This window comes from Euleptes europaea, chromosome 14 (genome assembly GCF_029931775.1).
Source record: "Euleptes europaea isolate rEulEur1 chromosome 14, rEulEur1.hap1, whole genome shotgun sequence".
NCBI lineage: Eukaryota > Metazoa > Chordata > Lepidosauria > Squamata > Sphaerodactylidae > Euleptes > Euleptes europaea.
In genome coordinates this window covers 9,137,091-9,425,448 of record NC_079325.1, presented here as the reverse complement: position 1 = coordinate 9,425,448, position 288,358 = coordinate 9,137,091, and the positions used below count along the sequence as shown (strand labels likewise).

The following is a 288,358-nucleotide window of genomic DNA, read 5'->3' as shown; positions in this document are numbered from 1 at the left end:
AACAAATGCCTGCTTAAGAAGGAGAAATAGCCTACGTTTGCCATTTCGACTCGGTCTTGATTGCCAAGATACATTTTTTTATAAGTTTGCTGCTGTGTTTGTACAGAATAGCATTAATTGAGTGTTAACGAGCTGTCAGGCCGCTTCCCACTGTCCTTATTATTGGATGTCAGAGTCCCAGTGAAGTCCCAATTAAGCACAACCTAAATGCTATTTAATAACACTGCCGCCGCACAGTAAACTTTTTCCTTGGGTATCTCCAACTCATTTGTCAGGAGGTTTCCCCTTATTGATGTTCTGATTAAGAGAGTACAAAGCTGACTACAAAGGAAATTCAGATACTGGAGGGGGGTGGTCTGTAGCACAAGAAATAATGCAGTGGATCCAGCCTGTCTCCAAGAAGCCCCCCCCCCCGGTCATCAGTGAGTCTGCTGTTAGAGAAAGAGCCACTTAAGTTGGAGGAAGGCTTCGAACTCGGTTGAATGGCAGAACCAGAGCAGGATCTGCCTTAATGAATCCACTCTATAGCTAGGGTTGCCAGCTCCAGATTGGGAGAACGCTTGTGTTCCATTCAGCATGAGAACTAGCTAAGGTGCAGTCCATGTTGAATCCTGATGAAGACATCCATCGAAACAGGAGAATACCGGATCTGTATTGTGAGGGTTTCACAGGAACTATGTTGCCTACTGAGGAAAGTCCATTGATGGGTTATTGAACCGTGGACTAAGTCCAGCATCTATATATTTCACTCTGGGGAGATCATACTATTTGGAACTTTGGTGATCTCAAGGAGTATTACAGAATACTGTCTGGACTTTAGCTTAACATTTCTTGCTCTGGACATTTCTCTGCTGGATTGGTTTTGTTTGTTGCATATTGTACTTTGATTGCTGGTGCAATCAAAGTACAATATGTTTGTTCTTTTGTATATTTAATACAGGGGTGGGAAACCTTTTTTCCGCCAAGGGCCATTTGGATATTTATAACATCATTCGCGGGCCATACAACATTATCAACTTAAAAAATAGCCAACCAAGCCCCAAGCAGGCAGCTGCCCCAGATGACCCCCCCCTGCACGTGGGCAAGCAGGCAGCCATCCAAACGGTGGTGCACTCACCCACCTGATGGCACAGGATGGCCTGTTGCACCAGCCGGGCATAGCCAGAGTTTCTCCTGCTCCACATGGTCGGGGACGGATTCTACAGCCGGATCCTGCTACCTCTGCCTGCAGGGGTGAAATGAGGACACACTGGCTAAGAATTGCCCCACCCCCGGCGTGTTCTAGCCCTGCCCCCTATAACCACTCCATTGTCGCCACTTCCGTCCCCAACCCTCTTGTAGTACAGAGGGAATACGTTTCTCCGTGGCCTAGGTGGGAAAGGGTTAACACAGTTTCTGGGGCAGTCCTAGCAGCTCCATAGCTAACGACTCTTCTGCAAGGGGGGGGGGAAAGGTTCCTTTTCTCAGCAAAACAAACTCACATCTGCCTTGAATAGAGGCTATTCCTGTCCACTGGAGGGGACGGATTGCCAGTCTTAGATCCTTCTGAGCTTAGAGATCTGCCAGGACCCACGAAGGGCCAGACCAAGTGATTTTGAGGGCCTTAAATGGCCCCTGGGCCTGACGTTCCCCACCCCTGATTTAATAGAATATTTTGATACGCTGCATAGTGACTTGACAATTTTCTTTGTATGTTCCTGTTCTCTACTACTGCTGTACCATGTTTGCTGACCTAACTTTACAGCAGCTAACCTCTTTTTTGTATAGTACCACCTGGAGATTGGCAACCCTATCTATAGAGGTTGCAATTAGTGCAGCGGAAGAAGCTATGCTCCCTGATCTGTGTGTCCCAGACAACATACCTGTGGGATCAGGTACCTAGCATAGCACCCTGTTTCCAATGGAGACAAGACCAGTGTCAGGCTGTTATCTCGGTTTAGATGTTTCCTTTCGTTTCTCTGCTGAACTGTCCAGACTTCAAGGACGGCTACACATACCAAAGCCTGGGAACGCCACTCCTGGGAAATAATGCTCTGTTTATGCTTTGTAATCTCCCGCCGTTTCTCTGCCTTATATTTCCAAATAACGGGCAAGACAACCCATAGCTGTCATCTTGCCTTCAAAGCACTGTATTGCCTATTTGACCAGTAAAGCCATCTGCTTGGAATCTGATTGTCTCTGTGGTGATTTCTGGTTCGATGGGTCAAGAGCTTACATTATGACAGCTATCCTACCATCACCCTTTTCATCAGTCAGGCTGGAGCCCAGGAGGGTTCGCCTGCCACTCGGATGGGAGCTAAGACAGAGCTCTCCGAGTGAGTTTACCGTGGCTGGAGCCCCGTGTGGTTCGCCTGCCACTCGGATGGGAGCTAAAACAGAGCTCTCCGAGTGAGCCCGGTGTGGCTCGCCCCGGTCCTGGTGGATCTGTTCCCCGGAGCCGGAGCCCTGGAAGGGTCTCATCCTTGACACCTTCCTTTGAGGACGCCCTAGACAACGTTCATCGGGCAGAAGTGGAACGTAGCCGCCTGACTGGACTTGTACGGGCGCAGCGTGGAAGCCAGCGCCCACCACGACCTCCTAGTGTCAGATTGTCTAGTGGAGGAAGCTCGACTGGCCCAGGTGTGTGGAGCCGGGCCAAAAGCACTGGCAAAACGGATGGTTGCGCTCTTCCACGGACTGACCTTGACCACCGCTTCAATGGCCGGGATTGCTAAGCTGTCAACCCCTGTCTTTGGTGTCAGCGCAGCGACCTTAGCGGTTCAGGTCCAGCCGTGACTGGATCTTCCGGATCAAGCCGGACCTATTTCGGCATGGGAGCAGGAAGCTCTGCCACTAGTGACCACGACCCTGACCACCAAACTTGAAGCGGATCAAGTTTTAGCGGATCGTAAGGGGACCAAAGAGGACTTGCACTATGAGGAAACTCTCTGGACTGCAAACCTCCGAATCAGCCAGCCCTGTCGCTTCGGTGATGCGGGCAAGGATATGTTTTTGCTCCGACAGCACAATCGGGAACACATAGACCGGGTGGCCCACTTGCAGGGTCAAATGCACTTTTTGCTTCACGACAACGACTGCTTGCAGCAGATACAAGCCGAACCGGATGGCTCGGCCCCAGCTCCACAACCAGGGTCTCCTGATCAGGCTCAACCGCAGCAACCTGCGGCACCTCTGGGCGGAGCGCCCATGTCGCCAGTAACTCCAGCAGTGCCTGTGGCGCCAGGAGATCCCAGAGCTCCCGTCCTGCCAGGAAGTCCAGGGGCCCCGTTCCTTGGATCTACACCAGCACCCGTACTACTTCCAGTTCCACGGAGACCACCCAAACTGAAGATCTCTTTTGCCGGCTCGGCAGAGATACTACCTTGTCAGCGACCCAAGGTGAGGGGAAGCCAGAAGCCTCCCCCCGAAGCTTCCGTTCCCTGCCCGCAGAGATCAGCACGGCCCCCTCAAGATCGCGAATCCCGATTCCAAAGGGGAGCTTGCCTCGTTTGCGGCGCGATGAACCACTTTGTTTCAGCATGTCCTCAACGCCTGGAACTCCCTCGACCGAATGCATTGCCCCGAGCTCGGGGACAACCTCAACGCAGAGGCACCGCGGCCACCCGCAGTACAGCACCGGGACGGCCCACACCCTCTGCACTTCCTACTTCTGCAGACCCCTCCGGGTCCTGGATTACAAGTGCCCCAGTGGGGGACAATTCTCCATCTTCGGACAGGGATCTTCCCTGGGATACCCCAGCGTTAACTCTGGACTCGCTTCCTGACCTGTCACAAAACCGGGGAAGACCTCAACGCGGAGGCACCGCGGCTGCCCGCAGTACAACGCCGGGTCGGTTCACACCCTCTGCACTTCAGTTCAGAGACTCTCCCCATCTTCCCGTTTCTACAGACCCCTCCGGGTCTCGGATTACAAGTGCCCCAGTGGGTGACAATTCTCCATCTTCGGACGGGGATCATCTCCAGGATACCCCAGCACTAAACCTGGACTCACCTCTTGACCTGTCTAATAACCGGTCACAGTCTGCGGTGAATGGAACGTCCCCGCAGACCCCCGCAGTTTCTCCTGCAAAACCTACTAAACCGACGAAGGTGAAAGAAGTAGAAAATACGGTGTATGTGGACGCAGTGTTGCAACACTATAAAGGGGGTCCCCAACTGCCTGTCAAGGCACTTATTGACTCTGGCTGCGGCCGCACTTTAATCAGTGAGGCCACGTTTGCAGCCCTCAAAGTCAAGTCCGAGGCTTTACCAGCTCCCGTCCAATTTGCCCAGATGGATGGGAGCCCTTTTAAGGGGGGACCAGTCGATCATCGCACACGGGGAGTAGCGATGGGTATTGGTTCCCACTGGGAGCAAATAGACTTTACCATAGCCCCTATCTGATTTGAAGTGGTCCTGGGAATTAACTGGATTAAAGGTCATAGTCCCAGTATAGACTGGGAGACGAACACTATCTCCTTTGCTAACCCCAAATGCGACCAGCACCGACAGCAAGTTGCGGTGCTGTCTCCACCCGCTCCGGCATTAATCTCCGATGTCCCATCACCGCCGTCCCTACCTGATGTATACCAGGACTTTGCGGATGTCTTTAACATTAAAGAATGTGATGCCTTACCCCCCCCACCGGGCCACTGACTGTGCAATTGAGGTGGTGAAGGACTGCACATTAACCAAGAGTAAGATTTACCCTATGAGCACTTCCGAGCGCACTGTACTACGGGACTTTTTGGACAAAAACCTTGCCAGAGGGTTCATTCGCCCATCGAATGCTCCCAACTCAGCCCCCGCGTTTTTCGTCCGAAAGAAGGAGGGCGACCTACGCCTCTGCATTGACTTCCGAAAACTCAATGCAGTTACTCAAGCCAATGCCTATCCTATACCGCTAATTTCAGATATTTTGGGACAACTACAAGAAGGAAGTATATTCTCCAAATTGGACCTAGTAGAAGCCTACTACTGCGTCCGTATCCGCGAGGGGGACGAACCCCTCACTGCCTTCTCTAGCTGTTTTGGAATGTTTGAATTCCTTGTGATGCCCTTCGGGTTAAAAGGTGCCCCGGGGGTCTTCATGCAACTCATCAACGAAATCCTCCATGATTTACTGTACCGCGGGGTGGTAGTTTATTTGGATGACATTCTTATTTATTCGAAAACCATGGACGAGCACGTCACTTTGGTCCGAGAAGTTCTGCACCGCCTACGCAATCACCAACTCTTTGCAAAGTTGGCTAAATGCGAATTTCACCAGAGCAAAATAACTTTCTTGGGATATATAATCTCCCACCATGGCCTTAGCATGGACCCGGCCAAGGTCCAATCTGTCCTCGATTGGATTCCTCCCTCCAACCGCAAGCAAGTACAACAGTTTCTGGGCTTTGCTAATTTCTACCGCGGATTTATCCCTAACTTCGCCCAAATAGCGCTGCCCATCACCGACCTTCTGAAAACCAAGGGTAAAGGAAGCTCTGCTACATTACCCTCCGCTAAGATACTGTGGACTGATCAATGCCAGACCGCCTTTGTAGCCCTCAAACGCCTTTTCACGTCGGAACCTGTGCTATGGCACCCAGACCCAAATCGAATGTTCATTGTACAAGTCGATGCCTCCGACGTAGCTATGGGAGGGGCCCTGCTCCAAAGAGGACCAGATGGTCTCCTTCATCCCTGCGCTTATTTCTCAAAGAAATTTGCGCACTCCCAATTGAACTGGCCCATTTGGGAGAAAGAAGCCTCAGCCGTTCACCATGCGCTTACTCTATGGCGACAATTCCTGGAAGGGTCTAAAGTCCCCTTCGAAGTATGGACCGATCACAAGAATCTAGCCGCCCTCACGGGAACCCATAAGTTATCCGCGAAACAACAGCGTTGGGCGGAATTCTTTGCTCAGTTTCGTTTTGTCCTGAAGCATGTCCCTGGAAAACAAAACGTTCTCGCAGATGCTCTCTCCCGGTTGCCTCAATACCCGGCGAAACTCGATCGGCCAACAAACTCTTTATTTACGCCTGCTCAAAGAGAAGCCCTGCCCGTACTGGCTGTACAAACTCGATCCCAGACGCTGTCCCAGCGGAAGCACACGGTAGCCGGCGCGCAAGCTCCTCCAGCCCTACCGGCCGCCCAGCTGCCCCCACAACGGAAACACACGATAGCCGATGCTCCAGCTCCTCCAACCCAACCGGCCGCCCAGCCGCCTGCAGTCTGCACACCACCACACGTAAGCGCTTCCCCCTCGTCAACCCCCATAACTGCTCCTACTACCACCGTAAACAAGGGGGGGGTGTTTCCCATCTCCGAATCTTTCTTAAATTCCCTTCGGGAACAATGCCTTATGGAACGCTCTGATCAAACCCTGCCTCCTGGTGTAATCGAACAAGGAGGCTCTTGGTACAAAGACTCGAAATTATATGTGCCCAAAGCGCTCCGAAAAGACGTCTTACACTTGGCTCATGGAGTAAAAACAGCTGAACACTTTGGGTTCCTAAAGACCCTTCACCTGTTGCGCAGACAATTTTGGTGGGGGGGAATGCGTTCTGACATTGACTCTTTTATTCGCAGCTGTCCTGTTTGCGCCACAGTCAAACGATCTCAAGGCAAGCCCCCAGGACTACTGCAACCACTTGAAATACCCAGCAAACCCTGGGAAGTGATTGCTATGGATTTTATGACGGATCTCCCTCTCAGCGGGGGGAAAACTGTGTTATGGGTTATCACTGACTTATTTTCTAAGCAAATACATTTGGTTCCATGTGCGGGGATCCCCTCCACTCAGAGGTTGGCCCGCCTCTTCGTGTCACATGTCTTTAGACTACATTCGTTTCCGCGCAAGATAATCTGCGACTGCGGAAGTAGTTTCGTTGCTAAGTTTTGGAAAGCTTTTCTCAAATTGGTGGGGGTGGAGCAGGGGTTGTCTAGTGCATACCATCCCCAAACGGATGGTCAAACCGAACGTGTCAATGCTGTACTTGAATGCTATTTGCGCTGTTATGTCAATTACCACCAAGATGACTGGGTGGAACTGTTGCCTTTTGCAGAATATGCCTACAATAATGCTGTACATCAGTCCACAGGTTTCAGCCCATTTTATGCGGTGTATGGACAGGACTTCGGTCCTATCACCCCAATAGAAGGATTAGAGGGGGAGGGGGATGCCGACATTGCCTCTTGGGCACACACCCTCCGTACAACATGGCCCTGGCTGGTTAGCAACCTAGACCGAGCCAAGCGCAAATACAAGGCGCAGGCCAACAAGCATCGTTCCCCCGGTAGGGACCTGCAAGTGGGTAACTTAGTATACCTTTCCACCAAGAACCTGCGCTCCACCCGTCCGTGCCATAAGCTCAATGCTAAATACATTGGCCCAATTCCCATCATCCGCCTCATAAATCCTGTCACAGTGGAACTGTCTCTCCCCAAAACTCTGAGGCGTGTACACCCCGTTTTCCATATCAGGCTTCTAAAGCCCCATGTTGCTTCCCCACAATGGCACCCGGAGCCGCCTCCTGAACAGCCCATAATGGTGGGGGGGGAAGGAACATTTCGAAGTCTCCAAAATCCTCGATTCCCGCATACACCACGGGGTCTTGCAATACCTGATCAGCTGGAAACACTTCCCCCCTGCCTATGACGAATGGGTTCACGCACGGGATGTCTCCGCCCCCAAACTCGTCAACGCTTTTCACAATACCTACCCAGACAGACCTGCCCCCTTGCCGGATGGGAGGGGGCCTTAAGGGGAGCAGGATGTCAGGCTGTTATCTCGGTTTAGATGTTTCCTTTCGTTTCTCTGCTGAACCGTCCAGACTTCAAGGACGGCTACACATACCAAAGCCTGGGAACGCCACTCCTGGGAAATAATGCTCTGTTTATGCTTTGTAATCTCCCGCCGTTTCTCTGCCTTATATTTCCAAATAACGGGCAAGACAACCCATAGCTGTCATCTTGCCTTCAAAGCACTGTATTGCCTATTTGACCAGTAAAGCCATCTGCTTGGAATCTGATTGTCTCTGTGGTGATTTCTGGTTCGATGGGTCAAGAGCTTACAACCAGTGGCTGTAGGAAACCCTCAGTTGGGGTATAAAGCCGATGGCCCCCAGTGATGGCTTCCAACCTCTGGTAAAACAAAAGCAGAAAGGGGAAGAAAGACCTCAACCCAGAAGAACCAGGTACCCAAAGAAGGTTGACAAACGGCCTAATGACAGTATGAATACCAATGGGTTACATGAGATAAACTATCAGAACTTTAATACAGTACAAACAGTTTTAAAATTTTCAATAAAACCAAACAAGAAAGCCTGTGGACTGCATTGCCCTCCTTGGGTGCTTAAGTGAAATCTGCCTTCAGGAAGAGAAGAGACCAACAGCATTGTAGGGGTGTGTCCCAATTCCCCCTCAACAGAAATTCCCCTCAGAATAGGCTATTGTGATCCAAGTTATCCATGTTGCAGGATATACATTCTTTACACCCATTTTCAATTGGTGTGTCCTTGATGGGGGTGGGAGCATTCATTTGGATAGGCATCATCAATTCATGTGCAAAATATGTACCCAAATGGCCATCCGCACAAAGTTCACAGATTCACAATGGATTATCAGAATGATACAGAACATTTGATGCAACAAAAACTACAGTACGAAACATGTGGCATTCTTCTAACCTGAGGAATGTTGCAAGATGGAACACTATCTCAGCAAATGCTGGGAGATTTGGAGGAGTGGTGTCTGGGGAAAGTGGAGTTTGGGGAGGATGTGATGTCACTTCCAGGTGATGTTCTAGGCTGCCTCTCTAGTCTCTATGGTCTTTACCATAGAGGAAATTCCTAGAACATGACTATGTGAAGGCCATTTTTTCTCCCACTCTTCAATTCCTCAGGAGTGGGAAATGAGGGCTGGGGGTGGCTAATTCCCCACCCTTGGAGGGTAAATGCAAGGCCTAGTGGTTGGAGTCTACAGATGGCCAATGACCCTGATGTTTTGTCCTGTTTGCCACAAAAAGGTGCCGAACCCCCACTGTAGCAAATTAGCTATCCAAGCCCATCCTCCCCTTTCAGGAAACAGAAGCTGATTGATTTGCTGAAGGAGAAGATGTTCTTAGCTCCCTCTGGATCGGGGCCATCTCAGTTGCTCACCCGCAGCAAATTGCTGGATGGACATCCTTATCATCCGATCTACGGAAATGTATTCATACTGCACACCTCCCACTGCTCAAGCGGGGGCCGCTTGTAATTGCTGGCAACCCAACTCTGTTTTGTTTTTCTGGCTGAGGTAGCAGGCAATCATCAGCAGTAATTATTTCAGATCTTGTTACAGATGGAATTCTGAAATTCTCAGCCTTAAACACAATTCATGATTCTAATTCTAATTCTGGTCTTCTCAATGGGGGCTCTGAATAGACATACCATTGAATGGGGGGGAGGACAGAAAAATGTAAGCTGAAAAGCTCTGGACCTAAAAATTATATTGGCCATTCCAAAACGTGGCATGCTTTTTGATCTGTTCATGGACTGTGCAGCAACGAACCGGAGTTCAGCACCAGATGTGTAGTCAAGAAGGTATAGCCAGCCAGCCTGGTTCTCTGATGAGCATTCCGGAATGATGGCATCCCTATTAGCAAACACCAGTTTAGATGTGGGTGTAAAGTGCCATCAAGTCGCAGCCAATTTATGGCGACCCCTCATGATGTATCCTATCTCGTCTGTTTTAAAATGGAGCTCATGCAAAAGAAAACTGTGTGTGTGTGTGGGGGGGTGCTTTATGCCCACAGAGAAAAATGGTCCCCAAAATTAGAATCATAAAATCATAGAATTGGAAGGGACCACCAGGGTTTTCTAGTCCAACCCCCTGCACAATGCAGGAAATTCACAACTACCTCCCCCCCCCACACCCCCAGTGACCCCTACATGCCCAGAAGATGCCCAAAGGTGCTCTCCCTCTCATGATCTGCCTAAGGTCATAGAATCAGCATTGCTGAAAGATGGCCATCTAGCCTCTTAAAAACCTCCAGGGAAGGAGAGTTTACCACCTCCCGAGGAAGTCTGTTCCACTGAGGAACCGCTCTGTTAGAAAATTCTTCCTAATGTCTAGACGGAAACTCTTTTGATTTAATTGGAACTATTAAAAATGGGGGCAAGTATCCATCTGTCCCCATCAGCTCAGAAATTTCAGTGAAGAAATACTCTTTAACTTTACCTTGGCAATTCCACCTTAAGCAAAGAGGAGAAAAAGGGAAACAACTGAACTCCTCCATCGTCTCTTCCTGCTTCGTTTGATCTCTGTGCATTGCAAAATCTCCCCCTCCAGTCTACAAGAAGGCAAGTTAGTGACAAGAACCTCTTGGAGTCTGCTCAAATCCTTCCACCCCAGAATGCTTCCCATGATCCACCCAAATGATGGTTCCATATGTACATATAATGCACGGGCAGGTGGAATGCCTAAAATTACTAGGTGCTGCATGACAGTAATTAAACCCCGCAGACTTTCAGTCTGAAAAAAATAGAACTGTCTTGACAACAAACTCTTCTTGCCTAACTTGGGAGAAACGGGTGCTTATCCTGTCTCATCTGTCTGTTTTAAAATGGAGCTCATGCAAAAGAAACTGTGTGTGTGTGTGGGGAGGGTGCTTTATGCCCACAGAGAAAAATGGCCTCCAAACTTAGAATCATCAAATCATAGAGTTGGAAGGGACCACCAGGGTCATCTAGTCCAACCCCCTGCACAGTGCAGGAAATTCACAACTACCTCCCCCACACACCCCCAGTGACCCCCTACTCCATGCCCAGAAGATGGTCAAGATGCCCTCCCTCTCATCATCTGCTTAAGGTCACAGAATCAGCATTGCTGACAGATGGCCAGGCCATCTAACCTCTTAAAAACCTCAAGAGAAGCCTGTTCCACTGAGGAACCACTCTAACTGTTAGAAAATTCTTCCTAATGTCTAGACGGAAACTCTTTTGATTTAATTTCGACCAGTAGGTTCTGGTCTGAACTTCTGGGGCAACAGAAAACAACTCAGCACTAGGGCTGTTGGGGGGGGGGGAAATCGGTAAATTCGGATTCGGCCAAATTTGGCCCCTTTTGATTCAGGAAATGCTGAAGTCCGAACTCCTCCGATTCGGATCCGTGGAATTCGGCACCAAGTTCCAAGTCCGGGAAAAAATTGGGCCGAATAAAGTCATTAAAAATACATTTGCTCCTTTCCACAGCTCGGGGGGGGGGGCATTTTTTGAGGTAGAGGCCCCAAAATTTCAGCGTAGCTTGAGGGGGCCCTTCTTGCAAGAACCCCCAAGTTTTGTAAAGATTGGGTCAGGGGTCCCGAGATATGGGGCCCGGAAGGGGTCCTCTCCCCCAAAATTGCCCACAGGAATAAAGGCAATAAAAACACATTTGCGCCTTTCTGTGGCTCTGGGGGGGCATGTTTGGAGGTAGAGGTCCCAAAATCTCAGCGTACCTTGAGGAGACCCTTCTTACAAGAACCCCCAAGTTTTGTAAAAATTGGGTCAGGGGTCCCATAACTCAGAACCCCCTGCCCCAATCGTCACCAAACTTGGGGATTCTTGCAAGAAGGGTCACCTCAAGCTACGCTGAAAGTTTGGGACCTCTACCTCCAAACATGCTCCCCCCAGAGCCACGGAAAGGAACGAATGTGTTTTTAATGCCTTTATGGTTATGCTGCTGATTCGGAGCCCCCGAATATGCCAAATTTATTCGCCGATTGCCCCGAACTCACTGAATTCGTCTTGTTGTTTCCCCGCCTTTTTTGAATTCGGTTCCATCCAAACTAGAAACTGCCAAATCGAGGAAAATTCGGCTGTTTTTCAGTTCAGGATGAACCGAATCAACAGCCCTACTCAGCACCCTCCTCTATATGACAGCCCTTCAAGTACTGTCATATAGAGGAGGGTGCCGAGTTGTTTTCAGTCCACTTTCTGTATCTGCTCAATTAGGGTGTGAAAAACAAAAACAGCAATCTGTTGCCTTCTCAGAGAGCAACACCATTGAGCGTTCTTTTCCTTGAATAAAGAGCTGATTTGCTTAAAACGACAGCACAATTAGTGCAGTGGCAGGGATGTGGAATGATATGGTATAGCCTGATCTCATCAGATCTCAGAGGCTAAGCAAGACTGGTACTTGGATGGGAGACCACCAAGAAAGGCTCTGCAGAGGAAGTCAACGTCCAACCACCTCTCCTTCTCAGTTGCCTTCAAAACTCCTTGCTGGGGTCGCCATAAGTTGGTTGTGACTTGATGGAACATACATACATAGTTGTGGAGGCCACAGGCATGTTCAGCTGTCAGTGTGCCTTCCCATCCATCACTAAAGACAGGAAAGTGGGGCAAATTTTAACATCGAGGGGATGCCAGCCATGAAGGGACACAAACCCTCTTCCACCTGGCATCTGCACAGTCCTTCACTCCAACATGTGAGAAGGCAGCCTCAGTCAGTCAAAGTCAGGCAACGGATGCCTCCAATTCCTAATGAGCCAAACTCAACACTGTAAACAAATGCATGTAAGAAAATCATCTAAAATCGCTTTTTCCCCAAAAAAAGCAGCATTGGGAGGGGGAAGTCCACAGCAGGTGGCACCTGACTCTTCTTTCCTTTCCTCACCCCTCCTCCATTCCCAGCTACTTCTGCTCCCACAAGGATCCAGACAATGCTTTTGCCTTGCAAAAGTATCCTTCCAGCTTTGTACTTATCACATATGGACACTGATGGATCAAGACTGAGATGGAGCCTCCACATCCAGAAGCAGCGACGCTACTACCATGAATAGCAGCAAGTGGCAAGAAGAAGAAGAAGAAGAAGAAGAAGAAGAAGAAGAAGAAGAAGAAGAAGAAGAAGAAGAAGAAGAACAGGAGGAGGAGGAGGAGGAGGAGGTGGTGGAGGTGGTTTTTACATGCCAACTTTCTCTACCACTTAAGGAAGAATCAAACCGGCTTACAATTACCTTCCCTTCCCCTCCCCACAACAGACACCCTGTGAGGTAGGTGGGGCTGAGACAGCTGTGACTAGCCCAAGCTCACCCAGTTGGCTTCATGTGGAGGAGCGGGAATCAAACTCTGTTTACCAGATTAGCCTCCACCACTCATGTGGAGGAGGTGGGAATCAAACCTGGTTCTCCAGATTATAGTCTACCACTCATGTAGAGTAATGGGAAATCAAACCTGGTTCTCCAGATCAGAGTCCACCACTCCAAACCACCGCTCTTAACCACTGCACATTGCTGGAAGAGGACCTGAGCTTACTCCCCCTCATTCCCACTTGGCACCTCTGTGCTGATGGGCTGGGTTGACTCCCTTTACACCCCTGCCTTTAATTGGCATTAAAGATTAAAGAGCAGATCACCAAATGCAATCACAAAGAATCCACTTGTCTATATTTCACAACAGCTCACAAGCCGTTTGATATTTGCTGTCAGCTGGCATTTAATTACAGTGCCAGATTCACAGCATATAATTGACAGAGTGCTGAGGACTAATTCTTGCAAGGGGGGGCTTTGCCAGGCGACAGCACGCAGGCTGACGGAAGCAAACTTCCCATCTTTGCACAGAGCTAGGCGATTTGCTAGATGCCTTCTCAGCTCTTTCCCACACATTAGCATTCTCGCAACTGCATTTCACTGTGACTTGGTTGTGACTACTGGGGGGGGGGGAATACTTGCTTTAAATCCAGCAAATGGAAATCTATCAATTACTCATGGAGTGACATGAAATTGACAAGACTCCCTTTAAAATATATAGAATCAGGAAGCAATTTTCTTCCAGGCCAGATGGGCCAGGGATCCTGAAGGGTTTTTATTGCCATCTTCTGGGCATGGGGTAGGGGTCACTGGGGGCGTGGGGGGTAGAAGAAGAAGAGTTAGTTTTTATATGGTGACTTTCTCTACCACTTCAGGAAGAATCAAACTGGCTTACAATCACCTTCCCTCCCCCTCCCCACAACAGACACCCTGTGAGGTAGGTGGGGTTGAGAGAGTGTGACTAGCCCAAGGTCACCCAGCTAGCTTCATGTGGAGGAGTGAGGAAACAAATCCAGTTCACCAGATTAGCCTCCGCTGCTCATGTGGAAGAGTGGGGAATCAAACCCAGTTCTCCAGATCAGAGTCCACTGCTCCAAACCACCGCTCTTAACCACTACACCAAGCTGGCTCTAATAACACTGCAAAGCAGTTCTTTTGCACCTCTCCCCCTGCTCTCCATCAACCTCTCAAGCCCTTCTTGCTCCAAATCACCACTGTTAACAACTACACCATGCTGGCTCTCATGAATTTTCTTGTGGTGGTTGTGAATTTCCTGCATTGTGCAGGGGGTTGGACTAGATGACCTTAATGGTACCTTCCAACTCTATGATTCTATGATTATATTGTGTGCCACAGCACTAGACAGGTATGTTGGGCAAAATTACAAAAACCAATCGAGGGGAGGGGCTGTAGTCCAGGGGTGGAGCATCTGCTTGGCATGCAGAAGGTCCCTGGTTCAATCCCCAGCATCTCCAGTTAAAAAGATAAGGTTGGAGGTGATTTGAAAGACCTCTAGCTGAGGCCCTGGAGAGCCACTGCCACTCTGAGTAGACAATACAAGGGTCTGATTCAGTATAAGGCAGCTTCATAATTAGTAAACAAAAGAGGTCTACAGACCAGCAAGGGAAACTGAACCCACACAAAACTGCCTTACGCTGAGTCATACCACTGGCTTTTCAAGGTCAGCATTGTCTGCTCGGACTGGCAGTGGCTCTCCAGGGTCTCAGGAGAAGGTCCTATCTCCTATTACCTGGTCCTTTTAGCTGGAGGTGAAGTGGATTGAACCTGGAGTCTTCTGCATGCAAGGCAGATGCACTGAGCCATGGCCCCTTTTCTGTGGGAAATACATTATATATGGATGAGCAATCAATTCACAACCAATTTACGGTGACCCCAGAAAAGGGCTATCAAGGCAAGTGAGAAGCAGAGGTGGTTTGCCTTTGCTTTCCTCTGCAGAGTCTTCCTTGGTGGTCCCCCATTCAAGTATAGACCCTACTTAATTTCTGTGATCTGACGAGATCGGACTATACCATACCATTCCACATCCCACGGCACTATGTTACAGAATGTCAATTTCACCTTTTTGTTTAGAGGGGATGGGAATGATTTTGCGTTTCTCATCCCAGTTGTTCAACCCCCAAATTCCCATTTTAACTTCACATTTTAAATCTGTGATTTCATTCTCACACCATGTTTTTGTCTCTAAAATGTGAACTTTAATATTACTTGTGTTGCCAGTCTCTAGGTGGTGGCTGGAGATCTCCTGGAATTACAACTGATCTCCAGGCAACAGAGATCAGTTCACCTGGAGAAAATGGCCACTTCGGAAGGTGGACTCAATGGCATTATACTCCACTGAAGTCCCTCCCTTCCCCAAACCCCACCCTCCTCAGGCACCACCCCCAAAATCTCCAAGGTATTTTCTAACCCGGAGCTGGCAACCCTATCAATAGATCAGCATTATACTTTATAGAAATAAGTGACATTGTATATATGCAAACTGAATAAATGATCTACAAAGGCGATTCAACATATTATGTACACAATCCAAATAAATATTTCAAACAGCAAACACTGGAGAACCAAATTAAATGACAATATAAAATTAATCAAAATAACGAACCGTTTCTGAATTCTTAGGTACACAAACAGTTCTCGTCCAAGTCTGTAGTGTGCCATCTTGGTATTGTCCAAACTGGAAGAGAAAACTTTGGAAACAAATTGGCCCAAGGTGCCTGTCCTAACTTTTAAGAAACACACAGAGAAACAAATGCCATCAGAGCCTCAAATATCCTCTGAATCGCATTAAAAAAATTAACAGTGATCCCTGTTTCCAACAGCCCTAAAATGGAAATGCATTTTTCAGCTACAGCACGCAAAGAATAATTGGATGAAGCCTCCCTGTTGACATTCTAATAAGATACACCCCAGCTCTATAGAGTTAGAGGATTTTCATGGAAATTATCTGAGATTCCCTCACCAACAAAAGCAAAGCCTCCCCACCAGAAAATCATTATTTGAACATTTCTAACAAGGACTTACAAGCATTAGTTAGTATGATTCATTGACTAATGAATTAACCATGGATTTTTAAATTAAAAAAAATATTTTCAGCAAGTTATAAACAATCCAGGTTATCCCTTGAAGCCGATGGTTCTCATAGTAAAAAGCTACCTCTCTGGATTCAGAGTGGCCTCGATTCTAAATGTTGAAGTTTTATGAACGCAGGAGCTGGTGGGTTAGCAAGCGAGGCAGGCAGGGGAGCTGTCCAGCAGGAAAAACTAGTTGAGTGGTGAAACTAGTTCCTAGGACTCAAAGGATGAATTCATAGGGGTGGGGGCTACCCACCAAAAGTCAATGAGAACAAACCAACAGCTGTTGCCTCAGCAGTTGACAAGTAGCAACAGCCAGCAACCACCAGCCTTTTAGCCTTGAGAAGAAGAAGGAGGAGGAGGAGGAGGAGGAGGAGGAGGAGGAGGAGTTGGTTTTTATATGCCGACTTTCTCAACCACTTAAGGAAGAATCAAAGTGGCTTACTATCACCCTCCCCTTCCCACAACAGACACCCTGTGAGGTAGGTGGGGCTGAGAGAGTTCAGAAAGGCAGTGACTGGAGAGGTCACCGATTTAACCCAGATGTATCATAAATTGCCAAGCGTGTTTTCTACCATTCAGCTATATCTTTGCTCACATGCTTTGGGGAGAGATTGTGGCTCAGTGGAAGAGCATCTGCTTGGCATGCAGAAGGTGCCAGGTTCAATCCTCAGCATCTCCAGCCGAAAGGATCAGGTAGGGATGTGAAAGTCCTCTGCCGGATATTTTGGAGAGCTGCTGCCAGTCTGAGGAGACAATACTGACTCTGATGGTCTGATTTAGTATAAAGCAGCTGCATATGTTCATGCTCTCTGCTTGCTTCTCAAGCCAGCAGGGTGTAGTGGTTAACAGTGGTGGTTTGGAGTGTTGGATGCTAATCTGGTGACCAAAGTTGGTTTCACCACTCCTACACATGAAGCTAGTTGGGTGACCTTGGGCTAGTCATGGTTCTCTTAGAGCTCTCTCAGCCCCACCTACCTCACAGGGTGTCTGTTGTCGGGAGGGGAAGGGAAGGTGATTGTATGCTAGTTTGATTCTTCCTTATGTGGTAGAGAAAGTCGGCATATAAAAACCAACTCTTCTTATTATTATTATTTTCTCCTATTCCCTTTCTTTTGTTGCTTTTCTTGCCCTTGCCATTCCGTTCTTCTCCCACTCCTGCTCCCATTCACATAGCAAAATTTAGAATGTATGCTTCTTGGAGGCAGAGGCCTGTCCTTTGGACTTATGCTCCTCCATAAAGCACTATATATGGCAACGGTGCTGCGGAACAGAAGGTTTCTGCCTCTACTCTTACAAAGGCCCTTTCAAGACCTAAACAGGGGCTTGTGATGGCAGAAATTAATCTGATCCTTCAGTCTTTGGCTTACTTTTTTATGCTTTCAGAAAACTAAATAGCGCCGAGGCATAAATGAGACCAATCAGATCTTTGCTCTAGTCATTTCTTTATCGCTCATGCCCTTCTGATGTGGAAAGCTATATTTAAACCCTAATTGTCTCTCCATTGTAGTTATTAAGGCACTGCAAGGGGGATTTGTATTGCAAACGCCATGGGTGTTTTTTTTTCCCCTTCTTTTTTTGGTCTGGCCCCAGCAAAGTACAAGCTTTGTGTCTTGTGCCCTTTATTGTGCGTCTCATTTCCATATTTTATAAGCACTCGGCTCCATAAAAGGGCGGATCATTTTACTACTTTGTAGGCCACCAGCTAATAGCGTTTTCCTAGACACTTGAGTAACAAAGGCTTCAAACTGGGCAGCGGAAGCTTTGGGCCTGCCCGTTGCTAAGGCAGGTCAGGACTTATCAAGGAAGGGGAGCCAGAAGCCACGGCCCTTTTGTCTCAAAGAACGGCCATCTCTTGGATGTTTGGCAACAGCTATACACATCACAATCAATCAATCAATATTTATTTCAATCCATAATCAGCTCCACCTATAAGTAAAAGGCAATGAAATTAAAATTAGATTAAGAGTATTAATAGTAGATTATTATTAATAATAATACATTTAAGTAAAGGGGGGAAAGCTGTAAAAGGGGCAGGAGTGCCATCTATGGAATATCAAATCAAAGTATTTATTATGGTCCACAAGCAGCAAATACAGCAAAAGTACAGAATGGGAACATTATACAAAATAATCATAGAACACATCAACCACAAACACAGATAAACATAATGTGTTTAACATATTAACACTCCTTAAAGAAAACTAAAAATATAGTCACCTCAAGGACTTCAAATCTATACCACTCTTTAATTTAAGATAACTTCTCAGTTTTTTAAAAAGATTATAAACCTGGGTACAAAACTTGGCCACCCTTCATGCCATTTGATGGTTTTTATCCAAGAGTATTCGATTTCTGTTTTATTAGCTCTCCCTGGGAATCCTTCCAACAATGGCCCAATGGTTTCACTGCGGATTTTGTTGTATAAAGCACACTCCAACAATATGTGCTCAGTTGATTCAGTCTCTCTTTGCGGGCAGGCACATAGTCTCTGTTCATAGGACATTTTCTTATATTTCCCCTCCCGTACAGCAGAAGGTAAGGTATGGCTTCTGGCTAGCGTAAATGCCCTCCTGGCCTTGTTAGATTCCAGGAAATACATGTAAGCTGCTGGAACTGTAGAATATCTGACATTTTCAGGTGAAATAAAACCAGGAGCAGTCATGTTGTCCACTTGTCTTTCTACATCTATTACCCCAGTTTTTTAATAGACAGCCTTGTTTTATTATTGATTATTGATTAAAACAGCCTTGTTTGATTATTGATTATTATTGGTCTCGTCCAGCCATTTACGTATCCCACACATCCGGAGAAAGAATTTGGCTACTTGGATGGTTATCTCCTGAAAAGAGTCTGCAAGGAGAAGGGAAACATAAAATTCTTCAGATCTTCTGGGAAAGGTTGACAGAATGGGGACCATATACTGCGATCTAATATCATTGTAAAAAGGGCAATGCAGCAAGACATGTTCTATGGTTTCCACAACAAGAATGCCGTGATATCTGCCAACCAGGAGGGCCGAAGGTAGAACGTTGAAACATGCAAGGGTAAAAGACCTCCAGTATTTAGGAACTTCAAGGGATCTGACGTAGTCTGCCGGCTGAAAATATTTGGTGTATTGCAGGATGGGCGAATATTTGTATACACATCACATGAAATAAACATGCAGCTGACCAGCAAAGAAGAAGATAGACAGACAGACAGGCAGACACAAACCCTTTCTGTTGCATATGCTTGTTCCCTTCCCAAAATGCTGGTACTGCAAATTTAGGACACTTTCTGTCCAGTATGGTTTTTTGTGCTTTCCAAATTGCTGACCATCACATGAATGTGCATTGCTAAGATCACATCAGAGGGAAGGCAGCACAGTATAGCCTGATCTTGTCAGATCTCGAAAGCTAAGCAGGGTCGGTACTTGGTTGGGAGACCACCAAGGAAGACTCTGCAGAGGAAGGCAATGGCAAACCACCTCTGCTTCTCACTTCCCTTGAAAGCCCCTTGCTGGGGTTGCCATAAGTTGGCTGCAACTTGACAGCACTATACACACACGTACACATTATCACATCATCTAGAACCCTTAGTCATTTTTGACCAATGGGAGTAGAGAGAAAGATCTGGGCACTGAAATTCATTCTTTTTATATCAGCAGGAACAGAATTCTCTCCTTTCAAGTGTTTGCTTTTGCTCTCCTAGCAGGGAAGAGAACTCACATGAATGCCCTTACAGTCATCTGTGGCACAAATGCAGTCTAGACTAGTGCTTGCAATACTAGTGACCCCCCCTCCAACAAGTTCATTTCCATTTGAACAGCACACGTACGTTCACAGTTCCAAGCCCACTGTTCTCATAGAGCTTTCCCACAGCTCCCACCTCCTCTCCCTCTCTGCTGTTCACCTGCCTTTGCCATTAATGAATACCATGTCAGACCACCAAAAGACACAGGGGAAAGCACCGGATATCTGCACATCACTAACTAGGGTTTCAAACCTCCAGGTAATAGCTGGAGAACTCCTGCTATTACAACTGATTGCCAGCCAATAAAGTTCAGTTCACCTGGAGAAAATGGCCGCTTTGGCCATTGGACTCTATGGCATTAAAGTCTTTCCCCAAACCCCGCCCTCCTCAGGCCCCGCCCCAAAAACCTCCCGCCAGTGGCAACCCTATCACTAACTGTGAAATGTAGACGTTTTCAAAACTTAAATTGGGTTTGCAGTCTTGATCTAGACAATTCTTCACACAGGAATGTTCTCTCAATGCCTAATGGAAAATTTTTTCCAACTCCTGTCCCATGTTGGGTTATTTAAATTATGCATCCCCAAGGTGCCAAAGGAGGGGCGAACCGCAAACGATCTGTGCTCAAGAAGAAGGTCATTGTAATGATCCAGCTGGTTAATGTGCATATCCCCAGGTAATTGACACCAACTGCACAGGCAAAAGAGTTAATGCAAGCTGTGTTACAAATGTAGCTTATTATAGGTGTGACCCTATAGTGTAGGAAACAACTTATACAGGAAAGCCGGTAGTGGCAGCCGCTGGGCATGTGCTCAACAGGGCATCCAATCTGCTTCCAGAAAAAACATCAAGGCAATCCGATCAAGGGCTCTGCTTGGGTGTAAAAGAGAAATTCAGACATGGTGAATTTGCATGTCCCTGACCTGGATATAAGGCTGCCAGGTCCCTCTTCGCCATCGGGAGGAGGTTTTGGAGGTAGAGTCTGAGGAGGTTTGGGGAGGGGGGTTTGGGGAGGGGATGGACTTCAATGCCATAGAGTCTAATTGCCAAAGCTGCCATCTTCTCTGGGTGAATTGATTTCTATCGGCTGCAGATCAATTGTAATAGCAGAAGATCTCCAGCTAGTACCTGGCGGTTGGCAACCCTACCTGAATGGCACAGGGTAGCCTGCTCTTGTCAGGTCTCAGGAGCTAAATCAGGGTCAGCCCTCATTAGTACTTGGATGGGAGACCACCAACAAAGTCCAGGGTTGCTCTGCAGAGGAAGGCAAAGGGAAACCACCTCCGTTTGTCTATTGCCTTGATAACCCTATGGGGGTCACCATAAGCTCTACTTGATGGCACTTTCCACTGCTACCAAGTTGCAATGTCTTTTTGCAAAATTTGTAGCACCTCTAATTAAAATACAGAACTTCTCCTTTCCACAGCTTATAGGGTTGCCAACCTCCAGGTACTAGCTGAAGATCTCCTGCTATTACAACTGATCTCCAGCCAATAGAGATCAGTTCATCTGGAGGAAATGGCCACTTTGGCAATTGGACTCTATGGCATTGAAGTCCCTCCCCTCCCCAAACCCCACCCTCCTCAGACTCCACCCCAAAAACCTCTCTCCACCCCAAAAACCAGTTGCGAAGAGAGATCTGGTGACCCTAACAGCTTACCTTATCAAAGGGGTCTGAAAATCATGAGCTGTTCTTTTCAAACAGAGATCTGCTACAACTAGCCAATCAATCAGATTGCAAGCCACAGATATTCTAATTATTACCAAACTGGACCTCTGTTAAATTATGAGCCATAGAATAATGATATTGTAAGAAAACACAAGCACTTCAATTCTTTGGAGCATTATGGCTGATATTTTGAATGGATATTCTACCCATAGCAGAGAAACCTCTGGGATGTATGAAGCCCCCAACCACTAGTTGGCAGGAATTGGGCCACAGACGTATCGTCTCAAAAGATATTTCCAGCAAAAAAAAAAAAAAACCACTATACGCAAATAGAAAAATCATCAAGGATGAATGCAATCAGAATAAAAGACAAAGGGGAAGGGCGGAAGAAATCAGCCTGGAATAATTTCCTGGTTTGGGGAATTTAGAAGTTATATTTAGAAGTGAACACAATCGAACTAGATAACTAATATAGCTAAATATTTACACAAAATCTCCATATTAAAAGATCCCCCAAGAGAAATCAGACAAAGAAGTCAAGATAACAGAGTTTTGGGAAGCAAGTTAGTAAATAATGAATATGTATAAAGAAAAAAAATGATATATATTCACTTAGGAGAGAAAGGAAGCACAGAGGTTGGTAAAATATCAGTTTATACAAGGAACTAATGGCAGCAGAATTGTCCAACTGGGACCCTCCACTAAGGCACCCAGTGCCTTAAGCATCTCAGAAGTACTTTGTGGGTCACAGAGATCCCTTGCTTAGACCTATAGGAGCTTTCCCAAAAAAATGCAGATCTCAAAAAGCAGCTCATTGGATTGACAAGCAAAACTGCCAAGTATTGTTTTCTAGGTTACAAAGAAAAAATGATACTGAAAAGTAGCAAAGGAGTCTTTGGCCTAGTTCACATTAAGGTGGTGAGTTCAGGATAAATTCCTTTGGTATGGTTGCCAGGTTCTACCTGGCCACCAATGGGTGATGGGATAGGGTAGGGTTGCCAGATCCAGGTTGGGCTCTCCTAATTCTATATCATTAGCCCATCTAGCTTAATCTACACAGATAGACAGGTGAGGCCTGGAGATCTCCCGTAATTACAACTGATCTCCAAACAACAGAGATAATTTCCCCTGAAGAAAATGGCTGCTTTGAAGGGTAGAGTGATTGGCATTATACCTTGCTGAGGTCCTTCCCTTCGCCAAACCCTGCCATCCACAGGCTCCACCCCCAATTCTCCAGCAATTTTCCAACCCAGAGCTGGCAACTATAACAGAACCCAATTGCTAGGGTTGCCAACCTCCAGGTACTAGCTGGAGATCTCCTGCTATTACAACTGATCTCCAGCTGATGGAGATCAGTTCACCTGGAAAAAATGGCTGCTTTGGCAATTGGACTCTATGGCATTAAGGTTCCTCCCCTCCCCAAACCCCGCCATCCTCTGGCTCTGCCCCGAAACCTTCCACTAGTGGCGAAGAGGGACCTGGAAACCCAACCCCTAAGCCACAACCTGTTCTTCAGAGCTTCTCCTCTTTAGCAAAACCTGCTGGTTTTCTCTGGATTGCAACATTCCCCCAGTATCTCACTGCTGGCAATACTTGTTCCAAGTTGTTGGTCAATAGGGTTGCCAACTTCCAGGTACTAGCTGGAGATCTCCTGCTCTTATAACTGATCTCCAGCCACTAGAGATCAGTTCACCTGGAATAAATGGCTGCTTTGGCAATTGGACTCTATGGCATTGAAGTCCCTCCCCTCCCCAAACCCCGCCCTCCTCAGGCTCCGCCCCAAAAACCTCCCGCCAATAGCAAAGAGGGACCTGGCAACCCTAATGGTCAAGCACTTTACTCCTGCATTGGTTTACCAGGTCCCTCTTCACCACCCGCAGCAGGTTTTTGGGGAGGAGCCTGAGGAGGGTGGGGTTTTGGGAGGGGAGGGACTTCAATGCCATAGTGTCCAATTACCAAAGCAGCCATTTATTCCAGGGCAACTGATCCCTATTGGCTGGAGATCAGTTGTAATAGCAGGAGATCTCCAGCTAGTACCTGGCGGTTGGCAACCCTACTCCTGCACTGTTTTGATTCAAAGTACGGCATCCTCCAGTGTCGGCTAAATCTCTCCCTCGGGCCGGGAGTGTGAGTTCACCGGCTCTTGCTTTGCAGCAGGCTATGCATTAAATGACTTAATAATGGGCTACAGAGAGATAATTCATTCAGTGGGAAGAGAGCAAACAGCAGCCTTGGCAGCCACACAGCCCACTGCGAGATCTCGATTCCAAATATTTTGAAAGGCCTGTCAAATTCCAGGGGAGTGCATGAGTGATGCTCCACTGAACAGCCGGGCAGAAGCAAAGAATGGCGGGCGGAAGCTTTCCTGGAGGCCTTTGGATGGAATAGGCCTTGAGATAGGGTTGCCAACCTCCGGGAGGGGCCTGGAAATCTCCGGGAATCACACAACTCCACTTCCAATCTTCAGTTGAAGAAGGGCGCAGTTTTAGGGTTGCCAACCTCCAGGTGGTGGCGAGAAATCTCCCGCTATTACAACTAATCTCCAGGTACCACAGGGGTCTGTCCTGGGACCAGTACTATTTAATATTTTTATAAATGACTTGGATGATGGGATAGAGAGCATGCTAATCAAATTTGCAGATGACACCAAGTTAGGAGGGGTAGTTAATACCTTGGAGGGTAGGGTCAGAGTTCAGAATGACCTCGATAGACTGGAGAGCTGGGCCATAAGCAATAAAGTGGATTTCAACAGGGAGAAGTGTAAAGTACTTCACCTAGGCAGAAACAACATAAGGCACAGGTACAGGATGGGAGATAGTTGGCTTGACAACAGTACATGTGAAAGAGATCTGGGAGTCTTAGTGGACCACAAACTGAACATAAGTCAGCAGTGTGATATGGAGGCTAAGAAGGCCAATGCAATTCTGGGCTGCATCAATAGGAGTATTGTGTCTAGATCAAGGGAAGTAATACTACCACTGTATTCTTCATTGGTCAGACCTCACTTGGAATACTGTGTCCAGTTTTGGGCTCCACAATTTAAGAAGGATGTTGACAAGTTGGAGCATGTCCAGAGGAGGGCGACCAGAATGGTCAAACGTCTGGAATCCATGCCCTATGAGGAGAGACTATGAGGGAGTTGGGTTTGTTTAGTTTGGAGAAGAGGAGGTTGAGGGGAGACATGATAGCCATGTTTATATATTTGAAGGGATGTCATGTTGATGAGGGAACTAGCTTGTTCTCTGTTGCTTCAGAGACTAGGACATGGAGTAATGGATTTAAACTAATAGAAAAGCAATTCCACCTAAACATTAGGAAGAACTTTCTGACGGTGAGGGCTGTTCGACGGTGGAATGTGCTGCCTTGGAGGGTGGTGGAGTCCCGGTCTTTGGAGGTCTTTAAGCAGAGGCTAGATGGCCATCTGTCGGGAGTGCTTTGATTGTGGGATCCTGCATGGCGGGGGGAGGGTTGGGGTCACTGGGGATGTGTGGGGGGAGGAAGTTGTTAATTTCCTGCATTGTGCTAGATGACCCTGGGTGGTCCCTTCCAACTCTATGATTCTATGATTCTATGACAGAGATCAGTTCACTTGGAGAAAATGGCTGCTTGGAAGGGTGGGGTCCATGGCATTATACCCTGTGGGGTCCCTCCTGTCCCCAAACCTTTCCCTCCCCTGGCTCCACCCCCAAAATCTCCAGGCATTTTCCAATCCAGAGCTGGCAACCCTACGCACTGTAGGGTTACCAACTTTCAAATGAGGCAAGAGGATCTCCCGGAATGACAACTGATCTCCAGACTACAGAGATCAGGTCCCCTGGAGAAACTGGCTGCTTTGGAGGGTGTTAGACCCTGCTGAGGTCCCTCCCCTCCTCAAACCCTGTCTTCCCAGGCCCCCCCACCCCACATATCTCCAGGAATTTCCCAACCCAGAGTGGGCAACCCTAGCACAACATTACCAAAGCATGAGACTGGCTGCAGGGAGCATGGGGGGGGGGGCAGTGGCTAGGGGTAGGGTTGCCAACCTCCCTGTGGTGGCTGGAGATCTCCTAGTACTACAACTGATCTCCAAGTGACAGAGATCAGTTCACCTTAGGGTTGGCAGCTCCATGTTGGGAAATACCTGGAGATTTTGGAGGTGTAGCCTAAGGAGGGCGGGGTTTGGGAAGGGACTTCAATGCCATAGAGCCCAATTGCCAAAGTGACCATTTGCTCCAGGGGAACTGATATTTATCAGCTTCAGATCTGTTGTAATACCACTTGATCTCCAGCTAGTACCTGGAGGTTGGCAACCCTATATGGCACTGTAGCACAGAGCAATGTCTATGGGCCTCTCATCATTCTGACAACCACCCTGTGGGATAGGTCAGGATGAGAAAAAGTGACTGGCTGAAAGTCACCTACTGAACTTCGTGGATGAGTGTGAATTAGATCCCAGGCCTCCAAGATTCAAGTCCAATGCTGGAACCACAATACTGCAATGCCACTTGTATGCATGTCACTTAAATGCTGCCACCAGGAGGAAAGTCAGCAAAGAAACTATTGCAGTTTCTCTTTAGAAGCTACAGAAGAACTGTACACTTTTCGCTTAAAGCACGTGAATGCAAGAGGAGAGGGGGGGGGATTGTGCGCTCCTCTACTGGTCCCACCCCTCCCCATATGCATTCAGCGTAACATCTAAAAAATAACCTACTCACATTTAAAAGCAGAACCCCTGGCTGTATAAAGCTGACACCCATACAATTTGCACACACGTTGCTCCTTTTCTGATTTAATGTGGAGTGAAGGTAGAGGCCAGCAGGCAGGATTCCTTCCCTTCCACCAGCCCCTCAAAAAAGGTGCATGACACATTGGTGCAATCACCGTCTAAGACTTCTCTCCTGCTCTCCTTTCAGGCAGAAGAATCAAATGCTTTAAACTTCATCCCACCCTTCCTCCAGGAAGTTTAGGGCGGCCGATGCAATTCTCTCCTCAGCCATTTTCTGGTAATATTCATTAACATCAATTAAATGAAAATGTGAGATCTTTTAAAAAGCTTTTAAAACCTTGACAATATAATTGAGAATTCCTGAGGGATGAACACCGCCTTTGTATTCTCTATAGAAGAGGATGCCGTTGCTACCGTCAATTCATTCAATTACTGCACTCCTCTTGGCCACGTCGATTCCTTGGATCAATTTGAGCCAGAGTGGTGTAGTGGTTTGGAGCGATGGACTCTGATCTGGAGAACCGGGTTCGATTTCCCACTCCTCCACATGAGCGGCGGACCCTAATCTGGTAAACTGGGTTGGTTTCCCCACTTCTACACATAAAGCCAGCTGGGTGACCTATCCAATGTGCATGGAATTCATGCATAGGATCCAAGCCATAGGACTTTTGGGGGATTTAGCACACAAAAATCAAAGAGTTCAGAATCTGAATGTCATTGAAATACTGAAAGGCTGGCTGCATTTCGTCCTGGCCAACCAGTACATTATATATATTTTTAATCAAAGCAACTTGGTTTCTTCCCAGTTCACCCTAAACAATACTTAGCACCCTGGCTCAAGCAACTCCCTGGAGCCTCTCAGAAGTCCCTCTGTTCCTTCTTCTTGCTGCTAAGCTGAAAGTAGGATGTCTCTCTCCCGCCGCAACCGAATGCAAAGGCAGACCCAATATCCATAAATCAGCATATTACTCATTTTCTTGCACTGCACCCTGACAGCTGTTACAAGAGCACATTGTTGCGAACTGTCAGGCGGTGAAGCACAGTGCCTTTTACAACATATGTTGACTTTTATCTAATGTTGTTTCATAATTAGCCCCAGGGAGTTGGAATCTGGGCATCCAACTGGCTGTGTGATCTCAGCTAACCTTTGCTTCTACTGGGAGAAAGTTACAGCCAGCGAGGGCGGGGCCGCCATGACTTGTGGCTAAGGAAGAGAAAGAGGGGGGAAAGAGAGAGGCAAGAGACATTTTCTCATTTTGCCTCCACACTGGTAGGTTCTTCAGCAGACACAGAAATGCTTGCTGGGTGGTGCCATTCCTCTGACCCTTGCCTTGGACATACCAAGACGCCTTGATATGTCTGGAGAGAGTGGACAGGGAGAAGCCTTTCTCCTTCTCTCATAATACTAGAACATGAGGTCATCTGCTGAAGCTGGAGGGTGAGAGATTCAAAAAAGATAACAGGAAGTATTTCTTCACACTACGCATAGTTAAATTGGGGAACTCCTTGCCCCAGAGTGTGGTGATGGCTGCCTTAAGAGGGGAGTGGACATGTTCATGGAGGAGAGGGCTATAAATGGCTACCAGTAAAAAGGAATGCTAGTCATGATGCATCCCTATTCTCCCCAGGATCAGAGGAGCATGCCTATTATATCAGGTGCTATGGAACACAGGCAGGACAATGCTGCTGCAGTCGTCTTGCTTGTGGGCTTCCTAGAGGCAACTGGTTGGCCACTGTGTGAATAGACTGCTGGACTTGAAGGACCTTGGTCTGATCCAGCATGGCCTTTCTTATGTTCTTATGCCTTATACTGCAGTGGTCTGGAGTGTTTTTGCCCACGTTCGACTGGTGAATCAGCTGCATCTGTTCCTTGGTTGTTCAGATCCAGTGATCCACGCCTTAGTTACATCTAGACTGGACTACTGCAATGAACCCTTCTGGGGCTACCCTTGAAGAGTGTATGGAGGCTGCAGCTAGTGTAGAAGGCTATGGCTAGACTGCTGGTTGGGGCCAGCTATCGGGAGCATGTGATCCCGATATTACAGCAATTACACTAGCTACTGATCTACTCCTGAGACCAAGTCAAGGTGTTGGTTTTGATCTTTGAAGCCCTATGCAGTTCATGACCAGGATATCTGAAGGACTATCTCTCCCATATGTTCCTGCCTGGGAATTAAGGTCACAGGGAGATGCCCTCCTAATAGTCCCACCAATCAAAAAAGCTTGTTTGGTGGGTACACAAGAAAAGGCCTTTTCAGTGGCAGCCCCACAATTATGGAACAACCTCCGCAGGCAGGTTCTCCTAGGCTCCTCACCTTTGCAGTTAGTTAAATCAGTACTAAACTGATTTGAAATTTTGGTTTTATGTTTTTTTATGGAACCTATTTTATGTATTTTATTAATATTGCAAGCTTCCTTGAGCACTGTAAGGAAGAAAGGCAGCTAATAAATATTTCAAATAAGTAAATAAATACTGTTATTTAAGGCAGCAGAATACATAATTTTCTTTAACTTTTAGGAGCTGTCACCTTAACAATTCTCCTGCTGAAATTTGTCACAATATTACAAACATCACAAACATTAAAAAGAAAAAAAAGTTTCTTGGGATTTATCACCCCCTCCCCCAAATATTACAGAACTTAAAAATAATATTTTATTTTGCTTTTACAACAAAAGGAATAGTATATTCGGTTTTATCAACCCCCAAAACATGCAGTTTGACACCAACATGAGCATCCTACACGAATGTGTGGGGGGGGAAGTTCTGCCATCGTGCATAATGGAAGCTACAGGAAAAATGTCTGTCTCTACAATTAATATAAAAGTGTATTTTACTTTATTGACCTCAAAACCCTATTTTGATACCAATATGAGCATCTTACAGTGAGGGGAAAAAGTATTTGATCCCCTGCTAAATCTGCCCGTTTGCCCTCTGACAAAGAAATGACCAGTCCATAATTTTAATGGTAGGTTTGTTGTAGCTGTGAGAGACAGAATAAAAACAGGAAAACCACCAGAAACCCAGAAGACAAAAGTCAGAGACTGATGTGCATTATAATGAGTGAAATAAGTATTTGATCCCCCATCAACCAGCCAGACCCTAACCCTAACCCTAACCCTCAACCTCCCTCGGTCTGGGGCTCCATTAAAGATCTCATCTCGTGGAGTTGCAATGATCATGAGAACGGTGATGAAGCAGCCCAGGACTACACGGGGGAACTTGTCAATGATCTCAGGGCAGTTGGGACCATAGTCACCATGAAAACAGTTGGTAACACACTACGCCATGAAGGACTGAGATCGTGCAGAGCCCGCAAGGTCCCCTTGCTCAAGACAGCACATGTACAGGCCCGTCTGCAGTTTGCCAATGCACATCTGAATGACCCAGAGGAGAACTGGGTGATTCAGATGTGCATTGGCAAACTGCAGACGGGCCTGTACATGTGCTGTCTTGAGCAAGGGGACCTTCTGGGCTCTGCAAGATCTCAGTCCTTCATGGTGTGGTGTGTTACCAACTGTTTTCATGATGACTATGGTCCCAGCTGCCCTGAGATCATTGACAAGTTCCCCCCGTGTAGTTCTGGGCTGCTTCATCACCATTCTCATGATCATTGCAACTCCATGAGATGAGATCTTGCATGGAGCCCCAGACTGAGGGAGGTTGAGGGTTAGGGTTAGGATCTGGCTGGTTGATGGGGGATCAAATACTTATTTCCCTCATTATAATGCACATCAATCTCTGACTTTTGTCTTCTGGGTTTCTGGGGGTTTTCCTGTTGTTATTCTGTCTCTCACAGCTACAACAAACCTACCATTAAAATTAAGGACTGGTCATTTCTTCGTCAGAGGACAAACGGGCAAATTTAGCAGGGGATCAAATACTTTTTTCCCTCACTGTACGTTGTTACTCAAATTAGGCAGCCTCCACTTTAGTTGGGGGATAACCGGGATTTTCTTAATTTATGTACACCAGGATTAACCCTGGGGAAAATGGCGACTACAGGAAATCCTTCCCAAAATTGAAATGTCTACCCAAGGAAATTTTAAAGCAACAGTGTCTTGAAACACACACCAAGAGTAAAATTATCTGTATGTATTTCTTTTGTGGGGGTTTATTGTGGATCAAGGACTATTAAGGTCTATGGTGAGGGGGGAAAGTTTTCAGAGCTTCCGGTGTTTTAAAACCACTTCCCATCTAGAGTGGTTCTTAAGTGTCTACAATCATTTTGTGGGGTCAAACAACTGCTAGCTGAGAGGCGTGCCAACCTCCTGGGGAGAGGGCCTTTCAACAACTCGTGAATGATTAGCAGGGTCTCTTTGTAACAATGGGGCTGGCTGCTTCACCCACAGGGGTCATGGCTATAGCAAGCCGATGTACTCGCTAAGCCTCTCGTAAGCCCGCAAGATTGCTTTCCTCTTCCCCGACAGCTATCAGAAAAGGGGAGTGACTTGGCATGCCAGGTAGCGTTAAAGAGCTTCACTCTAACAGTGCCATGTAGACAGGAGCCCTTGCCTGTTGCTCTGGATAGCAGAACTCTGCGTCAGTAGGAGTCAGATTAGTTTCTTTAGCAAGCTCCATGTGACAGCACATACTGCTAGTTGTACAGGGCACACGGGCTGCCTTCACTCATACCAATTTCAGAAGTCTTCTTTTTTTTGCCCCTAGGGTTTCCAGCTTAGGGTTGCCAGGTCCCTCTTTGCCACTGGCTGGAGGTTTTTGGAGTGGAACCTAAGGAGGGTGGGGTTTGGGGATGGGAGGGACTTCAACGCCAATTGCCAAAGAGGCCATTTCCTCCAGGTGATCTGATCTCTATCGGCTGGAGATCAGTCGTCATAGCAGGACATCTCCAGCTAGAACTTGGAGGTTGGCAACGCTATCCAATGTCCAGGTGGGGACTGGAGATCTCCCAGAATTACTCATCTCCAGACAACAGAGACAAGGAATATCTCTGGAAGGAATATCAGCTTTCGTGGGAGAACTCTATGGTATAGCACAGAGTCTAGGAGAAGCAGAAATCCTAGAGTGATGCCACATCCCCATCAAGCTCCTTCACCTCCCCAAACTCCGCCTTCCCCAGGCTCCACCCCCCAAATCTCTAGGAATTGCCCAACCCAGAATTGGCAACCCTTTTTCTTCCCCCTACCAGCACAACATGTCAGCTGGCTGGGAGTATGAAAGTGTACTACCAGGGAACAGGTGCAGAGAAGGAAAGCAAGGATGACTGAAATATGAAGCTGCTTATACCAAGTTAGACCTTTGGTGCACCCAGCTCCATACTGGCTACTCAGAATGGCAGGAGCCCTCCAAGGCTTCTCACAGAGAAAAGTCTTTCCTGGCAGCTGCTGCCCCAAACCTGTACAACTGGGGATTCTAAGGACAGAAAAGGGGACCTTTTGTGTGAAAAGTATATGTTCGGCCACTGGGCCATGTAGCGTTAATAGGTGCTTCTTCACCACCAGCGGGAGGCTTTGGGGGTGGAACCTGAGAAGGGCAGGGTTTTGGGAGGGACTTCAATGCCATAGAGTCCAATGGCCAAAGCGGCCATTTTCTCCAGGGGAACTGATCTCTATCGGCTGGAGATCAGGTGTGATAGCAGGAGATCTCCAGCTAGTACCTGGAGCTGTGGCTCCCCTGCTTCCACTCCAGCAAAGGAGAAGGTGGCACGATAACACAAGCAATTACTACTTCAAAGGAAGGTCTGCCTAGCCCAGTATTCTGTCTCCACCTGCTGCCAGCCAAGAACTAGGGAGCAAGTTTTTATCAAAGCACGTATAGGACTTTCATCCTCTCTGCTTGTTCCCAGCATTGGCTAAACAGAGGCATAATGCCTCTATCCATGAAGATTTCATCCTGGGCTATTATGACTAACAAGGTGAGGGCCACCAAGGAATCACAAGGGGAGGGGGCAATCTGGAAATCCCACCCCTTCTCAGAGTTCCAAATGTGCCCACAGGTTCAAAAAGGTTGGGGACTCCTGCATAAAAGTAAAACAGAAATCAAGTGGTTCCTTTAAGGATAACCAAGTTTATTCCAGCATAAGTGTTTGACTCACAAAAGCTTAAGACTTGGTTAGTCTTAAAGGGGCCACTTTGATTTCTGTTTTACTTTGCCACAACAGATTAACATACCTACGCTTTCAAAATTAGCAGCCATTGAGCTAGTTTAAATGTGTGCTTAGGTTGGTATGCCCTGCCATTGTATCATGCTTCCTGGGAAAGCCCAAGAGGATTTCCATATATTCTCCTTTCAGGAATCATTTATTTCCTCGAAAACCACCATATTTCCATCGTCCCTGGCCTGCAGAACCATGGAGAACTCAAATTGTGCTCCAACACGTTCAATCTTGTCAGTCCACAAACCCAGCTGTGCCCAATAAGGGATGAGGATGTTAAAAAGCAGATGGCACACAGCTGGAGGTCCCAATCCTGAAAAGGGTTTTCCAGGGCTGGCTGCTCAGCAACCCATCTGCTGCCATGTCTTGCCAAGTAGGATCACCAGAAGGAGAAAATATAGAGAACGCCTTAAAGTCTTAAAGTCAAAGGCTCTCATTAGCTTTCCAGCCTGGGCTGCCTGGGAGAGGGAGGGTGGAGAAAAAGAGGATTCCACAACCTCTTGCGGTCAAAGGAGAATATTTTGGAAGGCAGCAGCTTGCAGAGAACACAAAAAACTCCACTGCTCAGTGATTTCAAGGAAGATCCTCCCAAAGGTAGCAGAGCCTCATGGTTTGTATGTGACAGTCCCAAGTTTAATAATCACAATTTCCAATTAAAAGAATTCCAGCAAGGATGGCAGGGAAAGATCTTTGCCCAAGACCATGGTGAGCTGCTGCCAGTCAGAGTAAGAAGGCTAAACGGGTCAATTGAAGGCAACTTCATACCTTCCATCATGCGAGGCTTCGAGGAACTTTGGCTTTATTGAATACCTGAAGTAAAAGGTAGGGGAATGAGGGGGCTGGTGCAGGGGTGCCAAACATAAGACCCATGGGCTGGATCAGGCCACTTGAGAGCTCCTATCTGGCCTATGAGCTAGCTGAGGCCATCCCCCCCCACACACACACACTTTCTATCTTGGGTTGGGTCCAGCCCAACCGAGTGACATTTATGTCATATCTGGCCCTCATAACAAATGAATTCAACACCCCTGGTGTACAAACCCACCTATCTTTTTGAAACAACTCTACAAGACCATGAAATAAAATCCCCGGCCAGTTCGTCAGCTCCAACTTTGCACTCGCTTGTTGTGAATTGCAGCGGAGGAACTTTGCTACCAATGCCATAGCATGAGCTTTCCAAAACCTGCCAAGAACAGGTCCCCGTAATGCCATCCGGGTATTTTATAACCTCTTCAAAAAAGAAATCTCCCCAGAATCCAGTTCTATCAAAATAAGCCTCTAAAATATTCAGTCTTAATATCTGGATTTAAGTTATTCCCTGCTCATGAAGATGGCACAGCACCGAGACGGCAGTAAATCCAAAGAGATTAAGTTGTCCGAGAGCGGGAGCAAGGATCTCCGCGTGAAATAAAAGCTGGCAAAGTTTCAAGGGTCTTTCCCACAACCACAGCCCACCCTCTCCGTCCTTAAATGCAAACGGAGTGTGTGCGTGTGTGTTTAAAGGGGGGGAATCAACGCCATACCAAGATAAATATGGCCTTTTCTTCTTTCCAGGAGCCAGCTGGCTGGTGGCAGCGGATTCTTTTGGCTTCCCCACCGTGGCTGCATAATTCATAAGCGCCCTACTAATGCGAAAGCGCGGCATCTCCCCACAGTCCGTCCCAGGCAGGCTTGTCTAACTCTTCGCTAGGAACCACAAAGTTGAGGGAGCCCGACTGGAAACTTGAAAGCTCGTTGGCTGCACCTTAATTGTGAATTACGTCAAGCGCCCCTCTCATGAATTATACAGGAGTCCTGTTGCGCGCCAGCGAGGATGTCGCTCAGGCAATGGACTTGTTTATACGTTCTGCTCTGGCAGCTTTCAACCGCGGCTCCCCAACTTAAAGAAAGGAAATGAGGATGTTACAGTTAAGCAAAAAAGAAAGAAAGGAGATATTCCCATATCTGTCAACGCTTGTGCTTATTCCTCCCTCTCCCCAAACACATAAAAATCTCTGCCTCCTGTGGGTATAGAAACAACCAGAGGAGCTCTGTTGGATGGCAACTAGTGTACCCACTGGGAGCACATCTTTTGGTGGGGAGGGAATGCTACCCACATGGCCTTGGGTTAGGGTTGCCAACCTCCAGGTACTAGCTGGAGATCTCCCGCTATTGCAACTGATCTCCAGCCAACAGAGAGCAGTTCACCTGGAGAAAATGGCCACTTTGGCAATTGGACTTTATGGCATTGAAGTCCTTCCCCTCCCCAAACCCCACCCTCCTCAGGCTTTGCCCCCCAAACCTCCCGCCGGTGGCAAAGAGGGACCTGGCAACCCTATTTGGGGTTGCAAACGTCCAGGTGGGGCCTGGACATCTGGAATTACAGCTGATCTCCGGATGACAGAGATCAATCCCCCTGGAGGAAATGGCTACTTTGGAGAGTGAACCAACGACATTATAGCCCACCAAGGTCCCTCCCAAACATCACCATCCCCAAGCTCAACCCCCAAATCTCCAGAAATTTCCCCACCTGGAACCTGCAACCCCTACTGTTAAGCATGCCAGGGATGGGTTTTGTTGTTCATTATGTGCACCTAGGTTTGCCAGCTCCGGGATGGGTAATAGCTGTAGATTTTTGGGGCAGAGCCTGAGGAGGTTTGGGGAGGGGAGGGACTTCAATGCCATAGAGTCCAATTGCCAAAGTGGCAATTTTTTCCAGGTGAACTGATCTCTATTGGCTGGAGATCAGTTGTAATAGCAGGAAATTTCCAGCTAGAACCTGGAGGTTGGCAACCCTAGAACTACTCCTCCCATAAGGCTGTCAAAAATGCATTTGTGAAATAATCTTAATAATACAGATTTAGATGAACCTCAAAAATGTGAGGCTTTTAAATATACAGTATTTATAATCTGCAGCTGACTGATCTGTTTGCTGTTTATTGATATGCTTGGCTGCTGAGAGGCACACAGCAATATTGGATCTGTGGGAACAGGGGGAGAGGCGGATTCCTATGAGGCTGCGTGAGAAAATGCATGTGCTAAACACTGCCTACTGCACTGTGCTGTGCTGTTTGGATGTGTTAAAACAAGCCGACTACCAGGCTCAAACGGTTTGCAAACCCTTACAAAAGACTATAGTTTCTACTTTTGAGACTTCTACAGACCATTATCATAATCGGATGAGACGCGATCCAATGTGATTACAATCTCTTCTGCTAGGTCCCTATCCCTCACTAATAAAACCTGTGCGACAAACTGTTCTGCCGGCCACACCAGGCTGGATTCTGTATCCTGCCTGTCCTTGGGAAGCAGGAGTAGTTAGTTGCCTTTGCTGAAGCTAGCTTACACTTACATTGTAGGGATCTGGCAAAATGCCCACACACTGATATGGGGAGGGAAAGTGTGCTCTTCCATTGTAGGGCTGCTCAGAGATGCAAATATTCCCTCTCCTTTCAGGAGTTCCTTTCCAGGGAAGGCCAGTTCACTGAGTGCTTGGGTAGTGGAATACATGTTCCTGTTAGTGGCCGAGAGGCAGATACCAATCTGAAGTTGGCAAGCTTACAAATAAAGCCGATTTACATGCTTTACCTGCAGCTGTGAACTCCAAACTTTGGAAAACAAGTATGGAAAACATTCTGCTCAGCACAAAGCAGGAGGCAAGTTGGAGTTCAAGGCCAGCATTAACCCTTCACGTTTCACATGGAATAGCAGCTGGTGGTTTGTATGGGGGAAGAGAAAGGAATGCAACTCAAGGATGTCCTGACCTGGATGCCCAGGCTGGCCCAATCTCAAGAGCTCCTGGAAGCTAAGCAGGGTCAGCCCTGGTTGGTACTTGTATGGGAGGCAACCAAGGAAGTCAAGGGTCGCTACCCAGAGGCAGGCAACGGCAAAACACTTCTATTCATTTCTTGCCTTGAAAAGTATACTCGCAGAGTCACAAGTATACTCTGGTATTTGGGCAAAAACTCTATGGTAGAAGTCATTTTTACCATAGAGTTTTTGCCCAAATACCAGAGTGTCCCTGTATTGCTGGTAATGTGATGACACCACTTCTGGTGTGCGCCGGAAGTGACCTCACCACGCTGCCATTGAAGCAGGCCTAGGCCTCCTTTTGCGGCCAGTAAGTCCCCCTCCGCCAGCTGATTGGTGCCAGGGGGGACGGTCCTCGGAGCAGAGGCTCTCCACTCCCAGCAAGGGCCTGCTACCAACAACTCAAGAGTACTACCATGTCAAGGACACCATTATAGTGGGGCTACTCCTGTCCCTTGAACTCAGTGGCTGGGGGGGGGGGGGAACAGGTTTTGCCCCTCCTCCAATCTTTCTAATTGCAGCCCGCTGCCTTCCCCTCATAAAACTTCACGGGAGGACGTGAGAATTCAGCCCACTCCTGTTTACCTAGCTCTATCAAGGATTCCTATCTCGGTCATGCCAAAGCATGACAGAGAGACAGAAAGCAGAGCCCAGCTTTTTACATAAATGCAATCAACTGTCAACTATTTACAGCCAGGACGCCATACGCTACAGTGTATTTAGTTGACGACAGCATCCCATGCTGACTTCAGAATTTGGGGGCTTGGTGAAGACTTCACAAATAAGGAGTAAAAGGAAAGTTATGGCAGCAACATTTAAACCAAAACTGGAGACTACAAAAGGGAGGGAAGCCCAACCTATTACCTATTGGCAAAGTTGTAAGAAAACACAAACACCGTCACCAGACTGGCAACGCTCAAAGGTTGGTACCAGACTGATATATACAGGGAGGGGAGGGCTGTCAGACCCCTGGTGGGGAGAAAAAAATGGCAGCATTCTGTGCAGTGCTATGTCACTTCTGGTAAAAACCTGGAAGTGACATAGGGTAGCTCTAGGAATTGCCAGAAACTCTATGGTTTTGCCACAGATTCCTAGAGGTACTCTGTGTCACTTCTGAGTTTTTACTGGAAGTGGCGTACTGCCACAGCCAGCATCTCAGCCCCCCCATGTCCCTGCCACACCCCTCTTGCTGGTTTGCAATATTTATGGGGGGCGACCCCTTCCAGACCCCATAAAATCGGACCCCTTACCCAATCTTCACCTAACTTTGGGGGTTGTGCAACAAGCTATGCTGTGAGTTTGGGGGCTCTACCTCCAAAAATGCCCCTCCAGGATAATTTAAAAAGTACTTACCTTTTAACAATTGCCAGTAATGGCCGCCCATCTGCTTCCTTCCTCATGGTCGATTGCAAGGTTGCTGTTAATCATTTTGCACCATTGGCCTTGGCCTTATTTTTTATCTTTATTGCAACAAGAACAAATGATTTTAAAAAGAAACTAAATTTAAAAATGCATACCTCTCCAGCCGACACAAGCCATGCTCATTGTTGTAGGTAACGGCAACCATCACACTCAGTAATGCTGCTACCTAAGATTAGGGAGGGGCTGTGGCTCAATGGGAGAGCATCAGAACGGTGCCACGTTCAATCCCTGGCATCTCCCATTAAAAGGACCCGGTAACAGGTGATGTGAGAGACTTCTACTTGAGAACCAGGAGAGCTGCCGCCACCACCAATTGGCCAATTCACAGGGTTGCCGGCTCTCGCTTGGGAACTACCTGGAGATTTGGGGGTGGAGTCTGGGAAGGGCAGGGTTTGGAGAGGGGAGGGACCTCAACAGGATATAATGCCACAGAGTCCATCCTCCAAAGCAGCCCTTTTCTCCAGGGGAACTGATCTCTGTTGTCTAGAGATCAGTTGTATTCCCAGGATATCACCATCCCTTACCTAGAGGTTGGCAACCCTACCAAATCAGTATATGGCCATTGCCTGTAACAATATTAGTGATCCTTTGGAGCTCTTGATTTTCCTCTGGGCTGCTGAAAGAGTTCCTACTAGCATCAGGGCTCCACTAAAGGGGCTCTACTTTGCCACCCTCTAGAGTTAGCCATGGAAGTCTCTCCTCCCTTCTTCTCCCTCTTCCTGGTACTTTGGAGTGGTATACTCTGACCTGGAGAACCGGGTTTGATTCCCCACTCCTCCACATGAGCGGCGGAGGCTAATCTGATGAACTGGATTTGTTTCCCCACTCCTCCACACGAAGCCAGCTGGGTGACCTTGGGCTAGTCACAGGTCTCTTAGAGCTCTCTCAGCCCCACCTACCTCACAGTTGTGGGGAGCGGAAGGTGATTGTAAGCCAGTTTGATTCTTCCTTAAGTGGTAGAGAAAAGTCGGCATATAAAAACCAACTCTTCTTCTTCTATCCTAATTAAAAGCAAGAGTTGGTCTTAAACAGGAAAGATTCCTAAGTTTTTCATCCTTGTTGATTGGACTCTATAATCCCCATTGAGATTTTTTTTCTTCTCAGTTGTCAGAACTGAATCAGAGATACTTTATTTGTGCACCATTTTCTGTGTTCTCCACACTCAATTTGTTCAGTAAATGCATACATTTTTCAATATTATTTGTGCATCAGTAACTCAGCATTATTTGCCTAAATGACACACATTCCACATGTCAATACTATTATCAGTTGCATAGAAAAGCCACATGACATGCATATACAGCACAAACAGATATACAAAAACCCAGCCATTTGCTCATTTCTAGTCAGTGATCAACAGCAGGCTTCAATCTTGGAACTCTTCTTGGGGAAGGGCCATAGCTCAGTGGTACAGCATCTGCTTGGCATGCAGAAGGTCCCAGGTTCAATCCCCATCATCTCCAGTTAAAGGGACTAGGCAAGTAGGTGATGGGAAAGACCTCTGCCTGAGACCCTGGAGAGCCGCTGCCGGTCTGAGTACACAATACTTCAATGCCAAAGAGACCAATTGCCAAAGTGGCCATTTTCTCCAGGTGAACTGATCTCTATAGGCTGAAGATCAGTTGTAATAGCAGGAAATCTCCTGAAGATGAGAGAGAAGAGTTGGTTTTTTTATGCTGACTTTCTCCACCACTTAAGGAAGAATCAAACCAGCTTACAATCACCTTCCCTTCCCCTCTCTACAACAAACACCCTGTGAGGCAGGTGGGGCTGAGAGAGTGTGACTAGCCCAAGGTCACCCAGCTGGCTTCATGTGGAGGAGTGGGGAAACAAATCCAGTTCACCAGATTAGCCTCCACCGTTCATGTGGAGGAGTGGGGAATCTTAACCACTACACTACGCTGGCTATTACGTGGAGGTTGGCAATCCTAAGGGTAGACTCATAAGGATGGACTCTTTAGAATTATATATAGCATTATACTCTGCTGAGGTCCCTCCCCTCCCCAAGCCCTCTCCTCTCCAGACTCCACCCCCTGAAATCTCCAGGTATCTCCCAACCCAGAGCTGGCAACCCTACCCACCTGGAAGATGGAGAAGTCTAGGACAGACCCTTTTCTCTATAATTCTCCTTTCCTACATGCGAGATGCCTCCCTCTTTCCACTTCAAGGAACAGTTAGACATGTAGTCCTCCAGCTGCAGCCTGAAACAGTACAATCCAGGAGGGGAAAGTTACACCACTTGATTCTGCAGACAGCGTACGCCGGCTCATTGATTCCTCGCCGTCTCTGTTGGAGAGGACCCTTGAATGGCATAATACAATAATCCTTTCCTCATCTTGCCACACACAGACTCCCGAGCAAAGGATTCGGGTTTTCTTTTTTTGTAAAGTGGATTTTCTTTTTAAAATATCTGGGAGACACAAACACAATGGCAAAAAAGGGAACCTTGGGCTAAAAACCTTGCGGGAAGAAAAGCTCAGGAGGGGGCTGGAGGCTGGAATGCCTTATGTGTTTTACGAGAGATTACCGCAAACTTAGTTTTGTCTTAAGCCACTAAAGACGACCGTGAGCCTCAGAAAAGCCTCATAGGGCTTAGGAGAGAAAAGTCAATTTAAAGTCAGGCTAAAGCCTTGCTTAAAGAGTTAGCAGGTTGGGGTTGGGGTTGTTGTTGTTGTTTTAGCCAAAGTTGAGACGAATAGCAAAGGACAAAGACTTCCTGAACACAGGAGGGCTAGGCTTGCAAACCTCCACGTACTAGCTGGAGGTCTCCTAGGGTTGCCAACCTTCAGTTGCCTTTACTGCACATGACTCACCTTCAGCTTTACTGTGCATGACCAGCATTGCTGGTTACTGGAGTTACCTTCAGCTGCTTCCACTGTGCATGGCCAACTTCCGCAACTGCTGGAGTTTTTCCGTAGAAACGGCTTTCTTTCTCCGCGCTGTTGCCATCTTTGGGAATGGACCTTTTGGAGATTTTTTGAGCCATTAAGATCATTTAGAACTTTTTCACTTACTTTTTGGTTATGAGCATTTTTGTATGTCCATGGTATAGTTGTGTTTTTTGTATATATGTGAATGTGAGTCCTTTGATTTTTGATTATTGTTAGCGAATATATACATTGTCTTCTTCCGAAATTAGAGCTGGTGCTGTTCTTCTTGCCTGAACCTCCAGGTACTAGCTGGAGAACTCCTGCTATTACAACTGATCGCCAGTGGATAGAGATCAGGTCCCCTGGAGAAAAATGGCTGGTTCGGCAATTTGACACTATGGCATTGAAGTCCCTCCCCTCCCCATACCCTGCCCCCCTCAGACTCCGCCCCAAAAGCCTTCCACCGGTGGCGAAGAGGGTCCTGGCAACCCTATTTATATTCCAATTGAGCACCATCTACTATTCTAATATTGTAGTTTAAGATTGTTGCATCTTGTTTTAATGTTATTGGATATTTATTGTTTTTAAAAGTATATGTACTATGGCCAGCATGATATAGTGGTTAAGAGTGGTGGTCTGGAGCGGTGGACTCTAATCTGTCAAACCGAGCTTGATTCTCCACTCCTCTACATGAGCGGCGGGCGCTAATCTGGTGAACCGGGTTGGTTTCCCCACTCCTCCATATGAAGTCAGCTGGGTGACCTTGGATTAGTCACAGTTCTCTTAGAGTTCTCTCAGCCTCAACTACCTCACAGGGTGTCTGTTGTGGGGAGAGGAAGGTGATTGTAAGTGGTTTGATTCTTTCTTAAGTGGTAGAGAAAGTCAGCATATAAAAACCAACTCTTCTTCTTTATATGGAATGACTTTACTATTACCCGCCTTGAGCTGGGCCTTGGCTAAGGAAGGTGGGATAGAAATTTAAATAATAAATAAACAAACAAATAAATAAACTGGGATATACTACCATCCTAAGATATGATGGTTAAAAAGAAATAGTGCTTGCAGTTGCCTGCAACACAGAGATATCTTCGGAAACCTTCTGAGATCTGAAAGCCATTCTGCCTTTCAGTGTATCTGCAACTCACGGGCTTTTCACACATATAAAGCAAATGCCCACCGACCACTGATTCAGCCAATCCTGTCTCCTTCTACAATAAACCTTTACGACGTAAGGCATCCAACTAGGGATTAAGCAGACAATCAGGCTGGTTCTTCCCAGTGACTTTTAAACGGAAATAGCAACTACAAGGATTCCCTAGTCAGATCGCAGCCCTGGCATGGGAGGATTTTGCTAAGGGGTCATGAGCTCATGTGTCGAGGACACTCTATGAGTGTGGTGCACCACACGTGATGCTCTCGCTACCTCCCCTGACACGAATACCGACTTTTATTTGGCGCATCTGGGAAGAAAATGCCTCTTTCGCTTGGTTTAATTCACTTAGCTCCATTGCTTAATGAAGCCAAAATCCATTCTATTAAGTTCATCTCAACTTTGGTTTATTTCATTAAACTTTATTCTAAACCCTTTCATTTGCTTTGTCAAAGCCTAAAGAAATAAAGCTAATCAAGAAAATTTCAGCTTGGTTAAACAAGGGAGCGCAGCAGATTAAAATGGAGGGGCTTCGCTTTCCGTACAGAAAAAGCCATCCAGCGTCACATCCAACACGGGAGAAGCAACAGAGGGTGCTTTTGAGCGCATGGATTCAACAGGGAACATCCCAAGCAAACAATCAAGATGGCGATGGGGTAGTAGGTAGATGGATAGGGTTGCCAACCTCCAGGTAATAGCAGAAGATCTCCTGCTATTACAGCTGATTTCCAGCCGATAGAGATCAGTTCCCCTGGAGAAAATGTCCACTTTGGCAATTGGACTCTATGGCATTGAAGTCCCTCCCCTTCCCAGACCCCGCCCTCCTCAGGCTCCACCCCAAAAATCTCCCACCAATGGCAAAGAGGGATCTGGCAACCCTATAGATGGAAGCAAGTAATTTCCTTATCTCTGTTCTGTATGCATTTAAACTCTGTTTTTTTTCAATTGTTTTAATGATGGTTGTTGGGGAGGGTGTTGGTTTTAATGGTCTTATAGTGTGATTTTTCATGTATGTTTTAAATTGCTAGCTGCCTTGGTGGCATTTGTGAAAGCAGAAGGCAGGGATACAAATTTTGTAACTAAAACAAACAAATACATAAACAAACCGTGAGCCACAAGAAATAAACTGAATAACTGAAGGATTTCATGAACCTAACGTAACCACATGAAAAGGACGCTGCCAAGGCTCCTTCCAATCAACTTCCACGGGGAATTGCTAATTCTCTAGGGTTGACAACCTCCAACGGATCTGTGTAGTAGGCTGTAATTCCAGAAGTCTTCCAGTCCCCACCTGGAGGTTGGCAATCCTAAGTCTGTAGTTGTGCAGTCTATCCCAGGCTTAACATCAAGCGGGTTATCCTGGACATAGCATTCAGCCCCTCTCAGAGTATAGGTTGATGCCATGAAGTCGTTGTCCTTTCTAACTCCCCACCCCCACCCCATTGCTGCAAGGCAAGCAGCTTTCTTTCCCGTGGGGCTGTTTTGTCACAGAAGGAGAAGAAGAAGAAGAGTTGGTTTTCATATGCCAACTTTCTCTACCACTTAAGGGAGAATCAAACCGGCTTACAATCACCTTCCCTTCCCCTCTCCACAACAGACACCCTGTGAGGTAGGTGGGGCTGACAGAGCTCACGGGAGCTTTGCGGGGCCATGGCATTAGTGTGCGATGCACCTACGTCACTTCCGGTTTAACCCGAAAGTCACGGAGACGCTCTAGCGATCCCGGCCAAAACGCTATGGTTTCCATAGCATTTTAGCCAAGGGTGCTAGAGCGTCCGTGTTCACTTTCGGGTTTACCCAAAAGTAACGCGTGCGCCGCGTCTGTGTGCACGTGCCCGCGTCTGCGTGCATGTGCCTGCAGTGCCCATGTGCTTGCCCACAGTGCCTGCTGGCCCTCAGCTGGCTGGCGAGTAGCCCGGTGGATGGGCACTAGTTTACCCACCACCACCAGGCAATTGGCAACCCTAGCTCTAACAGAACTGTGACTTGCCCAAGGTCACCCAGCTGGCTTCATGCGCAGGAGTGGGGAAACAAATCCAGTTCACCAGATTAGCCTCTGCCGCTCACGTGGAGGAGTGGAGAATCAAACCCAGTTCTCCAGATCAGACTCCACTGCTCCAAACCACTGCTCTTAGCCACTGCACCATGCTGGCTCTCCTTTGCCCTTTCTAACCCCCCACTGCCCCAAGGGGAGCAGCTTTCCATCCCGTGGGCCTGTTTTGTCCCTGCCCAAAGGAAGGCTGTTAATTACAATCATGCCCAGAGCAAAACTTGTCACCCAGGTTGCTTGGCTTTTGGCGGGAACCCTGCGTTTTCCTGACATGCCCGTCCGTTCCGTGCCAAGCGCCCCTTCCTCCGTCCCCCACGCGGCTACCGGGCAGAGTTGTTGAAACCGAGCCCTGCCGTTTATCCACCAAGCAGTTGGAGCCACTGGAATGAGAGCCAGACACGCTTAGCCCCAGGATGAGCAGAGGATGGCGACGGCAGCGGAATACTAAAGGGACCGTCTGTCGGGGCCAGCAGCAAGGGAGAGATACCGGGAGTTCAGTTGATGTTTGCCGGAGCCAAGGAGAAAATCTAATTAAAGATGGCGTCTGGGCTTGGCAAGTCTGGCGATGGCACCGGAATATAAAACACGGTGACTGCCCACAGATCAGAAAGCAATATTAATAAACCCATGGTGGGGGGAAATGGCAGGATCATCCGGTAATATTGATAAAATGCAAAGCAAAGACAAAGCACCCAGGGAATATTGGATGGCAACGTTGATAAAAAATGTAATATGGGGCCCCTATCGGCAGCGGCTGGCGCCAGCTCCGCTCTGCCTTCCGCCTGTGTTCTCTCTGGCCCTTTTCCAGAGCGGAGACATAAGTCCGTAGAACGAGCCCCGGCCTCATTCACGGGGGATGCCATCTTCCTGCATTAGAACTGGCTCCTTGCCACTCCTTACCTGGATTCCAGGTGGACTGTTCGCATTTAGTTGCAGGTGGGCGAAATATCATCTTATGGCAGGTTGGAAGTACTGGAGAGGGGTGGTGTTTTTAGAGGGGGGAAGGAGGGGGCTGCCTGTGTTTGCATATGTTCAATTAAATGTATGCAAATTTAGAATTGCCGCTCCAGATGGCAACGGTACAGACCAGCAGCTCTCGAGCACTGTCACTGTGAGCTACCCTAAGTTAAAATTAAAACTGTCCATAGCACCGTTCACACAGCTATTTCAATCATATATATAAATCTAGTGAGAGCACACAGATATATATGGGGTTTGTGTGCAGGAGAGGAGGGGCTGTGGCTCAATGGTAGAGCCTCTGTTTGGCATGCAGAAGGTCCCAGGTTCAATACCCAGCATCTCCAGTTAAAGGGATTAGGCAAGTAGGTGATGTGAAAGACCTCCGCCTGAGACCCTGGAGAGCCGCTGCCGGTCTGAGTAGACAGTACTGACTTTGATGGACCAGGGGTCTGATTCAGTATAAGGCAGCTTCATATGTTTGTGTATGTGTTCATGTGTTCCAGGCCTCACCTTCTGCACCAAGATGCCAGGTCACAAGCTTCTGGAACTGGGTTTTTGCTTCTGAGACCCTGGAGAGCCGCTGCCAGTCTGAGCAGAGAATAATGACTTCGATGGACCAAGGGTCTAAGGCAGCTTCATGTGTACATGGGAGAACAACGATGTGAGAAGGAGGCGGATCCAGTGCAAAAGATTAACTAATGGAAGAGATTTCTGTTAGCAGAAGGAGACCTCCCTGCCTCTCCTTTCTGTTGCAGCCCAAATGATCCCAACAATGCTGTCCTGGGGCACAGGTAGGGTTGCCAGGTCCAAGTTGGGAAATACCTGGAGTTTGGGGGTGGAGCCTGAGGAGGGCGGGGTTTGGGAGGGGAGGGACTTCAATAGGGTATAATGCCATAGATGTCACCTTCTATAGCGGCCGTTATCTCCAGGTGAACTGATCTCTGTCCCCTGGAGATCAGTTGTGATAGCGGGAGATCTCCAGCCACCACCTGAAGGTTGGCAACCCTAGGCACAGGGGACCCCTGGGGGAGCATGAGGGGAGAGACAAAGGTGTGCCATAGGAGGGAGGAATCAGTGAAAGTCCCCCCCCCCCAAAAAAAAAAAATTTGGTCAGCAGAAAATTCGGCTGGATCCAACTCCGGACTTTCCCCCAGATTATTTGCATGGGTTCTGCTATACAAGGAATAATTTAAAACTTCCCTGTGTAAAGACTGTCTACCTCTACTTTTTGCACCCTGTTTGTCAGCTTCCAGAAGCAGTCACAGGTGAGCTCGCACCTACTGTTGTATCGGTCTTGAGTGGAGTGGGTCCAGCAGCGCTGGCTGAACTTCTAGGATTTGGCTTGGCTTGCTCCTAGCTGCAAGCAACCCAATTGCCAAAGCGGCCATTTTCTCCAGGGGAACTGATCTCTATCGGCTGCAGATCAGTTGTAATAGCAGGAGATCTCCAGCTAGTACCAGCAGGTTGGCAACCCTACTCCCCGGCCGCAACCAGAACTGCTATATTCCAGAGTCGGTCACTCGTGTTTTGTTATTCTTTCCAGCAGAGAGACGCTGACCCCTTGGGGGGGGGGTGCCTTCCCACTGTCGGGGGCTTTCGGACAGCCCTTGTCCATTCCCAGACCCAGAACTGAGGGAGGCCAGAGGCCCGGCTGCCCTTCTTTGGCCTTGGGTGTGGATAATAGAGTTTGTCAAACAAAGACAGAGACTGCAGTGCAGGTGGGAGGGAGGGGGGAGAGCGGTGGCACGATGACGGGCGCCAGAAGAGTCAGAAAAAGCAGCTTTGTGTCTGCTGGCTCTCTTTTCTCCCTTCAAAAGGGGCTTTTGTGTCTCGTAATATGAATAAACACGTACCGGAGAGGTGTGAACCCCCCCCCCCCAGCTGGTAATCGCTGCAGGGACAGGCTGGAGGTGGGAAAGGTGGCAGAAAGAGACTGGAAGGGACACATTCTGGGAAGAAGGAAGAAGCGCCACAAATTCCTTAAGAATGAATCAACGTGCTGGCAGTGGCCTGAAGGCCAAGGTGTGTTGTGTAAGCAGCATCTCCTCCAAAGCAAAGCATCCAGAAGGTCGGACCAGAACCAAGGGGTTGAAATTAAATCAAAAGAGTTTCCGCCTAGACATTAGGAAGAATTTTCTAACAGTTAGAGCGGTTCCTCAGTGGAACAGGCTTCCCTGGGAGGTGGTAAGCTCTCCTTTCATGGAGGTTTTTAAGCAGAGGCTAGATGGCCATCTGTCAGCAATGCTGATTCTATGACCTTAGAAGGATCATGAGAGGGAGGGCACCTTGGCCATCTTCTGGGCATGGAGTAGGGGTCACTGGGTGTGTGTGTGAGGGGGAGGTAGTTATGCATTTCCTGCATAGTGCAGGGGGTTGGACTAGATGACCTTGGCGGTCCCTTCCAACTCTATGATTCTATGATTTCATGCTAATCAGAAGGGAGAAGGTTGTTAGGGTGAGATGAGGCTAGGATTGCCAGCCTCCAGGTACTAGCTGGAGATCTCCTGCCTTACAACTGATTTCTGGCTGATAGAGATCAGTTCCCTTGGAGAAAATGGCCGCTTTGGCAATGGTACTCTATGTCATTGAAGTCCCTCCCCAAACCCTACCCTCCTCAGGCTCTGCCCAAAAAACCCTCCCGCCAGTGGTGAAGAGGGACCTGGCAACCCTAGATGAGGCACATTAGGATACATCCCGATTGAGGTGACTTGAAATGGGGGGCTTAGCCAAACGCACAGGGGCTGGTGGTCCATCACTGGCTATCATGTGCCGTCAAGTGGCAACCGACTTACGGTGACTCCACACACGAAGCTGCTTTATACTGAATCAGGCCCTTGGTCCATCAAAGTCAGTATTGTCTACTCAGACTGGCAGCGGCTCTCCAGGGTCTCAGGCAGGGGTCTATTCACATCCCCTACTCACCTAGTCCCTTTAACTGGAGATGCTGGGGACTGAACCTGGGACCTTCTGCTTGCCAAGCAGTTGCTCTACCACTGAGCCACAGCCCCGCTCAAGCAAGGTGCTTTCAAGGCAAGTGCGAAGCAGCGGTGGTTTTACCACTGCCTTCCTCTGCAGTGTCTTCCTTGGTGGTCTCTCTTCCAAGTACCGATCCTGCCTGGCTTGAGATCTGACAACACTGGGCTATTGATCAATGTCTCTTAATTATGGCTAAATGATAGTATACCTCTATGCAAGTCCTGGCATGGATGGTCCAGCCTAGTCAGATCTCAGAAGCTAAGCAGGGTCACCCCTGGTTAGTACTTGGATGGGAACCACCAAGGCAGTCCAGGGTTGCTATGCAGAGGCAGACAATGGAAAACCACCTCTATTTGTCTCTTGCAGGTTTCCAACCTCCAGGTACTAGCTGGAGATCTGCTATTACAACTGATCTCCAGCAGACTGAGATCAGTTCACCTGGAGAAAATGGCTGCTTTGGCCATTGGACACTATGGCATTGAAGTCCATCCTCTCCCCTAACCCTGCCCTCCTCAGGCTCCGCCCCAAAATCCTCCCACCGGTGGCGAAGAAGAACCTGGCAGCTCTAGTCTCTTGCCTTGAAAATCCTATGGGGTTACCATAAGTAAGGTGTGACTTGATGACTCTTTCCATTGTCAAGGGGTGCTAAATGCATGGGGGAAGGTTTTTGTGCAGGAGTTACAGAAGAGAGAGAATAGGAAAGTATCAGGGAGGGGTCCAGATAATCTGGGCTGGTGAATCTTTGGCAGGTGTGTGTGGGGGGAACAATAGGAGTTATGGTGATGTTGGGGTATTCTCCCAGGAGGGAGGCAGTGTGGAGAAGCAGCATGGTGCAACAGTTAGTGCGTGGGTGGGGCAGGAGCTGGGAGGCCCAGGCTCAAATCCAAACGCAGCCATGAAGCTCATTGGATGCTCTTCGATAAGTTACACTACCTTGAGCTCAGCCTGGCCTACCGCATAAGGCTGATGTGAGGGTAAATGGAAGAAAGGAGAGTGGCATAATGCTCTTCTCTCAATTTCATGGGTGAAGGTTTAGATTAAAATGTAACAGATTGATAAGTTGGTCGGGCACCTGACTGTGGAATCGGGCTAGGAAAGGTGTGCTCTTGCGGCTAGGGTAATCTAGCCAAGTACTTCCAGTCAAGACAAGAAGAGGTGCCAACTTATCAACCGGCTGCTGTAGCAGAGTTGAGGGATTCAAAACTGATTAAAAGAAGTATTTCTTCACACAATGCACAGTTAAATTGTGGAACTCCCTGACCCAGGATGTGGTGATGGCTGCCAACTTGGAAGGCTTTAAGAGAGGAGTGGACATATTCATGGAGGAAAGGGGTATTCATGGCTACTAGTCAAAATGGATACTAGTCATGATGCATCCCTATTCTCTCCAGCATCAGAGGAGCATGCTTACATTAAGTGCTGTGGAACACAGGCAGGACAATGCTGCTGTAGTCATCTTGTTTGTGGGCTTCCTAGAGGCACCCGCTTGGCCACTGTGTAAACAGACTGCTGGACTTGATGGGCCTTGATCTGATCCATCATGGCCTTTTTTATGTTCTTAACAGCTCAGCGCATAGACTTTAGCAGATGATGCTGTTCTATGTTGCAAAAGGCTTCACCTGCTGCTGACATTTGGATTTGGACCCATGGAACTGTTCTTAAGGGCAAAAAAACAAGCCAGGCAAATTTTGAAGGTTGGTTGGCTACCCTAGGTCAAAACAACGCTTGCCCATCTCATCATGTACCATCAGTCAAGAGAGAGAGAATGAGAGAGAGACTGTTGTAAAGCACCAAAAAGAACACAAATTGTCACTGGAAAGACTCCAATAACCTTCAAATGCACAAATGCACACAGTAAGCCATAAATCCTGGGTCATTTCCCCCACAGCCTGGGAAATGGAATCTCTTAATAGAAAAAGTCGACCAAACCAGGGTGTGAATGCAGCCTCTAAGCAGCTGTTGTTGCTATACAAGTGCTGGCAGATGTTCAGGCAGGGGAGGGTTTCTGAGCAAAGTTGTGATTGGAGAGATGGTTGTGTTGTGGCCCGTTTTTTAGGGAGAGGCTGGAAAGCAAACTCTGAGGAGTCAATGAACAGGTGGCGATGCCAGCCAGGCCTACAAACCAGCCCTGGGTGGGCACGGTGGCCCAAACTGAGGCAAGTGTGCCACCTGGTGGCCAATGGAGATCACTGCTAAGCTAGAGTGTATAATTTGGTTATCACGGAGAGCTGAATGATACCTTCCATGCGAATCCACCGACGAAAGCCCTGGTGGCTTTTTATTGGGAAGCACCTCGAATGCTCATCGGAACAGAAAGCTGGCATGCACCTTTTTATTCAATAAATTTTGAAGAAGAAGAAGGGTTTGTTTTTATATGCTGACTTTCTCTACCACTTAAGGAAGAATCAAACCAGCTTACAATCACCTCTTTTCCCCTTCCCCACGACAGACACCCTATGAGGTAGGTGGGGCTGAGAGAGCTCTAAGAGAACTGTGACTAGCCCAAGGTCACCCGGCTGGCTTCATGTGCAGGAGTGGGGAAACCAACCCAGCTCTCCAGATTAGAGTCCGCCGCTCATGTGGAGGAGCAAGGAATCAAACCCGGTTCTCCAGATTAGAGTCCCCCGCTCCAAACCACTGCTCTTAACCACTACACTACACTTGCTCTAAAAAAAACCCCTTTCTAATCTGACTAACAGTGGCTGGAACTAGGGTGCTCAAAAGAAAAAGCAGATAAATTCTAACGTAAGTTTGCCAATTCTGACCTGAGAAATTCCTGTAGTTTGAAATAGTGCCTGTAGAGGGGAGGGGGTTAGGGAGGGATTTCACCTAGAATCTATGGTATACCATAGAGACTGCCCATTGGAGCTGCCATTTTCTCCAGGGGAACTGATCTCTGTTGCCTGGAGATGAGTTGTAATGTCTCCAGCCACCACCTGGACATTGGCAACCCTATTTGTAGACAAGATGTTAATTTTAAAAGGCATCCTCTTAGCACTTCTTCCTGAAATGTTGAAGAGTTGCTATTAAATGTTGAACGTTACAATTAGATTTTGCCATATTAGATTTCACCATTTAGGCGATGACCGAGTCCTAGGCCTCACTTTGCTGCTGGTTAGTTCTCCCTCACACCAGTTGCCGTGGCATACCTGGTACCCCTAGATAGAGTCCACCCTCCAAAGCAGCCATTTTCTCCAGGGGAAAGGCTCTCTATAGTCTGGAGATCAGTTGTGATTCTAGGATCTCTTCAGGCTCCACTTGGAGGTTGGCAACCATGGAGGAACAGCAGGATATGAGCGTGCTACATAGGTGGATTTAAGTCAATCATAGGCCTTGCATACATACATGCTCTCCCACAGGCTCCAGGATTTAGTCTGTCTCCTAGTCTTTGGGGCAACTGCCCAGGTCAGAGGGTGTTTGGAGTTAAAACTCTCCCAGTGCATTTCAGTAAACAAAATGTGATCGTTTTCATACCTGAAATTCTGTCATTTTGCCAATGTGCTATAGTACTTAGGAGTGCAGGACTCTAATCTGGAGAACCGGGTTTGATTCCCCGCTCCTCCACAGGAGTGGTAGATTCTAATCGGGTGAACCAATTTCGTTTCCCCATTCCTACACATGAAGCCAGCTGGGAGTCCTTGGGCTAGTCACAGTTCCCTCTGAACTCTCTCAGCTCCACCTACCTCACAGGGGAAGGGAAGGTGATTGTAAGCTGGTTTGATTGTTCTTTAGAAAAGGTAGAGAAAGTCGGCATATAAAAACCAACTCCTCCTCCTCTTCTTCCTCTTCTTCCTCCTCCTCCTAGTTCACTCCAAGCATCATTTTGGCCATGAATGCTTAGACTTGCTTTCTGCTCTTCAACACATCCCTCCTGTTTCAAAACTCTCTTCGGCTTTGCCTTCCTTTGCTAGCTGCCTTCAATTCCCCTCCGGCGCTGCCAGAGAGTATAAACAAGTGCCCAGGGGCTAGGGGCACAGATTACACAAAAGATCGCACGTTGCAGGCACTTTGGGGGGGGGATGATTTAAACATGAAGTCAAAGGCGGTAATGGTGTTGTCAGAGCCGCAATGTTAACACCAATCAATAATTCACCGATTCGCTGCAAGTGTGCCTTCAGCGGTCGTGTCTGCCTTTGGCTGGAAGATGGGGTTTTCCCTCAGAAACGTGTCTGTTCAGCCCTTAGTGGCAAAGGCACGGCTTCAATGACACATGACGTCATTTCGTAGTTCCCGGCTGAGGGCAAAATGGAAGAGATGACTAACAACGGTCCTTGAGGGATTTCAGTTGACTCCCTTTGAGGGACTAGGCCTGAAAATGACTTTCTGTGAAAGCCCTTGGAGAGATTAGGGGTGCCAGCTCTGGGATGGGAAATACTTGGAGATTTGGGGGCTGGAGCCTGAGGAGGGTGGGGTTTGGGAGGAGGAGAGACCTCATTGGTATATAATGCCATAGAGTCCACCTTCCAAAGTGGCCATTTTCTCCTAGCTGTCAAGTTGCAACTGGGAGGGGCTGTGGCTCAGAGGCAGAGCATCTGCTTGGCATGCAGAAGGTCCCAGGTTCAATCCCCTGCATCGCCAGTTAAAGGAACTAGGCAAATAGGTGATGTGAAAGACCTCAGCCTGTGATCCTTTGCTTTATCATCAGACCAATTTCACATAGCTTCTTAGCAGTGCCATGTCGCCAACCTAAGGTTGCTAGCCCTGTGATGGGAAATACCTGGAGATTTGGGGGGTGGAGCCCGGAGAGGATGGGGATTGGGGAGGCGAGGGAAATCAGCATAGTACAATGCAATAGAGTCCACCCTTCAAAACAGTCCTTTCCTCCAGGGCAACTGATCTGTGTAGTCTGGAGATCAGTTGTAAAAGCAGGAGATCAACAGACTCGACCTGGAGGTTGGCAGCCCTAAGCCAACCTGGTCTGAGGACGTCCAGAGAGAGGACAACCAGCCACACTTCTTGCCTTCACTTTGGTGTGCAATCCCCCCACCCCCACCCCATTAAGATGCCAGTAGTAGTGGAGGACACAGGGGGGGGCATCCATCAGGACAAGTAGGTGGCAAATAACGGTGTGCAATAGAGTGCTACAAAATCTTTAACAAACTCTGTGAAGACAGAAGAACCATTTTGTTCTCGACAACAGTGTTATTCTCCATTCTGTGTGCTTATGCTTAGTTTCAGGGGTTTCCCAGGGGCCTGGCCAACACTTTCAGCTGGCAAGCAACACCTGCAGCTTGTTACCCTAACAGATAGTGCCATCAAGGACACCAGCAGGTACCAGCTTAATGATTTGAGTCAGCTCACCTGTGGGAAGATGGGAGGGGGATGAAGTCACTCTTTTCTCCTGAGAACGCCATTCCAGTTCAAACCAGTTTGAACCATCCAGAGATTTCTCCCTGGAGACTATCCTGATTGGGAGTCGTGGGTCATCTGACCTGAGTCCACTTTACCATAAGTTAGGCTATGCCCCATGGTGGTCACCTTATACTTGACTTTTACCTTTTGCTTCACATTATGCTATTCTACTTTCCTCTGCAACACTTCAACTCAAGCAAGTATTCTGCAGCCAGAGACTATGTTCCTATAGCTCAGGGGTGGGGAACGTCAGGCCCGGGGGCCGTATTAGGCTTGCAAAATCATTTTTTCTGGCCCTTCATGGGTCCTTGGAGCAAACCAAATCAGCACAAACTAGCAATAAGCAATAATGCAAAAATTTATAAAAGTGAAATAAGTGCAAGTAAGTGACATATAATATATACAAATATGAAGTACAAAAAGATACAGGTAAATATTACAATAAACACTCCAGCAAAAAATTATGACCAGAAGGATCAAATGAGGATAGCACCGATCCTGATTGATAAGGTAAGTCAAATATACTTCATATTTGTATATATTATATGTCACTTACTTGCACTTATTTCACTTTTATAAATTTTTGCATTATTGCTTATTGCTAGTTTGTGCTGTTTTGGTTTGCTCCAAGTATCCTTGCAGCACTGAGCCTTTGTTTCTCTCCCCTTCATGGGTCTTGGCAGGTCTCTAGCTCAGAAGGATCTAAGACTGGCGATCCCCTCAAAAGCAAGTCACTCTACATGGCAGACACTCAGAGCTGTCTCCGGTCGTGCCTCTTGGCTAAATGTTTGAGCAAATATAGCAGGCTAATTTTTAAGTGGATAATTTTGTATGGCCTGTGAATGATGTTATAAATATCCAAATGGCCCTTGGCAGTAAAAAGGTTCCCCACCCCTGCTATAGCTATTAAGATCAGCATCTGTGTAGCAGCTTAGTGAGTATATTCAGCCAGCTAAAACTTTGTTATTTTCCTTGCCAATGTGCCTTATGACTGTGTAACTGTATTTTAATCTACTTTTGAACTTTTTTTTTACTATCAATAAAGTATTTTCAGCTTTTAAAGGTTGGTGAGTTTACTGACCAACTAGCACAGTTACACGGTTACTCTACAACCACAGCTGGGGCTCAGTCGTGACAAACGCCCTCCCCTGATATGACTATTGAGCTGAAAATGTACATTTTAGACTTTTTGGTTCACTGTGCCTAGTTTCACTTGTCTGTTTCCTCTGACAAGGATATGCTGCCATCTGATGGAATTTTGGAGCAAATTATGCCAGCCAGTCTGTAATCAAGGGAGCGCCCAAACGTGTAGAAAAGCAGGCATGCTTGCACAGAGACACGGGATTTTTCACCCTCTAAAAATAATTCTATCTGCATATCAGAAAGCGTTTTTCAACATTAAGCAATTTTATTGTGTCGTTCAAACTTTACAAAACCGGGAGTTCACACTACCCACGGCAATTCAATAGATTTGCAGGATTCGCACTGCTTGGCTGGTGATTTCAAGAGGCGGGGGCTTTTTGTTTTTCTCCCACAACTGAAGAAGATTTGCTGAGGAGGAGAAAACAGCAAATGTGTCTGGTTTTCCCTCAAGAGCCACACGGAAGAGAAGAACTTTTGAATGAGAAAAGAAAAGTGTCTGGTTAGGGAGGAAGAATCCCACCTCCTGAGCCATTTATGCCATTTACGCATGGAAGGTTTTGCCTTGGATTTGCTGCTCTCTAGATACGCATTTTCCCCATCCTAATTTTCAAAACTCTGCATGGGGGCTTATTGTTGATTTTGGAGAATTTGGATGGGGGGAAATGTGCATTGAGGGAGCGGCAAATCCAAGGCAAAACGTCCCATGCATAAATGGCTATCACAACCCAGCCTTGGGGCTGCCAAATCTGCCACTGCTTTACTGGCCTCCCCAGTAACCTTGTTTTTCAGAGAGTGAATTGCAACGGGGTTGAAAGGAACTAATATACTCATTCGGCCATTACACGTCAGAATACAGCTGTCCTCCCACTCCTGATCCACCTGATCTTTCAGGTTCTACCCTGAAATCCTCCAGGTTTAGACCTGGTTCCACTCTTGATCCCACCTGGGAGAGACACAGCTTTTCGACATCAAAAGTGGATACTTCTGGGAAGCACTGAAGACGACAGTCAATGAACCAGCTGGAGCTTATTCAAATCATTCCATGTAGCAGTTCTCATTAGGGGTGTCCATCATATAAAGCAGAACCGAAAAAAACCCTTAAAATTACATTTCCAGTATTTATTTATTGGGGGGGGGGTTATACTGAAAAAATGGGGGCAATAAAAGGGAGCTGAAAAAAGGATCCCGAATAACGCCAAATTTATTTCACATTATTTGGGGCCACTTTGGCCCCGCCACCATTTTTTAAGCCCCTCCCTTCCTCACTTACCTTCTTGCTGGATCTGCCACCAGCTCCAACCTCCATGTGGTGATTGGAGGTGGGGGCAATGCAGGCAGAACTGAAGGCTGGGCTTGCTCAGAACCCAGCCTTTAGCTCTGCGCCACGTATTTTTCGGGTTTAATAACCCCCCCCCCAAAAAAAATTTTGATTATCCAGGAAAAGCCCAAAAGCTTTTCCACATTTTTTGAAAATTTCTGGGTCTATTAAAGCCAAACCTAAAAAATACTGGGGAAATGTGGTGCACAGCCCTAGTTCTCATTGCATGAAGATTTATTTGCATGTAGTGGTTGACAAAGCAGCCTGAATAACCGAGACTAGCTTCAGCTTGTTAGAGCTTGGAAGCTAAGAAGAGTCGGTCATGGTTAGTACTCGGAAGGGAAACTACCAAGGATGACCTGGACTGCTACGCAGATGAAGTGGCAGACTACTTCTGCTCATCACTTGCCTTGCCAGCCCCTTGAGGAGTCACCATGAGTCAGTTGGGATTTGATGGCATTTAATTATTATTATTATTGTGTGTGTGTTAAGTGCCATCAAGTCGCTTCCGATTCATGGTGACCCTATGAATGAAAGTCCTCCAAAATGTCCTATCTTGCTCAGATCTTGCAAATTGAAGGCTGTGGCTTCCTTTATTGAGTCCATCCATCTCTTGTTGGGTCTTCCTCTTTTCCTGCTGCCCTCAACTTTTCCTAGCATGACTGGCTTTTCCAGTGACTCTTGTCGTCTCATGAGGTGACCAAAATACGATAGCCTCAGTTATCATTTTAGCTTCTAGGGTCAGTTCAGGCTTGATTTGATCTATAACCCACTGATTTGTTTGGGTTTTTTTGGCAGTTCACGGAATCCGTAACGCTCATAAACCAAACATTCTGGACTGGCGGAGGGGGAGTTTTTAGGCCCCATTTCAACATTCGGGTAAAATGCCTGAAAGTCTGAAATGGTCCAAGTAGGGTTGCCATCCTCCAGGTGGTGGGTGGAGATCTCCCAGAATTACAATTGATCTTTAGGCTACAGAGATTTCCCCCTGGGAAAAAATGGCTAATTTGGAAGGTGGACTCTATGGCATTATACCCTGCTGAGGTCCCTTCCCTCTCCAAACCATGCCCTCCTCAGTAGGGGTGCCAACCTCCAGGTACTATTTGGAGATTTTCTGCTATTACAACTGATCTCCAGCCAATGGAGGTCAGTTTGCCAGGAGAAAATGGCCGCTTTGGCAACTGGACTCCATGGTATTGAAGTCCCTCCCCTCCCCAAGCCACGCCTTCCTAAAGCTCCACCCCAAAAAAACCTCCCACCAAAGGTGAAGAGGGACCTGGCAGCCCTACTCCCCAGGCTCCACCCCCCAAAACTCCATGAATTCCCCAACCCAGAGCTGGCAACTTTAGGTCCACACCTTCTCGAGACCTTTAGTCCCTATTAAGTATGTGGCAGAACCCAGAGCCCTCTGCTTCTTCCCTCTGCCAGATTATTTTCCCTCTCTGGTTACACAAAAGTAAGGAAGGCAGCCAGGGCACTGGATTCCCTTTATTCTAATCAGTTCCCCCCCCCCCCCAACCAAGATCAAGTTAATTAATGCCATCATATGAGAGGGAATACGATAACCATCTTCAAGTACTTGAAGGGCTGTCATATAGAGGATGGTGCCGAGTTGTTTTCTGTCACCCCAGAAGGATGAACCAGAACCAACGGGTTGAAATTAAATAAAAAGAATTTCCGTCTAAACATTAGAAAGAACTTTCTAACAGTTACAGCAGTTCCTCGGTGGAACAGGCTTCCTTGGGAGGTGGTGAGCTCTCCTTCCCTGGAGCTTTTTAAGCAGAGGCTAGATGGCCATTTGTCAGCAATGCTGTTTCTATGACTTTAGGCAGATCATGAGAGGGAGGGCATCTTGGCCATCTTCTGGGCATGGAGTAGGGGTCACTGGGAGTGTGTGGGGGAGGTAGCTGTGAATTTCCTGCATTGTGCAGGGGGTTGGACTAGATGGCCCTGGTAGTCCCTTCCAACTCTATGATTCTGTGATTGTATTCCCTATTACTATGTACGGGTGTGAAAGCTGGACAATAAAGAAAGCTGACAGGAAGAAAGTAGATTCCTTTGAAATGTGGTGTTGGAGGAGAGTGTTACAGATACCGTGGACTGCCAATAAAAACCAATCAGTGGGTTATAGATCAAATCAAGCCTGAACTGACCCTAGGAGCTAAAATGACTAAACTGAGGCTATTGTACCTTGGTCACATTATGAGAAGTCAAGAGTCACTGGAAAAGACAATCATGCTAGGGAAAGTTGAAGGCAGCTGGAAAAGAGGAAGACCCAACAAGAAATGGATTGACTCGATAAAGGAAGCCATGGCCCTTAGTTTGCAGAACCTGAGCAAAGATGTTAAAGATAGGATGTCTTGGAGGACACTGATTCCTAGGGTCGCTATGAGTTGGAAGTGACTTGATGACACTTAGCAAACACACACACACACCAATCTACTTCAGAATGTTCTGGGGAAAGTTCTTCCACCTCTACTTACTCATGACTCAGACTGGACAATTCGTCTTCACACCAGTTCAGAAAAGTGATGTTTTGAGGGCAAGGATGTTCAATTGATATGTTGAGCTGCTGCGTGGAATGGTTTAAGACAGCTTGCAGATATGGCCTGAAACCTGTTAATCAGCCCACACCTATAAGATGGCACTTTCCAGAATGGTGGTGGTAGAAAGTGGCGCCAAGTTGCAGCTGACTTATGGCAACCCTGTAGGGTTTTCAAGTCAAGAAATGTTCAGAGGTCGTTTGCCATTGCCTGCCTCTGTGTCGTGACCCTGGATTTACTTTGGGGATCTCCCATCGAAATACTAACCATGGACGACCCTGCTTAGCAAAACAGATAGATCTCAGCCTTGGGAAATATACATTTTTAAGATGTAAACAATAGGGGGAAGGGAAATGGCAAAGAAAGTATCTGTAAATCATACCTGCTCCTGTCTACTCTGAGTCTTTGCGTTGGATATCAGTTTCAGACTCGGTGCCCTCAGCTTGGAACATGACCCTGGAGACACTGAAAAATAAGGAAGTGAGATCAAAATAGACTAATGTCCAACAGAATCTGAGCAACTGTTAAACCTCTGATGGTCAGGAAAGGCATGAATAATCAAAATGAATCACCAGGGCAGTCGGCAGAGGTGACCGCGAGGGAAACTGCCCTGCATAAATGGCTTAAAAGCAATTTTTCTTTCTGGCTCAGATGGGGCTCACCTTTTACTAACTTTGTCCAGCCTCTCTTGCATAGCATCCTTTCTCATGTCACTTGTGACACGATATACCCGGGTGTTGCTGCGAAACACACACAGATATGTCAGCATTTATATTTGGGTACATTTTCATAAACTTAGCAGGCCACCCAAAACAATCAAATCAATTATCCCTCAAGTCCACATTCCCCCCAGATAAATTTTAAACCCATGATAATACAGCCTCTTGGTTTACCCATAATCTTTGCAGTGCTGAACATGCTTTATACTATTTATCTGATAACAACTTTACAAAGTAGCTCACTAGTGTTCCAGTTTTACAGGTAGAGTTGCCAACCTCGAGGTGAGGCCTGGAGATCTCCTGGAATTACAACTGATCTCCAGGTGACAGAGATCAGTTTCCCTGGAGAAAATGGCAGGTTTGGGGGTGGATATAGCATTATACCCCACTGAGGTCCCACCCATCCCCAAATCTCCAGGTATTTCCCAACCCAGTGCTGGCAACCCTATTTACAGATGGAAAAACTGAGGGCACTGAATCTCTATGGACAATTAGATAATATCCTTAGGAAAGTATTCTAGAAATGCAGATGGCAATGTGTGAAACACATGTTGAAAAAAATGTATCCACACAACTTTGCAGAAATTGACAGTGGACCTCTGAAGTACGTGGGCACAAAATGTTTGATGCAAAACCGTGGAACAAATAAGGAATGGAATGGCTGCCATTTCTCCAACTCTACTCTGGGGTTCCTTGGAAGACAGTTTGAAAACACAGCCATGTAAAGCATCGAACAGCATGATCCCTTGGTATTACAAGCATTCTTTACAACACCCTTCCCATTTTCTGAATGGGATATAAAGACTCATAAAGACTCATATAAAGTCCGTTCTTACTCACATGAACACATGAAGCTGCCTTATACTGAATCAGACCATCAAGGTCCGTCAGAGTCAGTATTGTCTACCCAGACCAGCTGTGGCTCTCCAGGGTCTCAGGCAGAGGTCTTTCACATCACCTACTTGCCTGGTCCCTTTAACTGGAGATGCCGAGGATTGAACCTGAGACCTTTTGCATGCCAAGCAGATGCCCTACCACTGAGCCACAGTCCCTCTCCACTCGTGTCTGATGAAGGGAGCTTCAATTCTCAACAGCTTATGCCCTGAAAATCTTGTTGGACTCTAAGGTGCTACTGGACTGGAATATAACTGCAGATCATGTGACCAAAAGGTATTTTGATCATATTATGAGAAGGCAAGAGTCACTAGAAAAGACAGTCATGCTAGGAAAAGTTGAGGGCAGCAGGAAAAGAGGAAGACCCAACAAGAGATGGACGGACTCAATAAAGGAAGCCACAGCCCTCAGTTTGCAAGACCTGTGCAAAACTGTCAAAGATAGGACATTTTGGAGGACATTGATTCATAGGGTCACCATGAGTCGGAAGCAACTTGACAGCACTTAACATTCACACACACTGCAGATCAACACAGCTACCCTCTGAAAGTAGCTACATGGTTGGCGGGTCTGACTACCTTGAGATCTAAGTACCTTTGTTTGTGTCTACAATTTTAATATGGTTTCCATACAGAAACAAAAGACGAGCTGCAAATGGTTAAAATTTCACCTCCATCTGATGAACTGGATCCTTGTCCTGTCCTCCACCAGATCTTGACTGGATGATGACTCAAGTTTTGTATGAGACTCTTTAACAATCATCTACAAAAAAAAGGATGCAGATGGTCTGGTTACTTTCAGCAAATAAATGTCCGCAAAACGTTTTTTAAAAATTCATAGTATTAAATGTAACTGAATCAGATTTCATTTTGTTTTTGATAAAAACTCAGTTCAGTTTAAGGTTTTATTCTGCAGGCTGCTTCTCCTGTCAGGATATACACCCACACTTCATAGGGTTGCCAACTTTGGGTTGGGAAATTTCTGGCGATTTGGAGATGGAGCCAAGGGAGGGCAGAGTTTGGGAAGGGGAACTCAGTGGGGATGTGATGCCCACCCTCCAAAGCAGCCATTTTACCCAGGGGAACTGATCTTGGTTGCCTGAAAAACAGTTGTAACTCCAGATGTCCAGGCTCTACCTGGTGGTTGGCAACCTTAAACCACAGAGGATCTTGAACTAGCAACCAGAGGTCTTTCATACTGAGCACCACAGTGTAGTTCTGGTCGAAGACGAGAAATGCCACAGCATTAGGGTAGGGTTGCCAGCTCTGGGTTGGGAAATACCTGGATTTTTTTTTTTTGGGTGGAGCCTGGGGAGGGTGGGGTTTGGGGAGGAGAGGGACTTCAATGCCATAGAGTCCAATTGCCAAAGTGGTCATTTTTCCAGGTGAACTGATCTCTATCAGCTGGAGATCAGTTGTAATAGTAGGATATTTCCAGCTAGTACCTGGAGATTGGCAACCCTACACAGCATGCAAGGAAGCCCAAAAGTTAAAATGGGTCTAATGATCCTCCTTGACCACTAGAAAAAGCTTCCAGCTGGGGTAGGGTTGCCAGGTCCCTCTTCGCCATTGGCGGGAGGTATTGGGGGCGGAGCTAAGGAGGGCAGGGTTTGGGTAGGGGAGGGACGTCAATTGCCAAAGTGGCCATTTTCTCCAGGGGAACTGATCTCTATTGCCTGGAGATCAGTTGTAACAGCAGGAGATCTCCAGCTAGTACCTGGAGGTTGGCAACCCTAAGCTGAGGCTTACTTGTTGGTCTGGCCGGAGCAGCTAAGAGGCTCGCTCCTGCCGCTTCAAGACTGAACGTGCCTTGTACTTTTTTAAACCTCTGCTCTCAATTAAACTGAAGCCAGGTCTGACTCTGACAACCCTCTATCCTCAGATATGTGTCACTCACCCTGTTTGGCCTTCTGTCTTCAAAGGATTCCCAAGATTCTGGTTTCGATCTTGCTGCTGCCAGATCTGCTGCCAAATCTCGGCCAAGCGATGGAAAAGCTCGGAGTTCATTTTTGGTTTCCCCCTTGTTATCTGTCTTGTTTGCTGATTTCTGCTTAAAGAGCTTGGCTGCCTCCTGTTCGATCTGGGCGGTGAGAGACAGATACACAAAAGCCCGTGTTTTCACCAACCGGTCGAAAAGATCAACACCCCGATCAATGAAAAGGAGTCACATGTAACTCCTATGGAAATCATGTAGTCATGACCAAATTATTATCATTATTCCTTTATACAGACATGGGGTGGGGGGTGAAGAAGCTTAGTTACCTTTGTCGGTGACTAGATCTATAGGATGTATACTTTGCTGGAGGGTATGGTAACCTTAGTAGAAATAGTTACCCAAGGTAAAGAGGCAATGTTATTGAATCTTAGAGATTCTTTTTATTGCTAACTTCAAAAATATCAAATAGTGGTCTCAAATAATAAGATAGAGTATAACAGAATACTGGCAAAGTCACAACAGGCTAGTTTACAGATTGGCACAGAGTACACAGATTATAACATTCACATAACATTTCTATATGTACCAATGCACCGCCCGGAAGGTCTAAGAGACACCTCCAGCATTTTACAATTTTTAGCCCCTTATATACCTTTTACCATGGGAATCTTAATCTGTGGTTACACATCACAATCTTTACATTACATCTCTTCAAGGATCTAAAACTATCTCATAACAAAAATCAGCCTTCAAACTTATCGACAAGGTTGTCTAGCAAGGTTGACTGATATAGGTACACATAGTTAACAAAACTGTCAATGTTAAACTAATTGATTATAATATGAAGAGAAGGTTACATAGGAAATGTAAGAAACAAGGCTACTTAACTCAGTATAATGCATTTCCATTACCTCCCACCGAAAGGTTTAAAGAGACAACAGATTTCACATTCTTATCTTTGTTTTTATAAGTGATGGGCTGCATTGGCAGAGCGCCCGAACTCACTCTGCTACTGCCTAACTGGTAACCTTCAGTGAAACCAAAACTTTTAATCACTATACTTGCCAGTTTCCAGGCAGGAGATTCACCTTAATTAACATACATTGCAAGCATTTTATATATATTTTTAAGCTATATGTGCCTAGTACCACTACAGGGGGTGCCATTGACAACAGTGTGACATCACCTCTGGGGAAAACTGGAAAATGACATCATGTCTTTGTTGGGATTGCTGGAAACGCTATGGTAAAACCACAGAGTTAGCGAGAGGATCGATGTCCTCTCTAGTCCAGTTCTGTTATTTTTTCTAGGTCCTTATTGGCATCTATGTGGATACTGCCATCCCTAGACTGGTAAGGACAAGCTATAGATACACCGGTTGTGGGTAAGTCAGGCAATGGAGAGTCCAAGATATTTGAAAGTAGTGTGCCTGATATAGAAGATCCTAATTCCATCAACATTATTTCAGAGTTGGCCATCTTGGATTCAATGTTTTCCAAAGTTTGTATGTGGGAGGAAAGGTCATCCATTAGAGGGGGAGAAGCTGTGATTGGTACAACTGGTTTAGTCAGGCTTAGTCCCGAAATTTCAGGAGTGTTGCCTGAGAACGAGTCGGTGCCTCTTATAATTTCTTGCATGGCCTGTAGTCTGGCGTTGAGGTTGTTTGTTAGGGAGTCTGTTTTTGGAAGATCTCTTTCGAGATTATTAGTTCTTAAAAGTGGGCATCTCGTGTTGTTTATAAATACCCTCTGTGGGTAGATATTACATGAGAGCAAAATGTCTCTCTGGTGGAGTAAGATATCTGGCATTCAGGTCTTTGAGGATGTCAGCACAAGCCTGTGGGATCCTCTTGATGCAGGAAGATGCTCTGCTCTATAATATAATAGAGATGTCCTCTCTATAATAACAATAACAGTTTATAGGTCTGTTGTGAAAATGTCTGTGAAGGGCTTTGAACCCTAAAGCAGCTTACGTACATGCATTATTAGTCTCAGGACATGATCTGAAGGCAGATAGTCCCACCACCTTGCTGGAGCTACATATATATGCAAGTGCTGTCAAGTCACAGCTGACTTATGGCGAATCCAGCAAGGGACTTTCAAGGCAAGCAAGAAGCAGAGGTGGTTGGTCATTGCCTTCCTCTGCTGAGTCTTCCTTGGTGGTCCCCCATCCTGGCCCTAATTAGCTTCCAAGATCAGATCAGGCTGTATCATACCATTCCACATCCCAACAGCACAATGTATGTGTGTGTAAAGTGCTGTCAAGTCACAGTTGACCTATGGTGACCCCATAAGCATGGGGCTTTCAAGGCAAGCGAGAAGCAGAGGCAGTTGGCCATTGCCTTCCCCTGCAGAGCCTTCCTTGACGGTCTCCCATCCAAGACCAGCCCTCTGTTGAAATCGGACGACACCATGCCGCCTTCCCTCTGCAAGAGTCAAGCACCTCTGAATTTGTCAGTGCCTAGGAAGACCACCTAGGAACTCTGTGTATGCCCTCTTGAACTCCAGGTGGCATAAAAATGTAATGTAAATGGAATATTTATTTTATCACATTTATAATCCGCCCTCCCCAGCCTAGACTGGGCTCAGGGCAACTATAATATGATCTGACCTGGATGGCCCAGACTAGCCTGATCTCATCAGATCTCAGAAGCTAAGCAGGGTCAGGTCTTGTTACTACTTGGACGGGAGACCACCAAGGAATATCAGGGTCGCTAAGCAGAGGAAGGCAATGGCAAACCACCTCTGTTAGTCTCCTGCCTGGAAAACACTACTGGGCCGCCGTAAGTCAGCTGCAACTTGACGGCACGTCACACACACATATACATAATGTGCTACTTATACTCTAAGTAACACATAATGTGTGGCAACACATGCACTGGTGCATACTAGATTGTTGCAATGTCCAAGAGTTAAGGCCAAACCGACGCAAGAAACTCCATCTGTCTGTAAAAGGTAATGATGTCACATGGATAAGAGAGATGGGATGTAACACTGCAATCCCCCACTCAGTTCTACTAATCAAAACCAGGCTCCTTGCACTATTGAATGTAGGGTTGCCAGGTCCCTTGCCTCCGGCAGAAGCTTTTCAGGGCCTGGCTGGGGTGTGCGATGCGCACGCCTGGCATGATGCTCACACGCCCACTGCACACCACGCCTATGTCACTTCCAGGTTTATTCGAAAGTGATGTGGACGCTCTAGGAATCTCCTCCAAAACTCTATGGTTTTCATAGAGTTTTGGCAGAGGTTGCTAGAGCATCCACATTGCTTCTGGGTAAACCCGGAAGTGACGTGGGTGTAGTGAGCCGGCGTGCATGCACGCATTGCCTGCTAACCCTAGTTGCATGTCCTTAAACCCATCTCTTTTTTCCCCCTTGACGGTGCTAAAAACAGCGTGGGAAGAGTTTTCAGCAATGAAACCGTGGGGGGGGGGGTCGAAGGGTGAATCCCCTCACTCCCCTTCCTGCACAGCTCTCCTCTGAAATGGGGCTGAGCACGTGAGCAATTTACCTTTTAAGGGCAGATGGAGATCCATGATATTTGCCCTGCAGTTTTGGCCTGAGACGGCAGCGTCTCTTTGCCAACCGTTTGGGGCTGGATCCTTCTCCAGTCAGATGGAATTTCATCACGGCCCTGCTGGGGACACTCACCTTCCTCAGCCAGTGCTCTAGTACGGATACTATCTCTGTCTCAGTGACATTAACCTCCTTAAAGAAAAAAAGAAGGGATAAGAATTCAGGAGGAGAATAATTATGCCCCCCGGCACAGACCACCCCTCCATTTTTTTTTCTCCAGCCCAGAGAACCGAGCACAATCCTCTCCTGGTGCTTACGGGAGATTTGCCCAACTGAGAAGAGCAACCAGCAGCTCTACGGAGCAAGAGAAATCCTGCCCATGTCGTAATGATCATCCTAAGGCGTACTACGAGTTGAGGGTATCGGACCTTCCTCCGTTCAACCACACGTTGTGCCTGCCATTAAGAAAACGGTGGCTCGTACAAGTGGGAATTCTAGCACACTGCGTCTGTCTGTGGACAGGAGAGAAGGGACAGCATGACTGCACAGGTAAGCAGAAAGCATTGCCTAGGCAACCGTGATGTCACAATGACTTGGAGAAAGATTGATACTTATTGGCCAGTGGCATCATCCATGACAGAAGCTTGTAGCTCGTTCATATTACAGGTTCACGCGCTGTCATAGTCTGCTGGAGCTCGAAGCCTTTTATGCAGTGTGTGTGAAGTGCCGTCAAGTCGCAGCTGGCTCGTAGCGACCCCTGTAGGGTTGCCAACCTCTAGGTAGCAGCTGGAGATCTGCTATTACAACTTATCTCCAGCCGATAGAGATCAGTTCCCCCGGAGAAAATGACTGCTTTGGCCAAGGGACTCTATGGCATTGAAGTCCCTCCCCTCCCCTCCCCAAACCCCACCCTCCTCAGGCTCCACCCCAAAAACCTCCTGCCGGTTGGGAAGAGGGACCTGGCAACCCTAGACCCCTGGTGGGGTTTTCAAAACAAGTGATTAAGCAGAGGTGGTTTGCCATTGCTTTCCTCGGCAGAGTTTTCCTTGGAGGTCTCCCAGGTATTGACTCATCTTAGTTTCTAAGATCTGATGAGATCTTGCTATACTATTCCACATCTCTTTATGCAATTTTTTTGTTTGTTGACAAGTCACATCTGACTTATGGCAGCCCCTGGTGAGGTTTACAAGGCAAGAGACGTTTGGAGTCGGCTTGCCATTGCCTGCCTCTGCGTCACGCCCCTGGTGTTCCTTGGGGGTCTCCCATCCAAATATTAGCCAGGGTGAGTGCTTTATGCAAGCCCTACTGCAACAATACCCGCAAAATATTGGGTGGGAACCAAACTGAATTTTCCATCAGCACAATGGAACGTTCCTGCCTTCCCTTTCCACTGCAGCTCACTGCCACACACCAGTGGTCATGGGGGGAATAGGGGACCGGGAGGAACTACATGAGGGGGTCTACAGTGGAAAGGGTAAATCAGTGGGACTCTGCTGGGTTTGAAAGAGTGAATCTAGTGGTGGGAGTGCAAGACAAGATTGGGATTCTGTTGGCGTACCGCCTACCCCACTGCCCACCTGTCTCCTTGCCTGAGGACTCCTACGCTGGTTGACAGCAGATCAACTTCAGATTTCTGAATGAAGCGGATTGTTTAGATCCAGTACAATCTGGTTTCAGACCTGGTTATGGGACTGAAATGGCCTTGGTCACCCTGGTAGACGGCATGGCTTTGGAGATGGACAGGGTGAGTGTGACACTTAATTTTCCTGGACCTCTTGGTGCTTTTTGATACCATCACTCATGGTATCTTTCTGGATCGCCAGGCTTGGTCAACAGAAAACCCATACCCTTCAACCTTTCAGAGATTAATTTAGGAACACTTGTTTGAAACTGTCTTGTAGTGTCCCCTATTTGCATATCATAGATTGCTGCCCAATGCACATTTCTAACGCTTGCCTGGCCCCTGAATTCATTTATTGTTGCTGGTGTTGTTACACAGGTTTCCTAGAGGATATGCTCTTTTTTCTTTCTTGTGGAATTAATTTATTGTTGGACCCATAATATATCATCATACTTAATGGCTTCAAATGCATTTCACTGACTGCAGTGTGTGGTGTGGCAAGTTGTGCTGTGCGAGGTATCTTTGGGCTCACACGTGTATTTATCACACTAAGGTGACAACACGCAATGCTTACCCCGAGGTTTACTTCTGGGATGCTGGGGGATGGGTAGAGATGCAAAGAAAGGCAACTCTAGAACACAATAACACTCTCCTCCAATGTAAAGATGGCCCCCAATATCTCCCCCTAAGCAAAATATAAACCCATTAGGAACAATATCCTCCCCCCACCCCCAGGGACAGATCACGATGGGTAGCCGTGTTAGTCTGTCTGTAGCAGTAGAAAAGAGCAAGAGTCCAATGGCACCCTAAAGACTAACAAAATTTCTGGCAGGGTATGAAGTAGTGAGCTGTGACTCACGAAAGCTCCTACTCTGCCAGAAATTTTGTAAGTCTTTAAGGTGCTACCGGACTCTTGCTCTTTTCTACTCCCCCAGGGACAGTAACACAACAAATAGAGCATGGAACTCAGATATTGCATGCTCACAGAGGTTGCTGTTTCACACTTCTCATCTCTTTGGTACTTCAATAGAGCTCTGGAAGATTAACTATCCTGGATAGTTCACTACCAATAAGTCTTGAGGTTCAACTCCTGGAGTCTGACAGAAACTCCTTTACAGTATATTGCTTTGACAGTCTAGCAATTCCCAATAATAATATAAAAAGATTCAAAAAAGCCCTTTGGTGTATGCGTGCATAGGGAGGGAATGGCAGCTGTGGGGACTGAAGCAAGGGAAATGGCACCATGTGGGGAGGGCTTGCAAAATCCAAGCTCACACAAAATCCCAAGGTGCTTTTGACTGCCATCTTTCAAAAAAGGTTATACAAAAAAAGATTATCCCATCCTCCAAGAGGTCTTGAGGATGATGGACAAAGGCTCATCTTCAGGACCTCTTGGAGGATGGGAGATGTGCCAGAAGACCGGGTGGGTGGGTGAATGTTATCCCAAAAGGGGAGGAAGGATGACCCAGGAATCTACAAGCCAGTCAGTCTGACCTCTGTCCCAGGGAAGATATTGGAACAGATTTTAAAGGAGTCAGTCTGAAAGCATCTGAAGGACAACTTGGTGATCCAGGGAAGTCAGCACGGATTTGTCTCCAACAGCTCCTGCCAAACCAACCTCCTTTCCTTCTTTGACTGAGTGATGGGTTTACATGGGAACGCCGTCAACGTTGTTGACCTGGATTTCAGTAAAGCTTCTGGCAGGGTTCCCCATGATGTTCTGATGGGTAAACTGGAGGACCGTCGACTGGACTCTGGGAAAGTTAGGTGGATAGGGAACTGGTTGGGGAATGAGGATGGTCAAAATATTACCCCCCCCTCCCCGGTGCTTATCCAATGGGGGGGAAACACGCTGTTTCAAAGGAAGACAGAGCATCACACTCCAGGATATTTTTTTGAAAATGTTTATTTATATCAAAATACAAAACATTTCTGAAGCAGAGTAATGTTACATGTGGAGCAATTAAATGTTAATTTATCAGTCCCAAAATCCATCATTCTCCTACGGAATGGCTAGTTTGACTTTACATCGCAACACTGCCATCATTTTCTTTACCAGGTACATTTTTATTCTTTAGAAAAAGCAAGAGAAACATAAATCGATGAACATGCAATGTTAATGGCGATGATTTGTTTAGTACTTGGGGGACAGACTTTTAAAATACCAGCAGGTAAAGGGCTATGGGCATGCCATTCACATTTAAGGCAGGGGCTACGAGCTTCAGTCTTCCAAATTCCAAAGGGGCCAACATCACTGGCAGTCAGAGCAGGGTTTATTGCTTAGGCTCCCCAAGCCATGCCTGCTCAGGAGCTGCCTCTAGTCAAAGCCAAGCGGGCCAGCTCTGTATTCGAGGCAGGGCAAAACCGCAGAAGGAACCAAGAGAGACTGAGCAGCCGGCATGGTCATAAAAACAATAGAACATAAGAAAAGCCCTGCTGGATCAGACCAAGGCCCATCAAGTCCAGCAGTCTGTTCATACAGTGGCCAACCAGGTGCCTCTAGGAAGCCCCCAAACAAGACGACTGCAGCAGCATTATCCTGCCTGTGTTCCACAGCACCTAATACAACAGGCATGCTCCTCTGATACTGGAGAGAATAGGTATGCATCAGGACTAGTATTCATTTTGACTAGTAGCCATGGATAGCCCTCTCCTCCACGAACATGTCCACTCCCCTCTTAAAGCCTTCCAAGTTGGCAGCCATCACCACATCTTGGGGCAGGGAGTTCCACAATTTACGTTGTGTGAAGAAATACTTCCTTCTTAGGTCTGCGTTTCTTTCGGTCACATGAGGTATGCTGCCTATCTGATGGGGTGGAAGAGTTTAAGACTAATCAACCGAGGCTGGTGGATTATATCTTCACTGGGCTTTGCCCGTTCGCGAGAAGCAAATCCCCCCCCCCGATTCAAATTCACGGGTTCGAGAAGGACGAGGAACAACCCAGTGAAATGTTGAAAGGGCAGGTCTACACAATAAACTGGTTTAAAACCATGTTAACTTTCATGGCTTCCAGGAGCTGTGATCAGCCAGGAGATTCTTTGTGGGAAGTCCGTAGCCCATGGATAGAGCGCCGCACCTCAGAGGCCCTCCACTGAGAAGCATGAGTTAAACATGTTTTAAACAGGTTTATATTTATAGTACAGATGTGCTCCTGAGTGGAATCGCCACACCCCCAATGCTTCTCTTTCTAATGTCTCTTTGGAGGGAAATCAAGAAGGGAAAATGGGGCGCATTTTAACTCCAAACTTGGTGGTCTGTCTCCCAACCCAATCCATTCGCACCCCAGTCGTGAGGGAAATCTCAGCGGCACCATTCAGGGCGTGAGGGAGATCCAATCCCTTTACCCCTAATGCCGAGCTGCTTGGATGCCCTACAATGAAGTCGGCCGTCTTGAAGCTAAGGTAGCATCCCATTTTCCCATCCTAACAGCCTCTTCAGTTGTGTGAAAGGAGAGACAAGAGAAGAAGAAGCTGTGTGCGCAGCGGTAAAAAGAGATGTGTCTTCTCCCCAGTTTAGGGGCAAAAAAACGCACCTCCTCCTACCTGACAAGCCTCTGGAAGCCAGGCAAGGGGAAGCCCATGCCACACGCATCTGTCTCCAGTCTTCCTCTGAATGTCTGAAGCGGTTCCTTGTTCCCCAGAGGCAGGTCGGAAATGGCAACAAAAACCCCAAGGCCCGTTTCCAGTCCATGTTCCTATCCTGCTGGTATTTTATAGGCCTTTACAAAAAGGAGGCAGAGAACAACTATGCAGGTACAGAGAGAGATTATATATCGCGCAGAATAAGTCTCATATAAGGCTTTGGTACAGCACCATCATCTCTTGGATTTATGTTGTAATTGTTTACAGAAAAAGAAACCATACTGAAAAATAGGTTGTTGTTGTTTTTTCAAACTTTGATCCTTCTGAGTTATCTGAAGTTCAAAATTAACCCTCTAGCCATCTCGGCTTGCACTGAATGATATTTTTGCTGTATACACAAGTGCAATTTAAAAACAATCTTAAGGTGTGTTTTTTTCCCCAATCAACCTTCCATTACACCAATCCCTTAGCTAGGAGCTAAAAAGGGTCGAAGTGTGTTAATCAGGGTTGAATATCACAGATTTTTCAGTAGTGGTCACTATGAATCATTATTTTAAAAACCCAAGGGGAAAACAAAACACAATGATAAAACACTAAGGAGCCAGCCGGGAAAGAGGGTCCCTCTTCTTGGTTTTATTCTTTAAGTCAATCCCGCTGGCTACCTTTAAAACAGCACCGAAAAGCACCTTGACATGAGTTATACATTGTAATACTCAACATTCAAGAAATGGAATCGAGGTTGAATGGTCTTCGAGGGTTAAAGTCAGCTTGATTGAGTAGGCAATTCTTTTAAACAAAAAAACATTTCAATGACTTAAATAAAGTCCCAAAACAACAAAATTCTAAAAAGGAATAGCACCTTATGGGAAGATCCCATGGATTTGACACACACAGAGGAAACCAAGAGGGTTCTGTCGAACATTATTAGAGGTTCACCAACTCCCTACGCACAAGTTAGGATATTGATAGATTATTCTGATCTTTAAAAGATACAAGTTCTCTCAACTCCTGTAATTGGAAGCAGATTACTTATTTTAAAAAGTCTTCTTTACTAATACAATTCTGTAGGGATTTTTTTCCACATGGGAAACATCACGCTCATGTGGCTGGACTGAAAAGATTTCAGCCTAGGGTTCAGGAGCTGGAATGGAAAGTGCTAGTGTAAGTCCCACAAAACAAGTTAAGTCCCAAATGCGAACCCTCAACATTTGCTGACCATTTGGACGAGGCTGGAGAATCCTATCAGCACTTCCACTGAAAGACCAAGCGGAAGGGGAAGGAAAGCGGACCTCCAGGATCCACCAGATCCTCCTCCAGCAATGGGAGGAGAGCTTTTGTGACTTACACTGGCCCTTGCTGGAGCATAAGGCTAACGGAAGATGAAGGACTCCAAAGCAGATGGTCATGTGGCACCTTGGCATTGAGAGGTGAGGCGTCTGAAAAAGCTGCCAGCTCACCTGGCTCCCATCTCCGCTTCCAGATGTGCACTTCATTGGGGCAATAGGATGTTTTCTGGGTAACCTGTTATGGACGGCTTTTAACAGCATCCCACCCTTTTGCTAATGCATCATCTTTAACATATTGTGTGTTTTCGATGTCATCTCGTTTGAACACCTGTCCTCAAAGCAACCCCCTGAACCTTAACAGGATCAAGTAGGAGACAAACTGCTGGCTGGCTTGCATTTGGCATCAAGGATATTAACAGCATTACCGTGGAAAATGTGCTTCGTTAAACTTTTTACTCCTCCCAACAACAAAAAAGTGATTCAGAGACAGTGAGAAACTCAAATGTCCTGCCGTCAGTCGGCCTCAGGGTTTGAAGGGAACCCCTCCTCCCAAACGTGCTTGGGAAGAGGTCCCCTTCCATTTTTCTAGGACGCTCTACATCAGGGGTGTCAAACATATGGCCCACGGGTCAGCCCTGGCCCCTTGAGAGCTGTTATCCGTCCCGCAAGTCAGCTGAGGCAGCCATCTCCCGCAGTCCCAATCTGGGCTGGTGAGGTATGGCCCGGACTGACCAAGTGACATTTGTGTCGTATCCGGTCCTTGTAACAAATGAGTTCGACACCCCTGGTCTACATGATTATTGCTAACCCCTTGGAGCCAAAGGTCCGACAATAGGGACTCAGGCAACACACTATCTCCACACAGCTTGGTTCTATTTAATATAACTGCTGTTGGGACTAGAAACCACTTTTCTGTATTTAGATGCTAGGGGGAGGGAGCAAAAGACTATCAAGAATCACGGCACTGTTAAGAAGGTGCTCACAACTTTCTTCCGCCTCCTGAACAGGTGGGATTCTTGCTTTCACTCATAAGTGTACCCAGGGGTGCTCACATACAAAGCCACATCTTAGGGGGAGATCTTTCTACTCTGCACATCTTTGGTGAATGGAATCGTTTTTGTGTGGCTGCAAAGTTAACCAAAGGAAATATAAATGCCACCTCTCCTCACACACCAAAACCTCCAACCAGTGAAGGTGGAACTTGAAACCCATGTCTTTTTTTTTCCTTGAAAAGAGCTGCATTTTTCTCCAGTCCAGCAGGACACCTCTAAGATTGTTCCCGGCCTGGATGTATGTCATAACCCATGAGCAAAGCTGTGTGTGGGCTACTTGCTGGAGAAGTGGCTGCATAAAGTATGCTCCACTCAGTTCGGTAGTAATTTTTTTTGTAATGTTGTCCACTGTTCCTTGTGCTCATGCACACAGACAGCCACTCAGACCTTGCGAAAGCAGCTACCAGTATTTCGCACTGTAGAAAACAAGGCTACCTTGTCTACATTGTAGGTTTCAAATTCAGTCCAGATGTTTACAGGACGGGATAAGCTTTCCACAGTATGCGTGCGCAAAACGTGAACAGAAAACTCAGAAAGAGGATCTCGGAGCTTTTTCAAAAGGCCAAGGCATTACAATTTCTAACAGGCTGTGTTGATATTGCTTGGAATTATTAAAAAAATGGTATTGATATCGATCTCACGCTTGTAACTCTGGCGCAGTCCCTGCTCGGCATTCGATCGCTATTTGACATTGAATGTCATTCACTTTATTTGGCAGAATTCAAGGCAAAGACGAGTCTCAGAATCTCAGCTCTCGGATGGGCCGGTGGTGAAACAGGAAGAGGCAGAGTCGGGAGGCACTGCTTAAAGGCTTTAAGTTTTGAGATCCATTTATTTTTATTTCCTTCAATTTGTATTCTGCCCTCCCCCAGCAAAAAAACAGGCTCATAACATAGAGGTATTCAGCGCCCACACAGATTTTACTCCCTCCTGCTGAGACTGTACAACAGAATTTCAAGATTCCTTGTGAGTACTACGGAATATATCCCCTGTATACTCCTCTTCCTGCAGCTGTTTCAAAGAAAGTCCTTTCCAACTATCTCCAAAATCATCACTTTCTTTTCTTCTACAGCATTGTCAAGAACAAAGCTTCACTGGATCAGAGAAGGTGGAGGCCATTGAAAACAGCCGGCTCATCATGTTTCATTTTCCAAAGGCTTACACCTTAGCCGGGGTCACATTCTCACCCCTCCCTGAATTTCAGCAAAGGCAACAGAGATTCCTTAAGAGACGGAGGTGTTATCAAACATTTGAGAAGTTTTCTCTTTTGGAATCTCGCTGAAGCACTGTGCAGCCTCTAGGGGAGCCAGGCACGCCAATCTCAGCGCTCCTAACCTCCACAAGCAACACAGGAGATGCGTGTGTGCGTATCATATGAACGAGTTGGCAATTTCACGCTTACCTCTCTGGTTCACATGGGCGAATCTGACCCGGGAAAGGTCAGCACGAGCAGCACAGTACAAAAGAGTACCCAGCGGCTTGGAAACACGTCACTAGTTTCGGTTTCATGCTTCGCAATTCAACCAGGCACTGTGAAAACCTGCCATCGACCCCTTTTAGGGGAGCTGCGCCCTTTTGGCAACTACCGATTCCCGCCAGCCATTCCAACTTTTGCCAACAAAGTTGCCCTTCACACTTTAGGCTCAAGAAAACCATTCTTCTTTCACAGTACTTACAAGGGGGAGGGGGGGAAATGTACAGAGCAATCTATGTCCAAGTGAGTCCCCTCCCCCAATAAAACATAACTTCCTATCACGAAAAAAATAAATAAAATGGAAATGCTAAACAACCACAACTATATGCACCTGTCATTTCTGAACTGCAGCTGATCTGAATGCATGTAACCAGAACTGCCCCCCCCCCTCTACTGCAGAGCGGGGAGTGTCCGCTACTTTCAAAGCCAGCAACGCCACAGATAGGAGCACACAGTAGTAATGAATGATAATACTGAAGTCAGATCGCACACTCTTGTTCGAGCCACTGGTTTCTTGCAATCTTCTGCATCACGTTGTACCCCAAGTATCCCCCTGCCCTTAGAAAACATCTTTTCCCCTTCCCTCCCCTCTACCACCAGCATTATTCTAGACTAAGCTGACCGCATTAAAAAAAAAAAATCAACAACTTAAGATGCACTTCACAGAATGGATACACCGCACTATGGGGAGGGATGTTTTTCTTCTGTGCTTAAACACCCCCAACCACCACCACCCACAAAAATCTTCAAGGTCTGCGTCAAGGTAATCGAGATCCTGCACAAGAAAAGTGGGATTCCCTGACCTGAGTAAATTATGCAGACTAGCACCATTGGAAGATTCCTCTTGTTTTGCACAATTCACTCTGTTTCTGGCAGTCATGAAAAGGGGGGGTTGGTACGTGTACCAAAGTCCCACTTTTTCTGACCACTAGAAAACTTACTCACAAATCCCTCTAGCTTTTATGATTTTGCCATGCACTGCCCATGTGCTTTCATGACTATCTTCACAATCATCAATGCTCAAACCTTGAAGGTTTTTACAACAAATGTTGCAATTCTTAGGAAGCCAAATGTCACCTTCTGCAGCCCTTCTGCGCATTTGCAGAGTTGTGACAAACACACAGCCCTGAACATAGGGAGAGCAACAGCGCACTGGAAGAGCATACAGACCTCTGGTGCTTTTTGCTCTTCTGCCCTGGCATTCCTGGCAAGGGGAAGGCGCACTGCTTATCCCCACAGATCCCAGATGATCCCTTAGGAGTACATCTTGCAGGAGTGATCTACCTGGATCTCTAAGAAGGATGTCTTCATTTCGCAAAAAACCTACAATTCATCCTAAGATGACATAGTGCTTGGAGGAGTCTAAGCACAGGTACAAACATAAAGTGAACCTTGCGGAATAGGATATGTAGACAGGTGAGGAAGCGGAGAACCCTAAACACCAACACATTTTAAAAATATATATTATATATATGTATATACCTGATCTGCTCCTGCTCTTTAGCTTCTCCCCACCTCTCACAACCTGGCTAAAATTTCAGACATATATTTACTTACTATTATTTTAATTTTTGCCTATTTATTCCCACTCCCCCTTTAAAATAAAAATCAAATTTGTATCTATATAATTTTATGTACAAGCAGTTCTGGAATACACAGAGGGCCCATATTCAAAGGTTTGTGTAGAAACTAAGAGCCGCCTCTCTCGTCTGTTGCAGTTTCTCGCGAGGTGTTGTTTCCGAAGCCTGAAAGGGATAAGCTTGGTTTGAACCCCAACAGGACTGCATTTTAAACTGAGACCGACCATGAAGCCCTCAGACTTTGCTTTTGGAGGCCCTGGCTTTGGTCTCAAAATTCTGGGACAAAGCTCTTTGATGCCCTATCTGGACTACAAATCTATATCTTTATTCTGCCTAAGGTTGCCAACCTCCACGTGGAGCCTGGAGATCTCTCAGAATTACAAGATCTCCAGACTAGAGATCAGTCCTGGAGAAAATGGCTGCTTTGGAGGGTGGTAGACTGTATAGCATCATACCCAGCTGAAGTCCCTCCCCTTCCCAAACCCTGCTCTCCCCAGGCTCCACCCCCAAATCTCCAGGAATCTCCCAAACCAGAGTTGGGAACCTTTAGAACTTTTGCCTTTTTCTGTCACGCCTTCCCCCATAGAGAAGAAGAGTTGGTTATTATATGCCAACTTTCTCTGCCACTTAAGGAAGAATCAAACCGGCTTACAATCACCTTCCCTTCCCCACAACAGACACCCTGTGAGGTAGGTGAGGCTGAGAGAGCTGTGACTAGCCCAAGGTCACCCAGCTGGCTTCATGTGTAGGAGCAGGGAAACAAATCCAGTTCACCAGATTAGCCTCCGTCGCTCATGTGGAGGAGGGGGAATCAAACCCAGTTCTCCAGATCAGAGTCCACCGCTCCAAACCATCACTCTTAACCACTACATCATGCTGGCTCTAGTTCTAAGAATACACATTTTGGTGACAGTGCTAAGGATTCTTCATTAGGGACTGCTGCCCACCCTCTACTGTTTCCACTGCAGCCTCTGGAGAAGGAAGTTTAAGGCTGTAGCACAGAAATGCCCTTCATTATAACCATGGAGGTCTACGATAGTTTGTTTCATAAGGAAAGACTAAGTTCTCCCGCATCCTTCAGTCTCTGGGCAGAAAGGACGCAGAGGGATTTTATTGGAAATGCGGGCTTCTTTAGGAGCAAAACATGAAGTCATTTTTATTAACCAGGACCCAAACACACCTGGCTGCAACAAGAGTTAACGGTCTCCGCATACTGAACCTCAGGTGGAAACCCACATACTTCCTTGGCCAGAAGTTCAGCCCAGAGTATCTAGGCAAATTTCAGTTCTCCGTGTTGTCTTCAAGACTTCCACACAAATCTCAGATGTGTCCCTTTCATAAAGTCTGCCCCCCACAAGCATACAGTTACCCTGCTGGTGAGCAAAGTTATGGGGGGAAGAACTGAAGGGAGAAGGGACTTTCCAGAGCCATCCCCCTCCGACCCCTCATTTTGATTCTTTTTTTAAGCCTTCCATGGTATCGTCATAAGTCATGCTTGCAACAAGTGACCCTCCCCTCCCCAGCCACCCAGACTGGCCCGCTTCTCCCGTCCCTCTTCTGCCCTCCCCCTCCCCATATACTGCTTACAGCCTTCCTACACCATGCATGTATCAAAGCTACCAGAGTCCTCAAAATCTGGGCATGAGGATGACCTCACCTGTACACACCCGCAACAAATTAGTAGCACACCCCTGTGCTAGATGCATGTTGCTGAAAAAGAGTCGAGAAACGGATTTACTGCAAGATCCAAATGCAGCTAAAGAAGGAAAACAACTAAAATACAGCAGCAAGTATTTGGCCTCATCTCTGTGGTGTGTTCCTAAGCAGGCCTACTCAAAACCCTACTGAAGTGTATTCAGTGGGGCTTACTCCCAGGAAGAAGAAGAGTTGGTTTTTATATGCTGACTTTCTCTACCACTTAAGGAAAAATCAAACCGGCTTACAATCACCTTCCCTTCCCCTCCCCACAACAGATACCTTGTGAGGTTGGTGGGGCTGAGAGAGCTGTGACTAGCCCAAGGTCACCCAGCTGGCTTCATGTGTAGGAGTGGGAAAACAAACCCAGCTCACCAGATTAGCCTCCACTGCTCATGTGTAGGAGTGGGGAATTGAACCCGGTTCTCCAGGTCAGAGTCCACCACTCCAAAGTGTTCCTAGGATTGCACTGTGACCCACAAAGGTCATGGGCACCTTAGTGGGTAATGGCCAGTGTTTCTAGTTGACCCACAAGGTCTGCGTCCACAGAAACCTAAATATTTAGGCTAATTCTGATTTTCTTTCAAAATTAGGGTGCTCTCACACCATTAGCATTATGAAAGTGCTAGCACTTATGAAGTATCAGAAGCATAAAATCTGATCCCTAGGAAAAGTATGGAGGATTACATAGCCTTGTGTGTGTGTTTTGGGGTAGGGCAAAACAGTGTTCCTTTTTTGATGCTTAAAAAAAAGTCAGTAGATGTATTCCAACACTGGAAATGAGGATTGAACAGCCTTCCAAGAAATAAATTCTAAAACTCAAGAGAATTCATGAAATGGAAGAGTCACAGGTGTTCATTTTGCTGGTGTTCGCTACTTTGTTCTTTTTTAAAAAAAGAACTATATGAGGACTTTTGTGCTAGATGTTCAATGTGGGAGCCTCTTAAAAAAAAACTTCAAAATTGGTCACAAAATACTATAGTAGGGGAAGGAGTCATGCACCGTTAATTCACAGTAATGTTCACAGCTCTATGACACTTGCGCAACCACACTCCACCCACAGCTTACAATCAGAATGGATGCAATGGCTGAGGGGGAAACGGGGTGTTTTCCCAAGGGCAAACATGGAAGGAGCCATCTTGCATTGCCAAGAATGAGCTTGCTTACTGTTCAAGTTAATCTAATATGTACTTATGAAAACACTTATTATATAGCACCTTTCTTCACACTCAGTGAACCCAAGGCAGTGAACAAGTCTTGGTCATGTGCTTAATGGGATGTGAAATCTTTAAGATGATGCTGTCGTAAGTCAACTCAGGATTCAAGCCTGAATGTCCAACCTCCCAACTCAAATAAATGAACATGTGCCACCGTGGACTCCGCCTTGCTAGCATCAAAGTAATTGGCTTCTCTACTGGCATTCTCCATTGAAACCTGCATTTACGCCCATCAGCTATAGCCTCTCCCTACATACAAAAAGGTCAAAAGGCACAAAGTGAGTGGATATTGTTTGGGTTAAAAAACCGCCACAAGAAGACTGGCCATCCTGAGCTCCAGTCTATACATCCAATGAGGATTAGGAAATGCTACAACCTCCAGGGAGCCAATTCCTGGGGACAGACCAATGGGCTGAATCCAAATGATTGAACGTGCTCACCCAGTCACAGAAGGCATCCCTCTACTCACAGATGAACTCTACCAGTCCAACCCATAACTTCCAGACAACTGAAATCGGAAATGCTGTCCCAAACAAAATCTAAAGCCAGATAACCAAGGAATTTTCAAGGGAGCTGTAATCTTTTCACCAAGACTAGCACCATTACTGAGAAGCAATGCTGTACATCTCTAGGCTGTTGACAGATGTCACCTATAGCAAAATTCAATGCAACATTTAGAAGTTCCTCATTAGGCGAAACATGAGGAATTGAGGGAAATCAAAATAATTTGATAAAATTAGTGACATTTATTAGGGGCTGCTTCACACACTAATGATACTATCAAGTCACCATTGCCTGTGATGAACTCCAAATGCCTTTTGTCTTGTGGTCGCCTCTGGTCAGACACGTTTTATGGATATCGAACAATCTCTAGGAACCCACAGAACCCGGTGACTCTCTTGCTACCTTCAACTCCCTGGAGTAGAAGAACCGTTGATCTCCAGGCGCATCTGCCCATTTCATTAGCACAGAGGGCCTGTGAGCTTTTCAGGGAATGACAAATAGCCTCAAATGCATACCAACATCAGAGGGGCTCTTTCTCCCACTGACTAACTGCCCAGGTGCTCTCAGCCCGGTTGCTTCTGAGATCCGGTGATTTGCAGCTATTAGTTTTATTCCATGATTCAGCAACATCAATGATACACAATGACTAAAAATATTATGTTTGCTACTCTCACTGAAGATGAAAATAATACCCTTATAATGCTATGGGGCTAAGGACCATCACCCCTCTCTCTTTCAGCCCCCCAACCCTGGGCCCTTACTGCTTTGTTCCCCTTCCCTCCCTGAGTTCCCATCCCCCACTGCCTTCTCCCTCCCGAGCCCAACCGTTAATATCTTCCCTATGGCTGCCAAAAGTTCTCTTTTTCATGCAAATATATCAGACTCCTATAAATACATTTGTTTTCTCCTATAATTCTGTGTATATTTCTTATCTACATTCCTTTTCTTTGATTCCTTAAAGGGGTGGGGGTCATTTCCATGAGAGGATCATGAAAGAATCAATACTGTCGAGTTCTGGGTTAGAGCGTAGGTACCTGAACCCTGAAAAGGGCATAACTATGCACAATCCGAAAGCTGCATTCCAGCATCCCCTGGGAAACCATAGGGAGCCTGGGATGCACCTCATGGATTGCATCCTGCTTTCTCAACAACCCGCTTTACATAGCTGCCTCAGTGACTGGAATGGGTGGCAGAATTCCTTCTCATGCTGCTACCATTAGCCTCTTGAGGGATTGCACAATGTTTGTGTAGGAAGGACCGACACCACTCATTCTGCTCCTCACTTCACTCACAGGATGGTCCCAGCGTAATAGGGAAAGCAGGTGGCAGGTTGTGAATCAGGTTCAAGTCCCATTGATTTCATTGTGACTCAATTTCCCCTAAGTATACTTCGGATTGCAGTGTAAGCCACTACTAACCACACTAGCACCACAGCAACCTCAACTGTCAGAAACCTAACTTGCCTCAGGCTTAAGACAATTAAAATGCATATTGCTTATTTATTAGACGCCCACTCGTAAGAGACAGTGAGGAACCCTTCTCGCATACATCCATGCCGCCAGGTTGCAACTGGCTTATGGCGACCCTGGCAAGGGGTTTTCAAGACAATGAGAGGCAGAGGTGGCTTTGCTCTTGACTTTCTCTGCAAAGTCTACCTTGGTGGCCTCCTATCCAAGTACCATCCCTGCAGGATCTGACAAGATCAGGCAATACTATACTGCCTTCCATCTCCAAGAAACCTTCTTAGCTACGGCTTAATAGCAAAGAACCAGAGCTTGGCTACATGGCAGGCTTAAAATGGCATAACAGTCTTCCCCTTTCCCCTGGGTACAGGCTCCTTTGAAACACAGGGAGAAGCCAACATTCTCCCCATCAGGCACACTCACCAATTAGTTCCCAGGATTAGAATCATAGAATCATAGAGTTGGAAGGGACCACCAGGGTCATCTAGTCCAACCCCCTGCACAATGCAGGAAACTCACAACTACCTCCCCACCCCACACCCCGTGACCCCTGGATTCTTTGGAAGATGCCATGACAGTTAGAAAATTGATCTAAATTTCCAATATAAGTATATGCTACAGCTGAGAAAAATGATTTTTGAGGGCCAAACTAGATGAGACCTCTAAATGGATCTCCAAAAGATTTAAATTTTTAAAACTTTATTACTCTATATAGAATCATAGAGTTGGAAGGGACCACCAGGGTCATCTAGTTAAACCCCTGCACAATACAGGAAATTCCCAACTACCTCCCCCTCTGCACACCCCCCGTGACTCCATAATCCATGCCCAGAAGATGGCCAAGGTGCCCTCCCTCTCATGATCTGCCTAACGTAAAAGAATCAGCATTGCTGACAGATGGCCATCTAGCCATATTCTGATTTCATGCTTGGGCCTCTCTATCTAATTTTGCTGCGAACAAACTTCCCTGTTATCTGCAAGGATATCCAAAAGTTAAAACGGAAACCTCTGCACACAGGAAACTAGAATATCAGAAAGATATACTAATCTAGAACCCTTCATCTTGGCATGATGATTTTCTAGATGCACAAAATTTATATAGGAAGATTGAAATATGTAATCCCTCATAGTGTGAAATAGAAGAATCCAATAAAGTGCTTTGCCATAGGGTTCTCCTGATAATGCAGCTCAGCATTCAAAAACCTCTCGACAGAATTATTAGTACTTTTGCATAACTAAAATTTCCCCGTATTCCTCAAGGGGAGTTGAATCAACTTTGAAACTAAAATCAGAGACTAACTGCTGTCATTTTGCTGTAAGCTTCTAAATTTTGGCAAAACTAAACTGGTTCCGGCAAATGAAAACGATGGTTTAAAACAGGTTGACCAAAGAGAAGCATTACCTGCAGGAGTGTGGTATGGTGGGGGGGGGGGGGGGGAGGCTGCACAAGGATTCCCAACCAGCAAAAAATTTAAAACCACTGCATCAGTCCTTCATCCTTTGGTATATAAATGGATTTTGCATTTCAAATTGACAATTAGAACTTTAAAAAGCAGTTTCCCTCCCCAACTGTTTTTCATCTGCAAATTGGTCTCAAACATCTTTAGAGAAGCCAAGCACACTCACACTTTTCCATTAAAGTCCGGCTACCAAATCTAGTCGCGGTAAAATCTAGCAAAGTTGAAAATAGAGAGAAAACCTTCTCACAATCGAGGCGATTGAACCCAAAATAATTGCCTTGAACCTGTACACGCAGGGCTGTCAAACTCAATTGTTACGAGGGCTGGATATGACATCAGTGTCACTTGGCCAGACCGGGCCATGCCTCGCCAGCCCAGATTGAGTGTGGGCGGGGGGGCTGCCTTGGCTGGCTTGCAGGCCAGATAAGAGCTCTCAAGGGGCCGCATCCAGGCCCCGGGCCTTATGTTTGACACCCCTGCTGTACAGCTTGTGATCCTCCAAAGACCAATACAGTACTTGAACAGTCCCCTTTTGCCTCCCTCTTTTGACAATCCAAAGCAGACAGTTGAGCAAACAATCATTGTGTATGTGGGTGTCTTTGCCTTTAGGAGGTTTACAAGGTGTTCTGGTCTATTTTTGCTTTGTAATCCTAGTCCTCCTGCACTGGTTATTGGATGTCTTATGCTGACTGGATTGTTTTTATAGTGTCATGATGAAAGGTGGGCTATAAATGAAGTAAACAGAAATGAAGTATTCCATACCACAGCACCACAGATGAAGCTGGCTGCGTTAATACAGTGAGCTGAACGCAGAGGGGTGCCACCTGAAGAGCTCCAAAACAAGGAACATCTGGAAAAAAACGATGCACCATTAGGGTTGCCAGGCCCTCCCTCTCCCCCGGCGGGAGATTTTGGGGACGGGGATCACACACAGGCGGCTGCGAGCAACACGATCCCATCACTTCCGGTTTACTTCCAGAAGCACTGCAGCACAAGAAGAAGATTTACCACTTAAATCCCCATTTGAGTGGTAAATCATCCCGTCAAGCTGCAGCTTTCCAGAAGTAAACCGGAAGAAGACGAAGAGTTGGTTTTTATATGCCGACTTTCTCTGCCACTTAAGGGAGACTCAAACCGGCTTACAGTCACCTTCCCTTCCCCAAAACAGACACCCTGTGAGGTAGGTGGGGTTGAGACAGCTGTGATTAGACCAAGCTCACCCAGCTAGCTTCGTGTGTAGTAGTGGGGAAACAAATCCAGTTCACCAGATTAGCCTCCGCCGCTCATGTTGAGGAGTGGGGAATCAAACCCGGTTCTCCAGATCACCACTCCAAATCACTGCTCTTATCCACTACACCACGCTGGATCCCGGAAGTGACAAGATCATGTTGTTCGTTGCTGTCAGCCAGCAGATGGCACCTGGCAACCCTATACACCATGCAGAGGCCACCTGGCAACCCTATACACCATGCATGGCAGAACGTTAACAGTACCATCAAGTCACAGCCAACTTATAGCGCCTCCGTAGGGTTTTCAAGGCAAGAGATGAATACAGATGGTTTGCTACTGCCTGCCTGTAGCCACCCTGTACTTCCTTGGTGGTCTCCCATCCAAGTACTAACCAGGGCCAACCCTGCTTAGTAGCCGAGATCTGATGACATCAGGCTAGCCTGGGCCATCTAGGTCAGAGCAACTGACCATCCCTGGAGTGTATTCAAGTGACTTTTTAAGGTGACGCTGCATCTATTCTTTCTCGCAAAGATTTTTATTAATATTAAATAGTTCCTTGAAATAAGGCACAGGTGGAAAGCCTACCAAACACAGCCCATCAGCCACATATTGTGATTAGACAGTCTCTCTCTCTTGTCTGTAATCCACATGCTGTGCAAACATGCCAACTACACAAATGGGGGGGGGTAATGATATCGCTGTTTAATTTACATTCTCCTCCCCAAAAAAGACACCTCTCCAGCCATTATGAAATGAATGTGAAAGACATTCCTGCTGCCGGTGACATTTCTTATAGCTCAAAATATATATTTTTCCATAACCCATCAGATTTCCCCCCCAGGAAATTTGAATTAGAATACACTATGGTGTACAAAGGAGATAACAATGTAAAATTCTGATAATGATTCCTGACAGAACAGCAATTTTATGTTTATTTAGCACAGATCTACAAAACAATCCCCTGTGCACGCAAAAATACCTGACCTTGGCAATATTCTCCTCTGTAGAAAGAAATTGATTTCTGGCGAACAAAACAATGGGGGGGGGAGAAGCATCTAGCATAGTCTCGCAAAATGTAAAAATAATATATTAATCTCGGGCCTCAGAGATTCTGAGGAGACCTTCCTGAAAAGGTTGTGAAAAACCATTCCAAGGAACACAAAATGAAACTTGGTGAGCAATCATACGTGACTAATTTTCAGAGGAAAACGTGCATGTTTCACTTTTGGTTGCAAGTATTTCAAGCCTGCTTTCCTTTGATTCATAGTCCTGCTCAATCACATGCCATATCACTAAACGCTTTTAAAATTTCCCTAGATTTTGGCCCAGAGGGAAGCTGTGAGAGAAACCAAAATGGGAAAAACTCAGTGCAATCATAAGCAGAGTTACACACTCCTTAGTCCATTGAAGTCAATGGTCTGCAGGGCTAGCTTCCTGATTCTTGGGCTCCTAGCTATAGCTAGCTACTTTGTACTCATGAGTGCCAAGTAGATTGCTTGGCAGAGTGTCCTTTTCAACCGTGATGTATTTCCACACCCTTCTTGGAGCAGCTACTAGATTTAGCATAATGAGCTCACAGAAAACAAGTTACAGACATGACGAGTAATCACATCTCCATGGAACTAGGAGAGGGGCTGTGGCTCAGTGGTAGAGCATCTGCTTGGCATGCAGAAGGTTCCTGGTTCAATCCCTGGCATCTCCAGTTAAAGGGACTAGGCAAGTAGGTGATGTGAAAGACCTCTGCCTTGAGACCCTGGAGACCAAGGTCCATCAAATCCAGCAATCTGTTCACACAGTGGCCAACCAGGTGCCTCTAGGAAGCCCACAAATGACTGCAGCAGCATTGCCTTGCCTGTGCTCCACAGCACCTAATATGAAAGGCATACTCCTCTGATCTTGGAGAGAATAGGTATGCATCATGACTAGTATCCATTTTGACTAGTAGCCATGGATAGCCCTCTCCTCTGTGAACATGTCCACTCCCCTCTTAAAGCCTTCCAAGTTGGCAGCCATCACCACATCCTGGAGCAGGGAGTTCCACAATTTAACTATGTGTTGTGTGAAGTCCTTTCTCTGTAAGAGATAGAATCATAGAGTTGGAAGGGTCCACCAGGGTAATCTAATCCAACCCACCGCACAATGCAGAAAATTCACAACTACCTCCCCCCACACCCCCAGTGACCCCCACGCCATGCCCAGAAGATCTTGAAGAGCTGCCGCCCATCTGAGTAGACAGCGTTGGTTAGATGGACCAACCGTCTGATAAGGCAACTTCATCCGCTGAAAATACTTACAGACTAGACAGCAGAAGCAAAAGTTATCAGGCGTCTATATTTCAAATGGATGAAACAAGCCTTGGGAAACACAGGAGGGAGCCCCAGTGTTAAAAAGTGCATACTATCCTTCGAATGAAGTACTGCTATGAAAACATCTTAAAAAGAAGAACAGGCATGCTGAGGTCTTAGGCTACAAATCTTAAGCATGTAGCCCTGGAAGAAAGTTCCGCTGAAGTCCATGGGACCTGTGAGCCCTACACATGTAGAACTGAGCTGCAAGTGTCCTGCTATGCAAGGAAGACACTGGGTGTGGCATCTGCCCTCTGACCATAGAATGAAGCCATTGTTTTTAATAGAAGGATATCTTGCTGCTAATAATACACACGGTTTGCAGCTTTCCTTGGTAAGCTTGAAAGGATGGGTCACTGGGTGTGTGTGGGGGGGAGGTAGTTAAGAATTTCCTGCGTTGTACAGGGGGTTGGACTAGATGACCCTGGTGGTCCCTTTCAACTCTATGATTCTATGATTTTGCAAGAGGATGAGCACAGCCAGGAAAAGCAAAGCAATCTACATATTCCAGCACAGGCACATCCAACCTGGCCCCCATGTCATTAGGCCCTAGCTGCCATGATACAGCCGTGATAAAGGGGAGCTTTTATCCGGCTGTGCAAAATTGGAACAGAAGACACTACAGGTAGGGAAACAATAACGCTACTGACAACCAGAGGACACCGCAGTGCTTTGCGTGATTACAGTTGGTTGGTCAGGTCAAAAGTACCCACCACAACCCGTCTAAAGGAACGATCAAACTGACACACAAGGAGGAAGACAAGTTTATAACACACTACAGTATCTATCCTGCCTTCTGCTCTACTGCTGGCCCACACACCCCTGCAAAATTTCATAATTACAAGCTTTTGTAGGAATCGCCTGGACAGAAGACTAAGTGTATATCCACACTAAAAACAGAGATCAGTTGTCTTTAGGACAGATCCAAAATGGTACACTTCCCTGAGTAGAAGGAGTCTTTTGAACAGGGAATGTCTCTTTCTATGAGTGGAAATGCATGTTTGGATTCAGCCCATCGTTTCTACCAAAGAATCATGGGGACCGTAGTTTTGTAAGGGTGGAAAGAGAATCCTAGCACTGCTCATAGCTCTACAGCTCCCACAGAACTGGGAAGGACTATTAAAAGAAGTTTAAAATTGCAGCACAGGTATGCTTGACAGCTGTCCCCTCCTTGCAGATGCTTTGCCTTGTAGGTCAGGATCCACAGGAGCATGCAAAGAATCATACCAGCCCAGCGATACTTTGAAGTTTCCCAGACAGCTGCCCCCCATGCTCCCTAGCAAGCAGCTGGGGTGGAGTGGTGGTGGGGTGTGTGTGAGTGAAAATTTATTTGAGGTGGGAAAAATCCATCTGGTACACAAGCTTACAGGTGTGCTTAAAGTAGCTCTTTACATCCTGGCCAGATGCCTGGTTGTCTGGTCCCCACTGATCTTGGGCGGCAGCTTCTTATGGGCGGGGCTGGGTGGAGGGATTCCTACATGCTCCCGATTCCACTTCCGGTTTCCTCTGTGGAGCGCGCGCACACAGGGCTAGGAGGAAGGCTCTAGCCTCCCTTTCCACACTGCAAGCCCGATCGGGCCCGATCGGGCTTGCAGTGTGGAAAGGGAGGCTGGAGCCTTCAAAGCCCCATTGTGTGCATACTCTGAGAGATCAGAGCGTGCACACAGCAGGGCTAGGAGAAAGGCCCCAGCCTCCCTTTCCATGCTGTTTGGAATGGGAGGCTGGAGCATTCCCGGGAGTGCGCGCACGCACCGGGGGGGGGGGGGAGAATCGCTGGTCAGCGGGCAACCCGGTTGATTGGCAACCCTACCAGATGCATATCTACATAAAGTAATTTAACTATTACACCCATTTACCTTGGAACCTGTTAGTTTTAACTGTCAATTTCATTTAGCACAGGTTTCGAGCCAAGACAAACTTCAGCTTGCTAGCCTTTCAGTATAGCATTCGAAGTTCGGGGCACTCCCCCACCCCACCCATTTTTCAGTCGGAAAACCAGCAACAGAAAGATTAGATTTAAATTGAGTTTCTGGGAACTACCATACCTCCCGGGTGGACCGGCTTGGGCTTCACGGGTCACAAATTGTGCAGGCTTGAATTAGCAGAAACTACAAAGTTAAGCTAGTTTATGAACTCACAGATCACCTATTTTGTAGTACTAGGCCAAGGCCCCCATCCTCTGGCAGCCTGGCTCACTTGGGAGGGGATGCTACACGGGCACAATTGTACTCTTAAGAACAATTAATCCGAGCCCCCGATTTTGGGAGGACAAAAGTGCAAAGTTGGGGGGGGTAGGAGGGGTGAGGAAAACTTATTTTAAGTCCGTGAAGAACAAATCAGGGAACGCGACAAAACAAGAAAGACCGTTGGCCTGGACTCTCTCACCCTTACGAATAAAACAGAAGAAGAAATCCAAACACAGATCAGAAGCAAAGCAAGTCACTGAGCTGTGCGCAAATGCCGCAGGATGGGAGAATAGAATTTGGTTGCAAGCGGCTAATGGAAATGAAGTTCTGAACTAACTAATGCAAGATGGCCGGATGTCACAATATTTGCCACTGGTCGGCGCTCGGGGCTCGATTTAAACATGAGGGTGGGCGAGGCAAAAGCCCTCCCCTGTGGGGCTCTGCATGGGTGGCCGCCCAGTTTAAACAAGATGCTGTGTAAGGGCAAAGCCCCACGGGGAAGTGCTTTCACCTTAGCCTGTACTACATTTAAATCTGGCCCAGAGCATGGACTGCAGACAGAACCCAGTGGTGATCTAGTGGGCTGCGCCCCCCCCTTCCCACTGTAACTGGGGGAGGAGGCTATTTCTAAGTTGCCCATCACGTTAAAAGCAACACTCCCCGTAAGGGAAAAAACAAACAAACTAGCACGTCCGGGAGAAAGGTTCTATTTTTGTCCTCCCCATCCCGAGCGACCTTTCAGCTTGCAGATTTTTTTTAACGAGTAAAGGAACATTCAATACGTTTCCCCAGAAGCTTTAGTCCAAAATGGTACAGTCCGTTTGACCACCTCCGGAATCCACCACCTCCTGCAGCAACTGCAGCTTAGACCTGATCAGCATGGGTATGGGTGGAAAAACCGAGGACCGAGTGCCACAGAAAACCACAGCAGGAACGTGACTAGTTTACACTTACGCAGAACGGCGAAAACAGTCTCTCCTCACATCTCAACAACGATCGTGGGGACAAAGGCCCTGATGCAGTGAGGTTCTATAGTACAAAGACTAATTTTTTTTTTCATAGCATAGTACAGTACAGATACTACCCTATCGAGATGATCACCTTAAAATTAGCCAATCTAAACCTACAATTTGCCGGAAAGTACAATTGGAGGGTGTAGAAACCTGGCATTTTTTTTTTTTTTTTACAAACAGCCACCACCTCGCCAGTCTTTCATGGAAATTCTCGTGTATTATGTTGATTCAACTGTGCAAAATACAACACACACTCTAATCCTAGGTCTTCATTTGACAGATAAGAAAGTAAACTATAATTTGTTGCTGTTGTTTTTCCCCCCACGCAGAATATTCAGACATCAAGATAGGCGTGACAGTTGAGACGCAGGGAATTTGTTTCGTGCTGGTAGGTTTTTCTGTTACGATTTTTGCAACGCTTAAATAAAGTTATCGGATCCGGTGGGTCATCGGTTTGCAGCTTGGAATCTTTGACACTTAATTGCATCTTGCGGTGTCCCAACCTGTTTCCTGAATTCAGGCTAGCTTGTTTGCTCCCACCCGTCCCCCCAGTGTTTTCTACCTAAAGTGAACACACACTGTATAAATATACATTGTATCCTGCATCTATGATGTTTCTTTTTTAAAAAAATCTATATATAAGTTTGGAATCCAGGTTGCAAAATTTCATCCCCTTTCCAGGACACATCGAACTGAAGCTACAGCATAGAGAAGAGGGTCCGAGGCTCACCTGATTCTTACGCAGGTAGTTATTTTAAAGCTCTCTCTCTCTCTCTCTGCTTTTCAGATACCAAGCTCCCCGGCTCTTACTTTGTCAGGCCTTCTGCCGGAGATCCAAACAAAGTGAACTTGGATTAACTACGCTGGGCTTGTCTTCCCTTCCTCTTTTTTTTCTCTTTTTCAAAAGGATATCTCCTATCCTCATGGATTGCATTGCAACTGAAGATGCCGTAGGAAGATGTAAACTCCTCCCTGCAGTGGCTAAAGACTCGACGCTCAGTTCTCCCCTTGATCAAATACCGCGCAAAAGGTTCTGCGCATCGTATGTGATATTAATTGCTTGCGATGCACGGTCACCCCTGTCAGCACCCAAAACAAGACTGAAGTCCGCCCCCAGATATATTAACCACACACCTGCACTTCAGTGTCTTCTCCACCCGCCGTTCCACCACAAACTCTGCTCGCCACGTGATCTTTGCACCCCGTTCCCCCGCCTTCCCCTTGTCCCTTCTCTGGCTGGTGCTACTCTAAAGTAAGGTCGCGTGCCCACTGGAATCGTCATGGTCCACACTGTTGAGAATGGCTGTCTGATCCTCGGGAACCTGCCTGTGGCAGAAGTCGTCCTTCAGCGCTGACAGGCGGGCAAAGGGGTCCTGGCGAGGGTGGCGCTTCTTCTTCCGGAGACAGACAGCTTCGTCGGGCCACAGTACCTGAGAATTAGGATGTTGCTGAACCTGGGAAGCAGAACCATCTGGAGGGAAACGACAGAACAGAACGAAGGGACGGTTAAGCCTTTGTCCGGGCATCCTAAGAAGACCCACGGCCATTTTTTAAAAAGCCAAAAGCAAGTAACTGAAAAACAAAAAAAGTGTGCAGAATATCACCAATGTGCAATCGTTATTTTCGCAGACAAAAAGTTTTAAAGTGTAGGAACAACAACAACAAAAGCCTTGATACAGGAAGGTTGCTCTATGCGGTTGAGGAGAACATGGAGGAAGATGTAATTCATGGGGTTGCCGTGAGAATGGATGAACCTTAGCCAGGATTTAATCTTAATAAAAGACACAGATCAAGGTGGGGGGGGGAATAAAGAGGAAGAGGAATTAGGAGAGACTGAGGCGAGCTTGAGGAGCTGGGGTGGATGGGAAGAGGAAATGAGAGAAAAAGTTGGGGCTGAGTTTCAGGCAGTCAACAGGGCAGCCCGATAGGAGAATTGTGTGAAGTAACAGCTCAGGAGAAGTACAGACTAGGGTTAGGGGTGGGGCTATAAACTATCTTTATGGAGGCAAATATCCTAAGGCCAAAAACCTAGCAGGTGGATCTTTCACCTCTGAAGATCCCAAGGAACAGGTGACCTCTCACACAGATCGAAATCCGGAGAGAGGAGCAACCCGTGAGCCGAAAGGCAGAATCAATTCCCATTCCAAGTCATCGACTTCAATGAGCATTGTGCCGGGCCCAGAGGGGGTACAGGCAGGGAGGAGATTAGTCGGGAGTCTCGTGTTCCTCGCACTCACTGATCTGTTTTTTGGATTTCGAGGAGCCCTTGGATGGCTTTTTGGGCTTCTTTATCCGCTGGTATTTCAGAGCTTCGAGCCTCTCAGGTGCAGCAGCGTTCCGGGTTGGAGATGGACGTTTTCTAGAAAGACAAAACAGACAAGCGCCATCAGTGGCCCTCTGCCATATTCTGTCTCAAGGAGGTCTCTGTCTGCTGGGAACAGGGCATAAAACCTCCGCCAGATCTGTCACGGAAAAGGAAAAGGTGAGGAAGCCGAGCGTGGCAGAAGAAAGCCCCTCCCACCACACTGTAGTCGGAGGTGAAGCCATTTCCTCACCTCTTTGCAGGTAATCAAGGTTATCCCCCCACCAAGGATGTCCACAACCAGCATTGTCACTACTTTCTCTAGGGATTTTAATTGCTGACCCCCTGACCATTACTGATCGGGTCGAACCAGGCAAAGGTTATAGAAAGACGTTAGACACCAGCCCGGGTTATTCCTGCGGACAAAATCGTGGCTCCCGTGAAGGGCTGTGTGTCTAGAGGAACCTGACGAGCCACACTGGAAAAAAAAGATATAAGGTCTTTTTATATATAAAAAAAGTAAAATTGGCACGAGGCTCTTGGTTTAATGTTATCTGCAATTCCAAAGCAAAAAACCATTAAAGTTGAAATTGCTGGGTCTGATAAGGCACTTTTGGAAATTAACAGGGAGAAAGAACAAAAAAAAAAGGCACATTCAGGTGTTCTTAATGGCAGGGCAAAATTACCAGATCTGGCAACAGAGGATGCGTCCCAACCACACAACGAAAAGAGAGAGAGAGAGGGAGGGAGGGAGGCAAGAAGGTTATAAACTGAACATGGAGGGAACTCACAAGCTGACAGATGCAATGAGGGAAAACCTTTAATCCTGACCCATTTCCAGTATACATTTATATCGTCCATGTATTTTTGAGGATTGACTTAAAGCTTCCATACGTTCATAACAAACACACACTGAGCAAAGAGAAGCAAAGCTCGCAAGCCGTCTTGCAAGCAACAAGGGTGGGGAGGTAGCAGACCTTCTCGAATACTAGGGTTGCCAGCTCCGAGATGGGAAATACCTGGAGGTTTTGGGGGCGGAGCCTGAGGAGGGCGGGGTTTGGGGAGGGACTTCAATGCCAGAGTCCAATTGCCAAAGCAGCCACTTTCTCCAGAGAAACTGATCCCTATTGGCTGGAGATCAGAAAAAGAAGAGTTGGTTTTTATATGCCAACTTTCTCTGCCACTTAAGGGAGAATCAAACCGGCTTACAATCACCTTCCCTTCCCCTCCCCACAACAGACACCCTGGGAGGTAGGTGGGGCTGAGAGAGCTCTAAGAGAACTGTGACTCACCCAAGGTCACCCAGCTGGCTTCATGTGTAGGAGTGGGGAATCAAACCTGGTTCTCCACTGCTCTTAACCACTACACCATACTGACTCTCAGTTGTAATAGATGGCTCTCAGTTGTTATAGTAGGAGATCTCCGGGGAGTACCTGGAGGTTGGCAACCCTATCGACTACAAATGACTGTCCTAGTCCGGTATCAGGGTCTGTCACGTTCACTGAATCACCCCTCTTAAACTACCTAGGATTCAACTGGTGGGAGCACTTTAGCCAAAAACATATTTACTCTAGATAACACCTACCATCAATATTTATAGAACTTAATCTGGGCTTTCTAATTCATCAAACTTTTCTCTCTCTCAAAGCCATGTTTTATTTGATGGACAGGGAGAAGGAGAAGAACGATACAAAGTAAATGTTGTTGTTTTTTTAAAATGTAAGCACACATACCATCTATGGTCAGACTTTATGAGGTTCCTATAAACCACTGCCGAATTCCCGCTCCATTCCAGGGTCTTGAACCTTAGTCCTAGTTAGCCATTATTACAGTATAATAAGTTTCAGAGGATTCCTGTGTAGGTCAACGGTAGAACAGCTAGATTCAAGTCCAGTAGCACCTCTTCCTCATATCTGACGAAGGGTTAATTCTCAAAAGCTTGCGCCCAAAAATCTTGTTGGCCTCCAACATGTTACTGGACTCGAATCTTGCAGGTATAATAAGTAAAGAGTTTGGGAGATAGGAACAAAATGTCCAGATAACTAGGCAACAGTTCATTACAGTGGCTACCGAAAACCCAAATGAGTCAAGTGATCGAAAGGTAATGTTTGGTCTTCTATACTATTCTTTCCTCTGTCTCATTTTCTAGGTTATGATCACGATGGGTGGCCGATATGAAGAAAACTGATATGCTTTCTCACATGATGCTGGAGTTTCCCCCTTTCAAACTCCAACGTTATCAATGGATCACTCTACTTTAATGAAATTACCCGCCACCATAACAGATGATAAAATAGTCCCCTTTTTGCTGGTGGATAGAGAACCAAGTATAACATTGGCAGTGGCCAGGTATCTCTCCACCATATTTTCCTTAAAGAAACAGATTTATTTATTTTTTTAAAAAACACCTCCCTATTAACTGCTTAAGACCTGTGGGTCATGGGAGCTTGGAAGGAAAATGGAAAGGAAAGAATGGGTAGCCATGTTAGTCTGCCACTAGAAGTAAAAAAGAGTAGGAGTCTCCATGGAAGGCACCACCATTTATACCCTGCCAGAAATTTTGTTAGTCTTTAAGGTGCTACTGGACTCCTACTCTTTTCTACTGCTAGTGCAGATTAACACGGCTACTCATCGTGATCCATCTCCATGGAAGGCACCATGTTTATACCCTGCCAGAAATTTTGTTAGTCTTTTAGGTTACGAACAGATTTTTTTTTAAAATCAAACTTAACACTTCCGCTATGGGGATGAGGAAGGGGGTCCCTCTCCATGGCTTTTAATGACAAGCTGATAGTAGCATGCCTGACATTTCTAGGTGCTCGGGCATTCTGGTATTGCTCTGCAAAGTCCCAACCTCCTCCATCTTCACCTATAATGTTCACAAAGGTCTTACATTTTTTGTCATTTTGAAAAGGCGCTATTGGAAGCTTTGAAAAAGATGTGGGGAACAAAGATGAAAATGGAAAACTAGTTCTATTGAGCTGGTGAGTATGATGGGGGGGGGGGAGGGAAATAAACCTAGCATAGCTGCCCAATTCCTAACTTCAGATAGTAAAGAACCAGAGAGGGCTCCCAATAGCAATGGCAGTAATTCTGTGCTTAGGACAAGAGTCCAGATGCAGAGATTCCAGAGAGGAAGCCATTATTAGCTTGCTGAATTAAAAATAAAAGGTGTCTTGTCGCACCGGAAAGACTACAGATGGATTACGGAAGAAGCTTCTGTTAATCGGAGCCTACTTCGCCAGATGCATAAAGAGTGTCCTTGGTTAGCAGACGTACCAGTATTTTGGCACAGAGAAAATGTAAACAATTAAGTCAAAAGACAATGAAATGGCAAGAGGTGCAGTCTGTGGCATCTCCATGCAAAAAACAAAGGCATACAAATAAGCACACACACACCCATCACTGCCTAATTAATCCATGTTCAAACTTAGGATGCACAACTGAAGAAAGAAAGAACAAAAAATATCCTTTAAAGGGAAACTCCTGTCCCTCCAGCATCATTCAAAGATTTTTTAAAACAATTTTATACCCCACTGTTCTCCTCGGATCATCTCATGGTTCTTCCAGATCATCTCAGAGCGCTAGCCGGAAAATATGTTGCTAGAAACCAAAAACCTGGCTCTAAGAACTTTGGTGGCAAGAAGGTAGGGCTCTAAGACAGTTGTCATAGTTACTTCCAGTGCAAAATTGAACTGGTTTGAATTTTCCAATGCAAAGGATGTCAGCAGAGAGAGACGTGCCCCTCTGTATCGAGAGACAATAATTGCCTAAGGCAGTTCTCAATTGGATATCTGAAGTTCAAGCTGTCTGTGATGTTGCTCTTTTTCTTTGAGCAGCTCTTTGAGTTTTTTCAGGCCCCTTCCCAACACTGTTCAGCTGGCCTGTACTGAGAAGCCACTAACTAATTAAGGGGGAAGTTTGATTAGAATCTGGGTTTGGACCTCCTGAGTTACGGCCCTATAGAATCAACTGCCCTGTAAGACTGGACTTCATAGGCCACGTACAGATAATACAAAGATTTTTCTTAAACTTCTACTAGTCACATTGAAATGTTTTGAGGATGCAAGAGGAAAGAAGCCTCCATGAGGCATATGTAAGGCTGCCAGCTCCGGGTTGGGAAATACCTAGAGATTTTGGGGTGGAGCCTGAGGAGCGCGGAGTTTGGGGAGGGGGGGACTTCAATGCCATAGAGTCCAATTGCCAAAGAGGCCATTTTCTCCTGGGGAACTGATCTCTCATCGCCTGGAGATCAGTTGTAATAGTGGGGGATTTCCAGTAACCACCTGGAGGTTGGCAACCCTAGGCATATGAAGCTCACTGCCTGCACTCTGAAAAAGGGCTGTCTCACACAATCTTGTGTGGAAAGAGGAGGGGAAGGCTTAAAGGTAAAGGTCCCCTGTGCAAGCACTGGGTCATTCCTGACCCATGGGGTGACATCACATCCCGACGTTTACTAGGCAGACTTTGTTTATGGGGTGGTTTGCCAGTGCCTTCCCCAGTCATCTTCCCTTTACCCCCAGAAAGCTGGGTACTCATTTTACCGACCTCGGAAGGATAGAAGGCTGAGTCAACCTTGAGCCGGCTACCTGAAACCAACTTCCATTGGGATCGAACTCAGGTCGTGAGCAAAGCTTGGACTGCAGTACTGCAGCTTACCACTCTGAAGGCTTGGAGGTCCGCAAAAAAATATTTCCCCAGACTGGGAATTCTCTGGTTGCTAAAGTTTTAGAGCTACTGTGTTGTGAAAACATACAAGGGCAAACACCAGTATGGAAGCATCAAGCTGGGCCAGGAACAGCTGGAGCATCAGAAGTTTGACAAACAGTCCACAGAATCTTCTGTCTGATGTTTACTTAGATAAAAGTAAGGTAAAATGGCCAGGTGGAAGAAAGTGGTCCTGCTTACTTATGCAGCCGATGATTAAACTTCAACTGTGCCAAAGGCAACAGCAGCAAAGAAACGCAACCCGATTTTGCATCCACTTGATTAATCTTGCAGAACATTTTGAATCCCACATAGAATGAGGAGGGTCCTACTTGACTATAATGAAATGCTAATCCAGGAAGCTTTATTTGCAAAGAAATAATCAACTGCACAGTGGTAGTTGAGAGGTACACTATGCCTTGTACATCATTATACAATTCTTCACCTTAACAGTATCAAAAATGAACAGAAGTGGTTGATGGTCTGTGGAAAGGTTAATCATCAGTATATTTACTTGGAAGTAAGTCCTATTAATTTCAGTGGGCATAAGCTTTATTACAGCTGGGAACTGAAACCTTGGCTGGGAAGAGAGTGGGGCATAAGTTGAATAAAATAAATAAACATTTCTGTAAATATTTTCAGCTCGCTGAAGAATAACATTCTACGTGCAAGATACTTACCTGCAAAAAAGTGGAAGCAATTCTTTGAACAGAAGGAACTGCAAATGGCTATTTTCTTTGCTAGTTTGGATCCTACCTAAACTAAAGCAGCATGGGCTTGCCATTTTACAGAGTCCTTGCCTGTTGCTGATAGTGCCACCCTCATCTTTGCTGGACCTTATCACTGTTCCCCCATTAAAATAGCTGAGCAGCTTGCTGTTGCACATGATGCCTAGCTATTGCGCTTCCTTCCCCATTTTGCGCAGTTGGCCCAGTGTGCAATAAGTTGTCCCTTCTTGTTTCACAGATTCATGGCAATGATTCAGAAATATGTTGCTATGGTGGCGATACCTACCTGCAACTAGGAATACTGCAAGTGATCTCTGCTCCCGAAAATGATGGACATCTGTTATATCTCTGCTTAAGATCACAACCAAATTATGTCTAAACCTTTGCAAATTCTAATCTCATTCATTCCTTTTAAGCCATAAACCGGGGGGGGGGGGTGTCACAATGGCTTTCCAACATTCAACAGTACCCACCCATTAAGGTTGAAGATATCATGCATTTTTTTTTAATATAAACTAGGCAGGATTTGAAATGAGGTTGGAAGAGAAGAACATTACTCTGATGCAACCAAGTTCAAGGCTAAGAACAGAAAATCTGCCTTTTAAAATCAGACCAAGATCCATGTTGCCCAACATTCTATTTACAACAGTGGTCAACCAGATGCCACTGGAAGCTCAGAGGAATAGTCTGAATATGATAGCATTTGGTCCACAGAGAACCTTTAAGTTACACCCGAGGCTAACCACTGTGAAGGTTCCTTGAATCACATGTCACAATAAACTCTGATATCAGATTCTGCTCAGCGCTCGGACAGGTAACTTATTCCTGAGCCATCAAGTTTGCAAGTGTCCCCCCTGTTAAGTGACGGCTAGGCTCCACTAAGAGAAGACTAATATGGCAGCTCACAACACTCAATGCTCCTCCTAGAGCAGCCAGCTCCAAGAAGAGGAGAGATGTGCCGTTTCTTTCTGGAACAGTGGAGCAACGCCTTTGGACGTCAACAAGAAGGACTTCGGGAAGGAGTTGTGGCACTCTGCAAGCTCGCTATGGCAGCTTGCCGTGAGTTATTACTTCTTTGTGTCTTCTGGATGGGCTGCGGGTTGGAACAATGGAGGAAGAAATGCAAGGGAGGATCGCACAGTCTTTGCTCAACGTTGGGATAGTGCATCCAAAGAAGCTTCTGGAAAGAAGGATGCAATGGGCACGGTTCTCCCAGCGCACCGGATTCCAGACTCTCAGATGCACAGGCATTTTAAAGCAAAGAGCCCTCTCCCTTTCCTTTGTGGAGGGTCAACAGCTTCTATACTGGTGTGGTGGTGTTATATAGCAACTTGGCAAGGTGAGACAGTGAAAATTGGCAGAAACAGCAAGGAGCCCGATCCCGTCCCCCGAGTGTTCAGCTGCTGCCGCAGCAGCAACACCACCAGCAGTGCAATGGCAGAAGAGGGAAGCTGATAAAGAGCAGGGCACACACCAGAGAAAGGCATCCTTTCTAGAGGGTTTGCAGGGACAGCACAACTTGTCTACACAACAGATTTTCACCATGCGGACCAGAAAGGGATGGAGAAGGGGGAAAAGGGAAACGGTGTTGGGTCGGGAAGAAAGGGGAAAGACTGTGGGGGGAGGAGGAGGAGGAAGGAAAGCAAGAGGAGAAAGAATAACAATGGAACCAGGAGTGAGAAAATAAAGACAAAGCAAAAATAATTTATATATATATATTAAAAATAATTCTAAACAAAAGAAAAAAGCACTCAGACAAGAGGACTTACAACTTCTCCAAGCCAGAGCGAGTGTGAAATGCATGCAGAGGACCAGCACATGGACAGCCTTTAAAGGGGAAAACTGTTTTCTTCCAAAAAAAGACAGACAAGTCCTCATACTCCAAAGAAATACGCCAGAGTGACAACTGTGTGCTGGGCACATAGGAGTCCTTCCCCCCCCCCAAGACTTCTCTAAGACTTTGAACAGAAGGTGCTGTCCCACTTAAGGGAAGAGCACGCAAGACAGAGTACAGCAGCAAAAAACTGCGGGCTGTTCACCAACATGCCTTGTGGCTTTTGGGTTTCCCACTGCAGTTATGTGATCGGTGCTGGGAACTTCCTGGTTAAAACAGATATACACAATCAACACAGTACATGCAGGGATATCATAGGTATACACTGCGATTCAGCAGGAGCACAAGACAAAGCATAGGACCATTGCTCAGAGGTAGAACACATGGAAAGTTTCGGGTTAAGCGCTTGACATCTCTGGTTAAAGTATCTCAGGCAGCAAGACCTTTCTTTGCTTGTGATCCCAGAGAGCAGGTGATGCTGAGCTGGATCGTCCAAACGGTCTAACCTCCGACAAGGCAACTTTATCCTACGTTCACACAATGTAGCACTTGGCACTGAACTTAGCTTCTTGAAAATCCCAGATTTCATTAAAAAAAAGGCAAGTTTGCAGCCTTTATGGATGTGAAAGTAAGCTTGTACGTGGGCGGACAACACCCCTTGACATCTCAGCATCTGAATAAGATATTCAATGCAAAATAAGAGAAATTATTCTGGCTCATTCGCATAAAGTATACAGGGTTGAGACACTCAGCACTTCCACTACTGATGAAGGGAGCTTTGACTCTCAAAAGCTTACACTGCACAAATATTGTTAATCTCTAGGGTGCTCCTGGAAGTGAATGTTCTACTGTAGAATTACAGCCCTTAGGAGGCCAGGAAGGCATTGCAAAGGTGTCCGGGCTACTTACACCGGCGTTAGTGGGCCGAATGCCAGCCGCCAGCCGCGCCACCCCGGAACTGACCGGTCCTTCCGCCAGCATACGAACGCCGCCAAAGACCGCACTGGCGTCCTGGGAGGCATTCCCGGGGTGTCCCGGGAGTTATTCCCGGGACGTTCCAGCACAGGGCTGGGGGAGGAGCCGTCGTGAGGCAGCCTCCTAAGCCCTTTCGGGTTGGGAATGCCCCTTTAAAAAAAAATTTATTATTTTATTTTTGCAAGTTACACCTCTCAGGAATGCACTGTAACTATTTATTTTATTTAGAGCCTATTCAAACTGCCTTGATAATCCATTTGAGCAGCAGGTTGCTCATGGATATTTTTTGTGTCAGTTCAGACGCAACCAGTTTGGCTCCTGGCTGCTTACAGATTTTTTTTTTTTTACCTGTTCATACAAAGCTGCTTGCATCCCATTTGCAAAGTGAGGTTGAGCCAGTTTTTATGAAAACTGCTTTCAACCATTTTCAGTTCTTCCTTATGAATCACTCCAGTGTGCAGTTTGAACTGCCTGGGGCGCTTTGGGAAGGACTGCGATTGTTTCCCCGCCTCTTTTGCCAGTGCGTCCTTTTGCAGCTTTTCTGAGATGTGCGTTATAGTGCTATAATGCAAATCTCAAAACGTTCAAAAAGAGAAAAAAAGCCGAAAAAGAATGCACCGGCAAAAAAGGCGAGAAAACAATTGCGGGGCGGTTCGAACTAGCCAGAGCACTTTAGAGATGGCTCATAGACTGATTGAAAAGAGCTGTATGAACACTCATCTTTGTATCGCTTTATTCCAAAATGGGCCATCAACGGATGACATCTGGTTTAGAACAGTAATCTGAAGAGGGCTTTATTTATTTACTTATTTATTCCTCCCAATGGGGACCCAACGCAGCTGACATCATTCTCCTTTCCTCCATTTTATCCTCTCCTCCATTTTATCCTCACAACAGCCCTGTTCAGGTAGGTTCAGCTGAGAGAGCATGACTGGCCCGAGGTCCCCCGCCGAGCTTCCCTTGGCACAATGGCTGGTGACTGAACAACAGCTAGCCTACGAAATAGCACTTCCAAGGTGGCTGCAGAAGGGGGCAGGTAACCTAGAAGCGTTTTTACAGAAGACATGTGATTTGGCTTAAAGCATAAATCAGGCCTATGCAAGTTATAACCAATACAGCTCACCTGCCCTGTCTAGCAACCAACTAGCTGTCTGCCAACCACTTGTGGTTTTGACATCTCAGTCAAGTGCCACAACGGGTGCCAAATTCTTAACAAGCCACCATGTTTGGCTGGATAGCCGCTACGGTCGCTAGGTCCCCTCTGACCACCTATAGGAGGTGGGGTGGTAGGGTTGCCAGCTTCAGGTTGGGAAACTCCTGGAGATTTGGGGTTGGAGCCTGGGAGGACAGGGACCTCAATGGGGTACAATGCCATAGAGTGCGGTACAATGCCGCCTTCAAAGCCGCCATTTTCTCCAGGGGAACTGATCTCTGTAGACTAGAGATGAGCTGTAATTCCAGGATTCCGCAGGCCCCACCTGGAGTCTGGCATCCCTAGGAGCCACATTAACCACAGCGGATCATATATTTTGCAGGCTTGCTGTAATTTGTTGTTGTTTTGCCGTCAAGTCATATCTGACTTATGGCAACCTTTGGTGGCATTTTCAAGGCAAGAGACATTCAGAGGTGGTCTGTCATTGCCTGCCTCCACATCATACCCCTGGTATTCCTTGGAGGTCTCCCATCCAAATACTTGCCAGGGTCGACCCTGTTAGCTTCTGAGATCTGACCAAATCAGGCTAGCCTGGGCTATCCAGGTCAGGCCACTGTCACTTATGCTGGGTTTTAAACACAACAGGCCTGCACAAGAGCTACTATGGAAATCCTTCTCACAGTTCTAGGAGGATATAAACTTTTTACATTGGATAAAGAGTCAGCCACTGCACCCAAATGCTTGTCCAAGACAACTACATTTGTTTGCCTTGTGGGAGAGAGTGGGAATCCATTCATACTCCTAGCACTGTCCTAGTCACATTGATCTACTACACAAGCCTCATAAACTACATCAGTCTCCATGTTTATGACTCCATAAAATAAGAAGTGGGAGACTCTTACTGGCCTGCTCATAAAGCTATCACAACTCTTTACCCACTGACAACTTTACAAGCCCAACTCATAAAGCAATCACTTGCCCTGTTCTTTATGGGATCCCTTGTTTAAAAACCAGGACGAACTGCTTATTATCTCATGTGCGGCAGAACAACCCATTCCCTCTCGTTTAGGAGCGCCTTCCAGCAAATCAAAGTTACGTGCCATAAATAAGGGCTTGCGCCACTGTTGGCCCTTCAAGCCAAGCACCACCCATTTATGAACCCATCAACGGCTTAATAAAAATCCATTCTTGTCACCAGGCTAGAACTACAGAAACAGAAGAGATTGTGAAGCACCTGACAGCTGCTATAGAGCGGCCAGTGAACTGTGATCGATGGGTCTCAAGCCATGCAGATCTATACCCTGAGTTAAAATGTCAACAGTTCAAAAAAGGGCAACAAAAGTTAATTAAAGATTGGAACACCTTCCCTTCAAGGAACTGCTAAAGAACATAGGGGATTTTTATTTAGAAGAAAATACAACTGGGAACAGGAAGATGATAGAGCTTTCAAAATAATACTAGAACTCACGGACTCTCAATGAAGTTGATGGACAGTTTATTCAGGCCATGACAGAAGGAAGGACTTAACATATGAAACTCACTGACAAAAGCTGCAGGCTGCTAATTTAGATGTCTTTAAAGGGAGACTAGTCACCTTCTTGTAAGACACATCTATCAATGGCTATTAGCCAATGATGGTTAAATGGAACCTACAAGCTCATAAGAATATAAGAAAAGCCATGCTGGATCAGACCAAGGCCCATCAAGTCCAGCAGTCTGTTCACACAGTGGCCAACCAGGTGCCTCTAGGAAGCCCACAAACAAGACAACTGCAGCAGCATTGTCCTGCCTGTGTCCCACAGCACCTAATAGGCATGCTCATCTGATCCTGGAGAGAATAGGTGTGCATCATGACTAGTATCCTTTTTTACTAGTAGCCATGAATAGCCCTCTCCTCCATGAACATGTCCATTCCCCTCTTAAAGCCTTCCAAGTTGCCAGCCATCATCACATCCTGAGGCAGGAAGTTCTACCATTTAACAATGTGTTGTGTGAAGAAATACTTCCTTTTATCAGTTTTGAATCTCTCACCCCCCAGCTTCAGCAGATGACCCTGTGTTCTAGTATTATGAGAGAGGGAGAAAAGCTTTTCCCTGTCCATTCTCTCCATACCATGCATAATTTTATAGACCTCTATCATGTCTCTCCTTAACTACCTTCTTTCTAAACTCAACAGCCCTAAGCTCAGGGGCAGTGAACCTCTGAAAAAGTAGTTACTGTGAAGATAAAAAGATGGGGAGGCTTTGGCCTGTGTCCTTGTAGGCATTCCAGGGGCATCTGGTTTGCCTCTGTGTGAAACAGGATGTTGGACTGGATAGACTTTCGGCCTGATGCAGCAGGGATCTCCTTATGTTCTTAGGTTTCAAAACCAAATTCATTTTGCGGCTCCTGCCCCTCCACATATGTCAAAGTAACAGATTTTTGGAGCTGGCAATTTACAAACCACTTATCTTGGAGTGATGCACTTAAGTCGCAGACTTTCTCTACAGTAAGATCAGATCAGCGTGCCTGTTAGGTGCTTTGAAACACAGGCAGGACAATGCTGCCGCAGTTGTCTTGTTTGTGGGCTTCCTAGAGGCACCTGGTTGGCCACTGTGTGAACAGACTGCTGGACTTGGTTGACCTTGGTCTGATCCAGCAGGGCTTTTCTTAGATTTTTATAACTTGGAAGGCTTTAAGAGGGGAGTGGACATGTTCACAGAGGAGAGGGCTATCCATGGCTACTAGTCAAAATTTATACTAGTCGTGATGCATACCAATTCTCTCCAGTATCAGAGGAGCAGGTCTATTATATTAGGTGCTTTGGAACACAGGCAGGACAATGCTGCTGCAGTCGTCTTGTTTGTGGGCTTCCTAGAGGCATCTGGTTGGCCACTGTGGGAACAGACTGCTGGACTTGGTTGACCTTGGTCTGATCCAGCAGGGCCTTTCTTATGTTCTTAAGATGGCTTGGTAAAGTTCATCCTAGGAACTCCAGCCCCCAGTAGGCTGACTGCAGCAATTAATAACATAACGTTAGCACCATGCCTGACCACGACGTCAAGGGGCTATAAAACGATCTTCATTTTAAGCAATGCATGAACAATCACTTCAGTTTTCATCACCTGATGTAGGACGTGAAGAATATACATATGCAAATCAGCCCAACAGGTTTGACTGTTTTTCCTTCTGCAAATCTTTGCTTTTACATTCTGGAAGATCCTGAGCTTGTGAATCATTCAATCAGTTTCGAAACTGGGAGTCATCCTAAACCTGAAAGTCTCCCCCCTCCTCCAAATTTCAACATTTGCAAAAGCACCAAGAAAAGGAGTTCTCTCAACTACTTCTGCCAAAAAAGATGGAAAGAGCATAACTAAATGGCTGGAAAAAACATAAGAACGTAAGAAAGGTCATGCTGGATCAGACCAAGGTCCATCAGGTCCAGCAGTCTGTTCACACAGTGGCCAACCAGGTACTGGTTTGAGGAAATGGAGTGGGGGAAAGGAAATGCCTCAAACAGAAACAAAGCTTCCCAAATATACGGCCACGTTATCATGTATTATTCAATACCTCTTCCTGACCAGTGGTAGCTCTCCAAGGAGTGCCATATAAGGTTACCACCACTGGTGCTACCCCACCACTGCCTCTCACTGTGCTCACCTCAAAGCCAGAATAGCCAATGCCTTCCTCATGCCCTGGACATCTTTAAAGGCCGGCAGCCAGCCACATGTGCCCTGTAGAGCTTTCAGACATCATTGAAGTTTGGGAAACCCTATAGGTCTTGCATTGCTTGCCATGCTGTCTTGGAGATCAAGGAGTGTTAGCTGCTTCCGGGGTGGGGAGTGCAAGGCAGCCACCCTAATGACAATGGGGGAAAGGAACAAGCAGCGGCTACAGAGGCTGCCAGCCACCCAGATCTACTGCCTGAGGCTATTGTCCTATTGGAAAGCTGACTAGGTTTCTGCCATTCTTCGCCTTCTTGGAGAAGACCAGCTTCCCCTTCCCTAACCTCATGACCCCACCTCAACCCCCAATGTATTTTTATGAATTCATCACATTCTGACCACCAAGATTAATCTTCTCTGGAACCTACAACAGACTGTCCTAAAACCCAGTTCAAGCAAGCAGCAGATGGGTCAGCAGAACTGGTCCTGTCATACCGTTTCAGAAGAGTTCAGTCTTGTAATCCCCCACCTGCCATCTGAAGTGGCACATTCCAGGAATGGTTTTAACAGCCAACGGGGGTCACTTGGGCATAAGTTGAGACAACGCAAAGGTTTCTTTAATCCCTCCCTCCCAGTGTGAATATCAACATTTGGCAGAAATGTGCCCTTATTCGTCACAGTTGCCCACAACTAGTTGGCTGCACCTTGGCTCATGCACAAGAGTCAGATGCTGATGTGCAACTAAGGGAAGAACTCTGTCAAAGCCTTTTTTGGAGTTCACATCAAAGTGTACATGTGTGCCCAAGACACTTTTGCTTGCATGTCAGTTCCCAGTGGGGGGAAAAGACCGAGCTCAAAGTAAAGAGAAGATGTCTCGGGCCCAGAAGCTAGACAGAAAGCCCTTGACACCTGTGGTCTATCCCTGCTTTATACAAAGAAGGAAAGGAACTTGACAAGGCCCTTCCCGCAACGTTGGTACTGAAACTCATAAACCTGCCCTGACAGACTGTACCATTCCCCACACGGACTATTCTTGTGTGTGTAAAGCGCTGTCAAGTTGCAGCCAACTAACGCGAACCCACAGCACTTCCCAGGCAAGAGACAAACAGATGCGGTTGGCCGTTGCCTGCCTCTGTGTAGCAATTCAGGTCTTCCTGGGTGGTCTCCTATCCAAACACTCACAAGGGTCTGTCCTGCTTAGCTTCTAAGAGCTGATGAGACCGGGCTAGTCTCGTTCGCCTAAGTTACGACAAGCACCATGCTCTTTTGTACAAGCAAACGTCCCAAGCAAGAGATCTGAGTTACTGCAGAACGGGGAAACCCAAAAGCCACAGAGGCCGAGCGTGCAAAGGTTTGTCTTGGATTTTGCAATAACTTATTCCCCTTTAAAGGAAAAAAAAATATGTGTGTGTGTTATTGAAAAAAGCCCCTTTGATACGCCCTCCCATGCCCCTCTCCCCAACCACGCCCCACAGTCCCGGCACCAGCCTTTCAGACATCGATCACCCTTACCTATTGAGCTGAGGAGTGGCTTGTCTCGACAACACTGCCCAGATAGCTGAGATTAATCAAAAACAAAGCAGTTATAAACACCCGCAAGGAGCCAAGCTCCACAAGACATCAGCACGTCAAAAGGAAAAAAAAAGAAAAAAGAAAAAGAAGAGAGGGGGGGGGAGGAAAAAAAACTCCAAAAAGGAAGAGTGAGGGGGAAAAGGGGGCAAGAAACTCAAACACCAAAAAGCAAACGAACAATGCTGGAGAGAAAAAACAAAAAAACTGCCAGGGAGAAACAAAGAAAGGACAAAGAAAGCGAATGGGGGGTATGGCTTTGCAGTGAAAACGAACAAGGGGCACCCAACGCAAAGGGCGGAGCTATACTATAGACTTTGCTGCTTGAACAGTCATTTCTTCTTCCCGGGTCATCTTGGGAGCTGTAGTGCTGAGCAGGGCGCTGAGGCTGACCTTACCATGAAGTTGGATGAAGTGGTCTACCTCGGGGGGAGGGGGAGGCAGATTTCATAGTACCATAAAAGAGCAGCCAATTAGAGATGATTCGATTCATTATTATTTGGGGCTTCCCCCCCAACCCGCAAGGGGACATTGTTTGGCTGGGTGGAATGGGCTCTGTGTTTCTAACAGATACTCAGCACCTCGTCAAACTCAAAAGCCATGACAGTCACAGTAGCATAGAACCTATTACAGGAGTAGTGTCGAACTCATTTGTTACAAGGGCCAGATATGACATAAATGTCACTTGGTGGGGCCTGGCCATGCCTCACCAGCCCAGATCAGGATGGGGGGGGTGGCTGCCTCAGCTGGCTCGTGGGCCGGACAAGAGCTCTCAAGGGGCCGGATCCGGCCCATGGGCCATATGTTTGACACCCCTGTATTATAGGTCTGTAGCGTTGATGTGCCCTGAAATATCTCTAACTAGGGATGTGCAAAAAAAAAAAAATCCTGTAAAATTCGGGTTCAGGTTTATTAGGCCTGATTTTTTTCAGGAAACCCGAAATAAGCCAAATTCCCATACCGGTAAATATGGGAATTCGGTTTATTTTCAGGTTTAGCCAAAACAATTCTGCCCTAGGGGACATTTTTTTGAGGTAGAGCCCCCAAACTTGCAGGGTAGCTTGCAGGGACTCTCCTTGCAAGAACCCCCAAGTTTGGTGAGGATTGAGTTGGGGGGTCTGAAGTTATGGGGTCTAGAAGAGGTCGCCCCCTCCCGCCTCCATACACAAGCAGGAAGGTAAGAGCCAGATTATTTCTTCGTTCACTAATCGGCTAATGCTTGTCTATGGAAGAGGGAGGGACGACCTCTCCAGAGCCCATAACACCAGACCCCCTGACCCAATCTTCACCAAACTTTGGGGTTCGTGCAAGAAGAGTCCCTGAAAGCTACCCTGAAAATGTGGGACCTCTACCCCCCAAAATGCTCCCACAGGAGCTTCTCAAAAAATCCCCATTGGTTTATATTGTGAGAACTTTCAATCAGCCCACGTCCGCAGGATTGTGCCTACGTAGCAAAAGTAGGCTGCTTGTGTATGGAGGAGGGAGGGGACGACCTCTTCCAGACCCCATAACTTCAGACCCCCGACCCAATCTTCACCAAACTTGGGGGTTCTTGCAAGGAAAGTCCCTGCAATATACTGTGCAGGTTTGGGGGCTCTACCTAAAAAAATGCCCCCACAGGAACTTTGCAAAGCCTGAGTAGAACCCGAAAAAGCTGGGAAATTACCCCATTTTCTTTGGGAATGGCCAATTCGGCTTTTGCTATCCCCCCAGGTTTTGGAATTCGGTAAACACAAACCCGAAATTTACTGAAATGGCTTTTTTCGGCTTATTTTCGGGTTTGGGTTTATCAATATGCACAGCCCTAGTCCCTACGGATGAGAATGGTGAGAGTGTCAAGAACCCATTAGGTTGTCGATCTCTCTCTCTCTACATATGTCATATTTCATCTATTTTAAACGACACCTCTTTAGAGGATGCTTGGGTGTTGTTATCTTATAAACCTCTAAAGTGCAAAGATACCCCTCCTATTCGGTCTCCTCAAATCAGCACACGATTACCATGCTGAATGGGCTTCTAAATGTCTTAAGATCTTCCTGGTAACAGAGAGTGTCAGAGGAATCCACGGGGGGGGGGGGAACCGCAGGGTGAGAAGCCAATCTCTCACACTGTGCTCCCATACCACAGCTTCTCCTATAGTAACCCAAGCCACTAACACTAACTCACGCACTAGACCAGCCACGCACACCAACACACCACGCTCCTTTCTCACCTTTTAAAAGCTCCCTTCCCTTCCCCTCCAGTGTAGTTTCTCTTCAGCTGCCTGCCTCGAGCAATTAAATGCTGGTTTCCACAAGGCAGGGGTCATAGAGGGAAGGGAGATATACAAGCATCACTACATGGAAAACCAAAATTTGTTTCGGACAAAGACAAAAAGATGGAAGGAGAGCATGGCCTACGAGGTGCTGAGAAAGACAGAGGCAGGGAGGGGGGGAGAAGGAAGAGACAGTAAGAAAGAGACGCTTTGCCTGGTGCAACCCTGGTACCTGGAAAACAAGCTGCCGGAGATGAGCAGCTGCAATCTCTTGCCTGGACAGGATCCGAGCATGCCGACAGCCTCCTGATTTGACTTCTGTGTGTTTGGGGTGGATTGTTTTTTTCCTCTCCTGACAAGCTGTTCGTGTGGCTAATGTCTCGTTCTCTCTCCTGGCCCAAGTCTCGGGGGCTGCAGCACCCCTTTTGGAGATGGTTGTGGTAAAAGGCAGCTTGGGTGGCCATGTTTCGGTCATGGTGGATGACAAACCCGCTCTGGGGGGAAGGGATGTGAAGAAGGCAAAGAGCAGACCCAAGGCCTTACTGTCCCAGGAAAGCAAGCAGCCAGGAACTAGAAGAGGAAAATACTGGTAATTTCTCGGGTCACGTGCCCAACAGTGGGGAAGAAAAGAAAAGAAAAGAGACCCGAACTTGTAACTTTACACAGTCAGACCCTCTTCATTCATCCCAGCACACAACTCCCAAACCAGAGTAAGCCTGAATATTTTACTTCTTGTGAGGGCAGAGGTGGACTCTTGAGCTTAAGAATGACACACAATCACAAACTAGCCCCCCAAAAATAAGGTACTCAGTTTATCTAACCTACTGCGGTGGGCAGTAAAGATATGGGGGAAAGGGCCAATGGGATGTAGCCCAATAGCACACGTTAAAGGGGAAGGAACCTTATCAATGCCAGCTGGAGCTCATCTCCAAAAAGGATGCTGCAGCGTGCCTAAGAAAACTCTATGAAACGGTTGATGATGGCAGGGGGAGAGCTCATGGGGAGGGCGGGGGGCAGGTGAAGGGGGAAGGGAAAGGAGGGCTGGGTTAAAGGGAGCAGGAGATTTCAGCCCACTTACCCTGAACTGGTTGTCGGTGTCGGCTCCGGCCTAAGAATCTCCTCCCCGGCTCTCCTCGGCGAGGGAATCGGCCCGAAGACATCCATCGGCTCTACCGGCAGGGAGGGGCACTGAGTGGGCGGATAGCCAGTGGCCAAAGAGGTGAAAGCCATGGCAGGACGGAAGCTGGGACTCCCTCCTCGGCTGCTCGGGGCAGGGGATCCCGTCGACGGAGTGGACTTGCGGGAGAAGCTGACCGCCGCCGGAGGCTGCAGGGTGATTTCGGAGATTTCTGCCTGCTGGATGAGGCCCGGCCGGGGTCTGGCTCGCGCCGTCAGCTCCGGGGAGCTGTTGCGGGAGCTGAGGGGGCTTTGGGTCAAAGGGGAAAGCCTCGAAGGTTGTAGCACCACCTGATGTAAACTAGGCTCGGCCCTCCTGGCTTGCCGAGGGCTGGGCCGAGGTCTGGGTTGGGGGTCATACCACCTGGTATCCAGGCCGAATGTGCTTGTGCCGCTGTGGCTGACTGGCTCGGACGGCCCGTGGTAAGGCAACACAGGTATGCCCATGCCTTGACTGGTATGTCTTAGCTGCCCTTGGCTCACCATCGGTTGCATAGGTTTGTCCTGCCATTTAGTGGCGATGGGCAAAGAGGGTTGGCTCCTGCTCGGGGACTTGCCAGTCCAACTCTTTGGTGCCTCCAGGGCCAGAATGCCAGGGTAGGATGCAGGGACCTGGAGAGAGGAAGGTGGCGGCCCCCTAGGAAGACTGGCCTTTGGCTGCATGCTCTCAACCACTTCGCACTGGTGGAGCTGGTGAGGAAACATGATGGGCGAGGACTCCAGACCACTGAAAGGGAACTCGGACCGGCCCCACAGTTCCGGGGACCGGCCCCCCGTCGGCGTCTGAGTCAGGGGCAGCGTGCTGTTGGAAGCATTCTCTCCGTTTTCCTCTGGGATCGTTGGGTGTCCAAAGGGCCCTTCGAGGTGCAGAGGAGGAGAAGACATGACGGAACTGAGCGGGCTGACCTCGGGCATGTAGAAAGGTGGAGGATCCATCTCCCCTGGGCTGCTGCTGAGGTAACCATAATACGGGCCGTGGTGGAAGGGCCTGGGAGCCGGAGGCCGAGCCTGACCTGTAGCTTGCAGCCGGCTCTCCAGGGCCCCTGTCCCCTCTATGCCCCGATGGAACCTGGGACTATATGCTGGTGGCTGAAGATAAGACTCCTGGCTGGAGGAGAGAGGCGTCAACTGGGACTTGAGGGCTGTCACAGAGGAGGGCATAATTGGATCGTCGTTTTCTTCATCGGACTGGCGGAACTCCGGGTACATGTCGGTCTCCTCCACAAAGGGAAAGCCCTCTATCCGGCGGGTCTTGAGCGAAGGCTCCATTTCAGAAGGGTCCATGACGAAACGTCCATCCGGCCCCCGGCTGATGAGCTCGATAGGGGTGGTTGCCTCAGCTTCTGCCTCAGCCTTGGAGACGCTGTATTTCTTACTGCTGATGGCTCGCTTGGTCTTCTTGTAAAGAGACAGCTCCTTCTCCTTGCTGGGGCTCAGCATGCGCTTGGCGGGCGGCCCTTGATCGTCCGAAGACTCTGAGGGGGGCCGAAGTGTGCGGATGCTCTCGGGGCTCACCTTGCCAGAAGACAACCTGGACCACAGATATAGAATCATAGTTGGAAGGAACCACCAAGGTCATCTAGTCCAACCCCCTGCACAATGCAGGAAACTTACAACTACCTCCCCCCCACACACCCAGTGACCCCTACTCCATGCCCAGAAGATGGCCAAGGTGCCCTCCCTCTCATGATCTGCCTAAAGTCATAGAATCAGCATTGCTGACAGATGGCCATCTAACCTCTGCTTAAAAACCTCCAGGGAAGGAGAACTCACCACCTCCCGAGGAAGCCTGTTCCACTGAGGAACCGCTCTGTTAGAAAATTCTTCCTAATGTCTAGACGGAAACTCTTTTGATTTAATTTCAACCCGTTGGTTCTGGTCACATGTCATAAATTGTTATTATGGTTTGAATATTTTTTGCACTCTAAATACTATGAGCTTCAAAGTTCATGAGTACGTATCACAACACGCTGAAACAAAGCTAGAGCAGCTGAAACCTGCCCAGATCCGAGGTTGTAGATGCTGTTGTAGCTTGCTCAGAAGGGGAAGAATTCACAACCCTGAATTCTTCCCCTTCTGAGCAAGCTACAACGGTATCTACAACCTCGGATTTGGGCAGGTTTCAGCTATTCTAGCTTCGTTTCAGAGTGTTGTGATACGTACTCATGAACTTTGAAGCTCACAGTCTTTAGAGTGTGGACTGTCTTCTATTTATGTTATTAAATTCTATAATTTGAGTGTATGAGTTATAATATGTTTATTGATTCTGAGATATTTAGTTGTTGATGCCATTGTGCTGCTTTGTTTTGCACTATTTAAGGTTTCGGCATAGGTGTTCTATTTCGGTATGTTTTGAATATTCTTTGGTCGTTCTTATTCTTTATTATTAATACATCAACAGGAAAAGGAATGATCCTGAACAGCTCGCAGAGGTCTCAACCAATGTTTCTGCTGAATATCTAACTTGGCTCTGAAACTCTACATTAACCCCTGCCAATCCTGTTTTGAGGAGGCATGGTCCCATTGGTGAACGCTGCCCAATGGATCATGGGTTGGGTGGGATATATAACCCAGAGATACTTACGGCGATTCCAGACTCTTCCTGCAGTGGGTTATTGAGAGAGGAGGGTCTGAAAAAGAATGGAAGAAATAAGGTGTTGGAAGAGATTGTAACAGGAGGCTTTATTCCAGCGTCTGGGGAATCATCCATTTCGAGTGAGCCTGGGAAAAGAAACAGACTCAGAAAGGCCATTTGTGCAGGGCTCTTTCCCTTGCGGTCACCCCGCTGACTGCTTTGGGGCTTTCCTGTTGTTATGCATGCCTTTCCTGATCATCAGAGGTCGCCTCACTCTCCCCCCAGGTTTCCACGTGTTTTGCCCGTGTTTTCTGGGTGCTGTTTTAGCCAGAATCTGGAAAATGCAGGCAAACCACGTGGAAATGCGCAGGTAGCGCGAGGCGACCTCTGACCGTCAGGAAAGGCATGCATAATCAAAAGGAAGACCCGAAGAAGGCGGGGGTGACTGCGAGGAAACAGCCCTGCATAAATGGCCAAAGTTCCTCCCCCTGATTCCCTTTCCTCTTACTGACACTGAGAACAGTATACCAGAACCTGTTAGCTGAATAAACACTGCCGGGAGGAAGTTTTGCCTACACAATCTCACCCTTCATTTCAATTTCAAGCTTCATACATCACTGTTTTCTCTATAGGTGGCAGATGAATTTTAACACATCCAACACCTAACTTATCAGGCACACTTGCAGATTTCCCCCCCTAATTCTACGACTGACACAGGTCATTTAATGAAGAACGGGCAAAGTTAGACCCAAATATTTGTCAACTCTGTGCTGGGGGCAGGAAAGGAGGGATGGCAAAAGAAGAGCTTAGACTGCTGAATATACAAGAATAACAGAAAATAAAATGTTGCCCTCAGCACCAAGGACAGAGCAAACATCAAAGTGAACTCTTTCCCATTACAGATTGAGTATCCCTTATCTGGGCATCTGAAATCTGAACTGATCCAAAAACCAGACCTTTTGAGCCGGCATGTAGGCATTACTCACAGGCCCTCAGTAGTGCCACTGATGGTTCAATGTACACAAAATCATTAAACATATTGTTTAAAATTACATTCAGGCTATGTGCATAAAGTATATATAAAACAGAAATGATTTTTGGATTTAGACTTGGGTCCCATCCCCAAGGTATCTCATTATGTATATGCAAAAATTCCAAAATATGGAAAGATCTGAAATATGGACCACTTCTGGTCTCGAGCAGTCCGGATAAGGGATACTCAACCTGTATGCTGGGAGGTCCTTGATTGGGTCTACTCAACACGTTTGGTACCTAAAAAATATCTAGAGGAGGGGGTTCCATGCTGATTGAGCCTGCAGTGCTGGGCAGACTCTTCCCCCTGCAATGTTTTCTCAGTCAAAACCATCCCTACCCAGAATCTGGACTGCAATTGGACCTAGTAGGGAAGACTAAATGGGTAAGGATGGAGAATTTGTCTACTTCCCCAACTAATGCTTACTGTAGCTCAGAGAGATTGTTTTTGATTGGCACTGTGGAGAAGAGCAAATTACCCACCTTTTTAAGTACTGCGGACCTGATTTAAATTTGCCACCCCCAGCTGCTTTTTAAGGTACAGAACACACACACACCACGAGATCTAATCACGGATCTCAAACGTGAAATGCGGCATGAGGACAGACTTTCTAAGGCTGAAATCCTATGCCCACTTAACCGGGAGTAAGTCCAACTGAACACAGTTGGATTTAGTTCTGAGTAGACATGCCTAGGAGCGCACTGCAATTCCAATGTAAATATTCTCAGCCTCAGAACGCAGCCAATGTGCACATAAGCTGCTTCCCCCAAATTTTGACGTATCTGTTTATCTTCCCCCAGACACGGTAACCACTGAAATTTAGCAGGTACCAACTGGATGCGTTTACCTTTCTTGCGCTTGAGTTTGCGTTTGCGTTGCTTGTTGACGAAGCAGGCAGCTAGCGTGCTGAACAGGATGGCCGCTGCGAGGAAGCAAATGGTGGCGACGATCCCCGCCAGCACAGGCCGGGCCAGACCTTCGTCTGTCAAGTCTGGCTGGGGAAATATGTCTGGGATAGACAGAAAACAAAACTTTTCAAGATGGCTTTCTAGGCACAAGAGCTTCAATGGAGAAAACAAAAATAGACAAAGGTCATTTATGCGCGGGAATTTTACCTGAGGTTTGTTGCTTGCTGGACCCACACTTTCCTGTTGGGAATCTATGCATCACCAGTCTCCAACCTCAAATCAAGTCCCCACCCCTTTAAATGCTGCTTTGTAATTGGCTTACTTGTAGTGCTTACTGTGAGAGAAATTCCCCCCCAACTCAATTGCTACATAAAAAGCATTTTAAGAACAACAACAAAAAAATCCGGAGCAATCTGAAAGGGTGGGGGGAGAAATCCAAGCCTCGGTTTTAAAAAGTCTTTCTTGTGCTCAGAAAGAGCTTTGAGGAAGCAGGAAGCATTTGAATCCCTGCCTCTGGACATGCTGCTTTGTAATTGGCTGTGAGCAAAACAAAGCTTGCATGCCCCGCACTTTGCCTTATGCATGGGGATTTCACCCGGCTTTGCTCAGGGAAGATGGAAGAGTCGGGTTAACAGAGGAATGGGAAGACCTGGACATTGTGACGGCTGGCAGCGAGGTCATCTCTAATGGACAGAAAGTTCATGCATAACTCCAAGGAACAACCGATTCAGACCGGGGGCGAATGTGAGTGAAAGTACCCATGAATAAACGACTAAACAAGTCTTTCCCACAGCTATTGCAGAAACCTCATCCAAGGAGGAAGCGGTGTAGAATCGGCTGAAGTTATCACACCAGTGGAAACACAGCTCTTCAAAAGGTCCAGTAACTTCACAGATTTCCACCATTTCAAGCACATGCGAAAAAGGGCCGCTAAAATGAGTATGCCAGGGTGTTTCCACTTTTGGATGCAAAATGTATCTATATCTCTATGCCTAGATTACACGGGGCTAGTGAATGAACCCGACAAGAGGCAGGAAGACCGCCCTTACCTGTGCTGGATACACCGGCAATGTTGCTGGGTTCACTGATGAGGTCCTGCATGACAGCCAGAACGCGGAACTCGTACCACGTGTCCTATGGCATGAAGCAGAAGGCGTGCTGTCAGTTGCAGCCAAACACGTCAACCGCCTGCCCACCGATGAAAAAGGAAACGCTACCAACGATCATGGTGACGGATTTACTCTTGGTTAGGTGTATTACACTTCACCTAGGGTCTTGCAAGGTATGCACTTTGGGAGACGTCCACCTGGGCTATGTAGTCAAGGAGATGTTAGCGCTGGTGGCCAACCCAGAAATGAGAATATAAAAAGTCCTGCCAGAATTATGATGATAGACAAGGTGGTGGAGTCGGGCTTAGCAACTGAGATCCAAACCTCTTTATACATTCAGTTTAAAAGGTAAAGGTAGTCCCCTGTGCAAGCACCAGGTCATTCCTGACCCACGGGGTGATGTCACATCCTGACGTTTACTAGGCAGACTATGTTTACGGGGTGGTTTGCCATTGCCTTCCCCAGTCATCTACACTTTACCCCCAGCAAGCTGGGTCCTCATTTTACCGACCTCGGAAGGATGGAAGGCTGAGTCAACCTCAAGCCGGATACCTGAAACCGTCGGGATCAAACTCAGGTCGTGAGCAAAGCTTTTGACGGCAGTATTGCAGCTTACCATTCTGAGCCATGGGGCTCTATACATTGAATTTAGACCCACCAAATATTAAGCAATTGTAATATCTGATGGCTCTAAAGTGAACAAATGAAGAGGATCCACTGAAAAAGTCTGGTGTAATTGGACTGCCCTCCAACAAACCAGCATCTCTTTTGCTTAAGAGTCTGTAAGGCACCATAATGGATGGCAAAATCATAACTCTGGCATTGCATGCGGTTGCAGGATTCCCCCCTGAATGCAAAGTGTGATATACAGTCTATTCAGGGATACTGCCACCACCAGACATTTCTTTTCCATTACCCCAAATGTACCCTCAAGTATATTTTGGGCAATACTCATATAGCATGCTAATTGATATGACTGAGTGCTAGATGTAGACTGATTCAGGTTAAAGATTTAAATAACAATTTTTAAACTTAAGTACGTTGAGTAAGGAAAAATAATAAAAATGCATCACTCGCTATAAACTTAACAATAATCCCTGAATAAACCATATTTAGAATACAGAAACCTCTCTATTTCTCTTCCATTTGAATCTACCACATTACACTTTCCTTTGCTGCTCTTTTCAGGAACTATTTTCCAAGCCTTTTTTCTTAGCAGTGTTTCCTTCACTGTCTTTTCTTCAACTAATTTATCTAACTAGCTCTAACTGCCTTAGGCCACAGAAATTAGACTTCCTGTCAATTATTTGTGCATCTCATCACCACATGCTATCAGAAGGCAAGCCTTTAAGTTCCAAACCTCATCCTCTTCCTATTCTCACCCTCCACTTATTTGTCTTATTCTTTTAACTTTACAGTCTGGTGTGTATAAGCAAAAACCTTTCCTTTGTTAACACTAGACATTACCTTGCAAGCTGCAATGTGAAAACATAGTATGCGTACATCCAGCACATCATGCGCAACACTCACAAGATATTGGCCACCTGTGTCAAATGAATGGCCAACATCAACTCTAGTTTTTGCCAGGCTTACCTGGCCTGGAAGCCCTGTATGCATTTTGCAAAAATACTGCACACTGCAGAAAATGCCAGGACCTTTTCTGAGTTCACGATTGTGTGGAATTATAGTGGGTGGGGCAGTTGAGCCTCACTGTGAAGGAACACCACACTACAGAATATACTAGAGTGCCCCCTTTCAATTCGCAGCCACAGTGACTGTTGGTGGTAATAATGGCCAGCTGTCATTCCAGCAAGCTTGTATGTCACCGCAAATCTTCTCACTGAAGAAATCCTGAGCAGCCTCCCAGGAAATCCAGGGGTTCCCCCAAAACACGGTTGGATCCAGTGTGTTTTCAGGTTAGCCGTGCCTCCTCTTACCTGAGTCAAATCCTTGGCAAAAAAATCGCTGTCGCTCCCCAAAATGGCATCGTCTAAAATTTCCCATCTCTCTCCTATCCGGAACTCCATGATGTAACGGTCAATTGGAAAGCTATGGTTCGCTGGAGGAAGCCACGACAACAGGACACCTTGCTGTGTCCGATTGGCTGTTAGGCACCTCGGTGGAGTAACCAGCACCAGTGGTTCTGGAGTTGTTACAGGGAATGCTGAGGAGGAAAACGCAAGAAGAAAAAGGAGGAGAGGAAGTGGGAAAAGCAAATATTTTAATAGAAGCAAGATAGATTATATAGGGTCAGGAGAGAAAACTGCATTTGCATCGCAGTGCATACCAGTGTTTCTGTCTCACTGTGGTACCCTTACTACAGACGCTGGCCACCCCATCCTCTCCCCCTTGCTGTCCCTTATGCCTTGAGCTCCCTCCCCCAAACACCTATTTTATTTCTACTTCCCCACCTGGCCACATCTACACTGTGTCATCTCCCTCTTTTCCACCAGAGCCCTCTGCAAAACCCATCTCGTCCGCAAAGCCTTTGGCTTACTCCTCACCCCAGAGGAAACGAGTCTTAAAATAAATGTTAGATGTTTACTTGCATGTTCTCTTTCATCAGGTCCTGACAGATTTGACAGCCAGAGGGATAGTGTTGCCAGGTCCCTCTTTGCCACTGGCGGGAGGTTTCTGGGGCACAGCCTGAGGAGGGCGGGGTTTGGGGAGGGGAGGGACTTCAATGCCATAGAGTCCAATTGCCAAGGCAGCCACTTTCTCCAAAGGAACTGATCTCTATCGGCTGGAGATCGGTTGTAATAGCATGAGATCTCCTGCCACCACCTGGAGGTTGGCAACCCTAATGACCATATATAGATAGCTAACTTTATACGAGCCCAGGCATGCATAAAGGGTGTATAATAAATTTCAAATTAGAAATCCTTCTAGGTGGAATACCCTTAACTCGAACACATGAACACATGAAGCTGCCTAATACTGAATCAGATCATTGGCCCATCAAAGTCAGTATTGTCTACTCAGACCGGCAGCGGCTATCCAGGCTCTCAAGTAAAGGTCTTTCACATCACCTACCTGTCTAGTCCCTTTAACTGGAGATGCCAGGGATTGAATTTTAGGACCTTCTGCATGCCAAGCAGATGCTCTACCACTGAGCCACAGCCCTTGTTCTACCCTGGGCTGTACTGGTCTCTCATACAGAGCATGCATGCAAGTATCAACTGGGCAAAGCAGGCTCAGCGCTCACCTAGAGTATTCACAGTGACCACCTCGCTGAAGGAGCTTGTGCCCAGCTTGTTTTGGGCCAAGACGCTGAACTGATAGGCAGTCTCTGGTTCGAGGTTATCCACGAGCAGCCAACTGGGACCAGCTGGTACTGGGAGAGAGAGCCAGTCGTGAGGTCCGAACTGCGCACGCTTCATCCTGGTGAGACAGAAGAAAAACAATCCAAGGGACAGGCTCTTTGCAGGAAAGGAATCGAAGAGGAAGGACAAGAAAGAAAGAAAAAAGAGGGCAGAGAGAAATAGGGTCAATTGCTAAACAAATAATGGAGCTGTTTGGGGGGGGGGAGTTCAAATCTTACCAAGAATTGTGACCACACTGTGATACAAAGAAATCATTTCAGAATCCTGCACCCGAGTAATCAAAATCTACAGCAAAAGCCGATCCGGAAACCTGTCCAAATTCAGCATATTTGCATGATTATTTTCCATACTTTAGTATTTGGTTTTGCTAGTTATGAGGAGAGAGAAGGAGCTGCATGGAACACTGTAATCAACATCTTTTCAACACTGAAAATCCTACTCAGTAGGTCCTTTCATCGGGCTTCTGAGATTTCAGCATGCGTTGCCTACATTCTTGCAAGCATACTGTTGCCACCACAATGACTAGGAATTCACAAGAAGCTGAATTCTGTAGTCTGCACAATAGACAGCTGATACGGTGTAGTGGTTTGTAGACTATGGACCACAGGTTTAAATGGGAGCTCAGCCATGAAACTCACTAGGTTATCCTAGGCTTACCCTACCTCCCAAGACTGTTTTAACATTGCCTGAAGAAAAAGAGGAATAAACAGTTATTACTATTATTCAGATTAAACTGAAGAATCAGATCAAAGCTGAAGAGGTGAGCTGTAGCTCACAAAAGCGCACACCCTGCCAGAAATTTAGTTAGTCTTTAAGGTGCTACTGGACTCTTCCTCTTTTCTACTGCTAGTGACAGGCCCAGGGTAATGCCACTTTGGGTCTGGAAGCAATTTTCCTCAAGGCCAGATTGACCAGGAATCCTGGAAAGTTTTTTCCCATCTTCTGGGCATGGAGTAGGCAACACTGGGGGTATAGGGGGGAGGCAGTTGTGAATTTCCTACATTGTGCAGGGGTTTGGACTCAGGGCTTTGGACTAGATGATCCTGGTGGTCCCTTCCAGCTCTATGATTCTAACTATATTTTCTAAACAGTGCATCAGATGATGAAGGGCTTTCTTGGAAGTTTATCAGGTATTCCTCAATGAGGTGGATTGCGACAATGGGAATACAGAATCACAGGAAAGTGTTGTGTGCGCTCTCGGCCACATTCTTGGTTCAGTGCAGGGGTGAGGCCTACCAAGTCTGGATAGTACCCTGCACAAGCTGACCAGTTGCCCCATCCCCAAGAATCCTCTGCGAGGCACTGAAGTTCAAAGGCAGATACGGGTTTCTTGAGAGACAGACTTGGGTGGCGGAAGGAAGTTTCCAAAGCTGCCCTGCCTTAGATCCTTCTCAACTGGGCGTTCCAAAAAGGAGAGGCTTGTAACCACAGATGTGCCTTAATATGGGAATCCACCGCCACAGATGCCTATACTCATCTCCCACCCTTCTGGCAAGTTCTTGCGCAGCCAAGAACCAACCCCCTTCACCACCTGCCCGACACTTCACTTTCACACCACATTAACCTATTTTTAAAACCGGGGTCTGAAAATATCTACGGTACTCAATAGTCAAGTGATAAAGACGCCAAGGCAGCTGGCAAGAAGCACTGCAGAAGCAGCAGGCATTTCTCTTACAAGGTGAGACGTGGCTGGGAAGGAAGGAAGCGTAATCATTCCTTCTCAAGGACGTTTTCCTCACAGGGGCCGCTGTGCGAATTTAGTACGCTATGCCTGTTCCCGCGACTGGGCAGGGCTTTTGTCCTTCCTTCCTTTGCTTTGCTCTTCTTTCTTTTTCTCTCCTATCTCTTCCTTCCTTGCTCCTGCTTCTCCTTTTGTCTTCCTGTATAGTCACAGCAATCTCTGCTTCCTGAGCGCCCGTGTTACCCTGTTTGTGAAACTGAGCAGATTTCATTATGAGAAGCGCGTACCCTGTCTTTATCGCAAAACTCCACCTGGTCAAGTTTGGGTTTTTTTTAAGAGAGAAAGAAAAGAAAGAAGGCGGGGGGAAATACCCCAAGGGTCTGATGGAAAGAACATGGCTAAATCGGATAAGGTCAATGTCACCTCTACGTTCTCCATTACTGCTGGACTCCAATGAAGGGACAGAATGTCAATCAGCTCAGAGGCCGGGTGAGGGACCAGCCATTCCTACAGCACATAACAGTTCAGAAGGCAAGAGATCTGCCGAAGCAGCATTTTGGCGTCTGACCGCACTGCCCCAGGCCCATCCGTCAGGATTTTGATCCCTAGGGGATGGTTCAGACATGCATGCCAGTCACTTGATTGGTTCACACTGGATGATACACAGCTGAAAGTGTCAGCTGACTACAAGGAGCTTTCACACATGCCAAATAATGCACTTTCAATCCACTTTCAATGCACTTTAGCCATCGTTTGCAAGTGGGTTTTGCCATTTCACACAGTAAAATCCAGCTGCAAAGTGCATTGAAAGTGGACTGAAAGTGCATTATTCGGCATGTGTGAAAGCACCCTAAGTCCGCTTCAAATGAGAGCCAGCGTGGTGTCGTGGTTAAGAGCGGTGGTCGCTGTTCTGGAGAACCGGGTTTGATCCCCCACTCCTCCACATGAGCGGCGGAGGCTAATCTGGTGAACCGGGTTGGTTTCCCTGCTCCTACACATGAAGCCAGCTGGGTGACCTTGGGCTAGTCACACTCTCGCAGCCCGCCTACCTCACAGGGTGTCTGTTGTGGGGAGGGGAAGGGAAGGCGATTGTAAGCCAGTTTGATTCTCCCTTAAGTGGTAGAGAAAGTTCGCATATAAAAACCAACTCTTCTTCTCCATCAAATGTATACAGGCATCACTGATCTATTTCAGATAAGATTCAGGTAAATCCTGACATCCATAGATTTGGGCAGCAGAACCAGACAGTATCTAAACTGCGCTCCCCTTCATGACAAGAGGGTGTTCTACCAGCTAAGGCAACAGATACCCAGTCACAGCTACAGACGTCTCTTAGGTGAGGTCACAGGACAGGACAAAAAAAAAATCCTTATCACAATTTGCAGCCTCCCTGTGGTCAGCAATGTGGTCGGTGCCTGCGGACAGACTCCCAAGTGCTGAGATTCAGGGAGAAAAAGGTGAATGTAAACACGTGCAATACAAATAAAAGTAATTCTCTTCTCTCTTCTGAAGGGAGGCATTTCGTCCCATTCTGTACCTTGAGCAGGGACATAAAAAAAAAACCTTTAAAGACAAGCCTGCATCTCTTGTTCCTTCCACTCATTGCGAGAAATCAGCAGACGCTTGAGCACATCAGTCTGAATGGAAAACCTGAGAATGGAAAACCCCACACCTACTCCAAGCTCTGGCTGAGCAGGAAAGAAAAGAAGCAGAGAGCAAAGCATGCTGGGATGACTCACAGAGGGCCGTACCAAACTGAGAATGTCTGTTCGTATCCGCCATCATAGCCAGGCTCCCAGGAGACGTTGGCAGAGGTCATGGAGACTGTGACACGCACACTGCCCGGGGCGTGGGGGCTGGTGCCTGAAGGGAGAGGGGGAAAGACAGCAGAGTCATAAATAAGGATGCACAGAGAGATGTGGAGATTTGCAAGCAATGCAACCCGGATGTTCTTCGGTTTTGAACTAACACCGCTGCTTGAGGGATTGTTTCCCACCCACCCATGCTGGCTTCCTGCTTAACCTCTGCTTTTTCTAGGGGACAATTTAAAAAATCAACATTAATTCTGATAATGTCACAAGGGGTGTTTGAATAGCATTAGGAAGAATACCGGGTTAAAGATCTGGGAGGCTGCAAGCTTACTATTGAGTCTGAAGCCAAAGGCCCTTCTAGCTGTACCCCAGCAGTGAGGGAAACGTGCTCAACCCAGCAAGGAAACAACCTTTTTTCTCCTAATCCACCCAGAGACATGGACAACATTTTTTAAAAGAGCAGAGATTTAGAGGCAGCGTCGCTAGAGCATGAAATTAAAAGAAAACTTTGCTCTTCTTCCTGGGAACCATTTCTGACTTGTGCCTTTGGACCCAACCTTTGCTACTATGATAACATATGAGAAATATGATCTTTCCTTGACACTGAAGAGCAGATCCTCTTCCTCCTAATTATCCTTTAGACAACGTACTGGCCTGGGGACTCAAGAATGAGGACCCGCAGAGCAAAGAAAACCTCACCAAAAACTCACAATCAAAAGGACCAAGTCCATAAACCTCAAGGGGAAAAAAAGTATGAAGTCCATAAACTTGAAGAGAAAAAAAAATTATCTCAACAAGCTGTCTCCCTGTGGTCCACCAAACCTGGAGTAGCAGGCCAGTGCTTCATGGGAGGCATAACAGAGCTATTTCTTCTCTGTCCAGTCTCACTCTGCACTACACCTTTATTAATGATTTCAATCATCTTTATTAATCATTAATTATTGGTTGGATTATTATTCTTTGTATGGACTTTGCTGGTTGATTGTTTTGTGGAAATGTTTATTGCTGTTATGCCAATTTATTATTTTACTGATGGCGCTACACAAATATATAGGGTTTTTTTAGGTATCGGTTGTTTCTATTTGACGATTCTACATCATCCGGGGGTATTCCTTAGAATATAAGGGTGGGGTAGAAATCAGTTAACTCAATATTCTTCTCTGGTTTTATTAGTCAAATGTGGTTCCACTTTGCCAGATCATTCTCGTCAACTCACTAATTCTCCTCCCATTCTCCTTTACGCTATAAGAAACACTTTATCAGCCCCAGCACAGGGATTCCTCTTGCCAAATCACGATGTCCTCAATGCCTGTATTCAGTCTTCATCCTCTCTGACCTTGCTGCTGAATGCCCCATTCAATCACCATGTTCTAGTCTCTACCACTTCTTTGGATTTCAGTATAGTTTGCTGACAACTTCTCTTCCTTTCTTTCGGAACAGTGATTTCCCAAGGATGTACAAAGGCTATCTGCTTCTTTTTGCAAATGTTTCCATCTTCCACAACACTTTCTGCACAAGTTTGGAACACCTTTCTGCAAAAACCGCTATGCACTTTTTGCACAGGTAAGATTTTTGTGACTCCTAAATCACTACAGTTGCCCATTCAAAAGCACAGTGTTGCATATTTGAAGTATTTAAATATTTGAAGGGCTGTCACTTAGAGGAGGGCAGGGAGCTGTTCTTGTTGGCAGAAGAGGTTAGGACTAGCAATAATGGGTTTAAATTGCGGGTGGAAAGGTACCAGCTGGATATTAGGGGGAAATTGTTTACAGTAAGAGTTGTTCGACAGTGGAATCAGCTACCTAGGGATGAGCTCCCCCTCTGGCAGTCTGTAAGCAGAGGCTGGACAAGCACTTGTCAGGGATGCTCTAGGCTGATCCTGCATTGAGCAGGGGGGTTGGACTAGATGGCCTGTATGGCCCCTTCCAACTCTATGATTCTATATCATGAGCAGACTGTTTCACACAAGTTGTTATGAATCACGGTTGAACAACCAGCTTCATTGCACAATACCTTGTGCTTTTTTTTTTTTTTAGTGCATAGGGCTATCTGCAAACTTATTGAATGGTAAGACCCTTTACTTCAGTAACAAATACAGTCTTTTCACCTAAGGAGGAAAACAACCCACAATTATTTGCAGTATCTTTAATGGCCAAGGTGTTGGGAATGACAACAGACCTTGCAAACTATTCCATACCTACCGATGACTGTCAGATGAGTGCTAGCGGTAATGCTTGTGACTATGTTGGTAGCGACACATTCCCACTCTCCGTGGTCCTCCTTACTGAGAGATCGGAACTGCAGGCTGCCACTCGGAAGGGTGTTGTGCTTGCTTCTACTGGGCTTCCCTACCTTGGTCAAACAACAGAGAAAGCAGAGGGGAAGGGAGGGAGGAAAAAAACACAACTCAGAGGCACGTTGCAAGGCCATGGGAGAAGGGGGGACAGACTCTGCAGGTATCCCATGCCCTCCCTGCTGGAACCCCCATTGAGGCATCTAACAAAGGGTGATGCAAAACTGGTGACCCCCCCCACACACACACACACAGTCGGGTCATGGCCATTTCTCCAGAGATAGGGTTGCCAGGTACCTGTTAATGGTGGGCAATTGCCCACTAACTAACAGGCCTGCCCGTCACTACCCCTCAGCTGGCCAGCTGGGAAACAGGCCAGCTAAAGGGTGGCACAATAATTTTCCTTCTAAGGTAAACTCGGAAGCATCGGGGATGCTCTAGCATGTCCCTCAAAAAGAAAAAAAACTATGGAAACCATAACGTTTTTGGAGGAATGTGCTAGAGCGCCCCTATCACTTCTGGGCTTGACAGGGACACTCTAGCACATTTTTCCAAAAACTCTATGGTTTCCATACGGTTTCTTTATGGTTTCCATAGTTGTTTTTTTTTAGGGATGTGCTAGAGCATCCCATCACTTCCGAGTTTACCCGGGAAGGGACATTATTGTGTGCACGTGCTGCACACTTGCAAATCCCCCCCAAGCTCCCACCGATGGTGAGGGGGGTGTCCTGGCAACCCTACCCAGAGATAATCTGGATGGCTTAGGGAGGTGTGGAGGAAGTAGCAGGGAGCAAAACTGGTGGGCCAGAGAAACGAGAAAAGACTTGCAGAACAAAGTGTAGCAGAAACAAGCAAAGGCAGAGCAAGGGATGGAATCTGAGCTGCACGTGGACGTGCCTTGTTGCACAGATAAAGCCTGCAAACAGGAAGAGGAAGTTGTAAAAAGACAGGAAAGGGTGGGAGACAATCACAACATAGAAAGGAGGGACAAGATAAAAAGCCCCTTAGTCTACTGGGCCTATGACAGGGATAACTTCAGACACACGTTCTATCGTTTAGAAAGCAAAACCTGGACTCCTTGTGCTATAACTAGGTGTTTCGAAATTTACAAAGCCAGACTGCATACGCAGGCTGTCTAAACACTGAGGGCATAATTAATTAGACCAGATGATCCTGGAATGTATTCTGCATTAGAAGCCCTAGAAGTGCTTTGCAGGGTCAGACCAAGGTCCACTTGGACCAGCATTCTTTGCAAAAATCCCGGCAACCCAAAGGTGCCAGAAGGACTACCAGGAACGAGCCAGTGGTTCACTTGAGGATTGCCGTCTTCCTTCTGCACACTCCAGCCTATGGTTTACCAAAAAAGATGCAGATAGGGTAGCCAAATACCTGGACATTTTGGGGGCGGAGCCCGAGGAGGGCAGTGTTTGTGGAGGGGAGGGACTTCAATGCCATAGAGTCCAATTGCCAAAAGCGGCCATTTTCTTCAGGTGAACCGATCTCTATCGGCTGGAGATCAGTGGTAATAGCAGGAGATCTCAGCTAGTATCTGGAGGTTGGCAACCCTCAATGCAGAGCCCCTCCCCCAACTGGCCATTAAAATCCTGCAGCACTCTTCATGGGGCGGGGACTAGGTGAAGAGTTCTGCGTAACCTGGAAGACTGCATAAGTTGATACCAACAGGAAGTGTCACAGCAAAAGGTATAAAACTTAACTAACTTAGCAAGGATGAGTAAAGTATGGTAAAGAAGGCATGCACTTTAAAAACAGAGATTGATCTTATATGGCCAGTATAATATGTGCATATCAATTTCTTAAGCCTCGACCATCACAGTTGACAGCTGATTTGGCCTGGAACCTGAAACACCTAAGGCACAAATGGTTAAAAGCTTATCCGCACAATACATTTGATGACACCTAACCCCAGAAATCCTGAGAACGGCAGTACTGCGAAAGGATTAAGGATCTCCAACGAAGATTTTTTGATTTCACAAAACTACAATTACCAGGATATTTTTTTTTTAAGGAGGGTGATGGCCATGATGGATGATCTCTATCGGGTGAGAGATTCAAAACAGATAAAAGGAAGTATTTCTTCACACAACCCATCGTAAAATTGTGGCACTCCCTGCCCCAGGATGTGGTGATGGCTGCCAACTTGGAAGGCTTTAAGAGGGGAGTGGACAGGTTCATGGAGGAGGGGGTATTAATGGCTACTAGTCATAATGGATACTAGTCACGATGCATACCTATTCTCTGCAGGATCAGAGGAGCATGCCTATTATGTTAGGTGCTTTGGAACACAGGCAGGATGGTGCTGTTGCAGTCGTCTTGCTTGTGGACTTCCTAGAGGCACCTGGTTGGCCACTGTGTAAACAGACTGCTGGACTTGATGGGTCTTGGTCTGATCCAGCAGGGCTTTTCTTATGTTTTTAAAACCTTGAAGGCAGCAGTTTCAATATGGATCCATACAACATCTTTGCCATAGAAATTGGGGGAGTTCCGCTGGATTTTTTTAGCCCAAGCAACAGTGCAATCTCTGGCACAGAGATTGTCTCAGTTTCAGGTCCTTTCCTAGTCCATTGATGAGCCTTGGTCTGATCCAGCATGGCATTTCTTATGTTCTTATGGTAGATGCGTTTTTAAATTAACCAGCTCTTCCTTTCAGCCACTAGATGGAACTGTGGTCCCACGGATTTTTGTCGGCGGCTGCCATGACATCATCCTGGCTGCATGATGAGGCAATCGCCCAGGCTTCTTTGGGGATTCGGGTTTTTCCATTCCACTAGATGATCTGACACAGCTGCCTGAGGCTGCCATTTGCCTGGGACAGCGTTTTTTTGCTGCAGCAGGCGGAACAGGGTATTTCTTTTTTAATTCCCTTTTGCACGATGGCAAGGAATGGGGAGGGGCTGTGGCTCAGTATTAGAGCATCTGCTTGACATGCAGAAGGTCCCAGGTTCAATCCCCAGCATCTCCAGTTAAAGGGACTAGGCAAGTAGGTGATGTGAAAGACCTCTGCCTGAGACACTGGAGAGCAGCTGCAGGTCTGAGTAGACAATACTGACTTTGATGGACCAAGGGTCTGATTCAGTATAAGGCAACTTCATGTGTTCATGTGCTCTAACTGCTGTAGGCTAACACTGAATGGTAAGTTTGGGGGAGGGGCCGTGTCTCTGTGGTAGAGCATCTGCTGGGCATGCAGAAGGTCCCAGGTTCAAACCCTTGCATCTCCAGTTAAAGGGACTAGGCAAGTAGGTGATGTGAAAGACCTGTCTGAGACCCTGAAGAGGTGCTGCCAGTCTGAGTAGACAATACTGACTTTGATGGACCTAGGGTCTGGTTCAGTTTAAGGCAGCTTCATGTGTTCATGTATTCAAGAAAAGGAAGAAAGGACAGATGCTATGGGCAGTGTATTGATGGAGTGAGCAGGCAGGCAAGGGTCATGGGTGAATGAGGAGTCCCGGGGGTCCAGTGCGAGGGATAGTGTATGACCGGATGCTGGAGAGGATGGACTACTGGGGATCCTGAAAAGGATGAAAGGGGCCAAGGCAAGCTGGGGACCACAGCAGGCAGCAAGAAGCACAGCTGTAAAAGCAATGTATTAGGTCACCACACCTAAAAAAAGGGATATTGCAGGGCTTGAGAAGGAGCAGAAAAGAGTAACCAACATGATCAGGGGGGCTAGAGCAACTGCCCTATAAGGAGAGGTTGAAACGTTTAGAGCTGTTTAGCTCGGAAAGAAGGTGGTTAAGCGGAGACATGATAGAGGTCTATAAAATTATGTATGGCATGGAGAAAGTGGACAGGGAGAAGCTTTTCTCCCTCTCTCATAATACTAGAATGCAGGATCATCTGCTGAAGCTGGGGGGGGGGGGTGAGAGATTCAAAACAGATAAAAGGAAGTATTTCTTCACACAATGTGTGGTTAAATTGTGGAACTCCCTGCCCCAGGATGTGGTGGTGGCTGCCAACTAGGAAGGCTTTAAGAGGGGAGTGGACATGTTCATGGAGGAGAGGGCTACCCATGGCTACTAGTCAAAATGGATACTGGTCATGATGCATACCTATTCTCTCCAGGATCAGAGAAGCATGCCTATTATATTAGGTGCTGTGGAACACAGGCAGGATGCTGCTGCCATCGTCTTGTTTGCATGGCTTCTGTGGTCTCTGTGTGAACAGATGGCTGGACTTGATGGGCCTTTTCCTGACCATCAGATGTCGCCTCACTCTCCCTGGGCGTTTCTGCGTGTTTCCCCCGCGATTTCTGGATGCTGGCTAAACATGAATCCAGAAAACGCGGGCAAAATGATCAGGGAGAAAAGGCAAGCATAATCAAAGCAAAGCCATGAAGTCATCGGCGGGGTGACTGTGAGGAAATAGCCATGCTTAAATGGCCAAGCACATCTTTATTCCAGCATAAGCTTTCAGAGACTAGAGCACACCTTTCGGGATGCTCAAGGGCACCTTCCATATGAAGAAAGTAGGACTTTTGAGTTCAAGAAGACATATCCAAGAGGAGGGAACAAATTGTTTTAATGGTCTGGAGAAAGGGAGTACAGAGAACTTTTTTCCAAGTGTTAAGTAGTACATTTAAAAAAAAGCAGAAGAAAGTACTTCTTCATACAATGGAATTGCATCTGGAACTCACTTATGCAATGGCCACTGGCTTAGATAACTTTAAAAGCTTATTAGGAATAAATTAGGAAGGAGTGGTTTATCAGTGGTGATTAGTCATGGTTCCATAGAACCTCCACGTTCAGAGGCAGCATACCTTGGAACACCAGTTGCCAGGAATTACACAATGTGGATGTGAGCTGCTGCCTTCATACCCTGTTTTTGTGATCTCTGGAATTATTTGACTTGCTTCTGTAGGAAAGGATGCTGGACTAGATGGATCTTTGGTCTGACCCAGCAGGACTCTTTTATGCTCTAGTGTTGGGGAAACACATACGACGACAGTGGGACATGGGAAGGTAAGACACCATGGAGGAGGAGGAAAAAACCTGACTTGGAAGACCCCCCTGTCAATTAACAATGACCCCCGAAGAGTGGTAAACTGCAGGACTGCAGTCCAAGCTCTGCTCACGATCTGAGTTCGATTACGAAGGAAGTCGGTTTCAGGTAGCCGGCTCAGGGTTGACTCAGCCTTCCATCCTTCCGAGGTCAGTAAAATGACTACCAAGCTTGCTGGGGGTAAAGGGAAGATGACTGGGGAAGGCACTGGCAAACCACCCCGTAAACATAGTCTGCCTAGTAAACATTGGGATTTGATGTCACCCCATGGGTCAGGGGACCTTTACCTTTTACCCTGCTCTTAGAAACCCGTTGTGGGCTACGTACCAAAAAAATCAATGGGGCTGCACTTATCTCAGCATTCTTTTGCAAAGAGGTTAGTCCGTCCTGCACACTGAGCAGGAGGCGACGGAAGCAGTGGGGAAGGAAGCCCGAAAGGGGAAGGGCCTGCGATCGATACTAGCACAGAGCAGCAAGACAAGGGGGGGAAGCGGCTCATTTTGCAGATGCTGCTGCTGCTTGCTATGGGTTTCGCCATCCGGACGCTTTCTTGCAAGGAGCTGGCTTTCCCCCACCCACCTGCGGGACGGGGGCGGCAGTGGTACAGCCTGAAGCGAAGCAGCTGCACCTGCAGTTTGCTCTTACCGGGACAGAGGGTGGCTTCTCTGTCTGTAACATTCACCAAAAGCCAAAGGCACTGCAGATTTTTTCTGGCAGGCCGGGTACCTTTCTCCAGGCGATGACGGGGAAAGGGTCTCCTGCGGCGGCACAGGGGATCAACAGCTCCCTCCCTGCCTCTTGTCTGTACTCCCAGCCTGGTAGCACCGTGAAATAGGGCGGGTCCTGCAGCGGGGGTGGGGGGGGAGAGAAGGGGGGGACAGATCAATCGAGCCATTCTCTGCCAGCCTGCAACCAAGTGTGCATCGAACAGGGCGGCTAACTCATTAGGGAACTTTTAGCCAATTAAACACTTTTAGGTCAGTCGTTAACTGATTACAATTTAAATGAGTACACATATCCTCTGTAAATTCAGACACATAATCACAGAATCATACAGTTGGAAGGGACCATCAGGGTCATCTAGTCCAACCCCCTGAACAATGCAGGAAACTCCAAACTACCTTCCCCCACACTCCCAGTGACCCCTACTCCATGCCAAGAAGATGGCCAAGATGCCCTCCCTCTCATCAACTGCTTAAGGTCATAGAAGAGTTTGTGAAGCAGAGCTTTTTAGTGGTGGCACCTTGCCTTGGGAATGGCCTCCCCTTTGTGGCTCTCCTGGCTCTTCCCATCCAAAAGCCACCAGGCCAAAACATTTACCCCAGCTTTCAATGAAGGGGCTCCATCTTTTATGGCTGCTTTGACAGTCTGCTTCTAGCTTGATTACTCTTTTCTGAAAATCATTTTAGGCTGATGAATGTTTGTGCTGTTTTTATGCCCCGGCTTGTTTGTATAGCTTGTTTCATTATTGACTATTCTTGCTTTGTTATGCTTTTATGGTATTGTTTTTACTCTGAGAGCCACCCTGAGTGAGTCTCTGGAAAGGCAGCATATAAATGCTTCACAGAAATCAAGAAAGCAAGCAGAGGCCAGAAGATGGCCAAGATGCCCTCCCTCTCATCATCTGCCTAAGGTCATAGAATCAGCATTGCTGACAGATGGTCATCTAGCCTCTGCTTAAAAACCTCCAGGGAAGGAGAGCTCACCACCTCCCAAGGAAGCCTGTTCCACTGAGGGAACCGTTCTATTAGAAAATTCTTCCTAATGTCTAGACGGAAACGCTTCTGATTTAATTTCAACCCTTTGGTTCTGGTCCGACCTTCTGAGGCAACATGTGTGATAATGTGTGATATTTTCTCCAAGCCCCATTCCCTCTTCAGTGCCTTACAAACATTTGCTCAGCTGAACTTGCTCACATACCAGAATTCACGTACTACTCTCAAAAGTTATTCTAAAGGGAACAGAACTGCAGTGAAGCAGAATTGTTCAGAAGGATGCTTGGACAAAGGGACCAAAGCTGTAGTCTGTAGCTTTGTTCATCGTATGCACGTCTTGTTTTTACTGCATCCTTTCCTAGTTCCTGTAATCCAGTTTTTGCATCATTGCCTTTATTGCATTGTTTTCTAACTCGTCCTGTCTTATTATTATTATTATTATTATTATATATCTTACTCTGTTTCTATTGCATTGCCGTTTCTATTGCACTGTTTGACTCTCAGCAAGAAAGGTGGAACAGGAAAGTAAATACATATATAAACGAACACATGCATGTCCCCATTTTCATGCACAAACAGCTGACCAAAGTGACAACAGTTCCAATTACTGTCCTCTCCATTGAATACATCCCCCAATGACTGTTCACAGTCTCTCCTCTTGGTAGGCTTTTGTGCTGTCTTTTTATGCTTTTCAGAATTTGGGAATGCTCACCTTGGCAGCAGAGCCAATTAGCTAGCAAGGACACGTTTCCATTAAATGAAACCAGAACGCTCAGAACCAACAGCTAGGGGAGGGGCTGTGGTAGATCAGTGGTAGAGCATCTGCTTGGCATGCAGAAGGTCCCAGGTTCAATCCCCGGCATCTCCAGTTAGAGGGACTAGGCAAGTAGGTGACGTGAAAGACATCAGCCTGAAACCCGGGAGAGCTGCTGCCGGTCTGAGTAGACAATACTGACTTTGATGGACCAAGGGTCTGATCCAGTATAAGGCAGCTTCATGTGTTCATGAGATTCCTATAAAATACTATTTTCTGCAAGTTCTTTTTCTTCTGTTGAGTTGATCTGATTGGGGAACCAGAGATCTGCACTATGCCCCTGGGACTCCTTCCAACACGCCTTTCTGTCCTGGCAGTTGGCACTTTGCCGAAGTTTTGGTATGGAATTTATGTGTCATTTCTAAGATTTTCAGAATAGCCATGCATTAATATGCAAGATACCTTCAGTACCAGTCGGGCAGGGGGGGACTGGCCCATTGTACCCAGGGCATTATAAGGCACGCAGGTGTATGTGCCGAGAGCTTCTTCTGTTGCCTCTTCTATTCTGATCGAGCCATCTTCCATCAGACTCCAGCCAGAGAACTGCAAAAGCAAGAGAGGAGGTGAGAGACAAGGGCTGCCAACTCCAGGCTGGGAAATTCCTGGAGATTCAGGAATGGAGCCGAGAGAGGGAAGGATTTAGGGAGGGGAAGGGACTCAGCAGGATATAGTGATATACAGTCCACCCTCAAAGCAGCTCTCCAGGGGAACTGATCTCTGGGAGGGGCTGTGGCTCAGTGGTAGAGCATCTCTTTGGCATGCAGAAGGTCCCAGGTTCAATCCCTGGCACCTCCAGTTAAAAGGACTAGGCAAGTAAGTGAAAGACCTCAACCTGAGACCTGGAGAGCCACTGCCAGTCTGAGTAGACAATACTGATTTTGATGGACCAAGGGTTTGATTCAGTATAAGGCAGCTTCATGTGTTCATGACTAGAGATCAGTTGTAATTTTGAGGTTCTCCTGGACCTACCTGGAGGTTAGTGACCCTGGATTATAGCATGGGGTTTCTTTGTATAATTTCTCCATTGGGAGCCTCACAAAGTTGCTATTTCCCCTTTTTAGAGAAACATAAGGCACTCTATATGTTTCTTGTACCTTTCAAGTAACATCTCATCAGGGCTGTGTCAGGTTGGGGAAACAGCGCAGGAGGAAAGGGTTAAACCGTGGCCCCAGTCTGAATTGTGTTTCTATTCAGCTACCAAAAATGAACGGGAACTCCAAAGCCTAGATTTCCCAGAGGCTTGTCTAATTTGACCCTTCAAATGACAACTGCATTTATGTTTAAGTTTGCAGCATCTGTGATCTTGACCGGGTGCATGCACTGGGTAGTGTAGCAGTAGTGATCTGAATGTGTGGGCCAGACTACATGGGGTGATGGGCACATGTGATGAGATCCTTGGACACGTCCAGTCATTTATTTGCCTGTACCGGTTGCCTTCTCTTCTGATTGGGCTGCCCGGAGAACCACAATGCTGTCCAGGCAATCCTAAAAATACCGGACATTTAATTGTCTCCACTTTTTTCCCGGACAGTCAGCGAAAATACTGGACTGTCCTAGTCAATACCAGACACCTGCCAACCCTACGAGACACACCATAATTCTAGGAAGAGCTTCAAAGCAGGGTTCAGTAAGCTGTCACTTAGAGGAGGGCAGGGAGCTGTTCCTGTTGACAGCAGAGGATATGACTCACAATAATGGGTTTAAATTGCGGGCAGAAAGGTACCGGCTGGATATCAGAAATAATTTTTTTGCAGTAAGAGTTGTCAACAGTGGAATCAGCTACCTAGGGAGGTAGTGAGCTCCCCCTCACTGGCAGTCTTTAAGCAGAGGCTGGACAAACACTTGTCAGGGATGCTCTAGGCCAGTGGTTCCCAAAGTGGGCAGTACCACCCCCTGGGGGGTGGGATTACCTAGGGGGGCACTAAGAGGCAAGGGGTCAGCAGGGGGGCACTAGAGGGGGGCCCTTCAACTGTGTTGTTCACTAATTTACAATAGATCAAGCAATGGCACCATGCTGGCAAATCTGGTGGAAAGTATCCAAATTTTTTTCCAGACTTTGAATAGCTGGTACCACTGGATCAAGTTCATTAGTTTTGTTGAATAAATTTCAACTTAAAATGTTTTAATTTGATTTTGAATAGATGTGCCATTAATTGTTACTGTTTTGAAATTTTATTATTATCTTCTTTCGTGAGTCATGCAAACCCCTATTTTGAATAATGCTTTTTAAAGGGTAGGGTAGGGGGCGCTGGGGTTGAGTTTGTGGAACCAAGGGGCCGTGGCCCGAAAGGTTCTCTAGGCTGATCCTGCATTAAGCAGGGGGTTGGACTAGGTGGCCTATATGGCCCCTTCCAACTCTTATGATTCTGAGTCTATGAGTATATACAGCTGTCTTCTTTTTCCTCTGGCTAATTACCTGATTTAGCTGCAGGCATCTGTTTAAATGAGTGTGTTTCTGGCCTGGAGTTTTTTAATGTGCCTTTGTTTTTCCCCTTGCCATCACCTGGCATATAAAATATGCTTTGTTGTAACACAGTTAATAGGTCAAATGACGCTGCGCAGTTCTGTTTGTACAGCGAACGCTGCAGCTGCCCCTACTGTCTAAAGGAAGGATTATGTGCAGTTCCATGCTTTCCATGATGTGGCTGCTTTTATTTTATACACACAGAGAGAGATGATAAGCTGCTAAGTCTGCAGTTTTAAGCATAAGACCATTGAATAGGATGGGGTTTTCTTAATCTTTTCTCTTTTTGCTGTTTTCTGCTGAAAAATCACCCCACCCCGCTGCTTTTACTTTGTAAGGGAAAACATATTTAGAAGAAAAACAAGTATTACCTTGAAAGTATGTTAGGAGGCATTATTCCCCAGCATGGGTTTCAGCACAAGAATGATCAATGGCTCCCGTGAAATACTTACAAAGAAATCCCGTAGAGATCTCTGCCTGTATAAATTTGCCTTACTACCAGGGCATGAGTGAGCAGAGGGCACTGAATATGGGACGGAAGAGGTATAAGGTGGAGAGACAGGCACTGTGCCTGACCCTGATCCCACCAAAAGAGGAAACTATGGTAGAAAACAGCCAGATGAGCAGAGAGGTTTCTTGCATTTCACTGCAATTGGCTAGAGCAGGTTATCTGATCAGAGACGGGTGCCCGGCCCCCTTATACAGACTTCCAGATCAGCCTATTTTACTAGTCTGAAACATAAAGGGATTCTGCAGTGGTATTCCCGCTAATGTACCACTCTCTCTTGCCCCCCAATTCAAGAGGAGCTGAATCTGAAAATTATTCACAACTTTCTAACAGAACACATCAGATATAGGGAATAGGGGTTCCCAACAAAAAGTGAGATCAGAAGCCTAGATTTTCATAGTGGAACACATCATTTCCCACCAAGTTCTGCTTCCCAGGCCACTCTAGGTATCCACCGCCTTCATGTTCAGAGACTGTGGGCACAATAAGGCGTCCCCTCACTCAACAAGAGTCGGAATACGCAAAGCCAAGACGGATATTTTTACCAAATGCACAAGGCTTCCCTGTGCATTCCTGAAACAAACTACGAAATCCATTCCGGTTTGTGGGAGAACAGAGCCAATCCATTCTAGACTCCACCAAAACCTTCCAGGATGATGATGATGATGAAGAAGAAGAAGAAGAAGAAGAAGAAGAGAGAAAAAGGAGAAGAAGAGAGAAAAAGGAGAAGAAGAAGAGAGAAAAAGGAGAAGAAGAAGAAGAAGAAGAAGAAGAAGAAGAAGAAGAGAGATAAAGAAGAAGGAGAAGAAGAAGAAGAAGAAGAGAGAAAAAGGAGAAGGAGAAGGAGAAGGAGAAGAAGAAGAAGAAGAAGAAGAAGAAGAAGAAGAAGAAGAAGAAGAAGAAGAAGAAGAGAGATAAAGGAGAAGAAGGAGAAGAAGAAGAAGAAGAAGAAGAAGAAGAAGAAGAGAAAAAGGAGGAGAAGAAGAAGAAGAAGATGACAACGAGTTGGTTTTTATACCCTGCTTTTCTCTGCCACTTAAGGGAGAAGCAAACTGGCTTACAATCACCTTCCCTTCTCCTCCCGACAACAGGCACCCTGTGAGGTAGGTGGGGCTGGGAGAGCTCTAAGAGAGCTGTGACTAGCCCAAGGTCACCCAGCTGGCTTCATGTGTAGGAGTGGGGAAACAAATCTAGTTCACCAGATTAGAGTCAGCCACTCATGTGGAGGAATGGGGAATCAAACCCAGTTCTCCAGGTTAGTTGTTCGAGTCATCCCCGACTGGATATGTCATAACTGTTCCCCCCACCAAATCCATGTTCTATCTTTGTTTCATGGGTGACCTTGGGCGAGTAACACACTCTCAGCCTAACCTACTTCACAGGGTTGTTGTGAGGATAAAATGGAGGTGAGGAGAATGATATAAGTTACTTTGGGTCCCCACTGGGGATAAAGGTGGGGTATCGATGAAAGTAAGTAAACAAACTCTCATGGGTTTTATGTTTTGCCTAAGTTTCATCACCGCCATTGAGGATTGTTCTGTTTCTTACATACGACCTTGGTGTAGTCGTTTGGAGTGGTGGATTCTGATCTGGAGAACCAGGTTTGATTCCCAACTCGTCCAGATGAGTGACGGACGGTCATCTGGTGAACTGGATTTGTTTTCCCACTCCTCCAGCTGGGTGACCTTTGGCTGGTCACAGTTCTCTTAGAGCTCTCTCAGCCCCACCCACCTCACAGGGTGTCTGTTGTGGAGAGGGGAAAGGAAGGTGATTGTAAGCCAGTTTGATTCTTCCTTAAGTGGTAGAGAAAGTCGGCATATAAAAACCAACTCTTTTCTTCTTCATCATCTCATTTTTACACAAAAGCACCACTGAAAAATGCATCCATTTTTTTTTTTACAGGAAAGATTCAGCATAGGGTAATAGAAACGGTTGCAAAAATAAAGAATTATGGGTCCATTTCTCTCAAGGGAGAAGCAAAACTGAAAACAAGAATATACTAATTGACCAACCAGCAGGGCTGTAAAATCTGGTCTCATCTCTGCCTTTTCACCATGATGAAAAGCTGTAGGGAGCAAGTCCCACCCTCTCCTGTCAAAACCAGGTGAACCCTGAGAAGTACCAAACAGAAGGGAGATTTCTTGCAAAACAAAAAATCCCTCGTCAACATTTTGGACTGCATTCGCCATCCTTTCATTGCTGTCAGCTGGGAGAGACGGTCAGTTATCGTAACTGGCCTACTTGGATGGCACAGATGTATCGCTTCGGGGAAACATGTTGACACAGAGCCCTGCTAACGAGATGTGGACAATTTCCCCTCTTGGCAGTGGCTTGAATCTAGCTCAGGTCAGTAGCGCTCAATAGCCACAGCTATTGAATGGCCATATGTGGGCTTATGTAAAAGCAAGGGCCTCCAATTAGTTCCATTAGCATTACAGCTGGAATAAAGACTTGTTGAGAGCAAAGCAAAGTACCAGCCCTGGCTATAGCCTACCACAGCTTACCCCCAAAGAAAGCAGCTCTCTCAAATAGAGTCTCCATGTTCTCCTCCCCATAGTTAAGCGCCAGCCCCACACCAGGGAAGCTGCCTATGCTAGATCAGGTCAAGGATTGATCAAGGTTCAAAGCTTCCACCAAACAAGCCCCACAGACACAGTGCTGCTTGCTCCTGTGTAAATATGTATCACGATGCCCTTGTACAGATCTATGGCACAGCTCCATTTGTCAGAATAGGAAGGACTTATTTACTTTAAGAGTAATTAACTTGCAGAACTGACTGCTACTAGGTGAACTGATGAACACTAACAGGGAGATTTGGCACACTCACAGAAGACAATCCCATCAAAGCCACAATGATTAAATGGAAGAAGATGAAGGAGAAGAGTTGGTTTTTATACGCTGATTTTCTCTACCTCAAGGAGTCTCAAACCAGTTTACAATCGCCTTCCCTTCCTCTCTCCACAACAGACACCTTGTGAAGTAGGTGGGGCTGAGAGAGAACTGTGACTAGCCCAAGGTCACCCAGTAGGCTTCATGTGTAGGAGTGGGGAAACCAACCCGGTTCACCAGATTAGAGTCCACCGCTCATAACCACTACACCACACTGGCCCTCCAGGTCCAGAGGAAGCAACCTTCTAAATACTAATGATGGGATGAGTAACTATGGGAGCAGTCTTTGGCTGCTGTGTCTGGCTTATAGAGCACCTAGTTGGCCACTGAAACAGAAAATTGGACTAGATGGAGAACAGGTCTCCTCCAGCATGGCTGTTCTTATGTTCATATCTCTAGGGTTGCAGCCTTAGGTTCACTAAACTACCGCTGCTACAGTGGCAGCATTAGCCATGTGCTTTAATTTCTCCCATGGAGATCAACAGGGTTTCAAAGTGCTCAGCCTTGGCTGGATTGTGCGCACAATTAACGCCACCGCCACCACTGAATTCAAAAGCCACGTTACTAAACAAATCCAGTTCGAAACGGGCAGATGATCATCTTTAAATTGTTACTATTTAAAGCAATCTCTAAATATTGAGCATCCCCCTTAAATATTTAAGAGACTGAAGCCTTTGCTAGGATTTTCAAACCAAGACGGAGCCTCGTTAAAGAGGATCTGTTAAACACTCAGATTCCCATATATAGCAACAACTGCAGGATGACACTTTATGGCTCCATTGGTGTTAGATTAATGATGCTTATCTCCCACAGTGACAGCAGAAATGAATGCCCTATAAGACCTTAGATGGGAAGATCGCTGTTGATTAAAATGAAGGATGGGGGGGAGGTGCACCGAGCTGTTCTCTTAACACCAAGAGCGTACCCCTCGTGGAGAGCAGAGCTGATTTATTTATTTGAAAAATATCTACCCTGCCCTTCCATAAAACGCAACTGCAGAGGAGCCAGCGTGCCGTAGCGGTCAGAGTCTCAGACTACAACCAGGGAGGACCAGCCACAAAAGTTCACTGGACCAGTGTAGTTGTTAAGTGGTTAAGCGCGGTGGACTCTAATCTGGAGAAACCGGTTGGGTTCCCCACTCCTCCACATGAATGGCGGACACTAATCTGGAGAACCGGGTTTGATTCCCCGCTCCTCCGCATGCAGCCTGCTGGGTGACCTTGGGCTACAGTTCTCTCAGAACTCTCTCTCAGTCCCACCTACCTCACAAGGGTGTCTGTTGTGGGGAGAGGAAAGGAAGGAGTTTGACACAAGGTTTGACACAAGGTAGAGAAAATCAGGATATAAAAACCTCCTTTTCCTCTTAGCCTAGCCTATCTCAGAGGGCTCTTGTGAAAATATCAGGGGGTGTTGAGGACTCTGTCCATCGCCCTAAGCTCCTAGGAAGAAGGGAAGGATAAAAGTCTAACAAGCAATTATTAATAATAAAAATGCACTAGGTAGCTATCTGAATGTTATTTTTCCTTTGCTCCAAGGAGTCCAGGGAAGCCCATTTTGACCTCACAAAAACCCTGTGAGGTAGGCTGGACTGAGAGTGTGCGATTGGCTCAAGGTAGTCAGTGAGCTTCACTGCAGAGTGGGGCTCTGAGCCAGAGTCTCTTAGATTCTAGGCTGACACTCTAACCACTACGCCACACTAGACCCCACAGGCCGCTTTGGAAGGGCCTAAGATAATATACATGGTGGGAAATGATGTGGCTCTAAAAAGGTAAAGGTAGTCCCCTGTGCAAGCACCGGGTCATTTCTGATCTATGGGTTGACATCACATCCCAACGTTTACTAGGCAGACTATGTTCACAGGATGGTTTGCCCATTGCCTTCCCCAGTCATCTTCCCTTTACCCCCAGCAAGCTGGGTACTCATTTTACCAACCTCAGAAGGATGGAAGGCTGAGTCAACCTTGAGCCGGCTACCTGAAACCGACTGCCGTCGGGATCGAACTCCGGTCATGAGAAGAGCTTTTGACTGCAGTACTGCAGCTTACCGCTTTATGTGGCTTTAAATCCTCATAATTAACACATTTTTAAAAAGAAGCCCCTCAAACGGCACCCTTTACCTTTTCAACGTGCAGAGGGCGTCCATCTTTGTTCCACTTGACCAGGGTTACCGGTGGCTCAGCCTCAACTGGGCATCGAATGTATCCATGTATCCCAACAGGAACGTATATGATGGGTGGCATGTTCACCACACGGGCAGGATCTGGAATGGAACAATAGGACATTCAGGATTTCAAGTCTGGCTGCTCTTCTAGCTGCCAGCTAAGCGTACTCACATGGCCTTCTTTCCATTGTGTTCAGCTGGAAAGGGGGTCAGTAATGTTTCCATCATACCCCCAAATGATAATTCAGTAGCATTCATAACTCCCTGGCCTCCTTGTGTTCATTATCTCCTCCAGACCCATTAGAGCAACACTTAACATCTACATGGGAGCTTTAGTTATTGAAAACGTTTTATCTTTATCTACGCTAAGCTCTAGGAACACTTTTTTTTCAAGAGAAATGCAAGTACATGCACAATTCCATCTTTTCTCTTAATTGCCAACCACAACAACAACAAAAATTCTTGCTTTTATTTTTTGAAAAGGAGAAATTCTTCCTACGCAATGTTTAGCAAAAATGCAACCCACACCATTTCCAAGGTCTTTTTCTGCAAACAGGAGGGCTAGATACAAATTAAAGTTCTGTTGTGGGAGTGGGGAGGAATGGGTAGTCACTCCAGTACATTTCACTAGAAGTTGCCTACAGGAAATATTTGGCGGTAGGGTTGCCAACCTCCAGGTACTAGCTGGAGATCTCCTGCTATTACAACTGATCTCCAGCCAACAGAGATCAGTTCACCTGGAGAAAATGGCCACCTTGGCAATTGGACTCTATGGCATGGAAGTCCCTCCCCTCCTCAAACCCCTCCCTTCTTAGGCTCCGCCCCAAAAACCTCCCACCTGTGGCGAAGACGGACCTGGCAACCCTATTTGATGGAGACTCTGAAGACCTCTTTTGGGGGGAAAACTTCTTTAAAATTTGGAGGGGGACAAAAAAAAAAGAATGTTTATTAAAAACTAGCAAATTCCTTAAGTGGACTAGGTAGGTGGAGCTGGGGTCCAATTTTGCCTAAAAGAGAAACGGGGGAGAAGCCTAAACATCCAATAAATACCAAGGGAAACAAAGAGTCTTGAAAAGGTTAATGGAATCTCTCAAGGAGCAGGATGTCCCCCAATTTTTGGTCCCTGCACAGCTTGTTCATTTAGGGTTGCCAACCTCCAGGTGGGGCCTGGAAATCTCCAGGAATTACAACTGATCAGTTCCCCTGGAGAAAATGGCAGCTTTGCAGGGTGGAGTCTGTGGAGTGTACTCTGTTGAGGTCCCTCCCCAAAGCCCCCCATCCCAGGCTCCACCCCCAAATCTTCAGGAATTTCCCAACCCTGAACTGGCAACCCTATCTGTATACCCTATCTGTATAATATCTGTAAAAAGGATTGATAGTAATTCCCTCTTCCCCAAGGAAACCTGGGAATTGTAGTTCTGCTAGGGAATCTCTAACAAAGCCTTCTTCGTCACCCTCACCAAGCCGCGATTCTCAGAGTAAAACTACTGCAGTTGCGTGCATATTTGTAGTGCTGATATGCAGAGAGGACTTGGGTAAAATAGAGACAATTTCTCGAATTGTCTCCATGAGAAGAGAAAAACATGCCACCATCGAAGCAGGAGGAAAATGGGAAAACTACCACAGTAGGGCTCTTCAATTGAAGGCACTAAAGGGAGGAATCCGTTTTCAGTCGTGTTATTTAAACCATTTTACTTTGTAGCTGCTGCTCTTGCTCAAAAGAAAAGAGCTGCCTGCAATAGTTAGGTCGCCCAGCGAGCCAACAGAAAAAGAAATAAATAATGCTAACTAGAAAACCTTTCTTTACAAAAGGAAAAGAGAACCGACAACAATAAGTTCGGGGATTGCTGCTCTGCAAAATGACTTTTTGAACAACAAAACACAAGAGGGGACCCAGTGAGGGGAACAAGGAGAGCCTGAAGGGGAATTCTGGCATCGAGGCCTAAGTCATACCCAGAATGCTTTACAGTGAACCAAAGTAGTAAGTAAGCATCACTATACCCATGAACCTTATAGCATATATTCACTCTGTAATAACTTCCTTGTTGGAATAGAAACAACAGCTGGATACAGTTGTGGGAAGAACCGGGTTTGATTCCCCACTCCTCCACATGAGTGGCGGAGGCTAATCTGGAGAACTAGATTTGTTTCCCTGCTCCTACACATGAAGCCAGCTGGGCGACCTTGGGCTAGTCACAGCTCTCTTAGAGCTCTCTCAGCCCCACCTACCTCACAGGGTGCCTGTTGTGGTGAGGGGAAGGGAAAGGTGATTGTAAGCCGGTTTGATTCTTCCTTAAGTGGTGGAGAAAGTCGACATATAAAAACCAACTCTTCTTCCTCTTAACAGTAGTGGATTTGCCAAGAGGTCAGCTTGACATCTATGCCTCCCTTTGTGCAAATGTGTATCTGTTACTGAATACTGTTTTCCTGTTATATGCATTGTTTTCCTAATTAAAGGTATAACTCTCGATGTCAAGGTTTCTCTGAGTCCATTCTTACATGCAGCTTGATTCGAACCTGGAGTTCTCCCACATGCCAATCAAGCCGTAATGTTTGGACCACTGTAGCCATGTTATCAAACAGTTTGAGAATGGGTTGGGGCATCAAAAAGAACCCCCTTCCTCCCTAAAAAAACAACACCACGCAGCCTACACTCCATTAAAAGCCCTAGCAAATAAAATGGTCTGGCAGAACCTTCTAAACACCTCCAGAAATGCAAACCCTACAGAACAGATGATCAACTTTCTCTCTCTTTCTGGTCTAGCGGCTATTCTGGAATCCCATATTGATTCCCTTTAATTTTTATAGTCCTCTTCCCTGGACTTATGGGCAGGGAGAGAAACAAAAAAAAAAAGAAATAAAGAAAAACCATCAGTGATTCTCAGAGTCAAACTGAGAATGACTGAATGACGCCACCATTGTCGGGGATTTGGGGTTTCTCTGTTGTATGATTGATGGGAATATAAACAAGTCAAAAGGCAAGCATTAATCCTTATTATTCTGGTCTTAGAGGATTTTGCATTTGTTGCTTTTCTTTCATGTCTCCAGTTTCGATGGCCTGCCGGGGACAAAATGAAAGAGGAAGGCCAAGACTACAAAGGTATTAAAGATTAAAAACGGAATGATTAAATCCTCAAAAGAGCTCACTTTTCCCTCTCTACAGGGCTCGGGAGGCATTCGGCGTGCAGTTTTTTCAACCATGGCCTTCCCCTGAACATGACTCCCCTTGCCCCTTCGTGCCACACTTTGCAGGCAGCTGACGAGCGCTGAGGAGCAAACATTTATCAAGGTCACCCACTGCAGACGGTGGCATCATAACCCAGATTCAGCTGTGACGCGTAATGAAAGACTTGATTTGTATTCATGCAGTTTAGCACCATGTCTTAGGAAATGTAATCAACAGAGGCTCAGGGGATTGGTAATGGGACACTGAGCTTTTTCACTTCTAGGTCACTGGACGGAGTCGGAGCTCGGTTGATTAATGACCAACCAAAAGCCATCACCATCTGACAGCTACTTGGGCAGAGTTGCACAAGACAGCTTGTGCAAGAGAACGGTCCAGAGAATGGTCTAAAGATCCAGTGTGGAGTAGTGGTTAAGAGCGGTGGTTTGGAATAGTGGACCCTAATCTGGAGAACTGGGTTCGATTCCCCACTCCTCCACATGAGCCACGGACACTAGTCTGGTGAACCGGGTTGGCTTCCCCACTCCTCCACATGAAGCCAGCTGGGTGACCTTGGGCTAGTCACAGTTCTCTGAGAGCTCTCTCAGCCTCATGTATCTCACAAGGTGTCTCTTATGAGGAGAGGAAGGGGAGGAGATTGTAAGCCGGTTTGATTCTCCTTAAAAGGTAGAGAAAGTCGGCATATAAAAACCAACTCTTCTTTTTCTTCTAAAGCAGTGGTTCCCAACCCTTTTTCACTTGCATACCGTTTGGCAGCCCATTTCCATAAATTGTACCCTTCATATTACTAAAATGCTTATATATACACCGGAACCAATGTGACAGCAATCAAATGTTGGTGAAGCAGAGGAGAGTGAAAGCTGAGCCTGTGAGGATTGCACCGCCAAGCATGTGCGCTGTAGTGGCATGTTCACAACAATTGTTCAGGAATAAATGGAATAAAACTGTGCCCGGCGGAGGCCCGCAGAAAGCCATTTTTGAAGAGCACCCTGGCAGATTGGAAGCACTGAAATACAACCAATGATAACAGTCAAAGCTGATGGGCCCGAATCCTGCCTAGGCCAGGAGAGGCAGATTAACCCTCCCCCGAGACATCTAATACTGACATGATACCACACTTTGAAGCATCTGCTGCTTGATTTGATACGGAAGAGCTAGGTAACATTGCATTAAACAAAGCAATTAACCCAGCAACTGTACCAATCAGCAGACGTCTCACAAGTCCCAGTAATTTAGCACAATTTATTCTCTATTCTTTGACACTGCTGCTGGGTCAACCCAGTTACTGCAGCGCCGGTAAAAAGTTACCAGGAGGCCATACAGGGAGAACACCAGCCCCATTTCTCACGCTGATAAAAACCATACTATGGCCAGACATGGTTGAGCTTTTCTTAATGCATCAGCAGGGCCTGGCCTGTTTGCCCCTGGCAAACACACACTCACACTGCACCGTCAGGTAGGCAGAAGCGGATGGTGAGCGACCCAGGCTGTTGCTCGGAATGCAGGTGTATTTCCCGGCATCGTCGGGCTTGACTCGGAAGATGATGAGCGTCCCATCGATCAGGATCCGCACCCTTAGCTTTAGGTCACTGGAAGGGAATGAAAGCAAAGACAGGAGAAGAGGGGGGAAGGGCAGAGGGAGAAATGCATAGTTAAACTGTGGAACTCCCTGACCCGGGATGAGGAGATGGCTGCCAACTTGGAAGGCTTTTAAGAGTGGAGTGCACATGTTCATGGAGGAGAGGGCTATTCATGGCTACTAGTAAAAAAGGATACTAGTCATGATGCACACCTATTCTCTCCAGGATCAGATGAGCATGCCTATTAGGTGCTGTGGGACACAGGCAGGACCATGCTGCTGCAGTCGTCTTGTTTGTGGACTTCCTAGAGGCACCTGGTTGGCCACTGTGTGAACAGACTGCTGGACTTGATGGACGTTGGTCTGATCCAGCGTGGCCTTTCTTATGTTCTTAAACGGAATGAATGCACAGCTCTGCACCTGAGATGGTTGATGCTAGGTCACCTGTCCCAGTTGCCTTGGAAACCAAAGCTTTGTGGTCATTCAGGCCACTTAGCCGAGTGTGGAGGAATGTTAGTTCACAGGAGCATAGAGCACAGCTGGAAAGAGGGGCGTTTCTCATCTAAAGCACGTCAGATATTCATGAAAGATGCAGCCATAATTCAGTCGCAGGCAACCTGATTCTGGGTCAGGGTTCAAACACAGCAGAAGAGCTCCCTGGCTACGCATGTTTTACCACTGTCATGTCAAACATGGGCCCACACACAGTCCTTGCAGAACAAGCTGCTCTGAGGAGCTTTGGTTGGCCCTGGATAGCTCGACTGCCTGGCCAACTGCAAAAAGTAATTTGACTTTGCAGGGGAGCACAACTGAAAGGGAACTACCCACATGGAGGGTGTACTCCAAGATGGCTTCCAATGTCATGTCCATCAACCCAGACAGACCACCGAACATCTTCTTCCCATAGGCCCACACTATGTTACTACAGGCCTTACCATCCCGACAAATCCATACAAGTTTGGCAATCCAACACACATGAAGCTGCCTTATACTGAATCACATGAAGCTGCCTTATACTCTGAATCCATCAAAATCACTATTGTCTACTCAGAGTGGCAGCGGCTCTCCAGGGTCTCAGGCTAAGGTCTTTCACATCACCTACTTGCCTAGTCCCTTTAACTGGAGATGCCGGGGATTGAACCTGGGACCCTCTGCATGCCAAACAGATGCTCTACCACTGAGCCACAGCACACACACACCCTAAACACAATGCTTCCTCTTTCATACTTTTCCAAGGGCATATTCCATAGAGGAAGAACGTTACGTTAGAACTGGGCTGAAAAGGAAATCTCAGGGGGATCAGCTCCCCTCGTCTGACTAAGAAAAGGAATGCACTGAATCTTTAAGGACAACAGCTCTTCCCATGGGGCCAGATTACGGGGTACGCCAAGCGCTCCATAGACTGGAGGAGCTTGGATACACGGCAGCTCCTGCTGTGCTTTAATGACTTGAATTTCCCTGTATGAAAAGCATGCTCTGCTTGTTCCCTGAAGTACCGTACGTTTCTTGAACACTCTCCACTGCTCATCCTATGACAGCTGCTTCCTTATCTGAAGACAGAGCAATACCGCTCATGCTTCCAGCTGTGGGGGAAATCACGAACAATACCAGTAATCTTCACCAGAACAAAAAGACAAATTGTTTCCTGGACTGCAAATAATTTAGCAAATTTAATTGTAGTTTCACGGGATAAAAAAAAACCTACTTTGTCAGATGCATGAAGTGGTTTGCTACACTAATACGTACACAGTGAGGCTTTCTGGTAAACCAGGGTTTGCAAAGCAGAAGCCAGTCTTCAGAATCCACATTCCCTCCTTTCTCCCTTTCTGAGAGCCAGTGTGGTGTAATGGTTTAGCGCAGTGGACTAATCTGGAGAACCTTGTTGGATTCCCCACTTCTCCACATGAAGCCAGAAGAATTGGTTTTTATACGCTGACTTTCTCTGCCACTTAAGGAAGAATCAAGATGGCTTACAATCACCTTCTCTTCCTCTCCCCACGACAGGCATCCTGTGAGGTAGGTGGGGCTGAGAGAGCTCTAAGAGAGCTGGGACTAGCCCAAGGTCACCCAGCTGGCTTCATGTGGAGGAGTGGGGAAGCCAACCCGGTTCACCAGATTAGAGTCCACCACTCATGTGGAGGAGTGGAGAATCAAACCCGGTTCTCCAAATTAGAGTCCACTGCTCCAAATCACGACTCTTAACCCTACACCATGCTGGAAGGCAGTGGCAATTCACCTCTGCTTCTCACTTGCCTTGAACACTCCTTGCTGGAGTCACCATAAATCAGTTGCAACTCGATGGTACGTACGTACATAACACCAGCCCCTGATCTGAAAACTATTTGCTGCAAGCCAGAGTGATACCTGCACACAGATCCTGTTTCACATTCCTGGCATGACAAAAGAGCCTTTACCTGGAAATGACGGCACTGAGACATGTGCTGAATATATTTGGCTTTGACATTTCCATTTGGACCTGTTAAAAACATTTGCTACTAAAAGTCAACATTCGTTAAGTTTCTAAAATTTCCTGTAAGAGATCCATGTCTCTCCAGACACATAGATACACAAACACCCCAATTTTGGTAACCAGGCATCCAATGAAACAACCTTTAGGCTACATGACATGAGCTTAGGGCACAATAAATCTGTTAGAGTGGAATCCTGATGGTGGGGTAGATCCTCCCCTTTTTAAAAATAAAACCCCTTAAAAAAATAAAATTATAGGAAAGGAGGAAAAAGACCCCATTGCAAACAGCGAGGCTGTCCCACCAAAAAATGGTAGTGCAGCAATGCCATTGCGTTAGGGGCGTTCCCAGTGCAAACAGGGTTAGGAGGCTGCCTAAGGGCAGCTCTGCCCCCAGGAACACCTCCCGGGACGCCGGCATGGGGGCTTGTGCCAGAAGAACGGCCCAAGGGCCAGGCTACTGCCGCAGTCCAGGGGGCCAGAGTAAGTGGCCTTCGCTGCCATCCGGGCCAGCTTTCACGGCTCGAGTGACACCAATGCCGGCGTAGTGGTCACACTAGCTCCTAACAGCATTCTCTCCCCTTTTTGTAACTTTGCTGGTTATATACCAAATAAAGGTTGTCTGTCTGACCCTCCCCTTTCAGGATTGCACAGATAGTCTTTAAGTAGCCCCAGGAACTTCTGTGGTCCAAAGATTTTAATCACAGTGTAGGATGGACAGTAAGTGAGGCTGTATACATACAGTTGCAGCTCCTGGACCCGCTTTTGTATATGAACTAAAGTGAGAATGCACAGGTTATGGGTTCAGGATAAGAAAGAGGCCTAGAATATCTCTTTGCTTCTACCCCAAACAATATCTAAGCCCTGCTGCCGAGCTGGAGAAAACGTCCCACAAACCGGGTCTGAGCTCACTTCTTAAAGTAGACGTTCTCCTCCTCCCAGTACCAAGTGTAGGTCAGGTTGCCTGGATATGCCTCGGCCTGGCAGGTGAACATTGCATCCTGGGAGATGTTGACTGTGATGTTCTCTGGAGGGGAAACGATGAACGGCGGCCCTGCGGGAGAGCAGAAGACAAACAGTTACCTCAGCCTCTGAAAAGGAGAAGATGAGCTCATAGCTCAGCGGGCACAGCGACAGGGCAGGGGAGGTCTGGAGAGAGGAGAACCGAGCAGACGCTATTGTGGAATGAAGGAGAACCTGCCTCCCCAACCCAAGCGCGGCATTCTGCCCAGGTCTCGCGATCCAAGGAATCCATCCCCAAGGTTTCCCATTCCAAATTCAGCAGGCAAAGCTTTTTTGAGAATGCAAATGAAAACAGCTTAACCTGTGGAATTACTTCCTGTCAGTCCGCTGATAAAAAGTCCAGGAAGCCTGCCAGAAGAGGGGGGGGGAACCTGGCAACCCAACTTTTTATATGTATCTTGGGGGCAAGCAATATCACCGAGCCAAGGGATGCTGGAAAAGGAAAATGCCGTGTCAGCAAACCCCTGTGAGGTTGTAAAGTTTGCCTGTAAAGACTTAACATTATCATCGGTAAATGGAGCGGCACCCCACAGGGGGTGTGAAATCCTAAGCCCCACTCTCCAGAGAGCAAAAGTCAAGCGAGCACAAATGTGAGTGTGTATGTGTTATACACACAAAGAGCAGAAATGGAAGGAAACATTCCGCTAAAGATAAGGCGTGGTTATTTTCCCATTAAAATACTCTATAAATTGGGGAAGGGGGATAAAACAATGCCTTCCTGTAAACCAGGATGGCTATTAAATTAGGACAACCAGGCGGGTGTCCCAATTAAGTGTAACAATTTACTTCTGGGTAAAACCGGGAAGTGACGTCATGCAGCTCTAGGAAGAGTCCCTGGAAAGTCTCTGGTTTTACCACAGAGCTTCCGGTGATTCCTAGAGTGACGTAACATTGTCATGCTGATAGTCTCTGTGCTCATGTCTCTGTGCCCCCAGAATGCTGCTGGTTTCCAGGCCATGCCTAGCAACCCTAATCAGTAAGCCCAAATGAGAACACAAGACACCCAGCATGCAGGTCAACCACTCACAGTAAAAGCCTGCTGTGGGGGAGCAGGGCACAACACAGCAGCATCTCATCAGAACGTAAGAAAAGCCATGCTGGACCAGTCCAAAGCCCATCAAGTCCAGCAGTCTGTTCACACACTGGCCAACCAGGTACCTCTAGGAAGCCCACAAACAAGGCGACTGCAGGAGCATCCTACTTGTGTTCCACAGCACCTAATATAACAGGCACGCTCCTCTGATCCTGGAGAGAATAGGTATGCATCATGACTAGTATTCATTTTGACTAGTAGCCATGGATAGCCCTCTCCTCCATGACCATGTCTACTCCCCTCTTAAAACCTTCCAAGTTGGCAGCCATCACCACATCCTGGGGCAGGGAGTTCCACAATTTAACTATGCGTTGTGTGAAGAAACACTTCCTTTTATCTGTTTTGAATCTCTCACCCTCCAGCTTCAGCAGACGACCCCGCGTTCTGGTATTATGAGAGAAGGTGGGAGGTTTTGGGGGTGGAGCCTGAGGAGGGCGCGGTTTGGAGAGGGGAGGGACTTCAATGCCATTCACTCCAGTTGCCAAAGCGGCCACTTTCTCCAGGTGAACTGATCTCTATCGGCTGGAGATCAGCTGTAGTAGCAGGAGATCTCCCTCCAGTACCTGGAGGTTGGCAACCTTGCTAGTGAGGGACAGAAATACTAATCGATACACAAGCAACAGCTCAGACGTTGCGTGCTAAGCAAAGGGCAGAGGAGAGGAAGGGAATGGGGGGGGGGTCGATAACAAATGCAGACGCAGCCGATCAATATGAAATCCCCTCTCCCAGGCAAGGCCAGCTTGGTTTCCTTCTGTCTCAAGAACGAGATGATAGAGCATTTCTCGTTGCTTTGCCTTCTCTGAGCCTTTCAGCTGAGCTGGCAGCCTTCAGCATTATTTAAATGTCTGGGGGTTGGACTTAATTCCCTTGTTTATTTATTGATGGCTTTTTTTAAAAAAAAGGAAAGCCTGTCTTTCTGGGTAAAGGTTATACGGTAACTTGCAATGGGTCATCTTCAAAAGATACAGACCATTATGTTCACTCCTTACCCTTTTTAAGGAAGCAGCAAAGTTTATCCTACACAGGAGCATTTCTTAACCTTTCCAGCACTGGAAACTCTTTGAGCTTCTGCCATCCCTTTTTTAATGACAAAATATGGAAGAAGGAAAAAGCGAACTGGGAAAGAACAAAATGGAGCATTATTTTCATTATTTGTTCAACCCACTGGAATAGCATTCGCTTTCCAAAACGAAACTGAAAATTTCTGATGACCGAGCACATGAGAAAGCAGAACGACTTAGTGCAGTGGCCGAAATCGCTTCTTCTTAAAAGTGCTGTGGGATGAAATAGGTTAATCTATTTTTTGCCTTGGTTTTAACAATGACTATTGTTGAATAGGCAGCATCATAGGCATATGTTGTGGGAAACAGGGCGAGGATCTGGAACGCTCCGCCGGAGAGAATCGGGCATTCACCGCCAGCTTTCACCAAAATGTTATCAAGCCCCGAACATCCTGAAAGCCAGCGTGGTATAGTAGTTAAGAGTGGCAGACTCTAATCTGGAGAACCAGATTTGTTTCCCCACTCTTCCGCATGAAGCCTGCTGGGTGACCTTGGGCTAGTCACAGTTCTCTCCGAACTCTCTCAGCTCCACGTAGGTAGTTAAGGGGAGATAGGATAGAGGTCTATAAAATTATGCATGGTATGGAGAGAGTGGACAGGGAGAAGCTTTTCTCCCTCTCTCATAATACCAGAATGTGGGGTCATCTGAAGAAGCTGGAGGGTGAGAGATTCAAAACAGATAAAAGGAAGTCTTTCTTCACACAACGTATAGTTAAAATGCGGAACTCCCTGCCCCAGGATGTGGTGATGGCTGCCAACTTGGAAGGCTTTAAGAGGGGAGTGGACATGTTCATGGGGGAGAGGGGTATCCATGGCTATTAGTATAAATGGATACTAATGATGCATACCTATTCTCTCCAGGATCAGAGGAGCATGCCTGTTATATTAGGTGCTGTGGAACACAGGTAGGATGCTGCTGCCGTCGCCTTGCTTGTGGGCTTCCTAGAGGTACCTGGTTGGCCACTGTGTGAACAGACTGCTGGACTTGATGGGCCCTGGTCTGATCCAGCATGGCTTTTCTGATGTCCTAATGTCCTTATCAACAGTGCCCCATTGATGTATATGCCAAGTAACTTTATTCACTCCAGCACCCTGTGGGAGCTGCAATTCTCCCATGACCTAAACACACCACTGTGGTGAACGATTCAGAGAAAAGATAATTCTCTTTCACAGACGCAACTGTCAGGAACACAAGCCATTGTCCACAAGAGGCAAATATCTGTTGATTCACCCAGCTGAAGTGCAAATCAAGGGGCTGCTTTCATTTCTGCAAATACTGGATCGGGGGGAAAAAGGGCTTTTATCATCTCAAAGGCTCTGCTTCTCTCGGCATTTTTCAAAACAGAGACCAGCTTCATCTTTCTCAATTGTTGCTATTCCCCAACGACAAGCCTTGCCGCTTCTACTAGACGGCTCGACAAGATCCTCTCCGATTGTCTGCGGCTTCCTACATTCAGCAATACGGGGAGCAGAGGGATCGGGGGCTTCGAGAAGTGCTTTTATTCCTTTGAAGCAAAGCGGTCCAATTGAATGCACGTGGGAAGATTGCAGAATGTGTTCCATTCCTTCGATTCAATGCATTTCCCCGCAAAGTCTACATGACTCCAGTCAGAACCGTCCTTTAATTTGCTCGGCTTCATGCTCGCCGCACTGAGGGCTTTATTGCAAAGAACGCATCGAAGGCTTTTTCAATGAACTTGTCAACAGTGCTTGTGAAGCCCCCATTGTAAAGACGCTGCTTTGTCTGACGCTTCCTTTCCCGAAGCCATGATCGTTATGTCTGGGTGCCTGCAGTTACAACAGCATCGCCGCCACCCCCTTCGCAATGGAAGGCTGAAGGGGTTAAACTCCGGGTAAGGCCAGGGCTATTCCTTGGCTCCATCACCAACCAAAAAGGAGACTGCAGCCAAGAAATCAGAAGGAGATTGAGACTGGGAAGGGCAGCCACGAAGGAGCTAGAAAAGATTCTGAAGTGTAAGGATGTGTCACTGGCAGCTAAGATCCAGTTAATTCATGCCATCGTACTCCCTGCTACTATGTATGGGTGTGAAAGCTGGACACTGAAGAAAGCTGATAGGAAGAAAGTGGATTCCTTTGAAATGTGGTGTTGGAGGAGAGTGTTACTGATACCGTGGATGGCCAAAAAAACAAATCAGTGGGTCCTAGATCAAATCAAGCCTGAACTGACCCTAGAAGCTAAAATGACTCAACTGAGGCTGTCGCACTTTGGTCACCTTATGAGAAGACAAGAGTCATTAGAAAAGACAATCATGCTAGGAAAAGTTGAAGGCAGCAGGAAAAGAGGAAGACCCAACAAGAGATGGATTGACTCAATAAAGGAAGCCACGGCCCTCAGTTTGCAAGACCTGTGCAAGGCTGTCAAAGATAGGACATTTTGGAGGACATTGATTCATAGGGTCGCCATGAGTCGGAAGCGACTTGATGGCACTTAACACACACACAAGGCCAGGGCCTGTCCAGAGCTCACAGAAGGAAAAGAGGCCAAGGAATCAACAAGTAATGAATGCCTGTGCTTTAGTAGAAGCCCGGCTACCTTTTTTGGCACACTGCAACAAAGAAGGAATCTGCCGCCTGCTCGAGGTATTCTGCTGGGCCCTAAAAACTGCCCAGATTTTGAACAGTCCTGTAATAGAAAGCCCTGGCCTCAGTATCCCAGGCTAGCATAACCTTGCCAAATCTCAGAAGCTAAGCAGGGTCGGCCTCGGTTGGTATTTGGATGGGAGACCACCGAGAAAGTCCAGGGTCACTATGCAGAGGCAGGCAATGGCAAACCAACTCTGTCAGCCTCTTGCCTTGAAAACCCTATGAGGTCACCATAAGTCAGCTTGACGGCACTTTACACATACACACACTCCCCACTAAGTCCAACCACACCATACTGGTGTGAAGGGAAGGAGGATCTGGATCCTTGCATGGTTAGACCTTTCCCAGCAAAACAGCTGAATTGAAGCATCCAGCCTGATCTTGTCAGATCTCAGAAGCTAAGCAGGGTCGGCCCTGGTTAGTATTTGGATGGGAGACCACCAAGGAAGTCCAGGGTCGCTATGCAGAGGCAGGAAATGGCAAACCACCTCTGTTAGTCTCTTGCTTTGAAAACCCTATGGGGTCACAAACACAAACCTAGGGCTGCCAGGTCCCCCCTGGCCACCAGCAGGGGATTGGGGGGGTGTAGGGTTGTCAGATCCAGGTTGGGGAAACACCTGGAGATTTGGGGATTGAGCCTGGGGTGGACAGCGACCTAAGTGGGGTACTGAGAATCTGACCTCCACAGCATCCATTTTCTACAGGGGGAACTGATCTCTGTAGTCTGGAGAAGAGCTGTAATTCCAGGGGATCCCCAAGTTCCACATGGAGGCTGGCATCCCTACACATACACCCCCCAAAACAGAGATCAATACAGTCCTAGCAAGACCGCTGCTACTAGTGATCAAATGCTTGTTATCCCCCCCCAATGCAATGTTAATTACCCCCCCCCCCGGGTAACTGCCCTGACCTGGATGGCCCAGGCTAGCCTGATCTCGTCAGATCTCAGAAGCTAAGCAGGGTCAGCCCTGGTTAGTATTTGGATGGGAGACCACCAAGGAATACCAGGGTTGCTGTGCAGAGGAAGGCACTGGCAAACCACCTCTGTTAGTCTCTTGCCATGAAAACCCCAAAAAGGGGTCGCCGTAAGTCGGCTGCGACTTGAAGGCACTTTACACACACACACACACACACGGTAAATACACCAAGTAAAGAATCCAGGCCAAAGAGGCTTGAGGTTCCGGATGTAATCTGCTACTGAAATCCCCATCATGACGATAGAAGGGGTGCTTCTATATTGCAAAGAGAGTCTGCACCTCCCTTGTTAATTTCTCTTTCATCAAAGAAACACAAGGGGGGGATCACAAGAAAAGAAAGCATAGCACATCCAATAAAACTGAAAAAGAGGGGCCTTAAACTTAATAAATCCAAAACCACCATTTCCACCCATTAGTGGGTTAAAAAACAAACAAAAACCTTCAATTCTTTGGATTATAAACTCTTGATGAAAAATAAACCTCCTTTAACAACTTCATCTTCATCTACTTTCTAAAAAATGTGACCACTACGCAGGGTGCCTTGGGAGACAAAACTGGAACATTCTCTGTTCCCCCACATCTCTCCAGCAATGCCTTTGACCCAAAGCTAAACTCAGCTAAGAAGACGACTCCAAAGAATCTCCGGTCCGGGAAATTACCTTGGACAAGCAGGCGAGTGGTGTGCATGGCCTCTCCTTGGATGCTGTAAGCCCGGCAGGTGTAAGCGCCTCGGTCATCCCGATTGATGGACATAACAGTCAGACTCCCATCGCTAACCTGAGAAACAGGGAGGAAAGTTCACCATGTGAAACACACACACGAACACCCATCCAAGCGAACTGCTGTGCCCACACCGACTGTTCCATGTCAGACATCGAAATTGTGCCTTATAAGACCCACATGGCCACTGGTAGGATTCCTGTGGCCCCCACCCCTGCCATGTCATCACAGCCGAGGATTGAGGGCAGCATAAAAATTCAAATAAATAATAATAAATATGCAGCAGATCCCCTTCTTGGAGGGGATCTGCTCTCCCTGGAGGTTTTGAAGCAGAGGCTAGATGGCCATCTGTCAGCAATGCTGATTCTATGACCTTAGGCAGATCATGAGAGGGAGGGCATCTTGGCCATCTTCTGGGCATGGAGTAGGGGTCACTGGAGGTGTGTGGGGGGGAGGTAGTTGTGAATTTCTTGCGTTGTGCAGGGGGTTGGACTAGATAAACCTGGCGGTCTCTTCCAACTCTATGATTCTATGAGGGGTTATGCTATCCGAAATCTAGTGCTTCGGCATCCCAGGAAAATTTACAATCCCAACACATAAGCAGTTTTATTTATTTATTTGCCATTAAGTCACAGCTGATTTCTGGCGGACCCCGTAGGGTTTTTAAGGCGAGAGATGTTCAGAGGAGGCTTGCCATTGCCTGCTTCCACATCATGCCCCTGGTATTCCCTGGAGGTCGCCCATCCAAATACCAGCCAGGGTCAGGGCTGAGAATGTGTGACCGGCCCAAGGTCACCCAACAAGTTTCCACTGCAGAGTGGGGATTCGAATCTGGGTTTCCCAGTTCCTAGTCCAACACCTTAACCACTACACCACGCTGGCTCTGACTTCTATGCTTATAGCATGCCTGAAAACAGAAGCATGAGACCACAGAAGCATGAGACCGGGGAAGCATTATGAACCTCAAGCTCTGGGAGGAAGAGGCAGGCAGAGAATGGAGTTACCGTAGAGGCAGCTACGCTCGTCCGTCCCTGCCTCCAGTCCCCCCCCTCTCCTCCCTCCCTTCCTGCCAATACTGATGTTCATTTCGCTCAGGCCTCTCATTTCAGCTTAGAACAAATGACTTCTAATTACTCTCATTAGCGCTACTGCCGATTCCAAAGGCTGATTTACCAATTGCAATTCATATTAAATTCCTGGCCGAGGGAAAGGACGGAGGCTTTTCAAGAGGAAGCAGGAGCTTTTAGGAGCAATGATAAGAACTGGCAGCCCCCTCCTCTTCTGCTTGGGCCAAATGCACATGGAAGAACCCCATCCCTTGGGGTGGAAGAAGCACCTCGAGAAACCCCAGTGCAATCTACCCATGGCGTGCGTAACCACGGACGTTTTAAAGTTTGGATTTTTTTAAAAAACCCTTTATAAAAGTGCCACAACACGCAGGCGGCTGATGAGGACACTGATACAGTGCATAATAACATAAGAAAATCCATGCTAGATCAGACCAAGGCCTATCAAGTCCAGCAATCTGTTCACACAGACTGGGAAACTGAGGTTCGAATCCCCGCTCTGCCATGGAAAAAGAAGAGGAAGAGTTGGTTTTTATATCCTGCTTTTCTCAACTGAAAGGAGTCTCAAAGCGGCTTACAATCGCCTTCCTTTCCTTCTCCCCACAACAGGCACCTTGTGAGGTAGGTGAGGCTGAGAGAGTTCAGAGAGAACTGTGACTACTAGCCCAAGGTCACCCAGCAGGCTTCATGGGGAGGAGTGGGGAATCGAACCTGGTCGTCCAGATTAGAGTCTGCCGCTCGTTTCGAGGAGTGAGGAATCACAACTGGTTCTCCAGGTTAGAGTCTGCCACTCATGTGGACGAGTGTGGAATCAGACCTGGCTCTCCAGATTAGAGTCTGCCGCTCTTAACCACTACACAATGCTGGAAGCTTGCAGGGTGACCTTGATTCTGCCACGCACACTCAGCCTAACAAACCTCACAGGGTTGTCGTGAGTATAAGATGGAGGAGAGGAGAACGACGCATCAGCTGAGCTGAGGACTACAGGCAGGGGTGAGTTTCAACTTTGCCTTTTTTAAAACGCTGGGAAGCCTAACTAAACTGAGAATTTAATTGAGGTTTGCTGGGAGAGGGTTGTGATTGTTGTGCTGGGGGGGTGTTTAAGGTTGATTGCTGCCTGAAAGCTTGATTGTTCCCTTGTTAAGTGGGGTTGTTGTGATTGGAGCTTGTGTCTGAGAGGTGGGGGCTGTGTGCATTTAAATTCCAAGGCTCCTGCTTGCCCTGTGGCTCTTAGCCTGTGGATCTGTAGGTGAGTATAAAATCTTTGTATTTTAGCAGAGTAACTCTCTCCATCTGGTTGGAGTACCAAGGAACTTGAATATCAATGTGAATTAGCAGCAGATAGCTGCAGGGCAAGGAACTTTGGCACTCAGTTCTTATTTGGTATAGGAAGAGTGCAAGAGAGTAAAGGGCAGGGTTACAACACCAAAGAATAATATAATAATAAATTAATTAATAAAATACCAGTTATGAAGGTAGAAAGCCAGCAGGGGTTGGGGGGCTATCCAGTGTGCTGCATGGAGTGTCACATGTATGATTATCTGCCTGCTGGACAGAAGTCGTCGGTGTGCGCTCGGTGCAGGGAGCTCCTGGCTCTCAGGAAGCGAGTTTACTTCCTCGAGGCCAAGGTAGCTCAACTGGAGGAGCTGAGGCAGGCAGAGAGAGAGGTGACTAAGGACTCCGGGGATGAAATAGTCACATCCCAGTCCCAAGGTGACAGCAACCTGCCAGTCACGGATGATGGAGCCCTTGGGGAAGGAGGCCATCTTACGGAGGTAGGGGAATGTGGTAACTTAGAAGGGACCTCTTCCTTGGTGGATGAACAGATATCCTCTCGTACCAAGGATATGACTCAGAGGGGAGGGGGGCTTCTTGTAGTGGGGGATTCAATCCTTAGGAATGTAGATAGCTGGGTTTCTGGTGGGTGCATGGACCGCATGGTGACTTGCCTGCCTGGTGCGAAGGTTGCAGACATCACCCGTCAAATAGGTAGTCTGGTAGGTAGTGCTGGGGAGGAGCCAGTGGTTGTGGTGCATGTTGGCACCAACGACGTGGGGAAATGTAGTCCGGAGGTGTTGCAATCCAAATTTAGGTTGCTAGGCAGGAGACTAAAAGCCAGGACCTCCAAGGTAGCTTTCTCAGAAATGCTACCTGTTCCACGTGCAGGACCAGCTAGGCAGACACAGTTGGTGAGTCTCAATGCATGGATGAGACGGTGGTAAAGGGAAGAGGGCTTTAGATTTGTAAGGAACTGGGCAACATTTTGGGACAAGCCGGGCCTATACAAAAGGGATGGGCTCCACTTGAACCAGGATGGAACCAGACTGCTGGCGCGTAATATAAAAAAGGTGGCAGAGCAGCTTTTAAACTGAACCTGGGGGAAAAGCCGACAGGAGCTGAGAAGCATCCGGTTCGGGCAAACTCAGTGTACATGGACAAAGGGAAAATTGCTTCAGATTGCCCACATGGGAATTACTTGGACATGAAAGGGAATGGGGAAAAAATGATGGATAGCAACTTAAAGATGCCCAAAGGCACATGCCAGGCAAGTCGAAAGAGAGAAACAGTGTGGAGGTGTTTCTATGCTAATGCTAATGCTAGAAGTCTCCAAGCGAAAATGGGGGAATTAGAGTGCATGGTTTTAAGGGAAAACATAGATATAGTGAGCATTACCGAAACCTGGTGGAGGGGAGAGAACCAGTGGGATACAGTCATCCCTGGTTATAAACTGTATAGAAATGACAGGGAAGGGCGTATTGGAGGGGGTGTTGCTATGTATATCAAGGAAGGCATAATGTCTAATAAGCTAGAGACCATAAAAAGGGCAGACTCGCCCACAGAATCCTTATGGGTGACGATTCCGGGCCCCAAAAGAGATTTATGTGAGTAAGTGTAAAGTGATGCATATTGGGACAAAAAATCCCAACTTCACATATACACTGATGGGATCTGTGCTGGCAGCGACAGACCAAGAAAGGGATCTTGGGGTGGTAGTGGATAGCTCAATGAAGATGTCAACCCAGTGTGCGGCTGCTGTAAAAAAGGCAAATTCCATGCTGGCTATAATTAGACAAGGAATAGAGAATAAAACTGCTGATATCATACTGCCCTTGTACAAATCTATGCTGAGACCACACTTGGAATATTGTGTACAGTTCTGGTCACCACACCTAAAAAAGGATATTACAGAGCTTGAGAAGGTGCAGAAAAGAGCAACCAAAATGATTAGGGGACTAGAGCAACTGTCCTATGGGGAGCAGTTAAGACGCTTTGGGCTGTTTAGCTTGGAAAGAAGGCGGCTGAGGGGAGACATGATAGAGGTCTATAAAATTATGCATGGTTTGGAGAGAGTGGACAGGGAGACGTTTTTCTCCCTCTCCCATAATACTAGAACACGGGGTCATCTGCTAAAGCTGGAGGGTGAGAGATTCAAAACAGATAAAAGGAAGTATTTTTTCACACAACGCATAGTTAAATTGTGGAACTCCCTGCCCCAGGATGTGGTGATGGCTGCCAGCTTGGAGGGCTTTACAAGGGGAGTGGACATATTCATGGAGGAGAGGGGTATTCATGGCTGTTAGTTAGAATGGATATTAGTCATGCTGCATACCTATTCTCTCTAGTATCAGAGGAGCATACCTATTATTTTGGGTGCTGTGGAACAGACAGGATAATGCTGCTGCGGTCGTCTTGTTGGTGGGCTTCCTAGAGGCACCTGGTTGGCCACTGTGTGAACAGACTGCTGGACTTGATGGGCCTTGGTCTGATCCAGCAGGGCCTTTCTTATGTTCTTATGTGTTTGGGGTCCCAATGGGGAGAATGGCAGAAGTAAATACACAACAACACAACACAACCCTTTACTGGCATATAAGAAGTAAATATAAATAAGAAGAAAGACATAGAGCGCATGGGCTGCTCTCTGGCTTAGTTAACACAACGCTGCCTCAAACCACATGAGACCATTCGACAAGTGTTGCCTGCTTTTCCTCTAGCGGCACAGAAAGAGGCTTTCTGCAGCCCTGCTGCCTAAGACTCACTGCACAGAGACGCCAGGGGGTTGAACCTAGCACCTTCTATGCACACTGAGCATGCTCTGTGAGCAAGCTGTGGGGCCCTCGGGGCCACAACCTTACCTTATATTTGTTATTGGCACCTAAGAGATCCCCCTCCTTCATCCATGTGACGGTCGGTTTCGGGTTCCCAAAAGCCATGCAGGTCAGGGTGATGCTGCTGCCTTCTTTCGCCTCTACGTATTGGGGGGGAGTTTCTGTGAAGGTGGGGGGAGCTGCGAGAGAGATGGAAGAAGAGACACGCGTCAGGCGGAAACCCTGCTCTTTGCCAAGGACTTGGGTTGAGGGTTCGTTTCTGCCCTGCCCTGGATGAGTAATTAAACCGATATGTCCCCACTTTTCACATTTCTTCCCAACCTACTGTTGGCCTTACTGACGCTCAATTTCCTGACTTATTTGCCGGTTTTAAAAACAGATTGCTACTATTTTTACGGCGATATTCACCGCCACCTTACATCTGATTTTATTGCTGCTTTTTATGGACGTCAAAGCTGGGGGCTCTACTAGTTTGATGACGTTATGGTTTTTAGTAGGATCTTGAGAGCCACTGTGGGAATCTGGGGTGTAGATTTGGGTATAAACAACCATGAAGTTAGAATCAGAAACATAGAGGTGGAAGGGACCTCTAGGATCATCTAGTCCAACCTCTGCACAATGCAGGAAATTCACAACAACAACAACTCCCGCTCCATGCCCAGATGATGGCAAAAAAATTCCCCCTAGGATCCCAGTCTAATCTGGCCTGGAGGAAAATCACTTCCTGAAGCCAAAGTGGCGATCGGCATTTCCCTGGGCATGTAAGAAAGGGCCGCAAGAGGAGGAGGAGAAGGAGAAGAGTTGGTTTTAATATGCCAGTTTTCTCTGCCTTTTTAAGGAGAATCAAACCGGCTTACAATCACCTTCCCTTCCTCTCCCCACAGCAGACACCGTGTGAGGTAGGTGGGGCTGAGAGAGTTCAGAGAGAACTGCGACTAGCCCAAGGTCACTCAGCTGGCTTCATGTGGAGGAGTGGGGAAACCAACCATGTTCACCAGGTTAGGGTCCGTTGCTCACATAGAGGAGTGGGGAATCAAACCCGGTTCTCCAGGTTAGAGTCTGCCGCTCCTAACCACCGCACCACACTGAGACTGGGGCGAGAGGGATTGGCATGAAACAGCGGACGCAACTTTTGAGGATGATGTTACTCTGGATCCCCAGAAAACTTCTCTCTCATTGGAAATGCAAGTTGCGTCCCGCTGCACATACCCACCGCCAGCCCACCGGCATTCCAGGTTAAATAGTTTCCATCAAAGACGCACAAAGGCTCCGCAGCACAGATACTAATTTGCCTTTTGATTAAAGCACACTCTTTGCAGTATTACACTATAGGCCTAATCATAAGTAGCAGTTAAGTCCAATTTTCTAGGAAGACGTTGCGGCAATCTCAATCGGCTCTGAAAAGAATTGATTTTCGGTTCCCGCCCTCCCAAAAAACATGATTAATTTTTTTAAAAGAAAAATAAACTGGGCTAATGTGCTGTGGGGGGGGAAGGGATCCTACCATGCTCCGAAGGAATACGTGTCGGTTTATATTTTCACTTTTGGGTCCAGAGAATTAAGATTGTAATAAGGTTATTAAAAGCCCAGAGGGCCTGATGTCACATGGAAAGGAAGGAGAGAGATTCCTCAGGAGCTGCAGCATCCTTCTGATATTAGGTTACGGAAGGGGTACTGTATCTCGGGCTTGCGGCTTCCAGTGTGAATTAGGGATGGTGAGGGATTTGGCTGAATTCGGGCCAGAAGACTGGCAGAGGTGGAAGCGTGCTCGGCACAAAATTGTGGCCGGCTCTGGCCTCATTCTGAAAACAGCCAGAGATCTCTGGCGCAGCAAGGATTTTACCACTTGCTGCCTTTTTGCACGCTGCAGCCTTAAGTGTCTGAGGTGGAGAACAAGCAGGGTTCTGGAAGGGACCTCCAGGGTCATCTAGTCCAACCCCCTGCACAATGCAGGAAATTCACAGCTACCTCTCCCACACACTCCGTGACCCCTACTCCACACCCAGAAGATGGGGGGGGGGGGCTCCATGATCCCTGGCCAAACTGGCCTGGAGAAAAATTCCTTCCTGACCCCAAAGTGGCAATTGGCATTACCCTGGGCATGTAAGAAAGAGCCAGGCACTGACACACTCTCCTTGCCCTCCCTCTCATTCCCCATTCCTTTATTTTTTTGATATGTTGTTTGATATGTTGTTACGCACCATTTATGTGCAATCACTGCCCCCCCCCCCAATTTAAAATTGTGAAATTTTAAACGGGAAAACTTGGCACAAGGAAACAGGAAAAAAAGCATGGCACTTGGTTCGATTCACACCAGGGAGAAACAAGATCGAAACTGTGATTTTAGACCTCAAGCAGAGAGGTTGCTACATTTGGAAGCGTTCTTTGGGGAAGTGGGACATTTGTAATACCCATGAGCATGCCAGATGAATATTTTTTATGTGTGAAATGACCAAAAATGTTAGTCCCTATTTTCTAATCTGAGTGTATGTGTGTGTGGGGGGGTGTTTTCCATTCGTGCTCCAGACAACCATTCGAAACCTCATTAGTTCTTAAATTCCAAGCTCCTCAATCTCCACCCCTGGGACAAGTGACCCAGACACAAGTTAGTTTATTTCTCATGATTCATTAAGTTTTCACAATGAAGCTAGACTAGCAGCTTCCACTTTCTGCAGCCCACAATGCAGTAGTGTCTAAGTTGCCAGCTCTGCAGTCTGAGAAGCATTATTACGCAACAAAAATTCAGGCCTGCATGCTGAAAATGCTTTAACCGTTTTCGTTCTTTTAAAACACAAACACACAATCTTGTAGAGCACAGTTCCCCTGCCATAATACATGAGAGCGAACCAGTTCTGAAGAAGCTTCACAGCAAAGCAAAGAAACCCGCAGACAGCAATGATAGGCCGGGTTTGTATGGTCCCTCTCATCTCCTTCTTTGGCCAATATATATTTTAAAAGGTAAAGGTAGTCCCCTGTGCAAGCACCGGGCTATTCCTGACCCATGGGGTGATGTCACATCTTGACGTTTACTAGGCGGACTTTGTTTATGGGGTGGTTTGCCATGGCCTTTGCCAGTCATCTCCACTTTATCCCCAGCAAGCTGGGTACTCATTTTACCGACCTCGGAAGGATGAAAGGCTGAGTCAACCTTGAGCCGGCTACCTGAAACCGACTTCCGTCAGGATCGAACTCAGGTCGTGAGAAGCTTTTGACTGCAGAGCTTTTGAAGAGCCCCGTGGCGCAGAGTGGTAAGCTGCAGTACTGCAGTCCAAGCTCTGCTCACAACCTGAGTTCGATCCCTGAGTTCAGGTAGCCGGCTCAAGGTTGACTCAGCCTTCCATCCTTCCGAGGTCAGTAACATGATTACCCAGCTTGCTGGGGGTAAAGGGAAGATGACTGGGGAAGGCACTGGCAAACCACCCTGTAAACATAGTCTGCCTAGGAAACGTCGGGATGTGATGTCACCCCATGGGTCAGGAACGACCCGGTGCTTGCACAGGGGACCTGTACCTTTACCGCAGCTTACCACTCTGCACCACGGGGCAGTTCTTAAAAGTTAACACTGATGAACAATCTTTTCATTGATATTTCAACTGCCTTCCTGTTCAGATTAGCACAGTCTGGGGGAGAATCAAAAATCAACTTGCTTTTCAACTCTGGTCCAGCAAATTACTTTAATGAGGGATGTGAGACTATATCTGTGAGGGTACAGGAAATGCGCCACTGGTTCATTTAGCACAGTCTCAGGTCCCCAGGGTCTGAAAGACAGCATTTCCCTCCCACTTTAAATCCTCTATCTGGAGGTGCCAGGGCTGAATGCCATACGTGCAAAATGTACACTCTGCCCCAAAGCTACAGCTTTCCCCATAAATGTACCAGCCTTTGTCAACTGAGATAAGATTTGAACCACCAAACCCATGGATGCATTCCCAATAAAAGCAGCACAAATAAAACCACCGAGTTGTGTTTCTTTAAGCTTATGCTTAAGGTACAGCTCTCAGCTCCCTCTTGGCATGGGGAAGGAGACATCCGAAACCACAGACTCAAGGGAAAGCAGCTGGACTGAGCCAGTGAGTCATTCATTTAGAAGAAACGCTCTAGTTCCAGTGTATCTGTTCGTTTCCAGCTCTAAAAGCATTCAACATACTGACAGGAAGATTCAAAATGGGCCCAGTCCCTTCCAACAGCGTTGCAGGACTCCAAAGTCAGCAGCGACGATCCCCGAGTCAGAATACATGAACACATGAAGCTGCCTTCTACTGAATCAGACCTTTGGTCCATCAAAGTCAGTATTGTCTACTCATACCGGCAGCGGCTCTCCAGGGTCTCAAGCAGAGGTCTTTCACATCACCCCCTGGAGATGCCAGGGATTGAAGCTGGGACCTTCTGCAAGCCAAGCAGATGTTCTACCACTGAGCCCCTCTCCTCAACCTCCATCTAGTCAGCAGGGACACAACCACAACCCCCCCTTTATCCCACGTTCTCCCCTTGTGCATTTCTAAAAGGTGTGAAATCGTAAGTGATCAGAGAAGATGGGGAGGAGAAAAAAGGAAACAGGGGAAAAAATCAACCCTAATCAGTGCTACTGAATTGCAAGAATTATACACTCTGGTTTTTTTGAATGGTACAGGAATGACCTACTTAGCCTGAGAGTTAACATGAGCACCAGGCATCCCTCCATGAAATCATGGTGGTGGGGGGAGGGTGTAAAATGATTTCATGATCACAGTACAAGATCAGGGGTCTGCATCCCTGAACTCCTTTGAAGGGGGCCGCCACCACTAATTCACTACATGTCCCAGTGGTCTAAAATTTGTTCCCAGATTCTGCATCCCATAATACTGAAGCATCCCACTGGAGCAGCCAAATATCCAAAGAAGTTGCCCCGAAAACAGAGATAACACGTCAATCAACATTTATGCAGTGGGGAGGGGTGTTTGTGTGTGGGGGAAGCTATGGCACCCCCTCGCTCCAAAAGCAGCCATTCTCTTTTTGCCTTTGAAATGAGAAGAGACAACGTTCTACCTTTTCCACAGAAAAGGTTTTATCTATTTACTTTCATTTATTTACTTTATTTATATGCCACTTTTCTCTCCAGCGGGGACCCAAAGCTGTTTACGTTATGTTCTTCCATTTTACCCACGCAACAACCCCAGGAGGTAGGTTAAGTGGAGAGAATGTGACTGGCCCAAGACCACCCAGCCACCTCTACGGCAGAGTGGGGATTCAAATTTGGGTCTCCCAGATCCTAGGCTGACACCATTACCACCGCATCACACTGGCTTTGCCCAATCGGAGCAAAAACAGAGCCCCTAGGATGCCCTTGGGAGCCTGGCTTTAAAGCTGGCCCCCGTCCTCGGCTTCACCCAGATGCTGCTTCTCAAGCTTCGCATCTGTACAATCTTTAAGCTGTGGCGACGAGGAGCCAAGCGTGGCTCAGTGAGCATGCCTGATCCTGCCAGAAATGCACATTACAGGATGCTCCGTCGAGTGCAAAGCTCTCATTAAAAGTTAACGAGGCCAAGTTGCTCGTTCTCCTGAAGGTCTCTCCCCCGTCTCCCAGCCCGCGTCCTCAAATAAGACACAGAGAGCCATTTAATGAGATCGCTAACTTTCCCCTCTCTGCTTTGGTCTAATGTTTAGCCCTCTTTTAGCCTCCCTGGTCTTCCCCGAAACATTGGGAACAGCTTGTCGAGACGTTACACCTGACAGCTGCCCTCCTTACTTGAAAGAGTTAACTGGCACCTGGGAAGGCGTTGGCAAAAACGTACCTGGCTGCATTGGAATGGCTGTTGAGATACAAAGGGACAGAAACGAGGCAGGCCTACACACCTCTCGTCTATAAGAGGTGCTCCAATGGCCTCCACTCTCTGAGTGGACTTCCAGCAATGCCTGTAGCAATCGGAATGGTTTCCTCCACTCTTCGCGCTTCTGGCTTGGCAAATGAAGACCCACTGAAGCTAGATTTGGCCCAGGAGACACCAGTTGTTCATTCCTTCTATGTGTTCAAACTCCCTTACTGCTTCCTTGCCCTGACCTGGATGGTCCAGGCTAGCCTAATCTAATAGAATCATAGAGTCTTAAAATAGAATCATAGAATCATACAGTTGGAAGGGACCACCAGGGTCATCTATAGTCCAACCCCCTGCACAATGCAGGAAATTCACAACTACCTCCCCCTCACACCCCCAGTGACTCCTACTCCACAACCAGAAGATGGCAAAGATGCCCTCCCTCTCATGATCTGCCTAACGTCACATAATCAGCATTGCTGACAGATGGCCATCTAGCCTCTGCTTAAAAACCTCCAGGGAAGGAGAGCTCACCACCTCCCGAGAAAGCCTGTTCCACTGAGGAACCACTCTAATTGCTAGAAGTTCTTCCTAATGTTTAGATGGAAACTCTTTTGATTTAATTTCAACCCGTTGGTACTGGTCCGACCTTCTGGGGCAACAGAAAACAACTCGGCACTCTCCTCTATATGACAGCCCTTCAAGTACTTGAAGATGGTTATTCTATCACCTTTCAGTCATCTCTTCAGGCTAAACATACCCAGCTCCTTCAACCTTGACTTCTTCTGAGATCTCATCAGATCTCAGAAGCTGAGCAGAGTTGGCCTTGGTTAGTACCTGAAAAGAAGACCAAGGAAATCCAGGGTTACTAACTACACAGAGGCAGGCAGTGGCAAAGCACCTCTGAAATCTCTTGGCTTGGAAACCCTATGAGGTCACCATAAGTTGGCTGCGATATGACAGCACTTTCCACCACCACTATTTCCTTACTGCGTTCCCAAAGGTCAGCCCTTTCTTTTACTTGTGCTTCAGCTGACTTACTATAACTTTTCCCAGAATGGGCACACAGTTACCACTGACCGAACACTAAGCCCCTACTGGAACTTCAGGCCCAGTGTCATCTGGATCACCAGTTCTTACAAGGCAAACTTCAGGCAATACAGCAGGTGTTATGCCGAACCGCCGCGCTCCCCCCCCCCAATGGATCATGGAGCTCTTGAAACCCTCAGCTCCTCAACACCTCTCTTTCAGCGTCTGACACCTACGACAGCTCCACGTCCTTTGGTCAGACCTCTCTTTTGCCTGTACCCCTTTGCATCTCTCACTGAGCTCTTGCACCCAGGTACTGCCACTACAAAACTATCCATGTGCCATAGTCATTGCCAAGACTGCCTGCTCACCATCGTCCTTCCACCAACACTGCTTGCCTTCCCATCATAATTTCCTGCTCCTCCTCAGAAAACAAACATATGCAAAGGTGCCTCTTGGAAGTACCACTGTTTTAAATCCCAGGCAAAAAGGCACAGGCCTGGCAGTTACTAGACAGGGCCAGGACACAGAAGACTCAAGAAGATTCTTGGCTTTTGTCAGAATAACTAGTCTGCCTATGAGCTGTCCGTGGTCCTGCAGATCTTGTTTCCACTGCCCTTTGATTCTACATCCTGCCTTCCAAACACTCCCGCCATTTGCCTGTTCTATCAGCTGAGGTGAAGAACAACCCAAGTTCCTGTCTAGAATTAGCCATGCTAGAACATGACAGCAGCCACCTGCTAAGATGATCTCCAAGGAGAGCGGTTATCAATTCAACCAGAGGAGAGGACAAAATTCTTACATGGGAAAGGCACATTCGTACATGGAAGGAAGTTCTCAATCGGTGTGCTCATGAATACCTCCTCGGTAACTTAAGTAACGGTGAGGGATGTAGTTGCTGTGTTACAGGAAAATTATAGCGCCCCATGATTTACTCCACAAATGCTTGATTCAGCATTTAGGCATCTCTGTAGTACTACCGAACAGGCGTTTTGTTTCTCAAGGCTGGGGGGAGGGCAGGAGAACGGCACACATTTCCACGCAGAGCACAGAAATCCATATTGTGTGAAGAATGTATCCTCTCTGTTTATGCCTTCTACCATCTTCCCAGAGAAGCCCCACAGTTAGCTGGCTTCCTCTTAATACCGTCCCTTTTCTAGTACCCTTTTATGTAAATTCCTCTATTTCCCGCTCACTAGCCACCTTGAAAAGATTTTGATGCATTCTGTTCTGAAGCCCCCATGAGCTTTGTTTGCTACAAATGCAGTCTGGGAAAGAAACAGATGGGGGGGTCTCAGGCCCTGTTCTCGACAGATGGTTCCTTCAAACATAGCCGGGGGAGGGGAGAATCAAAGAAGCCCCTAGCAACCAAGACACAGGTGCCTGAGATGTCCACATAAAACAAGGAGCTGTGTGTTATTGGTTTCTTGCATGTGCCCATCCATAACAGGAAAGACAAAGCTCAGAAAACACAAACGTACGTATAAAAATAATTGCTGTTGGCTTTCTGGTTGGGTCCGTCCTGAACGATTCGCCATGCTGGATGCTCCTGAGAAAAAGAAGACTCCTCCAATGCACCTTGGCAATGAGGATGCTACAAACCACGTGGGGGTGGGGGGTGGATATGGTTTCGGCAAGAGTGCCCAAAAGACTGAAGCTGGCTCAGCCCGTTACTACTTACCGTTGACTGTGAGATGTACCCAGCTGCCGTTGTGAAAAGTGTCATATTGCTGATCCAACATGAGCACTTTGCACTCGTACCAGCCCTGGTCCTCGGAGCGAATCTGCTCGATGCGCAGAGACGCCTTGTCATGAAGGCTGGCGCGACCTAGAAGAGACAGGCAAGGTGACATCAGTGGAGGTCAAAAGGGCAACCTGCATTCACTTGCTAATGTAGACCCAACACATGAAGCTGCCTTATACTGAATCAGACCCTCTGTCCATCAAAGTCAGTATTGTCTAAGACTGGCAGCAGCTCTCCAGGGTCTCATACATAGGTATTTCATATAATACCTACCTGCCTAGTCCCTTTAACTGGAGATGCCAGGGACTGAACCTGGAACCTTCTGCATGCCAAGCAGATGCTCTACCTCTGAACCACAGCCCCTCCCCTGTAACACAACATGGTTGGCACAAAATGTACACAGCTATCCCTAAGCTCCTCCAGCAGGGTATGGGGTGAACATATGAAGCTGCCTCATACTGAATCAGGCCATTGGTTCATCAATGTATGTCAGTATCGTCTACTCAGACTGACTCTCCAGGGTCACGCATATGATGATAAAGCTGCCATATACTGAATCAGACCATTGCCCATCAAGGTCAGCATTGATTACTCACACTGGCAGCAGCTCTCCAGAATTTCCTTTCCTTTCCTTTTATCCCTTAGAAGCTCCTTGATCAATTGATCTTGAGCAGCATATATCTAGTGTTGGAGGGATATAAGGACTGAAACAAATCTTGCCACTGACAATGTAGCCTTGGGGTCCCTATCACTTAGTAAAAAAGGTATTATGTCAGACTCCAGAATTTCAGGCCAAGGTCTTTCACATCACCTCCTGCCCAACCTTTTTAAATGGAGATGTTGGGTATTGATCCTGGGACCTCCTGTATGCCAAGCAGAAGCTCTACCACTGAGCCACAGCCCCTCAATGGGTATGGCCATTTATGGCTGAAGCCAACCGCTGGATGAATGAGTTCTCCTCAGCAGGAATCTACCATTGGCCCAGAACCTTCAACCCAGGAATTTGGTAACGCACATGACATTGTCATGTACTACTACTATTCACAATAAAACATTTCATTTACATTGCACTTTAGAATGTTCAAAGCATTTAATGTCCATTAATTCAACAATCCTCACAACAGCCCTGTAAGCCTGGCCAGTGTTGTTATAACCATAAATGGACATGTGTACTGCTGCTGGATTGCCTATCAATTTAAACCATATGAAGAAGAAGAGTTGGTTTTTATATGCCGACTTTCTCTACCACTTAAGGGAGACTCAAACCGGCTTACGATCATCTTCCCTTCCCCTCCCCACAAACAGACACCCTGTGAGGTAGGTGGGGCTGAGAGAGCTCTAACAGAGCTGTGACTTGCCGATGGTCACCCAGCTGGCTTCATCTGTAGGAGTGGGGAAACAAATCCAGTTCACCAGATTAGCCTCCGCCGCTCATGTGGAAGAGTGGGGAATCAAACCCGGTTCTCCAGATTAGAGTCCACCGCTCCAAACCACTGCTCTTAACCACTACACCACGCTGGCTTTCTATGGTTCTTAAAAGCTTCCTTTTCCAGATAGTATGCAATTTGTATCACACACATATACTCCTGGTTTTCCCCTTCCCTTGTCCTGCAAAATGTCTTAATCTGTTTTGGGCTCCTTTGCACCAGAAATAATGTCCAAATCGAATCTTGCTTTGCAATACTGCTTATATTCTCTGCACACACAAAACGGCAACTTGTATATCTGCGGATACGAAGCTGCCTTCTATGAGATCAGACTATTGATCCACTGGGCTCACTATCGGTTACTCTGACCGGCAGCAGCCCTCCAGAGTCTCCGGCAGAGAAAGCTTTTTCGCAACACCTGTTCTCTGGAGATCCCTGAATGGGAGATGCCGAGAGCTGAAACGGTAGCCTTCTGCATGCATACCGCATGCTTTACCTCTGAGTCATAGCCTCGTACCCAATTTCTGCTGAGTAGCAGCTCGCAGAAGCGGAAGTTAAATTTATGCATTGGGCTGGCTTAATGTGAAGCTTGATATACATAAATCTCTCCAAAGCAGAACGAACAAAGAATGGCTCAAGCCTTAACTGCTCTAGTAAAGTCTGAATGAATATGCACATATCTACCGCTAGGAACTCCGTGGAGGTCTGGAGGTCCCACTCAATTCGTCAGCTGTTAGCTGAAGATGAACCAGGTAGACTTCCCTTCCTCAAAGATGAATGTTTGAATAACAGCAATGTTGGTGGACCCAACCTGTGTACCCCTCATTTCCAGTAGCTTGTTGGAGAGTCTTTTGCTAATGCATAGGTTTAGGATGTTTTGTTTGTGTGTTGGAGCACATTTAAATGGTCCTAGAAAAGGCTGTGTAGAGTTAATTTTGTGCAGAGCTCCTCTGCAGCCTCATATCCTGGTATGAGTTCAAATAAATGCACGGAGGACACAATTATCAACGGCTACTGGCCGGGATAACTAAATGGAACCTCCATGTTCAGAGGCAGTTCACCTTTGAATGGTGATAGAAAGTGCCATCGAATTGCAGCCAACTTATGGCGACCCCATAGGGTTTCCAAGGCAAGAGACAAGCAGAGGTGGTTTGCTATTGCCTGCCTCTACATAGCAACCCTGGATTTCTTTGGTGGACTCCCATCTAAGTACTAACCAGGGCCAACCCTGCTAAGCTTCCGAGACTGGAAAACCCCAGGTTAGCCTGGGCCATCCAGGTCACCTGCGAATACCTGAAAACGAATAACAAGGGTTCCCTCATACTTTCAATACATTTCTAAAATGCATCATTTATGATCTAAAACCAAGGCCACTCAATGTATCAGACAAGTGTTTCTGGGCCAGAATTACATTTTGTTATACAAATGAGCCCTGGCCAAGCCTATGAATTCCCCAGCAAAGTGACAGAAGGCTTCCCACTTATGAACTCAGGTTTACCAACCACATAGTAATAATGCCATCCAAGTTCACTTTCAATACATTCAGGACCCTCAGTCAATGATGCAGCAGACAAGATGCCAGGAAGGAGAAGGGTGGGAGATCTGCTTTTCCTTCCTCTCACCCACTGCTTCCACTTGGCCAGCTGACTGGTCCACCACCAGTATAACAGAAATAAGTAAGCTTGGGGGCCTGGAAGCTTTGGAAACTCCCATGGTTAATCTGATGACATCATTGGGTGCCCCTCCCCATAAGTTCAATATGAGCTATGCAGCAATTTAATAGTGCATAGCTTAGTTTATCCAAGGCTGATTATGAGTAGGGTTGCCAGGTCCCTCTTCACCACCAGCGGGAGCCTGAGGAGGTCAGGGTTTGGGGAGGGGAGGGATTTCAATGCCACAGAGTCCACCTTCCAAAGTCGCCATTTTCTCCAAGTGAACTGATCTCTATCGGTTGGAGATCCATTGTAATAGCAGGAGATCCCCAGCTAGTACCTGGAGGCTGGCAACCCTAATTATGAGACAAGCTTGGGGAAGCTCTTACCCATCTCCACATAGGGCATATAAAAGCAAAATTCTAGTATGGAATATATCCATTTCTTACAACTTAAAAACATTTCCTTAACTGGTTCTTGTAGGTTATCCGGGCTGTGTGACAGTGGTCTTGGTATTTTCTTTCCTAACGTTTCGCCAGCAGCTGTGGCAGGCATCTTCAGAGGAGTAACACTGAAGGACAGTGAAAATACCAAGACCACGGTCACACAGCCCGGGTAACCTACAACAACCGATGAACTCTGACCGTGAAAGCCTTCGACAATTTTTCCTTAACTGTGCCCCAACATTTTACAATACCTTTTTTCTTCTTCCACAATTTTATGTTAAACTCAAACAAGCAACCATAAACACATTAAAACATTAACTCGACATAACAATGTATATGAAACTTGCCATTCACAATTACAATACTATTGTCAACCTCACTGAATTACGTTACTCTTTGTTACATATTCTTCCATATCAGTTATCACATTTATTACTTACTTATTACCTAAAAATATTTTATTTTATCTAAGTTTGATTCAGTTCTGTTCCAAATTTCTAGCTATATAATTAAAAAAAGGCATTCAATTTTCCCCGAAATTCTGTGATTGGCCTATTATGTATAATAGATGTCAATTTTGCCACAGTTGCGTATTCTGTTAATTTGTTGATCCATTCATCTAAATCTGGGCATTTCTCCACTTTCCATTTTGCTGCATACACCCCTCTTGCCGCCATCACCATATTCTTAAATAGTTAATTATGTGCTTTTGAAATATTGCTTGGTAAAATATTTAATAGCATACTTTTCAAGTCCATCACAAACTTAATTTTTAAAATCTTTTGCTTTTCATCATGTATCCAGTATTTATCCAATATTTCCTTGCTTCCTTACATGTCCACCACGAACAATAAAATGTTACATCTGTATTATCACATTTGCAGCATTTCCCCTTATAGTCTTTGTTAACTTCTGCGATATAACATTTTACTATGCCTTGAGTAAAACCTGATAGGGGGATCAAGGGCGAGAAAAGGGTATGCCCCCTGTGTAAACACACGCTTTTGAATTCACAAGACTGGCAACGTAATACCACAATCCCACCCCCCAGAGCTAATTGGGCTGAATGGACTTCACCACGCAGTGAGCGTTGACTGAATCAATCTTCAGGCTGGAGCAAGGGAATAACAAACCTTACAGAGGTCACTGGAATACAGTGTGCTTGCTGCTTGACCTATGCTACCTCTGATGGGGAAGGTTCCTCTATCACCGTGTTGGCGAACCTATGGCACGCGTGGTGCAGCCGGCACACCGAGCCCTCTCTGTGGGCACGAGCGGACCCATCGCGTCTGCCTAGGGCTGTGCCGTGTTGCCGTGGTGAGGGCGCTGAGGGCGGTGCTCCTTCTTCCCAAGCCCATGCTCCCCAAGCCTGCGCTGACACCCTCCCTCTCGGGGCCCCCATGCATCTTCAGTTTGGACTGGGAGGCTGTGGCCGAGCACCTTGCCATGCCCCCACTCTCAGCTGAGCTGCGGGGGCCCCGCCCGTCTTCAGTTTGTCTGGGGCCCCGCCAGTCTAAAAAAGCATTTAGAAAATTCTACAACATTTGCAGACAATCCTACAAGCCATCAGGAAATCTACAAGGAATTTTCTAGCATTGTAGCAGCTGCAAAGGTGAATTTTAGTAACAGATTTTTACAGTTCCGTAAGATGGAGACAACCCTGTGTTTTCTTACTTCTCCAGATAAAGGCAAATTTGAAGAACTTGATCTTTCCTGCCTACACTGGTTAGATTTAGAAAATCTGGAAATGGAGCTAATAGAATTTCAAGAAAGCTCTATCTGGAAAAATAAATTCTATGACCTGCGTGAAACACTTGAGAAGATAGAAGGGATGCCAAAGGACAGCACAGTTAGTTCTGAAAATGAAATCCTTAAAGTGTGGAATTCTCTGCCAAATAATTTTAAGTCAATGAAAGCACTTGGGATTGCTTTCCTTACTTTGTTTGGATCATCTTATGCTTGTGAGCAGCTGTTTTCAGCTTTGAATTATATCAAATCTGACACCAGAAACAGGCTAACACTGAGTGCTGCATGAGTTGCTCTCAAACTTACAAAGTATGAGCCAAGGGTAGACAAATTATCAGCATGCACACAACAGCAAAAATCACATTAATTGTTCTTAAAATTTGACGATGTCCTCAAAGATGTCACAAAAATGGTGAATTACATCATGGATCGTGCTCTGAATTGTCGACAGTTTCAAGCACTTCTTGATGAGATTAAGGCACAGTATAATTGTTTGCTTATGTACAATAATGTCCGGTGGCTGAGCAGAGGACGAGTCCTGGAGAGATGCATACCAAATGCAAACTTTTACCTTTCAATAAAAAGTTGCTTGTATCATTGAAAGCTCTGTTATAGTGTTTTTCTTTTAAAGCAAAATATGTGACTGTATGAGTTGTTTTTTCTAAACTAAAACCTCAGTATTCAGGTTAAATTGCCGTATTGGCACTTGGCGATAAATAAGTGGGTTTTGGGTTGCAGTTTGGGCACTTGGTCTCTAAAAGGTTCGCCATCACTGCTCTATCAGGTGAGCCAGCGTGGTGTAGTGGTTAAGAGCGGTGGTTTGGAGCAGTGGACTTTAATCTGGAGAACGAGGTTTGATTCCTCACTCCTCCACATGAGCAGCGAAGGCTAATCCGGTGAGCCGGGTTTGATTCCCCACTCCACCACATGAGCGGCGGAGGCTAATCTGGAGAACCAGGTTGGCTTCTCCACTCCTCCACATGAGCATCAGAGGCTAATCTGGAGAACTGGGTTTGATTCCCCACTCCTCCACATAAAGCCAGCTGGGTGACCTTGGGGTACTCACAGCTCTCTTAGAGCTGACTCTGCCCCACCTACCTCAACAGGGTCTCTGCTGTGGGGAGGGGAAGGGAATTGTAAGCCGGTTTGATTCTCCCTCAAGTGGTAGAGAAAGTCAGCATATAAAAACCAACTACTACTCCTCTTCTTCTCCCCCCCTCCCACACTCCAACTGAGTCACACTCTTCCCAAGACTCCCCTTGGCCTCTTTTCTCCTGTGGTCAGGTTTGCAAAGAAAACCACCTGCAAGCATTCAGAAATCCTGCCCAGTAAATGCAGGAGGCTGCCAGCGTCTACCAGACATTCTGACGTTCCGGTATGTCCGGAGATGGCCCAGGATTCAAGACCTCCGGGGCCACGCGGAAACTTGGCACAACGGCTACGCAGGGCTGTCCCATTCCACCACCACCCCTGCTCCATCAGATCTTGTTTCCATCTCCCCAGCTCTCTCGGAAAGCAGATGTCCAGAGAGGTTTAGCCCACGAGCGTGAGCGAGTGGCAGCCACTTCCCCTGCTGAAATTTTTGGAGCACGGTCCCCGAAAGCATCGCTCGGGGCTCCAAGAGACTGTGGGGAAGCAACGCCGACATGCACTGCAGCAGTGGCCGCCTTCCTTTCAGCTGCCTCAGCTTCTCTGGGCCCAGACAGCCCAGCTGGCTCCTCTCTGCTGCTGCTTAATTAAAAGCAACCAGGCAGAAAGAAGGGAATAAAAAAGGGAAAGAGAAAAAGAATGTGTGAGCTTCTGGGGGTGGGGGGGGGAGGACAGAGAGAGAGATTTGCCCAACTGTGCATTAATCAGCCATTAATCAGCTTATAAAGGTTGCCAACCTCCAGGTACTAGCTGGAGATCTCCTCCTATTACACCTGATCTCCAGCCAGTAGAGATGAGTTCACTTGGAGAAAATGGCTGCTTTGGCAATTGGACTCTATGGCATTGAACTCCCTCCCCTCCCCAAACCCCGCCCCTTCAGGCTCCACCCCAAAAACCTCCCGCCAGTTGCAAAGAGAGACCTGGAAACCCTAGTGCTTACACTTACTTTTATTTTTATCTCACTTTTCTCCTTGATCAGGGACTCAAAGAGGCTTTTCACATTGTTCCTCCTCCACTTAATCCTCACAACAACAACCACCACCATCTAGTGAGGGAATGTTAGGCTGAGAGACTGCGATGGACCCAAGGTTCACCGTGGTTGAGCAACGGATTTGAACCCGCTCATCCCAGGTCCTAGTCCTGCACGCTAACCACTACACCATACTGGCCCTCAGGGTGAAGACAGGGGTAACATTTTTAAAGTCTGGGAGAGGTTGTTTGAAAGCACTTTCGCTCTCCTGAACTCACCCATGTTATTTTTCTGCCCTGGAATGAGCTTGAAGGAAAAAACAAGTTTTCAGGTTTTAGGGGAAGGGACAGCTGACAGTGACCACCGCCTATTGGCTAGTACTTGTGACCTCACCCCATAAAGCCTTTTCTGACCTCACCCCATAAAGCTAGATTTGAGACCAGTAGCACCTCAAAGACTAATAAGATTTCCGGGGTATAAGCTTTCGGGAGTCCAAGCTCCCTTCATCAGATGCAAGATTTCTTTCAGGCAAAGGGCCCTCTGACTCTTGAACGTTTATACCCCGAAAATATTGTTGATCTCTAAGGTGCTACTGGACTCAAATCTTGCTCTTCTACTGTAGACCAACCTGAAATGATCTTCTCTGGTATGTTTCTCCTCATTCCGTGTGATCCATGGAGGAAGCTCTGCTCGATATTCTCCTCTTTGTCCAGTTAAAAACGGTCTGGTGAAAGAACAGGATATTTCCCGTTGCTGGACGCACACTAGCTATATAGTACCGTATTTATCCCGTCCTTCCTCAAAGAAGCTCAAGGTGGACAACATGGTTCTCTGTTCCCTTCTTTATCCTCACAAGCACCACGTGAGTTAGGTTAGGGGGGAGAGAGTGTGACTGCCATGAAGCTCACTGGGTGACCTTGGGCCTATGTGGCAATTTGAACTCAAGTCTCCCAGATCCTTGTCTAAGCACTACGTTGAACTGTGGAATACCCTCCTAAAGGAGATATGTCCGGCTACTCCCTTGATGCAATTCCACCCGCACATGAATTCTCTTTTGTTTTTTAAAAGCATTTGCCGGTAGAAGCTCTTAAGGTCACTCTCTCTGGAAATGCAATGGCATCATCAGCTGTTAGGTAGAGAGTTTATTTATCCCTTAATTGTTCAAGGTGGGAGCTGAGTAATCTTTGAACACATGAAGCTGCCTCATATTGAATCAGACCAGGGGTCGGCAAACTCATTAGTCAAAAGAGCCAAATATCAACAGTACAACGATTGAGATTTCTTTTGAGAGCCAAATTTCTTAAACTTAAACTATATAGGTAGGTACACTGTTTATTAACTTAATAAACTTTAATTAAAGTTTTAAGTCTTAATTAAACTGTAGGTACACTGAATAAAACTTGATACCATACTTAATAGTGATCTTATTTATAGATAAAAATTTAATTGTAAGTCCCTGCCATTTCCCCCTCCCCATCCAGAGTCCTCGTCTGGAGGCCTGGTCGACCGCCATAAAAGCCTATTGGTAGACCTGGCCTCTGGCTGAGTCCCATTGGGAGGCCAGGTCTACCCATTGGCTTTCTTGGCAGTAGACCTGGCCTCCGAAGGCCCATAGAAGCCAATTGGTAGACCTGGCCTCTGAAGGGGGACTTTTTCCCCTCCTCAGAGTCCAGGTGTACTGCCAAGAAAGCCAGTGGGTAGACATGGCCTCCCAATGGGACTCAGCCAGAGGCCAGGTCTACCAAAGGACGCCCGCCCCGCCCAACAGTTGATAGGCGGGGGGCAGGAACCGCCGAGCCGCCCGCCCAGCAATCGCGTGGCTTGAGGGGAGGGGAGGCTTTAGCCTCCCAACCATTGAGGGAAAGGGAAAGGGGGACCCGGCCATTCTCCACGGTGTGGGGGGGGGAGACAGCACGCCCGCTCTCTCTCTCAGGTGTGCTGCCTCCGCAGCCCGGCTGCCGGCACAAGTGGGCGCAAGAGCAGGGGCTCCGAACCAAGTTCGGAGAGCCGCACTCAACGGGCCAAAGAGCCGTATGTGGCTCTGGAGCCGCAGTTTTGAGACCCCTGAATCAGACCCTTGGTCTATCAAATTCAGTATCGTCTACTCAGACTGGCAGCGGCTCTCCAGGGTCTCAGGCAGAGGTCTTTCATGTCACCTCCTTGCCTAGTCCCTTTAACTGGAGATTCCGGGGATTGAACCTGGGACCTTCTGCATGCCAAGCAGATGCTCTACCACTGAGCCACGGCCCCTGACGAAGCAGTACACAAAACACATAGGGATCTAGAAGGGATAAATAACCTCTCTACCTTGCACCTTCTTCTTCTTGTCCTTCCTGCCTACAGGTGCGGCCTTTATTTTCTCCTGATCATCAGCCATTGCCATAGATTTTTATTACATTTTACTGTAATTGTACTCTGTTTACCTGGAAAGAAGACACGGTGTTTCCCCCCCACACACACACACATTGTGAAAAAGAAGGGGCCATCTTAAATTCACACAGAAGTTACAGTTATGTACGGTAATAAAAACCCTTTGGGGTATAACCTTTTTAGGGGGGTCACCTTACATTCCGGGTCATCTTCCTTTCAAGTAAATACTGTATTTTATGTTTTTGTGCCTCGTTTTGTTAAAGCAGGTGCATCACACTGGGCAGCTGGGGCCAGAGAGTGTGCTTTATAAACACTATAAATAAAGGATTCCTAAATGAAAGCTTCCACCGGATCTTCAACCCCCTCTGATCCCCAGAGAACTTTTACAATTGTTTTTAAAAGGGTTGCGGTTTAAAAGCATAGAAATGCACACATGCCACTTATTTTTTTTTAAAAAAGCAAGACTCCTCGCCCACAGCACAGTACCAAGATGGAAACCCCACCTTCCACTTGCATGAAGATCTACGTTTATTACGAAGTTGGCAGGCATCATGGGGTGCTATCGTGACTGCTGCCAAGGATGTTACAACCACAGCCAGCCAGCGCGGTATTCAGTGTTTCCGGAGTCAGACTAGAATCACGGAGGGCCGGGTTCAAGTCTGCGCTCCACCATGAAGTTTGCTGGCTGACCCTTCGCCAGTCCCTTTCTCTGAGCACAGTTTACCTCCCAGGGTTGTCGCAAGGATGAAATTGAGAAACACACACGGCCCTGAGCTACTTGGACAAAAGGGTGGGATAAAGTTGTGAGACAGAGCTTCATCCCCAAATAGGGTTTCCAACCACCCAGTGAAGGGGATACCCTGGCCCCACACAGCACTCCCCACTTCTGCCCAGCTGGCCAATGGGGGTGGGGGAGAATGCCACCAAAAGGCAGCGTGGTGTAGTGGTTAAGAGCAGTGGTTTAGGGCGGTGGAATCTGGAGAACCGGGTTTGATTCCCCACTTCTCCACATGAGCGGTGGAGGCTAATCTGGTGAAGTGGATTGGTTTCCTCACTCGTACACATGAAGCCAGCTGGGTGACCTCAGGCTAGTCACAGCTCTCCTAGAGCTCTCTCAGCCTCACCCACCTCACAGATTGTCTGTTGTGGGGAAGGGAAGGTGATTGTAAGCCAGTTTGATTCTCCCTTAAGTGGCAGAGAAAGTCAGCATATAAAAACCAACTCTTCTTCTTCCGTTGGGCCTCACGATCCACTGTGCTAAAGAGACTGAGACAGATTAGAGTCCGCCGCTCATGTGGAGGAGAGGGCAATCAAACCTAGTTCTCTGGATTAGAGTCCACCGCTCTTAACCACTACATGGCTGCCAACTTGGAAGGCTTTAAGAGGGAAGTGGACATGTTCATGGAGGATAGGGGTATTCATGGCTACTAGTAAAAATGGGTACTGGTCATGATGCATACCTATTCTCTCCAGGATCAGAGAAGCATGTGTGAGGGTCTGTACGCCTTTGCCTTGTGTGCTCCCCCCCCCCCTGGACTCGTAAAAGCAGTCCAGGCCTTTTGCCTTTCCTTGGTTCAGGCGCTGCGTCTAGCAGGCCCCAGATTGGAATGTCTCTTCCCACGTCCACCTCCCTTGCTCTCTCCGACTCCCTCCCGCCAGCTATGGCCTTGGTAGGCAGATAGCAATAACGAGCTTCCTGAGGTCTTTGATGTTCCTGTACCATGCACAATTATCTCGTAGATTCCCATAACATACATTTGACATCTGCTTCCCTGTAGGGGTTATAATTCTGTCTTTGTGAAATTGTGAGCACTTGCAACTTTACCAGTGTAAGGCCTATACTAACCTGAAGCTTCCAATAAAGTTCCTTGTTTCTGCATGACCGTCTGAGCAAGTGATTTTATGGAGTTTGCACAGGGAGGTTGGGAACCCTCACAGCATGCCTATTATTTTAGGTGCTTTGGAACACAGGCAGGATAATGCTGCTGCAGTCGTCTTGTTTGGGGGCTTCCTAGAGACACCTGGATGGCCACTGTGTGAGCAGACTGCTGAACTTGATGGACCTTGGTCTGATCCAACTTGGTCTTTCTTATGTTCTTTTATACACAAATACACAAAAGCACATTACTAAGCAAAAACCTCTCCTGGCACTTAAGAACCCTTGTCTTCATGGGGATACTTATACCACAGGCTTAACACTGGTACTTCTTTTCCCTGCAAATCCTGGGAACTACGAGGAGGGGTCAGAAATCTCTACAGGACTATTCCCACCAAACTACAGCTCCCAGATTCTTTGGCAGAAGCCATGCTGGTTAAACCAGTACAAAACCAATATACGTTTATAAAGCAAATGTGCCCTCTGACGATGCTCCCAGAGGTTTAAGGCTCACCGGCATATTCTGGGTCCACATGGGGCGGGTAGAACCCAAACTTGATGAAGATGGGGATGGGCACTCCAAACTTGAACCACTCCACCACATAAGGAGGGGGCTGGCCCGTCAGTGGGTGGATCACGTCGCATCCCAGGATCACGCTCTCCCCAGCACGAGCAGTCACAAACTCGGGTTCCTCCCTTAAACCGTGGGCACCTGCAGGGAGGGGGAAAGGTGTTAGAAAAATCAGGTACTCTGTTTCCCACAAACTTCTCAGGGGTGACAGACAACAACAAGAAGAAGAGTTGGTTTTTATATGCCAACTTTCTCTACCACTTAAGGCAGAGTCAAACCGGCTGACAATCACCTTCCCTTCCCCTCCCCACAACAAGCACCCTGTGAGATAGGTGGGGCTGAGAGAGCTGTGACTAGCCCAAGGTCACCCAGCTGGCTTCATGTAGAGGAGTGGGGAAACCAACCCGGTTCACCAGATTAGCCTCCGCCACTCAGGTGGAAGAGTGGGGAATCAAACCCGGTTCTCCAGATCAGACTCCGCTGCTCCAAACCACCGCTCTTAACCACTACATTATGCTGGCAACTAGGTCCTATCGATGTAACTGGGTCCTATCGATGTAAGTGCCACATAATGTGATTCCGAGCAGCAGCTGTCTACTATAAGGTTGAGACATCTTTCCAATAATGAAAATGTTTATGACTTCGGAAGGAGTGCGGGGGACTAATACAGCAAACAGCATCCTTAATTATGACAAAGCATGGTGCGGAACAGAAGCTAGAAACTTCTTTTCAGCCATGCTGCCTTTTTAGTAGAATAAGGGTTGATTGGCCAGCATCCATGTACACAAACCCTCTACACAAACCATGAGCCCGAGCCTGTGCCTGTTGCTAGCACAAAAGGGCAGGGGCCTTGCGTAATACAGCACCAGGTTCAAGAATGCAATCCTTGGGACCAGTACAAACGTACAACACCCCTCAACATGCGTGAATCATGAAAGGAAAATATATGTCTATTTTTAAAAACTAGAGCAATGTATTGTACTCTTGACAAAGAATTCCCAGAGACTGATAAACACAACACAATTTTATGCACCATTTCACAATTAGTCCCATGTTGGTTTTATTAAGAACATAGTAATTTTTAAAAATAGCTAAATAAGTACATATTAATAAAACTCATATGCATAAGACTGAAACACTTTTTTACCTAAATACGGAATGATTTTCCTATTTATTTATTCCTGTTTTAGTTCTGAATCAACATGCATCCTGTCATTGCTATGACCTTGGATCCAGAGAAACCTCGTCGCATTCCTGATGGAGGCCAGCCCCAAACATGTGCACGCTCCCACGGCATCTCTCATACCCCCTGCCTGGTAAATAGAGCCAGGTTAACAGGAGGAAAGGGGAGGTTAATCAAGGAGCATAAGAAAGAGGTCGGCACAGGAGGAGGAGGAGGAGAGTTGGTTTTTATATGCCGACTTTCTCTACCACTTACGGAAGAAGCAAACAGGCTTACAATCACCTTCCCCCCGCCCCGCCACAACAGACACACAGAGGTAGGTGGGGCTGAGAGAGCTCTAAGAGCTGTGACTAGCCCAAAGTCACCCAGCTGGCTTCACGTGTAGGATTTGTTTCCGAACTCTTCCACATGAAGCCAGCTGGTTGACCTTGGGCTAGACGCAGCTCTCTCAGCCCCACCTCCCTCCCAGGGTGTCTGTTGTGGGGAGGGGAAGGGAAGGCGACTGTAAGCCGGTTTGATTCTCCCTTAAGTGGTAGAGAAAGTTGGCATATAAAAACCAACTCCTACTCCTCCTCTTCTTCTTCTAGTGCAACTGGGGAGGGGGCCCGGGGGCTGCACGCCAGTTGTTCTTGCTGCACTAACAGACATCCTCAAAAGACCCCCCCCACCCCAATCTCAAGGACTTCTCCTCCCAAGCCTAGAAAGGCAGGCTGCAGCAGCAGCTTGCCTCCCTCTGCCTCTCAGCATCGCTCCAAGGTGACCTTCCCGCAGGGTCTCCCCGCCCCCACCCCTCATGTACGCCTGCTCTCGTTCTGGAGAGAGGGAGGAGCTGCAAGAATCGTATGGCTTTTTCTTCTTCTTCTTTTTTTTAGCCTCTCTGCATCGCCTAATAATACCTGCAGGGAACGTCTCTCCTCCCTGTAAGGGGGGGGGGGAGCATCCATTCATAAACCAATTTGCCTTTCCAGCCAATGGGAGGCAAAGAACTCCAAAAAATCCCTGGAACAGGCTTTTGATGGGGAAACCGCTGACGCAGCCCGGCTGCAGCACAAGCGGTGACAGCATTGTTAAAACGGGGACGTGATAAATTACAGCCGCGGCGACACCTGAGGAAAGAGAACCCCTCCATTCCCACACACAGCCACATACCCGTCAGAGCTGTGCTAGGCTTGCCAACTTCTGGGGTGGGGGGCAGGAGCTCTCCAGGAATTACAACTGGGCTCCAGACAACAGAGATCAGTCCCCCCCCCCCGCAGAGGAAATGGCAGATTCAGAGGGTGGATGCTAAGGCATCACATCCCAGCTGAGCCCCGGAGAGGCAGCGTGGTGTAGTGGTTAAGAAGAAGAAGAGTTGGTTTTTATGTGCCGACTTTCTCTACCACTTAAGAATCAAACCGGCTTACAATCGCCTTCCCTTCCCCACCCCACAACAGACACGAGGTAGTTGGGGCTGAGAGAGCTCTAAGAGAGCTGTGACTAGCCCAAGGTCACCCAGCTGGCTTGATGTGGAGGAGTGGGGAAATCAATCCAGTTCACCAGATTAGTTTCCGCCACTCAGGTGGAGGAATGGGGGATCAAACCCGGTTCTCCAGATCAGAGTCCACCGCTCCAAACCACCACTCTTAGAGCGGTGGACTCTGATCTGGAGAACCCGGTTTGATTCCCCACTCTTCCCCATGAGTGGCAGAGGCAAATCTGGTGAACTGGATTTGTTTCCCCACTCCTCCACATCAAGCCAGCTGGGTGACTTGGGCTAGTCACGCTCACTCAGCCCCACCTACCTCACAGGACGTCTGTTGTGGGGAAGGGAAGGGGATTGTAAACCGGTTTGACTCTTCCTTAAGTGATAGAGAAAGTCGGTATATAAAAACCAACTCTTCTTCTTCTCTCTCCTTTCTCTGGGTGCCACCCTCTCCAGGCCTCACCCCCAAATCTTGAGGGTTTCCCCAAGCTAGAGTTGGCAACCCTAAGGGCCTCCAGCATCAAAGTTTGAAATCTCACTTCTCAAAGTGAAAATTCAAGAGTCAGCCCTGCAGCAAAAATCCACCCTGTGAACTCACAGAGACAACAGAATATTGAAAGCCCAACTGATTGTTCCAAGGAGTTTTACTAAAGACATCCAACAACATAAGAAGGCTGATGGATCAAATCCAAAGGCCCATTCTAGCCCCCAAATCCAAAGCAAAACAGCTGGATGTTTCCAGAAAGGCAACAAGCAGGGCAAAAAACAAACAAACCCAAAACCAAACTTACACTGTTCTTTATCCTCCTTAGCAATTGGGTATTCACAGATACATTGCTTTTGAACCTGGAGGTTCTGTTTAGCTATTTTGGCTAGTAACTCTTAATGGGCCTATCCAACACGAGGCTGCTTAACCTCCCTTGCCAGCCCCACATCTTGAGGCTACGATTTCCAAGTTATTTTGTTACTGGCAGCCAGAGATCAAATAAGCCAAACTCAGGCGCAAAGCAGCCTGTCTTCTACTAGCCCACGCGGACAAGCCAGGTCGAAAGCCTGCTACGCTTCCACCTACAGCCTGATTCTGTCCAATCCCACCATTCACCTGTCCGGTTCTACTCTGGTCCCAACCTGGACCAAATCTATTTCCACCACTGTCCTCAATCCCAGCCCAAGGGACCAGCATCTTTGCAGCCACACCTGGTGACCCATGCCTTAACATTCAGGTGTACTTGGTCAGGAGGGAGGGGGAAGAAACGGCAAAAGGTACCACAAGCTGTTTATGCACAGGGATGACATTTCCGAACATGTGTCAGTTATGTAATGAGATGTCCCTCGCCACTGAATTTTTAAAAAAATATTTTTATTTGCAGTGGATGAAGAAGTTAGTTTTTATATGCCGACTTTCTCTACCACTTAAGGAAGAATCAAACTGGCTTACAATCACCTTCCCTTCCCCTCCCTACAACAGACACCCTGTGAGGTAGGTGGGGCTGAGGGAGCTCTTAATAGAACTGTGACGGGCCCAAGGTCACCCAGCTGGCTTCATGTGTAGGAGTGGGGAAACCAACCTGGTTCACCAGATTGGCATCTGCTGCACATGTGGAGGAGCGAGAATCGAGCCCAGTTCTCCAGATCAGAGTCCACCGCTCTTAAGCACTACACCTCGCTGACTCTCACCAGTGTGTGAGATGTGGCTGTTGTCGCTTCTCCTATTGATGTCAAGTTATTTTTTGACTTCAGTGTTTGCGAAGAAGCGTTGGGGGGGGGGGGCTTGATCCAGGGATTAAAGAGATGAATTTAGGAAACAGGTGGAGTCATGAGCTGAATTTATGAAACTAGTTGAAGCAGGTTCCTTTTTCCTGGTATTGGGATTCCTTTGTCTCAGAGCCCCTGCCCCAGATATCCAGGGTCTGGAGTGCTGAACAAACGCACCCTTGTAGCGGGATATCAAAGGGTTACACGCCACGGGGGTGTTAGCAAAAATTCTGCATGCCCCTGTGAGGCCCAGCCTTTGAAACATCAAGATTACTATATGGTCCCACATCTTTATCCCAGGCACATGAAGAAGCTTTATGCCAACTCAGACCACTGATCCAGCTAGCTCGGCACTGTCTACTCCGACTGGGTCTCTGGAGTCCAGGGCAGAGAAGGGTCTTTCCCCACACGCCAGGGATGATGCTTGGACCCTTTTGTGCAAAGCGTGTGCTCTCCCATTGAGCCACAGCCTTGGCGTGCAACAATATCATGGAATCTGGGGAGCGGAAATGACGCGATCTTCCCCAGATCAGATTTACCCCTTTGCACGAGCCCCGCAAAGCCGGCCTTCTCTCTTTCCCGCAGCCGGCAAAGTGCCCCCACACCCTCCTCCTCCAGCAGGCTTCTTCGGAAAGAAAATCCCTTTCCCTCTCCCCCTCCCCAGCTCCCACGCTCTGCTCTGCAGGGCTGGTGCTGATTGGCCCGGGATGACATCACTGTTTTTTCCACCACAGGAGTCTAGTGTGCAGGCAGGTCTATTTTTGGCACCCTCAAGGCAGAGGCCTTAACCGGCAAGTGGCCCCCGCGGGGGCCCCCCAACCCGGCTTACGCTGAAAGTCCCTCTGGGAGAGAGATGGGGCCGGTGGCCTCGGATCGCAGGAGCTGGCTTGCTCGAGATGCAAAGACAAGCGTGCATGCACACACATGGAAAGATGATGAATGTCTGCAGAGATGGGGGTTTACCAGGAGGGGGACAGGGAATAACTGGAGCACAGAAAGAGGCTGAATAGCATCTTCATGCAGGTTGCAGAGCCTAGAATTCCATCTGCACGCAGGCAATCAGCCCTTCTGCAAAGGCATCTGCTTAACCCCACACTTCCTTCCCGTCATCTCAATGCCAGAGACGCTGGAGAGCTCTCCAGCCCCCCTCTACCCCACACCCACCTACCCCATCACAAAAGATGCTCACACAAAAAGTAGATGCCACCTTCTTCCTCTTCCCCTCTGCACAAAGTGCACCGGCTTTGTTCACACCTCGATCTGCCTCATTATCGCCGCATTGGCAATGGGGCTGAGGCACCGGCAAAGCCGTCAGCCGACGAGATGATGGCTTCAGCTCCCTTCCTTCCCCCTTCCTGTGAAAACCCTTCGTGATGGGGGGGAGCAGCAGCAGGATGGGAGGCAGGAGCGCAGACCAAGTTTTTATTGCAGTTAGCGCGCCAACCCTTGCAGGCGGGCTGGGAGCTGGGTCGCTCCAAAGTTTGTTCCTGAGGCTCAGTCCTTTCCGGCACAGATTCTGCTCCAGCGTGGAAAATTTGATCAGAAATTGGTTGATGCCTGGTCCTTTAGCCTAGATGGCTTTTTCAAAAGGATGAGATAAATCTGTGCAGGATAGGCTACTTACACAATGAAGCTTCCACATAGTGAAGCAATGTAGCTCTGGAAACCAGCTGGGGGAACAAGGAAAAGGGGCTGAACTTTTCCTTCACAGACACTGTTTGTAAACTTCCATGGGGCATCTAGCTGGACTTTTTTTTCTTGAAACAGAAACCTGACACACCTCCGTTTGTTCAGGGGAAGTCAATCCTGCTCAAAATCTTATTTGAGTTAGAAAAGCAGAAAGGCCCTTGGAAATAAACTAGGAAAAGACCTGAAACTGAGATAAACTCTATGCCAGAGATTGCACCTTTGCTTGGGCCAAAAAAAAATCCAGTGGTACTTCCCCAATACCTATGGCAAAGATGTTGTTATATGGCTCCATATTGAAACTGCTGCCTTCAAGGTTTTAAAAACATAAGAAAAGTTCTGCTGGAACAGGCCAAGGCCCATCAAGTCTTCCACAGCACCTAATATCATAGGCATGCTCCTCTGATATTGTAGAGAATAGGAAGGAAGGCAAGAACATAAGAAAAGCCCTGCTGGATCAGACCAAGGTCCATCAAGTCCAGCAGTCCGTTCACACAGTGGCCAACCAGGTGCCTCTAGGCAGCCCACAAACAAGACGACTGCAGCAGCAGCATCCTGCCTGTGTCCCACAGCATCTAACATATTAGGCATGCTCCTTTGATCCTGGAGAGAATAGGTCTGCATCATGACTAGGATCCATTTTTACTAGTAACCATGAATACCCCTCTCCTCCATGAACATATCCACTCCCCTCTTAAAGCCTTCCAAGTGGCAGCCATCACCACATCCTGGAGCAGGGAGTTCCACAATTTAACTATGTGGTATGTGAAGAAATACTTCCTTTTATCTGTTTTGATAAACACATACCTAGATCCTTCAGAGCCTGAAGAGAGAAAAGAGGCAAAGATTTCAGGCAGAGGGTTGTTCTTACATCAAGGATGTCATGAACATAGCAGTGCTTTCTCTGTATCAATGAAGACAAAACAGAGCCATTTCATCGACAGGCAGAAGATGTTACCTCATTTCTTTTCCAAGAGAAGGCAACAAGGTATACAGCACCCTTGGGATCCATGTTCAAATGTCACATTGAGCCATGCCCGCAGGAGACGGGTGGCACGCGCCAGATGCTGTATCAAGTGTAGCACACAAGAGGCGCCGAAAGGTCACAGACGGAACAGCAAACTCAGACACGGTTGTCTGCCTGGTGTCCAACCACTCTCCATTCTAGTGATCCTTTGGTGAGGACAAATCGCATCGGCAATACCCAGCGCATGAAATTGCAGCTATGAAGAGTTCAAGGAAAGCCAAGACCTATGCTTTATGCATTCCTTGGATGTGATGTGACTAGAGGCAAAAAAAAAAATGAGTCCATAAGAACATAAGAAAGGCCCTGCTGGATCAGATCAAGGCCCATCAAGAGCAGCAGTCTGTTCACACAGTGGCCAACCAGGTGCCTCTAGGAAGCCCACAAACAAGACCGCTGCAGCAGTATTGTCCTGCCTGTGTTCCACAGCACCTAATAGAATAGGCATGCTCCTCTGATCCTGGAGAGAATAGGTATGCATCATGACTAGTATCTATTTTTACTAGTGGCCATGGATAGACCTCTCCTCCACGAACATGTCCACTCCCCTCTTAAAGCCTTCCAAGTTGGTAGCCATCACCACATCCTGGGGCAGGCAGTTCCATAATTTAACTTATGTGTTGTGTGAAGAAATACTTCCTTTTATCTGTTTTGATAAACACATACCTAGATCCTACAGAGCCTGGAGAAAAGAGGCAAAGATTTCAGGCAGAAGGTTGTTCTCGCATCAAAGATGTCAAGAACGGAGCAGTACTTTCTCTGCGTCAATGAAGACAAAACAGAGCCATTTCATCAACAGGCAGAAGACGTTACCTCAACGTGTCCAACTGGGGACAAAATGAACTTATTCTCTTTAGTCATGGACCCCAATTATGACACCAGCAGGAGAGCCAACGCTTTTCCTAACTCTGTAGACTGGGCTTGGGAGATGCAAGAGGGGTCCTCAAGGGCTGCCAAAGTGAACTACCCTGGCCAAGTTCAGGAAAAGGGATATGAACAAATTCACTAAAAGGGAAGCATGGCAGAGCCTAAGGAGGGACTGTGGCTCAGTGGTAGAGCATCTGCTTGACATGCAGAAGGCCCCAGGTTCAATCCCCAGCATCTCCAGTTAAAGGAACCAGGCAAGTGGAAGACTTCTGCCTGAGACGCTGGAAAGCCGCTGGTAGTCAGAGTAGAAAATACTGACTTTGATGGACCAAGGGTCTGAGTCAGTAAAAGGCAGCTTCGTGTGTGTACGCTGCCTTTTGCTCCATAGAGGAAGAGCAACAGCCACCCACTATCATCTCCACAGGCTACCCCACTAGGACTGCCAACCTCCAGGTACTAGCTGGAGATCTCCTGCTATTACAACTGATCTCCAGCTGCTAGAGATCAGTTCACCTGGATAAAATGGCTGCTTTTGCAATTGGACTCTATGACATTGAAGTCCCTACCCAAATCCTGCCCTCCTCAAGCTCTGCCCCAAAAATCTTCTGTCGATGGCAATGTGGGACCTGGCAACTCTCCTTAGAGCTCTCTCAGCCCCACCTACCTTCTAGGGTGTCTGTTGTGGGGAAGGGAAGGTGATTGTAAGCCAGTTTGATTCTCCCATAAGTGGTAGAGAAAGCCGGCATATAAAAACCAACTCTTCTTCTTGGACAACCAAATGACCTTGAGCTAAAGTCCCCACTCACACACACACACACGAAATTAGGATTAAAAAAAAGGGAAGGATGCACTAGATGCATAATGCTGAGATCCTTGGAGGAAGGGCTGATTGAAAAAGGAGTGTGTGTAAAGCACCGTCAAGTTGCAGCCAACTTACAGCGACCCCCATAGGGTTTTCAAGACAAGTGAAGTTCAGAGGAGGTTTGCCATTGCCTGCTTAAATGGTACTAATACAAATTATTGCATACAGAGGGGGTTAGTTTGTAGTAGAAAGTGGAGAAATTAAACTAGAAACGATAAGCACAGTTAAGTATAATTTAATTTAGAGATTTGAATAATAATAGTTTGGAACTGACAAACAGATAATTGATCCAGATGGAACTATTTCTACTGGCTTTAGAATAATTCATAAGTAAGATAAACCTACTGTTTGGATTAAAAGAGCATATTCGTAAAGGCAACTGTATACCGAATTCCCAAGAAGAATGAAAAGACTATATGTATGTGCATGCATGCGTATTTGTGTATTGTTATGTTTTTATGTGGGGGGGAAATAATTTTAAAAAACATTGCTAAACTTCTGTAACTTTGCTTGTAGGCAGGTAGATTCGGTGCTCACAGGCAGAACAAGCTTCATTTTCAGCTCTTCACACACTTCAGCGGCCTCCCATTCCTGGGCTAGAAGCTTATGCAGCACAGAAGCTCGGACTGCGTCCAAGCTGCATCTGGCACAAAGCGATTGCAGCGTCTCCTTAACATATGGCGGAGGCCCTCCAGCCAGCAAGCGGAGCACTTGATGCGTCTTGGCACAATCCCCGGCCCTCTTCTCTATGCTCACACCAGGGCGCCCCCATTCACCTGCAGAGCTTTCTGGTCACAGTGGAGCCACCAAGATGGGAGCGAGAAGAAGGCACGGGTGGAGGAAGAACTGAGAGAGGGACTCCGGGTTGAGGATATGACCTAACTTATAGAAGGAGACCCCCATGGATGCAAACTGGGGGGTGTACTGCCCTTAGCCTTGGGCAGTGAGAATAACTCAGGCCTGGGCAATAAGGTTACCAGCTCCGGGTTGGAAATTTTGGGGAAGCCTGGGGAGGGCAGGTTTGGAGAGGGGAGGGACTTCAGCAGAGTGTTGGCTGGCACCTCTACTCCATGATATTTCTTAGAATCATAGAGTTAGAAGGGACCACCAGGGTCATCTAATCCAACTCCCTGCGCAATGCAAGAAATTCATAACTACCTCCCCGTCACACACCCGGCGACCCCACTTTATGCCCAGAAGATGAGGTGAAAAACCCTCCAGGATCCCTGGCCAATCTGGTCTGGAGGAAAATTGCTTCCTGACTCCAAAGTGGCGATCAGCATTACCCTGGGTAACGTGAATTGGTTTTGTCTCGTGGGGTGGGGTCTCTGCTTGGAGGAGGAGAAGAAGCAGCAGCAGAAGGAGGAGGGGAGTTGGTTTTTATATGCCAACTTTTCTCTACCACTTAAGGAAGAATCAACCCGGCTTACAATCATCTTCCCTTCTCCTCCCCTTCCCCTCAAAGAGAACTGTAACTAGCCCAAGACCACCCAGCTGGCTTCATGTGTAAGAGTGGGGAAACCAACCCAGCTCACCAGATCAGAGTCCACCGCTCCAAACCATTGCTCTTAACCACTACACCACACTGGCTCTCTTAAGTCTGTTTGTTAGACAGAAGTGGAGACGGCATGAGCTTCCTTCTTCTAAAACCAGTTGCTAGTATCTCTCTTGTTCAAAAACAAGTTGTTTCGAGCACATCCATAGACGCCATTTGAACCTAAGAGCAGGAACCTGAGTGAGTTACCTTAATCCTGTCCCTACAAGTAAATGTGAACATTATAGAGGAGAGCTGGGAGAGGTCCCTTCAGCATAATGCTGTGCATCAGAAGGGACAGAAGCCTCTCCAGGTTAAAAACTACATTTTATTATTCTACACAAGCCACCGCAAATGGCAACTGAACAATCAGACCAAGGCCTGCTGTGCTTGGCGGCCCCAACAAGGTTTCTGGGCGGGCCGGGCTTGGTAGAAACGCCGGAAGCCAGGGCCTTCTGTCCATGCCCAGTCAGCGCAGCAGTGCCTTCTGCCCACCACACTCCAGGCTCAGCTCCCAGCCGCAGCCCCTGGCCGGAGGGGAACCACTCCAAGCCGGGGAAACATACGCTGCTCTCGATTTGCGTATGGCTGCCCACAGCCCCAGTCTGGCTCCGGTCATTGGGAACAGCAGGACAGCCAGGCCAAAAATAAAAATGAGTGAATGAATGAATCGCACAAGGCCTCTGGCCTGATTTCTCACCCTGAAAAAAATACTATTTCTAGGACTCTCACCAAAGCACTTCCCAAAAAGATAACCATACCGCAAGCCAAACTGGAGCAGTTCAGGGGTTTTAGGATGTCGCTATCTTATATACGCCCAATTACTTTAATCTCGCACAAGTGTATTAAACCATTTAATTCGTTTCCTCCAAAGGTGTGATGTAAGAGACTTCTGTGCATCAAATGACACTTTCCCAAAGAATGCTTGTTCTTGGATTTATTCTGGGCAGGAAGCCACTGATTCATTCTCAAGAATGGGATAATAAGAACATCGCTGCAACACTAAGAAACGGGTACATCTTCGCGGATTTGAAAACTGAAAACAAATTCCCCATGCCTACTTTAATTCATGATTCTATACCATTAAGATCAGAATCCCTGAAAATGATAAGAAAACGGTTGGCATTGGGGGTCATGCTATGGTTGCCAACCTCCAGGTACTAGCTGGAGTTCTCCTGCTATTACAACATATCTCCAACCAATAGAGATCAGTTCCCTTGGAGAAAATAGCCGCTTTGACAATTGGACTCTATGGCATTGAAGTCCCACCCCTCTCCAAACCCCTCCCTCCCAAAGCTCCGCCCAAAAACCTCCCACCGGTGGCGAAGAGGGACCTGGCAACCCTAGGTCATGCACTCCCAGGTCAAAGTTACCAAACCTGCAATAATTAGGGTCACCAACTCCAGGTCAGGTAATTTCTTAAGATTTTGGGGTGAAACCTGGTGAGGGTGGGGCTTGGGAAGAGGAGGGATCTCATCAGGGCGTAATGTCATTGAGTCCACCCTCCAAAGCTGTCATTTTCTCCAGGGAAACTGATCTCTGTAGTCTGGAGATCAGCTGAAATTCCAGATCTCCAGACCCTGTCCGAAGGTTGGCAACCCTAGCAATAACGTAGCAAGCAAAGGCTGCACGCATGGGCCTTGCTCAATCCCTGAAATCAATTCCAGCTCAGAAAAAAGCTAAGAGATTCAACCGGAAACAGAAGCTCAGCACACTGCCCAGCTAGACGCCGGATCGATCCCCCGTCTCCAGCAGCCTCAGCCAGCACCTCCAGGTTCCCCCCGCCCACGCTATTAGCAACTTTAAAGTTTGCTCTCGACTAGATTGTATTTCGAGACCCTTCCTTGTAGGACCCACTGACAGGAAGGAAGCCGGAAATTCGATCTCAGCACAAGCCTTTAATGGTTTCTCAGCAAAAGCAAAAAAAAAAAAAAAAAAGCATAACCACAGCTGAATCACGTCTGCCCGGAGACTGAAGACAGAACTGACAGCTAGATGAACTGGCTGCATGGAACAATGTCCAGCAGTATTCCCTCTCCCCCCATCCCCCATGATAGGCATCCGTTCCTGCTTGGAAGAATCTAGTCTTCAGAATTAGCAAAATTCACATCTGGTAATCTGGAGATTTGACTACTATAATACACTCCTGGTGGGGCTGCGTTGGACAACTTCTCACCAACTTCAATTAGTCCAAAATGCAGCTGCCCCGTTGTTGGCCAGGGCTAATCACTGAAATTACATATTTTAACGTGTTGGAATGGGCAGTGCCGCCGAGGCAAGCAGCATGGGAGGAGGCAGCGGGCATAGCTTATGCTCGCCAGGCAGGGCTGCCATCCTCCAGGTGGGCCTGGAGATCTCACAGAATTACAATTGTTCTCCAGATGACAGAGATAATGGCCACTTTGGAGGGTGGCATTATACCCCACTGAGGTCTCTCCCCTGCCCAAACCCTGCCCTCCCCAGGTTCACCCCCAAATCTCCACGAACCTTACCTAGAGTATTGTGTTCAGTTTTGGGCACCACAATTTAAGAACGATGTAGACAACCTGGAACGTATCCAGAGGAGGGCAACAAAGATGGTGAGGAGTCTGGAGACCAATACCTATGAGGAAAGGTTGAAGAAGCTGGGTATGTTTAGCCTAGACAGGAGAAGACTGAGAGGTGATATGATAACATGTTCAAGTACTTGAAGGGCTGTCATATAGAGAACATAAGAATAGCCCTGCTGGATCAGACCAAGGTCCATCAAGTCCAGCAGTCTGTTCACAAAGTGGCCAACCAGGTGCCTCTAGGAAGCCCACAAACAAGACAACTGCAGCAGCATTACCCTGCCTGTGTTCCAAAGCACCTAATATATTCTGCATGCTCCTCTGATCCTGGAGAGAATACGTCTGCATCACGACTAGTATCCATTTTAACTAGTAGCCATGAATACCCCTTTCCTCCATGAACACGTCCACTCCCCTCATAAAGCCTTCCAAGTGGGCAGCCATCACCACATTTTGGGGCAGGGAGAGGATGGTGCCAAGTTGTTTTCTGTTGCCCCAGAAGGTTGGACCAGAACCAACGGGTTGAAATTAAATCAGAAGAGTTTCCATCTAGACATTAGCAAGAATTTTCTAACAGTTAGAGCGGTTCCTCAGTGGAACAGGCTTCCTCGGGAGGTGGTGAGCTCTCCTTCCCTGGAGGTTTTTAAGCAGAGGCTAGATAGCCATCTGTCAGCAATGAGGATTCTTAAGCCAGGGGTCGGCAAACCACGGCTCTTTGGCCCGTTGAGTGCGGCTCTCCGAACTTGGTTCGGAGCCCCTGCTCTCGCGCCCGCTCACGCAAGAGAGCAGGTGCACTGTCTCCCCCCCCCCCCGCCATGGAGAATGTTTGGGTCCCCCTTTCCCTTGCCCTCAATGGTTGGGGAAAGCAGAGGCTAGATGGCCATCTGTCAGCAATGCGGATTCTATTACCTTAGGTCAAAGAAGGGCTGGGAAAAGAGGAAGATCCAACAAGAGATGGATTGACTCAATAAAGGAAGCCACGGCCTTCAATTTGCAGGATCTGAGCAGGGCTGTCAAAGATAGGACATTTTGGAGGACTTTCATTCATAGGGTCGCCATGAGTCGGAAGCGACTTGACAGCACTTAACACACACACACAATGGTTGGGAGGCTAAAGCCTCCTCTCCCCTCTAGCCGCGCGATTGCTGGCGGGCGGCTCGGCAGTTCCTGGCTCGCCCCACCCGCCTATCAGCTGTTGGGAGGGGCGGGCTTCCTTTGGTGGCGCGTCCCCGGCAGTGGCACTGGACCGCGGCGCCCCGTCTTCTGCGGCGCCGACTTCGTTCCCCCATCGTCTTCTGGGCCTGTGGGTCCCTGTAGGGAAGAGGCACACTTTGGAGCCAGCAGGGGCTTGTCTGTTAAGTGGAGGGTGGCGGGAAAGCCCCAGGGCCCGGGGTGGGGCGCCTGACCCGGGACACACGTAATGGTACAACTCGGGGTCATCTGCTGAAGCTGGAGGGTGACAGATTCAAAACTGATAAAAGGAAGTATTTCTTCACACAACGCATAGTTAGTGGAACTGCCAGGATGGCTGCCAACTTGGAGGGCTTTAAGAGGGGAGTGGACATGTTCATGGAGGAGAGGGATATCCATGGCTACTAATCAAAATGGAAACTAGTCATGATGCATGCCTATTCTCTCCAGGATCAGAGGAGCAGGCCTATTATATCAGGTGCTATGGAACGCAGGCAGGACAATGATGCTGCGGTGGTCTTATTTGTGGGCTTCCTGGAGGCACCTGGTTGGCCACTGTGGGAACAGACTGCTGGACTTGAAGGGCCTTGGTCTGATCCAGCACAGCCTTTCTTATGTTCCCATGTGTTTACTGCGTCTGTGAATCTAGAGAAAAGTTTGCTCACATTGTTCACATTAAGTGTTTGTCAGTCATTGTCATGATTTAATTTTATGGATACCTTACTTACTTTTTTTCCTCCTCAGAGGCCATGTCTACCCACCGGCTTTCTTGGCGGTAGACCTGGACTCCGAGGAGGGGAAAAAGTCCCCCTTCAGAGGCCAGGACTACCAATTGGCTTCTATGGGCCTCGGGAGGCCAGGTCTACTGCCAAGAAAGCCAATGGGTAGACCTGGCCTCCCAATGGGACTCAGCCGGAGGCCAGGTCTACCAATAGGCTTTTATGGCAGTAGACCAGGCCTCCAGACGAGGACTCCGGATGGGGAGGGGGAAATGGCAGGGACTTACAATTAAATTTTTATCTATAAATAAGATCACTATTAAGTATATCAAGTTTTATTCAGTGTACCTATAGTTTAATTAAGACTTAAAACTTTAATTAAAGTTTATTAAGTTAATACACAGTGTACCTACCTATATAGTTTAAGAAATTTGGCTCTCAAAAGAAATCTCAATCGTTGTACTGTTGATATTTGGCTCTTTTGACTAATGAGTTTGCCGACCCCTGCTTTAGGCAGATCATGAGAGGGAGGACATCTTGGCCATCTTTTGGGCATGGAGTAGAGGTCACTGGAGGTGTTGGGGGGAGGTAGTTGTGAATTTCCTGCATTGTGCAGGGGGTTGGACTAGATGACCTTGGTGGTACCTTCCAAATCTATGATTCTATGAATCTCCCAACCTGCAGTTGGCAACCCTATCACCGGTTTTAAAGTGACCCACCCCCACCCCAGCAAAGGCTGAGCTACCAGTGCTCAGATTGTTCCCAGTATAGCGAGGCAAGTACAACACTCCCATGCCTTCTGCTTGCCAGGATATTAACAGACTTTTCTAGCTCATAGGCTGAAAGGGCGCCTACACCTGCTCTATGATATCTCCCACCCACCCATCTTCTCGCCTGGGTGCAGAGTCCACACTGCTTTCACCTTTGCTGGCTTCCTCCCTTGCAGGTAGACGCCTCTCACAGTCCCTGTGTGACGTCACTCCGGCCGACTGCCTTTTAAGCCCGCTTGCCAAATGTTGCGAGGGTTGCCCCTAGAGGCCATTCACACAAACGAGGCTACTCCGCATACAGTTAAAAAGGATGGGGGGGGGAGCGAGAGAGGGGATGTGGTATAGGGACGGCTGGATTTATGCCAAGGCTCGTCCCCGGAAACTATTTTTAAAACTCGGGCCACGTCCCGGAATGCAAGTAAAAATAAAGATGAGCGCATTTCCCTCTTCACCAGCTTGCCCTGTGCTTGTGAGATGAAGAGAGGGTAGCTTCTAGGGCAGAGAGGTTCCTGGGCCTCAGCTTCCTCTCTTCTTAGAAATTAAGCACTGGATTTGGGTGCCTGCTTTGCACAATGCTTAAAAGGTACCTGTGGGCTTGGACCATTCAACTGTTCCAAGAGAGGTCTATTCTAATAGAGCTAGCAGTGTAGTGGTTAAGAGTGGTGGACTCTAATCTGGAGAACCTGGTTTGGTTTCCCCCTCCTCCACATGAAGCCTACTGGGTGGCCTCGGGCTCCTCGAACTCTCTCAGCCCCACCTACCTCACAAGATGCCTGTTGTGGAGAGAGGAAGGGAAGCAGATTGTAAGCCGCTTTGAGATTCCTTATGGTAGAGAAAGGCAGGGTATAAAAACCAACTCTTCTTCAATGATTCCTCCCCTCCCCCCAAGACCCAGTGAGATGTAGTAGAGAAGAGAGGTGGACAATGACCCTGGGCAACCTGAGGTTCGAATCCCCACTTCTACCATGGAAGCTTTCTGGGTGACCTTGGGCCCATCACAAACTCTCACCCTGGCCTACCTCCCAGGGTTGTTGTGAGAAAACAGAGGAGGAGAGATCAATGTTCTACACCCCTCTGAGTCATGAATGGTGGAGTGGGGGAGAAGTGGGATATAAATAAACAAACACAAGAATCCCAGTAAGACTCTGGGTTGTGAAATTTCTGGAGATTTGGGGATGACACCCAGGCAGGGACCTCAGCAGGGTATAACGCTGCAGAATCCACCATTTCTTCCAGGGGGTCTGATCTCTGTAGTCTGGAGATAAGCTGTAGTTCCAGGAGATCGCCAGGCCCCACCTGGAGGCTGGCAACCCTATAGATGGTCCAGGCTAGTCGGATCTCATCAGATATCAAAAGCTAAGCAGGGCCGACCTAAGTCCCAAAGAATGGGGTGGTGGTGCAGGATTAAGGTGTACCTTTTCTTCCCCTCCCTCCCATCATGTCAGATTCTGCCAAAGATATGAAGTCACCTGCCTCCCCTCCCCTCTTCCCATCTCTAGCCTCATTTGCATGGCACAAGCCTATTGGGTAAAAAATGACCCGCCCTTGATTCATTTGCATCCTGCAAGCTCATTGGAGAAAGCATGAACCAGAAGCAGGTCACCTTAATACCAAATGAAGGTTTTGCTCCGCCCCCCTTCCTTCTCCCCACCCCCAACAGGCTTTAATGTTGAACAGGTGCAGAATTGGGGGGTTTTTTTGCCAGCAATTGCTTTGGCAGCCGCTAAATGCCAGTGGCATTGTGCGGGGGTGGGCAGGGGGTCAGGCCCATTACCTCCACCTGCCGCTCGTATTCTCCGCGCCGGGCACAGAGACAGACAAGCAAGGGGGGGGATGAACTACAAGCCCCAGCAGGCTCGGGGACGGAGCGGGGAGGAGGAGTGCCAGGGCAGATCACCTGGGAGGGCCGATCCCAAGGCAGAGGCAGGGCCAGCTGGGGTCTGAGCCGAGAAATCCATCTAGAAGCGAGCAGGAAAGATGATGCGAACGGACAACGCAGCAGAGAAGTGGGCAGAATCAGACAGCTGGGGAAGGGAGGAGGTAGAAAGAAAGACAAAGGGAGGGATCCAAACACCTGGAGCTGCCCAAACAATGCCAGAATCGGTCAGGGTGCCCAAAAAGGGTATTTTTACTAGTAAAAATGGATACTGGTCATGATGCACACCTATTCTCTCCAGTTATCAGAGGAGCATGCCTATTATATTAGGTGCTTTGGAACACAGGCAGGACAATGGTGCTGCAGTCATCTTGTTTGTGGGCTTCCTAGAGGCCCCTGGTTGGCCACTGTGTGAACAGACTGCTGGACTTGATGGACCTTGGTCTGATCCAGTGTGGCCTTTCTTATGTTCTCAAGGGACCCATGCTTCAGCAGGTAGCACATACGGGCAAGCCAGAAAGACATGGAGGCCTTCCCAGAATGGTAGCAGGTCCACGCTAGGACCGGGGAGCACAATCACCACCCCCTACTTCCCTCCCTCTGTAGCCTTAAATGGCACAGAGCAGGAAGCTGCTGGTTTTGATTCCCATCAACCACATCTTCCTGGTGGCTGAACCCTAAGAGCCATTACACTCCACTGTCCTCTAACAACCCAGCACTGTTCCCATCATAAGGGCCATCTCAGGTTAGGAAATACCTGGAGATTTTGTAATAGCAGGAGATCTCCAGCCACCACCTAGAGGTAGGCAACCCTAGGAGCAGTCCATATTTCTGCTTCCATGTTTGCACGTTACCCCAATTGTTATGATTTTTATGGCGTCCTAACAAAAAAAAATTTAAGACAGAGATAATGAAAGAAATTTGTGAAATCTCTGGGTGCGTTTTTGAGTCCATCAGAAAACATCCAGAGACAGACATTCAAAGACGCAATCACCAATTCCCCCCATCCCCATCTTTTGGATACCAACAAATTAGAAAATCCAAGCCCTGGCCCGGGGGCCAAGAACAGAATTGGGGGGGGGGGCAGTCCATATTTCTGCTTCCACGTTTGCACATTATCCCAATTTTTACGGAGTCCTAACAAAAAGTGGAAAAAAGAGACTGAGATAATGAAAGAAATTTGTGAAATCTCTCGGTGCGTTTTCGAGCCCATCCGAGAGCGTCCAGAGACCAACATTCAGAGACGCAATCACCAATTCCCCACCCCGCCTCCATCTTTCGGATACCAACACAAATACCTAATTGTATTATTTCCACATAATAAACAGAACAGTCGAGCTGCACAGCAACGCTGCTTTGAGCCTGTTCTTCGTTGCAGGAGACAATACTGCAGCAACGAGTGGATCTTAAACAGTTGTGAACGCCGTGCCAGTTTTATTTGTAATTTAGGAATGACCTTCATTCTGCAACATAGTCACCTTCGTTTTCTTCCGCCTCAGAAATTTTGGCCTGATTTTATTTCATCTTATGGATTTTTCCAAAAAGTTCCACAAACCATTCCTGAGCAGCTGGAATCTGTTTTGCCTCCAGGTGCTCGATGCATTTTTAAAAATCGTTCATTCCAACCAACCATAAAGATGCAGATGTGCGGGGCTGAGCATCCCCTGTTAGCTGCAGCCCCCCACCCCCAACAGACCTCGTGTCTCCGTTCTCCAGCACAGGACCCTGAATGTCAGATGTTATGAAAAGTATTCGCTCAAAGACCTTTGAAATTGTTAACTCGGGAAAGAACAGAAGACCACCAGCTTCTCCGCCTATAATTCAAGTAAGCATATATAGAAAAAAAGCCAATGATCCAAGCTAGAGAGCCAATATAATCCTCTACCCACCCCTCAACCAAGTCATCAGTCAATATGACCTTGAGAGAAAGGTCCTACTTGATTGTAGACTTGTCACCTACTTTCCAACAGAGTCAACATAAAAAAAAAAACCAGAATATGTACCGAACAGTCCTCCTTCAAAACCAAATAAGCATGATGTTAGTAGCGAGGCTCCTTACAGGGTCTTTGCCGCAAGACCCCATAACACCAGTGCTGAAACAACTGCACTGGCTCCAGCTGGAGTACTGGATCAGGTTCAAGGTGTTGGTTTTGACCTTTAAAGCTGGGACCACCGTGCCTACAGGACCGCCCCTCCTGGTAGGAGGCTGAAGTTGGTTCCCAGTTCGTTCCCGATTCCCAGTTCCTTATTCGCATTTCCGAGTTCCTGAATGGTTTTGAGGACAATTTAAAGGCTCTGCGCCCCAAAATAAGGATTGGACCACCACATATCATACACCCCAGGAACTAGGAAATATGAATAAGGAACCAGGAATAGGGAATGAACTGGGAACCAACTTCAGCCTCCTCCTCCTCCTGGTACACCCCCCAAAGAGCTCTACGTTCTACCAATAGTAATCTGCTGGTGGTCCCCGGCCCGAAGAATGTGCGGCTGTCCTCAACAAGGGCCAGGGCTTTTTTGGCCCTGGTGGAATAGTTTTCCTAGTGACATCAGGGACTATTCCGGAACTATTCCACCAGGCCTATAACTGAGGGCAGCCGTAAGTTTATCCATCATTGCTGGCCTCCCCTTAGGGTTGGCATGTCCCTCTTCGCCACTGGCGGGAGGTATTGGGGATGGAGCCTGAGGAGGGCGGGGTTTGGGGAGGGGAGGGACGTCAACGTCATAAGAGTCCAATTGCCAAGCAGCCATTTTTTCCAGGTGAACTGATCTCTGTCGGCTGGAGATCAGGATAATGCTGCTGCAGACATCTTGTTGGTGGGCTTCCTAGAGGCACCTGGTTGGCCACTGTGTGAACAGACTGCTGGACTTGATGGATTTGGGTCTGATCCAGCAGGGCCTTTTTATGTTCTTATGATTTTGTGCCTTCGCCTGCAAGTTAAGATGCAATCAGCAGAAGAAGCTTTGCACAGCACAGCGACAATGTTCATCGCCTGCTGCAGTATCACTTTTCTGCTAAAAGCATAGCTACAGGGACCAGCTGCAAAGCTGGCAACCCGTTCCTCTCAGCCACCACTCAGAGCTGATCCAAAATGGATGAAAGGAAACCCAGCGAGAACGCTTCTTTCCGCTTCTCGAGCTCTGGGGTGAATCAATTTAAATCAGTGCATTAAAATCAATGTTTAAATCATTAAAAAAAGATATTGAATTCCCAATTTTGTCATGCATGCATTTCCTGAAGATAACTGTATGCTAATTGGTTACTATAGCAATTAGCACCTATCAATACGCAACAGAATAAAGTCTTCACGTCACCTAGAGTGTAGGGTCATTCGACCCACATGCCTCTTGTACAGCACATATATATACATTTTAATTGGCCCTGTATCATGCCAAACTAGTGGTACATCTACCTGAGTATTGTCTACTCAGACACGCAGTGGTTTTCCAGAGTCTCAAGCAGAGACCAAGCCAGGTCCCATAGTGATATCTGCATGGACACGAGAAGAACTGCACAAATAATGGAATTCTATATGACTCTCCGTATACATGCAACGGTACTGGGGCCAGTTGACATGTTATGTCCTCATGACCACCACAGGTCCACTCGACACCTGTGGGAGTTAGTAGCATGGCCTGCATCCAGACAATCACACTAACCATAATTACATGCGTGGTGAAGTGGTTAAGAGCAGTGGACTCTAATCTGGTGATCCGGGTTTGATTCCCCACTCCTCTACATGAGCGACGGACTTAAATCTGGAGAACCGGGTTTGATTCCCTACTCCTCTACATGAGCAGCGGACTCTAATCTGGCAAACCAGGTTGGTTTCCCCACTCCTATACATGAAGCCAGCTGGGTGACCTTGGTCTAGTCACAGCTCTCAGAGCTCGCTCAGCCCCACCTACCTCACAAGATGTGTGTTGTGGGGAGGAGGGGGGGAAGGTGATTGTAAGCCGGTTTGATTCTGCCTGGTAGAGAAAGTCAGCATATAAAAACCAACTCTTCTTCTTCTCATACCTGAACTGAGGGCCTAAACTACATGTTAAGGTTTTCCTCTAGTCCTCACAATCCAACAGATATGGTGATTTCTGTGCTGGGGGTCCAAGACATATACGAGAACCACCAGGTGGGGCCTAGAGTTCTCCGGGAATTACAATTGGTCTCCAGACTACAGAGATTGGTTCCTCTGGAAGAAATGGCAGATTCAGAGGGTGGACTTCTGGCATCACATTCCTCCTCTCCCCATCCCCACCCTAGCGGGAGACTAGGGATACATAGGCACAGCCTCAGTGATGACTTCACTTCCAGGGAAACCCAAAAGTGACATCACACCTCTCTAGGAATCATTAGAAACTATAGCTTTACCATAGAGTTTTCAATGATTCCTAGAGATGACGTCACTTCCAGGTTACCTAGGGTTGCCAACCTCCAGGTACTAGCTGGAGAGCTCTGGCTAGGGGAACTGATCTCTATCAGCTGGAGATAAGTTGTAATAGCAGGAGATCTCCAGCTAGTACCTGGAGGTTGGAGACCCCAAAGACATACAACACATGCTGTGCAAAACTTAAAACACCACAGAAAGTGCTCAATCCCCAGAGTCCCAAATCTGTTCCCCATGTTTTGTTTTAGATCACGATGGGTAGCCATGTTAGTCCATCTGTAGAAAAGAGCAAAAGTCCAGTAGCACTTTAAAGACTAACAAAATTTCTAGCTGCATGGTATGAGCTTTCTTGAGCCACAGCTCCTGATACAGCCAGAATGGGAGTCCATCTATCCTTAAGCAGAGAAGAGTGAATTAGACACATAATGGCAACATAAATGTCAAATGCAAGTAAATGACATTCGCAGGCATGATTGGATTAGGTGTGATATGCAGAGGGGTAGGATGGCCCAGGCTAGCCTGATCTCGTCAGATCTCAGAAGCTAAGCAGGGTCAGCCCTGGTTAGTATTTGGATGGGAGACCACCAAGGAATACCAGGGCTGCTGTGCAGAGGAAGGCACTGGCAAACCACCTCTGTTAGTCTCTTGTCATGAAAACCCCCAAAAGGGGTCGCCATAAGTCGGCTGCAACTTGAAGGCACTTTACACACACAGTAGGCATGGAGAAACTAGCATTTGTGATGAGACAGAAATCCTAGATCTCTATTCAATCCAAGAGTATGCCTTGTCTTGAGCTTCCGTATTAATTGTATTTTTTTGTTTTCTCTGTGGCGTAGACTAAGGGTGCTTTCATACGTGCTGAATAATGCACTTTCAATCCACTTCTGATGCACTTTAACAATCGCTTGCAAGTGGATTTTGCCAATCCACACAGTAAAATCCATCTTCAAAGTGCATTGGGAGTGGATTGAAAGTGCATTATTCGGCACGTGTGAAAACGCCCTAATACATTGAGTTTCAAAGTAGGTTATCTATTCAGCTTGAAGAAAGAGAGCGTGGAATTTACTACATTTGTATGACATTCAGATCTCATTCAAAACAGACTTTAAAAAAAAAAAGATGACATAACCAAGACTTGCTTTAAGAATAAAATAGAACTTTATACACCCTGCTGAGTTTTGACAAAGAAAAAAAATAAGCAAAGCTAGGCAAGTAGCCCTTGAGAAGGCTGTAAAAGAAAAGAGGGAGAGGCAAGTGCTGATTCTTGGGATCTGTGTATCCCCCCCTTTCTCTTCCATTGTTCTCTATAAAATGAGAGGCACCGGTCCTTCTGCTCGAGCGAACACCAGCATCTCCAAACGCTCTTTCATCGCCTCGGAACCTGGTTCCTCCGAAATGCCTCGCACACTGGAGCGGCCACACTTTCCTGCATAATCTGAACAGTTCACGCAAGGCCACGGGGAAGGAGAGGGGGGGAAGAGAGAAGCTTATATGGTTTTTAACATCCTCTCACCGCAGGCGGTGCAGCCAGAGCAAGGCTTTTTGCCATCACCAGGTAACTGAAAGAGCTCCGTCCAGTCACTTTGCAGGGCCCATCTGGAACCGTAAGCAGGGCGGGGGAAACGCAGGTCCTGACCCACTCTGGCCAGAGGAACCGGGAACCGCTGTGTGTCCTCTGTATCCCTGACAACCTTGGTCACGCCACACCATTTACAAGCAGGTCCCCCCCCCCACGGGCTCCCCCAAGCTGTTACAGGGCCAACTCTCTGCCAGAGGAGAAAGTGTGCACAATTCCCAATTGCCAACTGGGATGCACGGAGCCATTCTCTAGGCCCCTCCAAGGATCGACCCCACTGGCAAGAAGCTGAAATACACAAGCCCTACATATAGTGGTTAGAAGAAGAGTTGGTTTTTATATGCCAATTTTCTCTGCCTTTTAAGAAGAAAAAAACTGGCTTACAATCTCCTTCCCTTCTTCTCCCCACAACAGACACCCTGTGAGGTAGGCGGGGCTGAGAGAGCTCTAAGACCTCTGTGACTAGCCCAAGGTCACCCAGCTGACTTCATGTGTAGGAGTGGTGAAACCAACCTGGTTCACCAGATTAGCCTCCACTGCTCATGTGGAGGAGTGAGGAATCAAACCTGGGTCTCCAGATTAGAGTCCACCGCTCCAAACCACCGCGCTTAACCACTACACCACTCTGGTGTTGGGCTAGTATCTGGAAGATCCGAGTTCAACTCCCCACTTGTGCCATGGAAGCTCACTGGGTGACCTTGGGCCAGTCACACACTCTCAGCATAACCTACCTCATAGGGTTGTTGTGTAGATAAAAAGGAGAGGAGAATTATATATGCCACCCTGGGTCCCCATTGGGGGAAAAGGCAGGGGTATATATCAAATAAATACATCTCCTACAAAGAGCAGGAAAAAGATGACATTAGGGCTCCATTTATTTATTTATTTAAAACATTTATTAGCTGCCTTTCTACTTTGTGGAACTCAAGGCAGCTTATAATATCAATAAAACAATGATTGTTTTTTTTTAAAAAAAAAAACACCTAAAAGACCACACTTTATATTTATTAACAGTCCTTATTGGAGATTTTAAACTAAATTAGTCAAATGCAATTCTAAATAAAACGGTCTTTAAACTGCCTCTTGAAGATGGAAAGTGAGGGGGCCAGGTGCCCCTTCCTGGGGAGGTTGTTCTGTAATCGTGGGGCTGCCACTGAAAAGGCCCTCTTGTGTACCCACCAAAGGAGAGGGGCTGTGGCTCAGTGGTAGAGCCTCTGCTTGGCATGCAGAAGGTCCCAGGTACAATCCCCGGCATCTCCAGTTAAAGGGACTAGGCAGGTAGGTGATGTGGAAGACCTTTCTCTGCCTGAGACCCTGGAGAGCTGCTGCCAGTCTGAGGAGACAATACTGACTTTGATGAACCATCATGTGTTCAAGGAGCTTTTCTGACTGATGTAACAGTCAGAGGGGCCTCTCCCCGTAATCTTAATCTCCAGGCAGGAATTTCCTCTAGGAAGGAGGGAAGAAGCAAGCCACCCACCCAGATGCCATTGCCAAACTTCATTGCACCTCCAGCGAGATCTCAGATGGGAAAGCCGCTGAGTCCAGAGACGGGACCACAAAATACAGGGATGTGTACTGGGTTACCTGAACGGGCATAAGAAAAGCCCACCTGGATAACATCAAGAGCCCTTCTAGTGAAGTATTCCATTTCCAAGCATGGCTGTCCAGAGATATATTGCCTCTGAACATGGAGGTTTCATTACAACTGCATGTTTTTGCCATCAAGTCACAGCTGATTTATGGCAGCCCCGTAAGGTTTTCAAGGCAAGAGACTTTGGAAGTGGTTTGCCATTGCCTGCCTCTGCGTCACACACCTGGTATTCCTTGGAGGTCTCCCATCTAAATACTTGTTAGGGTCAAGGGTGAGAGTGTGGGACCAGCCAAAGGTCACCCAGCAAGTTTCCATGGCAGAGTGGGATTCGAACCTGGGTTTCCCAGATCCTAGTCTGACACCTTAACCACTACACCACGCTGCCTCTCTTTCATTAGAACATCCCCCATGAATTTGTCCAATTCTTTGAAGCCGGCATAATTGGTGGCGGCCCTTGCTTCTCACAGCAGCTAATTCCCTAAATTGCAGATTGAGCAAAGTAATTTCTTTTGCTTGCCACAAAAAGGGGGGGCACTGAGGCTGAGGGGGGCTGGTGAATCCGAGCCTTCCTGCTCCCCGGATCACACATCACACCGCTAGTTGAAGCAGACAGGAGCCAGCGTCAGTGGGCAAGCTGTGGGGGGGGGGGGGGTTGCGCAGGCAGCCAGAAACTGCACATGACAGAAAGCTACAATCAGCTGCTCAGTCATCTAAGAAACTTCCGAGGAAGCGGGCCTGATTTGGCAGGCCTCCCCCTGCGCCCACACATGCGCATGTGCCAAGAAAACAGGCTGTTCAATTGCTGGGGGGAAGGGGGTTTATCCACAGCACGCCGCAGATCATCCACTTCTGACAACACCGATCACCCCCAAAATCACCAGATTTGCAAGCCCCACTCCCCAAGTTTCTCTTCTCCATCCTCCTCTCCAGGGTTTGCTTCTCTGGCTCAGTCACACAGCAGCATCGGAAAGGCACCTGGGAGCCACATTCCTGCTCTTTAAACCTGATTTTCCAGATGGAATGATGGAGACGGGAAGGGGCCAAGCAACCTGCCTCAAGGTCAAACTGCCAGAGAGAGAGATGAGGAAACGGGGCAAGGGACCAAACCGTCTGCCGGAAGGGACAGCCTAATGGTGCTTGAGATGATGAAGCAGATGCCCGTGATTCCCCTCCTTCGGAAAGCCAGCCAAGGTAGGCAGAGGGGAGCAGGAGAGACAGATGTCGGAGGGCTGGTGCATTTTCTGGGGATGCTCGAAAGCTTCCATCGGTGTCTTTGAGCCACCTGCCAAGGATCACGGTGGAGTTGGCAGAAGGATTCCAGAGGGTCCAGCCTTTCCTTTTCTTGGCCTGGGGAGATGACCCTGCAAACTGTCCCCCTTAGAATCATAGAGTTGGAAGGGACCACCAGGGTCATCTAGTCCAACCCCTTGCACAATGCAGGAATTTCACAACTACCTCCCCCACACACCCACACACAACTACCTCCCCCCCCCCACACCCTTCTATAGAACTATCACAAGGCACAGGAACCCCACTTGGCTCTTCCACTTTCTCTACCACTTAAGGAAGAATCTTACAATCCCCTTCCCTTCCCCTCCCAACAACAGACACCCTGCGAGGTAGGTGGGGCTGAGAGAGCTCTAAGAGAGCTGTGACTAGCCCAAGGTCACCCAGCTCATGTGGAGGAGTAGGGAATCAAACCTGGTTCTCCAGATCCACCACTCCAATCCACCGCTCTTAACCACTACATCACGCTGGCTCTCAATTACCCATCCAACAGACATTTCCTCGGTGAATGCATCTTCTCTTTTAAAGTCATTGAAGTTTATATCATGTGGCAATGAATTCCACAGGCATTGTGTGTGTGTGGGGGGGGGGGGGAAACACTTCCACTTATCACAAACCCACCACCCATAAAGTTCACTAGATCTCTTCCACCAACATGAGTGGAGGGAAGGTCTTGCTCCATCCCATTCAAAAATCAACCATACAGAGGAATATCTTAACTATGTTCCCTCCGCCCCCCACTTACCATTGAACAGAAGCAGATAATCTAATCATGCCTAAATCTCACAATTGACGGATTACCTAAACCTATCACCGCTGTAGAGGCGGCTGCACAAGCTCTCAAATACACTCTTAAAGATGTCACCCACCCGTCTGATTTGAGTTTGGAACTGCAGGCAGGGATGGAGTAGAGAAAAAACACATATGCAGAGGGTCAGAGACGCATTTTAGAATCATGTGCAAAAACCACAAGGCTCTGTTTTATGGCTCGCAAATCCTTCCCCCTCCCCGAATCCGACCCTCCTTAACAGTATGCTGGGGGGTTGGGTGTGGCTGCCAAGGTGTGCTTGGGAAAATATCTTGAGATTTGGAGATAGAGCATGGGGTTAGGGTTAGGAAGCATTTTCTCCATGGGAACTGATCTCCGTCGTCTGGAGATCAGTTATAACTCCAGGGGATCTCCAGGCCCAACCTAGATTAGGGCAACTCTAAGGCTGGGGTATGCCCGAGGACCCCAGGAAATAAACATTAAGCGTCTTTGGCAGAGGAGATCAAGCTCCCAGAGCAGGCATGAGTACCATTAAACCTATTAGAACTTAAGAACCTCAGAAAAGCCATGCTGGATCAGACCAAGGTCCATCAAGTCCAGCAGTCAGTTCACACAGTGGCCAACCAGAGGCCTCTAGAAGCCCACAAACAAGACAACCGCAGCAGCATCCTGCCTGTGTCCAACAGCCCCTAATACAATAGGCAGTCATATAATATAATATATTACTGCTTCAGGAACAGCACAGCTGCCTTCTGGTAGAGGCTTGTAACCAGATCCAGCACGTCTCTTCCATTTTGGCCTACAAGACGGTGAATCTGAAACCAACTCCTGTGTACAACAGCTCAGGGCCTGGTGTTCTTCCTTTCCTAAACAAGCCTAAAACTAATAACGAGGAGGCAAAATACATTGTACTTTGAAAGCTGAGATGGGAGAGGGCAACCCGCCCCCCCAACTCCATTATGGACACTTCTTTATAAATATTTTGGATGTCTTCAGGAGGACAGCCAGAAAACCATTAGTGTCCCAAGTGGGGGCAATTCATACAAGCACTACCCTCTGAAGTGTCATTACTGTCAAGAAATGCCTCCCTGGTTGGCGGCTCGCTGGAGATCTCCCTCCTTTGACCACTCACCAAAGCAGCCAAAGCTCAGAACGGGCCCATGGTAAAATAAATTAATATAGGCCCCATCTGGATCAAGTCCAAGTCAACTTCCCTATACTAAGCTCATAGAAGAAGAGTTGGTTTTTATATGCCAACTTTCTCTACCACTTAAGAATCAAACCAGCTTACAATCACCTTCTCCCCACAACAGGTACCCTGTGAGGTAGGTGGGACTGAGAGAGTGTGACTAGCCCAAGGTCACCTAACTGGCTCATGTGTAGGAGCAGGGAAACAAATCCAGTTCACCACATTAGCATTCACCGCTCATGTGGAGGAGTGGGGAATCAAACTCGGTTCTCCAGATCAGAGTCCACTGCTCCAAACCACCACTCTTAACCACTATACCACGCTGGCTCTCTGAAAGTTTCCCCATTTGTACTCAAGGGAGTTCATTTGGCCAGCAAGCCCCAGCCCCGACACCCCAGGGTGGAAAATAAAGTGGCTCCTCGAAACACAAGAGGTGGCCATTCTTTCCGCAGCCTATCCCAACGTACCCCCGAGCAAGCCAAATGTATGGCCTATGGACACACACACACCATTTTTGCATCGACTAGTGGAACCCATGGGAGCTTTTTTCCCCCAATACATCTTTGGATTATTTAGGATTCCTCTTGTCCAAACCTAAAGAGATGACATCTCAGACCTAGGTGGTTACTGGTTGGCAGGAGAATGGTAGATCCACCCAAGACAACTAATATAGAATAAGGACTCATCCCCATGGATAGCAATACCATCCACAGGTAGGCTGTCAGCACATGAACATACAAAGAATCATAGAGTTGGAAGGGGCCATAGTGGCCATCCAGTCCAACTCCCTGCTCAATGCAGGATCAGCCTAGAGAATCCCTGACAAGTGATTGCCCAGCCTCTGCCTAAAGTCTGCCAGTTAGGGGGAGCTCACCACCTCCCTAGGAAGCTCATTCCACTGTCAAACAACTCTTGCTGTAAAAAACATTTCCCTAATATCCAGCCATTCCGCCCACAATTTAATGTCCTATCCTCTGCTGCCAACAGGAACAGCTCCCTGCCCTCCTCTAGGTGACAGCCCTTCAAATACTTCAAGAGAGCAATCATGTCCCTCCTCAACCTCCTCTTCTTCAGGTTAAATATTCCCGACTCCTTCAGCCTTTCCTCATAGGGCTTGGCCTCCAGGCCCCTGATCATCCTCATCGCTCTCCTCTGTGCCCGCTCGATTCTGTCCACATCCTTTTTGTCATGAATCTGTCCTACTGAATCAGGCTATCGGTCCGTCGAGGTAGGTATTGCCTACTCTGACCGGTAGCAGCTCTCCAGGTTCTCAGGCAGAGGTCTTTCATATCAACTACTGTGCTATTTTTTTAAACTGGAGATGCCAGGGATTGAACCCGGGACCTTCTGCATGCCAAGCAGATGCTTTACCACTGAGCCACAGCCCCCCCCCCCCTCCAGCCCAGGGCTGTCCCTGCTAACAAGTCCTGGCGATTACTCCCCTGCCTTGATTACAGCCTGGGAAGTAATCACGAGAAATGAGATTAATCTTCGCCCAACCCAGAGAGACTAGAAGATTACAGCGCTCACTCTCTTGCAAGAGCTAGACACCAACAAGACCTCATGGGTGGGAGAGGGGAGGGCAGGGAAAGTCCCCCCCCCCCAAGTCTCAGCCAAGATTAAAAGGGATAATATAGGAAGGCAGCCAAGGCACCCTTGCCAGGCACTTCTTAGAGCGACAAAGTCTTACAAATGAGAGAGAGCGCAATACCAGTTTGCTCTTCGCCGCCAAAGCAAACGGGACTCGATTGCAGAACGTGAAGACATCGAGGGTCTGCAGCCAATACCCAAAAAGTTAACATCTTCCGCTACTACCGAGTCAAGGCCCAGTGGCCAAACAGATGTTCCATTATATTCCTCAACAACCCAAGGCTAAGCCTGTGGCGCTTTGTACATTAAGGAGCAAATCCTGCAAAACCCAATGGGAATTCTCTTGTGTAGAAGTACCAGGCCATGAAGCCCAATCATTCAAACTAGCTTGATATTAGGACAATATCAAGCCTGCTTTTTTAAAAAAGCAAAGATCCCAAGAGGGCAAGTACCAGGGCAACGTATGCCATTCTGGGATGACACCAGATTTCTTAAGGAAAGGGGGAGAGCCAGCGTGGCGTAGCGGTTAAGAGTGGTGGGTTGGAGCAGTGGACTCTGATCCAGAGAACCAGGTTTGATTCCCCACTCTTCCACATGAGGGATGGAGGCTAATCGGATGAACCGGGTTGGTTTCCCTACTCTTGCACATGAAGCCAACTGGGTGACCTTGGGCTAGTCACCGCTCTCAGCCCCACCCACCTCACAGGGTGTCTGTTGTGGGGAGGGGAAGGAAAGGTGACTGTAAGTCAGTTTGATTCTTCCTTAAGTGGTAGAGAAAGTCAGCATATAAAAACCAACTTCTTAATACATTTCGATCTGGCTACAGAACCCCCCAAAAAAGCTTTGGTCACTGGCCGGGCCTTTGACAGAAGGATAAAGAAGGGTAAGTTTGGTTATTCCCCTGGATTTCTTGATTGCTTTTGATGCTGCCAGCTATGGCCTTCTTCCAGGGAGTCTTGCCGAGTTGGACCCTGGCAGCACAGCTTGGCAATAGCTGTTCTTCTCCATGGTCTTGTGGAGGTCCTCAGGGTTCCAGCTTGTCTCCCAAACTATTTAATATCTATATCCAGCCACTGCAAAAATGACAGCAGGAGTTCAGCCTCATTAATACGCAGAAGACTCTATTTCTGTTTTTCACCAGAAGCAAAGTAAGCAGACAAGGAAGCAGAGAGCCAGAGTGGCATCGTGGTTAAGAGCAGCGGACTCCAATCTGGAAAACTGGGTTCAATTCCCCACTGCTCCACATGAAGCTTGCTGGGGGACCCTGGGCCAGTTACAGTACTCTCCAAACTCTCTCAGCCAGCGTGGCGTAGCAGTTAAGAGCGGTGGTTTGGAGCAGTAGACTCTAACCTGGGGAACCGGGGGGGGGGGGAGTTCGATTCCCCACTACTCCACATCAGTGGTGGATGCTAATCTGGTGAACCAGGTTGGTTTCCCCACTCCTACACATGACGCCAGCTGGATGACCTTGGGCTTGTCACACTTCTTTCAGCCCCACCTACCTCGCAGGGTGTCTGTTGTGGGGAGGGGAAAGGAAGGTGATTGTAAGCCGGTTTGATTCTTCCTTAACTGGTAGAATAAGTCAGAATACAAAAGCCAATTCTTCTTTATGTCAATGCTCGTGTTTTATATGCAAAAGGTCCCAGGTACCTCCAGTTAAGAAGATCTTGAGTTGCAGATGATGGGGAAATGCCATTTCTCTGCCAGAGTCCCTTAGTTTGACTTGGTCTGAAGCAGACCCTCCATTCCTTTCTACTTTTGTCCCTTAGAGTGCTTGTTTTATTATGAGGTTTTAAGACGATTATTGTTTTTAAACTTCACCAGGAACTGCTCTGAAAGCTTATCGAATCTATAAAGCAGTAGAAAGCTTGGGGGGAATAATTACATCCCTTTAAGTAGAGAGCTGGAGAGGGTATGAGAGAGCCGTTGTTACCCATGGGATGCATGCTCATTTCTCTTGTTCCAAAGTCATCTTCCGGTCTAGCAGATTTTTTGAAGCAACACACACAGCTGTGACCCAGACCGCTCTGGGTCAAGACTGTTTCTATCATACCCCATTCACTACTTGTTTGGAAGGAGGGGAGTCCATGTTCCAAGTCTAGATTCAGTTCCCCAACTGCTCCAAAAGACGGGCTTGTCAATGAAGATACAGCAATTTCTTGCTGAGCGAAGGAAAACAGGCGAAACTTCACACCACCATTGAAAGTGGATTGAGGATTGAAGCCAAGCATCAATCCACTTTCAATGCACTTTGCAGCTGGATTTTACTGTACAAAATGGCAAGATCCACTTGCAAACAATCACTAAAGTGCATTGAAAGTGGACCGAAAGTGCATTATTCAGCTTGCGTGAAAAAAGAAGAGTTGGTTTTTATATGCTTACTTTCTCTACCATTTAAGGTAGAATCAAACCAGCTTTCAATCATCTTCCCTTCCCCACAACAGACAGCCTGTGAGGTAGGTGAGAGAGCTCGGTGAGAGAGCTCTAAGAGAACTGTGGCTAGTCCAAGTTCACCCAGCTAGCTTCATGCAGAGGAGCGGGGAAACAAATCCAGCTCACCAGATTAGCCTCTGCCGCTCATGTGGAGGAGTGGGGAATCGAACCCAGTTCTCCAGATCAGAGTCCACCACTCCAAACCACCGCTCTTAACCTTTGTACCACACTGGCTCTCAGCACCCATGGTCATGGACTAAGCTGTCCTGGCCATCTATGGTTCCAGGTCATCAGTCTCCTGTTCTGTAGACAGGGTACAGAAAGTGTGTCACTCCCTGCTTGGACTCACACTAAGATGGAAAGTTGGTCCAGACACTCTTGAGCTTTGTGTGGAGTCACTAGAGGTTCAACAAGGGGATGCCAGCATTGTGGCTGCCGTCCCTAACCACCACATCTTGCCACTGTCCCCTGCCACTCACCACCACCTGTCCCCACCCAGGGGCACCAATATCTAACGCTCCTTCTCAATCTTTGGGCATCTTTAAAGACAGCATGACAAGCTGAGCATGTGCAATGGGTCTTTCCGACCTGAGCCAGGAATTCTACACCAGTGGTGATGGTGGCCACGGCTCCCCACCCCCCAAATCTGCTGCCTGAGGCTGCCACTTCACCTTTCCTGATTGTACGAATGCATGAAACTGCCTCAACCAGACCATTAATCTATCAAGATCAGTATTGTCTACCCAGACCGACAGCAGCTCTCCAGAGTCTCAGGCAGAAGTCCTTCGCATCACCTCCTGCCTGGTCCTTCAAACTGGAGATGTCGGGGATTGAAGCTGGCACCTTCTGCATGTCAAGAAGATGCATAGTTAAACTGAAGAACTCCCTGCCCCAGGATGTGGTAATGGCTGCCAACTTGGAAGGCTCTAAGAGGGAAGTGGACATGTTCATAGAGGAGAGGACTATCCATGGCTACTGTGTGTGTGTAAAGTACCATCAAGTCGCAGCCAACTTATGGCGACCCCTTTGGGGGTTTTCATGGCAAGAGACTAACAGAAGTGGTTTGCCAGTGCCTTCCTCTGCACAGCAACCCTGGTATTCCTTGGTGGTCTCCCATCCAAATACTAACCAGGGCTGGCCCTGCTTAGCTTCTGAGATCTGATGGCATCAGGCTAGCCTGAGCCATCCAGGTCAGGGCATCCATGCCTACTACTAGTCAAAATGAATACTAGTCATGATGCATACCTATTCTCTCCAGGATCAGATGAACATGCCTATCATACTAGATGCTTTAGAACACAGGCAGGATAATGCTGCTGCACTCATCTTGTTTGTGGGTTTCCTAAAGGCCCCTGCTTGGCCACTGTGTGGACAGACTGCTCGATTTGATGGACCTTGGTCTGATCCTTCTCATCTCATACATCTGCTCACCATACATGGGGGGTGGAAGCAATTCTGCCTTGCTCTCCTGTTCCAGCAGACGGTGAGGAACAGGTCAGCCCTCAAGAGTCTCTCTTCCTTCCCCTCCATCTTTTTTTGCATTGATTAGGATAAAATGCTGTGCTGAGGAATTCAAACCAGGAGATCAGGAGTGCAGACATTTATTGACTTGGAGGGGGGTCACCTTAACACTCCTTTCAGTACTTGTGGTGTGTTCCCGCAAAGAGAAAGTCAGCAATTTCAGCAAAAAGGGCCAGGCGCACCAATGCAACCCATTCCGGCAACCTCAGGATACGCTTCTGCCCTCATCGCTTGTAAGACAGACACATCTGGCTTGCCTCATCTCCAAGACTACGCATACATACAGAACCCTGCAGCCTTGACCATCTACGCTGGCTACACTTAGGAACTGGTGTAGGCATCAAGTTAGGTAAAGGTAAAGGTAAAGGTCCCCTGTGCAAGCACCGGGTCATTCCTGACCCATGGGGTGACGTCACATCCCGACGTTTTCTAGGCAGACTTTGTTTGCGGGGTGGTTTGCCAGTGCCTTCCCCAGTCATCGTCCCTTTACCCCCAGCAAGCTGGGTCCTCATTTCACCGACCTCGGAAGGATGGAAGGCTGAGTCAACCTTGAGCTGGCTACCTGAAACCGACTTCTGTCGGGATCGAACTCAGGTTGTGAGCAGAGCTTTTGACTGCAGTACTGCAGCTTAACACTCTGCACCACGGGGCTCCTAGGCATCAAGTTACTGCATGATAAATTGTAACCAAGTTAATGAGACAAATTACTACAACTGTACTCTAGCAGCAGGCGCTGTATAGCTCTGTGGCTCTTGCAAATACATGAGGCAAAGGGGGCTGAGCTGGAAGAGTCCCCGTGCCACCTCGGTTCACTCCCTGATGGGGAGGATGGCTGAAAGGAGGGGATGGCCCCCGGACCTCTCCGTGTGGTACTGAAGAGGGAATTTCAGCAAGTGCAGCTTTTCTCAGAACCAAATGAAATCCTGGTCACCTTCTAAGATTTTTTTAAATAGACAAATTCTTGGGATGGTCCATCTCCCGTGCCGGCATGGTGTAGTGGTTAAGAGCAGTGGTTTGGAGCGGTGGACTTTGATCTGGAGAACCGGGTTTGATTCCCCACTCCTCCACATGAGCAGCAGGGGCTAATCTGGTGAGCTGGATTTGTTTCTCCACTCCTACACATGAAAGCCACCTGGGTGACCTTGGGCTAGTCACAGCTCTCAGCCCCACCTACCTCACAGGGTGTCTGTTGTGGGGAGGGGAAGGAGATTGTAAGCTAGTTTGATTTTTCCTTAAATGGTAGAGAACCAACTCTTCTTCTTCTCCTCCCAACAGGTATTAGCAGAGACAGCCAAAGAGATCCTCTATGTCCGGGAGTAATCTACCTTTGCCGTCTATCCATTCCCAAGCTAGCTGACGGCGTTTGGCCAATTCCACACCAGATGGACCCTCGATCAGAACCAGCGCAGCGTTCATCTTCCTCGGCAATCTCGCCAAACGCTCCACTCGGTCTTTTGCAAAGAGCGCGTTTGCTTCCCCGATGCAACAGTCATCTGGGGGAAAGCCAAGCCGAACCCCCCACGCTTTTGCCTTCCAGGCCCGCCATCTCGAAGGAAGGACACCGATAAGCACGACCGGCTTGTTCCCATTATAGCGCACATGGCGCCGAGCCCACGGCGCACCCCGCCTACAGTCAGGGTATCTGCTGCCTGAGGGTGCTCCCCACCTGCCCCACTCCCTCGGCACACACTCGAGCATGATGTCACACTCTCTGCAGGCAGCACCGTCTTGGTTACGCTCCCAGAGTACTCTCAGCCGACTCCCACGCACTGTTCCGAGCGCACAGCCATCATTCTTCATTCACTTCTGCTACCTACACCCAGCCACGGCGCACTCACACTACACACACCCACACAGTACGCCTCGAGGGAAGCACGCACTCATCGTAACTCGCAGCCCACCTCTTTACCTGCTTTTCTACTCCAAGGAGCTCCCGTTTCCCTTTTCGACCCGATTTACTCTCTCTCGCAGTGCAGCGGTGCTGGGAAACACACCTCCCCATTCTCAAGGATTGGGGGGGGGATTCACATACCCTTTCCCCTTGAGGAGGAGGCTGCTAGACCTTCTATGGGAGAGCCTCTTCAGCTGCCAAGGATGGGGGAAGAGGAAGAGTTGGTTTTTATATGCCGACTTTCTCAGCCACTTACGGAAGCAAACCAGCTTACAATTGCCTTCCCTTCCCCACCTCAGACACCCTGTGAGAGAGGTGGGGCTGAGAGAGCTCTAAGAGAGCTGTGACTAGCCCAAGGTCACCCAGCTGGCTTCATGGGGAGGAATGGGGAAACCAACCCGGTTCACCAGATTAGCCTCCGCTGCTCATGTGGAGTGGGGAATCAAACCCGGTTCTCCAGATTAGAGTCCACTGCTCCTAACCACCACTCTTAACTACTACACCACACTGGCTGTACATAATGTCCCCATGCCCAGAACTTCACTTGGCACAGAGAGGGTGGCATTTGCAAGGGGGGCAGACCCCGCCCCAATTCCTGGGTGGTCTAGCAAAGGCTACTGAAACAGGCAGGGCATTCACAGCCGTGATGGGCAAATCCACTCAGCTCAATTTGGAACTGCCCCCCTCCAAGAGAGTATCTTTGTCTGGGGGGCCTGGGTATCTACACCTAGGAACACATGAAGCTGTCTTACACTGAATCAGACCCCTGGTCCATCAAGGTCAGTACTGTCTTCTCAGACTGTCAGCAGGTTTCCAGAGTCGAGGGAAGACCACATGATTCCTTTTAACTGGAGGTGCCGGGGGATTGGACCTGGGACCTTCTGCATGCCAAGCAGGTGCTCTACCACTGAGCCATGACCCTTCTACCACAAATGCTTGGGAGAAAAAAATCACTAGGACTAACAGGAGAGACAGACTTCTCGTTTTCATGCCATGTGCTCTGTTGTTCAATTTACAAGCTCCCCTGCACTAAACAGGCTTTGGATGTTCATAACTCCAAAGAAGCCCCATTGGCCTGAATAGACACTGTGCAGGTGCAGATCCTCACTCCACGTTACGAGCAGTGGGAGAACTTGGAGGGGTGATGGTGAACAGGACAGTGGAAAGGATGCTTAATTCATAATACAGCTGCACATTTTGAGCGGGACAAATCTGTGCTTCCAAACCAGGCTGGATACAAGCTTTACTGACATCACTCAGAATGAGAGCTCTCTTGGATGGCTGAGGTTGCCAATCCCCAGGTGGCACCTGGAGACCTCTCACTGTTACAGATGACCACAATTAGTTCCCCCGGAGAAAATGGCTGCTTTGCCAACTTGGAAGGCTTTAAGAGGGGAGTGGACATGTTCATGGAGGAGGGCTATCTATGGCCACTAGTAAAAATGGATACTAGTCACGATGCATACCTATTCTCTCCAGGATCAGAGGATTAGGTGCTGTGGAACACAGGCAGGACAATGCTGCTCCAGTCGTCTTGTTTGTGGGCTTCCTGGAGGCACCTGGTTGGCCGCTGTGTGAACAGACTGCTGGACTTGATGGGTCTTGGTCTGATCCAGCTTGGCTTTTCTTATGTTCTTATGAGGATTCTAGCATTATATCCTGCTGAGGTCCCTCCCCTTCTTAAATCCTTCCCTCTGTAGACTCCACCTCAAAAATCTCCAGGTTATTTCCCAACCCGGAGCTGACAGAACTTTGGATAGCCCCTAGCCTTCATGGCAAACCACCTCTGAGCATCTCTTGCCTTGAAAACCCTATAGGGTCGCCATAAGTCAGTTGTGGCTTGACAGCACTTTACACAGAGGTGAAAGGTGGGAGTATTAGCACCCTTGGTGGGGCAGCTCTGAAGATCCCACAGGTGTGGCTCAGTGGAAGAGCATCTGTTTGGCATACAGACGGTCCCAGGTTCAATCCCCAGCATCTCCAGTTAAAAAAACTAGGCAAGGAGGTGCTGTGAAAGACCTCTGCCTGAATCCCTGGAGAGACGCTACCCATCAGAGTAGACAATACTGGCTTTGATAGACCAAGGGTCTGATTCAGCATAAGGCAGCTTCATGTGTTCAATATCAGACCAGGATCTAGGAGATGCGGGCTCAAATCCCCACGCTACCACCGAAGTGTCCTTGGGTGACCTTGGGCCAGTCACACAGTAAGTCTAACCTACCTCACAGAGCTCTTGCTGTGGGGATAAAATGGAACAAGGGTGGGGGGGAAGAGGAATATACAGCTCTACATCATGTCCCCATGCCCAGAACTTCACTTGGCAGAGGGAGGGTGGCCCCCCAAGTAACCCCTGCAAGTTGAACCAGATCAGGGCCAAAGTCTTGTGCGGGCAGCCCTGGCAGCTGGCTGCCCTGGCAACACATGATCTATCCACCTGCCTAGGCAGTGGAGGTACGGCACTCCTCCTCGCACTCAGAGCAGAGAGAGAGAGAGAGAGAGGATTCATTCACCCTCCACGGCTTTGTTACATAGCTAGATCTGATTGGCTCCGTGGCACCTTCAAGTTCACGGCAGGAACCCGATTGGCTGATCAGGCAGAGGAGAAGCCCTTGTCAATTTCAAAAGAAGGGATGCTGATTCGAGCATCCGCTGAGCAATCGCTGCAAACAGGCAGACACACACACGCACAGAGAGAGATACATGCCAGGATTTATTCAGAGGGGATTAGTTCTCTCCTGAAATAGAAACTTTTGCAGCAAAAAAAAGAACCAAATTTCTCCAAAATTTAGCAGTTCTATCCTTCACCCCCTCTTTTAAATTGTGGGTGTTCCACAAATGGAACAACAGAGACGTGCAGTCAACTAGGCTAGATACCCATAGGGTGACAACCTGTGGATCGTGAGGGTAGAGCCTGGGGAGGGCAGGGTTTGAGGAGGGAAAGGACCAAAGCAAGGTATAATGCCATAGAGTCCACTCTCCAAAGCATCCATTTTCTCCAGGGCAACTGATCTCTGCCGCCTGGAGATCAGGTGTAATAGAAGGAGATCTCAGGTGCCACCAGGAGGTTGACAATCCTACAGAGGGACTAGTAACTTCTACCTTTTCAAGGCTTGCTTTTTCTTTTGCTCAACAGCTCATGGACTAAGGATTCCTTCCACCCCACCTATAAAGGATCCTGCATACAAACCATCCAAGGGGACATGGTTGGGGACTGTGGGAAAAGAGATGTGAATGACCACTGGTTTAATACTGCAGGGTTATCTTTCCTCTAATAGTACCTTGAAGCAAAAGTTGAAAAATGATTTAACAGATCCCCGTCCCAAACAGTTCACAATCTAGAATGCAAGGATGAACGTTCTAACATATAACTCGCACCACCACATGGGGCTCCGTTTCGGTCTATTAAATGACCATATGGGAAACTAAAATGTTAAATGCAGAGAAAAAGAGGCAGATTACATTAATAGTCTAGACTTTGCTTAAAGCCACTTTTGGTCCTTTACTAAGACCTTTTATACTGTAGCTTCCTTTCAGCCATAAAGTTCACTGAGTGACTTCTGTCAGCCCTACCTCACAGGGTTGTTGTGAGAATAAAGTGGAGAAGGCAGTATGTATTTCACCGTAACCTCCTCGGGGCAAAGGTGGGATTTAAACGTGACAGACAGATTCCAATTTATAAGATTGTTCTGAATGCAAAAGGCTAGGTTTGCACCCGCAACGCAAATATACCCAGAAAAGATAATTTTTTTACGGCACACCGGCAGCCAAAGAAGAAAAATCAGAAGATCAAATTCAGTTCCACAAATGCTTCCCTGCCTGGTTGTCATGTGATAATTGTTCTTCATCACAGCAGATTAGACAAATGTGACAGGAAGGAAGGGTAGGTTTTTTATATGCAGACTTTACCACTAAAGGGAGACTCAAACCGGCTTGCAATCACCTTCCCTTCCCCAGAACCAACACCCTGTGAGGTAGGTGGGTCTGAGAGAATGTGACTAGCCCAAGGTCACTCAGCTGGCTTCATGTGTAGGAGTGGGGAAACAAACCCAGTTCACCAGATTTGCCTCCGACCTTCATGTGGAGGAGTGGGGAATCAAACCCAGTTCTCCAGATTAAAGTCCACCTCTCCACACCACCACTCTTAACCACTACACCATGCTGGCTCAGGAAGAAAGACAGAAAGACAGAAAGACAGAAAGACAGAAAGACAGAAAGACAGAAAGACAGAAAGACAGAAAGACAGAAAGACAGAAAGACAGAAAGACAGAAAGACAGAAAGACAGAAAGACAGAAAGACAGAAAGACAGAAAGACAGAAAGACAGAAAGACAGAAAGACAGAAAGACAGAAAGACAGACCTGCTAAATGCTCTGCTCTCATCTCGGGACACTCAGAAAAGTCCAGACCACCGATTGCTAACAGAGTTAGTCAACAGAGGTTTACCAGCAGAGTAAAACAAGCTCAGGGCCCACAAAGAATTGTAAGTTGGGGGGGGATTTGGAAATCCCTCCCCAACCCAAAAAGTTTCTTATGCTGTCCTGCAGTCTAATTCTTCCCTGCTGTCCTTTTAACCGACACTCGGATGCTCTGAACATCCCACCCCCTTCTGCAGCATGTTCAGATTTCTCTCTATTTTTTAACTGACACATTTTTCTGCATCGTGGGGGACCTCCTTGAGTAGCTACGATCTTATCCGTGGATGGCTCAGTTGCACAGCTTTCCTCAACCACACGGGGAACAGCCAGTTGGCTATTAGTTACAGCCACAGCCAGCCGAGGCAGTGAGGAGCATCTGAATGGGAGCCCGGCAGTTGAAGCACCACCATGCGCTCCCCAGGCTGCAAGTTCCTCAGAACACATGACGCTGCCTTATACTGAATCAGACCCTTGGTCCATCAAAGTCAGTACTGTCTACTCAGACCGGCAGCGGCTCTCCAGGGTCTCAGGCAGAGGTCTTTCACATCACCTACCCTCCTAGTCCCTTTAACTGGAGATGCCGGGGACTGAACCTGGGACCCTTCTGCATGCCAAGCAGATGCTCTACCACTGCGCCACAGCCATTCAACTGCCCATGTTTTAACATTGGTTCAATCTCTATTGATAGGCAAAATAAGAATACACTAAAGACGACCAGGTGGGAATCTGGGCTCCATCTGCAATTCTGGCACCACTCACAAAAGGAACCTTAAAAAGCAAAAAAGACTCGGCGCAAATAAAAAAGCTAGCACTTCAAGGAGAAAGCACCCACCCTGTTTCCTGCGTGCTATTTTTCTGAATGCAAGGGGTTTTCCTCCCTCAAAAAATGCAATCCCTCCCCAGCTGAAGCTCAGAGAAGCATAGTGCGCCCTGCCACCTCATTCTGCCACCTCATTCTGCCGCACGTGAAGAATCAGTCATAGTGCAGAGGGAATAACAGCCTCGACAGGAAGAGTGACAGACAAAAGGCGCGCACGCGTTCAAGATTCTTAGCAACCGGCAAAAATGCAATTAAACTAATGGAATGAGAGCTCTGATGCAGGAAATTTTTTCCTAGAGCTCAGCCTGGAAATGTATGCCTGATACCACCACTTAAGCAAAAGTCAGCCTTCACTAAAATCATATTTTTTTTAAAAGCCAAATAATTGCTAAATGGAACAGGAGAGCTACCGAGAAAGTTTGGCCTCAATTCAGCATGAGCTGAAACTAGACACGTTAGCAACTACCCACCCCCACCCCCCGGTTAACTATAACAAGCAAAAATCACTGACAAGTGAACAAATAGAGCAGTTTTCGTTAAATGGAAGAGGAGGAGTCCTTTTTTCGGAGCACCAACGGCTGACGAATGACTTTCACAAACGTTAAAAAAAAAATGTGGACTAGTAACCTCAGCAGATTTATTTGCGAAATCTAGTTTACACCAAGCACTAAAAAGATTGCGCCTCCTACTGGACAGTGAAACGAACAGATCTGCTTCTCTTTCTGTAGCACTCAGCTCAGGAATATCTGGGCCAGAGTCTTTTCTGCTTCCCGGTAGCAGCTCTCTGAATAACTTCTTGAAAAGGGAAATCTCACAGCCCCCCACCCCCAAATACCATTGACAGAATTCCACAGACTTTCATACTGACAACATATAGCAGCCGCTTGCAAGCAAATATTCATAAACTTCCCGGGTTTTGGTTGACTGCCCTCCGGGAGGTCTGTTAAAAAATGATCAGCATTTTCATAAGACGCCGAGGGCATCCCTGGCTGTTGTCTCATCCCGTGTGCTCGCCTTAAAAGCCGTTTTAAATAAAAAACCGTTTTGCCAGATGCCATTCAGAACCATTTAAGTACTTAACCATCATACATAAGCAATGTAGAGATGCAGCAAGCCATTTCCCTTCCCCGCACAGTGAGTGACAGTAGTGGAACGTGCATTCTGGTTCAGCACTGCATCATTAAAAGCAAAAAAAAATATTTCTTGGGAATTGCACGCCAACTCAGTCAAAATTGCCTCCCGAGGTAACAGCCCACACAATCATCTGGAGAAGCCCAGGGAATCCAATCTGGCACTTCGGAAATAGAGTCGGACTCTGACGTTTGTCAAGCATCTCCCAGCTTACCAAAAAAAAACCAAAAAACCCTAAAGTAAATATACTACAACTTGCTACTCCACTAGTTTGGCTCAGGTTTCAACAAGCTGTGTAAGATTCGGTCTTGATTAAAACCACAGGCTTGAAACAGAAGAACATCTAAAGGCTTCTCTCCAGCCCAGGAATTGGGGGGGGGGGGAGACTCCTCAGTGGTGAGGGACACGTACCCCTCTACTAGGGTTTTCCTCTCTTTTTCACCACTGCCGCAGGACAGAGAAGCAAAAAAACCATGTCCTTCTCAACAGCCCGAGCTGGGCTTGCTTACCAAGAGAAGTCAACGGGATGGACTCCCTGGCAAAATCCACACGTTGCTTTGCAAAAACTTCAGCATTATTTACAAGAAAACCCTTTTCAGATACTTGATTTGAACAAAATGAATTGGTCAACTTGGGGGGCAGCTTTGCCTTCAGCGACCTGATCCCTGTCAAGGGTGGTCCCCCTCTCTCTCTCTGCAAGAATAAGCCGGGAACCCCCACGCCCCCCCCCACAATTAAAGCAAGAATAATCCATGCAGTGTACCAGTAAGTCTTGGAAAGAATTTGCTTCTGCTCTCAGGTTATTTGTGCAGGGGAGGTTTTGCCTTGGATTTGCCATTCTTAAAATGCACACTTTCCCCATCCGAATTCTCCAAACTCAATGGGCATTTATGCATGGGAGATTTTGCCTTGGGGTTGCCACTCTCTAGATGCACATATTGATCATCCAAATTCTCAGGACTCTGCACAGGGGCTTATTTTTGAGTTCAGAGAATTCGGATGGGGGAAATGCGTATTTAGAGAGCGGCAAATCCAAGGCAAACCCTCCCAGGCATAAATGGCCAACAAGAAACCCCCATGCAGAGTTTTGAGAATTGGGATGGGGGGGGGGAGAAATGCGCATCCGGAGAGCGGCAAATCCAAAGCAAAACCTCCCAGGCATAAATGGCCTCAAGTGTCCTGCCCCCGGGGGGGGGTATTTCCTTGCAAGCCGGGGGGGGGGTATTTCCTTGCAAGCCACTCTTGCAAGCCTTGTTTGCCACTCTCTAGATGCACATATTGATCATCCAAATTCTCAGAACTCTGCACAGGGGCTTATTTTTGAGTTCAGAGAATCAGGATGGGGGAAATGTGTATTTAGAGGGCGGCAAATCCAAAGCAAAACCTCCCAGGCATAAATGGCCTCAAGTGTCCTGCCCCGGGGGGGGGGGTATTTCCTTGCAAGCCCCTTCCCCGGACCCCTTCTCAAGCCTCCCCCCGCCCCCCAAAGGTCCCCATTTCCCGGTTCCCCGTTTGCAAGGGTCCATCCCCCCTCCCCAAGCTTGCAACTCCAGGCGTGCAGGGGAGACCCCCCCCCCCAAGGAGAAGCCTCTTTCCGAAAGCAGGGGAAAGGTGGAAAGGGGGGGGGGAGGGAAAGCGAGACCCGCGCCCGGGCAGGGAGGGAGGCAGGCAGGCAGGGAGGCGCCGGCCGCGCTTCGACTCACCTTGAGCGGCGGCTCCCGGGGCGCTGATGACACTTGCTATCAAAGCGGCCACATACCAAATCATAGTCCTACCGCCGCCCGCCCCGGCGCACCATCCTAGCTGCCCGGCGCGCCTCTGCCTGCCGGAGCCCTGCGCATCGCCGAGTCCCCCGGGCCGCTCAGTGCCAAGGGCCGGCCGCCAGCCCCGCCGCCGCCGGGTCCTCCTCCTGCTGCTTCATGCCCGTCGCCCCCGGCCGGCCTGCCCCTGCTGCCTCCGCCCCGCCGTCGCCCACCGCCCCGCCGTCGCCGCCGCGCTCCCCATCCCGCGTCGGTGCCTCCCCCCGTCCGTCCGTCCGCGCGGCCACCTGCGCCGGACTGGTCCGGCCGCGCAGCCTAGCCTGGCCTCTTGAGCGGCTCGGGGGACGCCCCCGCCGGACGCCGATTGGGCGGAGGGAGGCGAGCCGGCCGCCGATTGGCTCCGGGCGCGGAGAGCCAGCCGGGGGGGGGCCGGGGGGGCGGCGGGCCTCCTCTCCTCTCCCCCCCCCCTCGCCAAGGTGGGTTGGAGCGCGCAGCGCGCAGAGCCGCAGAATCATGCGCAATGCCGGGGAGAGGGGGGTTCTCCCCCCTTCCCCTTGTGCCCCCCCCAGTCCGGAGCTCCCACTCCCCCCCTTGCTCGCACTGCAGGGCCGGTTCCCCGGGAGGGGGAAGAGGAGGGGGAGGATGAGCCTGGGGAGGGGAGGTCAATGGGGAGGGGGGCGGCCCGGGCGAGGCGGAGCTCTGCAGAGCTGCCCGGTGCAGCTGGCGGGGGGAGGAGCAGGAGGGGCGGGGGCGCGCGCGAGAGAGAGAGGAGCCCCCCCCCGGAGCCGGCCGGCCTGCAGCGCTCGGCCCCGCTGCCCACCCGCCCGATGGCACGGTCCCGAGTGGGCCGGGAGCCACGTCAGCCTTTCGCCCCCTCGCTGGCCCAGGGGGAGCCCCTTCGGAGTTTTTTTTTGGGGGGGGGATGCTGCAGAGGGCTAAGGAGATGGCTGTCACGACGGATCGGGGCGGGGGGCAGGCAGGCATGTGGGTCTCTTTGCAAGGATGGCTCACCGGCACGCGCCGACGCATGGCATCCCGGGGGGGGGGGGGTTGGTTGACCCCCCCCCAGTCCTCAAATGCAACACTTTGCTGTTGCGTTGGGCTGATTGGCAGCTATTCGGGGGGGGTGCGTTTAAAGATGCCCTTTGGAGGAGGACTCAACTCATTCCGTCCGTCCCGCCCCCCCGGGGGGGGGGTCTCAGCCCTGGGGAATCGAACTCACTCCTGCATGGACATTGGCTCTGACCTGTCTCTTGGTCATGCTACAGTGTGACTAAATGCCCTGTGCTGGTTTTTTTTAAAATGACGAGGAGAAGGGAAGGGTGCTGTGTAAGAGAAAGCCCATCGGCTGCAGATTTGACCTGCTGGAGTATTGCAAGAATTCCCTTATGCAGATGGGGATGTCACACTTGCAGCCTCTGTCTGGTATATTTTCTTTATCCAGTTCCTCTCAGGGTTGCGGGGCAGAATACGCATCCGTCTCTCTCCTGCTATACCTTCCCAACAGCCCTGTGAGGTAGGCTAGGCTGAGAAAGAGTGACTGGCCCCAGACCACCTGATGAATTTCAGGGCAGAGTAGGGCATTGAACCTGGATCTCCCAGATCCTAGATCAACACTCGAAACTCTACACCACACTGACAATACAACCCTAAGAAGAGTTACTCCAGTCTAAGCCCGTTTCAATGGATTTAGACAGGAGTAACTCTGTTTAGGATTGCACTTTAAGCCTTCATCACATGAACACATTAAGCTGCTTTGTGCTGAATCAGATCCTCGGTCCATCAGAGTCAGTATTGTATACTCAGACAGGTGGCAGCTCTCCAGGGTCTCAGGTAGAGGTCTTTCACATCACCTTGCCTGGTTCCTTTAACTGGAGATGCCGGGGATTGAACCTGGGGCCTTCTGCATGCCAAGCAGATGCTCTATAAACTGAGCCGCAGTCCCTTGCCAGATGATAACATCCCCACCAGCCACAATTAATGAAGCAGAATGTCGCTGGTGTTAGGGGTCATTTGGGTGCAGCTAGAAGAGCACTATTACTAGGCATGCTTACTCAGAAGTAAATCCCAACGAGTTCACTGGCATTTACCTCCTGACGTGTCTACACAAGATGGCATCCTGCTACTGAAATTATGTGTCTCCCCCCACCACCACCACTCAGATCATGTTTGCTGTCGGTACTCGACAGGTGGATTTCATGGTCGTTCTTACAAACCAGTTTTTATGTGTGAGGAATGTGTGCTGTGTGCCATGGCCCCAGGAGGCATTCTGAAACAAATCAGGCACTCATCAGGAGAGAAAGGAGCGTACCAAACAGGGTCAGGGAAACGTTTACCCTGTAGTCATTCTAACATCCCGTCTAGAAGAAGAAGAGTTGGTTTTTATATGCCAACTTTCTCTACCAGTTGAGGAAGAATCAAACTGGTTTACAATAACCTTCCCTTCCCCTCTCCACAACTTACACTCTGTGAGGTAGGTGGGGCTGAGAGAGCTCTTAGACAGCTGTGATTAGCCCAGCAGGCTTTATGTGTAGGAGTGGGGAAGCCAACCCAGTTCACCAGATTAGAGTCCGCCGGTCATGTGGAGTAGTGGGGATTCAAACCCGGTTCTCCAGATTAGAGTCCACTGCTCCAGACTACCGCTCTTAACCACTACACCATGCTGGCCCGGTTGCCTCTTTGTCTTGTAAGAGTGACTGAGATCATGTACGTGATCGGTTTTGCATACTTGATATGCACAGGAAAAAATGCTAAATATTCCGATGGATGCTGTTTGTCATACTACATCTTATTTGGTTCTACTTTTCTCCCATCTTCCTCTTTGGAGCATACAGCCGCATACATAAAGCTGTTTGGCTTTATCCCCACAACAGCCCTGTGAAGTAGGCCAGGCTGAGACAGAGTGACCCATGGCCACTCAGTAAGCTTCATAGCTGCATAGGGATTGGAATTTAGGACTTTCCAATGTTCTAACTGCGACACCATGCTGGTTCTCAATGGGTTCTTCCTTCTCACCTGGTCAAAGAGGCCGCATTATCTCGAATGAGCCGCCGTGGCTATTTATTTCAGCGCAACAAATGAATGGGGAGGGGAATCCCATGTGACCAGTCGCTGTCACAATCTAGGAGATCAAATTAAGGCAGAGGGTGTCATGGTGACGAGGACCCCGAGGCCAGCCAAGACCTTCTAGATGAGGTTCTCAGAATCTCCATCCTTTGCAATTTGCGTTTTATGGCACACGCACAAAACCAGTACACCTTAGGCAGGAAAGAAAGCTCTGAATCAGCTCTTAAGCTCAGGATCCAAAGTGAAAGCTTGCAAATTCCGTACCCTCCAGTTACAAATGGCCTGATCCCCTTGTGACCGGATGGGATTCTTCTCATTGAGTTAAAAAAAGGACGCAACTACCTTGATTTCTTTATATTCTCTTTTCCACTTCCACCCTGGTTCCAGAAAAAGATCTCTAAGCAGGTATAAGGGCAGCCCAAAGTTTTGTGGGGTCTGTACTGACTTCAGTCACATCCTCAGCATGCAAGATGAGGCCCGGCCTCTACACAGGAGATGCAACCAATAGAAGCCATGTAGCTGCTACATGCAGAGCCAGACTGTAAGCCCATCTAGTTTGGTACGGGCTGTTCTAACTGGCAGCAGCTCTCCAGGGTCTCAAACTGAGAAGGGCATTTCCCAATATCTGCCACCTAAGATCTGCTGACTGGAAACTGAATTTGGGACCTGCTACAACCTTTCCACCCAGATCGCTCTCTTTAAGTATTTGAAGGACTGTCTCTTAGAGGAGGGCAGGACGCTGTTCCTGTTGGCAGCAGAGGATAGGACTCGCAATAATGGCTTTAAATTGTGCGTGGAAAGGTACCAGCTGGATATTAGGAAAACATTTTTTACAGCAAGAGTTGTTCAACAGTGGAATCAGCTGCCTAGGGAGGTGGTGAGCTCCCCCTCCCTGGCAAAGCAGAGGCTGGACAAGCACTTGTCAGGGATACTCTAGGCTGATCCTGCATTAAGCAGGGGGTTGGACTAGATGGCCTGTATGGCCCCTTCCAAATCTATAATCCTATGATTCTAAGGGCTTTCAAGACAAGTGAGAAGCAAAGGTGGTTTGCCATTGTCTTCCTCTGCAGTCTTCCTTGGTGGTCTTCCAAGTACTGATCCTGCTTAGCTTCTGAGATCTGACAAGATCAGGCTATACCATGCTACCTTCCTTCCCTCCAGGATATCATAGATGCGAAGAAATGAGCTTGAGCCTCTGCCATTAACTCCCTAGATAGCCTTGGGCAAGACCTTTATCAGTCTCCACTCCTTTATCTGCAATATAAAGGTAAAGGTGTGCAAGCACCGGGTCATTCCTGACCCATGGGGTGACGTCACATCCTGGCGTTTTCTAGGCAGACTTTGTTTGCAGGGTGGTTTGCCAGTGCCTTCCCCAGTCATCTTCCCTTTACCCCCAGCAAGCTGGGTACTCATTTTACCGACCTCAGAAGGATGGAAGGCTGAGTCGGCTACCTGAAACCAACTTCCGTTGGGATCGAACTTAGATCGTGAGCAGAGTTTGGACTGCAGTACTGCAGCTTACCACTCTGCGCCACGGGGCAATAGGAGAGCTATAATCATGGCCGACTTTTAGGGTTGTAAGAAATCGGTCATGTTTTTGTCTTATGCTTCTTCCAAGGAACTCAGTCAGCGGACATGGTTCTTCTGCCCTCCATTTTATCCACACAACAACCCTGTGAGGTAGATTAAGCCGAGAGAGGATGAGGGGCTCAAGGTCACCCAGAGAACTTCTTCGCCGAGTTGGGTTTTGTGGAATTCTTCCTGGTCCAAGGCTGTACTCATTACTCCACACTGATTTGTGTATGAACCCCTCTGAAGGGCTGAAAAGACCGAAGTTGCCTGCTTCTCCGAAGCCTCTGCTCCTGGGTTTTCAATAAACTACCTGGCAGGCAGAAACTAGACAGGTGTAGCTTTTCCTACCACGGAGATAAAAGTGGTGGGGAAAGCTTCCCCTGCGTTTTAAAAGACAGGAGCGGGACCAGTGAAGAGACTGGTAGCCCTAATGCCAATCCGGCTATTTGAGGATAAGAGAACTAACTCTTAAAGGACAAAGAATATCATTTAGTGGTGTGGGGGAAATGAGTACTGATAGCGTTTGAAGGAAGATGGAGGTTGTCCCAGATAACAGTGCAGAGAGAAAGTTTCTTCAATGAAAGTGTTATCATGTTTTTTATGATATATTGGCAGAGAGGACGAAATGTAACTACCTAAACCAGCATGGTCTAGTGGACTGGGAGTGTTGGACTGGGACCTGGGAGACCCAGATTCGAATCCCTACTCTGCCATGGAATTTGGCTGGGTGACCTTGGACCAGTCACACTCTCTTAGCCTAACCTACCTCACAGGGTTGCTGTGAAGATAAGTAGAAGGAGAGGAGAATGATGTAAGCCATTTTGGGTCTCTACTGGGGGGAAAGGCAGGGTCTAAAATGAATAAGTTGGATTGACCCGAATAGGGTAGCCAACTCTGAGTTGGAAAATACCTGGAGATTTTTGGGAGTGGAGCCTGAAGAGGAGGAGATTGAGGGAGGGACCTCAGCAGGGTACAATGACACAGAGTCCACCCACCAAAGCAGCCATTTTCTCCAGGGGAAACTCATCTCTGTCATCTGGAGATCAATTGTAATACCGGGAGATCTCTAGGCCCCACCTGGAGGTTGGCAACCCTAGGTCCAAAGATCATCCAATCCCACATCTTATTCCCTACAGTGGCCCAGATGATGCTCCCACAAGGTCCGCCAGCAGGGCAGAGAGGCCAAAATCTCTTGCAAACCTTATTCAGGAGCCAAACCCTGAAAACTGGAGATTTTCCTGTCATTTTACAGGTAATAACTAGCTTAGTAAAGCTTAGGGTTGCCACATCCCTTAGTAAAGCTTAGGGTTCCCAGGAGGTTTTTGGGGTGGAGCCTGAGGAGGGCGGGGTTTGCGGAGGTGAGAGACTTCAATGCCATAGAGTCCAATTGCCAAAGCAGCCATTTTCTCCAGGTGAACTGATCTCTATCGGCTGGAGATCAGTTGTAATAGCAGGAGATCTCCAGCTAGTACCTGGATGTTGGCAACCCTAGTGAAGCTAGAGGCCCGGGTGTTTACCCAGATAAATTCTTCTGGTCTTTTTCCTACTGGCTGAACTACTAGTAAAGCTAGAGAAATCGCGCTATCACCAATTATCGCTACTGTGACTGCTCTCTCTACTTGTCTTCATCAGACTTGAATAGTACCTAATTATATTTCACTTTGTACTTCCTACAGTTTGACCCTGCGGTTTCGGATTTTTTTCCCTTCATAATCTTGTGTGCGTGTAAATATAGCTGCATGTCTATTGTATCTAGTCTGCCTGGTGAGAACCCACCAAGTGCATCTGAGAAAGAGGGCTCTCATCCATGAACACTTATGCTAGAATAAAAATCATTTTTAATTTGTTCAGATACCTCAAGGCTCCAGTTGATTTTAACAAGGTGTCTCCAAAAGAAAAAAGGGGGAGATTTAAAAAAATCAGGAAAGGACTAAGGACAAAAAACAGAGAATGCTCCTTGTTAAGGAGGGACACTTGAAATCTCTGCCAACATGAACACATGAAGCTGCCTTCTACTGAATCAGACTCTTGGTCCATCAAAGTCAGTACTGTCTACTCAGACTGGCTGCGGCTCTCCAGGGTCTCAGACAGCGGTCTATCACATCACCTCCTTGCCTAGTCCTGTTAACTGGAGATGCCGGGGATTGAACCTGGGACCTTCTGCATGCTAAGTAGAGGCTCTACCACTGAGCCGCGGCCCCTCCCCTATTCCAGAGCAGCCAACAACTTTTCTGTGGTAGCTGCTCAAGTGTCCATTCCTTTCTCTCTGGATCCTCCCTCCCCACCCCCAGTCCTCAACAACTCTAGCCAAAAAGCTAGCCAGAACATACCTGGGCACCTTTGAATGCCGGTGGCCAAGTCAGATGGTCAATATCCAACTCTATCCTCAAACACAGCTACTTAAAAGTTCTGAGCGAGACATGGTTTCTGAGCTTAGCTTCCCTTCCCTGTCTCCAGTATTTACCCACAAGACGCCTGCACACACTTTCCAATTCAACAAACAAGATCATTGTGTTGGTGTGTGAGTAAGCAGTGTTACAGGTTGAGCATCCCTTATCTGGACTGCTTGGGACCAGAAGTGTCCCGTATTTCGTATCTTTCCGTGCTTTGGAATATTTGCATACACATAATGAGATATCTTGGGGATGGGAACCAAGTCTAAACACGAAACTCATTTATAATATATACTTTATACACATCGCCTGAATGTAATTTAATCAATATTTTTAGTCATTTTGTGTACACTGAACCATCCATGGGGCTGCTGAGGCCCTGTGAGTAATGCCTATAGGTCAGCTCGAAACGTCCGATTTTCGGGTCATTCCTGTTTTTGGATGTCTGGTTAAGGGATACTCAACCTGTATTGTGAATTCCTCCCGGCAGGCCAGAATGAGGACAGAAGTGCAAAATAAGCCCCTTGAATGAGACTCTGGAGGCCAAAAAGGTTTAACTTACCAAGGGGTGGTATTATTATTGTTATTGTTATTTTGACTTCCTGTAAAACCCCCCGCCACCGCCGCCGCCACCCCTTTCCCTAAACCATCCTTGATTTATCACTTGGGAACTACCACAGCTGGCTTGAAGGAGGAAACTATATTTTATATGATTTTAATTGAAATTTTTTTAAAAAACATAACAAACTCCATCATTCTCATACATACAATATAGTCCAACTTCCAGGGGTTTCATTTTAAATGTATCAGTTCAAGCTTACAAGAAAGAAAGCCAAAAGCAAAGGTCTATTCAGCTATCTTCCGATACACTGCTTAATCTTAAATTATACCAATAATATTGATCATTTCTACCTATTCACTTAATCTTCAATTGGCTAATCATCTCTATTTACCATTATATATATTCTATATCTTATATCCATTGAGTATATAATCTAATATTGCTATTCCAATTCATTTTTTCCCATTTTAATTTTTTTTTTCAAATAATCGCAAATCTGCCACAGGGAGGAAACTATTTTTGATCCTGCTGTACCTCTTTCAGAATGACCCACCTGTGATTATTTTTTATTTTAAAGGGAAAAAAGAATTAAGTGCTGGGATAACTCATGCAGAATGGGTCAATTGAATCATATTAGCAACTCTCCCGCCTATTAGCACATTTCCCAACATATCTTATTAGTCATCAGTCCCTCTAATAGACTCGCTTGCACAACACTTGCTGTAGCAGACAGCAACAAATGTCTGTCGTGTCATATTAACCTCCTGGAAGGATCCAGCTCGGGTGAGAGAATGCCCCAGACTTACCTTGTCAATTATTTTTCAGACAAAACCCTTTGCTTCCGTCTCCCTCTCTATAGACCTTGCCTCCAACCCTGCATAGCAGACTGGAGTCAAACCTCAGCATTAAAAGAGGGTTTAACATAAGCCATGCAAGCTAAATGGAACCTCCATATTCAGGTGAAGTCTCTCTCTGAGTACCAGATTTGGGAGGAGGGGCAAAAATATCCTGGAGGGTGGTTGCCTTTATATCATGCTTGTAAACTTCCCCAGGAGATCTTGCCAGTAATTTTAAAAGACAGGACTGGAAGCATGGCTCAGTGGGAGAGCATCTGTTTTGCATGCAGGAGGTCATGGGTTCAACCCCTACAGGATCTCTGATTTGGGGAAAGACTTTCCTCAGCCCTGGAGAGGTGATAGTAGACACCCCAGAATGGTATGATGTAAACACAATAGACCTTGTGATTCTGACCATGCAACGACTCCTGCTATATTCTAGATACTGCCAATGCAATCATCATCTTAGAAGCATGGAAGACACATAGGATACTACACCACATCAACCATGCAGCCTGAGCACTAAGGTACATTGCTGGTGACCCGGGATACCGTGGAAAAGTTAGAGCAGATCCTCAGTGGAACAGGCTTCTTCGGGAGGTGGTGAGCTCTCCGTCCCTGGAGGTTTTTAAGAAGAGGCTAGATGGCCATCTAACTAAGAGCCCCGTGGTGCAGAGTGGTAAGAGCTGCAGTACTGCAGTCAAAAGCTCTGCTCACGATCTGAGTTCGATCGTGAGGGAAGCTGGGTTCAGGTAGCCGGCTCAAGGTTGACTCAGCCTTCCATCCTTCCGAGGTCGGTGAAATGAGGACCCAGCTTGCTGGGGGTAAAGGGAAGCTGACTGGGGAAGGCACTGGCAAACCACCCCGTAAACAAAGTCTGCCTAGAAAATGTCGAGATGTGACATCACCCCATGGGTCAAGAATGACCCGGTGCTTGCACAGGGGACCTTTACCTTTACCTTTAGATGGCCATCTGTCAGCAATGCTGATTCTATGACCTTAGACAGATCATGAGAGGGAGGGCATCTTGGCCATCTTCTGGGCATGGAGTAGGGGTCATTGGGGGTGCGGAGGGGGAGACGTAGTTTGGAATTTCCTGCATTGTGCAGGGGGTTGGACTAGATGACCCTGATGGTCCCTTCCAACTCTACGATTCTATGAACTTCTACACAGTTGCTGATAGAATCAAGCTGTTGGGTCCCAATCCACAAGCGGCAACAGAATACCATCCCAGGGTTTCTAATGAGTGCGGGAGCCAAAGCAAATGATGTGTTCAGTGTCACGAGCGTGCAACGTCACTGTTCCCTCTGCCAGGCAGAAGGAGAAAAGGATATCATGTTATCCAAACTGCAGAGTCATGCAGCGAGTCTGCACAATGACACTGCCTTCCACCTACATAATTATCTAGCGGGACTCAGCACATGATAAGGCATGGAGAAACATCCCGGCGCAGGTGTTGGCAGAGCAAATGAGATGCTCTGACATCATTTGCAGATGGAGTCGAGTTTCAACAACTCAGTCTAAAATAGTCAGATTTCTCATCCAGCCTTTTACTCGAGATCAAGGGAAGGAACCAAACAAGTGACTAAATTCTCTTGATTTTCATTCAATTTACTCTATGCCAAGAGGGTTCTACAGTGTTGGAGCATCATACCTGCAAGGAAAGGCCTAAGAGTTTGAAAAAAGAAATGATGAAAAGAGAAATAACACAGGTTTCTAAAATTATACACAGGACCAAGAAAGAGGATAGAGACAATATTTTTCTCCATGTCCCATCCTGGAGGAGAAAAGGATAAAGAATCTGGGGCTTTTCAGTTTAGAAAAAAAATGACTAAGGGGGACGTGATCAAGTTTTTTAAAAAATATGCATGGTGTGGGGAAAAGTGGAGAATTTTTTTCTCCCCCATGCAGGGTCAGTTTTAGTGATTCTGAGGCCCTGGGCAAAAGTCCAGGATGGGGCCCCAGAATCCCTGTGACCCCCAGGGCCCTCTGCTTGAACGACCCCAGTGTCAAGAAAGTGGCAGTCCTCATCACCCTGTAGGGTTGTCAGGTCCCCCCTGGCCACCAGAGGGGGGATGGGGGCTAGGGTTGTCAGATCCAGGTTGGGAAACTCCTGGCAATTTGGGGAAGTTGCCTGGGGAGGTCAGGGACCTCAGTGGGGTGGAATGCCACAGAGTCCACCCTCCAAAGCCTCCATTTTCTCCAGGGGAAATGATCTCTGTAGTCTGGAGATGAACTGTAATTCCGGAGGGTCCCCAGGTCTCACCTGGAGGCTGGCATCCCTATTACCCTGTGCATGGCAGGTGGGTGGGCATCATGGCATCCACTGAGCCAGCTGTCGGCCAAGCTCGAAAGGCATCATGCATGCTTGGCACCTACCAAGCCGGCCAATGGCTGACAGAGATACAGGCCCAATCTACTGCCTGATGACTATGGAAGAAGTTCGGAAGAAGAGCTGGTTTTTATACCCCGATTTTCTCTAACCTTTTAAGGAGACTCAAACCAGCTTTACAATTGCCTTCCTTCCTCTCCCCACTCTCAAAAGCTCATACCCCCCATGTTGGTCGAGGAGGAGGAGGAGGAGAAGAAGAAGAGTTGGTTTTTATATGCCAACTTTGTCTACAACTTAAGGGAGAATCAAACCAGCTTGCAATCACTTTCCCTTCCCCTCCCCACAACAGACGCCCTGTGAGGTAGGTGGGGCTGAGAGAACTCGAAAAGAGTGGTGACTAGCCCAGGGTCACCCAGCTGGCTTCATGTGTAGGAGTGGGGAAACCAACCAGTTTCACCAGATTAGCCTCCGCCGCTCATGTGGAGGAGTGGGGAATCAAACCCGGTTCTCCAGATCAGAGTCCACCACTCCAAACCACCGCTCGTAACCACTACACCAAGCTGGCTCTCTATTGAACTCAAATCTAGCTGTTCTACAGTGCACCAACACAGCTACCTTCAGAAACGTCTTCCAGTTTAGCCTTTTCTCAGACTTGGTACATCTGTGGGAAATACACACTTCTCTTCAGAGGCTGCATTTTCCTCATTCATGCCACACCCCTCAGTGGCATAACTGTGGGGATTGAAGGCCTTTGCCAGATGGCTGCCCAACCCAGCCTTGTAATGCAGACTAGGGAAACAGAGGACTTTCCACCAATGTCTCTATAACTGTCTATCTTGGGTCGCTTAGGGTTGCCAGCTCCAGGTCGGGAAACACCTGGAGGCTTTGTGGGTGTAGCCTGAGGAGGGTTGAATTTGGAGAGGGGAGGGATTTCGATGCCATAGAGTCCAATTGCCGAAGTGTCCATTTTCTCCAGGGGAACTGATTTCTGTCGCCCGGAGATCAGTTCTAACAGCGGGAGATCTCCAGCCACCACCTAGGGATTGGCAACCCTAGGTCCGATGCACTTCTGCAGGGCTTCATTAAGGGGAGAGATAACATGGGCTGTCACATTCTTTTTACTCACTGCCAAGGCTGATCTTTGGCACCGATCCCTCCCTAAAAGCCTCATTCATTCTCCACCTGATGCCCTTCAGCCACTGCCACTGGTAGAGACAGACATCTGCTGAAAGGGCCCTTTTTGCTTTCTCTGGTGGTTCTTCAGCCCTGGAAACATATTCTGGGAAATGCAATATGGCTGGTAACACAATTAAGAACCACTGTTCAAAAAGAAAGCATCTCCCTTGCACTCTTAGAGAGCCAGTATGGTGTAGTGGTTAAGGAGGGGTGGACTCTAATCTCGAGAACCGGGTGTGATTCCCCACTCCTCTGCATGAAGCGAGCTGGGCGACCTTGGGCTAATCACAGTTCTCCCTGAACTCTCTCAGCCCCACCTACCTCACAAGGTGTCTGTTGTGGGGAGAGGAAGGGAAGGCAATTGTAAGCCAGTTTGAGACTCCTTAAAGGTAAAGAAAATCAAGGAATAAAAACCTACTCTTCTTCTAAGTCCTAGCATGTATGTACATTTTAGAAGCTGTGAGTTGCCTGTGTTAGAAACACTGTACGTGGAAAAGGAAGCATTGTTTTAAGTTCAGGAGGCTCTGCCATCTTATAATGAACATCTTATTTAAATAAATAACTTCCTTCAATTACTCTTTATCCTGTCAGGTTCACAATCATAGTTGCTGAAGAGGAAATAGCTTTTTTTGCTATAACTTTAGCATGATAAAGGTGACAGCGATAATGAAAAATCCACTCTGAGCCAAGAGAATCTTGGGTGGGTTCAGGTGGGTAGAGACTGAATCTTTATCAGTTGGGGTAGGGTTGCCAACCTCCAGGTGGGGCCTGGGGATCTCCCAGAATTACAACAGATCTCCAGACTACAGAGATGAGTTCCCCTGGTGAAAAGGGCTATTTGGGAGGGTAGACTCTATGGCTACCCTCCTGAATGTGGAGGTTCCATGTACTTACTTTGCATAGGAAGAAGCCATTTGGATCATACTAGTGGTCTCTATACTCTAGCCTCCTGTTGCTCACAGTGGCAAATCATATGTCCCCAGAAGAACCCCCAGCAACTGGTACACTGCCTCTGAACACGGAGGTTCCATTGAGCCATCATGGCTAATAACAGTTGATAGACCTGTCTTAAGCTAAAGGGGGCATTGGCTGATTCTCATACATTGACTATAGACCAACCCTAACCAGTCTAACCAATATTTATTTATTTTTAAAGACTTCTGGCCCTGACCTGGATGGCCCAGGCTAGCCTGATCTCATCAGATCTCAGAAGCTAAGCAGGGTCAGCCCTGGTTAGTACTTGGATGGGAGACCACCAAGGAAATCCAGGGTCGCTATGCAGAGGCAGGCAATGGCAAACCGCCTCTGCTCATCTCTTGCCTTGAAAACCCAAGGCAGTGGGACTTCGTGGAGTCACCATGAGTGGGTTGTGATTCAATGGCACACTTTACCCTTACAGACTTTCAATTCATCCTAAAGTTTTGGTGCAGTCAACTATACAAATCATAATAAAAAATAACCCTCAAAGATTTTTTTAAAAGTTTACAAGGAACAAGCTGCTAAAATAATTGCCTGGCAGGGTTGCCTGCAACCTGATACATATTTAGTTGGCAGACAGCCCTGGGGAACTGACTGGGACCTTCTTCTGAGTAAGCACCCAATATGGGAGGGGCCATGGCTCAGTGGTAGAGCAGATGCTCGACATGCAGAAGATCCCAGGTTCAATCTCCGGCATCTCCAGTTAGAGTCTAGGCAAGTAGGTGATGTGGAAGACCTCTCTCTGCCTGAGACCCTGGAGAGCTGCTGCCAGTCTGAGTAGACAATACTGACTTTGATGGACCAAGGGTCTGATTCAGTAGAAGGCAGCTTCATGTGTTCATGTGTTAAGAACAGACTGTGCAAAATGCTTGTGTGTGTGTGTGTAAAGTGCCATCAAGTCACAGCCTACTTATGGCAACTCCTTCTGGGGTTTTCAAGGCAAGAGACTAACAGGTGGTTGGCCAGTGCTTTCCTCTGCATAGCAACCATGGGCTTCCTTGGTGGTCTCCTATCCAAGTACTAACCAGGGCTGACCCTGCTTAACTTCCAAGATTTGACAAGATCCAGCTATATACCATGCTGTCTTCCCGCCCTGCAAAATGCATCCCAGAATAAAATTGCTTGACGCCGCCTCTGGCAAAAATTGAGAGCAGACAGACATGGAGATTCCCAGGCTCACTTACTCGGGAGTAAGTTCAAATTCATCCTTCTTGCCAAATTAACATGTGTAGGAGTGGGCTTAAAGCTGCTGCCCTAAGCAAACTTTTTTGGAAGACAAGAGAGAGTCATGCTGGCCTCTGCCATTTCTAAAGCAGCGTCGGCCAGTGGTTTCTTTTCTGGTGTTCAAGCTGTGCTGAAACACAGCAACTCCACGGGTGACCCACCTCCTTGTGCGGCATCTTCCAATAACATGCAATCTTTTTAATTTAAGGTTCCTTAGCATAAAATCTAGGAAGAAAGTAGATTCCTTTGAAATGTGGTGTTGGAAGACAGTGTTATGGATACCCTGGACTACCAAAAAAAAAAAAAAAAAAAAACAGTGGGTTCTTGATCAAATCAAGCCTGAACTGACCATAGAAGCTAAAATGATTAAACTGAGACTTTCATATTTTGGTCACATTATGAGAAGAAAAGCATCACTGGAAAAGACAATCATGCTAGGAAAAGTTGAGGGCAGCAGGAAAAGAGGAAGATCCAACAAGCGATGGATTGACTCAATAAAGGAAGCCACAGCCCTCAATTTGCAAGATCTGAGCAAGGCTATCAAAGATAGAACATTTTGGAGGACATTGATTCATAGGGTTGCCATGAGTCGGAAGTGACTTGATGGCACTTAACACACACACAAGTTCAAATTCATCCTTCTTGCCAAATCAACATGTGTAGGAGTGGGCTTAAAGCTGCTACCCTAAGCAAACTTTTTTGGAAGACAAGAGAGGGTCATACTGCACTCTGCCATTTCTAAAGCAGCGTTGGCCAATGGTTTCTTTCCTGATGTTCAAGCTGTGCTGAAACACAGCAACTCCATGGGCGACCTGCCTCCTTGTGCGGCATCTTCCAACAACTTGCAATCTTCTTAATTTAAGGTTGCTTAGCATTAAATCTCCCTTTATTAGAATCTTCATTAAAGGATGTGTGTGGGCACGGGCATGAGCAGGTGACGTAGGTGGGATTGTTTTGTCAATGTTTACCTATTAGATGGTCTGCTTTGCACAGGAATTCCACCCCCACCACCCAAGTTTAGCTAAGAGGAGCAGATATGCGGGTTTTGACTATGCATAATGGCCCCATATGGGCTGAATCACACTATACAGAGCACTGGTATGATACTTCCACCTGGGGCTGTTAATCTATTTATACACTCCACAGACTTTCACACCCTTTTGATCAAGGGTTGCCTCCAGACCCAAAGATGGGTGCTGCATCCCAGAAGACCCATTTCCCTCGCTAGCATGGAGCACCAAAGGACAGCAGGTGGCGCCAGAGAAATCACATCCCATTAATAAAAAAAGAGAAATTAAAAAGAAAAAGAAATCATGAAAGTCGGCAAGAGTGACCTCTTCTTTTTTCCAACGCTCTCGCTTCTCAGGGTACACGCAACGACACACGAAGCACACGTACGGCCATCCATTAACCAGCCAACGAGCATTCCCATTGAATCCAAGGACAATGGTTACAAAGGGATCTACGTGGGGACAACGGCAGAGCAGGCACAATGAGACACAGATGGAAGAAGAGCGCACCAGGAGAAGAGCCATGGCTCAGTGGTAGGGCATTTGCTTGGTGTGCAGAAGGTCCCAGGTTCAATCCCTGGCATCTCCAGTTAAAGGGACTAGGCAAGTAGGTGATGTGAAAGACCTCTGCCTAAGACCCTGGAGAGATGGAGGGCCCATGGCTCAGTGGTAGAGCATCTGCTTGGCATGCAGAAGGTCCCAGGTTCAATCCCCGGCATCTCCAGATAAGGGAACTAGGCAAGTAGGTGATGTGAAAGACCTCTACCTGAGACCCTGGAGAGCCGCTGCCAGTCTGAGTAGAGAATACTGACTTTGATGGACCAAGAGTCTTGTTCAGTATAAGGCAGCTTCATGTGTTCAATACCAGGTAACGGGGAAAAGACAATGGTGAGGCTGAAGCCTTCACGCACTGCGTTCTGTTGGCATCCATCTATTCACTGTTGGTAAAAGAGTGCTGGCCTAAACAGACTGAGGAGGGGCTGTGGGTCAGTAGAAGAGCCTCTGCTTTGCATTCAGAAGGTCTCAGGTTCAATCCCCGGCATCTCCAGTTAAAGGGACTAGGCAAGTAGGTGATGGGAAAGACCTCTGCCTGAGACCCTGGAGAGCCACTGCCGGTCAGAGTAGACAATACTGACTTTGATGGACCAAGGCTCTGATTCAATATAAGGCAGCTTCATGTGTTCAGGTGATTCCTTCCAAGATGGGCTGTATTGAGTAAACTGGAGGGCAGGGGGTGGCACAGAAAGGCATCCAGGCTAGCACAAATACACACACCCCTTCCCGGGGAACATGTTTTGAGGACTCCAAGGATGAAAAGAAAATATACCCTCCTGTGAAGCCAATTAGAAAAAGGATTTATGTTTGAAGCCAGACCACATTAGGGATGCCAACCTCTAGGTGGAGCCTGGAGAGCTTGTGGAATGATAACTGATCTCCAGACTACAAAGATCAATTTATCGGGAGAAAATGGCCACTTTGGAGGGTGGTCTTCATAGCATTGTACCCCACTGAGGTCCCTCCCTTCCCCAGACTCTGCTCTCCCCAGCCTCCCCCACAAAAAATCTCCAGGAATTTCCCAGTCCAGAGCTGGCAACTGAAACAAGCCTCTATAGAATTCCAGTTCCCCTCCACAAGCCTTTGGCTCAGTAGTAGAGCATCTGCTTTGCATGCAGAAGGTCCCAGGTTCAATCCCCAGCATCTCCAGTTAAAAGGACTAGGGAAGTAGGTGATGAGAAAGACCTCTATCTGAGACCCTGGAGAGCTGCTGCCAGTCTGAGTAGGCAATACTGACTTTGATGGACCAAGGGTCTGATTCAGCATAAGGCAGCTTCATGTGTTCAAGAGACAGATCCTCCACTATCCCTAAACTTACTGCATACTTTTGGCCTCTGCATCTCTGTCACAGTAATCCCACCCTGGCTTTCCCAGATCCTAGCCCGACACGTCAACCACTATATCACACTGGGCCCAGAGGGCATTATCTGATCTATTTTGGAAAGTTACATGTACTGCTCAATGCACTGTTTCACAATGGGGCAACTAGCATCCACCCAAGCACTTATGGATCAAGAAAACAGGACAAAAGAGAAGGTGCAACCTCCCCACCATGGTTCCAGACTAAACTGTGTCCCGTGCATTATTAGGAAACTTTTTAAAAACACTTGGAGCTCTTTACAAGGAACACCTGGCATGTTGCCAAGTTGGGTAAGGCTTTGAACCCTGGTCTCCCAAATCCTATTCCAACATGCTCTCCTGGTAGAAAATGTCAGCAAGTCTCAGCCAGCTTATGGCTACCCTGCAGGGTTTTCAAGGCAACAGATGAATAGAGGTGGTTTGTCATTGCCTGCCTGTACATATCAAGAACAGAAAAAATAATATGAAGTAATTTCCCTCTAGATTAGAGAATTAATCAAATGTTTGTATCAACATAGCTCTTGAATTGTGATGATCAGAACAAAGTGTAGCATTTCAAAAGAGTTCTGGCTACTGTTGAATAGGCCAGAACTCTTTGTTCTGGTGTACCAGATTCAATTCTCCATTATTGCAGCCCAATATTATATTAGATTTTTCTGATCTGGCATCACACAGTTGACTCATGTTCCATTTATATACCTTTGCAATGTCACCCTGTTATATTCTACCTTAAACTGGTAACATTTCCTTGTGATGTCCCATAAATCGGATGCTACAGTCTCCCAGGTATTTGACCTACATCTCTAACCCATCTGTGAATAATGAAAATTATTATTACCATTGTGTATGTTCTCTGCCTGAGATACAGGACCATGGACAGCTCCATGTTCACTAGCCATGGGACAGTCTCTCAAGGGTCATTTAGGCATGGGAGTTTTACCTGAGGTTCCTTGCTGGCTAGACCTACACTTTCCTGTTGGGAATATCTATGCCCCAGCAGTCTCCAAGCTCAAATCAAGTCCCCGCCCCTTTAAATGCTGCTTTGTAATTGGCTTACTTCACAGTTCTCACTGTGAGAGAAGATTCCCCACCCCAAAACCCAATTGCCACATTAAAAAAGCATTTTAACAATTAGGGACTGGAGAGAAAAATTATGGATGTATATGAGGATGGCCAAATTAACAGAATTCCTACATGGAAAAGATATGGAAGAATTTAAAATAACATGGGCGAAGGCCGTCACATATTGGGGTAAACTGGCAAAAATGGATTTTACTAAATTAGTTAGTGAGTTATAGAAACAGGTTTTGTATATTCTTTATATTATTGTTAATAATGATATCTTTAAAACTGTTTAGACACTTCTTCGGAAGTCCGGTGATGGGTCACTTTTTATGGTGGGTGGAGGGGCAAAGGGGTTCTTTGAACTTTCTATTTTTTTAAATTTAGATTGTATTGCTGTAGATTATTTCACTGATACTCTTTTGTATTTTCTTTTATATTTTCTTTTATTGTTTGTTTTATTTTATGTAATAAAAATAAAAAAAATTTAAAAAAGCATTTTAAGAACAAAAAATAAACAACAGAGCAATCTGAAAGGGAGGGGGGAGAAATCCAAGCCTCAGTTTTAAAAAGCCTATCTTTTGCTCAGAAAGAGCCCCGAGGAAGCAGGAAGTGCTTGAATCCCTGCCTCTTCACACGCTGCTTTGTGATTGGCTGTGAGAGATGCCAGTCTTCCTGTGGCCCGAGCTTTGCCTTCTGCATGGAATTTAGAGCTGGGCTGAGCTCAGGGGAGAGGGAAGAGTCGGGTTAGCAGAGGAATGGGAAGACCAGGATGTTGTGAGGCCTGGCAGTGAGGTCATTTCTAATGGATGGAAAACATGTGCGGAACTCCAAGGAACAACCGAGTCAGATAGGGGGCAAATGCGAGTTCAAGTACCCACGCATAAATGACCAAAGTGACTTATGAGATAAAAAGCTTTTTGCACAGGGTCCCCAAAACAATGTCTTTATTTAGGCCAACCAATGTTCATTATACACTATGTAAGCATTTAAGTTATACAGAGATCTTCCTCACCCTAGATCTGAATACGTTTTCCCATTAAGTTTTCTTAACTAACACGACAATAACATAGCTAGCAATTATTTAACTTTATGCCTCTGCTCTTGCCAAGTTATCTCTTGCAGGGCTCTTAAATGGTATCAAAAGGTTTTTAAAAGAACATATTTTATTATTTTCTTTAAAATCAGATTATATTGTAAAAATGCAAGCAGGGGAAGCAAAGGTTTCTGAGCCAAGGCATCGTGTTATTATCTTGCATATTTCTGCTTGCAGATTATTTCAGAGTTAAGTCAGGATGGAGGAAGTCCTGGCAGACCTAATTAGGTCAGAGTTATGCTATGTGGTGCTCTCTCAGGTTGAGCAGAGGCCTGCTGAGATGAAGCATTGTGGTTCAATGGGAAAATGGAAACGTAGTAGGTCAGCTATGACCAGGACTCTGAGTGTGTGTGCATGTGCGCGCACACCAGCACATTGCAAATCTGCACAATTGCAAGGAGAAGAACAGCACAAAGCATGGAGGGTCAGAAACAAGCTGTCTGAAAACCTCCATTTTAGTTTCAAGTCCTGGTGGTTTAAAAGATGTGTTTGACATGGGGGGGCGGGGGGAGAGAATGCCTGCAGAAATCACACAAGCCACTGGTCCAAGAAGTCAGGTGAATCTGCTTGCCCCACACAGCGGTTCACCCTAGGTTTGCCAGGTCCCTCTTTGCCATTGGCGGGAGGTTTTGGGACAGAGCCGAGGAGGGCAGGGTTTGGGGAGGGACTTCAATGCCATAGAGTCCAATTGCCAAAGTGAAAATTGCCATTTTTTCCAGGTGAACTGGTCTCTATCGGCTGGAGATCAGTTGAATAGCAGGAGATCTCCAGCTAGTATGAAGAGATTGGCAACCCTAGTACACCCTAGCCCATGACTCCAGGAATAGAACCAAAGATGCAAAACATTTAAGGTACAGAGGAGGAAATAATACAAATTAAGAAAAGCAGGCAATCCATTTACAGGACTAAAGGGAAAGGTAGTTATTTGTGCAAGCACTGGGTCATTACAGACCCATGGAGTGACATCACATCACAACTTTTACTAGGCAGACCATGTCTATGGGGTGGTTTGCCATTGCCTTCCCCAGTCATCTAGACGTTACCCACAGCAAGCTGGGTACTCATTTTACTGACCTTGGAAGGATGAAAGGCTGAGTCAACCTTGAGCTGGCTACCTGAAACCGACTTCCATTGGGATTGAAATTCAGGTCATGAGCAGAGCTTTTGACTGCAGTACTGCAGCTCTTACCACTCTGGGCCATGGAGCTCTTATATTTACAAAATTAATGTGTGACTATTTATTTGGTAGCCACTCTTCCCCTCAGCCATCTCCGCTTGTGGCTATCACCATGCTCACTAACAGTGATTTACTTGCTGAGTGGAGAAGTATTTCCTTTTGTCTGCTACCACTGTCTTCTCAAACCAACAGCATCTCTCCAGGGTCTCAAGTAGAGATCTTCCAAAAAAGGTTGTGAGGATAAAATGAAGGAGGGGGAGAACTTAAGTATGTTGCCCTGAACTCCTTAGAGGAAGGGAGAAATCAAAATGCATGCAGGGAATTTTTTTTGCTAAAAGGAGGGTATGCTTATGAAGAAATGGCTGGTTTTCCATTCATTTTCTTGAAGCCTTACCTGAGCATATGGCAGCCCCTATTAATCAAGGACAGCCAGTGACATGCTGTCAAACAGCTGCCTTCTACAGGGCCACCCAACCGTTTTTTACCCTACTGTTGGCAAAGCAAACCAGTCAATTGTTTCTATTTTGCCCCAGCCAAAGTTCCTGCATAAATCAGAGTTTTGCTTCCTGATGCCCTATTTCTCACCTCTGTTTGTGGTAGGACAGGCCGAGTAACCCCCATGTTATCAGCAGCATTATGAAGAGCAACTCTAGTTTTCTTCTATCTCCCTGCTTCCCTTAGGACTGCATGGCCTAGAAAATAAATGCCACAGGAAATACAGGAGCAAGTTTCACGGCCTTTCTTGATCTATCGTTTCCCTTCGCCATCCTTTTATGACTACGGGAACTTGGAAAGCAATTGATATTCTATGCTGTAATGTTTTTCTCTCTTTTGGGGTGGGAGTTAGAGTTGCCAGGTCCCTCTTCACCACCAACAGGAGGTTTTTGGGGTGCAGCCTGAGGAGGGCAAGGTTTGGGGACAGTGCCATAAAGTCCAATTGCCAGAGGCCATTTTCTCCAGGTGAACTGATCTGTATTGGCTGGAGATCAGTTGTAACAGCAGGAGATCTCCAGCTAGTACCTGGAGGTTGGCAACCCTAGTGCTCCAATGCCTGTTCCCTGGTGTATCTACACAGTTCTGGACCCGTCAGTAGAGTATGAAGGACTAATAGGGAGGAGCAAATATTCTATACAGGCTAATAGCTATGCTCTAAGAGCAAAACAATCAAGTACCAAGCACCTGTTTGGGGAGATGTCCTGTCCCAGGCAGTCTGCTTGTTTACACTGCTCCTTATCCAAGCTCAGCTATGCACTATAAAACTAGGCACAGTAGCTGTGAATACCCTTGGCAGGCTGTAGCCTTCCACAGTGTGAAAGAGGGCAAATAAAGGGCAAACATGGTATAGCTGAAGATTAAGGGGAAAGGATGTCGCTCAGACATAGAGCCTCTGCTTGGCATGCAGAAGGTCCCAGGTTCGATCTTGGGCATCGCCAGTTAAGGATCGGGTGATGTGAAAGACCTCCACCTGAGACCCCAGTGAGGGTCTGCAAGTCTGATTAGACAACACTAACCTTGAGAGACCAGTGTTCTAATGAAGAAGAAGAAGAGTTGGCTTTTATATGCTGATTTTCTCTACCTTTTTAAAAGGAGAATCAAACCGGCTTACAATCTCCTTCCCTTTCTCTCCCCACAACAGACACCTTGTGCGGTAGGTGGGGCTGAGAGAGCTCAAAGAGAACTGTGACTAGCCCAAGGTCACCCAGCTGGCTTCATGTGGAGGAGTGGGGAAACCAACCCGTTTCACCAGATTAGAGTCCGCCACTCATGTGGAGGAGTGGGGAATCAACCCCAGTTCTCCAGACCAGAGTCCACCGCTCTTAACCACCACACCATGCTGTAGTATAAGACAGCTTCATGCTTTCATGTGTATTCACTATTACCTCCTTGCCAGACAACACTCTTCCACTACACAACTTCTAGCACATTATTAAATCCCCAGTGATCTTGCATATGATGTTTTGAGAGAGACCTCAGGCTGACCCCATGAGTTTCATATCAAGGGAGGCTCTGAGCCTGGGATTCTGGGGTCCTTGTCCAGGCATGCTAGCCATTGCACGGGCTCTATATGCAGGTTTTATTAATAAGCAAACGGATTTAAACGCAACAGATTATACAGTCCATTAATTTCTTAACAGGCAGATGGTAATCAATTTTTTAAAAAGCCCCTCTTTACTCAGTTGAGTTATTTAGAATAGTTTGAGCCACCTTGGGGCTTTTGCCAGCATGTAAAACATTTAACGATGCCACGATTAAAATATATATATAAGCAATTAAAAGAATATAAACCACTGAAACTGAAACCACAACAAAAAGTAGTGGCTTCTCAGAGGAAACTGGCATGAGAATCCTCACAGCCCAGCTCTAAGTCATCCCTCAGTTACAGGTCCTGTGTCCCTAAAACAGATATTGTCAAATAGGGAGTCAGTCAGTGACGGTATACATCTTGTTTCTTTTCTTTTAATTGTATTTTTATCCCACTCTTCCATCTATTGCCCTGACCTGGATGGCCCAGGCTAGCCCGACCTTATCGGATCTCAGAAGCTAAATAGGGGCCGCTCTGGTTATTTATTTATTTACATTATTTGTAGTCCGCCTTTCTTACTTGGACTCAAGGCGGATTACAGAGTGAGTCAGGACAAATGACAGATGGGACGTTCAATAAACACTGTGGTAGGATTTGGGTGGTAGAACCAACCACGAGTCTAAAAACAGAACTGAAGCAAAGCGGAAGTATTAACATGGCACCATTCAATGATGCAATGATTATATCCTGCTGAGGCCCCTCCCCTCCCCAAACCCCACCCTCCTCAGGCTCCACCCCCCAAATCTGTAGCCAGTGTCCAATGCTTTTGGCACCCAAGGGTCAACTAAACTGACGCCAGCTACAGCATAGGGGGAGGTGGCAGGCTTCAGAAAGAAAATAAACAATTAGGCAGAAAATAATCTGGTGCCCGGGAAGAAGAGTGGTGCATTTTTTTAAAAAAATCCATCAAGAAAGGCCAATCTTCACTCGGGAGAGTTCAGTCGGAGGAGGTGCCGTACTTGAAAGATCTTGTCACTTTTTGATGCTCACAGGTGAATAATTCTAAGAATAAAGCACTCACGTCATCTTTTTAGTGTCCAAGTAGACCCTTTGCGGTGGTATTTCTCTTTCTGTCTTGGAATGGCTGGCTTTGAAAGCAAAGGAATGACGGGCCGAAGGGATCCACCTAGGGACGTGGGGCTTTTTGCTTTTCGTGTTGTGTAGCCATTAAGACTGCACCAAATGTTCTCCCATTTTGAATTGTGGGTCAACGTTGAGGACAAAATATTTCCCTCAACTCCCTTAATTCCGAGAATATGCACCTTTTTTCTGCAGTTGCCTATGGCCATTATTTCTGGAATCTTCTTCTGTTTCCTGGCTAAGCTTTCTTCTCCTTCTCAGAATGAAACCTGTCAGGGATCACATTAAAAACTGTGTAAATATATAACCAACCAGACTTGGCAACCAGCAGCAAAGGTAGGATTGCCAACCTCCAGGTACTAGCTGGAGATCTCCTGCTATTACAACTGATTTCCAGCCAAAGAGATCAGTTCACCTGGAGAAAATGGCCACTTTGGCAATTGGCCTCTATGGCATTGAAGTCCCGCCCCTCCCCAAACCCCGCCTTCCTCAGGCTCCACCCCAAAAACCTCCCACTAGTGGCGAAGAGGGGCTTGGCAACCCTAAACAAAGGGTAAGCTACATTCTCTTTCTCCCACTTCCTTCCTCCACCACTGCAGGCCTAGCTAATGAGAAATGTGTGAATGGAGGCATGTCCTCCTAAAGGTGGGGCGCATCGTTCAATTGCCACACCGCTTCCGTGTTAATAATAACAAAGCTGCAAGAGCAGCTGTGGTAACAGCTGCCCTCTGCGCCGATGGATTCATTACCACCCAATCTTTTATACAGCATTTACTTGGCAACGGCAAGGAAATACAGGTACTTAACAAACTTTGGTACTAATCTGTCTCCATTAGCTCATATTTGAAGGCTGCCTTCTCTCCGCCCTCTTCCCTCTCAACCTTCCTGGTTTCCCTTGTCTTTTAAGCCTTTTCTTCGTTGCCTGCTGTTCACATTCTTACTCTGTCCTCCAGCGTCATTCTTCTTTTTCTCCAACTCACGCATATCCTTCCAACTCTCACAGTGCATTCTTGAAAGGGGGGTGGTCTTAGGAGGCATTGTGACCAAGGCCCATCAAATCCAGCAGTCTGTTCACACAGTGGCCAACCTGGTGCCTCTAGGAAGTCCACAAACAAGATAATTGCAGCAGCATCCTGCCTGTGTCCCACAGCACCTAATATAATGGGCATGGTCCTCTGATACTAGAGAGAATAGGTATGAATCATGACTAGTATTCATAATGACCAATAGCCATGGATAGCCCTATCATCCATGAACATGTCCACTTCCCTCTTAAAACCTTCCAATTTGGCAGCCATCACCACATGATGGGGCAGGGAGTTCCATAGTTTACATGAGCTAACCAATCTGAGGTTGCAGGAACATCTAACTAACAGGACCCTACATATGCATGAGAAAACAGCACTCTGAAAGGAGATGGGTAGAAATGCAGCTCACAGTTCTGCTCAGAAATGACGTCACTGGCTTTGTTCAAAGACACACCCACTGGTAGAGGAAGGCCGGGCCCCCAAATTAATAACCGTCCAGTTGGCTGCTGACTCCATTTGTGAGCCCATAACCCAGATGGGGGCTCGGTAAAGGCCTGTGTTGACAACGTCTTTGCCCTTCTAATTACTCAGTTCTTGGTAGGGCTGCAGCCTCGTCAACCAAATTACCATTGATTAGTCACTCCTGCCTGATCAATTTTATTGACCCAGGCATCAGAAAGACAAATTCCTAACCGCACCATGCTCGGCAGCTTGTAGTCTCGTTGCTTTGGTGATCCCCTGCAAACAGGCCCTAACTCCACTGACCCTACAACAATCTAGGGAGGGGCCATTTCTCAAAGGTAGAGCACATGCTTGGCATGCAGAAGGTCCCACATTCAATCCCAGGCATCTTTGGTTAACCACCTTAGGGGTGCATGTGTTTGAAAAGACCTTTCTTTACCCAAGACTCCAGAGAGCTTTTGCTAGTCAGAGTGGACCATACTGATCTATATGGACCAGTGGGCTGTTTCAGCATAAGACACCATCTTGGATCTATGTGCAAGGGGGGAAATGTTGGATTGAGATGGGGTTGCCATAAGGAACAACAGCTGAAAGAGTCTGGTTTTCTAGTCATATGAACTGGGAAAGAAAATAATAACCACGCTGTACTGGATTTTTGCTACGCTCAGCGACTTTTGCCCATTCAAAGTTCAATATAACTTTTTGATCAGGGAGCTCGGATTCTGCGTTTCTTGGCAGTTAGCACTTCAGGACAGATGCCCTCTAAATGGTTAGAACTGAAATAAAGATGGTCATCATGAGCAATCCTGGGAGCTCAAGAAAGTGTGGGATTCCATGGTACGAAGGAGGAGGAGGAGGAGTTGGTTTTTATACACTGATTTTCTCTGCCTTTTGAGGAGAATCAAACTGGTTTACAATTTCCTTCCCTTCCTCTTCCCTCAACAGACAACTCATGAGGTAGGTGAGGTTGAGAGAGTTTAGAGAGAACTGTGACTAGCCCAAGGGCACCCAGCTGGCTTCATATGTTGGAGTGGGGAAACCAACCTGGTTCACTGCTCATGTGGAGGAGTGGGGAATCAACCCCAGTTCTCCAGATTAGAGTCCACCTGTTCTTAACCACTACACCATACTAGCTCTCCCACACTAGCTCTCCCGCATAGGCAGGGCTTGGTGTAGTTTGACTTTGCTGACTTTTTGGATTATGCCCAAGGTCAACATGGCCAGGTCCTGTATCATTTGGAATAAGATGTATTTTGCATGGATGTGCTGTTTTGCACCTGTGCCCCTTGATATGGTCCTCATGTTGGTGCATGCTAAGAATTTTCTGGACTGAACTACATCTCCCAAGCAGCAGTGCAAGATTGCTCCAAGGATTGGTGAACCAATTTAGAACACTCAGTTAATGCAAGCACAGTTGGTTTTGAAGCCAGGCAGGTCAAAGAGGAAAGGCCAGAATACTAAAGAGACAAATCATGCAGCTTCCTCTTCTCCAAGAGGACCAAAGAAAGTGGCTGTTTTTAAGTAAATATTTTTTCTGCCAGCTGGGTTGTAGTAGGAAGGGAACAGGGACAATCACAGCGCAAGCAGCATGAGCACACAGTCATGCGATACAAATTATGTCCATTTCAAACGCTTTATAATTGAAGCTTTCCAGCATGAAGGGGGGCTGCCTGCAGACTGCGAACATCACATTACAGTTTGAGCAGAGGAGCGATTGCATCTCACCACGCCGCATCTGCTGACTGATGGAACTAGGCCACAATTTATCCCCATGGTTAGATGATGCTTCTTCCTTCTTCCCCCTTTGCAGGAGAAACCAGGAACATTCTGTGATCAGCAACCTCCAGCTAGAAATTCAGAACGGCCGCTTGCATCTCAGTTAAGATTCTGAGTTCCAAGAGCTCCTTGGCAGCAAGAGGTGTGAAGTCATTTCCGCACCTGCATTTGGAGACTGCCAGAGGCTGTTAGCAAGATGCTTGTGTGTGAAAGCCCGCAGTGATGTTGCATTTGCTCTTAAGGCGGCAGAGCACCTGCACCGCTACCTGGAAGAATAGGGTTGCCAACCTCCAGGTACTGCAAAGCGAAATAAACACAGAATGGCAAAAGTGTGTAAATTACTATATCTCTTTACCAGAAATCAACATACTGCACTTAACAAACTATGAACATACTGCTCTCAATGTAAAACCAGAGAGTCCATATGATGATTAGGCTGAAAAGGAGATGACTGAGAGGGAATATGATAACCATCTTCAAGTACTTGAAGGGCTGTCATATAGATGATGGTGCCAAGTCATTTTCTGTTGCCCCAGAAGGTAGGACCAGAACCAACGGGATAAAATTAAATCAGAAGAGTTTCCATCTGTACATTAGGAAGAATTTTCTAACAGTTAGAGCAGTTCCTCAGTGGAACAGGCTTCCTCGGGAGGTGGTGAGCGCTCCTTCCCTGGAGGTTTTTAAGCAGAGGCTAGATGGCCATCTGTCAGCAATGCTGATTCTATGACTTTAGGCAGATCAAGAGAGGGAGGGCACCTTGGCCATCTTCTGGGCATGGAGTAGGGGTCACTGGGGGTGTGGGGGGGAGGTAGTTGTGAATTTCTTGCATTGTGCAGGGGGTTGGACTAGATGACCTAGTGGTCCCTTCCAACTCTATGATTCTATGATCCACAAATGGTATCATGTAAGAATCCTTATTATTCTTGCTTGCTTTAATCTCTTGTAGGAGAGCACCTCACCCTGGAAGACGATGACTATTCTCGAGAATTCTTCGTTTCGAATTCCACACTTCTTCCTTAGTCGAGAATTCTCCAGTGTAGTTATTCTTCAAAAATACACAGTCCTTATGCACAGACCACTTTGCAAAGTTCCATCATGGGATACATTATAGCAAGGGTCCCATCTCCAGGTACTAGCTGGAGATTTCCTGCTATTACATCTGATCTCCAGCCGATAGAGATCAGTTCAATTGGAGAAAATGGCCGCTTTGGCAATTGGACTCTATGGCACTGAAGTCCCGCCCCTCCCCAAACCCTGCCCTCCTCAGGCTCCACCTCCCGCTAATGGTGAAGAGGGACCTGGCAACCCTACAGAAGACTGTGGGGTTAATGCAAGCACTCCAGCTCTCAGCAGAAGAACCATGGGCAGCTGATGCTTTCCAGGAGTCAGAGGATGAGCACATTAAACTGCCATAAAACTGAATCAGACTCTTGGTCCATCAAGGTAAGCATTGTCTACTCAGGCTGGCAGCAGCTCTCCAGGGTCTCAAGCAGAGGGCTTGCATATCACCTACGACCTGATCCTCGTAACTGGAGTTCCTGGGAAGGGAACCTGTGACCTTCCGGATGCCATGCAGATAGTCCACCACTGAGCCTCAGCTAGGCTTGACATTCCCCCAATGGGAGCAGGGGATTCCCTGCCCCCCAGCTCCTGTTTCCCATGGTTGCTAAGGATGGTGGCATGAGAAATTGTTTTTTTAAAACAACAGCAGCACATGTGTTGCTATGTCACTTCCAGGGGTGATATAGGACACCTCTAGGAATTACTGAAAACTCTATGATAAAACCATAAAGCTTCCAGTGATTCCTTGAGCAACCCTAGATTATTTCTGGGTTTTCCCTGGAAGTGATGTAGCGACACAGCAGATGTCACACCTCAGCATGTCCCCCCCCCCCAAACTTCCTGCAGGTTGCCCAGAAACTCTAGCCTCCTCTCCTCCACACCCAAAATCTACAGGCATTTTCCAAACCAGAGCTGGCAACCTTACCCATTTGTGAGGCTGGGAGAGAGGTAGCTTGTTTGAGGCCCTAAACTGAGATGAAGGCAGGATGGACTCGAGAGATGACATTAGGATTGCCAGGTCCCTCGTTGCCACTGGCGGGGGGGTTTTGGGACAGAGCCTGAAAAGGGTGGGGTTTGAGGAGGGACTTCAATGCCATAGAGTCCAATTGACAAAGCGGCCATTTCCTCCAGGTGAACTGATCTCTATCGGCTGGAGATCAGCTGCAACAGCAGGAGGTCTCCAGCTAGTACCTGGAGGTTGGCAACCCTAGCCCCCAACCTTCTTGAGCTTACAACAGATGCCCAGAAGACACAGATCAGTTCCCCTGGAGAAAATGGCTGCAGGGTGGACTCTATAGCAATATACCCTACTGAGGTCCCTCCATCCCCAAACCCCACCCTTCCTGGGTTCCACCCCCAAATCTCCAGAAATTTCCCAACCCAGAGCTGGCCACCCCATGGGAAAGAGCACCACAGCCTGGAAACAACCACAAAATGAATGCCCTCACCCTGGTATTTCAAAGCAGGCCTCTGGCAAGTTTATATGGGTGGAGAGAAAGCGTGGTGTAGTGGTTAAGAGCGGTGGTTTGGAGCAGTGGACTTCAATCTGGAGAACCGGGTTTGATTCCCCACTCCTTCACATGAGTGGCAGACTCTAATCTGGTGAACTGGGTTGGTTTCCCCACTCCTTCACATAAAGCCAGCTGGGTGACCTTGGGCTAGTCACACTCTCTCAGCCCCACCCACCTCACAGGGTGTCTGTTGTGGGGAGGGGAAGGGAAGGTAATTGTAAGATGGTTTGATTCTCCCTTAAGTGGTAGAGAAAGTTGGCATATAAAAACCAACTCTTCTTCTTCTTCTATTTCAATAATATTGTAATATTAATGCTAGAAGTGCCCCGGTTTTCATCCACACAGGTTGGAGAAGAAGCGTTCTCCATTCCAGTGGCACTGCACACAGGCTACTGGAACTGCCATCTCCCCCCACCCCGCCACCGCCAATCTCTCTTTTCCATTAGAAAAGGGAGGATTTCCCCTGTAATCGGGAGCCATTCAATCAAGAATTCTCCTTAATAATGAAAATGTTTCCCCTAGGCAGTGTATTAAGCTTTAATGATCCTTAATGGTGAAGGTCGCTGATTAACTGGGATGACAATATCACTATACTGGGGAGGGGGAGATGCCAAGGTGATTAAGACAGAATTTGAGAGGGTGAGCTGGCATCTGCGGATGCTTGGCAAAGGGGGGGGAGGGCAGGGGAGCCTCTTCCCCCCCCCCCCCGCCATTTTTAAAAGCCTCTTTCGAATGCCGCTTCTGGAAGCGTGACCAGATCAATGGAGATTCGGGAGGCCTCAGATCTGGGACTCGGAAAGACTATGCACTCTCTCAAGCAGAATTTCCTAGGGTCTATATTTCCTAGTCCCTGTCCCAGGTCAACCACTGTCCGATATTTTGTCCACCTGTTACCCTTCGGGAGGGGGTAAAAATGGTTCATCTTTTAGAGTGACCATCTCTCAGTGTTCTGCTTAGGGTTTCCAAGTCTCTCTTTGCCACCGGCGGGAGGTTTGGGGGGCAGATCCTGAGGAGGGCGAGGTTTGGGGAGGGGAGGGACTTCAATGCCATAGAGTCCAATTGCCAAAGCAGCCATTTTCTCCAGGGGAACTGATCTCTATTGGCTGGAGATCAGTTGTAATAGCAGGAGATCTCCAGCTACTACCTGGAGGTTGGCAACCCTAGTTCTGCTTCATGCCCCTTAGAATCTAAATCTCTAAATGAGGGGAAGGTGTAGGGAAGAGAGAGACACAGGGATGCCTTGTCACTAGTTCACATGACTGTGGTAGAAAGCTCTATCAAGGTGCAGGTGACTTATAGTGACCCTGTAGGGTTTTCAAGGCAAGAGACATTCAAGGGTGGTTTGCCATTGCCTGCCTCTGCCTAGCGACCTTGGACTTCCTTGGTGGTCTCCAATCCAAATATTAACCAGGGCTGGCCCTGCTTAACTTCTGAGATCTGATGAGATCCGGCTAGCCTGGGCCATCCATAGGGTTGCCAATCTCCAGGCAGAGCCTGGAGATTTCCTGGTATTGCAATTGATCTCCACACTATAGAGATCTGTTCCCCTAGAGAAAAATAGCTGCTTTGAAGGTAGGGTTGCCAACCTCTGGGTACTAGCTGGTGATCTCCTGCTATTACAACTGATCTCCAGCCGATAGAGATCTGTTCACCTGGAGAAAATGGCCGCTTTGGCAATTGGACTGTATGGCATTGAAGTCCCTTCCCTCCCCAAACCCGCCCTCAGGCTCCGCCCCCCAAATTGGACTTCCTTGGTGGTCTCCAAGGAACACCATGAAAACACCATGAAGTCCACAGGCTGCCTTTTCACATACTTTTTTCTGATAGACTTCAGTTTTGATCTACTGATAGGAGAATTAGGATTTATCTTTGAAAAAAAAGCAAGCAGTGTGGGCTATCAAGGAGCAAATGAAGGAATTCAGCAGCAGGGAACCGAAGCTTTTCCTGGGGGCATAGCGAGTGCGCAGTTCTCATTTTTAGGTGTGAAACATAATTTGTGAACAAGCCTTGCACGAGAAAACATGACGCGGCTGCAGGAACACTAATCACCATGCCCAGAGATTACGTCATGCTTTTCCAGCAAGCAAAGTGTTTCATGCATAATAGCTATGTAAGCTTTATAACAAAAAATCAGAAGGAGATTGAGACTGGGAAGGGCAGCCATGAAGGAGCTAGAAAAGATTCTTAAGTGTAAGGATGTGTCACTGGCCACCAAGATCAGGTTAATTCATGCCATCGTATTCCCTATTACTATATATGGGTGTGAAAGCTGGACAGTGAAGAAAGCTGACAGGAAGAAAGTAAATTCCTTTGAAATGTGGTGTTGGAGGAGAGTGTTATGGATACCCTGGACCGCCCAAAAAACAAATCAGTGGGTTATAGATCAAATCAAGCCTGAACTGACCCTAGAAGCTAAAATGACTAAAGTGAGGCTGTCGTATTTTGGTCACATTATAAGAAGACAAGAGTCACTGGAAAAGACAATCATGCTAGGAAAAGAGGAAGACCCAACAAGAGATGGATTGACTCTGTAAAGGAAGCCACGCCCCTCAGTTTAAAGGCAGGATGTTTTGGAGGGCATTGATTCATAGGGTCGCCATGAGTCGGAAGCGACTTGACGGCACTTAACACACACACACAAGCTTTATAACAGCCCTGCAAGATCAGAATTCAGGGCGCTTAAGCAGCCGCTGGTTCAGCTCATGTTCTGCACACATGAACACGCACACACACGAAGCTGCTTTATAATGAATCAGATCCATCAAGGTCAGTCTTGTGTACTCAGGCTGACCGTGGCTTTTCAATATCTGAGTCAGGGGTCTTTTCACATCACCTACTACCGGTCTGTTTAACTGGAGATGCCGAGGATTGAACCCAGGACCTTCTGCAAGCCAAGCAGAGATGCTGTACCACTGAGGCACAGACCCTTTGGTTTGCCCATCATTATCAGGGACTTGATTTTTTTGTCAGACACGTCAGCCATTCATGAGCAGTTTGAGCCTCTTCTGTGGGCTTCTTCCCATGCATTCAAATGGTACAACAGTCCAATCGGCAGCATCATGCATGTAGTGTATTATGAGAGTCCACCTCCTAGGGTTGCCAGGTCCAGTTGGGAAATACCTGGAGATTTTGGGGGTGGAGCCTGAGGAGGGTGGGGTTTGGGGAGGGGAGGGACTTCAATGGGGTATAATGCCACCTTCCAAAGTGGACATTTTCTCCAGGCGGACTGATCCCTGTTGCCTGGAGATCAGTTGTAATAGCAGGACATCTCCAGCCACCACCTGGAGGTTGGCAACCCCATCAAGGCACCAAGTCACTTCTCCTGTCCCAGTGGAGACGGCAGAAGCTGCTCTCGGATCTGAAATTCCAAGGAGGCAGCAAACCCATTTCCCTTCCCCCAGAGTAATTAATTTGACCCACAGATGTTAGAGGAGCCACACTGTTGGAATCAATGCTGAAGATTATTGAGCTGAGAACAGGCACCGGTTATTACCCAGGACCAGGGATTAGATTCCAAGCCCAGCTGTCGGGGATGGTGGGGGAGAAGAGAGCAGTATCTGTCTGCAGGCAGAACTTTCTTCTCTCTCTCTCTCTCTCTCCATCTCCCTCCCTTTCATTTTTCCTGGGGGACTAAACCCTCTGCACATCTTTCTTTGCCACAGAGAATGAAACAGCAGAGAGCTATGCCATGAGTTGCTAAGAGACATGAAAGGAAGAGCAAAATGGGGTTAAAATAAACAGGAGTCTGGTGGCATCTTACAGACAAATTAAAACTTATCCCAGCGTAGACTAGAGCCCCCTTCTTCTGATCTAAACCATGAAAGTTTATGCTGGGATACAATTTTGTTAATCTTTAAAGTGTCACAAGAGGCCTGTTCATTTTGCTGCAATTGACTGACATGGCTACTCCTGCGGGAAAGGAGGTTAAACAGCAATATACGTTTCCAGCTCAAGGCAAGGAGAGAGAGTCAAACATGCAAAATGTTCGTCCACTCCTAGCCCGTTCTCTCGACAACTCTGCACGCAGTCAAGTATGTTCCTGCGCTCACTTCAGCGCCCACGATTGTGGCAAAGGAAATCATATTACACGTTTTGTAGACAGAAGGGAACTCCAGAAAATGTGCAGAGTATATGACAATCAGAGAGAGCCGGCGCAGTGTCTTGGTTAAGGTGTCAAACTAGGACCTGGGAAACCCAGGTTCGAATTCCCACTCTTCCATGGAAACTTGCTGGGTGACCTTAGACCAGTCACACACTCTCAGCCTTGAGCCTGGCAAGTATTTGGATGGGTGACCTCCAAGGAACACCAGGGGTGCGATGCGGAGGCAGGCAATGACAAAGTGAGACCAGCTAGCAATGAACCTCAGGTAAAACTCCCATGCGTAAATGACCTAAGAGCGGGGAAGGGCACAACCCAAGGGTCAGTGAATAGCGCTGTTGAAGGAAATAGCCCTTCCTAGTTAAGAAGAGCCAGTGGCCGGCCTGGACTGACAGTTGTTCAGAGGCCAGGGGACTCTTTGCTGCTGAAGGAATACCAATGCACCAATGCCCAGCAATGCACCAATCCCCAGGTTTTTAGTACTAGCCTCAGCAGCTGCAGTTTCCATAATTTGCGCACATCTGGCCTATATCTGAGTTCCCTCCTAATTCTTAGGTACAAAGAGAGGAGACATGAACTAGGAAGTTTGTGGCGAGGGTGTTGGTGGCCTTCTTGGGGGTGTGGACAAGGCCAGAGTTAGAGAGACCCTCATGGTGGGACATCTACCAGGGTTCCAAACCTGGCAGCAGCCCACTGCCGTAAAAGCATCGCCGTTTGCATTTTGCATGGAGCATCCAAGCAGGTTGAAAGCAACATAACTGAATTCTAGGTTTGCATGTTGAGGCTTCCTCGGTCAGAGTCCCCCGACTCCTGGAGACAGCACCGGGTCTAGGAGTTGGAGCAGGGAGCTCTTGAGATTCCTTCTGTCTCTTCTGGGTAACAAAAATGTGGGACGTGCATACTGCATGGGGGATACACTTCAAGGTAGCAGTGTGTGTGAACAAGATTTTGGGATGCTGGTGGACTGTAAGTTAAATATGAGCAGCCAGTGTGATGCAGCAACAAAAAAAGCTAACGCAATCTTGGGGTGTATCAACAGAGGCATAACATTCAAATAGCTAGATGTCATAGTTCTGCTGTACACTTCATTGGTCAGGCTGCACCTGGAGTATTGTGTGCAGTTCTGGAGGCCTCCCTTCAAAAAGGACGTGGACAGAATGGAGCGGGTGCAGAGGAGAGCGCCGAGGACGATCAGGGGACTGGAGACCAAGCCCTATGAGGAAAGGCTGAAGGAGTTGGGAATGTTTTGTCTGGAGAAGAGGAGGTTGAGGGGGAACATGCTTGCTCTCTAAGTATTTGAAGGGCTGTCACTTAGAGGAGGACAAGGAGCTCCTCCTGTTGACAGCAGAAGACAGGACTCACAATAATGCATTTAAATTGCAGGCAGAAAGGTACTGGTTGGATATTAGGAGGGGAAATTTTATAGTAATAGTTGTGCAGTAGTGAAATTAGGGTTGCCAACCTGCAGGTACTAGCTGGAGATCTCCTGCTATTACAACTGATCTCCAGCCGATAGAGATCAGTTCCCCTGGAGAAAATGGCTGCTTTGGCAATTGGACTCTATGGCATTGAAGTTCCTCCCCTCCCCAAACCCTGACCTCCTCAGGCTCCGCCCCAAAAACCTCCTGTTGGTAGCAAAGAGGGACCTGGCAACCCTAAGTGGAATCAGCTATCTAGGGAGGTGGTGAGCTCCCCGTCTTAGGCAGTCTTCAAGCAGCAGCTGGACAAACACTTGTCAGGGATGCTCTAGTCCAGGGGTGTAGAACTCATTTGTTACGAGGGCTGGATATGACATAAATGTCACTTGGTCAGGCCGAGTCATGCCTCGCCAGCCAAGACCAGGACTGGGGGGGGGGCTGCCTCATGGGCCAGATAAGAGCTCTCAAGGGGCTGGATCTGGCCCCTGAGCCATATGTTGATACCCCTGCTCTAGGCTGATCCTGCATTGAGCAGGGGGTTGGACTAGATGGCTTGTATGGCCCCTTCCAACTCTACGATTCTTTGAGCAGTCTGGTTTGATTTGGCCTTTACAACTACTTTGAATATGCCCGACACAAGTCCAAATTTTACAAAGATATGTTGGTAACCTCATTCAGCATTTGGGATTTATTCTGATGATCCCTATAATCCTTGGCCTTGATTGCCAAACCTCCGAATCCCATTAGCGTTTTTGATGTTATATTAATCCCATTTTTTATGATCTCGCGTATTGGTTTTTATTTTTAAATTTCCATTTTGTGTCCTAAGCAGGGTGAAAACAAATGATCCCTGCAGCCGTCTTCTTGCTTGCGGCTTGGAGCCCACGCTGTTATTCCACCTGTTCTTTGGGCCGCCATTGTGGTTTCCAAGTGGCCTTGTTCGCTGGCAGTCTTCCAAAAAGGCCCACAGCATCCAATGCAAAGAGAATTGACTATATTGCCCATAATCCCTCTACACACTAAAGAATTTGGCTTTATTAAGTGAAATCTGATTCTTTTTGCCAGAATCTGAGAATCCAGTAATAATTATTTACTTAGGATGTTTTTATTCCACTTTTCCTCCAATGGCGTAGATTGTTTTCTCCTCCTGTTTTAGAATCATAGAATCATAGAGTTGGAAGGGACCACCAGAGTCATCTAGTCCAACCCCCTGCCCAATGCAGGAAATTCACAACTACCTCCCCCCCACACCCCCAGTGGCCCCTACTCCATGCCCAGAAGATTTGTCCTCACAACACCCCTGTGAGGGGGTTTACACATGATCTGTTCTACTGGTGTTCAAGAGGTTTCTTGGCTAGTACATTTGTCCTCAATTTCCCTCCTTCAGTGATGAACAAGCACCACTATCAGTCAGGACAACAGATCTGCCACCAACACACCCCATTGTTTGTAGTGTCAGTTGGGTTGAGTAAGGGAGGGGCTGTGGCTCAGTGGTACAGCATCTGCTTGACATGCAGAAGGTCCCAGGTTCAATCCCCAGCATGCCCAGTTAAAAGGTAAAATTGTGGGCAAAGTGAAAGACCTTTGTCTGAGACTCCGGAGAGCCCCTGCCAGTCTCAGTAGACAATACCTACCCTGATGGACTGATGGTCTGACTCAGTATAAGGCAGCTTCATGTGTTCAAATGCCCATTGCCAGCAGTGATCACACTGCACCAAGTAGTGGTTAAGAGTAGTGGACTCTAATCTGGAGAACCAGGTTTGATTCCCCACTCCTCCACATGAGCTGCGGACTCTAATCTGCACAACCGCATTGGTCTCCCTACTCCTCCACATGAAGCCTGCTGGGTGACCTTGGGCTAGTCACAGTTCTCTCCGAACTCTCTCAGCCCCACCTATCGTACAAGGTGCCAGTTGTGGGGAGAGGAAGGGAAAGTGATTGTAAGCCGCTTTGAGACTCCTTAGAGGTAGCAAAAATCAGGGTATAAATACCAATACACAGCCAGTGTGGTGTAGTGGTTAAGAGAGGTGGTTTGGAGCAGTGGACTCTGAACTGGAGAACCAGGTTTGATTCCCCACTCTTCCACATGAGCGGCGGAGGCTAATCTGGTGAACGGGATTTGTTTTCCCACTCCTACACACGAAGCCAGCTGGGTGACCTTGGGCAAGTTACAGCTCTGTTAGAGCTCTCTCAGCCCCACCTACCTCACAGGGTGTCTGTTGTGGGGAGGGGAGGGAAGGTGATTGTAAGCTGGTTTGAGTCTCCTTTAAGTGGTAGAGAAAATTGGCATATAAAAACCAACTCTTCTTCTTCTTCAAGTGGGACTATCAGGATACATTTCCTTACAAGGCAAAGGAATGCTTCCTCCTGCTTTCTCCCTTTGCCAAATAGGATATCAGCCGATTAAGAAAAGAGCCATGAGCACCCAGTCCAAACACCTCTTTTAAAAAAACAACAACAACCCAGCTTTGACAAAATTGTCACATTAGATGTGTTTGAAATTAAAAAAAGAAAGAAACTGGCACTACTTCACACAATGAGACATTTACATCATTTTGACAAGCTCCTGTTAAGCTTGTGCAAATACCCCTGGGAAATTACCTGATTTAAATTAAGGATGTGCAAACATCCACCACCACCCTTGGCTTCCTCCCTGCTTGCCTGCTGTGAGCAGGGAGCAGATTCTCTGATGTGCTCTCTAGCGGGACCTCGAAAGGCCCAAGTTAGCAGGCCAGTGGGGTGTAGCCAGCATGGTGTAGTGGTTAAGAATTGTGGTTTGGAGTGGCGGACTCATCTGGAGAACCAGGTTCGATTCCCCACTCCTCCACATGAGCGGCAGACGCTAATCTGGTGAACTGGGTTGGTTTCCCCACTCCTACACCTGAAGCCAGCTGGGTGACCTTGGGCTAGTCACAGCTCTCTTAGAGCTCTCTCAGCCCCACCTACCTCACAGGGTGTCTGTTGTGGAGAAGGGAAGGTGAATGTAAGCCGGTTTGATTCTTCCTTAGGTGGTAGAGAAAGTCGGTGTATAAAAACCAACTCCTCCTCCTCCTCCTCTTCTTCTTCTTCTTCTTCTTCTTCTTCTTAGTTGTGAATTTCCTGCATTGTGCAGGAAGGCCATTGTGAATTTCCTGCATTGTACAGGGGGTTGGACTAGATGACCCTGGTGGTACCTTCCAACTCTATGATTCTATTATATGATTCTTCTTCTTCTTCATGTTTAGCGTGGTACAGAGCAGTGATTGTGCAACACTGTGCAACACTGTGCCATGCTACGTGTGAAGGGAAGCCCGATGAACAGGGTCGGACCCATCTTGGGCAGTCCCCTGTCCTGTATCTGCCCTCTCCCTTGCTATTTCAGCATAGGGTTCGGCAGCCACTCTAGGCTGAGTGCAGTGGGGGGATGTGATGCTCAGCTATGGTCACCACCCTCCAGGTGAGGCCTGGAGATCTCCTGGAATTTATAACTGAACTCCAAACTGTAAAGATAAGTTCCCCTGGAGAAAATGGCAACTTTGGAAGGTGGACTCTATGGTATTCTGGGGTTCTCAGCGGAGTCCTTAGGGGCCCAAGTAGACCCAAGTAAGGGCTGGCCCTTGAGCCAGCTGCTGGTAGGGTTGCCAGGTCCCTCTTCGCCACCTGCGGGAGGTTTTTGGTGCGGAGCCTGAGGAGGGCGAGGCTTGGGGAGGGGAGGGACTTCAATGCCATAGAGTCCAATTGCCAAAGTGGCCGTTTTCTCCAGGGGAACTGATCTCTGTCGGCTGGAGATCAGCTATAATAGCTGGAGATCTCCAGCTACAACCTGGAAGTTGGCAACCTTAGCTGCTGGGTATGGGCAGCTGCTACTGAGCCAGTGGCCCGAGATCTGCAAAGGGGGGGGGGGTACAGGGCAGCAGGAGCCTGCCCTCTAGGGTTGCCAGCTCCGGGTTGGGAAATACCTGGAGATTTTAGGGGTGGAGCTTGAGGAGGGCAGGGTTTGGGGAAGGGAGGGACTTCAATGGAGTATAATGCTATAGAGTCCACCTTCCAAAGTGGACATTTTCTCCAAGGGAACTGATTTATATCACCTGGAGATCAGCTGTAATAGTGGGAGATCTCCAGCCACCGCCTGGAGATTGGCAACTCTATTGCCCTCCTTTATTCTTTCACCTTCCATCAGAGAGGGTGGTAAGGTGATGAGCGGTCAGGGCCCTGCCCAGCCCAGAACCTGCCCCAGCTAAGATTTCCAGATCCCTCTTCGCCACCGGCAGGAGGTTTGGGGGGCGGAGCCTGAGGAGGGGAGGGTTTGCGGAGGAGAGGGAGTTCAATGCCATAGAGACCAATTGCCAATGTGGACATTTTCTCCAGGTTGGAGATCAGTTGTAATAGAAGGAGTTCTCCAGCTAGTACCTGGAGGTTGGCAACCCTAGCCCCAGCTGTCCCATGGTTAAGGTGCACTTAGAAAGGGCATTTAGGACCCAAACCTCTGAATGTAAAGGTCATAACCTGCACATTATGACTTGTGGATCGAAGGACAATCCCTGTGCCCTTCACGACCTGTGAAGCAAATCGGTGTCCAGCTAGAAAAACTGACCTCGGTCATTTTGTGATATCACGACAGACTTTGTTTCCCATTCTCCTGATGAAATCCTCTGTGCAAAGCCAATCCAGCTTTACTCGTGATATCTAGAAGCTCCGGCCCTCTGTCTGTGTGTGTGTTTGATCTTGCATTAGGAGGAGATTTGGTGCTGTGTCAGACAGCACTTGGCTCAAGACCTGAGCCTTTCTCTGACAAGAAAGACACACGGATGGAACCGATTCAGTCGCGAGAATTACTGTACATCTTGTGCACATTATCTGCCACAACTGGGCATCCTGTTCCCCATCCAAAAGCACAGAGCAGGGTAGGGCTGCCAGCTTTGGGTTGAACACATGAAGCTGCCTTATGCTGAATCAGACCCTTGGTCCATCAAGGTCAGTATTGTCTACTCAGACCAGCAGTGGCTCTCCAGGGACTCAGGCAGACGTCTTTCACACCACCTACTTACCTAGTCCCTTTAACTAGAGATGCCAGGGACTTAACCTGGGACTTTCTGCATGCCAACCAGATGCTCTACCACTGAGCCACAGCTCCTCCCCCAAATACATGGAGATTGGGAAATAACTGGAGATTTTGGGGGTTGAGCCTGGGGAGGGTGAGGTTTGGGGAAGGGAGGGACTTTAGAAGGATATAACACCATAGAGTTCACCCTCCAAAGCAGCCATTTTTCCAGTGGAATTGAGCTTGGTCGTCTGGAAATAGGGTTGCCAACCTCTAGGTGGTGACTGTCGATCTGCCACTATTACAATCCAGGAAAGAGATATCAGTTCCCCTGGAGAAAATGGCTGCCTCGGCCATTGGACTCTATGGCAGTGAAGTCCCTCCCCTCTCCAAATCCCACCCCCTCAGGCTCCACCCCCCAAAATCTCCAGATATTTCCCAACCCAGAGCTGGCAACCCTATCTGGAGAGCAATTATAATAGCAGGGGATCTCCAGGTGCTACCTGGGGGTTGGCATCCCCAGGTCAGGGCTAGGCTGCTATGCTGACCTTGTTCTTTGTCCGCTTCTCCCTATGCGACCTCCTGAGAGGCTTCCTTTAAAAGCACGTCTAAGCCAAATTAAGCAAAACCCCTTTGCAGAATGACAACGCCCAGGGTTATTTAGGGTAGGGTTATACAAATCCTCTCCCTTTTATTCATGAACACATTTTGTCACTTTCTGGCAGAGCACGATGGGGACTCCCAGCCACAAAAGCACATATGCGGTTTTCAGAAACTGAATCGGCATCATGGTCGCACCATGGCCATGCTTATTGTTCTCTGCTCCCGTGCATCGTGTTCTCCGTTTCAAAGGATTAAACTGCCATCTAAACAAATGCAGACCTCCTGATCCAGTGCTTGGTATTCCATGTGTCTGGAGAGTGCTTAGTGGGACCATGAAAAAGTCCTGACCTGTGCATGAGATAGGGTTGCTAGCCTCTAGCTGGGGCCTGGAGATCTTCTGGACTTATACTTGATCTCCAGCCAACAGAGATCAGTTCCCCTGGAGAAAAATGGCCGCTTTGGAGGGAGGACTTTATAGTATTATACCCTGCTGAGGTCCCTCCCCAAACCCTGCCCTCCCTAGGCTTCATCCCCAAATCTCCAGGAACTTTCCTAACCCAACGCTGGCAATCCTAGCATGAGACCTCCTCTTGAGTTGACTTGAGCAAGAAAGCAAGGAGCCAGTGGTATGCAGAGCCTCTCAAGCCATAGCACAAGCATTACCATAGCCTTCTTCCTGATGTGTTGCCACACAGAACCTGCAATCCTAAGAACGCTTACCAGAAAGTAAGCCCCAACTGAATAAAATGGAATTTATGTTTGAGAGTTGGGATTATTTTAGGTGGAGAAGATTTGAAAATATATTGCCTGGTGACGTCCTCCCTTGCTTTCTGAAGAAGAGCAATCCAACACTCTGCCTTTTTTCAGTATCACATGCCAAACAGCTTCAAGAAGCAAAAGCAGAAGAAGAAGCAGGAGGAGGAGGAGGAGGAGGAACCATCGAGTTGCAACTGACCCATGGCGACCTCAGCCATGGGCTGTTCCAGGCAAGAGATGAGCAGAAGTATTTTGCCATTACCTTCCTCTGTATAACAACCCTGGCCCTCCTTGGTGGCACTGATGGCGGCCGACCCAGCTTAGCTCCCATGCTGTGACGAGCCAAACCCTAGGAAATAACTTCTCAGTCCCAAAAATTTCCATGCCTCCGGATCAAATATCAATCCAATCCTACACCTTTTGGAGAGGTGACATGCTTTGAGTCCAGAAAGTTCCCACTTGAAAACATGCATCCCAATCACTGTTATTTTAATATTTATTCATATTTGATGAAGGCAGCAAATAATAAGCCATTGCAATAATAATAACAACAGTGGCCACCAAACCGAAACAGCATTGCTCGGCAAGCAGCTCTGTGCCTTCATTTTACAAGCAGGGGTCCTTCCACCATGTACTTTTGCATGGCTTGACAACTAACATTTGCAGGTACAAGTGAATGGTAAGGGAGGCTGAAGGATCTTCAGCAATGCAAATTCCACAAACGGCAAAATGAAAGCCACCCTTTGCATTGTCGTTCAACCAGCTGCTCTCAAAACACATTTGCTTTCAACAGGAATTCGCCTTCAGTCTGTCAGACAGGCCTTGTTCCCGTGATTATATAATGGCCCCTTTCCCTGGCATTCTTCTAAGCCCTTCTAAAACGCAGCAGGCCAAAGACGCTCAGACCCTGCCCACTGAAAAGCTGGCTCATAGTCGAAAAAAATATTGCCTGGCTGTGGCTTCAAGGAAAGGCCATGGTTGAGTGGTTGCTAGGGTTGCCAACCTCCAGATACTAGCTGGAGATCTGCCGCAATTACAACTGATCTCCGGCCGATAGAGATCAGTTCCCCTGGAGAAAATGGCCCCTTTGGCAATTGGACTCTATGGCATTGAAGTCCCTCCCCTCCTCAAACCCCGCCCTCCTCAGGCTCTGCCCCAAAAACCTCCCGCCGGTTGCAAAGAGGTACCTGGCAACCCTAGGGTTGGGAAATACCTGGAGGCTTTGGGGGTGGAGTCTGAGGAGGGCGGGGTTTGGAGAGGAGAGAGACTTCAATGCCATAGAACCCAATTGCCTGAGCAGCCACTTTCTCCAGTGGAACTGATTTCTATCACCTGGAGATCAGTTCTAATATCAGGAGACCTTCTGGTTGTATTTACTTTGTGTGCAAAACAGTCCCTAGTTCGGTCCCTCACATCATGAGTCGTAGGAATTGGGAAAGAGCTGAGACTCTGGAGAGCCACTCCCAATCGAAGCAGACTCCTGTCCTAGTTGAATTGATTTGAATAATGGAATCATAGAGTTGGAAGGTACCATAAAGGCCATCTAGTCCAACCCCCTGCTCAATGCAGGATCACCTCCAAGCATCCCTGACAAGTGTTCATCCAGCAGCTGTTTGAAGACTGCCATTGAGGGGGAGCTCACCACCTTCTTAGGCAGCCAGTTCCACTGCCGAACTACCCTTAGGCAGCACAGAGGAGATGAAGGAACTCAAATACATGGGCTTTTCATGTAGGTGAGGTGGAATGATGAGGGAGGCAGGTAGGTGGTGCCCTGCCAATTGCTCCCCTCCTTTCCACCCAAAAACAAGTTTCCCAGATCAAGGACTCAAGGCAGAGTTCATAGGTTTTACCTGGCCAGACGGAATCTGATTGGTCTCTCATGACTTCTGACACCTGCTGAGGTAGTAGCTGCAGTACCGCTCTTTGGCCATTGCCGGTGGTGGAGCCTCCTGTGTAGAAGACCAATCTGGCTCAGAGTCAAGTATTTGATTGAGCTATTTAAGACCCAAATACCTTCTGCTCAGTGGTATTCCATCGCTTCTCTTTGTGTATATGAGTTGTTTTTATTTGATGAATTTAATTTTACCCTTCTATAAAGTAAAAAAAGGAAGGAATCACACAGCGCTTAGAGCTTTAAAAAGGGGAAAGCCTGCAGAATGCCGAGCCATCACCCAATCTTTCTTTGTGACAGACTAGAAATGTTTTCCCCAAAAAAATATTTTTTTGGCACGGAGGACCAGAGTATCGCAAAACAAAATGTGTTGTTTTAAAGATGTTTTTATAACCCAAGTAATTTGTCTCTCACACTTCATGGCTAGGAACAGGAGCTGTCCCTACTGCTGAGGACGGCAGTTTGCAGCGACGGCTTCCCTGAGAAAATGCTACCGCGTTCTTGCCAAAAATGTGCCAATCAAGCCCAGTCAACGGGACGTTCTCCTGCACAAGCCCCATCAAAATGAACAAGAGCTGAGCAATCTTCCCATTCATCTCCGTGAGGATGGCGCAGGATTGTGCCTGGTGATTTGCAGCCAAGCTCTTGCTTTGATCAGCGCTTCTGCCAGGCCCCACCAATACTTAAAATAAGGTCCGCATGAGAGCCAAACTAGATGGTACGTCGTCCCTAGGTCTGCCACGGGAACTTGCCACCATTTTGCACCATGTAAAAGCATCATGGAGGCCCGATTTGGCCTGGGACTGCTGCAGTGGGGACAGAGGAGGGGCTCCTACCTTCCGGCCTGCCCCCAGAGCTGTTTCATCTGGGGAAAACAGCACAAGGGGGAAGGCAGGAGCCCTGCCCCCCATTGTTGTGGTGGTCCCAAGCCAAATTGGGGGCACTGATAAAAGAGTTCCCACTGGAAACTTCCTGCTGCAAAACGGTGGAAGTCCCTGTGGAGGATTCAGGGATGACATAATATCTAATTTGGCCATGAGACTCAGGGAGCTAGGGTGATGGATACCATCCTTAGGACGCATACATTTGGGCACATCTCATTGGTAAAAGGACTATCACAAATCCAGACTCTGGATTTCAGGCTCTCAGGAAACAGAAGTGAGACATGCCATAGCAGGAGAAGGTATATGCCAGCCTATAGAAGAAGAAGAAGAAGAAGAAGAAGAAGAAGAAGAAGAAGAAGAAGAAGAAGAAGAAGAAGAAGAAGAAGAAGAAGAAGAAGAAGAAGAAGAAGAGTTGGTTTTTATATCCCAATTTTCTCTACCTCTACTAATCGGCTTACAACTGCCTTCCCTTCCTCTCCCCATAATAGACACCTTGTGAGGTAGGTGGGGCTGAGAAAGTTCAGAGAGAACTGTGTCTAGTCCGAGGTCACCAGCTGGCTTCATGTGGAGGAGTGGGGAATCAAACCCTGTTCACCAGATTAGAGTCTGCTGCTCTTAACCACTACCACACCAGAACAGGTTCAAAAGGCAGCCGGATCTGCTGAAACAGTTTGCCCTCCACCAAATGCCCTCCAAAATAAATCCACCTTACATGCATTCCTGAATGCAGTGAGCGAAGATGCCCTGCAAACCCATTCTAGCGAGCCATTTCAGAGAACATGACATATCACAGAAAACGCCTGTAACCTAACAGTTGCTGTGCAAACACCCAAAGAGAAGATATCACAAGTTGTTGTTCAACAGTAACGGTTGAGGGGATGTGAGGCTCAGCAGAAGAAGCATCACAGGAGGTGAAGGATCTGATCAAGGGATCTGACAATTTGGGGTTCTGCCACAAAATAAAATGTCATCGCTTGTTCCTTTCCAAAAACCCAGGCCCTTTAACACTGGCAGACAGAAGACTCTGCAGACCCACACAAACCACTTCCCAGAGAAGGGGTTTGGTGATGTGAATCATCCAAATTCCACAGACGTGTTTTTAGACCACGCACACACCTCCATTTGAAATTATGCAAGGCGTTCAACTTGTCATTCTGTGACAGCTTGAGAAAATCAGAAATATTGCTTCACACTTCTCCAAGTGGTAGGAAGTTTCACAGCAGACTGCCTTTTACACGGTCAGATTCTTTGCAGGGAAAGAGTCTCAGAGACTTCTGGTGTTTTTGTAACAGCTACAAATACAAACTTAGAGCACTGGGTATCTCATAGGCAGGCCTGGAGACGCAACAGTACTAACCTTCGCAGCAACTGCAGTTCCACCAGAAGCAAACAGCACGGTACTCTCTCTATTCTCCTGGATTACTTCTTCAAGCCCGCTTCAAAACTTCTCTCTCCTTTGCCGGCTGCCTTGCAACTTCAAGTAGGGTTGCCAACTAGGGTTGCCAGTTTCCTCTTCGCCAATGGTGGGAGGTTTTGGGGGCGGAGCCTGAGGAGGGCGGGGTTTGGGGACAGGAGGGATTTCAATGCCATACAGTCCGATTGCCAAAGCGGCTATTTTCTCCAGGTGAACTGATCTCTATCGGCTGGAGATCAGTTGTAACAGCAGGAGATCTCCAGCTAGTACCTGGAGGTTGGCAACCCTATTGCCAACTCCAAGTTGGGAAATTCCTGAAGGTTTGGAGATTTGGAGCCTGCAGAGTGTGGGGTTTGGGGAGGAGAGGAACCTCAGTGGGGTATAATGCCGTAGAGTCTACCCTCCATAGCAGCCATTTTCTCCAGGGGAACTGATCTCTGTGGTCTGGAGCTCTGTTGTAATTCTGGGAGACCTCCAGGCCCCACCTGAAGGATGGAAACCCTAGCTTCCCACCAGCACCCAGTCAAATAAGTAGACCACATCTGGTAGGCACCAGCCACCAACACTCATTGGATAAACAGCCCATTTTGGAAGCCTCTTTTACCTTTAAATAATTAACACAAGACTAAAGAACAGGCCATCTTTTCACTTGAAGGCAATATATGGCGAATTTCTCTACATTTCTCTAAAGCCCCTCTTAACATCATCTCCACATTCAAAGTAGGCTCGGTCAGGAAGCCAATAGAGGTAGTTGTCTCAGGAGTAGGGTTGGCAACTCTGGCTTGGGAAATTCCTCAGCAGGGATGTGATGCAATAGAGGCCACCCTCCAAAGCGGCCATTTCCTCCAGGGGGACTGATCTCCATAGTCTGGAAATCATTTGGAATTCCAGAAGAACTCCAGGCTCCACCTGGAGGTTGGAAAGCCTACTCAGGAGGTGGCTGGGGTGGGGCAATCTTCCATCCCACTCATCTCCATGGTAGCACTGGAGGGTAGACTCTATAGTATCATCTCTGCTGGGCTTCCTCCCCTTCCCATCACCCTCCCCAGGCACAACCCCCAAATCCCCAGGAATTTCTCAAACTGGAGATGACTACCCTAAAGCCATCACTGCCACAACCCAGAGAGAGAGAGAGAGAGAGAGAGAGAGAGAGAGAGAGAGAGAGAGAGAGAGAGAGAGAGAGAGAGAGAACTGCATTAATTGCAACTGCACAGTGATGGGCCCTCACAAGGTCACGGGGCGCCATCGGTTGCCCAGCAACACCTACTGTTGCCAGATGCCATCCTTTCTAGAAACGACCTGAGCCTCCGAGCTCTCTAAGTTACTGCCCATCCCTGTAAAGAGAACACGCCATGACAACCCATCAGTCTGATTTCCTTTCAGGCAGCTCCTTATACTATTAAAACTGATGAAATCCAAGATCTTATTGCAAATCCAGCGAGAGGGAAGGAAGGAGACAATAATCACTTCTCAGTTGACAGATGGTGCAAATTTGGATTCCCTCACTCCAGGGAGAAGTTGGAGTCCGGGGCCTTGTGTATTGCACGATCTCTGTGGTCTATTTTTGGAGCTTAGGCATGAAACCATTTTCTGGAGGGGGGGAATCTCTGCGAGAAGCAACACAGCCCTCCTGCCTGAGCCCTGATTCGTATCGGATATACAAAGACAATAGGGTTGCCAGGCTATGGCCTGAACCATGACCGCCCCCCCAGAGCATATGGAGGGTGGGGACAGGCATGCCAGCATTATGCCAGCTTGCGACGTCACTTCCAGCAAAAAGTGGAAGTGACATCATGGCATTCGGAGGGTGAGCTATTCACCAGCATGGTGTAGTGGTTAAGAGCGGTGGTTTGGATCTCTGGACTCTGATCTGGAGAACTGGGTTTGATTCCCCTCTCCTCCATATGAGCGGCAGAGGCTAATCTGGTGAACCGGGTTGGTTTCCCCACTTCTCCACAGGAAGCCAGCTGAGTGAACTTGGGCTAGTCACACTCTCTCAGCCCCACCTACCTCACAGGGTGTCTGTTGTGGGGAGGGGAAGGGAAGGCGATTGTAAGCCGGTTTGATTCTTCCTTAAGTGGTAGAGAAAGTCGGCATATAACTCTTCTTCTTCTTTGAAGTCCCTCCCCTCCCACTCTTTAGCGTTTTCCTTCACCTTTGTCAGTTAAAGTCCCTTGCTACATGACAGCAAATTTAATTGCTCAAATTAACAGATTGATCAATTAAGATTCCTTTGAGTGAGTGGCAGCTCTAAATAAAGGATCTGAAAAAGGTGAAGCAAAATCAAAACAAACCTACAAACCACAGTGTTGTTGGCAAATCCTAGAGTGCTCCCCCATGTCATGACGTCACTTCTAGCTTTGGCCACAAGTGACATTGTGTGCCAGTGTGATGCCAATGCCCCCCACCAATTTGCCACTGTTCCCTCCTCGCCAGCCTTTCAGTTGCCAGCAGGGAACATCGGCGTTTGCCAGGAAGTCCCCAGGCATAGCTGGAGACTTGCAAGTCTAGATGATAAAAAACTACCAACTTTGCAAGCCGAATACATTTGAATACATCTGGTTTTAAATTTGGAATAAATCCGCAATTTGAGAGTATGGAGTTCTCGGCTCAAGAGAAAATGAGAACTGCCAGCAAGAGGGTTGATCTTTAGGCATTCTGTTTCCAGGATCAGAGGAGCAGGCCTATTCTATTAGGTGCTGAGGAACACAGGCAGGATAATACTGCAGCCGTTGTCTTGTTTGTGGGCTTCCTAGAGGCACCTAGTTGGCCACTGTATGAACAGACTGCTGGACTTGATCGACCTTGGTCTGACCCAGCAAGGCCTTTCTTATGTTCTTATTTGCAAGGCGTGCAAGTGTGGCGTAATGGTTAAGAGCGGTGGACTATAATCTGGAGAACAGGGTTCGATTCCCCACTCCTCCACATGAAGCCAGCTAGTCACAGTTCTTTCCAAACTCTCTCAGCCTCACCTACCTCACAGGGTGTCGGTTGTGGGGAGGGGAAGGGAAGGAGATTGTAAGCCGGTTTGAGACTCCTTAAAGGCAGAGAATATCGGGGTATAAAAAAACAAATCTTCATCATCACTAGCTTTAACTGGTTGGTGTCAAAAATGTCCCAATTAGTAAATGTCCCAACTGCCTTGAACTACACTGGAATCAAATTATAGCTTTTGGGGTGATCTGGAAGCAGCTCTACAATTTCAGGGTATTGTGAGAGTCCTGTTTCTAGAAAGAAATATTTGAATGTCGTTATTCTGACTCTTCAGTTAATAAGGCTTCTACTAAACTTCAGTTGTCTAAGTAGCGTAGGAGTACCTTAACCTCTTTGAAGTACACTTAATACAAATGTAAAAACATCATTTTAAACCAGATTTTATAGTAAATTAAGTGGGGGGGGGGAAGCCTTGGTCTACTCCTGTATCTAATTTTAGCCTACTGTGTCTTGAGAGAATACCCATTTCAGTAGTCCTGAGAATGAGGTGGTCCCCATATTTTCACATATACAATTTACTTTATGGCCTGTATTTCTTCTGAGGATAGGGTTGCCAGGTCCCTCTTCACTACCGATGAGAGAGGGGTTTGGGGAGGGACTTCAATGCCATGGACTCCAATTGCCAAAGCAGCCATTTTCTCCAGGGGAACGGATCACTATTGGCTGGAGATCAGCTGTAATAGCGGGACATCTCCAGCTAGTACCTGGAGATTGGCAACCCTACCTGAGGAGCTCTGAGCTGTTTGCATACAGCTCCATGCCAGTTACAGGGTCTGACCTGTTTAGCTTCAGCGATGGAACTGTGTCATGAGGTTCCGGACCACTTGACTGTCTTTGTCTATTATGGTCACCAAACTGCAAGTGGGGCCTGGAGATCGCCTTGAATTACACCTGATCTTCAGACTACAGAGACCAGTTGCTCCAGAGGAAATGGCTGCATTGGATGGTAGACTCTGGCATTATATCCCACTGAGGTCCTTCCCCTCTCCAAACCCCACCCTTCCCAGGCTCCACCCCCAAAATATGCATGAATTTCCCAACCCAGAGTTGGTAATCCCTACTGTTCTACCACCTTGGTTTGTCCCTTTCTCATTCACCCGCATGTGTGAATCAAGCAAAAAAACCCCAAACAAACCAGAAGTCCCTCCCTTCCCACTCTGTTTAGCATTTTTCCTTCACCTTCTTTGGCTACTTGACTGCAAATTTAATTGCTCAAATTAATGGATTGATCAATTAAGATTCCTTTGAGTGAGCGGCAGCTCTACATAAAGGATCTAAAAAAGGTGAAGCAAAATCAAAACAAACCTACAAACTGCCTCCGCAACAAAAGATTCCTTGGCTGTTTCCCTCCTACATGCGCCCGGCCTCACAGTGATGGGACCAAGAAGCTAACAAGCGATTCGTTTTGCTATGAAACAAAATTACAGGGTTAGGACAGTTCCTCTGAAGTGCTTTTTGAAAGCTCTCTGCGATGCTCCAGGAGCTGACCCCTCTGACGGCCGCTACCACTTCAGGATCCCCTTGTAGTCACACACAACGTCTAACCCGCAGTTGCTCCCCTCGGAACAGCAGTCAATAGTCTGACGTTATTTCTGAAGCCCTGGCAGTAAGGGATAAGAATCATGCTATGGGGCACTTCAAGTTACATCGCTGGGCCGTTAAGCATGGGCTAGGGTTGCCAACCTCCAGGTAGTGCAGGAATGGCTGATAACAACAATATTTAACAATTAAGCCACATAAACAACACTCGTGGTATAACAAGGTGTATTCAGTGCAAGAAGAAACAAGGTAGAACACACAAGCTATATACAATAATGTACAAACACGATTTCAATAGTCCTCTTGGGTACAAAGATCCACAGTTGCTACACAGACATAGTGTTCAAGACTTCATAATATCAAGGTGAAAAGGAAGGTGATCGTTTCTATTTTCTTCTTCAGTTCCGTTCAATCAAATATTTCAAAATATGCACCGTACTTCCAAACACAATTTCAATCTCCCAGTCGGGATGCAAACCAACTATGTAGACTTCAATTTTTAGGTTCCAATGATAGGATATTTTCTGTTACCAACATAGTTGTACAGACATTTCAGCAAAGTTAGCCATTCCCAATGGGATACTTCATTTGTAGTATCATTTGGGAAATACATGGAGATATTGGGGGCGGGGCAGGGGTTTGGAGAGGGGAGGTACTTCAATGCCATAGAGTCCAATTGCCAAAGCGGCCATTTTCTCCAGGTGAACTGCTCTCTTTCAGAGATCAGTTGTAATAGTGGGAGATCTCCAGCCACCACCTGAGGTTGGCAACCCTAGTAAGTGACCTAGGCAGCACTACAAGTAGAGATGCCATTTGCCCAGGGCTCCAGCAGGAGCAAAAATGGGGAGCAAGAAGCAATGTCACAAGGTCACTTTGGGTTATACCCGAAAGTGACATCACAATACCCTAGGGATTCCCCAGATATCTATGGATCTCTACTATAGAGTTCAAGACAATCACATAGTAACATTTACTTCCAAATACCTCCTTCCAAATACTCCCACTGGCCACTAGCACTCTGCTGACAACCCTAGCTATAAGCCAGCACTGCAGGAGCCGCTCAGTTCAAGTCTGGTCAGCACCAATAATGAAGGATGTTAGTTCATGCATCACATCCTTCTGCACCACCACTACGAACCAGGTTGGCTGTACTTCTTCCTACTTACCAGTGGCCCTCTAAAGCAGTGGCTAGGGTCACCAGCCTCCAGATGCTCTAGCATGAAGTCAACTGAGGCAGGTGATGGATTCAGAAGGAGGGGGCACCCTCCTGTCCCACCAGCCAGATGCCCCCTGGCCCCATGGTTGCTTAGGTTGCCAAAATGATGGCCCTAGAATTAGGGTTTCCAGCTCCAGATTGGAAAATACCTGGAGATTTCGGGGGTGGAGTCTGAGGAGGGCAGGGTTTGGGGGAGGGACTTCAATGGAGTATAATGCTATAGAGTCCACCTTCCAAAGTGGACATTTTTCCCAGGTGAATTGATCTTTGTCACCAGGAGATTAGATGTAATAGTGGGAGATCTCCAGCCACCACCTGGAGGTTGCCAACCGTACCCAGAATTGCCATCTCCAGGGGTGGAGCCTAGGGAGGGCAGAGTTTGAGGAGGAGGGGGACCTCAGTGGAATATAATGCTATAAAAGTCCACTTTCCAAAGCATCCCTTTCCTCCAGGGGAACTGATCTCTGTAGTCTGGAGATGAGTTGTAAATCTGGGCGATCGCTAGGGCCCATAGGGAGTTTGGCCACCTTTGTTCCAGCCGATCTGATTTTTGTTGTTTTTGTTCTTTCATCTGTGTCTATTCACCCCTTAAATGTGCGCCGCACACATTTCATGCCATTTTAAAGTCATTTAGGTGCTACTGATGCACAAACAACACCGACTAATGCCTAAGTTTTCATGTGAAAATTGGTCATAAGGAAACAGAAAGCAGCACAAAAAATAAATGCTTACAGGCTTGTTTCTCTCAAGGGAGAAGCAAAACAATCAAAATGGAAATGTTAGAAAGGAGCTGATGAAATGTGAAACCTGGACACAGAGCAGGAATGCCGCGGCTGATCTTCACCTAGGTTCTCATAGGTGGAACTTGGAGGACTCGAAGAGATCCAAGACCTCAAAAGTTAAGACTGGCACTTTGAATTCGGTCTGCAAGTGAACTAGAATCTAACAGAAGTTAGAATATTGATATAACATCCACAGAAAGGCAGTCCTCTCTACAGCTGCTGCATTTTGTCCTATTTTTCAAAAGCGGTCCTGCATTGAGCTGATCAGACCCAGATATGATGACCAAAGAACATGAAACTTTGCTACAGTGGTTAAAATGTTTAACTAGAAGGCCCAGGATCCATAAGGTTGCCCGCTCTGCGTTGAAGAATACCTCAACCTTGGGGGGGGGGGGTAGATAGGGTTGCCAACCTCCAGGTAATAGCAGATCTCCTGCTATTACAACTGATCTCCAGCTGATAGAGATCAGTTCCCCTGGAGAAAATGGCAGCTTTGGCAATTGGACTCTATGGCATTGAAGTCCCTCCCTTCCTCAAACCCCGCCGTCCTCAGGCTCCGCCCCAAAAACATCCTGCCGGTGGGGAAGAGGGAACTGGCAACCCTAGGGGTAGAGTAGGGTTGCCAGCCTCCAGGTGGTGGCTGAAGATCTCCTGCTATTACAGCTGATCTTCAGGCAATATAAATAATTTCCCCTGGAGAAAATGGCCGCTTAGGGCCTATGGAGGGCAGAGTTTGGGAAGCAGAGGGACTTCAATAGGGTATAATGCCATAGAGCCCACCTTCCAAAGCGGCCATTTTCTCCAGGTGAACTAATCTATGTCGCCTGGAGACCAGTTGTAATAGCAGATCTCCAGCCACCACCTGGAGGTCGCTCAAAATCTGACACAGTATAGCTTCACAAAGACTATTACAAAAACAACAACTACATACATATAGAAGATTCACAAATGCAATAAATGCATTGTCCATAAGGTATAGTTTCAAAAGTGCTCAAAGTTCCCCGTCTTAAGGAATAATTTGACTTTCAGGTATGGATTACAGGTAACTAATTCTTTCCAGAAGAAGGAAGATCAGTTGGTGAAGAGGAAGATGGCCGTTTCAAGTTTCTTCATCAGCTCCACTTCACAGACCCATATTTCATGTTTCTTATTTTATCACAAAATGTCCATTCATAACTGTCTTTCCAGGGTTCCCTGCTAGGATACCATCTATAGTAACTGACTCAAACTCTCCTAAAAGCTCATATCCTGCTATTACAACTGATCTCCAGCCGACAGAGATCAGTTCACCTGGAGAAAATGGCCGCTCTGGCCATTGGACTCTATGGCATTGAAGTCCCTCCCCAAACTCCATCCTCCTCAGGCTCAACCCCTACAACCTCCCGCCGGTTGTGAAGAGGGACCTGGCAACCCTACACATGAGGCAGATGTGGAGTACAGTCAACAAGGCCTGTTGCGGGGATCTAAGTTAGCACAAAGGCTCAAAAAGGTTGCCCACACAAATTGATCTATGACATTTTTATCCCACCTTTCTTCCAAGGAGCTCAGCAAGTCTTCTCTCCTTCACTTCAGAGAAGCTGCAATAACACAACAAGGATTATGTGGATTTTGGTGTACAGGGTCAGCCTCCCATTCTGTTTTCCTAACTGCCCAACGGTTATTCCTTTCCGCTTACAACACTCTGCAGGCTCTTCCCCAATTCATCTCTTTTGCTCTGTCCCATTAACATCTCAATCTATATGCTGATTATAGCAATGCTACCCATTTCCCAGAGCACTGGCAGAGAGTTTGTTTAAAAGGTCTTCATTTTTTAATCTAAAGCAAATGCCCAGAGCAGCCTTTTGATCTAGAGGATCATGTCAAAAGCAAGACATGGCCCTGAAAGAGGAGGGGTCTAGAGAGGGTGGTATACAAACTGGACTGTGCATACTTGGCCGTTCGATAAATGGGCCCTGCCAAGGATGGAACTGGGATGAGAATCCAGCATCAGAAGAATCCTGGCTTCCATTTTGTTAAGAGAAGGATTCGGGTTGCTAGCCCTTAAGTAGGATTGCCAACCTCCAGGTACTAGCTGGAGATCTCCTGCTATTACAACTGATCTCCAGCTGATAGAGATCAGTTCACCTGGAGAAAATGGCCCCTTTGTCAATTGGACTCTATGGCATTGAAGTCCCTCCCCTCCCCCAAACCCCACCCTCCTCAGGCTCCGCCCCAAAAACCTCCTGCCAGTGGCAAAGACGGACCTGGCAACTTTACTAGATGGGTATACATTTCTTTACATGCCAGGGAAGTTAATTTCCCATCAAACCCGGTTCTATTTAATTTTTTTTTACCAACTAAACTTCTCTCCTTGACATCAAACGGATGAGTCGTTCCAAAGAACTTAAAGCCTTAGTCAGCAACGGTTTCCTTGGTAGATTAATCACCTCCAATTATGGCTTCTAATGAGAAAGACGGATGAGAGGGCATGCCAAGCTGCTGCCTCCACCCCGCACCCCTGCACTCAGATTGGCAGTTCTCGGTTCAACACACTCCCCCAGCCCTCCCACAAGCCCCAAATGCACAGAATGGTCACCGCAACCCCTCTGGTTGTGACTCAGGCACCTTCAGCCTGCAGGAGAGCGCGATAAAAGCTGACGCCTCGGCTGGCCTCCCCCCATGTCTTTGGTACAGCAGAGCTCTTAGTCACATGCGCAAAGGGCCGGGAGTGGGAAGGGGGAGAAGGCGGCAAAGGGGACTGTTGGCAGGTGACAGCCAGCTGGAAAAGTGCTGCGTCATGCCGAGAAGAATAGGCTCTTGACTAAGCACATTTGTAATCGGCGGTGGCTTCGCTGCCCCGGCAATGACTAACCGAGGCCTTGTTTGCATTCTGCGCACTTCCATTCCGCGGGAGGTCGGTGCGTGAGAGTCACGCAGGCATCCGTGCAAGGGCACACAAACACACACGGGCCTGGCGTGCTGGGAAGAACAGCTCTGGGTACAATGGAATATAACATGATTCAGTTCTCTGACACTTGCATTAAGCCGAAAGCTGTAGCCAATACAGGCAGCAGGAAGAGCACGACCTGCCAATTAAGCTAATAAGTAAGCCTGACCCGAAAGAAAATAAGAAGAGCTAGGGTTTCCAGCTCTGGGTTGGGAAATACCTGGAGATTTTTGGGGTGGAGCCTGAGGAGGGCGGGGTTTGGGGAGGGGAGGGACCTCAATGCCATTGAGTCCAATGGCCAAAACACCCATTTTCTTCAGGTGAACTGACCTCTATCGGCTGGAGATCAGTTGTAATAGCAGGAGGCTACCTGGGGGCTGGCAACCCTAAGAAGAGCCCTGCTGGATCAGACCAATGTAGGGTTGCCAGCTCCAGTTGGGAAATACGTGGAAATTTTTGGGGTGGATCCTGAGGAGGGTGGGGTTTGGGGAGGGGAGGAACTTCGATACCATAAAGTCCAATGGCCAAAGCAGCCATTTTCTCCAGGTGAACTGATCTCTATCGGCTGGAGGTAGGGTTGCCAGGTCCCTCTTCGCAACTGGCGGGAGATTTTAGGGGCAGAGCCTGAAGAGGGCGGGGTTTGGGGAGGGGAGGGACTTCAATGCCGTAGAGTCCAATTGCCAAAGCGGCCGTTTTTCTCCAGGTGATCTGATCTCTATCGGCTGGAGATCAGTTGAATTAGCAGATCTCCTGCTACTACCTGGCAGTTGGCAACCCTAGCTGGAGGTCAGCTCTAATAGCAGGAGACTGCCAGCTACAACCTGGAGGTTGGCAACCCTAGACCAGTGGTCCATCTATTCCAGTGTTCTGTTTCACACAGCAGCTATCAGTGTCCCTGGAGAGCTAACAAACACGGCACAGAGGCCAAGGCCTTCCCAGTTGTAGCCTCCTAGCACTGGTATTCAGAGGCTTACTTCCTCTGAATATGAAGGAACACATAGATAGGGTTACCATAGGGTTGCCAGGTCCCTCTTTGCCATCGGCAGGAGGTGTTTGGAGTGGAGTCTGAGGAGGGCGGGGTTTGGAGAGGGGAGGGACTTCAGTGCCATAGGGTCAAATTGCCGAAGTGGCCATTTTCTCCAGATGAAGTAATCTCTATCAGCTGAAGATCAATTGTAATAGCAGGAGCTCTCCAGCCAGTACCTGGAGGCCAACGCGCAAGCAAGTTATTAACAGCAAGCGTTGGTCCCTGAGGAAGGCTTTGTTATAAGCCGAAACAGATGGTTACCGGACACCTGTAGAAAGAACTCTTACTCTCCTCTTGGACAAGAGACAAGCTACACATGCTATTATGCACAGTGTATTTTCCAAAACATTTAATATGTATTAATTCTTGTTATTGACAAGTTTGTACAAGTTTGTACTTCTGTATATCAGTATACCAAGTGTTGCATACAGAACCAATTGTTTATTTATACTACAGTGGATATGATAAATTAATACCACTTGTATTTTTCGCATATCGTTGCTGTTTTGTTTGCTAAGTACCTGGAGGCTGGCAACCCTCACTTGGCAGCATGCACAGAGCAGGAGGCCACAATGCAAAAAAAAGAAGAAGAGCTCTGTCAATGCCTGTGAAGGAACTGGGAGCTTTCGGTGCCAGAGGATGAACATGTACCTGAGCAGGTGCCCGCTTGCATCTGTGTGACGAGGCAGAGAGCGGGCTCCAGTCGATCTCCTGCCTTCGCTGACTGCTGGGAATCTGCCGACCGGGTGCCATGGAAACGCCGTTCCTACAAAAATATTCAATAGCACTTCCTTTAAAAAGTAACTAATTGAGGCGCAAAGGGTTGACACCAGTCGGAATTTATTCCCCGCGAGCTGCTGACAAGGACGGCAAGGGCTTCTGGGTAATGAGAACAGGCATTGGTGCTGAGTGGACATTGGCAAGCCATGCCTTTTTTGGGGGGAGGAGTTGGTTTTTTGTTAGATCGAAGAGAGAGGCACATATCAACGGATGGGGAGAAGGCGCAGCTGATTTGTTCGCCCTCCGGCCTTGTTACCCTCCCCTTTAACTTCCTTCGTTCTCCTCTCCTTGGTCTCTCTCTTGCTGCTGAAATTCATACAGCCAGCACTGGGAACTACCATTTTTTTTCAAATTTTGGAGCACTCTATACATTGTTGGTTACATGTGCATGTTACGCACAGCCAGTCATTCCCTTTGTGGGATGCATTAAAAAGTGTGCACGCACTCCCCTCCACCTAGGGTTGCCAGCTCCAGGTTGGGAAATAAATACCTGGAGATTGTGGGGGTAGAGCCTGAGGAGGGCAGGGTTTGAGGAGGGGAGGGACTTCAGTGGGGTATAATGCCATAGAGTCCACCTTCCAAAGCAGCCATTTTCTCCCAATGAACTGATCTCTGTCGCCTGGAGATCAGTTGTAATAGTGGGAGATCTTTCTACTGAATCAGACCATCTCCGATGGTCTGATTCAGTAGGAAGCAGCTTCATGTGTGTGCCAGTCACACCAATAAGCTTATGTAATTAGGAGCCCCTGAATAGACTCCACAATATGCTTTACTTTAGGTGTGGGGTTTGGGTTGCCAGCCACCAGGAAGTAGCTGGAGAGCTCCCGCTATTACAACTGTCAGGTCTCACCTGTCGTCCTGTAGACTGATCCGTGTCGACGTCCCCCCTTTTCCCCTTTTCCTCTTTGTTTCCTCCCTTCTCTACTCCGCTCGCTCTCTGGTAACCAGGCTCGCCCCCTTTTTCCTCTTAGCCTGCTTGCTTCGCCTCAGACTTCCGAGTTTAGAGACCGCTCGTCCCACTTGGCACTCGTGGCTTCTTTGGAAGGCGACCACCCAGCTTCTTTGGGGTCGTCTCCTAAGCCCGTCTCCTCCTCGGCCAGCAAGCCTAAACCTCACTTAAGCTTTTCCCCCTAGCACCTGCCCCACCCACCAATTAACCCCCTTTCCTTTCTTCACCGCCTGCAGGTGTTGTTTCATCACATCTGCCGGTCCTAGCTCTCTCTTCCCTTTAACCCTCTGTTTCCCTCCTGTCCTATTGTCTATCTTCCCTCTGTCTCCCCAAACCTTGTCTTCCTCTCCATTTGACTTCTCCTGCGGTCTTTCCCTCTCTCTCTGCCTTCTCTCTGTTTCCTCTCCCCTCTCTCTCTGCCTTCTCTCTGTTTCCTCTCCTTCCCCCCCCTGCGGAGAGGCCGGCAGGCACTCTTCGCCCGAAGTGCCGGGCTTGGCACAACAACTGATCTCCAGCTGATAGAGATCAGTTCAGCTGGAGAAAATGGCCGCTTTGACCATTGGACTCTATGGCAATGAAGTCCCCTCCCCAAACCCACCCTCCATAGGCTCTGCAACCCTACTCACTGGCTAGGTTTTTGCATGTCATACTCCTGTTAAAGACACAGGAGCAAACACAAAGCATCCCTCCTTGAGTTGCTTTGGCAACAATACATTCTGAAATGTGGGGTTTTCAGGTACATCTGAATAGAACACTTTGTCCCCACGAATTAGAAGAGCCAAAGGCATCTTCAGAGAACTAGTATGTGTATGTAGTTTTTGGGATGGAGTCTGAGGAGGGCAGGGGAGAGGACTCCAATGCCATAGCATCCAATTGCCAAAGCGGCAATTTTCTCCAGGTGAACTGATCTCTATCAGCTGGAGATCCATTGTAAGAGCAGGAGATCTCCAACTAGTACCTGGAGGTTGGCAACCCTAGAGATGGAGAACGCGGTGGCCCTCCCCCAGGCTAACAACACAGTAAACAACTGACATTTGGCCCACAATCCCTTGAATTGGCTGCCTGAGGCGGCTGTCGCTCTGCAGTACGGCAGGGCCACCATCCTCATTGTCATGAGCCATCTTTGCACGTCCTTCGGCAGCAGCGGCCTACCCTGGAGCCAAATCATAGCGGCTGAGGGAACGGCAGGAGGAGGTGGCGGCACGCCTCGCCTTCTGCCCTACCTCTCACGCTCAGGCTCCGTCACGCTCCTGCCAGGGCCGCAGGGTGAATCATGGAAGCGGGCGGCATGAGGCATCCTGAGAGAAGGAGGGCCTTGCCTTGCGCTCCTCGCACCTTTCCGTCACTTGGCATCAGAGAAAACAGCACAGATGCCTTGTTAAGTCAGCAGCGCAGAGGGGCGAACGCTCGTCTCGTGCTCTCTCGCCCACACAGCAGATGGCAGCCTCTGACTTCGTGGAGGCTCATTACATATATATATATATAGTAATATATTACACACGGAGTGTTATTTTTATTCAGCGTCTTCCCCCAAATGAAGAGAGAAACACGTTTCTGAGTTCTAGTGAGAGGCTAGGAAGGAATTGACCCCGCTATCTGAAGCGTTGCCAGGATTGGGCTGTGGGCAGCCACTAGGGTTGCCGACCACCAGGTATTAACAAACAACAACAAGCACTGATGGCGCACAACTTATATAACGGTATAGGTACAAAATCCCATACAATATATAACAATATACAGAAAAAACATGTGGTCCCGAAAAAATCTGTAAGGAATATTGTCGAAGGCTTTCACGGTCAGAGTTCATCGGTTCTTGTAGGTTATCCGGGCTGTGTGACCGTGGTCTTGGTATTTTCACTGTCCTTCGGTGTTACTCCTCTGAAGATGCCTGCCACAGCTGCTGGCGAAATGTCAGGAAAGAAAATACCAAGACCATGGTTGCACAGCCCGGATAACCTACAAGAACCAAATCTGTAAGGGTTTACAGAAGGCGTGGTGCTGCACCAGATGGCGTCGCGCCGTAGATTGTAGGTGGAAAACCCAGACGAGAGTTCCATAGCGCAGGGAACGGAGGAGCGTGTGTCAGCGCGTTCAATAATGTGGTATTCGTCTGAATGAGCCTCAATTATGGCATAATTTTTCTTCATCCCGAGATGGGAGACCGGTAAAACCCATTTCGCCATGCCTTTATCCATCGGGGAAGTATGGCATAGCGAGAGATGACTATCTCTATAATAACAAAATACAATTGTAATGGGACTCAAAATACTTATCACTAAACTTGTTAATGCTAATATAAAGAAGAAGTGAGTATTACATACCAAACGCTGAGAAGCATGTAGCTTACAGATTGAACGATAGCTAATAGCGATCTTACAACAGTAACATTCAGCCTGATTTTTATGTGTACTAATTGGCTACAGGTGTAATTGCAAGAACTAGTCTTAAAGGAGTATACGATATATAAGAAAACACTACAATTGCTACAATATCTTATACAAAAAAGGTATTATAAAGGTGACTACACTATAATACATGGCATATAGTGATCAATATTTACAAAAAACAAGTATAATCAAAAGCTGTTTACTCATATATCGTGGTGGTCCCTTCCAACTCTATGATTCTATCTCCTGCTATTACAACTGATCTCCAGCCGATAGAGATCAGTTCACCTGCAGAAAATGGCCGCATTGGCAATTGGACTCTATGGCATTGCAGTCCCTCTCCTCCCTAAGCCCCGCCCTCTTCAGGCTCTGCTCCCAAAATCTCCAGATATTTCCCAATCAGAAGCTGGCAACCCTGCCTGAGACCCTGGAGAGCCGCTGCCAGTCTGAGTAGACAGTACTTACTTTGATGGACCGAGGGTCTGATCCAGTAGAAGGCAGCTTCATGTGTTCATGTGTGTTCATGTGTTCATGTGTGCCTGCTTCCTTGAGGTCACCCCGCTGACTACTCGTGGGCTTTGCTTTGATTATGCTTGCACTTTCCGACCTTCAGAGGTTGCCTCGCTCTCCCCCCACATTTGCGTGTGTTTTGCCTGCATTTTCTAGATGCTGGCTAAAGATTGATCCAGAAAACATGGGCAAAACGTGTGGAGACACTCAGGGAGAGCGAGGTGACCTCTGATGGTCAGAAAATGCAAGCATAATCAAAGCAAAACCCCGAAGTAGTCAGTGGGGTGACTGCAAGGAATAGGGTTGCCAACCTCCAGGTATTAGCTGGAGAATTCCTGCTATCACAACTGATCTCCAGCCAATAGAGATCAGTTCACCTGGAGAAAATGGCCGCTTTGGCAATTGGACTCTATGGCATCGAAGTCCCTCCCTGTCCCAAACCCCGCCCTCCTTAGGCTCCGTCCCAAAAACCTCCCACTGGTGGCAAAGAGGGACCTGGCAACCCTACCTAGCAGCTACGGGGCTCAGACCTAGGGCTAGACCTAAAGTTCTCCGGGAATGACAATTGAGCTCTATATTTCAGATACCAGTTCCCTAAAGAAAATGTTATTTAATAGCTGGATTGCAAAGACTTTTCCTCTTTGAACACTTAGAAGAGTTTGTATTTCATGCTTGCCAAAAGCAGCTTTCTCTGAATAGATGCCAGCAGGTCTGAACCACCAGGGTTTTTTTAGAAGGGTAAATCTGACATTCAAAGTGTAAATTGAATTCTGAATCTGACATTTTAACCACAGGACAGCGGCTAGAGGGAGGCGGCACAGCTAGCGGCTCACCAAGCCCACCCACCAGCTATGGCAACCCCGGGAGGTCAGTAAGGATCCTTTTCCCACTCCTCAGACTGCAGAGACTGAAACAGATGGGGGCCTGGGGGAGATTCAGCTTGTGCGCTACCACCAAGTTCTGGCCAAAGGAAGGAACTCCACTAATAAGTCCTTCCGTAGTAGACCAGAACAAGTTAGATCAGGAGTCCCTGCTCTTTTTGAGCCTGTGGGCCTCTTTGGAATCCTACAAAAGAAGCAGTGGACTCAACCTCATAATGGCTTCCACGTAGGGTTGCCAACCTCCAGGTGGTGCCTCGAGATCTCCTGCTATCACAACTAATCTCCAGCAATTGGACTCTATGGCATTGAAGTCCCTCCCCGCCCCAATCCCCACCCTCCTCAGGCTCCTCCCAAAAAACCTCCCACTGGTGGTGAAGAGGGACCTGGCAATCCTAGATAGAGATCGGTTCACCTGGAGAAAAATGGCTGCTTTGGCAATTGGACTCTATGGCATTGAAGTCCTCCCCTCCACAAACCCCACCCTCCTCAGGCTCCTCCCCAAAAATCTCCTGCCGGTGGCGAAGAGAGACTGGGCAACCCTACTGCCACAGCAGGTAGAGCCAGCCACAAAATGGCCACCACTGGAGGGTGAGCCAACAACAGAATGTCAGGGTATGAGGTTATGCATAACTCTAATAGTCAGGGTTGCCAGCCTCCAGGTGGTGCCTGGAGATCTCCTGCTATTACAACTGATCTCCAGCTGATAGCGATCAGTTCACCTGGAGAAAATAGCTGCTTTGGCAATTGGACTATATGGTATTGAAGTCCCTCCCCTTTCCAAACCCCGCCCTCCTCAGGCTCCACCCAAAAAATCTCCAGGTATTTCCCAACCCAGAGCTGGAAACCTTACTAATAGTGTCTTCAGTGGTTAAGAGTGTCAGACGGCTAAGAGTGTCAGTCCCTACATATTAGACCAGTACAAGTTAGAGCAGTAGGGTTGCCAGGTCCCTCTTTGCCATCGGCGAGAGGTGTTTGGAGCCTGAGGAGGGCGGGGTTTGGGGAGGGATTTCAATGCCATGAAGTCCAATTGCCAAAGCGGCTGTTTTCTCTAGGTGAACTGATCTCTATCAGCTGGAGATCAGTTGTAATAGCAGGAGATCTCCAGCTAGTACCTGGAGGTTGGCAACCTTATAGATCAGGAGTCCCCAACGTTGTTGATAGGGCTGCCAGCTCCAGATTGGGAAATACCTGGAGATGTTGGGGGTGGAGCCTGAGGAGGCCAGAGTTTGGGGAGGGGAGGGACTTCAGTGGGGTATAATGCCATATAGCCCACCTTCCAAAACATCCTTTTTCTCCAAGTGAACTGATCTCTGTCGCCTGGAGATCAGTTGTAATGGCAGGAGAACTCCAGGCCCGACCTGGAGGTTGGCAACCCTGCTTGCTGGTCTAAGCAACTAGAAGATTCATTAACTTGTTAGCCACTCTGTGTGTTGTCGGTGCCTCAGTTTGGAAAAGGCCAGATCTCATTTCTTGTGCTGCAACATTCAGAATGAAGACAGACGCAGTTTTAAAAGGGAAGGCACAAGAGGTTTGGCGCTCACTGCATGAGCCTGGATTCCTCCAGTCGTCACAGTATGCATGACAGACGTACATGCTATCAAGTTGATTTCTGAATCAGCCACAAGTCTTCCTCAACCCCTACCGCTACCGCTTCAGGCAGGCTGCCTGACTTTATAAATAATTTTGAGTTCATTGATAATTTTAAGCATATTTACTCATGCGTTTGTTCATTCTTCCTTCAAAAAATTGCTACAAAACTTCTCCCAGGTCTTTGTGGTATCACAGGTGCTAACTTATGTCAGGGTTCTCTCTACAGACAGTGTTTGCTGCGTACCCCCCACAAGCCCCATAAAAAGGTATGGCTGTACGGAACTAGGGTACTTGCCAACCTCCAGGTGACACCAGGAGATCTCCCACTATTATGATTGATCTCCAGACGACCAAGATCAGTTCCCCTAGAGAAAATGGCTGCTTTGGAGAGTAGACTCTACAGCATTATAATCTGCTGAGATTCTCCCCCTCCCAAATCCTGCCCTCCTCGGGTTCCACCCCCCAAATCTCCAGGTATTTCCCAACCCAGAGCTGGGGTTGCCAGCTCTGGCTTAGGAAATACCTAGAGATTTTTTGGGTGGCGCCTGAGGAGGGTAGGGTTTGGGGAGGGGGGACTTCAATGGCATAGTCCAATTGCCAAAGTGGCCATTTTCTCCAGGGAAACGGATCTATATCAGCTGGAGTTCAATTGTAATAGCAGGAGATCTCCAGCTAGTACCTGGAGGCTGGAAACCCTTCCAAACTATCCTGCCTGCTCTACAGCTTCTGGGTCTCCAAAGAAACCTGAGGATGACGTCTCGAATCCCTTGTCTGCCACAAACCATTGCAACTTGGGCTGCTTTTTGACAACCCAGGTCTGGAAAGGTCCCAGAACCAACACCGGCTTTGATTTGGTAAGGAAATGGGCCCGGAAGGCTAAAATTGCCCAAGCACCCTCGGAACGGCAAATGCCAATGCGTCTCGCGTCCAGCACGGGCAGCAGGCACGGAGGCCTTTCTCTGATGGTGCTTAATGAAATCATTAGCATGCTTGAAAAGAAGCCAGGGAAACGGGCTGAGTCGCAATGCGCAGCATCTGAGCCTTTTCATGCTGGCGGACGCAGCGGCGACAGCGATTTCCAGTCAGCCCTTTCCTTTGCAGCTGCCTCGGCCTCAAGGGACAGCAACCCAGACACGTACAGCAAGGAAGGATTCCACTTTGAGAGACCTCTTTGTAATCCCGGCAGCAGGGCGCTGGGCAATGTGCAACCCCAGCTGTGCAGAGTTACTCCAGTCTAACTTGTGGGCCACTTATGTATGGCTGTTTCCTTACTAGGGTTGCCAGGTCCCCCTTTGCCACCAGCGGGAGGTTTTTGGGACGGAGCCTGAGGAGGGCGGGGTTTGGGGAGGGGAGGGACTTAAATGCCATAGAGTCCAACTGCCAAAGCAGCCATTTTCTCCAGGTGAACTGACCTCTATTGGCTGGAGATCAGTTGTAATAGCAGGAGATCTCCAGCTAATACCTGGAGGTTGGCAACCCTATTCCTTGCAGTC

At 47.6% G+C, this 288,358-nt stretch overlaps 1 protein-coding gene across 1 annotated transcript; it reads right to left on the bottom strand.

The window, feature by feature from the left end:
* Positions 1-89,907: 89,907 nt before the first annotated feature.
* IGSF9B (immunoglobulin superfamily member 9B) lies at positions 89,908-223,875 on the bottom strand. The gene is made up of 20 exons (XM_056860745.1): positions 223,743-223,875; positions 179,905-180,102; positions 167,692-167,838; positions 159,217-159,368; positions 153,956-154,073; positions 147,451-147,592; positions 143,936-144,081; positions 139,265-139,407; positions 131,690-131,830; positions 129,485-129,601; positions 123,651-123,801; positions 121,390-121,501; positions 117,840-118,015; positions 116,572-116,798; positions 114,575-114,659; positions 113,465-113,626; positions 111,594-111,639; positions 108,912-110,540; positions 90,905-91,026; positions 89,908-90,138 (listed from the first exon to the last, which is right to left on the bottom strand). The coding sequence occupies exons 1-20, from the start codon at positions 223,804-223,806 to the stop codon at positions 89,915-89,917; spliced, it is 4,302 nt and encodes a 1,433-aa protein (XP_056716723.1). The 5' UTR covers positions 223,807-223,875; the 3' UTR covers positions 89,908-89,914.
* Between the last annotated feature and the right edge of the window lie 64,483 nt (positions 223,876-288,358).

Coding starts and splice junctions, on each gene's coding strand:
- IGSF9B (XM_056860745.1), bottom strand. CDS start 223,806: ATGATTTGGTATGTGGCCGCTTTGATAGCAAGTGTCATCAGCGCCCCG. Junction 121,502..123,650: donor CACTCATCTGACAGTCATCG/GTAGGTATGGAA, acceptor CTCTCCCTTCAG/GCACCAGCCCCCACGCCCCG. Junction 113,627..114,574: donor TGCCGGTGTATCCAGCACAG/GTAAGGGCGGTC, acceptor TGTCTATCCCAG/ACATATTTCCCCAGCCAGAC.